General features: G+C 58.4%; 15 protein-coding genes and 3 long non-coding RNA genes across 49 annotated transcripts; 8 read left to right on the forward strand and 10 right to left on the reverse strand.

The window, feature by feature from the left end:
• Window positions 1–10,472: 10,472 nt before the first annotated feature.
• LOC115500984 (SLP adaptor and CSK interacting membrane protein) lies at window positions 10,473–31,104 on the forward strand. Its single transcript, XM_030295783.1, has 5 exons — window positions 10,473–10,575; window positions 21,808–21,931; window positions 23,736–23,799; window positions 26,511–26,584; window positions 28,381–31,104. The coding sequence occupies exons 1-5, from the start codon at window positions 10,555–10,557 to the stop codon at window positions 28,530–28,532; spliced, it is 435 nt and encodes a 144-aa protein (XP_030151643.1). The 5' UTR covers window positions 10,473–10,554; the 3' UTR covers window positions 28,533–31,104.
• On the reverse strand, window positions 15,928–28,178 carry LOC115500985. The gene is made up of 4 exons (XR_003964696.1): window positions 27,184–28,178; window positions 22,705–22,799; window positions 22,259–22,399; window positions 15,928–16,213 (listed from the first exon to the last, which is right to left on the reverse strand). It is a non-coding gene; the product is annotated as an uncharacterized LOC115500985 (long non-coding RNA).
• A 26,287-nt stretch (window positions 31,105–57,391) lies between the features above and the next one.
• On the reverse strand, window positions 57,392–66,193 carry ZFP3 (ZFP3 zinc finger protein). Its single transcript, XM_030296273.1, has 3 exons — window positions 65,715–66,193; window positions 65,478–65,620; window positions 57,392–58,982 (listed from the first exon to the last, which is right to left on the reverse strand). The coding sequence occupies exons 1-3, from the start codon at window positions 66,191–66,193 to the stop codon at window positions 57,556–57,558; spliced, it is 2,049 nt and encodes a 682-aa protein (XP_030152133.1). The 3' UTR covers window positions 57,392–57,555.
• A 12,218-nt stretch (window positions 66,194–78,411) lies between these two features.
• On the reverse strand, window positions 78,412–99,115 carry KIF1C (kinesin family member 1C). 3 transcript variants are annotated; one of them, XM_030294816.1, is made up of 23 exons: window positions 99,058–99,115; window positions 97,389–97,509; window positions 97,007–97,139; window positions 96,577–96,653; window positions 96,013–96,192; window positions 95,260–95,325; window positions 94,699–94,877; window positions 94,500–94,611; window positions 94,296–94,373; window positions 94,094–94,159; window positions 93,935–94,007; window positions 93,397–93,475; window positions 93,101–93,246; window positions 92,008–92,177; window positions 91,756–91,835; window positions 91,568–91,643; window positions 87,245–87,324; window positions 86,279–86,373; window positions 83,029–83,112; window positions 82,488–82,674; window positions 82,310–82,382; window positions 81,007–81,615; window positions 78,412–79,652 (listed from the first exon to the last, which is right to left on the reverse strand). In XM_030294816.1, exons 3-23 carry the CDS (start codon window positions 97,110–97,112, stop codon window positions 78,975–78,977), a joined length of 3,294 nt encoding a protein of 1,097 aa, XP_030150676.1. In that variant the 5' UTR covers window positions 97,113–97,139; window positions 97,389–97,509; window positions 99,058–99,115; the 3' UTR covers window positions 78,412–78,974. The 3 variants fall into 3 exon arrangements, with proteins under 3 accessions (XP_030150676.1, XP_030150675.1, XP_030150677.1); XM_030294815.1 differs by having other exon boundaries at window positions 93,935–94,010; XM_030294817.1 differs by lacking the exon at window positions 78,412–79,652 and adding an exon at window positions 79,699–80,539 and having other exon boundaries at window positions 93,935–94,010.
• A 1,486-nt stretch (window positions 99,116–100,601) lies between these two features.
• INCA1 (inhibitor of CDK, cyclin A1 interacting protein 1) lies at window positions 100,602–107,474 on the forward strand. The gene is given in 7 exon segments (XM_032591225.1): window positions 100,602–100,859; window positions 105,156–105,269; window positions 105,489–105,528; window positions 105,811–106,004; window positions 106,457–106,622; window positions 106,814–106,858; window positions 106,860–107,474. Coding segments are annotated over 7 exon segments (747 nt in total). The 5' UTR covers window positions 100,602–100,776; the 3' UTR covers window positions 106,965–107,474.
• A 143-nt stretch (window positions 107,475–107,617) lies between these two features.
• CAMTA2 (calmodulin binding transcription activator 2) lies at window positions 107,618–122,379 on the forward strand. Of its 13 annotated transcripts, XM_030294813.1 has the most exons (23): window positions 107,618–107,693; window positions 108,972–109,066; window positions 109,229–109,332; window positions 110,465–110,532; window positions 110,612–110,747; window positions 111,218–111,304; window positions 111,481–111,634; window positions 111,948–112,082; window positions 112,577–113,520; window positions 114,072–114,198; window positions 115,425–115,559; window positions 117,252–117,367; window positions 117,859–118,043; window positions 118,309–118,387; window positions 118,536–118,758; window positions 118,898–119,202; window positions 120,221–120,417; window positions 120,632–120,815; window positions 120,914–120,985; window positions 121,072–121,092; window positions 121,256–121,425; window positions 121,537–121,614; window positions 121,712–122,379. In XM_030294813.1, exons 2-23 carry the CDS (start codon window positions 109,036–109,038, stop codon window positions 121,773–121,775), a joined length of 3,615 nt encoding a protein of 1,204 aa, XP_030150673.1. In that variant the 5' UTR covers window positions 107,618–107,693; window positions 108,972–109,035; the 3' UTR covers window positions 121,776–122,379. The 13 variants fall into 13 exon arrangements, with proteins under 13 accessions (XP_030150673.1, XP_030150671.1, XP_030150672.1 ...); XM_030294811.1 differs by lacking the exon at window positions 108,972–109,066 and having other exon boundaries at window positions 107,627–107,693; XM_030294814.1 differs by lacking the exon at window positions 107,618–107,693 and having other exon boundaries at window positions 108,321–109,066; window positions 111,233–111,304; window positions 121,256–121,474.
• Window positions 122,380–122,471: 92 nt separating this feature from the next.
• SPAG7 (sperm associated antigen 7) lies at window positions 122,472–126,491 on the forward strand. Of its 2 annotated transcripts, XM_030294828.2 has the most exons (7): window positions 122,529–122,635; window positions 124,957–125,024; window positions 125,253–125,341; window positions 125,439–125,523; window positions 125,643–125,732; window positions 125,820–125,976; window positions 126,083–126,491. In XM_030294828.2, exons 1-7 carry the CDS (start codon window positions 122,551–122,553, stop codon window positions 126,190–126,192), a joined length of 684 nt encoding a protein of 227 aa, XP_030150688.1. In that variant the 5' UTR covers window positions 122,529–122,550; the 3' UTR covers window positions 126,193–126,491. The 2 variants fall into 2 exon arrangements, with proteins under 2 accessions (XP_030150689.1, XP_030150688.1); XM_030294829.1 differs by lacking the exons at window positions 125,253–125,341; window positions 125,439–125,523; window positions 125,643–125,732; window positions 125,820–125,976; window positions 126,083–126,491 and adding exons at window positions 123,974–124,107; window positions 124,180–124,310 and having other exon boundaries at window positions 122,472–122,635; window positions 124,601–124,998.
• A 453-nt stretch (window positions 126,492–126,944) lies between these two features.
• ENO3 (enolase 3) lies at window positions 126,945–133,895 on the reverse strand. 3 transcript variants are annotated; one of them, XM_030294821.1, is made up of 12 exons: window positions 133,669–133,895; window positions 130,939–131,025; window positions 130,610–130,705; window positions 130,384–130,442; window positions 130,126–130,195; window positions 129,629–129,762; window positions 128,516–128,738; window positions 128,214–128,411; window positions 127,893–128,094; window positions 127,415–127,523; window positions 127,200–127,258; window positions 126,945–127,106 (listed from the first exon to the last, which is right to left on the reverse strand). In XM_030294821.1, exons 2-12 carry the CDS (start codon window positions 131,021–131,023, stop codon window positions 127,037–127,039), a joined length of 1,305 nt encoding a protein of 434 aa, XP_030150681.1. In that variant the 5' UTR covers window positions 131,024–131,025; window positions 133,669–133,895; the 3' UTR covers window positions 126,945–127,036. The 3 variants fall into 3 exon arrangements, with proteins under 3 accessions (XP_030150681.1, XP_030150680.1, XP_030150679.1); XM_030294820.1 differs by lacking the exon at window positions 133,669–133,895 and adding an exon at window positions 132,923–133,453; XM_030294819.1 differs by lacking the exon at window positions 133,669–133,895 and adding an exon at window positions 131,686–131,792.
• Window positions 133,896–134,007: 112 nt separating this feature from the next.
• On the forward strand, window positions 134,008–136,921 carry PFN1 (profilin 1). Its single transcript, XM_030294830.1, has 3 exons — window positions 134,008–134,306; window positions 135,767–135,959; window positions 136,567–136,921. The coding sequence occupies exons 1-3, from the start codon at window positions 134,175–134,177 to the stop codon at window positions 136,662–136,664; spliced, it is 423 nt and encodes a 140-aa protein (XP_030150690.1). The 5' UTR covers window positions 134,008–134,174; the 3' UTR covers window positions 136,665–136,921.
• A 498-nt stretch (window positions 136,922–137,419) lies between these two features.
• RNF167 (ring finger protein 167) lies at window positions 137,420–141,866 on the reverse strand. 5 transcript variants are annotated; one of them, XM_030294824.1, is made up of 10 exons: window positions 141,756–141,866; window positions 141,124–141,623; window positions 140,961–141,041; window positions 139,617–139,742; window positions 139,412–139,499; window positions 139,143–139,233; window positions 138,848–138,953; window positions 138,618–138,711; window positions 138,022–138,102; window positions 137,420–137,923 (listed from the first exon to the last, which is right to left on the reverse strand). In XM_030294824.1, exons 2-10 carry the CDS (start codon window positions 141,205–141,207, stop codon window positions 137,622–137,624), a joined length of 1,053 nt encoding a protein of 350 aa, XP_030150684.1. In that variant the 5' UTR covers window positions 141,208–141,623; window positions 141,756–141,866; the 3' UTR covers window positions 137,420–137,621. The 5 variants fall into 5 exon arrangements, with proteins under 5 accessions (XP_030150684.1, XP_030150683.1, XP_032447115.1 ...); XM_030294823.1 differs by having other exon boundaries at window positions 138,504–138,711; XM_032591224.1 differs by having other exon boundaries at window positions 139,617–140,103.
• A 365-nt stretch (window positions 141,867–142,231) lies between these two features.
• SLC25A11 (solute carrier family 25 member 11) lies at window positions 142,232–144,817 on the forward strand. The gene is made up of 8 exons (XM_030294826.1): window positions 142,232–142,326; window positions 142,890–143,042; window positions 143,128–143,334; window positions 143,512–143,602; window positions 143,691–143,781; window positions 143,866–143,965; window positions 144,046–144,097; window positions 144,203–144,817. The coding sequence occupies exons 1-8, from the start codon at window positions 142,232–142,234 to the stop codon at window positions 144,356–144,358; spliced, it is 945 nt and encodes a 314-aa protein (XP_030150686.1). The 3' UTR covers window positions 144,359–144,817.
• A 2,024-nt stretch (window positions 144,818–146,841) lies between these two features.
• LOC115500431 lies at window positions 146,842–149,960 on the reverse strand. The gene is made up of 3 exons (XR_003964532.1): window positions 149,950–149,960; window positions 149,522–149,526; window positions 146,842–147,041 (listed from the first exon to the last, which is right to left on the reverse strand). It is a non-coding gene; the product is annotated as an uncharacterized LOC115500431 (long non-coding RNA).
• On the reverse strand, window positions 147,120–149,550 carry GP1BA (glycoprotein Ib platelet subunit alpha). The gene is given in 3 exon segments (XM_030294818.1): window positions 147,120–147,927; window positions 147,929–149,022; window positions 149,274–149,550. Coding segments are annotated over 2 exon segments (1,869 nt in total). The 5' UTR covers window positions 149,017–149,022; window positions 149,274–149,550; the 3' UTR covers window positions 147,120–147,146.
• Window positions 149,961–167,941: 17,981 nt separating the features above from the next.
• Window positions 167,942–172,595, forward strand: CHRNE (cholinergic receptor nicotinic epsilon subunit). Its single transcript, XM_030297073.1, has 12 exons — window positions 167,942–168,002; window positions 168,218–168,360; window positions 168,443–168,487; window positions 168,590–168,699; window positions 168,785–168,940; window positions 169,065–169,165; window positions 169,527–169,724; window positions 169,801–169,915; window positions 171,102–171,216; window positions 171,316–171,502; window positions 171,603–171,709; window positions 171,795–172,595. Exons 1-12 carry the CDS (start codon window positions 167,957–167,959, stop codon window positions 171,942–171,944), a joined length of 1,473 nt encoding a protein of 490 aa, XP_030152933.1. The 5' UTR covers window positions 167,942–167,956; the 3' UTR covers window positions 171,945–172,595.
• CE1H17orf107 (chromosome E1 C17orf107 homolog) lies at window positions 170,016–171,202 on the reverse strand. The gene is made up of 4 exons (XM_030297072.1): window positions 170,908–171,202; window positions 170,617–170,808; window positions 170,235–170,513; window positions 170,016–170,140 (listed from the first exon to the last, which is right to left on the reverse strand). The coding sequence occupies exons 1-4, from the start codon at window positions 170,971–170,973 to the stop codon at window positions 170,039–170,041; spliced, it is 639 nt and encodes a 212-aa protein (XP_030152932.1). The 5' UTR covers window positions 170,974–171,202; the 3' UTR covers window positions 170,016–170,038.
• Window positions 172,596–172,598: 3 nt separating the features above from the next.
• Window positions 172,599–215,817, reverse strand: MINK1 (misshapen like kinase 1). 11 transcript variants are annotated; one of them, XM_030297063.1, is made up of 34 exons: window positions 215,565–215,817; window positions 188,328–188,393; window positions 186,809–186,865; window positions 186,602–186,727; window positions 184,842–184,952; window positions 184,382–184,472; window positions 183,847–183,977; window positions 183,566–183,620; window positions 183,383–183,461; window positions 182,742–182,917; window positions 182,344–182,413; window positions 181,813–182,029; window positions 180,255–180,368; window positions 179,711–179,797; window positions 179,280–179,498; window positions 178,966–179,139; window positions 178,416–178,616; window positions 177,902–177,987; window positions 177,636–177,788; window positions 177,378–177,487; window positions 177,089–177,177; window positions 176,865–176,888; window positions 176,617–176,777; window positions 176,288–176,390; window positions 176,068–176,205; window positions 175,800–175,908; window positions 175,274–175,441; window positions 175,026–175,169; window positions 174,707–174,841; window positions 174,450–174,550; window positions 174,228–174,377; window positions 173,986–174,145; window positions 173,760–173,899; window positions 172,599–173,443 (listed from the first exon to the last, which is right to left on the reverse strand). In XM_030297063.1, the coding sequence occupies exons 1-34, from the start codon at window positions 215,619–215,621 to the stop codon at window positions 173,360–173,362; spliced, it is 4,086 nt and encodes a 1,361-aa protein (XP_030152923.1). In that variant the 5' UTR covers window positions 215,622–215,817; the 3' UTR covers window positions 172,599–173,359. The 11 variants fall into 11 exon arrangements, with proteins under 11 accessions (XP_030152923.1, XP_030152921.1, XP_030152927.1 ...); XM_030297061.1 differs by having other exon boundaries at window positions 178,416–178,676; XM_030297067.1 differs by lacking the exon at window positions 177,636–177,788 and having other exon boundaries at window positions 178,416–178,676.
• Window positions 215,818–220,350: 4,533 nt separating this feature from the next.
• Window positions 220,351–221,308, forward strand: LOC115500989. The gene is made up of 3 exons (XR_003964697.1): window positions 220,351–220,386; window positions 220,489–220,643; window positions 220,742–221,308. It is a non-coding gene; the product is annotated as an uncharacterized LOC115500989 (long non-coding RNA).
• Window positions 221,309–221,389: 81 nt separating this feature from the next.
• Window positions 221,390–233,637, reverse strand: PLD2 (phospholipase D2). The gene is made up of 25 exons (XM_030295795.1): window positions 233,566–233,637; window positions 232,981–233,090; window positions 232,759–232,889; window positions 232,502–232,644; window positions 231,993–232,098; window positions 231,837–231,902; window positions 231,648–231,706; window positions 231,384–231,476; window positions 231,140–231,292; window positions 230,496–230,645; window positions 227,517–227,600; window positions 227,305–227,383; window positions 226,550–226,660; window positions 225,952–226,122; window positions 225,474–225,600; window positions 225,186–225,304; window positions 224,987–225,100; window positions 224,747–224,851; window positions 224,451–224,539; window positions 224,199–224,312; window positions 223,974–224,023; window positions 223,648–223,782; window positions 223,275–223,428; window positions 222,406–222,520; window positions 221,390–222,165 (listed from the first exon to the last, which is right to left on the reverse strand). Exons 2-25 carry the CDS (start codon window positions 233,087–233,089, stop codon window positions 221,941–221,943), a joined length of 2,802 nt encoding a protein of 933 aa, XP_030151655.1. The 5' UTR covers window position 233,090; window positions 233,566–233,637; the 3' UTR covers window positions 221,390–221,940.
• Between the last annotated feature and the right edge of the window lie 7,370 nt (window positions 233,638–241,007).

Here is a 241,007-nt window from a genome sequence, read left to right on the forward strand (position 1 = left end):
CTCTGCACTCGGCAATCCCACTTTTGCTTCTTAGACCCCCTATGTTAGTTTTATGGTCTCTCTTCATTTTGCAGATGAGGAACACGAGCCTCCAAAAATTTGAATTTTGAGGCTGAAATCACAGTTAATCAGCGAGTGCCAAGTCTGCCCTGGGTTTTTGTGGCAGCTAGTCCAAACTCTTTCTAGAGTATTCCGTAGCTACTGGATTCTGTGAGTTTGGTTTTTGTAGTCATTTACGTTCTTTTTTTTTTAAATTTTTTTAATGTTTATTTCTTTTTGAGACAGAGAGAGACAGAGCATGAACGGGGGAGGGTCAGAGAGAGGGAGACACAGAATCCGAAGCAGGTTCCAGGCTCCGAGCTGTCAGCACAGAGCCCAGCACAGACCCTGATGTGGGGCTCGAACTCACAAACTGCCAGATCGTGACCTGAGCTGAAGTCGGACGCTCAACCGACTGAGCCACCCAGGCTCCCCTAAGTTCTTAGAGGGTGGTAACGTATTTTTCTATGTTTATGTGGTGTCGATCACTTGGTCAAAGAGGACAGACCTTAGAATAGATTCAACAATAAATTTAGTTAAGAAAAAGTTTTTAACTGAGTTTTTAAAAACACTGGAGCCTTGTAAAATAATTTTTCTCACTTAGACAAAAATGTTTATTTTGGTAAAACATTAAAATACCAGGGATGCCTGGGTGGCTCAGTAGGTTGAGCATCCGACTCTTGATTTCAGCTCAGGTCAAGATCCCAGATCGAGCCCTGCTTGGGATTCTCTCTCTGTCTCCCTCTGCCCCTACCCCTCACCCCACCCTCGCTTGCATGAGCACACACTCTCTGTCGTCGCACAGAGCCCGATGTGGGGCTTGATCTCACGAACTGTGAGATCGTGACCTGAGTGGAAATCAAGAGTGGGATGCTTAACTGACTGACCACACACACACACAAATCGCTTTTTAATTTAACATGGTTTTCATCTTAGTACTTAATTCGTGGACCTAATTCATTGTTGTAGTATTTTATCTTATTTTAGTGTATAAATGTACTATAGTTATTGTCCATTATCCTACTAATACCTGACTTCTTTTTCATTTCAACCAATGCTGCAGTGATGAATAGTAGATTCAGAAATACAGCTTGGCCAGTGAATGTCAACAAGCTGCATCCCTGTAAGTAAGGTTACTTACAAAGTGGTGGCACACTTAAAAGTATTTTTGCCAAGGGGCGCCCGGGTGGCTCAGTCAGTTAAACGTCCAACTTCGGCTCAGATCATGATCACGTGGTTGGTAGGTTCGAGCCCCACGTCGGGCTCTGTGCTGACGGCTCAGAGCCTGGAGCTGCTTCAGATTCTGTGTCTCCCTCTCTCTCTGCCCCTCCCCCGCTCACACTCTGTATCTCTCTCAAAAATAAACATTAAAAAAAATTTTTTAGTCTTTTTGCTAAAAAAGAAAACATTTTTGCCAAAATTTTCTCCAAAACAATTTTGCCAGTTTACATTCCCACCAGCGGGTACCCATTTCCCTACATGCTCACTGACACTGTATTCTATCAGTCCTTTCCAATTTTTGGCAATCTAAGAGGTGAACAATGGCATTCAGTTTTACTTCGCATTTCTCTTACTACTGGCTTCTTCGTAAGTTAATCGTCTGTTTTTATTATTTCTAGTCTTGAATTGCCTGTTGGTTTCTTTTTACCTGTCTGGATCGCTGAATAATATTCCATTGAGTGGACGTGCCCCAGCTTCTTCATCTATTTGCCCTGAGTTTCTTTAATGGGTGTATTGGTCTTTTTATTCATTTATAGGAGCCCTTTACATGTCATAGATAGTAATCCTTTGTCTGCTATATGTGTTACAGATATCTTCTCACAGACTCTTATCTCTCACTTTTTTTTAAAAGTAGGCTACATGTCCAGCATAGGGCCCCACACAGGACTTGAACTCATGACCCTGAGATCAGGACCTGAGCTGAGATCAAGAGTCAGACACTTAACCGACTGAGCCATCCAGGCACCCCTACTCACCTTTTAGTATCTATCCCAGTATGGAAGATTCTGGTTTGTAATATATATAAAGTCAGGCTGGTAAATATTTTCTGTATGGCTTCTTATCTTTATAAATGTGTGTTGTATCTTGCCATTTAACTAAATTGAGCTCAGTCTTCAATGACGAGTATAGTCAGCAGGGTGAGGACAGAGAACAGTATGCCAAATGGAGAGACCAGAGAGGCAAGTCCACAGACAGGAGCGAGTGCCAGGTTTCTTCCCTGGGCTGGCTTCCTCCCAAAGTGCATTTCCGCCCCAGGGCAATGTGACTGTTCTTGCTGGGCTCCAAGTAACCTGCTGTTTAGCTACAGGGTGGGGAACCGGAAGGAAACCGTGAGTCTTAGACCTGCCCTCATTTGGCAGGTTACCTTGGCTAAGTCACCAAGCCCCAGGAATGTTTCATGTCATGTATCCATCCATCCATCCATCCACCCATCAACCATCCATCCACTCATCATCCAACCACCCATCCATCCAACTACCATCCATCCATCCATCATCCATCTGTCTGTCCATCCATCCATCCATCCATCCACCATCCATCCACCATCCATCCATCATCCATCCGTCTATCCATCCAACTACCATCCATCCATCCATCATCCATCCGTCTGCCCATCTGTCCATCCGTCTGTCCATCCATCCATCCATCATCCATCCGTCTGCCCATCTGTCCATCCATCCATCCATCCATCCATCTATCCATCATCCATCCGTCTGCCCATCTGTCCATCCATCCATCCATCCATCCATCATCCATCCATTATCCGCCCATCAACCATCCATCCAACTACCATCCATCCCTCCCTCCCATACTTAAAGAGTAATAACTACCTACCTATACTATTTTAGGTACTGGGGATAACTGGATAAAAGAGAAAATGTTCCTGCTCTCGCAATACTTACTATCCGGTGGAGAAGATGTAATATATAAGCAAATAAATACATAAATAAATAGGCAATTTCACACAGTGATAAGTGCTATTTCTATAAACACCATGAGGTCATGTATGCAGCCAGTATGTGCAGCATGTTGGGGGCATAGAGGAGAGTGAGGATGTACCTCGTTAGGGTGGTGGGAGAAACCTTCTCTGAGGAGGTAGTATTTGAACTAGGAAGGGAATAATGAGAAGGAAACAGCCATGTGAAAAGCTGCAGAACGTGTGACTCTTGATCTCAGGGTTGTGAGTTCGAGCCCCATGTTGAGTGTGGAGATTACTTAAATAATAAAGTACAATAATCAATAAAATACGTCCTGCCTCTTTCATCTGCAACCGTGTTTGGGTTCAGACATCACTTGGGGGCCACAGTAAGGGGCTTGACTATTTTCCCAACGCGACGAGAAGCCACCAGAGGGTTTTAGAGAATCGAGGATCCCATCTTGGAAGCTTCCGGCAGAGATGGCTGCTGCCGTGGGCCTGGCCTCTGTCTCCAGGGGTCTACAAGACCATCCAGCTGGGTATGATTTTATATTAAATCTAAAATGGTTGACATATGTCCCACGTGGCTCACCTATGCTATGTGGATTGGCACCTGCATACTGGTAATCTGGCACGTAAGCGAGAGGCCGAGGGAAGTTATCAGAATACATATTTATATCTACCGCCATTAACAATGCCTCTCACCCTTAGACGGTATGTTGTCTGTTTTAAGAAAATAATAATGGTACAGGGGGGGCCTGGGTGGCTCAGCTGGTCAAGCATCAGACTCTTTTTTTTTTTTTTTTTTTAATTTTTTTTTTTCAACGTTTATTTATTTTTGGGACAGGGAGAGAGACAGAGCATGAACGGGGGAGGGCCAGAGAGAGAGGGAGACACAGAATCGGAAACAGGCTCCAGGCTCTGAGCCATCAGCCCAGAGCCTGATGCGGGGCTCAAACTCACGGACCGCGAGATCGTGACCTGGCTGAAGTCGGACGCTTAACCGACTGCGCCACCCAGGCGCGCCAGCATCAGACTCTTGACTTAGGCTAAGGTCATGATCTCACAGTTCATGGGTTCAAGTCCTGCGTCGGGCTCTGCGCTGACAGCTCGGAGCCTGGAGCTGCTTCAGATTCTGTGTCTCCTTCTCCCTCTGCCCCTCCCCCGCTTGTGCTCGCGCTCTCTCTCTCTCTCTCTCTCAAAAATAAATAAACATAATTTTAAAAAATTTCTTTGTTATTGAATACACCAAGCCAGAGCAGAGCGCAGGAAGCAAAGAGAGACTGTCTGCCCCAAGGCAGTGGTGAGGGAGTCTGGGAACTGACTGAATTTTCTTTTTGGGTAACTGCCCGGTGGTGAGTAGCCATTGGTTAGTTAGGGCCTGGGGCTCTTCCGAGGTGGGTCGGCGGGTCACTTAACAAGCCCGTCTGCCTCATCTCCACGGTCCCTGTGGCGCTTTAACCTTGATCAAGTCTCCTCGCTCAAGCCCGCTGCCTGCCTGTGGCCTCTCCACCCGCCTCCCCTCCGGCAACCACCAGCTTGTCCTCTGGTTCTGCCCGGCCGCCTCCGTTTTGTTTAGTCTGTTCATAGGGCCGCACTTCTTAGCCAGGCACACGAGGCGGGCAAGGGTAGGGTCCTGCCACCTCGCAGATCCTTGCCTCACCTTGTCCCAGCCCCCTGTGCTCCCCTCACTCTAAGGGCCTAATAACCAAACTCCTTTCAGTCCCTGAAGCCCGTCCTTCCCACCCAGCAACCCTCTCTGGCTGTATCCCTCCTGCCCTTTGAGGCTTGAGTCTGGATGGGACTGTCTTCCAGGAAACCTTCCCCACCCCTCCCCTCCCCTCCCCTCCCCTCCCCTCCCCTCCCAGCCCAGGGCCGGTCATCCCCCAGGGACCTTATCGGAGCGCTTTATACTTTGGGATGCAGTGTTTTGGTCTCGTCCTTGGAAGCAGGATGTGGGTCAAGGTTGCAGTAAATATCTGCTGCCCGAATGAACACATAGGAGAAAGAATGGAGCGCTTGTTTGGGGCCGGTCCTGGGCTAGTCGTCGGATGTCAGCGGAAGGTTCCCTGCAGATCCCCCAGGGGGAGAGCACACCCGACGGGATGCATCCCTTGGAGACGTCGTCCCCCTGCTCGGCTCTCAGCCTTGCCCCCCGCTTGGGGCTTGGCCCCCTGCTTTCCCTGGGCCATATGCTGCCTCCCGCCGCCGCACCCCCTTTCTCTGCGTCACCAGGCTGCGGCTGAGCGCTGAGGGCCATCCCGCATAGGAAGCCAGCCAGCCGGGCAGCCGCGGTTATATTTAGATTTCTGTCACCTGAATCGGGGCAGCGGTGGCATCTCGGGAGGGAGCTGAGGCAGGAGACCAGGGCCGTGAGGACACGGGCAGGAAAGTGGGGCACGGACGCCAGGCTCCCTGAAGCGAGTCGCGGGGCAAAGCTGGAGAGGCGAGGTCAGAGGTGACTTTAGAGAACGATCAGTGCCAGCTGGGTGGAGGACGGTGGCCCCGGGGAGGTGAACTCAGAGCCGCTCGCCGGCCCTGGAGGCAGGGCTGGGGCAGGATCCGGAACCCCCACCCCCGCCAGCCAGGGGAGGCCGCGGAGTGAGGGGTCTGGGGTGGGCAGCAGGGACATGGCCACGAGACCCCAGACACTGGGAGAAACCAGGAGGAAGCAGACTAGCAGGGTACTTTTTTTTTGAGCCCCAAGGCCTTCCCTGCCCCAGGTCTGATTGATCAAGTTACAGCCCCGGGGGCAGGGACTGAGGCCCCCGTTATCACCGATGCAGTTTTTCCTCCCTCTGACCTCTGGAATCCACGGCCGCCTCCCGAAGGGGCTGCTTCCAGACAACGCTGCCCCCACCCCTGCTCGTCGCTGCCGCTCAGGCCGACCCCCAGTCTCCGAGTGCCCAGTGCAGACACCCAGCCTCCCCGCCAGACTCACCTTGAAAACCAGCTCTACTGTGGTCTCACTGACATAAAACGAGCTGCGCGTCTTTAAAGGGTACAACTTGAGGGGCGCCTGGCTGGCTCAGTCGGTGGAGCACGGACCCTTGATCTCCGGGTTGTGAGTTCGAGCCCCACATGGGGTGTAGAGATTACCTAAAACTAAAATCTTAAAAAAAAATAAATAGGGGCGCCTGGGTGGCTCAGTCGGTTAAACGTCCAACTTAGGCTCAGGTGGTGATCTCACGGTCCGTGAGTTCGAGCCCCGCGTCGGGCTCTGTCCAGCTCGGAGCCTGGAGCCTGTTTCAGATTCTGTGTCTCCCTCTCTCTGACCCTCCTCCATTCATGCTCTGTCTCTCTCTGTCTCAAAAATAAATAAACGTTAAAAAAAAATTAAAAATTGGGGCACCTGGGTGGCTCAGTCAGTTAAGCGTCCGACTTCGGCTCAGGTCGTGATCTCGCGGTCCGTGAGTTCGAGCCCCGCGTCGGGCTCTGTGCTGACAGCTCGGAGCCCGGAGCCTGTTTCAGATTCTGTGTCTCCCTCTCTCTGACCCTCCTCCATTCATGCTCTGTCTCCCTCTGTCTCAAAAATAAATAAACGTTAAAAAAATTAAAAATAAATAAATAAATAAAATAAATAAATGAAGCGTACGAGTTGATAAATTCTGACACATAGCCATTCTGACAGGTGTCAGGATCCCTGAGGATTCTGTTTGCACCCCCTGGTCACTGAGGATGATGAGGGGGGTTTTGTGGGCGCGCTGGCCAGTTGATGAGATGTCTGTTCCAATATTTCCCCCGTTTGTTAAATTTAAAAAATTTTTAAACATTTACTTATCTTTATTTTTATTTTTTTAATGTTTTTATTTATTTTTGACAGAGAGAGAGAGAGAGAGAGAGAGAGACAGAGCATGAGTGGGGGAGGGGCAGAGAGAGAGGGAGACGCAGAATCCGAAGAGGCTCCAGGCTCCGAGCTGTCAGCACAGAGCCCAACGCGGGGCTCGAACTCACAGACCGTGAGATCATGACCTGAGTCGAGATCAAGAGTCGGACGCTCAACCGACTGAGCCACCCAGGCGCCCCTATTTATTTATCTTTCAAGAGAGAGCACATGAGCAGGGGAGACAGAGAGAGACTCTTAAGCAGGCTCTATGGTCAGCACAGAGCCCAACACAGGGCTAGACCCCTCGACCCTGAGATCATAAGCTGAGTCGAGATCAAGAGTCGGACGCTCAACCCACTGAGCCACCCAGGCGTCCCAGTCCATTTTTTCATTGAATTGTTTGTTTTCTTACCGTGACGTCTTATATGCTTGAATACTCCATACACAAGACTCTCTCGAATATATGACTTTCAGATATTGTCTTCCAGTCTGTGGCTCGTCTTTGCATGCTCTCGAGTGTCCCCGAAGTGAAGCTTCTAACTGTGATGAAGTCCTCTTTATTTTTTTTTTCCTATTACGGACAGTGCTTTTGATGTAGTGCCTAAGAAATCTTTGCTGAGCCAAAGGTCACGAAGATTTTGTGCTATGTTTTCTTCGACAAGTGTCATAGTTCTACGTTTTACATTTTATGTTATTTATTTATTTAGCGAGCTGGGAACGGGGTGCCCTCTCCTCCACGTCAGGCTGCCCGCTGCTCCCCGCGTTACCAGCATCAAGCTCCGAGCCTCCACGGTTCCGGGGTTGCAGGCTTCCACCGACGTTCCCAGCTCTGTGTTTGGGAACCACACTCCCCCCGTTGGCAGTTTCCAGATTAGAAGGTGTGGACCACCGCGCCCCCAGCCCAAAGCATTGTTTCTGCCCTGATGGCCCCATCCAGCCCTTTCTTCAACTGCTGTCATGACAACGGTCACCAGGCACTCGAGATGTAGCACTAGGGGGTGACCCTCATTCTACGTGTGATGTGGCTGCCGTGGGTGCCGACGCGGACGTGGGGTCACGGGGTGAAGAGTGGACTGCGCCCCCCTCCCAGCTCCCTCCAGTCTGACCGTCTCAGGTTCTGTGGCTTCCAGAGGTGAGGGTCTCTGGGGCCAGCCCCCTTTGGAGGACAGACAGGGCGGGAGGACGCTGACGGGGGGACAGAGGCACCGCGGACGGCCACCAGGGGGCGTCTCCCGTTCTCCCGGAGCCCTGGGGCCTCTTCACCCGCCTGGACCCGCAGAGGGACCCCTGCCCGGGGCAGAAGGAAAGCCAAACAGACCGCCCAGCCTCCTGCCCCATCTCGTGGTGGCAAGACAGCGGCGGGGCCAGGGGACCCACAAGCCCTGGTGAGGGCCCCGAGCTTTGCTCTCCAAACACTAGGCCTTGGTCTGTCCGCATTCTCTCTACTGGGCGAACTCCTACGCATTCTTCAAGGCCCACTTCAAATGCCCCCACTGGACCGCCCAGCCCTGCCGCTGCTGTGCTCCCACAGGGTCAGCACCCATTGCTCCCAACAGTCGCTACGCGTGCGCCCTTCTGTCCTGGAGAAGGTGGGCTCCACGAGGGACCCTGACCCGCCGGGCTCCGAGTACAGACCCGTGAGCTTGGGGCCCGCGTTCTGTCCCGCCCTCACCTTCCTCCTGCACTTTGAGAGACTTCCCTGGGGGCAGGAGCTGGCTCTGACCCCCTCCCCGCCCAGCACCGGGCCCGGGTCGCCTCCTTCCATGTGTGTGACTCACTTGTCTGGGTGGACGGCGTGGGTTCTTGTCTCAGGCAACACACCCCTACCGGGTGTTCTCTGTCGCGCCCAGGGCTGTGTGGGCGCCGCGGTCCGGGAGGGGAGCTGCGAAGGCACCCCGTCCCCACTGGGGACAGCGGACGATCACAGCAGAGGCTCCACGGTTCCGTTCCCGGGGCACCTCGCGTCACCAGTCAGCTCTCTTATTTCGCCGGCGAGGAAACTGAGGCTCAGCCCCGTACAAGGGGCTGTTGTCGAACCACGCCTGGGATTCTGACCCGCCGACCCCGGGTCTGGGCCTGGCGTGCCGGATGCACGTGGGGGTCAGCAGGTGCGTCGAATCCGCTGTGTCATTGGCACAGGGCCAGCCCCGAACGCAACTGAAACCACTTACTGGTGAGTCAGCGGGACGCAAACCGAGGAGTCAGAGGATGAGCTCGGCCCACAGAAGCACGTGTTCACTTCCCAAAAGATCAATTTTTTAGTGTTCATCTATTTATTTTGGGGGCGGGGAAGGGCAGAGAGAGAGGGAGGGAGAGAATCCCAAGCAGGCTCTGCACCAACGCGGGGCTCGAACTCGCGAACCGTGAGATCATGACCCGAGGCGAAGTCAAGAGTTGGACGCTGAACTGACTGAGCCCCCAGGCGCCCCCAAAAATCATTTTATTTATTTATTTTTATTTTTTTAAATTTGTTTTTAACCTTTATTTATTTTTGAGACAGAGAGAGACAGAGCATGAACGGGGGAGGGTCAGAGGGAGACACAGAATCGGAAACGGGCTCCAGGCTCTGAGCTGTCAGCACAGAGCCCGACGCGGGGCTCGAACTCACGGACCGCGAGATCGTGACCTGGCTGAAGTCGGACGCTTCACCGACTGAGCCACCCAGGCGCCCCCCAAAAGATCATTTTAAATGTGCCTTTAGGGGGGGTTCTGAGCAGCCCCACTTTGGCTCGACCCTCCTAAGAAAGAGCACAGACTTTGCGCTCGGACAGCCGCGGCGCTCCAAGTCCTGCCACGGCCCCGGAGCTGACTCAGGCTGTAACCTCCCAGAGCTGAAAGGCGCGGGTGACGGCCGCCAGGCCAGTGGAGATGCGGAACAGTCCCCACCCAGGCCGAGCCGGGGACCGTCCTGGGGGTGGCTGGAAAGCGGCCAGGGCGGCAACTGTCCAAATCCTGGAAACTCGCAAACCGTGCAGATCAGGAATCTTGTTTCCTGAAAGCCGGCGGGTAAGCGTTTGCCAGAAAGCCCAGGGTACCGTCACGGTCACGGGCAGCCGGGCAGACGCAGCGCACCGGGGTGGCTATTTTTACCGCCAGGCTGTTTGTTTCAGCGAGAAGGGTCAGGTCAACAAAATGGTTGGTCGGCTGCCCGCCCCGGCCCCCCGTCGTGAGCGGTCGTGGGCGCCCCTGGCGACTGTCCCCGTGCTGACGGGGACCCGGCCCTGCCGGGACGGCCAGCGGGGCCCGGGGCCCAGAGCAGCAGACTCCTGGCCTCCCCACAGAAGCTGGCCGGCAGCCCCAGGCTTGGCCACAGTGTCCTCCAGCGTCCGTCCCACGGGAAGCTCTCCAGGGGTGTCTCGGGGTGGGAACCAGCGTCCTCGCTTTTCTGGGGCCCCTGGCCAGGCTGCCGCAGCCGGGAATGCTCGCTCGGACGGGCTGGTGTGCGGGGACCCCGCGGCCGCCCCAGCCACACTGCCCAGCCTGCCCCCGGGCTTGACCCCCCACGACCAGGTCGGTCCTCGGCGGGGCCTCGCAGGAAGCGATCGCGGCCCCTGGAAGCGTCGGGACCAGCTTCCCTGGAAGGGGGTGGGCTGCCTGCCGTGCGGGCGCCGGGGCCTCCCCCACCCGAGGGCTGAGCAGGAAGGGGAAGTGTGGTCTGGCTGGGGCTCACTGCTCCGGGGTGGGCGGGAAGCCTGTGGGCGAGGAAGGCCTCTCCCCAGCTGTGCCTGAGCCACCACACTCGGGCCCCTGCTGTCCCCTCAGCCGCTCACAGATGGACACGCTCGCCACCCAGGTAAGCATCTGGGCTTGGGGCCCCTGAGCGGCCGCCTGGCGAGGGCTGGGGTTGCAGCTCAGTCTGCGGCCGGGCTCGGAGGGTCCCCTCTGCCCCTCACGGGCTGGGGGACCTCAGATCCCTGCGCCCGTCTGCGCCTCCCTTTCCCGGGGGTATGCTGGGGCGGGGGAACCTGCCTATCGGGTTGAAATGACACCCGGCGGACGGGGACAGAGGCGCCTAAACGGTACACAGGTGGTTCCCCCTCTCTGGATTCTGACGGCGACTTTCGGTGCCTGATAAGCGACAAGACCCGAAGGGGTCTGCGTCGGGGACGGGGTGGGCGAGGGGTGACAAGGCGGATCTCGAGCTGCATCTTGGGACTCTGGCAGGAAAAACCTAGAACTCCAGCAGCCTTGGCATCTCTGTGCCCGTGTCTCTCGTGTCCAGCGATCTGTAAGGCATCCTGTGTGTTCCCGTGGCGGTCGCGGGTCGAGCTCAGCTGCGCCCCGGGGTCAGATCCCCATCTGGCGAACGGCCGCTGCCCGCTGGGAAATGGCCTCCGAGGCCTCCCCGTGGTATTTCCAGTTCTATCTTGTCTCGCATCGCTCGTCCTGAGAACCACTCCCGCGCCCTGAGCGTGGTAAGGACAAGGCCTGGGGCTTCCTGTTTTGTTTTTAATTGTTTTTTGTTTTATCTTTACTTATTTTTGAGAGAGAGAGAGAGAGAGCAGGGGAAGAACAGAGAGAGAGGGAGACACAGAATCCGAAGCAGGCTCCGGGCTCTGAGCCGTCAGCACGGAGCCCGACGTGGGGCCCGAACTCACAGACCGTGAGATCGTGACCTGAGCCGAAGTCGGACGCTTCACCGACTGAGCCCCCCAGGCGCCCCACTTCTTGTTACACTTTAGGACCCTTCCCTCCACCCCTCCTGCCCTCGAAAAACTGGAAAACTCCAGAGAAAGAGGGGAACAATGGCCCCACATTCCGCCACTTGGGAAAAGCCGTGGCGGAGCCTCGCGTCTGGCCTTCTAGTTTCTTTCCCAGGCGTAGACACTGTGAAACATTACTGTTGTCTCGTTTTGACGTGAACACAAGGTAGAGAGGAAATTCGGGCCTCGCTGCCGTCACCCCCACCCACTGACCACACCAGTGCCGTTGCCAGACAGCCACCAGGTGGCAGGGCTCCGGGGGCCCCCCACACTCTCAGAACCAAACAAGCAAGAAAGCCAGCAAGGGCGCGAGACAATTTGGTTGGACCCGAGGAAGGACTTCTGGGTTGCAGACGTCCGGGGATAACTCAGGAAGCCTGAGTACTCCGCAATCCCGGAAGGTTCTGCGGAAGTCAGACTCAACACATAGAACGCCGCGGAGACGCCCGAAAAGCCACCTGTTCAGGAAGGGGAGCAGAGCTCTTGAAAGACGTGATGCGTGAGGTCTGGAAAACGTGTTCCGTTCACGCTTCACAGGGAGGCTGGGTGGCAGAGGTGAAAAGGAGTCTTTCCCTCGGTACAGAACCGAGATGGGGTCTCTGTGCTTTGTCCCGGCAGACTCCGGCCACACGCGCGGGCGACCTGCGCACGGGTGGCTGGCTGGGGTGTCCGCACGGGCTGCGTGTGGCTTTTCTGGCGAAGGGGGGCGCCCCGAAGCTCCCCCCGGGCTGCTTTTCACGGGGTTTTCTCCCCACTGCTTGACTGCTTCATCCGAGCCCATCGAGGGGCCCTTGTGCAATTTTCTCCCAGTCCCACGCTGCCTGTTCCCTGCTTATTTGCGCCAAAGCCAACATAGTTCTGCATTTAAATTTTACTTCCTTTGGATTACTGGTGAGGCTGGATTCCTAGAAATGATATTACGGAATCAGAGGAGATGTCTGTGTGTTGTCACGGTTTGCTCCCCCGCACAAACCTTTTTTTTTTTTTTTTTTTTTTTGGTAAGTTCATTCATTTGTTTATTGAAGCGGACTCGACACCCAACGTGGGGCTCGAACTCACAACCCCGAGATCAAGAGTCACACGCTCCACCGACTGAGCCAGCCAGGCGCCCCTTAAAACCTTGTAACAAAATCTATATATACCGTCAGCGGTCACATGGAAGGATCTGTTTCACCACAGCTGCGCCAGAACAAGGTTTATGATTTTTTTTTTTTTTTTTTGAGAGAGAGAGACTGAGAGTGGGAGCCAGGGAGGGGCAGAGAGAGAGAAGGGGACAGAGAATCCCAAGCAGGCTTCATGCTCCGCGCAGAGCCCAACGTGGGGCTCGATCCCACGACCATGAGACCATGACCTGAGCTGAAATCAAGAGTCGGATGCTTCACCGACTGAGCCACCCGGTGCCCCTTCACCATTTTTAATTTTTGCTTGCATATAGACGTAGTTTCTTTTTTTTTTTTAATTTTTTTTAACGTTTGTTTTTGAGAGAGACAGAACGTGCGTGGGGGAGGAGCAGAGAGAGGGGGAGACACAGAACCTAAAGCTGTCAGCACAGAGCCCAATGCGGGGCTCGGACCCACAAACCTGAGATCATGACCTGAGCCGAAGTCGGAGGCTTAAGGGACTGAGCCACCCAGGCGCCCCAGGTGTAGTTTCTAAGTCCGGGCAGAAAGATATGTCAGTGGAGCGACCCACTATGATGGGTGAGAACGAATGAACAGGGTCGAGTCCTGTTATGAAACCCGCGGGACACGAGCCCGGCCCAAGGGCTGCACGGCTCATTCTTTCTTGAAATTGTTTAATGAGGTATAATTAACACCAGGGAAACGTGTCTGTCTTAGATGCACAGTCAACACGTTGGGCAACAGTCTACACCTTGCCTCTTTCATTTCCTGCGTCCAGGACTCATCATCTGTGCTGTCCTGGGCATTGGGAATCCGCGTTTTACATTTCTGGATGGGGTCTCACTACGCAAACATCCCAGCCTGTTTTCCCATTCCTCTGTCGAATTCCGTTCTGTCGGTACACGGTTTTACTTGTCTTGGGCTGGGGTCAGTGCGTATGACACGACACCCCCAGGTGCTAAGAATCCGAGCGTGAGCGGGGCAGAAGGGAGAAGAATTAAAAGAAAGGGGGAAGAAGGCTGAAATTAATTTTAATAACACATTGCACTGAACCCAACACATCAAAAATATCCTTCCCGCACGTAATCCATATAAACGTTTATTAATGAGATTTTTTATGTTCTTCCTTCTACACTAAGCATTTTCCTTTTTATGTTTATTTATTTATTTTGGAAGAGAGAGAGCAGGGGAGGGGCAGAGAGGGGGGAGGGATGGGGAATCCCAAGCAGCCTCCACGTTGTCAGCACAGAGCCCGACGTGGGGCTTGATCTCATGCTCTATGAGATCATGACCTGGGCCATATCAAGAGTCGAACGTCCAACCCACTGAGCCACCCAGGCGCCCCCACACTGAGTCTTTGAGACCCAGCAGGTGCCCCACAGCCTCGTGGTCTCGGGCAGGGCTGGCCTCGGCCAAGGGGATTAGCCTGGAAGGCCTAACTCCAGGCAGCGAGCAAGGGGCGGGGCCCCATCCTCCCTCAGAGCTGCGTGCGACCTGCCTCGCCCCACGGAAACTTCCCCGAAGCCTCTCCGGCCTCCTAGAACCCCATCCCTCCGCCCCCCCCACACACACACGTTCTCCCCACCTTTTGGGACTCATGACTACTTCAGATCATTCCTTTCTCTTGAGAAAAAGTCGAGTTTTTCAATCACGCAGGACTTGAGCAGTAGCGTGGGTCTTGAAAGAAACACAGGGGCCTCACACCAATACATTTTTCACGAGCGAGGCTGGATTAGGGGCGAAAATGCTGGAGCTCCTCAGGGGTCAGAGAGACGTTTCGGGAGACGTGTCCTGCGTGTGGACGTATGCATGGCTGTCATGTCGTAAGCTATTTCTTACGCTACAGAATTTGGTTAAAAAAAAAAAAAAACACGGAAAAAAAAAAACCCCAGGAAGAAGCGAGTGTGGAATCAAGCCAGTCTCCGGAATTCCCAGCGGGGGTTGGACTGGGACTTCTGTCGCCGACTCCCTGGAAATGCCTTTTGGGGAAGTGAGAGCCGGGGCCGGGTGGGTGCCTGGGCTCGGTGCCTCCCCCGCGGCGAGGGCGAGGATGTGCGTCATGGGAGGAAGGCAGAGACACCCGCGCGCAGGCGGGCAGGGTCTCGGCTTCCCGGGCCAGCGCCCGATGCCCGCGGCCGGTGGCGGGTGCCCGAGGCCAGGCCAGGCCAGGCGGCTGGACGGTTAGGAGGCAGACCCCAAACCGCCCTCCCGAGAGCCTGCATCATCGGAGGCGGAGCGCACCTGTAGGGCCGGGAGAGAGGCGCCAGCCACGTTCCTCCGCTCGCAGACCCGCCCGGAGCGCCTACTGTGTTCCAGGTGACGAGACAGTGGCAGGGAGATGGGCCCCGCTCTGGGTGGCGGAGCTGACTCGCCAGTGTGGACCGCCGGGAACAAACGTCCGGTAACCCGCCGGAGTCACGGGACGTGGGCTCACGCACGGGTCTGCCTCCCCCGCCCCCCCCCCCCGCCCCTGCCCAGCACCCAGCCGCAGTCGAGGCAACCTTTCCTCGGCCTCAGTGTCCCAGCTTCTCTTGCCTTCTGGGTTTTCATCATTCTGACGGTGGAGCACCTCCCCCCACCCCACACACTTAAGCTGTTATCAGTTACGGAGGTCGCAGTGTGAATGAGATTCAGAGTCTGTCCTGAGGGCAGGATGACTAAGGAGAAAGGGGAAGAGGGAGCAAAGGGCACTGAGATGGGTGGGGGGGGGGGTGACTAGCAGGAGGAGGAAGCCTGGATAAGACGGTCTTTGTTCCTAAATCGCATTCGGTTATATCCTCTGAGGACTCTGGACAAGAGCCTAGGATGCCCCTGCTCTGGTCAATGCCTGAGGGAATTCAAGAAAGGAACCCAGTGCCCTGAGGACCCAAGGAAGTCATTCACACTCTAGTAAAAATCAGTTTCTCTTCCTCAGAGCCTGGCACACCCAGGCAAATGAGTTTGAATGGAGAGGAAGTGGGGAGAGCGGGGAACTTGGCAGAGAAGTGACTTGTCGGTGATGGAATTTGGGGCATTACGAGAAGCATCTCGGGCATTTGGTTCGGGGGCTTTTTTGGTGCCTTTCCCTCTCCCACCACTGCTGCTACCGCCTCTGACTGTGGGGCTTCCTCACCTGCCCCGGCTGGGGGGGCTCTGCCAACTGGCCCGACGGACGTCCCACCCGGAGGCTGAGCCCCCCCGCCCCCCACCACGGGAGCGCTTGTTACAAATGCTGATCCCGAGTCCGACACCGGGCCTGCAGATCGGAACTGGGGGCAGAGAAGGGGCCTGGGACTGGCATCCGTGCTTTCACACATTTCCCAGAGCCCCCGTTTGGGGGTCGCGAGTTGGGGTCCTGGAGTCCCAAAGACCTGGGTTTGGTTTCTGGTTTTCCCGCTCACCGGCTTAGTTGCGATCTCTGAGCTCCCACGGTCTTATCTGTAAAATGGGGTGGTAACCACAAGCCGCCGCGCAGGGGATTAAATGAGAGGGGCGCGTAGGGCACCGGGTAGCACACGGTGAGGGTGACTTTTCTGAGACGCACTTTCCTACCGCGGCTGTAATTGCGCCCAACAGGCTGAGGTCTTGCCGGTGCTGGAAGCTCTTGAACGGGGTTCCGCTTTCAGTTCTGTTATGAAAAGAAACGTTTACCAGCTTGGCGGCAGCCTCATGGGGTAAAATGACCACCCGACCTGGCGTCAGACTGCCCTGAGCTGAAAGCCCACGTTAGTCCCTTGCTGGCTGTGTTACCTTGAGCAAACCGCTTAACCTCTCTGACTTCTAGTTGTTCACCTGCAAACGAAGCGTGATAACTACCACCGCCCACTCGGGGAAGGTCATCATCAGGATTAAGAGATAACGTGTAGATCACCGGCTCTCAACCTCGGCCCGCCTTGTATTAGACTCATCTGGAAATTTTTATTACAACAAAGAAACCAACCCCCCAAGGGCCAGGCCCCACAGGCCCCGCAGGCCAGTTACATCGGAGTCCCTGACACGGGGCAGACAGACAGCTGGGGTCGTCCGGGTCGTCCTCGTCTGCGTGCAGGAGGAGGCGGGGGAGGAGCTCAGAGGGAGACGTGGCTACGGAGGAACCACCCCGCGGGGTTCGGAGACGGAGGAAGGGGCCACGAGCCCGGAGCACGAGTGGCCGTTCGGAGACGGAGGAAGGGGCCACGAGCCCGGAGCACGAGTGGCCTCTAGAAGCCCACAGAACCAGGAAGCAGCACATCCTGGGGGTGGACACAGCCCTGCCCACGCTTGGATTTCTAGCTCCGTGACGGTGGCGTCGGGGACGGACTCGTGACAGGCCCCGCACTCCTGCTGTTGTATGCCCCTGTGCTCCTGCCCCTGCCCGGGGGGCTCCCCTCTTGCCCCAGTGGGGGGGGGGCGGCCACCCCAAAGACGCTTTAGTCCAATTCCAAAACTTTTAAGTTACTTTCGATTGCTGAGCACAGTTCGTAAAACGTGGCTCATTGCAAAGCTTCGGTTTCTGACTCAAAGCCGCTCACTTTGCCCCAGTGGGAGTGAGTGGAGGAAGGGGTGGGGGCCGCCTCCACACCCCCGCACCCCACCCTGCGCCGAGGACAGCCAGACAGACGTTTCTCCACAGGGAGTCTCCCACCAGTGGCCTTTCCTGCTGAGGTACTTTGCGGTTTGGGGTGGAGACTCCACGCCCGGCCCGAGAGGTCCCTTGAGAGGCCCCGCAGCGTCTGCGGGCTGATGGCCGACGCCCTGGGCCCCGCGCTTCAGCTCCGGGGAGGCCTGCACCCCCACGGTCCCCTCCGGGCGGCCGACACAGGTGGCCTTCAGCTCCCACACTTTGCGGGGTGTCCCTCCGGCCACCTGCACCCGCTCCCCGCGGGCTGGATCCCCGCCGTCGCTGCCCAGAGCCCGTCCGTGTCCCCTCTCGGGCAGCGCCACGGCCACTGAGCCGGCCTGGGGCCCAGAGAACACCCAGCGGGGACAGGACGGGGTTCTCTCGGGATCCTTCTCACTCAGCCGCCCTGTCCCAGAAAGACAAGCTCGTCTGGGTTCTGCGGAGAAGGGGTCTCAGAGCAGTGCTGTTTGTCTGGCCCTGGGCTGTGGGGGAACTTGGGACTCTTATTCCCACTTGTGGGCCCCGGTCCTTCATCCTGGGGAGTCCCGTGGCCCCCACCGTCTCACCACCATGGCTGTGCTCCTTAAAGGAAGGCGTCCCGAACCCCACTGGGCCTGTCCCCGATGACTCAGGGCATCGTACGGACACCAGCAAGGAAGGACTGGCACCTAGAGGGAGAGCATTCAGCCTCCTTCCTGCCGGGTGACCTTGGGCAGGCCGCTCAAGGACGCAGTTAGCGGACAGATGAAAGCGGAAAACATTCCAAACATCTGCTGGCAAGGCGCCTGGGGGGCTCAGTCGGTTGAGCATCCGACTTCGGCTCAGGCATAATCTTCTGGTTCGTGGGTTCGAGCCCCACGTCGGGCTCTGTGCTGACGGCTCGGAGCCTGGAGCTGCTTCGGATTCTGGGTCTCCCTCTCTCTCTGCCCCTCCCCTGCTGGCACTCTGTCTCTCTCTCCTTCAAAAATAAATAAACATTAAAACAAAAAAAAAAGGAAGAAACATCAGCTAGCAAAGCAAAGCCATGCCACACGTTTGTAAGAACAGAACTGCAAGATATGCGTGGTTCTCAAAAGTGACCCAGGCTTCACTTTTCTGACATCATCCTTCTTCCCTGCTTCTCCAGGGAACTGAGGAGAAGGAAACTTCTTTGAACTTGAAATCGGAGGAGTAGCTTTTCATGGGAGCTACACTAGACAGTTAATTGACTGGGTTGTGTTTTTTTTTTCATTTTTATTAAAGTAAATACACAGATTTTTTTTTTAATATTTAGTTTCTGGGGAGAGGGCAAGCAGGGGAGGGGCAGAGAGAGGGGGACAGAGGATCTGAAGTGGGCTCTGTGCTGACAGGCTGACGGCAGAGAACCCGATGTGCGGCTCGAACTCCTGAACCGAGAGCCAAAGTCGGACACTCAACCAACTGAGCCACCCAGGCGTCCCCGTAAATACACATAGTTTTAAAAATCAAAAAAAATAATAATAATAAAATAAAAAAATAAAAATCAAGTGATTCGGAGGATTCATGGCAGAAAATTGCAGCCCCCGGTCTCCCCACGTCCATCCTCCCACCCCGTTGTGCTCTCGGATGCAACAGCTTTGAACTCTTGTGCCCTGGTGTTTACTTTTATAGCCCTAAAGAGTATGTTTAGTTGCTTTTTGGAGAAATCCTTCAAGATTAAGAAAAAAGAAAAGGTAGAAAATATGGAGGACAAACTAGACAAAAGAACAAGGAGATGCACATTTGAGTATGAGAAGAGAGAATGAGAAAATGGGGGGGAGAATATTCTATCTGTTCCTCCATCTGTCTGTCCATCCTTCCTTCCTTCCTCCCTTCTTACTCCCTGCATCCTTGCTTCCTCCTTCTTTCCTCCTTCCTCCTTCCTTCCTCCTTCCTTCCTCCTTCCTTCCTTCCTTCCTCCTTCCTTCCTCCCTTCTTACTCCCTGAATCCTTCCTTCCTTCCTTCCATCCTTCCTTCCTTCCTCCTTCGTCCCTTCTTACTCCCTTCATCCATCCTTCCTTCCTTCCTTCCTTCCTTCCTTCCTTCCTTCCATCCTTTCTTCCTTCCTCCTTCCTCCTTCCTCCCTTCTTACTCCCTTCATCCTTCCTTCCTTCCTTCCTTCCTTCCACCCCCAGAGCTAAAGAAGGTCAGGTTCCAATTACGTGTATTAAACAAAGAGTCCACCCTCAGATATGTGGCATTCTCTTAAGTCCAGTGCCCTATGACCTCACCGGGCCCTGCAAAGCCACATTTCACAGGGTCCTCCTGAGAGCCAAGCCTCCGGTCTCCACGCTTTCCCTTTTCCCCCTTCTTCGTGTGCCTCTGTTGCTCTCTTCTGTGCATCCTGAAAAGGTGATCTACAGCACAGCCTCTGCTGAGTGCACACCTGGGGTGGGCTACCTGGCCGGCCGACACTTGTGTCTTTTAAGAGAGAATCCCCAGCACATCTATCACCGTGGATAAATGACGCTGAGCGGAAAGTTGAGCCAAAAAGCTGCAGAATGACGCGTGTACAAGTTACACACGCTTGGTTTTGCTCCATGTAACCTGATTAATAGCCAAAAACATGTCTGATCAAGCCAACCTTCACCAAAGAAACGAAGCTTGGAACTGAAAATCCAAATTATAATAGAACAATGTAATAAATGAGGACACTCTGCCAGTAATACAAACACGTGTTTAAATAGTAAGCCAACGGGCACCTGGGTGGCTCAGTCGGTTCAACATATGACTTCGGCTCAGGTCATGATCTCACGGTTCGTGGGTTCGGGCCCCACGTCGGGCTCTGTGCTGACAGCTCGGAGCCTGGCGCCTGCTTCGGATTCTGTGTCTCCTGCTCTCGTCTCTGTCTCTCAAAAATGAATAAACAATAAAAATTGTTTTAATTATAAATAAATAACTAATAAATAGTAAGCCAAGTCCGATGGTTTTGTAGGAACAATGGCCTTAGCAGCCCTAACCTTGTCCCTGTTCCTCTGCCTGGGTCCCTGTTTATATCGTTAATACTAAAGTCACTCAAAAGCACGAATTGGAAAGGGCTGTACATGAAAATACATGCGTGAGTTTCCACTGGCTAAGTGATGACACAGGAAGTTGATTCTCACACACCCAGAATATGCCAGGTCTCAAGGATCACGTTGTACTTTAGGAGCCAAACGAACAGGCAAAGCGCCCACGCTCTGGACGAGGGGAGCCCCGCTCCTCCTGCAAAGCCCCTGCATTCCTGGAGGCTCCTCCGACGAGTCCATCCCACAATCGCCTGGGGCCTGGCACCTGCTGTCTGTCCTACTTGTCTGTACGTCATCCCTGGTTGGGAAACCACAGCGCACATGTCATTAGTCCCCAGGCTCTGCTCTTACAAGCTTTTATTGTGCAATTGAGTTCCAACACGGTATAGGCAACAGCTTCAGACTGAACGTTAGTCACAACTGTCCCACGGAACTATTAGACATCCTCCCACGGGGACTTTCTAACAAGCCTCACACTTTCTGCACCCTTACCGTTGGCTTTTTTTCCCTCTTTCTTCCCCAGCTTCACTGAGGTATAACTGACTTAATAACACCGTGGAAGTTTAAAATGCACAACGTGTTGACTGGATACACTCATATATGGTAAAACTTTGGTTTGAGAGCATAATTCGTTCTGGAAACACGCTTGTAATCCGTAGGAATTGTGTATCAAAGCAAATTTCCCCATGAGAAATAACGGAGGGGCACCTGAGGGGCTCAGTCGGTTGAGCGTCCGACTTCGGCTCAGGTCATGATCTCACAGTCTGTGAGTTCGAGCCCCGCATCGGGCTCTGTGCTGACAGCTCGGAGCCTGGAGCCTGCTTCGGATTCTGGGTCTCCCTCTCCCTCTACCCCTCCCCCGCTCGCAGTCTCTCTCTCAAAAATAAATAAACATTAAAAAAATTTTTTAAAGCGTATTAGAAACGTTAGCTCATCTTGAGGAATGCTCGCAGAACAAGGTACTCGCAATCCAAGGTTTCACTGTATCGCGAAATGCCCGCCACCACAGCTAACGTCACTCTTTCTTTTCTGTCTTGAGAACACTTAAGATCTGCTCCTGCCAGACTTCCCTGCTTGCTTCCCGAGCTGGCCAGCTTCCAGCCCCCAAATTCCTGTTACTTTTCCCCATGGACTAACTTTGCATTCACCTTCCCCCTTCTGACCCACGCCTCCCTCGGAGAAACCCATCAAGGTATATTTCTAACCCCGCGCCCCCCCCCCCCCCGCCAGAAACAGCAGGGGTTTAAGTCTGTGCTGCCCCCTGGATATAAAAGTGATGCAATTAGTTATTGCTTTCAATGGCGTTACTCCCCTGCCCGTTTGACGACCGAAGACAGAGCGATGTGTCGGCCTCCTCTGTACATCTCTGATCTCCGTGCTCGTGGCTCCCCTGGGGAGTGGCAGACGGGTCACTCCCGTGCCACACATGAGGACGCACGGAGTTCGGAGGAGATTAAGGGCCTCGCCTGAGGGCTCCCAGTTGCTGATGGGCAGGGTTCATCTAAGCCATCACCTGCCTGACCCCTAAGCAGAGGTATCCCCAAAATGTGGTAGACAACGCCCCCCCCCCGACGCCCCGTTCACGTCTCATATTCCTCTGTCTCCGTTCTTCTCAGGGTCCCATCACGATGGATTGGTTGAGGGACAATTTCTGGGCCATCCTAGCTGTGGCCATCTTCATTGTGTCTGTGAGCCTGGCCCTCATCCTGTACTGTGCCTGTAGACAGCTGTTTAGACAAGGTAATGGCGGTCTCACCTGGGCAGGTGGAGGGCGGAGAGGGCTGGGGTGGTCATCCGGGCATTAGGGCTTCTTCAGGGCAGAAAGCGTAGTTCTGGGCCTGAATAGGCTGAGTTTTGGATTAAGAATCGTGTATTCTGGGTCTGAGCCTAGCCCTGCCACTAACTTGCATGTCTAGGCCTCGGTTTCCCCATCTGCATGGCGAAGGGAGGGAGGCTAACTAATCTTCAGGAACTCTTGGGGCCCCCAGGGTGTGGGTGAGGGCAGAACCTGTGAGAAGCCACACACTGCTCCACGGCTTTCTCTCTCCATCGTGGCCCTGCTCTCACCTTTGGGACTCAGAAGACAGCACGAGTCCAGAGGATGTCAGAGGCTGTCTCAGCTCCAAGCACACCGAGTGGTACGCGTGTTGTATACACCGGATACGCACAGCCTTTTCTGGGTCAATCATTCCCCAACGAAGCAGTTTTCTAAAAAAACAAAAAAAGACTGTCTTGAGGCATGAAATATGGGCTCAGTCCACGATGGACCCGCTGGCCACCACCATTGCCTTCTCTAAGGTCAGACTCTGAATCTCCCAGAACAACAGCTGCCTTGGCCCCAGGTTCTTGGCACCCTCCACCTTCGTGGAGGCTTTCCACTAACTTAACATCATCTCCAAGGGGGTTTCCACTTTGCCGTCCATCTCCCATCGTCCCTGTGACCCAGGGATGGTGAATGCACCAATCCCCCAGGGCAGTGTGGGCAGGCCACCCTCAGCCACCAAGGCACTGACCTGCCACGGCGTCTGGGACAGCCTCAGAACCCTGCTCGCCGGTCGCCGAAAGGTCCGGGCTCCACAAGGAGTGAGACCTTGTCATCCTCATCCATCTGTTTGAGAGATAAGAAAGTTAAGGTTCAGAGAGAGGAAGAGGCTTGACTGAGGCCTCACAGGACTTGGTGCCCGAGTTGGGACCAGAACTTGGGTCCACTGGGCTTCCTGTCCAATGTTCTCTGCCCTCAACCCCTTGATGGTAAGCAGTTGTTTTTGTGTTGTTTTATAGATTAAAAAAAAATTTCTTTAATGTTTATTTTGGAGAGAGAGAGAGAGAATGAACAAGTGGGGTAGGGCAGAGAGAGAAGGAGACATAGAATCCGAAGCAGGCTCCAGGCTCTGAGCTGTCAGCACAGAGCCCGACCCAGGGCTTGAACTCCTGAACCCTGAGATCACGACCTGAGCCAAAGTCGAATGTTTACTTGATTGACCCACCCAGGCGCCCCTTTTTGTGGTGGTGGGTTTTTTGTTTTGTTTTTTTAACACAAAGAGTATATTCTGCCTCCTATAGTCCTCTGTCCATCTGCCTTCTTGAAATGTTGGACACAGACGAAGTAGGACCCTGAACAAAACCTGGCCCGTTCTCTTGGACCTTAAGCCACCACTATCACCACGCAGGTTAAAAAATGAACAATGACGTGTTCGTCTAGCACGGCCCGGTTGCAAACTGCTTCCCCCGTCTTCCTCTCGCTTCCTCCCAAGCACACAGTTGGTTACCCGTCCCAGGGATGTTTCTGAAAGCCAGGGGTGCACAAGGTGACGAGGAGACAAGCGGGGCCCCGCGCCGGGCGGCCTGGGCAAGGGCTTGTGGTCAGAAGGCCCGCGTCCAAGCCAGTCTCCACCGCCCGCCAGCCCTGTGCCCCCAAGTCTGTTTCTCCCCGGTGGTTCCTCCCCCACCTGCCCTGCACACGCCCGATGTCTCCGGACTTCTAACAGTCACACCTTCTGCTGATTCTTCCCAGATGATCATTAATGCCTATTTGGTCCCTTAGGCAAGAGGTGGGACGTTGCCAAGCCCTTGGGAAGAGGGCAAAGTGAGGAAGAGAAAACGTATGAGTAAGTACAGCCCCCGCCCCACGCAAGATGCAGCTTTGAGAGCCGCCTGGTCACGTGCGCCGTGCACCTGCGCGTCTCTTTGGGGGAGGAGCCCACTGCACCTGCGCAGCCCGGGAGCCGGCTCGTCTGCCAATGCCCCGCCCTCCGGGGAGGGGTCTGGAGCTTTGGGGCTGCAGGGCACGTTCCGGGGCTCTGCTCTCCCGGTTGTCTTTGTCTGGTCTAGTTTGGTAGAGGTCACAGGTCAGGCTGTGTGTGCTGGGCCCACCCCTCGCGGTTAGGTCTACCTTTTCTTTTTCTTTCCTTCCTTCCTTTTCTTTGTCTTTCTTCCTCTTTCTTTCTCTCCCTCTCTCTCCCCCTTCCCTCCTTCCATTTCTTTCTCTTTCCTTCTTCTTTCTCTCCCTCTCTCTCCTCTCTCTCTCTCTCTCCCCCCTTCCCTCCTTCCTTCCTTTTCTTTCTCTCAAGATTTTAAGTAATCTCTGCACCCGGGGTGGGACTCCAACTCACAACCCTGAGATCAAGAGTTGTAGGCTCCACCAACTGAGCCAGCCAGGCACCCCTACCCTCCTTTCCTTTAGAAGACCCACCAGTGTAGTCCTCTCGAGGCTGTGTGCCTAACGAAACTATGCCATTGGCCTTACTTTTGCATTTTGTGATCTGTTTGGAGCTTCTATGATTGCTGTGTCGGGAGTCCCCAAGATCACCTTTAGGCTTGACGATTCACGAGAAGCGCTCACAGGACCCGGGAAAGCTACAACGGTCATGGTTACGGGTTATTACCGTAGAAGGGTACAGAGTCAACTCTGCAAAGGGAAAGCACATACAGGGTGGAGCCCCAGGGGCAACCAAGCGGAAGCTTCCAGGAGTCTTCTGCTGGTGCACCATGCTTCATTCTCCCAGCATGGATGTGCGGCACCACATGCAAAGCATCGCCAGAGAGAGTCACCGAGGGTTTTTACTGGGGGGTCAGTCACACAGGCAACAGAGCGCCCACACGACCTGCTTTAGCTACTCAATCCCCAGGCCCTGCAGCCCCAAACTGACCGAGCCACCCAGGCGCCCCCAAATTTGTACTTTCCTAGAGTGACTTTTGTTGTGGATCCAGCAAACAATAGACCTCTTCCCCACCGATTCTGACCCCCTTGAGAAGTAAGACAAATGTGTCACGCAGGTAAGTAACAAAATATTGCCTTTAATGAGAATAAACCCAGCGTGGCACAATGGGGCTCTTATCCACCGGCAAGGGCATTTGCTAGTTCAAAACCAGGCAAACTTTCCGATGCAGGGCGCAGCCTGGAGAACCTCAGGTCACCCGTGTGGGGCAGCCCCTTTCTCTGGACAGCAGACTCGAGCACAATGTGTGTTTTCTGCAGTCAGGCTGGCTCTGGAGGAGACAGTCGGAGAAGAAGGTTCTTCCCAAAGGCAGATCAACTTCCCTCCTCTCCTGGGAGCAGCCACGAGGGGTGGACAGAAGCCACTAACGGAGCTCTTGCCACACAGACCCTTGTCCACGTATCCCAACAGGCTTGTGCACCCCCAGGGGCGCTCAACCACATACAGGGGGCCAAAACTTGGCTGAGAACAATGTTTTCCAGTTTGGAGGTCAGAGCACATGGAGGGGATCGTGGGTCTAGGCCAAGAGGCTCCCCCGTGGTCTCTCTTTGTTGGACCTTCTTACCAAAGTATGATACAAATGCAGAAAGGTGTACAAAGTCAAGCAGGGCTCAGTGAATTTCCACAAACTGGACAGACCCAGGTGGCCAGTGCCCAGATCAAGAAACAGAATCACCAGTTCCTCAGTGACTTATATCCCCTTCCAGCCACCATACCCCAAAGACAGCCACTCTCAGAAATAGGAAAGGCTAGTTTTTTCTTGTTTTTATGCTTTCTAGAAATGGAATCAGCCAGGGGCGCCTGGCTGGCTCAGTTGGTTAAGCATCTGACTCTCGGTTTGGGCTCAGGTCACGATCTCGTGGTTGGTGAGTTCAGGTCCCGCATCGGGCTCTGCACTGACAGTGAGGAATCTGCTTGGGATTCTCTCTCTCTCCCTCTCTCTCTCTCTCTGCCCCTCCCCTGCTCATGCTGACTCTGTCTCTCTCAAAATAAATAAATAAACTTAAAAAAAATTTAAGCAGTAGAATCAGCCAGCACACGTTATCTAGGGTTTGGCTCCTGTTGGTCAACGTTTCTGTGCACGTCATTGTGCGTGGTTGCAGACGGTTTGTCCTCATGAGTTTATCCGCTCCGCAGCTGATGCACATTTGGTAGGGTCCAGCTTGGGGTTCACGCTGCCACGAACGTTCTTGTGTGTGTCATCTGGCGGCCACATGCAGGCATCTCAGCAGAATGCACCGAACACGCAGTCACGCGCTGTGTGTGTCCCGTGTGTGCCGTTAGTGTTAGGAACACGCGTGTCTTGCAAATGCAAACACACCTGCTACTTACCTCCCCCCACCCCCGCCCACTCCAGCTCCGGGGATTCCAGGAGGACGCGCTCCAAGCGAAGTCCCTTCCTTCCCTCAAATCCAGCTGTTCCCGGGGCTGGAGGAAACAGTTTCTTTACAAACGGGCACGACACCTAGGGAAGGACGGAGTGTCTCCAGCTTTTAGGAATGAAGGTTTCAATGTTCATCCGTTTTCTGATGTTTTCCTTTCGTAGGCTGACGGACACGCTCAAAACCACACCCTGACTCCTCCTCTTTGTGTCTTACCAGGAATGTTCTTAATGAATCACCAGTTCAGTTACCCCCTCTGCCGCCCAGGGGTTTGCTCTTCCCAGAACACACCCGTAAGTATCTGCTGCTGGTGACATTCAGGGCAGGGTAACAAATTCATCTAAATGTCTTAGCTCAGGGGCGCCTGGGTGGCTCAGTCGGTTAAGGGCCCGACTTCGGCTCAGATCACGATCTCGTGGTTCGTGGGTTCGAGCCCCGCGTCGGGCTCTGTGCTGACAGCTCGGAGCCTGGAGCCTGCTTCCGATTCTGTGTCTCCCTCTCTCTCTACCTCTCCCCTGCTCATGCTCTGTCTCTGTCTCTCAAAAATAAATAAGAAATGTTTAAAAAAAATTGAAAGAGACAAATCAATTAAAAAGGGGGCAGAGCAAATAGCAAAGCTCCTGATGGTCAAGGTGTACTTTCACATTCAAATCCCAGCTCGGAGCACGAGTAAGAAGGAACTTGGGGGGTGTCACCGGGACTCCCCCACTTTGCATCAGAAAATCCCTGCCTGGTTCCCTTGACCGGAATGTTCTTCCTCGAGCTGCCCATGTGGTGGTGTCCTTTATCCTCCCCGCTGCCACGCGGCCACTGCCGTCCGCCCTCCCTAAAGTGAGCCCGCTAACTTTCCTTTCGAAACGTGAAGGCAGTTACCCGACCTCGTCTTACTTACCTGCTGCTCGTGTGTTTAAGATCTCTCTCCTGCCCCGGAACAGAAACTCCGGGAAACAGGAGCCTCTCGTCTTCCTCACCACGGTTTACCGGCCACTAAGAACGGTGCCTGGAGGTTAGGAGACAATTCAGGTCTTGACCGAATGGACACATAATAGTTTACATGTATGGGGCAGCCCCCGTGTGTCCGGGCCCGTGTGATGCACTTCACAGGCACGATCTCCTGTCGGCCTCTCAACAGCACTACGAGGCAGGCGCATTTATTATTCCCCTTTGACAGATGGGGACACTGAGACACACAGAAGTTCAGCGTCTCACCCAAGGCGACACAGCGAGTGACTGCTGGAGCCTGGATGTGAACTTGGGTCTCGCTGCAGGGCTGTGCAGGGAATGACGGCGGTCTTCTTCTCAGGCCCTCTTGGGAAAGACAGAGTCGCGGCAGAGGCCGCGGCGACCCCATCTGAGGGTCTGAGGTCTAGCTGCCGTTTCGTCTTCCTTCCCGCGGCCACCTTGGGGCTTTTGCTACGTGTTCCCTCTTCACTCATTCTACCTTTTGCAAACCCTGCTGTCCCCTTCCTTCTGAGCAGAGATTCGTGCCTGAGCAATCATGGAATGTTCTGGAAAACACTAAGTCACTGTGAGGGATGTGCCAAAAAGGAAATAAGCTTCGTATCACTTCCTCGTGAGAATGAGGGTCTCCCATGACCGTGCTCATTCGGGGACTGGCTCGGGTCAGCGTGCTGTCTGCACTTCTGCTTTGCGTTTTCTGTGTCGTGCGGGCTCAGGCAGGGGGACGTGGGAGCCAGGGCGTCTGACTGCCGTCTGCCATTCACCCACTCGGCTGATCCTGAGACGGTGTCCTGTCTGTACAACAGTGTCCCCCATCAAATGGGGAGCTGGTCCACCAGGAAGTAGCCAGACCACCCAAGCCCATGAAAATCATGCTGAGTCACTGAGTCAAAAATACATATGGGGGCGCCTGCGTGGTTCAGCCTGTTGAGCGTCCGACTCCTGGTTTCGGCTCAGGTCATGATCTCACGGTTTCGGGAGTTCAAGCCCCGCGTACGGCTTTGCGCTGGCAGCACGGAGCCTGCTTGGGATTCTCTGTCCCTCCCCCACTTGCACTGTCTCCGTCTTTTTATATATATATGAAAACACACAGCAGCTTGGCCTGCAAGGACCTTTTCGTGTGCTCTAGTCCCACAGGACACCCCGAGCCAGCCGCCGGCCACATACTCGCTGGTCAATAAGGTCAGAAACAAGACCCTCTCCATCCCGAGCTACATCGAGCCTCTAGATGATTATGATGATGTCGAAATCCCCGCAAATATGGAGAAGCGTCACTTCTGAAACACCCGTTTCTCCTTTCCGGCGAGCTGAGGAGGGTTCACGCGGAGGATTGTACGCCAGTCGAGAACGGAAGCCCCTCGGTAACGGGATCCTCAGAGCCAGCGGTAATGTGGCGCAGCTGTGTAAAATAAACATTTCCTGAGGCTTCGACGGAGAGGCATCAGCGGCCACATGACCTCCCAGAGGAAAGGGGCCGCAGCTCTGCCCTGGAGACCCGGAGCGGTCAGGCCTCCAGCTACTGTTGAGGGGTGCCCCTGGGGTTCCGTGGCTCCCACTCGTGACAAAGCACCCCGTTCTTGACCCCCCCCACCCGCCTCCCCTTCTCTTGCTCGGTTCTAAGCGATTCCAGCTCTTGGTGTTGGACTCTGCAGAACACCCAGGCTCTCATCCCTGGCTGGGCCCCACGGGCCCACCCAGCTGCCACACCCAGGGCCGTGGGTGGGAGATCCGACCGAGTGCTCCGGCTGAGTGCTCCCGTGTGCAGGTTACTACATCACACCCGGCAGGCTCTTCAAGGGTGAGTGGTGCTTTCTGTTCTTGAGAACTGTCCCCACCTACACACACCCCACACCCCAGCACCCCCCTCCCCCCCCCCCCGTGATGTGGGCCGGGCGGACCGCGGAGGTTCAGATGCTCACCCAGATTTGTGCTTCCCGGTAACGTGTCACGGTCCACAAAGTCACATGCGGCCTTCTGGACCCAAGTGCGTAAGTTACACGTAGTGGTATCGTTTTGCAGTATGTGTGAATGCGGAGCGGGGGCGGGGGGAATCACAGGGAACGGGAAACAGAGGGACAATTAAATGGCAGATTCAAGATGATGGTTGGAGGGCTTCATGCCCCCCCATTTTACGCTCATGACTGCTTCCTCCCCTGTGTACATTCCCTGCATATGGCCCCGAGATCACCGTCCCCAGAACCCCTCAGTGTTGCGGCGCTGCTGACGAGAGGCAGGGTAGAGGACCACGGTCCTGTTCAACAAGTGCCCTGGTCCCCAGGGCCCAAGTCAGCTTGGAGGCTCCGGAAACTGGCGCTGATCTGCCGGAGCCCCAGGACTGGAAGCTTCCTAAGCAGACTGGAGATGCTGGTTTCCCAGCAACCCCTGGGAAACCCGGCAACGAGCAGACTCGCAGGGAGAGCGCCGTGAACCACAGAAAGGCCCGGAGTGACCCTGGGACCGAGCTCCTTTGCAAGAGATGGACGGCGGGCACCTGGTGCGCTCAAGCTTACCGCCTCAACCGCTGCTGGACCAGCGGGGACATGTGCTTCCTCCGGGCTCCGTCTTTCTGGATTCCACGGGGACGTCCAGCTTCCTGTGTTACCACCACCTTATAGTAGGCCGGGGGTTCCCTAACTGCGGCCGTGTGGAACTCTGGGACTCCGTGAGCCAGAGAGGACTCTTTCCTCCAAGTTCTAGGGGGGAAAAAAAAGCCCACGCACAGAAGTGTTTCACTTGTGTGGCTTCCTCTTCCAAATTTTCTGAAAACCACCCACATCTATGACGAGAGTTAAAAGCAGATACTAGACATGTCTTCCTCAGGCCCTTCCCGTCCCGGGATGCCTGAGGCTCAGCGTCCCTCTATTCTGACAGCTTCCAGATGCCAGGCTCCAGCTGAGCCTTCTCCTCAGTCCCAGGCTGGCTGCCCCCAGGACACCCCCGCATGACCTCCCGACAGGCCCTCAAGGTCAACACACCCCAGAAGGAACTGATGGCCCACCTCCCCCCACCACACACCCACCGCTGGCGTCTCACTCTCCGGTCCCCTTTCTGCACAGCTTTCTAAAGGGAACATCTAACCACTCATTCTCTTGTTTAAATCTCTTCTTCACCCATTGCCCTCAGAAAAACACCAAACTCCTTAACTTGGGTTACGAGATGTGTCAACTTCCCCTTACAACTTCCACTCCATCCAAACTTTTGCTCCTCGGGCCATCTGAAATGACCTGGTCTGTGGTAACCTTCCCTCTGCCTAGAACATCTCTCCCCACCTTTTCCCCCTTCCCGTCTCTGCTCAGAGTCTTTCCTCAGCACCCAAAACTTGAGTGTGGTGCCCTCTTTGAGGCTCTCTTCTCACAGCAGGAGCGCCCCGGGATAACCTGTTTACCTATCCTTCTCCCCCACCTCAGACGGAGAGCAGCATGGGGACAGGGACTGGGTCTCTCTTTCCCCCAGGGTTTTCTCTGTTCCTAGCACAGCACCCAGGTGCTTTGTGGATGCTCGACCTGAGCCAAAGTCAGCTGCTCAACTGAGCCCCCCAGGCGCCCCTTTTCCATCCTTCTTTCTAATTTGGGGCTCCTCTGGGGTGGAACTTGCCTGGCTCACGGCTATACTCCCAATACCCAGCACAAGCTCTGGCACATAGTGGGCCCTTACTAAATGTGTACTGGGCATCGCACATTACTAGAAAGCCCACCAGTCGGTTTGACAAAAGCAAGCAGTTTTTCTCTGAGCACGTAGGATTAGGTTGAGAGTTTATCCTAGGCATGGGTAATAAAGCCATATTTTTGCCAGTCTGGTTAAAAAAGATGTTAGCATTTTGGATGATAGCATTAAATACAGTAAGATTCGACAAGGCCTTTTTGTGTATTCTAGTCCCACAGGAAACCCCAGGTCAGCCATCAGCTATATATGGACAGATAAATAAAGGAAGAAATCAGAAGACAGTGTCCATCCTGAGCATATGGAGTCTGAAGATCATCATTCTGAAACTCCTGTGCTCTGCCCTCTTAACTTCTCTGAGAGCTGATGGTGTGTTCCTATCAGAAATGGGTAGATTATAGTTCTCTTTGAAACAGTCAAGCTGATCTTTATGATACAAATAGGATTGTTTGCAGGAAATGCTCTGGTGTTACAGTAACACATTTTACAAATCATTTGTATCAGTTAGGATGGTTAGATGGCAAAACACAGACTGTACAATAATGAGGAATGTGTCACCACACACAAGAAGTCTAGAGGTAAGCACTCCAGGATTCAGCAGGTCTAAGACTCAGGAGCACCGGGTGACTCTTCTTTGATTCTCTTAGTGTTACTACTCATGCTGACAAGGTAGCTGCCATAGCTCCGAGCATCACATCCTCACATGATAACATTTGAAGTTAGGAGAGAAAGGGACATTTCCTCCCAGGTAGCTCTTTTTTACTGGAGAGAGAATCTTTCCTAGAAGCCCCAGAGGACTTTCCCTAACGTCTTACTGGCCTGGATTGGTGCACGTGCCCAGCTAGGGGAACGGCCGGGGAGTGAACATTGGGCATTTTCAGCCTCCCAAGCTGGAAGTGGGCTTGGCCATCCAAAAAAAAGGAGGCAAGAGCCGCTGGATAGGCAATCTCCCCGGGGCCAGCTCACTTTCACAAATAACGCTGTTGAGCATTTGCCCTTGTTTCCGTTACAACTTCAGAGGTGTTAGGGGATTCAGGCTAAAGGCTGGTGTCCAGATTCCACCACTCACCTTTCTTCTCTTATGGGGTTTTGACAAAAAATGGACAGAGGACTGGCGGTCAGATGGGGATCATAACAGTAAAGGCAACAGAAGGAGTGCTAGTCTGGTCCGAGTTCTGAGGGTTTCACTCCGATGGGCCAGTTCTCACCTGCCCCCTCTGGCAAAATCCCAGGCGGGTCCCATTGGCTGTTCTGGTCACCCTCAGGTAATAAAAGGCCTCCAGGTGTGGATTACACAAGCATATGCATTTGTCAAAACTCCAGGGATGCACGCTTAAGGTTTCCGCATTTCGGGGCACCTGTGGAGGGGGGTGGGGATGCTCAGTTGGTTGAGCAGCAGGCTCTTGATTTCCATTTCGGGTCATGATCCCAGGGTTGTGGGATCCAGCCCCGTATTGGGATCTGTGCTGGGCATGAAGACGGCTTGGGATTCTCTAAAATGAAAAGGAAAATAAAAATATACTTAAAAGAAGAGATTTCTGCATTTCAATCTAAGTAAATTTTACCTCAAAAGAAAAAGTGTAAACAGACGCTCCTCTAGGCTTAAGGACCCGTACGCTGCAGTGCTTCGGGGAAGGTGGAATGCTGTTTGTAATTACCTTGAAATGCACCCAAAGCCAAGGCCGCTGTAGAGCCGGCACTTCAGCCCAGAGAGTAACGTGGAGCTCCACGCCACCACCCCAAGCGCAGGCAGGTCGGGGTCTGCAGCGCCGGCTGCCTCCCCTCTGCCCGCGCACTTCCAGGCGAGAGGGAACCGGGGAGCATCTTTCGGCACAGGGCTCAGGGAGGGAGGCTGGAGCCGGCCTCCCTTTCGAGGCAAAGCAACTCCGTCCATATTCTCAGCAAATGTCTCAGGCTCTCGGCGGCACAAGACCCCCTCCCGACCCAGGAGGACGCTCCCTGACCTCGCCCTGCGGCCCTCTCCAGAGCGGTGGCGACCGCGCAGCCGGGCCGCCGGCCTGGAAGCCTCTTCCACCGCCCTCCGTGGGCGCCACGTGTGCGGGGCCTCACCACGCCCCCTCCCGCCTCGGGGCCCGAGCATGTGATCCAGCGCGGCCAATCAGAGGTTCTCACTCCCTCGGGCGCAGAGACTGATTGGTTGATGCTGTTGGGAGCGGAGCAGGTGCTCTCCGCCAGAGGGGGTGCGAGTGCGCAGGGTGGACCCCGCCGCGGAGGCCCCGCCCCAGCTGAGAGAAGGTGAGGGTCCACACCCGAACGGCTCGCTTCCAGCGCCTGTACGCAGCCCTGCTTGGATGTAGGCGCGACCTCCGGGTTTTTTAGTAACAGGACCCCATCTTCACATGCTTTCAGCTCTGCCGCGCAAGGCCCGTCCCCGCCCTCGCTGCCTACCCTTGGCCTTACTTTCCTCTGGCTGTTGCAAAAGCCGCCTGACTCCTCTTCTCTCCCAGTGCAGCCACCACCTGCTGTCACAGCGAGCTTTCTAGAACACAAAGTTGATTAGATCAAGGCCCTGCTTTAAATCCTTCAGTGGCTCCCTTGTGCTCAGCAAGATAACCCACACACACCTTCGCACACCATGCAAGGCCCGGATAACCTGCTCCCCACAGGCTTCGTTTCAGTGCCCGCTGTCGCCCCGGTCCCACAGTCTGACCCTGGGAAACCATTTGCAGCTCTCGCACCTCCAATGCCCTCCCCCCAAAGCATCAAAATGGCGCCAAGGCTTTGTTCTGCTGGGAACACCCTTTTTCCTCCTTCCCCACCTGATGCACTGTGACTCCCCTAAACTTAGCACCCAAGGGGAGCCTGGCTTTCTCTCGGAGGTCTCTCCTCCCTGGGCTGGGGGACCCTTCCTCAGCATTTCCCTCGCACTTTTCACAGTGCATGACTCCCCTCGCCTTCCGGTTATACATCTTTCCTTCCCATTGGGTACTGCGCCCCTCAAGGGCGAGGGTTATGTCTTAGGGCGAGTCTAGATTCAGGTATGCCCAGGACGGTTTTGGCTTTCGTTCGATGTCTCCTTGTAATGACTAGCACCCCCCTCTCCACTCTCAAAAGTGTCCCGGTTTGGACGATACATTATATGTTCACCCTAATTATCCAGCGTCTGCACAGAGTGGGGGTCACCGTTATTTTCCAAATGAATGCATGAATAAGTGATCCTTCCTAGGGCTCATTTTCTTCTATCAAATAAATAGCTGAAGTAGACAATCGCCAAGTTCTGTACCGCTTACCGTGAGTCAAATAAAGTCAGTAATCCAAAAGGCTAAGACCAGAAGTTCTGATTTAGTTTCGCTTTGAAAAGGACCCTCCCTACAGAATTCCAGGTTGGAACCTATTCACGCCTGGCTCAACCACCTTAGAACCCATTACCTGCCGGGAGTCTGACTGTTGACACATTAAATACCGCAGGTTCCACCGAAGACACAGTTCCCTCGGTTAGCTCCACTGGAGGCTGGAAAATCTCCAGACAGCAGATAAAAACCCGTTTACGTGTGTTCGTGACATGCGTGTTGCCTCAGGAGTATCCTTACAGCTCACACGCGTGTCCCGAGTTGTGATGGGCTTGCGTCCCTCGCTGTTTCTTCCGCCCTCCCTGAGTGCGCGTGCAAATGCTCTGCCGAGCTGCGGAATAAAACCTCACCTCCGTTCATCCCGGGCTTGCAGAAGCCCTCCACTATAAACCTGCAGGTAACCCGCGACTGTGGCCACATTTTGTTTGAGTAGAGCTGCGTGTGCCAGTCACTGCGTGCAAAACCACTGTAAGAAGCAGCCAGTTCCTATGGCTACGTCTTGATCCTTCGATTGTAAAACTCAGTTTTTATGTTTACCCACATCTCGCTGCCAAAATTTAGCACAGTTAAAGTTTTAGATCAGCTACAGTTGAACAGTTTAAATATGCCGCAATGAGGAAACGACACTAAATTGCTTAAAATGACCTTGGTCACTTACGAAGTGACCCATAAACTAAGACCATGTGCATTTTTTTTTAACAGTAGATGACTCTACATTTAAAAACCATTTTTTAATGATTTTTTTCTTATTTTTGAAAGAGAGAGAGACAGCATGTGAGCGGGGGAGGGGCAGAGAGAGAGGGAGACGCAGAATCTGAAGCAGGTCCCAGGCTCTGAGCTGTCAGTACAGAGCCCGACACGGGGCTCGAACTCACAAAAGGTGAGATCATGCCCCCCCCCCTTTTTTTTCCCCCACAATTCATTATCAGTGGAACATAGCTTTGGTCTTTTGTTTTTGTTTGTTTGTTTAAGGTTTTATTTTTTAGTAATCTCTATACCCAACATGGGGCTCAAACTCAGGGCCCTGGGATCAAGAGTTGCACGCTCCACTGACTGAACCAACCAGGCACCGATGGCTTTGGTTTTAATAAAAATTGCAGAAGGTGGTATTTACGAAAAATGACATTTTCCTGATGGTAAAAAAAAAAAAAAAAAAAACTTATTTGCATAGCTGGTACATTTCTGCCTCCCATGAGGTACCAAACAAAAATAAATCTCCCAACACATTTAATGTCCTCTCCACAATGCTATTCTCAGTGACCAAGATAAACTTCCTCTGAGAACATTAAAAAGAAATACTACCCTGCCTTTCCCACTATTGTTTAGAAAAGATATTCAACCAATATTTCATAGATCAAAAATCTCTGTTGTATCACTGTCCTAGTTTATTTTTATTTTATTTTTTAAAAATTTTTTTTTCAACGTTTTTATTTATTTTTGGGACAGAGAGAGACAGAGCATGAACGGGGGAGGGGCAGAGAGAGAGGGAGACACAGAATCGGAAACAGGCTCCAGGCTCCGAGCTATCAGCCCAGAGCCCGACGCGGGGTTCGAACTCACGGACCGCGGGATCGTGACCTGGCTGAAGTCGGACACTTAACCGACTGCGCCACCCAGGCTCCCCTTATTTTATTTTTTTAATGTTTATTTATTTTTGAGACAGAGGGAGACAGAGCATGAGTGGGGGAGGGGCAGAGAGAGAGGGAGACCCAGAATCCGAAGCAGGCCCCAGGCTCTGAGCTGTCAGCACAGACCCCAATGCGGGGCTCGAACCCACAAACCGTGAGATCGTGACCTGAGCTGAAGTCAGATGCTCAACCGAATGAGCCATCCAGGTGCCCCTCACTGTCCTAGTTTAAAGTAATTCCACAATTCTTCACAATTTGAGATTTGCCAGAAAAAAAAGAAAACCTATATACAGATTTCTTTTTAACTTTTTTTTTTTAACATTTATTCATGTTTGAGAAAGAGAAAGAGACAGAGAGCAAGCAGGGGAAGGAGGGGCAGAAAGAGAGGGAATCCGAATCCCAAACAGGCTCCAGGCCCTGAGCTGTCAGCACAGAGCCCGACGCGGGACTCGAACCCACAGACCGTGAGATCATGATCTGAGCCGAAGTCGGACACTTGACCGACCGAGCCACCCAGGCACCCCAAGATTTTTTTTTAAAGTTCAGCTTTAGGGGCGCCTGAGTGGCTTAGCAGGTTAAGTGTCTGACTTCAGCTCAGGTCATGATCTCATGGTCCGTGAGTTTGAGCCCTGCATCGGGCTCTTGCTGACAGCTCAGAGCCTGGAGCCTGCTTCAGATTCTGTGTCTCCTCTCTCTGCCCCTCCCCTGCTTGCACTCTCTCTCACTCTCTCTAAAATAAAACAAAACGTTAAAAAATGAGTCAGTTTTATCCACTTTGGAGAATTGGGCAGCCAACTGGCAAAATTGAAAATGTGGACACCCACGTGACTCGGCAACCCCAATTCAGCAAACAGACCCAGGAACAGTGGTTTTTGCACCTTTTGGTACCATGTCTCTGTTACACTCTTAAAAATGAGGACACCAAAGAGGTTTTGCTCATGCAGAAACTATTGGTATTTACCTTATTGGAAATTAAAACGGAGAAAGATTCAAAATATTTATTAGTGCGTTAAAAATAACAATAAATCCAGCCATGTTAATATAAGTAACATTTTTATTAAAATAGTTACGTGTCCTCAAACAAAAGCAGTTAGTGAGAAGAGTCTCCTTGTGTCACAGTTTTGTAAGTCTCTTTAATGTCTGGCTTAATAGAAAACATTCTCATATCTGCTTCCGCAGTCAATCCACTGCAATATTAATACCATGTAGCCTCGGGAAATCTCCACTGTCCATTTATGAGACAGTAAGCACAAGTAAGGGCAAAAACATGTTAGTATTATGATGAAAATAGTTTTGATTTCAGGGTCCAGGCCACGCTTTGAGAACCACTGCGCTAACGAAACTCAAGCACGTATCTAAAGATGTTCTTTCCAGTATTGTTTACTATAACGAGAAAGTGCGATCAGTCTAGTCTATGCATCTGTCCAAATGTAGAAGCCACAAGATCCGTGGGGGCCCCGCTGCTGCCTTGCTCGCCCCGGTATTTCCAGTGACTTAGCAAGTGTTGGCGTGTGGTGGGTGGAAGGAGGGAAGGAAGTGAGAGAGGCAGTGAGGGAGAAAGGGACGAAGTATAACTATTGTTCTGCAACTTGCTTTAAAATTTAACTTGAGGGACGCCTGGGTGGCTCAGTCGGTTGAGCGTCCGACTTTGGCTCAGGTCATGATCTCACGGTTTGTGAGTTCGAGTCCCGTGTCGGGCTCTGTGCTGACAGCTCAGGGCCTGAAGTCTGCTTCGGATTCTGTGTCTCCCTCTCTGCTCCTCCCCTGCTCACGCTCTCTCTCTCTCAAAACTAAATAAAGATTAAAAATAAAAAATTTTAAAAATTTAACTTGAGGGGCGCCTGGTGGTTCAGTGGGTTAAGCATCCGGCTTCACCTCAGGTCATGATCCCACAGTTTGTGAGTTCGAGCCCCGTGTCAGTCTCTCTGCTGTCAGCACAGAGCCCGCTTCAGATTCTCTGCCCACCTCTCTCTGTCCTCCCCCACTGTTCTCTCTCTCTCTCTGAAAATAAATAAAATAATAATGAAATAAAATTTAACTTGATTTTACGGACTTTTATTTCACAAGGTAGACTTTTAGTCCACAAGGTAGGAATGGCGTAAAGCCATGTGGTTCTCTTGGAACTAGTAAGTTTATTTTCTATTGTCTAAAAATAAAGATGTATTTAAGATGTTTTGATCTGTTAAATCACCACCGGCAAGAAACCACTGCCACCTCGTGGTCCACACAACATGGGCAAAATGGCCTTTGCTGTTAAGGAAAAATAACTGAATATTTTGCCCATATTTTATTTGGGGGTTATTCTGTAATTCAGACAGAAAATTGAGCGATTTACTTAAAGGGCTTTTTGGAAACGACATAACCATTATCACCCCTGTAATCTGCATGGACACTGGAGGATTTTCTTAAGACGGTTTAGGTAAATTTGTTAACATTTCTCAGACCAAACGGCAAAACAATGTTGAAAGCAACTTAATAGGTTATCTTCTGTATTTAATGATCTTTTTCTTTCTCTCCCCTTTCATGATTTTGCCTTGTCTCTCACATACAAGGCGAGAGATTTTTTTTTTTTTTAAGGCGAGAGATTTTTAAGACAGCGTGCAGAAAAAATGGCAGTGCATAGTAACTGCTCAATAAATGTTTGCTGCTGATTCTAGAACATTAGGAGCCACAGTGAATTATGAAGGTTTTGAAGGCAACTTACAATCATTGCATTGACAATGAAAAGATTCAAAAGATTACATCGGGTGATGTAAACATAGTATGGTCAAACAGAAATACTGCACAATGACAATTTATCACAAAGTAAAACGCCAACTCTTCCAACAAAAGAAGGATTTCACAAAGTACATGAAAGTGATGGGGGAAACTGCTTGAATCACAAGCGAAGCCATTGACAGATGAGAATAGGACAGAGAAAACTGACACGAAGCCGAAAATGTGATAGCGATAATGATTCATGTTCCGCATTACACGTGACCCCCAAATTTACTGGCTGAAAACAACAATCGTTTCATTATCTGCTTCTACAGGGAAGAATTCGCAGGAGGATGGGCTGGCTCTCAGGAGGTCGCAGTGGGTTGGGGCTCCCAACCCTCACAGGTTACCCCGCCCAGGTTAACCCCCAGCAGGTGTCTGTTGCCCTTGGGATAAAGCCAAAGAGAGCGCGTGTGGCTGTGCAGCCTCCGGGCGCACCCGGCCGTCCGCCCACGCTGGCCCAGGCTGGACACCTGCTACTTTCCCCGCCCCAGGAACGGTCTCCTTTCTCTAAACCTGACACCTGTCTTCTCTAGCCATCAACCTGAGAGGTCTCCTAGCAACGCGGCTCCCTGCTGCATCCCCGCGGGAATCCAAGCTGGCCAATCAGAGTGCCTCATCCGCTAGATACAGTGATTGGCCCGGGACTGGGCATGTGACCCACGCAGAGCCAATCAGAGTCCTCTCCCTGTGAATTGCGGCCCATGAGGTCCTGAGCACTGAACCTTCTCTCCACGGGGAACCAACTGTATGAGGTCAACACAGAGAAAAGCAAAATTAAGAGATGGCGTCCTTATGACAGAGTTTAAATCCCTGAATCCTGGCCTTTCCCGAAGTCAGTCTACCCCTGTTCCTGCTCCAGGAGCCGAGTTGTGTTGTTAGCGATGGGTTTTTATTACTTCCTAGTCCTTCGTGAGCCCGGCCCTTCCAGAAAGCCCGATTTCAGAAAGCCTTCGCAGACTGTCCTTTTATAAGCTCTTAGGGGCAGTATGCACTCTCCACAGCACCCATGGCAGTTCTCGTTTTATATACATTTGTGGAATTGCTTAAATAGCTCCTCCACGTGATTTCAAGTTCCATGAAAGGGCCTTGGGTTTGGCTCAACGTTCATCACATCACCAGTGCCTGGCAGGGAGTGGGCACTCCATAGATATTTGTGGGACAAATGCATTCCATGATGAATCCGCGCTGCTGACAGGGGAACCATGTTAAGCCCAGAAGGCATCAGAAAGAAGAGTTCTTGGGGTGCTTAGGTGGCTTAGCTAAGCGTCAGACTTCAGCTCAGGTCATGATCTCACGGTTCATGAGTTGGAGCCCCACATGGGGCTCTCTGCTGTCAGCACAGAGGCCGCTTCAGATCCTCTGCCCCCCTCCCCGCCCCTCCCCTACTTGTGCGCTCCCTCTCTCTCAAAAATAAATAAAAACAAACAAACAAAAAAAGACACAGGATACTGTAGGCCTAGTTATTGTCAAACTAAGGTTATTTTTCCCTCAGCAAAACATTAAGACAGTAAGGAGTTTCTGGGGCGCCTGGGTAGCTCCGTCAGTTAAGCATCCGGATTTCAACTCAGGTCATGATCTCAAGGTTTGTGCGTTCGAGCCCCCTGTAGGGATCTGTGCTGACAGCTCAGAGCCTGGAGCCTGCTTCAGATTCTGTGTCTCCCTGTCTCTCTGCCCCTACCGGGCGCACACACTCTCTCTCTCTCTCAAAATTAAACATTAATAAATAAATAAGTGGGAGTAGGGAGTTCCTGGAGAAATGTCCTACTCTGCCTATCGCAAGTATTTGTCAATGGACTGCAGGTTATAAGGAAATTTAATTTTATCTGTCATTTCCTTATCACGATTTTGAGTGTCTGGCCTCACTTCAGAACCTGCCCTTTAAAACATCACCCTATCATTGTGTATCCAAGTCGCCAAACCTTTGACAGGGCATTGCAGATAGGATGCATCAGCAAATGAGGCCACAAAGGCTTGCGGGGCGGGGACTAAAAATTCGGAACAAATATGTACACCTGTTCGCTGGGGTCGCCCACTCGGACCCACGGGCCACAGCCTGGGCGCCAACGGGTCTAGGACCCGGGAGGATCAGCAGGTGCACGACTCTGCGTAGCGCACGTCCCTCCCTGCGTCTCGACCCGCACGAGACCCAGCGGGCGCAGCGGGGCTCACTGAGTCTGCGCAGAGGCTCTCCCAGGGCGGGCGAGACGCGAGCGCGGAGGGGCTCACCGAGTCTGCGCGGAGGCTACCCCCCCCCCCCCCGCCCCGCCCCACCCCACCCCACCCCGCCCCACCCCACCCCACCCCACCCCACCCCACCCCACCGCGAGCATCCGGGAGGTGGGGCGCGGCGGGGCCGGCCGAGTCTGCGCAGAGACGACCACCGGTAGGGTGCGATGCCGGCGCGCGAAGAGCTGGGGGTGTGCCCTGGCAGCCGAGGAGGGGGCCGCGGTGGAGCGGGAAGCGGGGTGGCCTGGAGGTGAGGCCCGCTACGTGCGTAGGGCCGGGGCCTGGCGCCTGGGCCCCTCCGGGAAGCGGGGCGGGGAGCGGACCCTCGGAGGTGCGGCCTGGGGCCGGCGGGGCTGAGCCCCGCCCCGGCCCCCGGCGAGCGCCGCCCGAGACCCGCCCCCGCCGCGTGTCCCCGTCGGGTCGGGTCCAGTTCCCTCCGGGGGCTGTGAACTGCCGGTCCTCCGGGCCCGCGATGACCCCGATGGCACAGGCCGCCCCTGCTCCGTGTCCTGCGCGGGGCCGGGAGCTTTCGTACGAGACCCGGTTCCTCCTGGAGTCACCGAAGCCCCAATGGGGGACCAGACTGGGCCCCGGGAGTGACCTGTGTGGGCCACACATGTTGTACTCGATCTAAAATATTCCTCCCGGGGCGGGGGTTGATTTCAGAGGAGCGGGGTGAGGCCACCCTCTTCCTTGGACAGGTCTGCATATCCTTTTATGAGTGAGTAGCTTCGAAAGTCCTCTCCTCTGGGAAGCCCTCCAGAATTGCCACCAGCATCTTTAAGTTTGTCGTCTTGTTTAGCTTGTGGAGCTAGTGCTTACTCATAAGCACGTACCAGCTTGTTTCACGTGTGTGAGTGAGTGTGTAAGTCTCCCGGGTCCCTCTCCAGGCAGGGGCTCGGTCTTTGTGGAGCATCACCTAGCGCACGCCCACACGAATATGAGTTTAAAAGGACTGACGTGGTGGTAAGTCACTCACTGAGTGGGCCTGCGACCTTGGGAAGTATTTGTGTAAGTAATAGGCTGGAAAAGGATGGCCCCTGGGCCAGGTAGGACTGTAGACACCCCACCCCCACCCCCCACCGCCCCCGCTCCTGCCATTTGTTTCTTATTTGAATCAATGGCCAGCATTTTCAAATGAGGAAATGTCTTTCACATCTCAGACAAGATCTAGATTTTAGCATCTCTTGAAAACTCAGATGTGGCCACGTGGGACCCACATGCCTTCGCGGGGCACTTAGCAGGAATAGAGTAGCGTCTGGGTCCTTTAGGTTCGGCATGAAATTTCCAGATTCCCCTGTCCCCACTCATCTCCGCTGGGTCCCTGACGGTAGAGCAAAGTGTCACGTCGTCATTTACCACCTAGCTTGCGTCACTCATTCGGATGAACTGCCTGCCTGGCCTCTTGCAACTAGTTGCATTCTTGACTCCAGGTGGAGAGGAAGGAGGAAAGACGTGCCCCCCGGGCACAGAGACAGCATGGGGGAAGCACGGTGTATGGGAACACCGGAAGATACCAGAGCTCAGGTTTGCTCTTAGGTGAGGGGTATTAGGCATTAATTGTGTCCCCCACCCCACCCCCCAAAAAGAGATATACTGAAGTCCTCATTCCAGTAGCTCGGAATGTGACCTTATTGGAAATAGGATCGTTGCAGGTGTAATTAGTTAAGATGGTGACATACTGGAGTAGAATAGGCCCCAGATTCAGTAGGACCGGTGGCCTTTTAAGAAGAGGGCCATGTGCAGAGACACAAGCAGGGAGAAGCCATGTGGAGGGGTCACAAGGACTGCCAGAGGTGTGAACGTTACCGTCGGAGCCCACGGAAGGAAGCCACCCAGCCAGCGCCTTCCTTTCGACTTCTGGCCTCCAGAACTGAGAATAGTTTCTGTTTGAAGCCGCCTAATTTGTGGCACTCTGTTACTGCAGCCCTAGGGTATAATGCAGCTCTGTGAGCCAAAAGAAGCTATTACTTCCTTTAATAGATGATTCAGGGGCGCCTGGATGGCGCAGTCGGTTAAGCGTCCGACTTCAGCCAGGTCACGATCTCGCGGTCCGTGAGTTCGAGCCCCGCGTCGGGCTCTGGGCTGATGGCTCGGAGCCTGGAGCCTGTTTCCGACTCTGTGTCTCCCTCTCTCTCTGCCCCTCCCCCGTTCATGCTCTGTCTCTCTCTGTCCCAAAAATAAATAAACGTTGAAGGAAAAAAAAAAATTTAAAACCACGATGCTAGATTGCCTCTTAAAAATTGCATCCTTTAGGGGCACCTGGGTGGCTTGGTTGGTTAAGCGTCCGACTTCAGCCAGGTCACGATCTCACGGTCCATGAGTTCGAGCCTCGCGTCAGGCTCTGGGCTGATGGCTCGGAGCCTGGAGCCTGTTTCCGATTCTGTGTCTCTCTATCTCTCTCTGCCCCTGCCCCTGCCCTGCTTGCATTCCCTCTCTCTCTCTCTCAATAAGCATTAAAAAAACAGGGGCACCTGGGTGGCGCAGTCGGTTAAGCGTCCGACTTCAGCCAGGTCACGATCTCGCGGTCCGTGAGTTCGAGCCCCGCGTCGGGCTCTGGGCTGATGGCTCGGAGCCTGGAGCCTGCTTCCGATTCTGTGTCTCTCTATCTCTCTCTGCCCCTGCCCCTGCCCTGCTTGCATTCCCTCTCTCTCTCTCTCAATAAGCATTAAAAAAACAGGGGCGCCTGGGTGGCACAGTCGGTTAAGCGTCCGACTTCAGCCAGGTCACGATCTCACGGTCCGGGGGTTCGAGCCCCGCGTCGGGCTCTGGGCTGATGGCTCGGAGCCTGGAGCCTGTTTCCGACTCTGTGACTCCCTCTCTCTCTGCCCCTCCCCCGTTCATGCTCTGTCTCTCTCTGTCCCAAAAATAAATAAACGTTGAAGAAAAAAAAAATTTAAAACCACGATGCTAGATTGCCTCTTAAAAATTGCATCCTTTAGGGGCGCCTGGGTGGCGCAGTCGGTTAAGCGTCCGACTTCAGCCAGGTCACGATCTCGCAGTCCGTGAGTTCGAGCCCCGCGTCGGGCTCTGGGCTGATGGCTCAGAGCCTGGAGCCTGTTTCCGATTCTGGGTCTCCCTCTCTCTCTGCCCCTCCCCCGTTCATGCTCTGTCTCTCTCTGTCCCAAAAATAAATAAAAAACGTTGAAAAAAAAATTTAAAAATAAAATAAAAATAAAAAATAAAAATAAAGAATAGATGATTCAGGAATTCACGGTAGGTTTGGGATCGTCTCGAAAGCATGATTTGAGAAAAACGTGTCATCTAACAGCACTCCCTTCATCCGCTGGAGCCAGAAAACATGCAGAGGTTTTCCAGTGACCCAAACCTGAGAAGGTTCTGGACTAAGCCGGGGTTGGAGAGGGCCAAAAGAGCAGTTTTCAGAGTCAGGTGGGAAAGAGGGGAGGGAGTCCAAGATGATTAGGACACGGCTGCTCACAGCATAGCCTACCTGAGTGACCTAGAGGGCTGGGTAAGCACAGGTGGCCCGACCAGTCCTCCACGGTCTCTGACTCAGTAGGTCTGGGATGGTGCTTGAGAATTTGCATCTTTACCAAGCTCCTGGGTGAGGCTGATGTTGCTGGGCCTAGAAACCCCTAGAATACAAACCCCCACGAGGGCAGGGACTTAGTCTTGTTCACCAGCGTGTCCCAGGGTCTAGAACAGTGCCCTGACGCTGGAGGATCACGACAGACACTTATTCGATGAAAACTGTTGGGGCAGAAATGGGGAGTAAGAAAGGGGAATAAACATAAAATGATGAGTTCATTTTTACCCGCTGGACTCATCATCCAGTGAGACACTGCACTAGAGCTGCGTCGTGAGTCTAGACTAAAGCGTGGGTGAGGAACAGGAGTTTCAGATTCATGCTTCATCCCACATAAAGGTGATAACCGAAGCCAGAGGTGATAAGGTCACAGATGTGTCCAATACAGACAGAGAGGACTTGGGGCTCAGCCTCGTGACACAGGTGATATAAGGAGAAATGGGGAAAGGTAGTAAAAAAGTAGAGTGGTTGGAATATCACACATTATGGAAGCCAAGGGAGAAAAGAATTTCCAGGATTAGTCAAGGGAAAGAGGGTCTGGTCTAATCACTGTCCCTAGGCAGCAACTGTGTGGTGCTGACTCCTTTAAGGGCCAGGTCACTATCTCAGGCCGTTCTGACCCCCTCTAGCATTCAGAGTCCCCAACACTGAAACTGCTGCTTCTTTAAATGCAGGTAATGGGTCTGACAGGTTCTGCCAGGCACTTAGCTCTTCAAAGGGAAACGCTTTGGCATTTTCTTTTACATCGGGGTTCATCATAAAAATTCAAACGCTCAAGCATGACTTGTTTGAACCAACATACCCAGGTCCTTTGTTTCTCCAACCCCACAGCTCAGAGGAAGCCAGTATTACGCTGCAAACCTTCTATGTATATTCTCTTATTTTCTTCATACCCTCAACTACACAGCTTTCTAGCGTCTTGAAAGCTGGGAACTATGTGTTTGTGTCTCCTCACCTTCAACCCAGCCCCAGATTCAGGTATATCTTTTGGCTCAAGATACGCTTGAATGAGTATCCAAGTTTATAATTGTCCAGTTTTATTACTGAAAACTCTATTCACCACAAGAACATAGTTTTCTTGCTTTTCTTTCCCCTCTAGATACAACTATAAACTATACATTGCAGGGGAAAAAAAAAACTCACCTTAAATTATATTCAGCTTGGGTGAGGTATCCATTTATTTCAAATTAAACTTGGTGGCTGGTTTCTAGTTAAACATTTTAATGGTTCCCATTTTAAAAGGTCATTTTCCTCTGAAAAGTAGTGCTTCATGTTACATCTGAATGTACTTCTTCTGTAGCACTTTCCTGGGATATCACCCCCCACCCCCGAATCACAGTTGTCTTACAACCACTTAGCTGGTACACACAAGTTTTGATAATTTGTATTTTGCTTGAAGATCATCCAGTTCATATAGATTTTCAAATAGGATACCCTAAAGCTGAATGTCATGGTCCCTAATTCTTTTCTTCTCTTCCAATTCTGTAGTTATGCTTTATTTCTCATCATCTATCCTTTTTTTTTAATGATTTTTTAATGTGTATTTATTTTTGAGAGACAGAGACAGAGACAGAGTGCGAACGAGGGAGGGGCAGAGAGAGAGGGAGACACAGAATCCAAAGCAGGCTCCAGGCTCTGAGCTGTCAGCACAGAGCCCAAGGTCAGGCTCCAACCCATGAACTGCGAGATCATGACCTGAGCTGAGGTTGGTGGCTTAACCCACTGAGCCACCCAGGTGCCCCTCATCATGTATCCTTTTTATTTCTTAATCAGGTTCTAAATAAGCTTATATATTACTATTTTCAAGGGAATCAGCATATGAATTTATGCCTTCTATTTTTAAAAAATGTTTATTTTTGAGAGAGAGAGAGAGAGAGAGAGAGAGAGAGAGAGAGAGAGTGTGTGTGTGAGTAGAGGAAGAAGGTCAGAGAGAGGGAGTCACAGAACAGGAAGCAGGCTCCAGGCTCTTAGCACAGAGACTGACCGGGGGCTCAAACTCACCAGCCAAGAGATCATGACCTGAGCTGAAGTTGCGCGTAGCCTGAGCCACCCAGGCGCCCCTGCCTTCTACTATTTTTGAATTTTCCATATCCTTAATTGAAGTTTTTAACCTTCATTAATTCACTCAGGCATATTTTGGGGGGCCTGATTTCACTGTGCTCTTAAAGTTGCTTTAGCTGAATTTTAAATTGTTTTATATCTGCATTTGATAACAGGGGAGGTGATTAAGGCTCTCCAGCGCGGCTGGGTCCCACAGATCTTACCCGGGAAGTGTTCCTTACAGTGCCTTCAAGACAGTTTGTAATTTTGCTTTTGATTTCGTCTTTCGACCCAGTGGAGTTCTTCTTCCTGCCGGTGTGCTCCAGTCCTCGTGCATTCTATGTGGACGCTCTGTGCGCCTGCACCTGCACAACGGGTGCTGGGGTGCAGGTTCCAGTCCCGGATTTCCAATCCTCCCCCACTCCCGCAGGCTGGCCCCGCAGATTTCACCTGCACAGGGGCTACTATATTGATCCGCGGGTTCAGGTGGGCCATCGAGAAGTTTCCGGCTGGGGCGCTGCCGCCTGTACCCTGAGCGCGGAGGAGCCCAGGAGGCGGGGCGCCGCGGGGCACGCCGGGCGGCGCCTCCCCGCTGGGCGGCTCCCTCCTGCTGCCCGCGCCTGGGGGCTTCTGGGAGGGGCGGCTGCGCAGGCGCACTGGGCCCCGGCTGGACTGAAGCGTCCGCGGGGGGCCGGGGAAGGGGTGACTGGCCAGGACGCCTGGCCACGGGACCTCCACGTGGCTGCTGTCTTCAGCCGAGGCGCCCCGCACCCCCCCACCTCAGGCGGTGGCCCTGGTGGGAGGGAGTCTGTGTGGCCTCCGGCGGCACCCTGGCTCTTACCTGCTGGATTTTCCACGCTGGACGCCTTTCTTGAGACCGCGACTTGCTGCGAGCAGCGCTGTAAACCGGGCCCTGTTGCAGATGCGGGGCGTTTGGACCATTCCGTAGATGGGATTATGATTTTACTTTTGCTGCGGCCACTGTGGAAGTTTGAGTGAAGATGGCGAAGTCATCTGGTCGTTGGCGGCCTCTCCACTACCTCCGAGAGAATCAACCCTTGAAAGCAGGCAAGTTACTTTGCACTGAAAGCCGTTCACCTCTGGGCTCCGATTCTGGAAACTTGGGCTTTGCAGCAAAGGTGATTCTTCGTTTGGGCTCCCGGAACACCTTTGCTTCTGCTGCTGTTTCCTTCTACAGCCTATGTCTGGTATTGTAGAAAACACTCTACATATCCATCTACCAGATTTCGAGTCTCTCCAAGCCAGGGACTCTTCGTGGAATAGGATCTTGGGGAGGGATGGGGAAGAAAGCATTGCAGGGTTTGCCGCTTTTTAGAAGCTGAGTGTGTGTTTAAGGAATGGAAGGGGGGGGGGGGAATAAGAACCAGAATGATTTCTTCTTCTGTCCCAGGGCGCCCCAGGAAGTCTCCAGCTGGTGTGGGCCTTCTCCAGAGCTAGAATGGCCGTGTCACTAACAGCCCCTAAGACTCTGGTCCATTGGGGTCAAGAGGAGATTACGAGGAGGAGCCGAAGCAAGAGGAAGAGACCTGAGAGTTGGAGACTAGGCTGCAAGGGAACTACTCTCCAGGTCCTCAGATCCTCCGCCAGTGCCTCCGGCGACTCTCCCACCAGGAGACTCCTGGTCCTGGGGAGGCCCTGAGCCCACGGTGGGTGCTGTGCTGTGAGTGGCTGAGGCCCGAGAGGCCCACCAAGGAGCAGATCCTGGAGTTACTGGAGCTCCGGTCCTGCGTGCGGAGACACCACCCCAGGGTGGAGAGGGGGCTGTGAAGTGTGCTGGAGCACTGAAAGGACTTGATGAAGCAGGACGGCGGTGGGAAGCGGACGTGTGGTCTGTCGTGGGAGCCAGGTGAGTGGCCTTCAGGCCGAACGGAGGGGCAGCAGCAAGGAAGCTGCCAAGCTCCACTCTCTCGGACCAGGCGGAGCGGTTCGTGTGTGTGCCTCTCTCTCTTCTGCCCTCAAGGCTTGAATGAGACTTTTTTTTTCCTATAAATACTTCTTAATTTATTTTTAAAAAATTGTGCTGTTAACCCTTTTGCGGGGCGACAAGCTATGTGAAGTCAAAAGTACAAAACTTTTTGTCCAACGTGATATTGAGAGTGCTTTTGACGTAGTTCACCGGTTTATCATCTGGATCAGTATCTACTGCGCAACGGGCAAAGGCTAGAATCCTTGAACCAAGCTGCGAAGATCTCAAGCTAAATAAGGCGGAAGAATCTGGAGAAACAGAAGAAGGGAATTCTTTCCCATCCAATGTGTACTCTTCAGACTGACGCATTCCTTCTATCAAGCCTTCTAAATTGTTAAATACGGTTTTCCAAACAAGCATTTAAACTTCGTTACACAGAAGAGTAACAAGAATGGTGTCCCACCAGACAAAAGGGAAAACAATATAAATATATGCGGAGCTCGGTGGGTAAGCCTGAATGTAGCACAGTCCTTCACATCCGATGGGGGCGATTCAACACGCAGCCAACAACATTCTAACCCCGTGCTTCGTCTCAGCTGGTTACTATGAAGCAAGGTGTAAATGTTTGGCCCCAGTTGGGCTTCAGAAATGGTTCTTTTTTTCACGACAAGCATGTCTGTCCCACTATCAATCTTTTTTTATTTTTTTCCTCCTTTTTTGCTTCCCCTTGCGCTGACTCTGACAAGGGTCTCCAGGTCTCCTTGGAAATTTCAGCCCTGGGCTTCAAGGCTGCTCTGTGCCACCTAACAAAGCATAACATCAAGTCTCAAGAAAAACTGTTTCCAAGTAAGTTCCCTGCATCCCAGTGCAAAGCTCAAAAATATTTAAAGGAATTTAGGGGCATCTGGGTGCCTGAAAGCCTCCGATTTCAGCTCAGGTCATGATCTTGAAGTTCGTGAGTTCGAGCTCCATGTCAGGCTCTTGTGCTGACAGCTCAGAGCCTGGAGCCTGCTTCAGATTCTTTGTCTCCCTCTCCCTCTGACCCTCCCCTACTCACACTCTGTCTCTCTCTCTCTCTCTCTCTCTCTCAAAAATAAATAAACGTTAAAATAAATAAAGGAATTAAAAAAAAAAACAACACCCAACAACATAAAATTTACAATGTGTGGGGCACGATACAAAATTAAAGGCATACAAAGAAACAGGAAAGTATGACCCATAATGATGGAAAAATCATCAATAGAAACATCCAGAAATGGTGCAGATGATACTATTAAACAGGACACTAAAAACAGTGTGCTCCATATGCCCCAAAAGGGAAAGGAAAACATGAGCCTGTACAGAGAGACACAGAAGACATTAGAAAGATGTAAACTGGGGGCGCCCGGCTGGCTCGGTGGAGCGTGCAACTCTTGATCTCAGGGTCATGAGTTCAAATCTCACGTGTGGTGTAGAGCTTACTGAAAAAAAAAAAAAAGATGTAAACTGAATTATAGAATTTAAAATATAATGTCTGAGATTAAAATATGCTGGATAGAAACTACCAAAATGAAACAGAATAAAAACACTTAAAAAAAAAAAAAAAAGATGAGCACATCTGTGAGCTGTGGGACTTCAGTCAACCAAACCTGTGTGCTGTTAGAGCCCTGGGGAAAAAGAGGAAAGCAGAAGACTACTTGAAGCAGTTGGGGCTGAGAGTTTTCTAGAACTGATGGCAACTCTACATCCACGGATGCACGAAGCATAGACCAACATCAAGCAAAAGACACGCAAAGAAAACTACACCAAGGCACAATCAAAATCAGATTGTTTGAAACCAGAAATAAATACGCAGACGGCATAATTGGCCAAGACATGGAATTTCATTTTAGACACAACGACTAAAGTTTTTAAGTAGAAAAAAGTATGGACTCTTTGGGGAAAATAACTATTCAGCACTTGGGGCACCTGGGTGGCTCAGTCGGTTAAGCATCTGACTTCGGCTGAGGTCATGATCTCACGCGTGGTTTGTGAATTCAAGCCCCACGGTTGAGTCCCGTGTTGGGCTCTGTGCTGACAGCTCTGAGCCTGGAGCCTGCTTGAGATTCTGTGTGTATCTCTCTCTGCCCCTCCCCAACTCGCGCTCTCTCCCAAAAATGAATAAACATTAAAAAAAATAAAGACTTAGCACTTGACAATGGATCCCAATTTGTAAGGGAAGAAGCCTTCCATGATAGACCTTCAAACACATTACATTCCACAACTTCAGTGTAAATCCACTGGTTAGACTTGACAAGGAAATGGTGTGCTAACAGCAGTTAGACCCCACGTCGACTCACAAGGGCTACTTAGCAGCTTCAAGGTGGATGGAATAATGTACATTTAAGATAAAACACAGCAAATAAAAATTAGTAGAGTGCAGAGGTTAAGGTGTAATTTGTATTCTCTTTAACTCCAATGCCTGTGACAAAGCATCCTGGAGGGGGGGGGGTATCCAAAGACAAGGAAAATGGGTAAAGGAGAAGAAGAAACTGCATTTATTTGGCTCCTACAAGATACCATGCAATGGGTTTCCAGACATACGGTTATATATTCTCCTCCCACAACCTTACGAAGCAGATACTTTTCCCACTTTATGGATGAGGACACTGAAAATCAAGGGATAACAAGACAACCCAGCCCATGGGGAATTCTGAAGAGGCTGCCACACGTGGTCAGGGTCTTCACAGACTGGCGGCATCGGCCATGGTGGCACTGAGGACAGATGGCTACTTTCTCGCCGACTCATTTGCACATCCTGTGGTGCTACACCCTGTCTTTGCCTGACTGGAGTTTATTTCTAGCTCACAAATGGGTCCATGTGACAGAGAAAAAAGGACGAAAGACCTCCTGAGGAGCCTGAGCTAACATTGTAGGAAAAAGAGGGACAGAGAGCGGGAGCTGGAGCAAATGCCTGTATTCAAAGGACGGACGGATACCACTCTTGTCAGCGAGGCTCCCGGCACACGGTTTGTCTTCCGGTAGATTCTAGTCCTTTGAAGAACAAGCCATTTTGGAGCTCCTTTTCAGAACCGTCCTGAGCATGTGAATACATCTGAGGACAGCACAGGCCTGTGATGAGGATGGGTCCTGAGTCACAGCAGATACACGTGAGAGAGCTCACAGGAAGGAATGATGGGTCCAAGGAGGTGGAAATGATGCGTAAGAAAACAAGAATGAGATAAACACGGGCCATGATTAAAGACGCTGAGGATCGCACAGTGGGATATCTGATTTGCTCTTTTTCCCCCAGTGTGAAAGGGCAGGGAAGAGGGGCATTTCAGGCAACCAATGACTGCCTTGCACTTGAGTAAACCGTAGAGTGGGTCAGTTCCGTCAGCCAAGGAGAGCTTTTGCTTCACGTGCTTGACCTTTTACCTGTCCCCCTGTCACATAAAGAGACATGATGGGTGGGGCACCTGGGTGGCTCAGTTGGTTAAGCGTCCGACTTCAGCTCTTGTCGTGATCTCACAGTCTGTGAGTTCCAGCCCTGCGTCAGGCTCTGTGCTGACGGCTCAGAGCCTGGAGCCTGCTTCGGATTCTGCGTCTCCCTCTCTCTCTGCCCCTCCCCTGCTCATGCTCTGTCTCTCTCTGTCTCAAAAATAAGTAAAAATATTAAAAAAAAAAAAAAAGACATGATGGGTGACATGGACCTTTAACGCCATCATCATCATTTGCGGGGGGTTTGGGGGAAAGGGTTTGCACAGAAAAATGAAGGGCAGCAAAGGCATCGTGATGCTGCCATCAGTTAACTGAAGTTGAGTGTTGAATTCATCTTCGTGGCCTCCTGTTTGTGGAAACCATTCATTTATTAACTTCTGGGTGGAAGCCCTGGACTGAATGCCATACACTCTTCTACAAGCGTCAGCCCTGTCCTCAGGGAGCAAGACACAAGTAGCTGGCACAAAGGCTGTTTCGGTCTGCTGGCCCTGGCGAGGAAGAGCAAAGAGGCCCAGATGGCCGCCTACTGTGGCTGCTGCGATGTGGCGGGCAGTGGGGGCTCCAAGTGGAGGTTTCTCCATGCTCATATTCAAAGGGCCTCCCCAGGGTGCAGCTTCTGATGAGCTACGACGGGGGAGTCCCATGATAAGGTGAGATCCGTCCCATTAGTAGGGCTGTGGCCCACTGTGGACGTCTCTGATTGCACAGAATCTTCGAGTGGAGACCTCCCAGCTCTCTCTCATCCACTGTACCCCTGGGGCTCCCCGACTCGGGGGTGGGGGGAACTTGGATTACAGTCCCACTGCCTAAAGCCCCTTCCTGTGCCGCCCACAGTCCAGTTTAAAGAATGCCCAACACGGGACACCTGGGTGGCTCAGTCGGTTATGCATCTGACTCTTGGTTTCGGCGCAGGTCATGATCTCGTGGTTGTGAGATCGAGCCCCAAGTAGGGCTCTGCACTGAGCATGGAGCCTGCTTAAGATTCTCTCTCTGCCCCTCCCACATGCGTGCGTGCACATGTGTGCACTTTCTCCCTCTCAAAATAAATAAACATTAAAAAAAAAGAGAATGCCCAACGAAACCAGATCAGGGGCATAGAAGCACTTTGCTCCCTTCTTGGTGATTTTTGGGGCCATCTGCCAGGAGCTGTCCCAGCCCCTACCCACCCGGATGCATAGCCAACCTCCTTCTTAGCATAAGGCCTCACCTGGTCAGCTCCCCAGGCTTGGCCTCCACACCTCCACACTGGTCTTCCCACCCCGGCGGCAGCCTCAGAGGAGTGTCCTCTCTCTAAAGCCCACCCTGCCTTCCTGACCTGGGTCTATCCATTCCCACTGCAACTAAATTAAAATTTAATAATTATTAAACAATTATGTCAATGAGCCTGAATGTTGGTGGGAAAGAACTCGGGCCACGGCACGGCCTCCATAAATACCTGGGATGCGACAGAGACCCGAGTCTCTGGACAGGAGCTGACCAGTTTGCCTGGCACCCGACCCCACCGCTCCCCGGCAACAGGGCTCTCCCAGGGGTCCGGGGCCTTGCTCGGTGGGGCTCCTACCTCGTGGGCCTGGAGTCGAGGTGGCAGCTGAGCAAAGAAGGTGGCTTTCTGGAGACGTGGGGGTGCCGGCAAGTTGGGTCCACCCAGTTAAAACACTGCCTGCAAGGCGTGTTACAAACAAGGAAACATGTTCCCTTCCTCGGTGGCACAGGGGAGGCTGGAGTTGTGGCCAGGTCCTTGTGCTAAGCCCCAGGCTGGGGACGGGGACGCAGCTGGGGCAGCCAGGGCAGGAAGGGGGAGAGCCCACTCCGGGGTTCAAGGAGGGCTTCGCCTGCCCGTCAGCCACCGCCCTCAGCCCCTCGGAGCTGTGGTGCCAGCGCGCTGACCGCCCCCGGATTGCTCCAGTCCCCACCAGTCGCTTAGCCCTTAACCCCTGCCCGGGATCCCCCCTCTCTGGGGCAGTGCACGAGTCGCGGGCACTCAGCAAGAGGTGGGTGACTGTGCGACCACCAGCTTTGCCGCGGCTCCTTCCTGGGTTCCAGCTCCCTCTGCACTCGGCTGCCCTCAGGCTGCTCATTTAGACAACTTCACCCCAAAAGCGGAGGCCTGTGATGAGGGAGAGGTTACTGTGGGTCGCTGGGTTCACTTTTCCCAAAGGGGAGTCTGCTTTCAGGGGGGAGGTGAAGTGCTACCGGGGTCCAAGGACGGGTTTCGGTGGGCCACGAACTCCCCGATGTCGCACGCACGTTTTCCGGAGTCTCAAAGTTCCCTGGCCTAACAACCGTAGGGCCCTGCCTTCGCTCTGGGGTCGCTCAGGAGAACACGCACAACATGAGGCTTGGACGACAGTAACAATCACAAACGCTAGCCTTGAAATCTCAGCAACAAGGTGATTTAAAAGAAAAAAAAAAGACCATCTAGATGATCCAGAGTCTTACATTAAGCTGTCGACCATGAAACACACACACACACACTTCATAAAGGAATACGAACAAAACAGGTACCGCCTGCCTGGTTATGAAAGTATAAAGGATCTCACTGAGCAAAGCAGAAGGTCAAGGACAGAGTGAAGTTTACACGAAACCACAAGCTAACGGAGCAGGGCGCCTGTGGCACTGGGGTAAAGACTGCCAGTTACAGGACGGGCTTGAAACAGGCACACCGAATCCTATGAGGACACAATGAGACCACGTACTTCGGGACCATAAACACTAGAAAGGTAGGGAGTAGAGTTATAAAGAAACTGTTTACTTCCGCACCGTGCGAGCACGCCAGTGCGGCTGTTTAACTAGGGAAGGACGAAAGTCCACGGCCAGAACGGCAAACCTTCTGGAGGGTATTTCTGGGTATTCAGGTAGGTCTTCCAGACCGTGAGGCCTGGTTTTAATTAGGTCTAGAAGGAAGAAAACCCGTGCCCTTTCTTCTCCTCGGTGGAGATCTGCTGGCACAGAAGTAGGAGTACCACTCACAGTTACGGTCAGACTGTGGCTCCCACATACGGAGAGGGAGGGAGGCAGGCAAACAGAAGGAAAAGGCCCGAATGTCCCTGAGACGCCTGGGTGAGAGGTGGCCGAGGGCAGGCGATGACATCACGGGAGGCGTGGGGCGTGTGCATCAAGGTGGAGAAAACTTCATTCCCCAGAATTCTTGGGAAAGGTGGGCTCCTCTTGGAATGAGGGGTCTCCCCGATTCAGGACAACACTTGAGTACGACGCCGGTCACCGCGCTACCTTCTCATGTTCCGGGCGCTGGGCTCCCAACGGAAGGGCCTTTTTTTCTGAGCAGTGGGTTTCAGAAACTACTGAGCTGGGGCCACAGCTCGGGTGGGGCTGGCAGGCAGGGACCGGTCGTCTGGCAAGGACAATGTTGTCAAGGTGGCCGAGCCCAGGGAGGGCAGGGGGAGTAGGCAGAGAGAAGGAGAAAGCAGCGGTGGTTGGCCAACAAGGGCCTTCTGAGAACAAAAGGTCTAAGGATGTACAATATGAAGCCCCTTCTCCACTTGACACAGCTTTCAGCACAACCCGTCGCTCGTGGACGTGTCTGGGGGGAGTGGACTCCTGGGGGGGGGGGCGGTTGACCAGGTGCAGAGTTCATCGGCACCGGCAAGGGGTGGATGTGGAAATCACATACTCGAACACACAAATCAGAGTTAAAGGAGTGGGTGTGGGTGGCACCCAGGTTTCCTGTGAGAAAGGTGGAGTGTGGGTAGAGTTCACTTTGAACTTGAACAACAAATAAAGGAGAGCACACCGTGCTCGTGACCTCCGTAAGGAAAGGGGAAGAGTCCCTCCTGTGAAGGGGCAGATTGCCAGACAGAGGAGGGATGGGAGGATGTGGGAACCCGTCTTCAAGTGAAGGGGCTGACCCTGGGGGGCACGCCGGGGTACAGAACAGACCCAGTCATGGGTTCTGGGTGGGCGCAGTTGTATTTCCAAGGACAGGATTTAAATCTATTATGTCCAAATTCATGTAGTAATAATAAAAAACGGGCCAAGGGTTTCGCATGGGGCAGGCAGGGCGGTCAGGAGCCCACGCCAGCACTTACTGGCTGTGATCACAGGCAAGTCATTCGACGTCCCCCTGCCCCTACTCACCTTTTTTATTTTTATTTTTTTTTAAGTTTATTTATTTTGAGAGAGAGGGAGAAAGCGCACACAAGCAGAGTGGGGGGGGTGGTGAACGGCAGAGGGAGGGAGAGAGAGAATCCCAAGCAGGCTCCGCACCGTCAGCGCAGAGTCTGACTCAGGCCTTGAACCCACGAACCATGAGATCTTGACCTAAGGCAAAATCAAGAGCTGGACACTCAACCAACTGAGCCACCCAGGCGTCCCTTTCCTCAAGATGTTTTCAAGTGCGGCAGGAGTACCCACGCCGACCTCGCCAGCCGAGGGAGGGGCAACTCTGTAAACCAGAGATCATCGCACCAGACACTGAAACAGGTGGACTTTACGGGGTGTAAATGGTGCTCCACTCAAGCAGCCCTGGAAATCAGCACGCCAGCCGTCTGGCACTGTGCCCGCACGCAGTAAACACTCGGTAAACACTAGTGATTAGTAATCGTGTAATAAAGGGATTAAAGAACAGAACACTGCAGACGTGTAAAGTCAAATTTTTAAACCAGTCAAGAATTAAGGGGCTGGGTGAACCCCCTCCTGTCACAGATAAGGCAAGTTAGGGGCCGGCGGGCCGAGTGGCTCATTCAAGGTCTGCCTCTCGAGACCAGCCCTGGGGCCTGCTGGACGCCCACGGGCGGGCTTCCCATCGCCACCCGGCCAGCGCCTGGCACACTGGGACGTGCGGAAAATGGACGGCGTGCATCTCTCAGGGAAGAAACGATAGGCAGGAGAGCACAGAAAAGTCACGGGGAGACTACCAGGGAGCTCCCGGGATGGGGGCAAACTGTGGGGAGCCTCCCCCCCCCTCACCAGCGAGGCCCCCCGCACAGGGATCCAGGCCGTGAGGGCCTAGGCGCCGGCCAGTCAGGCCCGGCGGCACATCACCGAGGCCGGGGCCCAAGTGCACAGTCCTGTCTGCTGCCGCCTGATCTGGGACGGCCCGGTGGCGGGAGCTGGGCCCACAGGGAACACGGCAGGGCTCCCGGGAGCAGTCTGTCCGAGGAGCCCCTGGGGCGGGGGGGTGGGGGTACAGCTGCGGAGCAGCCTGGCCTCTGCGGTTCGGCTGGCCCCTGGCCTGCCACGCAGCTCCTCCGGACGCCGAGGGCCTATCCCTCACAGTCCCGGAAACGGCTGGGCCGGGCCGACTCCCCCGCAGACCAACGACGGGCTCCCGCTCTCCAGCAACGCTGCCATCTTCCCGGGAAACTTCATGGCACACGCGGAAGGGTCTGAAGCTAAGAGACGAGGGCTGGATTACGGCAGCGCGAAGCAGTGGGTGCCAGGACGGGTGCCCGCGGCGTCTTTCTGACGCCGCCGGGGGAACCTTCCGCACGTCCGCTGGGCCGCGTGGGGGCGGTGGCGGCACGGCGGGCCTCCGTCTTCCCCGGAAGGTAACAATCTGGACTCGATGGCCAGTCCGCACCCGAACGTCGTGGGATCCGCGGGGGGGGGGGGGGGGGGGGGGGGGGGGGGGGGGGAGGGCCGGAGGACCACGAAGGGCCGAAACGGCCCTGGCGGTCCAGGCCGGCGCCCCGCAGCTCCCCCGCGGACAGCCCGCAGAAGCGCGCCCTCCTCTCCAGCCGGCTCCGCAGCAGGGGCCGCGGGGGCGCGCCGGCCGGCCGGCGCGGGCTCACTGCGCGCAGTGCACGCTCTGGTGCCGCAGCAGGTGCGAGCTCCTGCTGAAGGTCCGGGAGCACTGCTGGCACTCGAACGGCCTCTCGCCCGTGTGCGTCCGCTGGTGGAGCGCCAGCTGCGACAGCTGGCCGAACGGCCTCCCGCAGCGGTCGCACTCGTACGGCTTCTCGCCGGTGTGCACCTTCCGGTGCAGCAGCAGCTCCGAGCCGTCCCAGAAGGTGCGCGCGCACTCGGCGCACTGGTGCGGCTTGTGGCCGCGGTGGATGCGCCGGTGCACCGTGAGGTGCGAGGTCCGCCGGAAGGCCTTCCCGCACTCGGGGCACTCGAACGGCTTCTCGCCCGTGTGGATGCGCTCGTGGCGCAGCAGCTCCGAGTTGCCGCGGAAGGCCTTCCCGCACTCGCCGCACACGTACGGCTTCTCGCCCGTGTGGATCCTCACGTGCCGGATGATCTCCGAGTTCTGGCCGAAGGTCTTCCCGCACTCGCTGCACTCGTACGGCTTGTCGCCCGTGTGGATGCGCTGGTGGCGGATGAGCTCGGAGCTCTGGCCGAAGCCCTTGCCGCACTCGCCGCACAGGTAGGGCTTCTCGCCGGTGTGGATCTTCTGGTGGCGGATGAGGCCCGAGCTGTGCTTGAAGGCCTTGCCGCACTCGCCGCACTCGTGGTAGCGCTCCTCCGTGTGGATGCGCTGGTGCTGGATGAGCTGCGAGCTCACGCGGAACGCCTTGCCGCACTCGTTGCACGCGTACGGCTTCTCGCCGGTGTGGATGCGCTGGTGCAGCAGCAGGGCCGAGTTCTGGCTGAACGCCTTGCCGCACTCGCCGCAGCGGTAGGGCCGCTCCCCGGTGTGGATGCGGTGGTGGTGCACCAGGTGCGAGCTCTGGATGAACGCCTTGCCGCACTCGGTGCACGCGAACGGCTTCTCGCCCGCGTGGATGCGCAGGTGCCGCCGGAGGCTGGAGTTGGTCCCGAACGGCTTCCCGCACTCGCCGCACAGGAAGGGCTTCTCGCCGCTGTGCACGCGCAGGTGCTGCGTCAGGTGCGAGTTCTGGTTGAAGGCCTTCCCGCACTCCCTGCACGTGTGGGGCTTCTCCCGCACGGGGCTCCTCTGCGGCGCGGGGGCCCCCGGTGACGGAGGCGGGGCCGCCGGGCCGGGGCCGCGGCCGCGGCCGCCCTCGCTCGCCGGGTCCTCCTGCAGCCTCTCGCTGGACGGGGACCTCTTGACGGCCATCAGCCCCGACGCGACGCCACCGCCCCGAGAAGACCCGGGCGCCACGCTCGCGTCCACGGACTCTCCCGGGGGCCGCGCCCGCGCGTCCGCTCCGAACTGCCGGCCCTCGTCGGCCGCCCCGGGGGGCTCGGGCTCTTCGCAAACTTCCTCCTTGGGAATGATCTCCGTGTGCTCAGTCCCCATGTCACGATCTGAAATGACAGAGGGCAGGCACGTGAAGTGGCCGAAGCTGGTGCGGCCGGGAGCTCCAGCCCGAGGGTCTGGTGAGAGGACAGGGCGCCCCGACCCCGAAGACAGGGACTCGGGAGGCGGGTGGCCGCACTAAACCCACGGCAGACACTGGCCCAACCGTCAGAGGAAGAGAGGGGAGGGCAGAGATCGGGTGTGGCCGGTAAAGGGATGCTTCAGGACAGCCGCCTGCAGAGGCTGCGGAGGTTGGGAAGGAAGGTACACAGGGAAGGCGGCCGCGTTTCTAGATGGGTCTACGGAAAAGGCTGGGGCAAGGGGCGGAAAGGACCAAGTGACGCAAGTTAAGTGTGGGGTTGAGAGAGGAACCCTTCTTAGCGCAGCACGGCGGCGCTCACCAGGTCTATGCTACGGGGCACTGGAAACCGGGGCTGACCATCCAAAAGGGGACAGTGGCCGGGCCAGCCCCAGAACCAAAGGAAGTCCTCCTGGCTCCCTTACATCGGGTGGAGTCGTGTCCAGCTTAATCCTCTCCAGACGGTCAGCGCGTTGCGTCCAGGCCTACCGTTCTCTTCCCTACTGATGCGAGATGCTGCCATGCCACAGCCCAGAGGTCGATGTTGGGGTCAACGTCTGGATGCCATATAGTTCCAGGACCTGTCTACTCCTTCCCTGGTACCACAGCCTCAACCTACTGTAGCTTTACTGGACTCTTCACTATGTTGGACAAAGTTCTGCCTCAGTCTTCTTTTCCAGATGCTTCCAGATGCTCCTACTTCTCCAGATCAATTTTAGTACAATTCTGTAAAATTCCCAAACGTATCCTGATGTTTTTGTTTTTATATCCATCACATCTCTGTTGTACGTCTTCCCTCTTCGTGAGTTTTCTTACATTTCCTAACTGGTTGTTGTCTTTATATATAGCAATGTTCTTTGTTTTTACAGATTGGTTTATAAATGGCCTCTTTATAGGAGTTTCCTAATGCTTTTTTTAGATCTCAAGGCCTATACTTTTTAAATTTTTTTTTTCAACGTTTTTATTTATTTTTGGGACAGAGAGAGACAGAGCATGAACGGGGGAGGGGCAGAGAGAGAGGGAGACACAGAATCGGAAACAGGCTCCAGGCTCTGAGCCGTCAGCCCAGAGCCTGACGCGGGGCTCGAACTCACGGACCGCGAGATCGTGACCTGAGCTGAAGTCGGACGTTTAACCGACTGCGCCACCCAGGCGCCCCAAGGCCTATACTTTTTAAACTGCTAAAAGCCTGTGGCAAAAGTTTTAGTTATTACCCGATATCTATTCTTGCCCACCTCATCAGCAACATTTAGCATAGCACGGAATCTAACTAAAGAAATACATTCTTCAGCTTTCTTTGCGGCTGGGTGTGGGCACGTGACCAAATCCTGGCAGGTGTGACAGTAAAATGCAGACAAAAGTACACGGGGCTCTGGGAAGTCTCCTTAGGGGTGAGGGATGCATTTCTTCGCGTTTCCACGCTGTGCGTGGGGCAGAGCGCCCTCTGGGACGCGAGCACACCAGCTTACCCTACGGCCAGCCCAGAGCCAGAAGGATCTGGGTCCCTGACGACTCTTCGGAGCTGACATGCCAGCCGTGGAAGGCCTGCCTCTGGACTTATTTATCTGAGAGGGAAACGAGCGTTCCCCTCCCTTAAGCCATTAGGGCTTTTTGTTTTGGTTTTATGAAGCCAAACCTATCTCTGCCTAGTACAAAGGCCCTGGGGATTTAGCTGTCCCTGTCACAGGACTGAGCTCCAAACGCTAGGAGAACGGGCTAGCCTCCTTCCAGGTGTTCACCAGAGCTGATGCTGCACTGGTCCTTGGTCCAGGGCACCGAGCTATGCCCCACAGCCAACCTGAGGAGCGCAGGCCTCCGTCAGTAAACGTGTTCTCTGCGGAGGGTGATTCTCCAGGGGGAACGCGCAGCTATGGGACTGTCGCCTAAAGACAAGGCAGGGTCGTGGAACGGTTTCTAAGCCGAGCAGTGACACGGCCCGTGGTCAGATGAGCATCTCAGGCAGAGGCACGCCAACGGCCAATGAGTGGACCGACTAGAAGGCAGCGGGCCTGGGCACGGGGAGAGCAGGGAGAAGGTGGAGGCCATCACCAAGGCGAGGGGCACGCGACCTCACCAGGGCAGCAACAGTAGAGGCAGTGAAGCGGAGGTCCGATCCCGTAAGAGGTGACTGGAGTGGATACAGGTGGAGGGAAGAGGGAGGAGTCCAAGGTGACGCCCGGGTCTCCCTTTATGTCAGAAACGGTGCCCCCGAGGCTGGGGAGACTGGAGGAGCAGCTCGTTTAGGAGGGAGGGGGACGGAGGAGCTCTGTTTTGCACAAGAGAAGCTTCAAGACTCCCATTCAGAGTATCATCCAAGAATCCATTAAGAGGTCCTGGTCTAAAGCCTGGTCAGCCCAGAGCCCCGGAGCTGACGGTGCCGGCGCAGGGGGCGTGAGGAGGGTGCGAGCAGCCGCAGACACGCAGAAACCTGGCGAGCCCGGGCTGACTCTGAAGACCACCCCGGTCATCTCGTCTTTCCCTCCAGAGCTTCCCCCCCTTCTCCGCCCTACAAGGCTAAGCTGTGCGGCAAACGTCAGGGGGCCCCCCGCTTCCAGCTGTGCTCCGCCGATGGGGAGCCCCCACGGGAGACCAGAGCGGGGAGGAGTAAGGTCAGGGTGTCCGTTCCCTTGGTCCCTCCCCACGAGGCCACCTGGGGCCGGCGTCCCTCAACCAGACGGCAGCGCTTCTCGGCCACCCAGTCGTCTCACGGCCCAGGTTCAATGCCCTCTCCCGCCTCCGGTCTCCTGAGGCCTGGGCAGCGACCCCTCCGGGGCTGCCATCGCCAGGCTCCTCGATACCCTGCCCACACCTCCACCGTGTCATTAACCTCTTTGCAAGTAACCTTCCTCACTTATCCCAATCTGAGTGAGTGGCTTCCTGCTGGACCCTAACGATAAAGGGGTGAGTAGAGGAAAGAGGGGCCCACCGACAAGAGAAAGAACGGTTAGTGAAGGAGGAAAGAACTGGAACCATGTTCTAGAAGTCAGCAGAGCATTGGCAGAGAGAATTAGAAAGGGCCACCTGGAAAGCGTCTCCTGGGACAATTAGGTGGTCGCAGGTGACCTGTGACAACAGACTGTGGCAGGAGAAGCCGCCAGGTGGTGAGCTGATCAATGAATCTGCTGCTTCTTTCAAAAAAAAAAAAAAAAAGTCTTAGGGCCGCCTGGGTGGCTCAGTCAGTTAAGCACCCGACCTCGCTCAGGTCATGATCTCATGGTTCGTGGGTTCGAGCCCCACGCCGAGATCTGCGCTGACAGCTCAGAGCCTGGAGTCTGCTTCGGATTCTGTCTCCCTCTCTCCCCACCCCTTCCCAGCTCATACTCTGTCTCTCTCTCAAAAATAAACAAACGTTGGGGCACCTGGGTGGCGCAGTCGGTTAAGCGTCCGACTTCAGCCAGGTCACGATCTCGCGGTCCGTGAGTTCGAGCCCCGCGTCAGGCTCTGGGCTGATGGCTCAGAGCCTGGAGCCTGTTTCCGAGTCTGTGTCTCCCTCTCTCTCTGCCCCTCCCCCGTTCATGCTCTGTCTCTCTCTGTCCCAAAAATAAATAAAAAAACGCTGAAAAAAAAAATTAAAAAAAAATAAACAAACGTTAAAGGAAAAAAAAAAAAAAAGTCCGGATGAAAGGAGAGGAACACGATGGGCACTAGTGTGAAAAGGCAAGGGTGTTCGCCGACGGGAGAGCCCTGAACGTGTTTACGTTAGAAGGGACGGTGCCAGTGGAGTCAGGTTAAGAAGGCGGCGAGACGACGTCACAGAAGAAATGAAGACGCCGACAAGGAGGAGAGACCAGGGACGTGTGGTGAGGGAAGGGGACCCGGTGACTTGGGCCAACCCACAGGCACGCACAGGATGGTGGCCGCCAGCCCCGCCCCGCCTGGGCCTCTCCCCTCCCCTCCCCTCCCCCTCTCCGCCAACATCTCCCTACACCCTACACCCGGAAGGAAGCTGATCTCCTATAGGAAGCCCCGAGTCTGGGAAGCGCTTGGTGTTGCCCCTCGAAATGACCTGCCATCTTCCCCCCTCACCCACTGCCAGCACCTCCTCCGGCTTTCCCATGGGGAAGAACAGCCACCCAAAAGCTGGATTTCTCCTTTCTGTTGAACTCTTTGGGAATTACAGCCAAGTATGTATCTATACAACTGTAAGGATCCACTGAGAGAATTCAGCTACTTCTTCATCCACGGCACCATGTGAACTGGCAGGACGGTCTTAAAAAACTCTCTCTCCAGGGGCGCCTGGGTGGCTCAGTCGGTTAAGCGTCCGACTTCAGCTCGGATCACGATCTCGCGGTCCGTGAGTTCGAGCCCCGCATCGGTCTCTGGGCTGACGGCTCGGAGCCTGGAGCCTGCTTCTGATTCTGTGTCTCCCTCTCTCTCTGCCCCTCCCCCGTTCATGCTCTGTCTCTCTGTCTCAAAAATAAATAAACGTTAAAAAAAAACACAAACAAAAAAAAACAACTCTGTCTCCAATACTTGGCCGAGAGCAAGTGCCACAAGCAGGTACTTGAGTCCCTGTCTACCCGCAGCCCCTCTCCGGTCTCCCCTTGTCACCCTCCTCTGTCCTACAGCCACCATCGCCCAGCTCCTCGCAGTGTCAGAATCCACAGAACCCGCACCTGTACCACCCCACGTGGACAATCACTTGTTCAACTGTTCAAATGTACGATGAAATATTTTGGAAGCCGACTTACAAATAGTATGGGGAACGCAAAGCTTTTCAAGTTATTTAAAGGAGCATTTGAGCAAAGAGGTTGACATTGCCCCCCCCCCACACACACACACTCTGCAGGTCTGACCTCAGCGAGGGGCTCCAGGACTGAGCCCCCACTGAGTTAACCCAGTCAAAGCAATAGCATCTCCCCTGCCAGTGACTGCTCACAACGGCAGGGACTGGTTCAGGAACGTCCATATGCCTTCATCTGGGTCAACCATATGCGGAGGAAGTTTGCTGGGGGCTCCTGGGAACAGTTCCGACCGTCGCGACACAGCCACAGCGAGACTTCTATACGTGGCCGCCTGGAGCTGCTGCTGTCACTTCCCTACCAGCTCCTGGATGAAGGCAGGGAGAGCTAAGGAAACTGAGGGCCAGTGGAGCGAGGGCCACTAGACTACCTCAATCCTGCAAGCGTCTTACTTCTCGACTTCCGATTATGAGAATTTGTGCACCCGCGTATGTTTAAGCCACTGTGGGTCGTTACTACAGACAAAAACATCTTAACGGACACACCTTTCCCCTAGAACTTCTGAAAGGCCAGGTCCTCGAAAGCTTTCGTTATCTATCAACTGACTGCAAGGACCAACTCCTCTCCCCAGTCTTCACTAACACTTTCTGGAAGGAAGGTTCTCCCTTGGACCTCTGAATTGCATTTCACTCACCTCTTTCTCCGCACTCTAATTACCATGTGGCTTCCTGCTCACTGTTCCCCCATGACCTATATAATAAAAACTTCCCAACGTGGCCCCCAGGCCCGGCCCCTTCCCATTTCCTGGCCCACGCTCTCCAGTGACCCCTGGAAGCTGTAGTCCTGCCCAGGGCCCTGCAGCTCAAACACTTCCCATTCTTTAAGGCTTCTCTGCACTTGGAAAGTTATTCCCACTTCCTGGAATGCTACTGCCCACCTCGGGCACTTCACAAACATCCACGAGACTCCGCTCCAGCACAGAGAGCCCATTTCCTTCCCTGCCCCTAAGCCTCCTTCATCTTGGAGCAGTGACCTCAGATCATTGTTTCTTTCGCCCCTGAGCAAGGCCGCTGTTCTATGCATCCTGGGACTCCCAGCGCCCAGCACGTTTCGGGGAGCTGGGAAACACCTCTGTTACATGAATTTGTACAGACGTTTCATCTACACAACGAACCTGTGACACCCTTGAGGGCTAACCGGAGACTTCATTCATTTTTGTATCCCAAGAGCCTAGAACGGTGCCGACACACAGCCGACGCCCATCACTATTTGTAAATCCACGCCCCTTCTCCCGGTCCGGAGGATTTGGGATTTAAAGCACGGTCTCCCTACTCTCCCCGGTCCCCACCAACCCCCGGACGCCAGGGCCCGGTGAGCCGAGCCGGGGCGCAGGCGGCCGCGGGGCCCTTCGGGGTGACCTGACGGCCCTCGCGTCCCCGCCGCTCACTCGGGGGGGGGGAGGGGGGAAGAGGGAGGGGGTGGGGGCGGCGGCCCCACCCGCGCCCGACTGGAACGCGACCCGCACGGGGACGGTCCTCCCTGAACAGGCGGGGAAATTCGTAGGGGGGGGGGGGGACGGGGGAAGCAGAGAGCCCAAGGTCACGCGTCCAGCTGGGGTCGGGACCGGGCCTCGGTGTGGCGCGTCCGCTCGGTCCGCGGGCCGCAGTCCAGGGACCGGCCCCCCGCCCCGCCCCACCCCGCGCCGCCCCGCGCCGCCGTGGGGGAGGGGGTAGGTGTCTCACCGCGGCCGCTCCCGCCCCGCCGCGCTCCGCTCGCCCCGCTCTCGCCAGGCCCCGAGCTCCCCGCCGCCGCGATCTCGGTCTCACGGGCGACCGCGGCGGCCGCCTCCACTTCCGGCGTGCTCGGCCAATCGGCGCGCGTCTCCCTCGGCGGAGGAACGGGTGGTCGGCCCGCCCGCCCCCCTCCCCGCCCCGGCTGCGCCGGCCCTGCCCTCCACCCGCGCGCGCGCCCCGCCCCGCCTCCCCGCCGCCGCCGGCGCGGCTGCCCGCAGACGCCCGGCGCGCGACGGCGCTCCCGTCTGGCGCGGGGTCACTGACGAGCCGGGTCCTCCGGCCGTCCTAGAGCGGCCCCCGGGACGCACTTCCGCCGCGGGGCCGGCCGCTCTGCGCGCCGCCGTCGTTCCCCCCGCGTGCACCTGCGCCCCGAGCGGGCGGCTGCGCCTCCCGCGTCCCTCGGCCCTCGGCCCGCCGCCCTCTTCCCTGAGCGCCGGGGGCCCGGGAGCGGGCAGGCCGTCCGCCCGGAGGTCCGGGGGGCTTGCTCGCGGGAGGGACCCCGGGTGAGAGTGCGGGGCGAGCGGCTCGGGCCGCGGCTCCGCATCCGCCGCCGGCCTTCTCCCGTCCCGATCGAGGGTGCCCGGCTCACCCCAGCCCTTGTGCTCACTGCCGGTTACTTCCCGTGCCCGCCCTTTGGGTTTCAGGTCTCGGTTCACAGCTGACATCGCCGAGGGGCTCCGTCCTACCCAGGGTAGCCTCACACTGCCGCTCTCCTCCCGAACACCAGTTCGCAGGGCAGGGCTGTGATTGGGTCTGGCGCTCACATCGTGGAGTGGTAGGAGCAGCCGAGTCAGGGTCCCCGGTCCGCCCCAGCCGTGGGGGCCCCGCTTCTTTGTCCGCCCCACACCCAGAGTGTCACCTGGGTGGCTTAGTCGCTTGAGTGACTGACCAAAAAAAAGAGTCGCACACTCTACCAAATACAGCAGCCAGCCCCCCCCCCCCCCGGCCACCATCTCTCCAACACAAAGTCCGTATTGCTGTGATCTCAACAGCACCCCTCATGGGGACCCCTATTAAACATGTGGTCCCCGAGAACCCCGCATGTCTTAGTCAGCCCAGGCTGCTCTCACAAAACTCCACACGCTGACTGGCTTCACAATTTGTGTTTGCTGCTCACAGTCTGGAGGCTGGGAAGTCCAAGAACAAGGTGCCGGCAGATTCGTTCCTGGTGAGGGTCTCTCCCATCACCTTCCCCAGAGCAGCTCTTTCTGCCCACACGTCCTGTCCCCGTGCTTTAGTAAAATCACCTTCTTTCGCCAGTCACCTTCTCTCTGTGTCCCCATGGGGCAGGGACAGAGCTCTGGTCCCCCTTTGTCTCCTCACAGGGGCACTAACCCCATCGTGAGGACTCCAGTCTCACGACTTCATCTAAACCGAATTCCCTCCCAAAGGCCCCACCTCCAAATGCCATCCCCTTGAGGGTTAGGGCTTTAACACGGGAACTGGGGGAGGCACGGGGGTGCGGGGGATAATTCAGTCCATGGTACCAGGGGAGCCAACAGGGAAGACAGCCTGTGCCCTCGACAAGCTCAGAAACTCGTGTCGGGGGAAAGGCACCAGGTTTACGAGAGCAAGGCCGAGGGAGGACGGGAGGACTGGACAAAGGACCAAGCGTGGACTGTCATCATGGACAGAGAGGCCGGTGCAGGCAACACTGGGTGCTTCTGAGGGCCGCTGCTCTCCAGGTCACACACACTTGCCGTTCCCCTTCGGCCATTTCTTCTCCCCTTGAGTCTCTTGTCGTCCCTCCACTCATCCCTCTTTCCCTTCCAACCTTTCCTCCTTCCCACAGCTCTTGGGGTTCCCTAAAAAACAAAGGGATTACTGGCCTCCACTAGACAAGTTGTAACCTTTAAGTCAAATCCACCTAGAAGAGCCTAATAAAATCCATCAAACATAGTTTAGAATCTCCGTTCTTTTTTTTTGTTTGTTTATTTTTGATAGAGAGACAGAGTGTGAGCAGGGGAGGGGCAGAGAGAGAGGGAGACACAGAATCCGAAGCAGGTTCCAGGCTCCGAGCCATCAGCACAGAGCCTGATGCAGGGCTCGAACCCATGAACCGTGAGATCATGACCTGAGCTGAAGTCGGCTACCCAACCGACTGAGCCACCCAGGTGCCCCTATTTTGTTTATTTTTTAGAGAGAGAGAGAGAGAGAGAGAGAGAGACAGAGTGTGAGCAGGGGAGGGGCAGAGAGAGAGGGAGACACAGAATCCGAAGCAGGTTCCAGGCTCCGAGCCATCAGCACAGAGCCTGATGCAGGGCTCGAACCCATGAACCGTGAGATCATGACCTGAGCTGAAGTCGGCTACCCAACCGACTGAGCCACCCAGGTGCCCCTATTTTGTTTATTTTTTAGAGAGAGAGAGAGAGAGAGAGAGAGAGAGAGAGACAGAGTGTGAGCAGGGGAGGGGCAGAGAGAGAGGGAGACACACAATCCGAAGCAGGCTCCAGGCTCTGAGCTGTCAGCACACAGCCCGACACGGGGCTCGAACTCATGAGCCGTGAGATCATGACCTGAGCCAAAGTGGGGCGCTGAACCAACTGAGCCACCCAGGCGCCCCAGATCTCTGTTTGTTTATTGAGCACACTGGAGTCACAAAGACTGACAGTGATGGGGAGGCAGATGGTGAAAACCAAACTTATCCCCAGTAAAGGATCTCACACAGGGCTTGCAAGCCCGGTCAATGTTAGCTATTGATACAATTTCACATGCCCACCTACGAAAGATAATTCTTGAGTATCTCGTGAGTGCTTTTTTTGTTGCTATTATGAATGGAAGTGCTTTTCCTATTTATTATCTGGTTCTGGTTTGTCATTGGAAAATATTCATTATTATGTCCACCTTTTTTGGTTGTTGTTGTTCATTTTATTTCCATGCAGTTTTGAGGTAAAACTTAGCGCATATACAAAGGATAATTTTGTCTCCCTGTCGACAGTTATGACATTTTTTTAAGGTAGGTGTAATTAGGGTTTAATTTTTTTTTTAATGTTTATTTATTTTGAGAGAGCATGCATGAGCAGGGGAGGGGCAGAGAGAGGGAGAGAGAGAGAGAATCCCAAGCAGGCTTCTTGCTGTCAGTGCCGAGCCAGACACGGGGCTCGATCCCACAAACCACGAGATCGTGACCTGAGCCGAAATCAAGAGTCGGACGCTTCACCGAGCCACCCGGGCGCCCCAACAGCTATGCAGGTTTTTGTTTCCAATATTTTTTGTTGTTCCCCACCCCCCCCCCCGCTTTATTGAGATAGAGTTGAAATATGACACTTAAGGTGTACCACGTGTTAATTCACACACTTGTATATTATAACATGATCACCACATACCTCCAGCACGTCACGCAATTACCATTTCCTTTTTGTGGTGAGAATATTCAAGATTTACCGCTTGGCCGTTTTCAAGTACCTAACACACCATTATTAGCTATTATCACTATGCTGTACGTTAGCTCCCAGTAACTTAACCTCATGACTGGAAGTTTATACCCTGTAACCCCATTCCCCGCCCCCCCTCCCAGCCCTGGTAACCACCACTCTGTTTCTATATACGTCTTTTTTGTTTTATTTATTTATTTTGAGAGAGACAAAAACAGTGCAAGTGGGGGAGAGCGAGGAAGACAGAGAATCCCAAGCAACCTCCACACTGTCCGGAGCCTGACTCGGGGCTCGAACCCATGAAATCGTGAGATCACAACCTGAGCCGAAACCAAGAGTCAGATGCTTCATTGACTGAGCCAGTCAGGTGCCCCTCTACTCTCTGTTTCTATGAGTTCAGCATGTTCGTTTCCGTTTTTTTTTTATTCAATTTTTTTTTTTAAGTAGTCTCCATGCCCCACATCAGGCTTGAACTCATGACCCCGAGATCAAGAGTCATGTGCCCTACTGACTGAGCCAGCCAGGCGCCCTGTGAGTTCAACATTTTTAGATTTCACATATAAATGAGAGCACACAGCCTTTGTCATTCTCCGTGTGACCCACTTCACTCAGCAGTGTCTTCCAGGTGCATCCGCGTGGTCACAAAGGGCAGGATTTCTTTCCTTCTCACGGCTGGATAAGATTGTACGGGGGCGCCTGGGTGGCTCAGTGGGTTGCGCATCCGACTTTCGGCTCAGGTCATGATCTCGCGGTTTGTGAGTTCAAGCCCCGCGTCGGGCTCTGCGCTGACCGCTCGGAGCCTGGAGCCTGCTTTGGAGTCTGCGTCTCCCTCTCTCTCTCTGCCCCCTTGCCCCGCTCGTGCTCTGTCTCTCTCTCTCTCAAAAATAAATAAACATTAAAAATTTAAAAAAAAATTCTGCTGTATGTATAACACATGTCTTCATCCGTTCGTCCACTGATGGACCCTTGGGTTGTTTCCATATCTTGGCTATTGCGAATCACGCCGCAGTGACCACGGGTGTGCAGGTATCTCTTCAAGATGCTGTGACTCTGGAGTCACAAAGACTTACAGTGATGGGGAGGCAGATGGTGAAAACTCTGGATCTCTGTTTCCAGTCTTAATGCATTGGCCGGAACTTCAGAAAATTGGATTAAACGGCGATAGGACAGTGAGCCTATAGAGAGGCCAAGAGAAAGCCTAAACAAATACAAACCACCACGGGAATAACAGCGTCAAGTCAAGTGGTGCCTTTCAAAGTGGGGGGTGGGGAGAAAATCGCCGAGGAGGAGCTACAAGGCATCGCTGCCCCACAGAGCCTCACGCCGTGGGACGGGAGCTCTGTCCCCCCTGCCCCCGGTGCACGGAGAGGCTCCCCCTCTTCAGTCGCCCCTTGGAGGCAGGGTGCAGGCACGCTGGGACACCCAGGACAGAGATGGGTCCCTTGTAGGTTTCTGCCTGGAAGGGGAGCTGGAAGAGCCTTGCGAGGCCTCTTAACCCCCAGAGGAGAGAGTCAGGCTGCGCGGGGTGGGATAACGGCCGCCCAGTGTAAGCCCATCCCGCGGGGTGGTGTTCTGGAGGCCTTAACCTCACTCATTCATTCTTTCACATGCAGCGAAGTTTCAGCCCCGTGGTCTCCTTGGGGCTCCCGGATGGTGCCAGACACACGCCCGGCTCAGGACATTTGCACATCCTCCGGCCTCTTCCTGGCGTGCTCCCCCTCCAGGGGTGTGATGACTAACTCTCTCACCCCCTTGTGTTTCACTCAAAGGTCTGGACGCCTCATCTAAGACTTGCCCATCGCGCCTCCCTCCGCTTACACACGTTATGCCCCCCTCTCCTGCTCTTTTTCTCAACAGGTGTAATTATTCCACACGCGGTGTATCCTGTTTACTGGTCCTAATTATCGTTTTGTCCCTCCGCTGGGATATAAGAGCTTCATAAAGGTAGGAATTATCACCTGCTTTTCTCACTGCTGTGTCCCCAGAAGCGTCCCATCTAGGCACAGACAGACGTGGCCACAGGGCTGCAAGGTGGGCGGCGGGGAAGACACCACACAGGTGTGAGTGACGAGCCGGAGGTACGGGCGCGGCCAAGGCGACCACACTCGGAGGCACACCCTTCAAGCAAAGGGCGCAGCCAAGGGCCGAGCTGGGTGCATCAAAGACCAGTGTGGGCTGAGTACATGGCAACCTAGTTTCTGCTGGATAAACAGCTCTCCCGCTTGCTGGCTGCAGCCAGGACCAGAGAAAAGCAGCCCGGTGTGAAAAAGGCCACTCAATGGGGCGCCTGGGTGGCGCAGTCGGTTGAGCGTCCGACTTCAGCCAGGTCACAATCTCACGGTCCGTGAGTTCGAGCCCCGCGTCAGGCTCTGGGCTGATGGCTCGGAGCCTGGAGCCTGTTTCCGATTCTGTGTCTCCCTCTCTCTCTGCCCCTCCCCCGTTCATGCTCTGTCTCTCTCTGTCCCAAAAATAAATAAAAAACGTTGAAAAAAAATTAAAAAAAAAAAAAAAAAAAAGGCCACTCAAGTGGGGCGCCCGGGTGGCTCAGCGGGTTAAGCATCCGGACTTCGGCTGAGGTCATGATCTCACGGTCCGCGGGTTCAAGCCCTGTATCGAGCTCTGTGCTGACAGCTCGGAGCCTGGAGCCCGCTTCGGATTCTGTGTCTCCCCCTCTCTCTGCCCCTTGCCAGCTCACACTCTGTCTCTCTCTCTAACATAAATAAACATTAAAAAAGGGACCTGCTACAGCCAGTCCAGACTGCTCTATGGCAGTGACTCCTCCTCGAGCTCCCCTGACACAGGACATAACCCTTCTCCAGGGGTGTCTGTGAGTTTCAAGTTCCTCCATCACCTGTTTCCTGTGCTTTCATGTCTCACATTTTTAGGTGGTCTGGGTGTGTTTTCGCTTTTAAAAATTCATTCAACTTGTTATTATGGAAATTTTCCAACACACACCGAGGTGGACACAATAACACCAGGAACCACCAAGTACTCACGACCTCCATCCAAAGACCATCCCATCGACCGGCAGCTAATCTTGCTTCACTGATGCCCCAACCGCAGGGGGGGGACGGCTTCCTCCACCCCAATGGCTTCTCTCGGGGGATGGGAGGAGAGTTTAAAACCACTTCACTGAGATGTAATTCACATATCATAAATTTCACCAAGGGGGGCCTGGCTGACTCAGCTGGAAGAGCCTATGACTCTTAATCTCAAGGTCGTGAGTTTGAGCCCCATGTTGGGGGTGGATATTACTAAACATAAATAAATAAAAATGTAAATAAATAAAAACTTTATTTACTTACTTATGGGATTTTCTAAATGAAATCCCCAGGTTGTTTTTTTTTTAATTTTTTTTTAACGTTTATTTATTTTTGAGACAGAGACAGAGCATGAAGGGGGGAGGGGCAGAGAGAGAGGGAGACACAGAATCGGAAACAGGCTCCAGGCTCTGAGCCATCAGCCCAGAGCCTGACGCGGGGCTCGAACTCACGGACCGCGAGATCGTGACCTGAGCTGAAGTCGGACGCTTAACCGACTGTGCCACCCAGGCGCCCCTGTTTTTTTTTTTTTTTTTTAATGTTTATTTAGTTTTTGAGTCGGGGGGGTGGGGTGCGGACAGAGGATCCAAAGTGGGCTCTGTGCAGACAGCAGGGAGCCCAATGTGAGGCTTGAACTCAGGAACCAGGAGATCATGACCTGAGCCGAAGTTGGGACGCCCAGCCAACTGAGCCACCCAGGCGCCCCAATAAAAACTTTAAAAAATATATACACTGAGGGGCGCCTGGGCGTCTCAGTCGGTTGAGCCTCCCGCTCCTCCTTTCGGCTCACGTTGGGTTCCCAGGATCGTGGGATCGAGCCCTGAGTCCGGCTCTGTGCTGAGCACAGAGCCTGCTTGGGAGCCTCTCTCTCTTCCACCCCTCCCCACAGCTCCCGGACCGCATGCACTTTCTCTAAAACACACACACACAAGGTACAATTCAGTGGCTTTACCACCATCCAAGTTTAGAACATTTTCCTCATTCCCAGAAACATTGTAGCCATGCGCCAAGAGAAGTCACCCCCCCCAGGCGCTGCAGCCCCAGGCAAGACACTCAACCACCTCCTGTCCTGCTCTGAACATTTCCTACAACCGTACCATATGTTGCCTTTGCTTCCTGAAGTCTTTCAAAAGCTCAGTGACGCCAGGATTTACTCCAAGGTCAAAAGCTCCAGCACAGTCTAACCTCGGCACCTCCTCCCGCTGGCCGTGTTCACACCCGGACTGAGCATCCCAAGAGTGGTCCCTGCTGGCTCCTCCGCTGCGGGTGTCCCCTGCCTCCCGGTTCCCCCTGCCTCCCAGTTCCTCCGACTGTCCAGGCCTCCGAGGAAAACCTTATTATTTGTCAAAACAGAAACAAAAGCAATGCCCTTAAAAGGAGACAAGCCGCGGCAGGGGGAGGCCCAGGAGGACGAGGCGTCCCAGGCAGCCTCCTCCTCCCCGGTCTGCACAGAACCCAGCACAAACTGGGAAGACTCCCAAGCCGGGGTGTCTGTGGTCTGTCCCCTCCTCCAAAGAAAGCAGGGCTGGGGAGACCGCGTTCCCTGCACGCCGCCCTCCGGCCCCGCGTGTAGCTCCTGTGTTGACTACACCTCGCAGCTGGGGCCTCGCATTAGGAAAGCTTCGAAAAGAGAAATCATCTGCAGAGCGAGGCCAGTGGCATTCTGCTCCCCCAGGGTTAACCGCAGGAACCCGCATCAGGGGAGCCGCACCCCCATCCTCCACCGCTGACCTTCTGGTCCCCTTTCATGGGAATCCTTCTCAGCCAGAGGAAGGAAACACGTCTGACGCAGGTGGAGGTGCCTGGGAAGTGCGAAGCCGCGGGCTCCCCATGAGCCTGTGCTTTTCGGAGGGATGAGAAATGAGGCGAAGAAACTTACATACTGGAGGCAATAGGATAAAACTGAAATCTCTACTTACTCTGTATCTTGCGCTGTGAAAACTGGGTTTCTGTTGGTTTCTGTTTTCTGAAAGTGTCCGGGACCTTTTCATTAACATTGGAAGAGTTGTTTTCATAATTCTAAGACTTTTTTTTGTTTTTTAAGTCACCTCTACCAAGGGCGCCTGGGTGGCTCAGTCGTTGAGCGTCCGACTTCGGCTCAGGTCATGATCTCAAAGTTGTGCAGTTCCTGAGTTCGAGCCCCACGTGGGGCTCTGTGCTGACCCCTCAGAGCCTGGAGCCTGCTTCGGATTCTGCGTCTCCCTCTCTCTCTCAAACATTAAAAGAAAAAAAACTTTTTTTTTAATTTTTTTTAACGTTTATTTATTTTTGAGACAGAGAGAGACAGAGCATGAACGGGGGAGGGTCAGAGAGAGGAAGACACAGAATCTGAAACAGGCTCCAGGCTCTGAGCTGTCAGCACAGAGCCCGACGCGGGGCTCGAACTCACGGACCGCGAGATCGTGACCTGAGCCGAAGTCGGCCGCTTAACCGACTGAGCCACCCAGGCGCCCCGAAAAAAAAAACTCTTAAAAAAATTTTATTACGTTCCCTTCCTTCCCCTAACACATAGGGTAACTTCGCCCATAAGTTGTCGCAGCCGATTCACAGGTGGCAGCAAGGGCAGCTGCCCCTGGCCTGGGGGCGAAGGGGGACCCTAATCCAGCGCACAGACCATCACCACGGCCCCAGCGTCCTGGTCCCTCCACTGAGGAGCGCGGGCCACTCACTGGAGCTCGAGGCGCCTCCCTTCCTTCCGCTGCACGTCTCCGTGGGGATGTTAGGATTAAATTTCTGTACTTGCTCAGCTTCACACAAAGCAATCCCTAGTGTGGGGGCACCGGTCCCCCTGAGGTCCGTCCGCTCCCCTTGCACAGACCCCTGTAGCTGAAGATGCCCCAGCAAAGTCCCTTCCGTCCCCTTTGGGACTCAAGAGCGTCCTTGATGGGGAAGAAATGCCAGCTCCGAAGGGGGTCAGGTCGTCCCTTCTGCAAATCGAGGAGGCAAACGGGTCTGGCAGGAAGAAGAGGTCCCGCGGCCTCTCGCATCCGACCTGCGGAGCCCGAGCCTCAAACCACCAGCCCAGTCCACGCGAAAAGCGCCGCCTTCTGCGCCTGCGCGCCCAGCCCCTGGGGACCTCGTGGGCGCGCACGACCGCGGGGCCGCGCACGACCGCGCTCCCGAGGCTCTGTGAACGCGCAAGCGAGCGCGGCCCCAAAGGGAACCTGCGCCTTATCTCCTCCCCCTGGCGGGAGGCAGCGGAACAACAAGGCTGGAGGGAGACGTTTTGAGGGGCGGGGGTGCCCGCCCTGCGGAGGGCTGAGCTGGAGAAGAGCTTTGACCTCACGCCAGACCTGACCTCGCTGTGCTTCCCAAGGCTTCATTTCCAGTTCAGAACAAGGGAAAAGGGAAGGCACCAACCTTGGGCTCCTCATAGGTGCCAGGCCGTTTGCATGCATGCAGTATCTCATTAAATGTTCCCAACAGCGCCATTGGGTTGTTAGTCCCGGGTCCAGAGAAGAAACTGAGGCCCCATGCAGCTAATTAGTGAGGTGGCCGTAATGCAGGTCTGGGCGCTCCCCGGGCGGAGGGCAGCCCCCCCCCCCCCCCCCCCCCCCCCCCGTGGGGATCCAGACCTGCACTTGCAGAAGGCAGAGCTTCTTTTCCAGCTGAGAAAGCTCTGCAAACATGAGAACACTTTCCACGGTCATTTCTAAAGAAGCTTCGCTTGCTAAGCAGGAGAGCTCTCCAGGTTAGTCCATGTGCCTGGGGCATCGACTTGGAGCTATCGGAGCTCAGGGCCACACCTTCCCAGGTATCTGGAAACATGTTCCTTCTCCAGGGATTGGGGGGGGGGGGGGGGGGGCGGGGTAGCCGAGGTGGAAACGCTCACGGATAAAGCTGTCAGGGATACCGTAGGTTAATGGGCCGCTCCCACCACTGCGCAATTGTTTAAAGCTGAGAGGAGCAGTTTCTACAGCACCCATCTGGTGGCCAGACCTTTAGAGGAGACATTGTCTCCACACGATGCCACAGTCTGCTGGCCTTTGACCTCGGCGGGGGGCGGGGGGGGGGGGCAGGCACTAAAGCCAACCTTAGCAGGCAGCTGGATGTGTTAAGGAAGCAGCACAGAGCGGTGGGGCTATGGGGAGAGACCGAGACCTGGGTGAGGTTAGGGGGGATACTGAAAGCCAGCCTGCCTTGGGTAGGCAGCGTCCCCCAAAATTCTACTGGTACAGGACGCAGGAGCCCAGTGGCACCCAGGGTTTCAGAGAGTTCACATGAAGGGATACATTGGCGGTGTGGGCAGAGTCGGTGATCGGGCAGGAAAGGAGGGTCTCTCGGGATGGCGAGTGGAAGGTCCCCAAGGTCTACCTGCACCGAAATGTCATCAAGTCCCCGCTGACCTTACATCTTCGAGCCAAATTAGAAGCTGGGAATATATAGAAAGGTATGAAGAAGGCTATTTTTTCAAGAAAGTTTTGGGATCTCCAAATGTATTTATTCAAGATCCCGAAACTCCAGGTGAAAAAGCAAAAAGTCCAAATGAGTACCTAACAAAAGGAAAAAGCCTCCCCCCCAGAAAGAAATGAAAAAAAGCGAATGAAATTTCCAAGGAAACCAAGGGTGAAATTGAAGAAATGTCCAAGCTGAGCAGACAAGAAAACTGGCAGATTCTGCCCATGATTCCTAGGGGGGGGAGGGGGGTGGGGAATAGTGGCTCTCAGGTCTTCAGGGGCCAGAAACTGGAGGCAGACACAGGAAATACTCGAGAATACCTAAGGCGAGAAGGGATGCTGGCTTCTAGAAGGAAGGCTGGGGGTGTGAGACACAGTATGGGGTCTGGGCTTCAGTCAAATCGCCTGGGTGGGAATCCTAACGTTTTCTCTTAGGAAGTGTATGACCTTGGGCAGCTCACTAATCGTATTCAAGCCTGTCTTCCCGTCTGAAAAATGGAGACAAATCAGATCGACGTTACAGGGCCGTCTGGCATGGTTATGGAATGTTAGCACGTGTAGCAAATAAGATTGGTGGGCACTTCTCGAAGTAAAATATAAAGTTCATTTTAAAAGACTGATTTGGAAGGACGAGGTGGATACAGACAGTAGATAATACACATTTATATAAGGCAGCTTTAGGGAAAAATAACCCAACTGCATTTTATTATTATTTTTTTTAATTGATGTCTATTTACTTTGAGAAAGAGAAAGCGAGAATATGGGTGGGGTAGGGGCAGCGAGACAGAGAGAGAGAGAGAGAGAGAGAGAGAGAGAGGGAGAGAGGGAGGGAGAGAGAGAGAATCCCAAGCAGGCTCTGGCCATCAGCACAGAGCCTGATGTTGGGGCTCGATCTCAGGAGCTGTGGGATCATGACCTGAGCCGAAATCAAGAGTTGGACGCTTACCCGACTGAGCCACCCAGGCAAACCGACCCAACTGCGTGTTCGAACGGTGAGCTGTCTCTCCCATCTCAGCCCCCACGTGACTTGTCCCAACTGCTCAGCTTGCTCTGACCTGCGGGGAACTTTGTATTCTATCATTTTCTTGCTCACATTTAATCTCCTCGCCCAGATTATAAACTGCTCAAGTAAACACTGCCGCCAAGCTATCCATTACGTTCTGGATCTTGGGTCACCGTCAACAGGTCCCTGAAGACCCGGCAGTCAGAGCTGCCAAAATGAAGGTAGCCAGCACCAGGGCGTGGAAACCCAGAGTAAACACAATCGTACCCTTGCCCAGGGCCGTGGTTTTGGCTGCGGTTGGGGATCGTGTCTATGGTTTTGGCCGCTAGTGCCTGGAGACTCACATCAGGAAGCTGAGGGCAAACGGCTCACAGTTTGAAACGGGGGAGGTGTTTTCCTGAGAACAGAAGATTCCGGCGTTTGGCAAGGTGCAGGCAGGGCGGGGATACGATTCAACCTCGTTCCTCCAGGCCAGGACACGAAAGCGAGCAAGCAGCATCCTCCTGCTACAGTCTCAACACACAAGGCTTCTCGGGATGCGGGACGCGCCCTGCCCCAAGGCAGGGATCACAGATGGGAAGAAAATAATCAGGTGGGTGCAGCGGGCTTGATCAACATTCCAAAGTCCAAGAGAACAGAACCCGGGGGGAATTCTCCCTCTGCGGAAGACCTTTCAAACGGCGAGGGGCTGGGTGCAGCTGAACCCCGCCTTGCCCCCAAATCCTGCAAGTCCTGTTAGGAACGGACAGGTGGGTCTCCCTCTCCCTGCCCTCACCCCTCCCGCTCTCCTCTGTCGGTGACCACGCGCCCCGTGGGGGGCAGAAAGGGAGGCGCCAGGTGAACCAAAACGGAGGGAGGGAAATCAGGACTGGGTTCGGCACCCTGAAGGGAGAGTCATGGGGCGGAACGTTCAAGAAACCAAGACGACCGCTCCTGTATCTTGATCTGGGTGACGATTCCCAGGGTGCGCACCTAGGTAAAACTCCGCCGAGCCGCACGCTTAGGATCTGTGCATTTTCCCTGGATCATCTACCCCTCTGTTTAAAGCCAGACCAAACCAGCACCGGCTCTGTTTGCTATCCTTTATTGAAGGGTCCCACATCCTCGTGGGACCCCAGCCAAACCAGAATCCAGACAGGGCCCCCAAATATAGCAGGAGGCCCGGAAGGGGAGGGGAATGACTTCCGGCCGGCCACACCTCACCTCCCTGGAAACAGAAGCCCACCACAGACAGACAGACAGACAGACAGACAGTCGGGGCAGGGAAGAGAACTCGCCTCACCCTGGGTCCTCCCCTCCCCTCCCCCCCCCCCCGTGTCCCCACTTGAAAAGAAAGTCAAACACTGGCTACGCGGCACCCCTACCCCCCACCCCACCCCTAGCAGCATTTGTGGGACCCCCCCCCCCTGCAAGGGGCGCCCCGAGGCAGCCCCCACCCTCTCTTCCTTCACTTTGGTTTGCTCCTGGCAACTCCGTGCGCGCTTCCTTCCTGCGGCCTCCGGCCCAGCCTCTGCCACGCCGTCCATCACCTACTCGGACCTTCTCGCCCACCTGTCGCCTCCCTGCCCAGGGCTCCCGGGAAAGCGGCGGCTCCGGCATCTGCTCTGCTCCGGCCCCGGCCTTCGGGGCGCTCACACGGCCGCCCCGCTCTCCTTGAGGTCGGGGGCCGAGCGCTGCCGCCTCATCCGCGGGGGAGTGGTGTACGGGGGGTAGCGGGGCCCCGGGGGCCGCTGCGCGGGGTACGGCTGGGGCTGCTGGGGGTAATAGTTGTGCTTCTTAGGCTGGAAGTGCTGGGGTTCGGGCTGCGCGGAGCCCCCTCCCCGGGAGCGGCCGCCTCCGTCCAGGGAGTTCCTGCGGGGCCGGTGGGACCTCCGGGGACTGGGGGGCCGGCGCGCGGGGGCGGCCGGAGGGGGCGCCACCTCCTCGGGAGCTTGGGGTGCGGGGGGGGCCTCCCCGGCCCCCGGCCAGGACTCCCGGTGCTGCGGGTTGCTCTTGAAAGGGAAGCGCAGCTTGCAGTCGTGAGGGGGCACGAAGCGGGCGGGGGGCCTGCGCAGCCCCCCGCCCCGGCCGCCCGCGCCCTGCAGTCCCTGCAGCCGCAACTGCTCCTGCTTGAGCCAGCGAAGGCGGCCGCGGCGGAAGGCGGGGTCCTCCTCCATGAGCCGCGACACCCGCTCCCAGCTGGACAGGGGCGGCGAGGGGGGCCGCGCTGGGGCCGCGCGCTCGCTGGGGGCCTCCTCCTCCACCGCCTCTGACCCCGGCGGCGCGGCCCAGGCGGCCTCCCCGGCCTCTTCGTTCTCATCCTCGTGGTCCTGGGAGGAAGAGAGGGGCAGAGGGTAGAAGGGCGGTGAGCACAGACTTCAGGAGGGCCCCAGAGGAGCGTGGAGACAAGGGGGCTGGGACAGTGGTTTAAGGGCACAGGCCTGTGTGGGGGTGGGGGACGAGCGACCTAAGACCCTTCCTGGCCTGCCACTTCCGTCCCTGCCTCCGCGCCCAGGCCCCTCCTGTGCAAGAGCCCTTCGGTAAGGGCACCCACCGCGGGGTGAACGGAGCCATGCCCCGCACCCGGTGGGCACGCGGAAAGTCCTGCCGATACCTTCTCTGCCCGGGGAATACAAGGTCAGTGATACCTGCCATCATCTAAGGGAGAGAGACAGCTGATCCATCCACGAGAAAAACCGTGGAATGGTACACAGGCTATGCTTCAGTAAGAGGTCAAATACAAGAGCATGTTTAGGGGCGCCTGGATGGCTCAGCCGAACATCTGACTCTCGATTTCCACTCAGGTCATGATCCCAGGGTCGTGGGCTCGAGCCCAGGTTCTGCCGCTGAGCACGGAACCTGCTGAGGCTTCTCTCTTCTCGCCCCACGCCCCTCCCCCGCTTGCTCGTGCTCTCTTCCTCAAGTTAACTTTTTGAAAGTAGAGTATTTATGTTGATATACGTCGGGGACGTTACATAAAAGCATATGTGACGTATTCAACGATGTGCTTTATCAAAACACGTATACCGGGATAAAGAGCAGAGCCGGGCAGGGGATGGGGCCAGGGTGAAGGTGGCCACGGCAGGGACCCATCCACCGGGAGGCTATCGCCGAAGTAAACGCCTGAAGGAGGTGAGCGGAAGGCGCTCCAGGCGCTCCAGGCGCAACGGCCTCCAGGCGGTAGGTGCACAGCAAGGTCAAGGAGCAGCTGCTGGGGCTGGAAGTGCAGGGCGGGTGGGGGCGGTAAGCCGCCAATAACCCCCGGCGGGCTGAGGGCTGCCTGCCCATCCTGTGCCCCCAGAGGGCAAGCAGGAAGAGCACAGCGTGTCTGCGGCCACTAACCCGGGTGCCCAGCGCGCAGGCTGGCCCACGTAACGCACAGATTAACTCGTTGGGCAAAAGCCAGCAGAAACGGGCTCGGTGATCCCACCGCCACTGGCGGGGCTGCGGTCAGGACCGAATGGGGGAGGGGGGCGCGGGGCGCTGCTGAAACATCCGGGGACTCATTACAAATGCGGAGTCACCCGCAAAGACAGGCTCTGGGGGGGGGGGGGGGGCAGCAATCTGCATTTTCCGTTAGCCTGGAATGCGCCAGGAGGGGCAGGAAGGGGGGCCCTCTAGTGGGGGGCTGGGGCTGCTGGGGGGAGGGGTGTTGGGAGGACCCGAGCGGCCTCCCCTCCGCACCTGCGCCAGGGGAATGACCCTCTCCATGCGCAGCATGCGGTCCCTCAGGGCCTGCAGCTCCCGGTCTTTGCTGCTGTTCTGCAATTTCACCTCCTGCAGGATCCCCGTCAGCTTGTCGATGTGCGCGCGGAGGTCCTCCACCTCCGCCCCGCGGGCCCCCTCCTCGCCGCCGCCACCGCCGCCGCCTTCCTCCTCGCCCACCGTGTCCCAGACGTCGCGGGCCACGGCCCTCCAGGCGTCCCCGGGGCCCTCGGGCTTGCCGTACGTGCGGCACAGCTCCCGCATCTTCAGGGCGGCCAGGGCCTCGATCTCGGCGCGGCCGTGGCGGAAGTCGGCCAGGGCCACCTCGTAGCAGATCTCCTTCACCGCCTGCATCTTCAGATCGGCCATGGTGGCCCAGCGCGGGTCCTTGCCCTGCAGCCGCCGCCGCTGGGGGATCTGGTACACCCTCCGCGGGGCCCGGCGCTTGCCGCTGCTGGGCAGGCCGCAGCGCCTCACGATGGTCTGCACGGTGGTCGGGGGCAGCTGCTCTCGCAGGGACGAGATGAGCCGCCAGCTCTCCTCGCACGAGCGCTTGTCCGAGTCGTCCCCGCTGTCCGAGTCCGCGTACTGGGGCCACACACACAGAACGGGGAGGGGGCTCAGGACACCCCAGGGCCCGCCGGTCCCCACGACCCCAGAGACGCCCCGTCTGGACCGCCGGCCCTAGCGTCTCCCCGCAAATCCGCGCGCCCGTGGAACACTGACTGGCAGAGAGCCCCGCGAGCGGAGCTGCGGCGGTGCCGAGTGCGGGTGGTCCGCACACGGGGCCGCGCTAAGGGCAGGCCCGCTTAAAGAACAGTCTCAGAGCACAAACAGTACTTGGATGCGTGAAAATCACAAAGGTCGAGTCCAGGAAGCCCTGCTCACGTGGGAGGGACGCTAATTCCCTGCACCCAGCTTGCTCCCCGAGTCACATTTCGGTCCCATCTCCTCCTAAATGCCACGGCCACGCGCCGACCCCATGCCCACTCCCCACTCTGGCTCACACAGCATGAACCAAAGGCAGAGTTGGGTTGTTGCATCGCCAGTCCGTCTCCTGCCTCTGCACCCCAATGCACCCCACTGGCCCCCGTTGCACACTCCATACGCACACATGCTCCCTCCCCCCACCCCCGCGTGCCCCTCTGCATGCACCCTGCATGCCCCTCCACACACCTCACCACCTCCCTGCCCCCCTCCCGTGCCCCTCTGTGCGTGCGCCCCCCCGTGCCTGGCCGGCCCTCACCACCTCTCTGCCCCCCATGCCCTGGCCGGCCCTCACCAGTCGCTGCTGCTCGAGCAGAAGGTCAGCCTCCTCCTTCTCTTTCCGGTACTGATTCTCCAGGTCCTGCAGCCTGGGGTTGGGGGGCAGGGGGGGAAGAGCATGAGGCTCTGAAGCCACCGCAGTGGGGTCCCCGACAACGGGAGGGGGGCGGTCCAGAGAGCACTCCTCCCCGCACCTCTTCTCCATCTCCAGCTTGATGTCGATGCCCTGCTGCTCCAACAGCTCCTTCTGGGCGAAGTTCCAGTCGACGGGCTCGGAGGGCGGCCCGGGGGGCGGGGGCACCCCTCGCTCCCGCTCCAGCCGCGCCTGCTCCGGGTGATTGAAGCGGAACACGTGGTTCTTGCCCATCACAATCCTATTCCCTGGAGACGGGAGCAGAGAAGGGTGGGCTCGCTCCCCACGGCGGCAAACCCATCCCCGCGCCCACGGGGAGCCGGGCCTTGCCCACAAGCCCAGGAGCCCTGCCACCAGGTCTCCGGCCACCCAAGCCCGAGGGCAGTCTGAGCCCCTGCCGACTGGTCCCTGCCAGCCAGAGGGAGCCCAGCAGCATGCGCACTCTTCCCGTTTCCCCAGGGCCATGGGAGAAACCAAGGGCAGGGTCCCTTTTCTTCACTTCCCAGTCCCTTCCTCTTTCCGGGTGCTGCCCCGGCAACCTCTGCCCAGGACCCTCTTGGCCCAGCCTGCCCGGAGCGCTCGCAGCACACGGTCTCCTCTACCTGACTTCAGCACCAGGGGCTCGGTCACCAGCCTCCCGTTGACGTAGGTCTCGGCTCCTTCGCAAGGCTCCAGGGTGACCACCACTGAGCAGAGGGAGAGAGGGAGGGGGGGCATTAGGCCCTTGGGGGAGGGGGTGATGCTCACAGACTCCCATCTTGCAGTCCCCCCAAAAGACATGCACGCGCCCCCAGGCCCGCCCTCCAGTACCTGTCAGGGGTGCCACGGCCCCTCTGGTGGCAGGCAGCACAGGAAAGGAAGAGCAGAAGGAGGGTTAGAGCCCCAGCTACAATTCCAGAAGCCTCTGTAGAAGCTCCCTAGTGCCCCCCCTCCAACCTCCCCAGCAGCGGCTCAGCAAGACGGTAATCCTCAGAGTGCTTTGTCCCTCGCGTCCAGGCAGGCTGTCACTTCTGCCTTCCCGATGCCCACTCCTTCCTTTCCAACGAACGCTATCCCGCGCCAAGCCTGGACCCCTCCCGCAGGCGCCCAGCCCGCTGCTGTCTGACGCGCTTCGCAAACTGCCGCCTGACTACTCTTCTCTGGCCACAGCCCGCAGAGCATGGTGTCCACGTGACAAGACAGAGCCGACTGGACTCCAACATGTGCCAGGGTGCTCCTCGGTCCTCCGTACAAGCCACGGAGCCCGCTGCTCGCCGGGACACCGAGCACGAGGCAGCTTCCCGCCCTCGAGGACTGGCGCCTTGCTGGCACCGAGGGACCCTGGTGTCCCAAAGGCTCTGCAACGCCTTCTCTGAGGGATACTGAGCAGATCGCCTGACTTCTGCGGCTTCTATAAACTGGGATGATCAAGTCCTCCCTTACGGAATGGTTGAGGGACAGAAAAACAAAGTGCTACATGGAGCTGAGTGTAGCACACTCAGTGTTAGCACAGTGACAAGGAAAGCAGAGCGAACAGTGACGTAAGGCAGAGGGGGCTCCCGACGCCGCGGGAGAAGAAAGCTGGCAGGGAACTCAGCTCCGGGGCAGCGGAGGTAGTGACAGCGGGAAAGAGAAGGATGTGGCAGAGAGGGTGGGGTGGCTGTAATGGGGACCAGTCTCTCCCTACCCTTTCCCACCATGCCCCAAATTCATTCGTTCGATCGTTTGTTCATTCTATGAGTGCTTTGCACCCCCACTATATGCCCGGCGCTATTTTAGGTCTTAGAAATACACTGGAGATAAAAACCCAAATCCCTAGGCGCCTGGTGGTTCAATCAGCTGAGCGTCCAACCGCTGATCTCGGCACAGGTCATGATCTGCGGTCTGTGAGACCGAACTCCGCTCAGCCTGCTTGGGATTATTTTCTCTCTCCCTCTCTCTGACCCTCATGAGCACGCGCGGTCTCTCTCAAAATAAGTAAATGAACGTTAGAAAAAACCACCACGTCCCCGCTCTCCCAGAGCTCACTTCCAGCTGGTAAGTCAGACAAGTCAATGAGCGGATAATCTAAAGTCGGAGAGACGAGCATTGTGGAGGGAAGTGGGGCCCGGCGAGCAGACGACTTTGCTCCAGCCTTCTCTCGGACCCACGGCCACCCGTACCCAGGCGGAGCTCAGAGCACAGCCCTGGAGCCCGCCAAGCAGTGTTCCAATCCAGCTCCGCCAGCTTCTAGCTGCGTGGTCTCGGGCAAGTCCCCTGACCCCCGAGAGCCTCAGGTCCCTCACTTGTGAGCTGCGTGAGACAACGCAACAGCACAAGCTGGATGGTCGGTAATAAACGCTCTCCCACGTCCACGGCTCTGGCCGGGCTGCCCACCGCCCCTCCGCCTTGTCTGCTCAAGTCTCAAATCCGCCATAAGAACAGAGACCGGATGGGACTGAACCTTCACAGACCCCACCCTTTGGGGCACAGGATCATCGGGGGCTTTCACTGCTATGTAACCAACCGTCCCCTGCCTGCCCGTCACCTTCCCAAACGTGCTCTGAGCTCCCAAGGCTGGGCTCGCTCCGCGGGCCTTGTACGGTTTGGTCGTGACCTAGCACGTGGCTTGAGGCGACCACAGAACAGGAACTCGGCCGCAAGTCACCGGGCTGAACCGATTCGACAGCCTGCGGCCCGCCAATGCCGGAAGCACCTGCTGCCACTGAGGACTTGAATGAGACCAGAACCGCTGCATTAACCTGCAGACCCTGAACCAGAGTGCAGCCCGCCAGGCAGGTGTCCAACCTGAGCTGTAAGCCACAGGCAGCGTCTTTTCTTATTTAAAAAGCGTGCGCGCCCCAACTCCCTGCCCCTCCTTCAGAGCCCTGAGGCACAGCGCACCGCTCCAGGCTCCAGGCTCCGCGAGTGCTTGGGTGGACGGCACCCTGCCTCCTACCCTACCCGAGTCCCAGGGCTCGACTTCACTCGGGCCCACATACACCCAAACTATTCCTTTTAAAAAAAATGACTGGACCAGAGACGGGGTGGTCCTGCCTAGGTGGCTCAGTCGGTTGAGCGTCCGACTTCAGCTCAGGTCAGGATTTTGCGGTTCGTGGGTTCGAGCCCCGCGTCGGGGTCTGTGCTGACAGCTCAGAGCCTGGAGCCTGCTTCGGATTCTGTCTGTCTGTCTCTCTCTCTCTCTCTCTCTCTCTCTCTCTCTCTCTGCCCCTCCCCTGCTCGTGCCCTGTCTCTCTCAAAAAATAATATAAAACATTAAAAAAAAATAAAGACTGGACCAGAACAAAACGGCGACCTCAAAACACGCCCGGAAACGCACAAGTACCGTTCTGTTGCAATATCAGACGGACTGCTACCTTCACCCTCAGCTTTTGTGAGTCCTCAAAGCTTTTACTGCTACGGCCGAATTAGGGCTAAAAGTCTGGAAGTTTTGGAACCAGAGGGGCACGTGGGCCAGTGAACTCCCAGAAACCTCTACCGTCACAGCTGGACAGAAGCAGGACATAAACTCAGAGACCCCACCGAGACGGACACGGCTTTCCGTAAGAAACAACCAGAGTGCTCTCTGAGGCGAGAAGACCAAGGACAAGGGCAAGATGTCATCTTCGGCAGAACCTCACTGCCCCCACCCCCGGCACGCTTCAGTGTCGTGTGTCTGCCGTGGGGACGCCGTCGCTCCCGCCCGCTGCGGCAGACCTCGCTCCCGGGGCGGGTGCACACGGCCGGGCCCCGGACACTCTCCCAGTGCTTAACCTGAGCTTGAAGCCGCTCTGAGGACGGACACGTCCCCTCTTACACGGCCACAGTCCCAGCGTGGGGACCCGACTCAGGCCTCTGGGCTCGGCCGCTGAGCTCTCGCCCCTCAGCCGTTACCTTCTCCGTCTGGCTGCGGGATGCTCCGGAACACACAGTGCTGCTCCCGGATGAACTGCCCGGTCAGCTTGATGTCCACGTCCACCTGGCCCACCCTGGGGAGGCAACGGCCAACGTCTTGTGAGCGCGTGCCAGACGTCCGCCACATCCCCTCTGAACACAAGCTCGCCCATCTCGGTGAGCCGAGCGGTCATTCCCGGTTCACGAAGGAGGAGGCCGAGGCTCAGAAAGATAAAGCCACCTGCCCAAGGTCACACAGCCTGCCCGGGGGGGGGGGGGGGGGGGGGCGCAGGGATCGAGACGGGACCTGCCTGATTCCAAAGCCTGGGTCCTACCCACGGGTCACGTGGCAAGGGGGAAGGGAGCCGGAAGTGTGGCGGGCACCCTCAGCACGGGCCTCCCACCCGTCCCCGGGGCTGGTCGCCCGAGGGCTCACTTCTTACCCACGATCATCAGCCATAATGCTTATGTTGGGGGAGGGGACATCCTCACCCCTCTGACTGACTGCAGGAGGTGACCTCCGAGGCCCCGAGCCCCAGGGGTTGGTCAGAGCCACCCGCGAACCCACTGCCGCGTGGGCACTCTCGTCAACATGAAGCCATGCTTCCTGTCTCCCCTTGCGAGGCAGGGTGCACCAGGGGAGGCCAAGGCAACACCACCAGGGGCTGAGAAGGCGGCAATTGGAGCTTTCCGCCCCACCTTGTGTCCCACTAAATTGGGATCTATCCCCACAAACGAGGCCCGTCCCCGTCCCGAAGTGGTGGGTACAGGGCACGGCCGCTGAGCAACCAGGCTCACACCTTCTCGGGAAGCCTGGAGGGCGACCTGGGCCGTGCAGGTAGCTGTCCTGAGACCTGGGGTGTCTCCAGGAAGGTCACCAGGGAAGGGAGTCATCAGCGTGGCCATCTGTCTGCAGCCACACCCCAAGAAGAGAGGCGGCCCCGGAGACTGCGGGGCGAACGCTACCTGGTGATGCCATCCTTGATGTGGTACAGCAGACATTCGGACATTAGAGGGTCTTCGTTCAGGTTCACCAGGTGGGGGGTCTGAGGGAGAAGGGGAGCGGTCAGGGGAGCGGGAGGGAGCTTCGGCAACGTCCCCCCAGGTTCCAGCACCGCAGGCCGCTCCCCTACTCGGGGAGCTCCCCCAGCCGCCCGACCCCCAGGTACAGGTCACCGCAGGACACCGCGAGCCACCTCTCCACACACACAAGGGGCCCAGGTGCCCACCCGTGTACCCCTCCCACCTCCCACGGCCCACCCAACCATCCCCCCCCCCCCCGCCCTCCGACAGAAACCTGGGGAATCACCTGCCCCGCCTCTGCCTTCCCTGCACGCCCCGTCCCCGCCTCATTTCTTCCTTCAAAACGTATCCTGCCCCTTCTGGAGAGCACAAGTGGGCACGGGGTGAGGGGTCGGGCTCCCCATGTGCCTTCCAGCTCGCGTGTCTTAGGAACACGGGCGACTCTTACAACCAAAGAACGGAAAGCGTCAGCTCGATTCAAAAGCGTGTGAGACACAGCCGGTTCTCAGACAGACACCCGCTTCGCTGGGGACGGGGTCCCCGCGGCAGGTGCCAGCTGGGGCCTCCCTCCCCGAAGTCCATCCCTCCGACCCAGCTGGCTACTTCTTATGCTGCTCTACACGGAAAACCCAGCCCGGTCCCTTCCCCAGAAACACTTTTTCTGGGTGGCGTTTCTTTGCCGACACCCCCACCCTCCCCAGGCTGTAACTGGGCAGCCAGGAGAGCCGGCCTGGGTCCCCCCAAACCCCCTCACGGCCCTGTCCACCAGGCCTGGGTCCCCCCACACCCCCTCATGGCCCTGTCCACCAGGCCTGGGTCCCCCCACACCCCCTCACGGCCCTGCCCCACACCCCCAGGGACGGCTCTCATCTGCTGCCCTCCTTTGGCCCTCCCTGCCCCAGGCCTGCCTTCTGCACAGGTCTCCAGCTTCCTGTCTTCACCACACAACTCAGGCCACTCTGGTGGGCAGCCCACGGCCACCTGACTTTATGCTGGTCCCCTGGCTCTCCTCATCAGTGCCCCAGCCTATTTATCCAAACACCCTTCCAGAAGCAGGTCCCCTGCACCTCTGGCCACCCTCCTGGGCCACTCCCAGGTCTCCTTGCCTGGAACAGCCTTGCTCCGGACCCCACCCCTACCTGTCAAAGTCATTCACTTCCTGCCCCTCCAGATCGGTCTCAAATGCCACTTCCTCCACGAAGCTTCCTTAAGCCTTCTGCCCCAACACAAGATGCTCTGCCCGAGTTCTACAAGGATCTACTGCGAGCTTTCTATGTGCAAGACCCTGGCAGAGTGCTGGGGACTCAGGGACAAGTCCCCACCAGCCGCTGCTATCATTAGTAGGGCCATCAGAGTCACCGGCAAGAAAACACCACAAGTGGGAAACACATGTCCTACAGTGGTCTCTGACCTTTCCACGCCCTCCCTCAGCTCACTCATTCATTGGCCCCTCTGTCCCCAGGGAGCTGAGTGCCACCACCTCAGGGAGGGGCTCGCAAGAAGGACCAAGGAAGAACTACAAAGATAGCATGGCAGCTCGTCCCTGAGCACGAGGAGGACGTGGACAGCGGAAGGAAGAGAGTTCCAGGTGAAAGGAGGGGTCAGGACAAAAGCCCTGAGTCAAGAAAGGGCAGGGTGGGGGTAACCGGCCATGGTTCTCCGGGAGCCCCCTGAACGGAGCGCCCCTGCGATATCCACGGTGGGTACGTGTGTCCACGTGTGTGCCCCAACCTGGGCACCCAACCATCACAGCTGCAACCCTCCTCTGGTCCCCAGGGACGCTCTCGCCCTCCCTCGATGCAGCCTCAGCCCTGCTCCAAGAATGGCAAACGCCAATGGGCTCTGGAAGCAGAAAGCGATCCATCCCTCGGGAGAGCGGACACGATTTAGGGCAGTGCTTTTCAATCTTTGTTCAGCCCTGGAACCCTTTGTTCAAACGAAACCGTACCTGAAAGCCTAACACGTCCAGCAGATAAGCAGGGAGACGCTGGGGCCGAGGCTGGGGCGGAGGGCCCAGAGTCTGGTCCTGCCCGCCCCCTCGGCCCCCGTGATGGAAGCTCCCAGCCAGGTTTGAAAAATCACTGATGGCAGAGGTCCCCGGGCCTGACGATGGGAGCCCAGAAAAAGGGGGCCTTCCCTCAGGCTCTAAGCCCTCTCGGAGACAAACCAGCTTCTCCCGCAGGACCCGATCCGCACGGGGGCACTCCCAGGTTGGAGCCGCCCCCACCAAAACCGTTTTCCCCAGATCCAGCCACCCTTCCTTCTGAAATACGCACGCCCGTTCACGTGAGGACTCTCCACGCAAAGCAAGTGCAACAGAAATGTACCCTAAGACACCTTTGTCTCCAGTGAGACCAGCAAAGACCAAAAGCTGAAAAGGGTGAGGGGACTCGGCTCTCTTGCACTGCCCTGGGGAGTACAAAGTGACCCGGCTATAATCTTCGGAAGGCACTCCAGAGAAATACGTGGAAATCCTACACAGCTACCGTCTGACTCCAAATCTGCACTCCAAGAACTTGTTCTGGAAATGATAAACCTTTCCCGTAAGGCCACACACCGAAACACCGCTTGTGGTGTCAAAGAACAGGAAACAGCTTCAACGCCCATCAGCAGGAAGCTGGTTAAATAAATGACTCTGCGTCCACGCGAACATTTTGGCACCACGAGACAGAACAGACAGAGCGCGCACACGCTATAACACGAAAAGCATCAGGCGTGGAACCACGGCTGTTCCAGAGACAGGCTGTGTGTGTGCACAGCGCAAAACTGTGCCACACGCCTGTACGTGCACGGACCACCTCTGGATGACACGGGAGGAAGGGAGGACGGGGCGGGCCTTGCGTGCGTGGTCCCCTTACGAGAACTGAAAACAAGACCCCGTCCGCTGGTCCCCGGACCTTAGTAGAAGGCATCTCCACGCAGCCGGAAGCCCTCTAAGAAAGAAACGTGCACCCCTCTATCTTTCTAACGCCGCACCTGCAGTGGAAGCGTCCCAGGCCCCCAGCACCTCCGTGTGGCTGTAGACCACACAGAGAGCCACCTGTGGTCCTGTGTCCCAGAGACAGGCTACAGAGGGGCCCCTGAGTGCCCAGCCCCGGACACGCCCCAGCACCCCCGCCAAGGCTCTCTCGCTCCCCGGCTGTGCCCCAGGCCGGGCAAACCCCTCCCCTCTTGTTGCACCTCTGCCTCCTTCCAGACTCCGTCTCCCGGACGGCCGTGACCTCATCGATCGGGAGGAGCCTCCTTCCAATAACCCAGAACCGCTTCCAGGCAGCTCTGAGCACGGCACACCTGACCGGGGCCTGAGCCTCCAAACTTCAGACCGCGGCCAAGACAGACGAGGCTGACTCCCCGGAAGGACCGAAGTTCCCGTTCGCTCCAACGGGCCTCCACGACGCCCTTCACCGTGCACTCCCGCACAGGCGTCCTGGCGGCCTCCAGCCTGCACCCGCCCTGACTGGCAGGCCCTGGGCCGTGCTGGCCGGAGACGACTGAAGGCCTCTCCTCCCTCCCTCCTCTCGAGCACCCGCCACACGGCAGGCGTGCAACAGACACCAGCTGTGCCGCTCGGCCTGATGTCAGCCTGGCCCCCCCCCCCGGCCACCCCCAACCTGCGCGTCCGCCTGCCAGACTGCCTTCCCCGGGACACCGCCTCGACGCGTCTCCCGCTGCACCGATGCGTCCTTAAGCCTCCTGCCGCGTTCGCAACCCCAGTCCTACGGTTCGCTGCCTGTTCCTGGCTCTTCCCCGCAGGCTCGTCTTCCAGCGACCCTCTCGCGGTGTGTCTCTCAGTGCTTCTCTAAGCAGTAACACACGCACGGGGCACAAAATTCGGCCGTGCAGAAGAATACGTAGCGAGTACATCGCAAGCCCAACCAGCCTCCGACCTCCCACCTCCTCCCCCGTTCCCGGGTAACTACTGAGACCAATTTGCGAATCCAGAAACAAGCTCTGCGTGAACTCACGTACCAGTGCGGGTTTACGTTTGTTAACACGCAGGTTCCAAACAGCCCTTGAAAACTCCCCGGAGGGGCAGGGACCCTAGTATCCTCTAGGGACCCTGGAGCCCCGGCCACAGGCACCTAACAAGGCACCTTACCCCAGGCTGTCACAGGGAGACCTGACAACACACAGGAGGTGGCAGGCGTGGGGACAGAGACAACGCAGGGACACGCTCAGGGATCCGAGTTGGGGCTCGCCTTGTACCCCCCAAACCCCAAGAGCTTCCACGACCAGCAGAGCCTCCTCCGCAGACCCCTCGCTCACCTTCTTGGGAGAGAAGACGCCCACAGTTCCGCCGTCCTCCCGGACGGCCACCCCCATCTCGGCCAGCAATGCTTCTCTGGAGGCAAAGAGACACGTGACCGTGACCGTGCACCCCTTCCCTGCAGGGCCTGACCTTCCCTCCCACCCCCAGCCCCCCGGGGCCCCGGCTGCCAGCCCGCCACTCGCACCTCTCCATCCTCAGAGCTTCTGTCTTACGTAGCTTCTCCTCCCAAGTCTCGTTCAGCTCAGCTATGATCTTCTCTGTCTCCTGGGGGCACGGGACAGGCACGGGTTGGGGAGGTCTGGGACGAGGACCCATCATGGGACTCCCTCTTCCTCAACTCCGGCTTTGGAGAACTAGACCCCCAGCAGCTGCTGCCCCTACCCCCCACCCCCCCGCCCCCCCACCCCCGCCAACCTGGCCAGCTCCAGTTTCCCACCTGCAGCCTCTCCATGGCCTCCTCGGGCCCAATCTGGGGCTCAGCACTGGGGGAGAATGACGGTTCCAGTTCCCCGTTGTGTGCCGGGGGGTGTGAGGCTGACACTGGGGCAGGGGGGGACGATACAGCCGGCAGAGCACCCCCGGAACTCCCCTCGTCCACCTTTAGACCTGGGAAGGAGACAGAGATCAAAGGAGGCTAAGAAAAGACAGATCAGAGACTCAGAGAAGGCCTCACAGAGGACCAGCCCATAAGGATCGCAAAGGTCATCTGGTCAACCTTTGCCAAGCAGGGAGCTCTCCTACAGCAGCCGTGACAAATGGGTACTCAGTCCCTACTTGTGGCCCTCCAGGGGCACTACTGAACAAGGCAGCCAATTCCTCCCACCGCTGGGTGAGTTGCACCATCAGAAGGTCAGCCGTGGCTGCGACCCGCCTCACGTCACGTGCACCCTCGTGTCTAGGTCTGCCTTCCGGAAGAAGAGAGCCTGTGTAGCTCTCGCTTCTGCAACGTGACCATTCAGATGTGGGAAAGAAACACGATGTCTACCAGACTCTTGTCTTCCCAAGAACGGACACCCCGCTCTCCTCACTGTGCCCCCAGCCCCCGGCCGTCTGCAGCAGGAGAGCCCCCGGGACTGGACGCGGAGCACAGATCACACAGCCTCCAACAAGGACACGTCACGTACTAGTATGGCTGAGCGTTACACCGTAGAACCTGGGCCGCGGCTCACGGCCAGCCGAACCCCACGTTCTGTAAGGTTGATCAGGGCCGGTGCCCCCACGGCCCATCCTAACCGCTTTACCGCTTGAACCACAGACGCAGGCCCGGCCCTTTGCTCCTGCTCCCTCGCTTTAGCGGTCCCAGTGGCCTCTCCAGGCCCCTGCACATCCTGACGCCCCTGGGGAATCAGTCCCTCCCTGAAACGCCTGAAGGCACGCGACGTCCCCCTTCACATCTATATCCGTGCCACTGTGCGCGCAGAGAGCTTCGTGGCCAGTGGCCCCTCTCTGGCCTCGGGCCTGGGCGAAGGCCACCAAGAGGTGTAGCGGGCCAAGGGGCGACCGTGAGCCGCCCTCCTCTGGAGCCCTACCTCCCAGGGCGGAGGCGGACAGCCCCTGAGCCAGGAGCAGCTCCCGCAGCCGGGCCACCTCCTCCTGCAGCTCACGGATCAGCCGGGCGTTGGGGTCCTCGTTGATGACGGCGTTGCAGCGGATCTGCTTGGTGCGGTCAGCGTACCTGCGGGGAGGGGAGCGGGGAGGGCTGGGTGCAGCCCAGACGGGGGCGCCCCCAGCCTGCTTCCCTCCCTCTCCCTGACCGTTAAATCCTGGCCAGCCCGTCTGGCGGGTAGGGTCCTAACCACCGGCCTGAGCTCCCTCAGAGCCCCACCTGAGGGTGCTGAGGGTCTCCTCGTAATTGATGTCTGCAGGGCTCAGGGCTGCGATCATGGCCGTGCGGGAGTTCCCACCTGCAAAAGGAAAGGGCAGAGCTGTCGTTGGCCTAGGCCCTAAGAGAAGTCAGACCGGGTCTCGGGGTCAGGGAGGCCTCAGTGCCCTCAGGGGTCTGGCGGGGTCACTGTCCCAGGCAAGGTGAAGCTACAAGTTGTAGACTAGCTGTGGTGGCAGTCAGAGGCGGAGAGACACCAGACATCTCAGCGACGGTCAGAGATGGGTGGCAGGAGGATCGAGCCAGCAGCCAGCACGCAGTCAGGGAGGGGTCTCGGGGAGCCCCACGGTGAGGCCCCCCCGGCTTGTGGGTCCTCAGCATCAGGAAACCTACTGAGGATGTTCCCCGGGCGGGGGGGACGGTCAGGGGACAACGGGGTGGGGGCGGATGTGAGATTCTAGGGGAGGCAAGGGGACTCGTCAGATGTGTCAAGGGGTTGGTGGGCGGGGCAGAGTCAGTGGGGAGAGAGAGACGGCCTCACCCAAGTTCTCCTTGAGCAGCCAGGTGAGCACAGAGTCCCTGTAAGGGATAAAATCCGACTTCCGCTTCTTGGACTGCTGGAGGACGGAGGGGGAGGGGTCAGGATGGGCACCCCTGTCCCGCATCCCAGACCCGCTTCTCTCCCAGCCCCAGCTCTTACCAGATCCGCCAGGGCCGAGATCACCTTCCCCAGCGTGGTCAGGGACTTATTGATGTTGGCCCCTTCCTGGAAAGGGACGAGGAGCGTGGCAATGAGGCCCTCGTCCCTGACACCATCCACATGCCCCCGCCCCTCCCCTGCCAGAGACCACCACCCGCAGCCCCCAGCACTGACCCCAACCTTCCCTCCTAAGCCCTCTCACCTTCAGGCGCATGCCCCGGGCCCCTGAGGAGTCGGCCCGCTCACTGCCGGCAAGGTCCACCAAACTGATCTTACTGACCTGGGGTCAGAGGAAAGGGCCGGAGGTAAGGGGGTCAGGGGGCCGAGGGGGCTAGGGGTGGGCAGATCTGGGTGCCGCCCGGCGAGGGAACGGGGCGGGGGGGAGCGAGGGAGGCAGGAAGCCCACCTTCTCGGAGTCTAGCCCGGTGAGCTGGTCGTGGCAGCGCTGCGTGAAGACGATGGTGAAGACGGCGTGCGAGCGGCTGCTGGTCTCATTCATGTTGGTGGCGGCCACGGTCCTGGGTGGGGAAGGGAGCGGTCACTGCATGCGGCCTCTCGCCTGCCTGACGCTGGCTCCCCTCCCCGCGCTCGTCAGCCTGCCTCACCGAGCCTTATTTCCACAGTCCATGAGGTCAGCGATGTCCGCGTAGGAGGTCACGGCCAACTTAGACAGGTCCTGCACGTAGGGGCCCAGGATGGGGTGCTCCCGGACCCGCAGAGAGCCCCGACTCTTGGGGTTCAGGAGGTCTCGTACCCGCTCACAGTAGATCTCCATGTAGCTCACCTGAGTGACAGAAACACACAGGAGGTGAGGAAGGTAGCGAAAATACCGATAACAAGACTCACCCTTCGCTCCCCTGGACGTGACGCGGGCGACTGCAGCTGGAGGACCCTGAGGGTTCGTGATGCCCAGACTCGGCGCTAAGCGCTCCGCACACGCGGGCTCACCGATCCAGCAGCCCTCGGAGGGGCCGGCCGGTCTTTGTCACCGCAGGAGCGAACACACTCAGGGGCCGGGACACGAAATCACTTGCCCGAAGCCACTGCTAACGGCAGGGAGAGCCCAGAGTCGACCCTAGGCGGCCTGACTCCGGAGACGGCCCTTGATCTTATCCCAGCCCAGGGCCGCCGTGCCCTCCCCGTGCCCCGCCGAGACCCAGGCTTACCTCCACAGAATAGGACAGCTGAGCACTCTGGTTCTTATTAACACGAGAGAAGAGGTCCTCGCAGAGCTGGAAGCGGACACAGAGAAGCTGCTGTTCACGGCGCGCCCCCCAGGCCCTGTCCCAAGCAGCTCTAACCCTCACCATAGCCCTGAGGGAGGGGGTGTTCCCATTTCACAGACAGGAAAACCACCTCAGAGAGGTTCATGCTTGCCCGGGGTCACAAAGTAGTATTCAGGGAGCCAGGAAGCCAACTCAGGTGTCCTAACACCACACCCCCGAACAAGGCCCCCGTGCTGCACAGTCAGGAAGGATTACGGTCCGTTTCCAGTTACCCACAACCGGCTGTCTCTACGGTCAACCCTTTGCCTACAGTCCACACGTCTGCAGGGCAACTATGCTTGTAAATGACGGCGAGACAAGATGAATTTGCAGCACGTGGTGGAACCGGGGTTCAAACCCAGGCTTCTCTGACACCAAAGCTCGGCTCTTGTCACTAAGCTTTCTTGCTTCTGGTGGGGGCAAAGACCCCTCCCCAAAGGGCCCCAAAGTCCATGTAGCAGCCAACCGCTATCCCCGTCACGTTCCCTAAAAGCCTCAGAGAGCCAGGTCTCTGCTCCCTAATCCTCAGGCCCCTGTCCTTCCTCCCCGCCTGGGGCAGCTGGAGACGCTCCCGGCCTGGCTGCCCTCCCGCCCCGTGCGCACCTGGGGCACGATGCCCTACGTCCCCTCTGCCCCGCCGGGTCCCGTGCACACCTGGGGCACGATGCCCTGCTGGCCCGGCTCCTGCCGCCCCATCATGGTGTAGGACTTGCCGGCCCCGGTCTGCCCATAGGCAAAGATGCACACGTTGTAGCCCTCGAAGGCGTGAAGCAGCATCTCCTCGCCGATGTCCCGATACACCTGTTGCTGAGACGCAAACTGGGGGTCCTCAGCCTAGGTGGAGCGGGGGCGGGAAAGACAGCAGGAGCTCTAAATGATTTTGTCTGTAGTGTCTGGGTCCCAAGAGTCTTGCTCCTATCTGATGACGGCCCACAGGCCCTATGTGCCCCCGGCAAACCCCATCCGTGGGCCTAATCACCTCTGACAGGATCCCATGCAGGCTCCTACCTGACCCAGTTATCCCGAGAGACTCTCCCTCCCCCATCCGGGTCCCGGTCACAGCCTACGGGTCCTACCCGTCCCCACCCGGGATCCTGGTTCTCCCAACCCAGTCCCGACCCACGTCATGGAGGCCCTATTTCCCAGCAGCGCCCCCTCCCCAGGACCTAAATCCCCTTCCCTCTTTGCTTAGCTCTTCCCCCACCCTGATAGCCTCACCGAAGTGTGTGACCAGTAGGAGTAGTCAAAAGTGAAGCTTTTGGGGGCATCCTTGCCCTGTTTGGGATTGATGATGGCTGAGGCGGCAGAAGGAAAGAGCGGAAGGCCAAGGTCAGGGACTCCCAACTTCTGCCCACTCCCCACCTCTGTCCTGCTTCATCTCTCCCCTTTAATACTCCCCACCCCCTCCAGCCACCAAGGCTAATTTTGGCTTCCCAGGACCCGCCCCCCACCGGCAGGCTCCCGATTGGGCAATGGAGGGCTCCAGGCCAACATTCCCCCTCCCAGGGACTGGGAGCGTGGAAAGGCCAGCCTGCCCCCGCCCTTTCGCCTAGCACCTGCTCCCCTGGTTCGGCCCAGCAGGACAGGCCAGCGTGGTGGGCCCGCCTGCCCTGCCTGTGCCCAGCCAGGCCCCGGGGGACACACTCACAGGTGGTGTTGCCCTGCATGCTGACCACACACTTGGCATCCTGGCTGGTCTCACGGGCGTTGAAGGGCCGAACCCTCACTGCCACTTTCACCGAGGCGCCAGCCATGGCTCCAGATACTCTCACCCTCCTCAGCTGGAGGACAGAGAAGGAAAAGGTGGTCAGAGCCGCTGGGGGGGACCCAGACATCTGTGACCCGTCTTCTCCTAGGAACCAGTCTCTCCACCCACTTCCCCAGCTCCCCAGCACCCCCGAGGACCTAGTTCCTAGTCTCTGGCCCTCCTCCCCAATGTCACTCTCCTCAGGGACTCCCGAAGGTGTTCCTGCCTCTCTCCCCTGCCATATCCCAGCTCGCAGGGACCTGGGCCATCATCCAAGAGTTACCTGCTGTCCCGGCCCCAGACCAGGGGGGCTGTATCAGCTCTGGCTCCCACCGGCCCTCGTAGGGGAAGCCCCATCCTATACTTGGGGCCTGGCCACACCAGCTGGGGCTGTGGGGGAAACCCTGGTTGTGGGGGAAGAGTGGTTAGGAGCTATGTCTGTGGCTCCAGAGGTGTGTCAGGGGCTCCACGGCCGGAGGTCAGGGGCAGGGGGTCACGTTAGGAAAGGTAAGGACGATGTCCCGCCGCAGTGGCTGAATGCAATGTGAATCCAAGGGCAGGGACCGTGATATTTTTATTCCTCGTCAGTCACAAGTGTACTGAACGTCCAGACAGAGGAGAGAGAGAGAGAGAGGGGCTGGACAGAGGGTGGTTCAGAGAGAGAGACACATAGGCAGAGACACCGAAGGCGGCAGGAAGAGGGGCAGAGAAATGGCACAAAGTCACAGACACCAAGAAAAGGAGAGATAGGAGAGAGGAAACCAGATCCAGGTCATGCTACGAAAGAAATAATGGAAGGGGCCACAGAAGAAACACAGAAATGTGAGACAGGGAGGGGAGGTCTGGGGCAAAAGCACAAAGTGGGAGCCCAGAAGAGACAAGAAGGAAAACCCCAAATATAAAAGCTGCCCTAAAATTCCCCCACAGGGTCAGCCAAGAAGTAGAAACCAGCTCCCACCTAGAGCCCACAAGCTCCACATAGGCAGGAATTGCCACTGGGCAAAGTCCAAGGGCTGGAGGTAGAGCCCAGGACTGGGAGCCACAAGACCAGCCAGGGGGCCCCAAACCCCTCGCCCAGCCCCCCAGCACTTCCTCCTCAGGATCCAGGACAATGGGCAGGGGAGGGTGGGGTCATCCTGTATCCACCACACCAACCCCCCGGGGCTCTTCTGTTGGGGGACCCCGGTGAAATACCTGCGTGTTTACTGGGGGAGGAAGAAGGGCTGGGGTCTCCCCCAAGAGGAAACAGGTATGTCCGGGCCCCAGCCTGGGGCTAACGCTATGGCGTCCACCGCCCTGGGGAAGGTGCCAGGCTGGAGCCCAGGAATGTGGGTGACCTAGTGCTCACACCCTGGGAGGAGAGGCTGAGCAGCCCACGCCCACGGACAGGAGGGTGGAGGGTTGTGAAGCAGGGCCGGGATGCTGGGGCCCCGAACCCAAGTCCTGCTGGGCCTCACCTCCCGCAGCCCTTCCTGGGCAGGGCATGGGAAAGGGGGAGAGGGCCGGTCTGCCCCAGGACAGGAAGGGAGTAGCTCGAATCACAGAGGCTGTCTCAGGAAGCGCAACCCTGACCCCCTAGACCCTGAGCCGGGCAGGGAAGGGGCGACGACAGGGAACGGCCACGGCCGCGCCGTCGCGGCGGATGGGGCAAGGCTGCGGGTGGGCGCGGGCTCGGGGCCCCGCCGGGGCACCTGCGCCTCGCCCCGCCCGGCCATCCCCTCGCAGGGCCCCGTCCCGGCCTGTCGGCGCGGCCACGCGGACCCGGCGCTCCCGGCCCGCCGCCCGACGGCCGCCCCGGGCCTGGCACCTCTCTGCGCCTCCGCGGGACAAACAGCACATGACCGCGGCTCTCGCGGCCGGCCGGGGACCCCGGCTCCCCGCCCCCAGGCCGGCACATTCCACGGCGGGCGTCCCCTCCCTCCCTGCCCGCCCCTCCTCCCCCCGGCTCTCACCTCGTCGCCGCGGGGCTCCCGGAGCGGCTCGGCGGGGAGCACGGGGGCGACCTTCCCGGGACGCGGGAGGCGGCGGCGGGCAGGTCCGGAGCGGGCTCCGGGCGGCCCCCGCCCCTCGCCGGGGGCCCGGGCGGCGGGCGACGGACTCGCGCCCCGGGGGCGGCGGCAGCAGGAGCGGCAGCGGCGGCGCCAGCGGCCGGCGCCCGCCCGGGTAGCGCGAGCTGGGGCGGGAGCGAGGGGCGGGGGACCGGCGGGCGCGCGCACGCGAGCGGGCGCGCGCGCCGTCCCGACACCGGCCCGGGAGCGCCCTGGACTGCGGTTAAAGGGGCGATGCCCTCCGGACTGTGGGGCCCACCGGGCGCGGACAGGGAACCGAGCTGCGGACGCGGAGAGGCACGCAGGACACCGGCCCTCGGGAGGGTTACGGCGCCGGAGGAGCCGGGCCGGGGACAGGAGGGGGGGTGGGGGCGGGTCCTGGAGGGGACCCAGGCCCCGGACCCGCGCACGTCGCCGCCGTCGGAGGCGCGCCCAGGGGCGGGGCCGTCCGTCGCGCCCCGCCCAGGGGTGGTCCCCGCCCAGGCTCCGCCCCCGGCCGCGCGCGGCGCGCAGGCTCCGCCCCTGACTCCAGTCAGCGACACCCTCTCTCTCCTCTTCCCCTCTCCCTCCCCTTCTTTCTCTCAATCCTCCGTCTCCTCCTCCACCTCTTTTTCCTTCCCGTCTCTCTTTTTCGTCTCTTGTCCTTTCTCCTCCCTTCCTTTCGTCCTCCTCCTCCTTGTTCCTTCTCTTTCCTTTCCCCCCTCCCCTCATTCCTCTCCTTCCCCCCCCTTTCTCCGCCTCACGCGGTGATGCCCTCAGGCCGGCGGCGCCTCCCCCGCTCCCCGAGCCCGGCGCTACCCCTCGGCCCAGCTGCCAGGGTCCCCCCCACCCCCCAACGAGCCCGCCCCCTTCCGCCCTCTGAGGCCTGGTGGCCCCCTGCGACCCGGCCCACCTGCCAGGGGACCCCCCGCCCCGGGGCCAGACCCGCCCCCCCTTACCCCCACCCCCCCACCCCCGGGCTCCCCCCGGTCCGCTGTTGAGTACCGTGTGGCTTCCTTGAGCTGCACCCCGCCCGGGAGAGCGACGGCCCCGCTTAGACCCCCCCCTGAGCGCGCCCCTCCCCGCGTTGGCCCCGGACGCCCCGTTCGGACCCCTGCCGGCTCTCCTGCCTCATCACGCAGCCTTGCTCGCTCTGTCTGCGCGGCCCGAGCGGCCGGCAGGTCATCGGCGGCTGCCTCTGATCCTCGGCTCGCCCTCCTTCCCCGTGGACACCCCCAGCTGCGCCAAGCGACCGCTCCGTCCCCACGTGGCGTCCATGAACCCCTTCGTACCCGATTTCCCTGCCTGCCCCCGCCCAGACCCCCAGACGCCTGTGCCCCATCCGTGGTCTCCCCCTGCCCGCCCTCGTTCCATGTTGCCGTGTGTCCGTCCCACTTAGTCTGCACAGAAGGAATCTCCCCGGTCTTCGGCCGCGCCCGCCTTCCCCGCGCTCACCGCCTTTAGCCCGTACGCGCGTGCGTTCAGCTCCTAGAAACGTCCGGCTCTTAGGAAAAACCCCCGAAGCGCGCTCTCTCTTTCCTTTTCCCGGACCCACGCGGCCCCTTTGCGATCTCTGCATCTTCGGCTGGTCTCGTCCCTGTTGCATGAGTGAGTGATTCATCCTCCTTTTTCCTCCCAGCGCCAATGAGGAGACTCGGTCCAGCCGCCCAGCCCAGGCCAGTGGTGCAGGGAGAGGACCGTGCAGACGACCTCATCCCCTTCGCCAAGTGAGTCCTCCCCACCCGGCGGGGACGGGGTGGAGACGCCTGGCTTCTTCCCGGAGAGTCGATCGCAAAGGAGGAATGGGAGGCTCAATGGCCGGTCTCGGGGGATCAAGGATTTGTGAACTTGTTCGACAAACGGTTTTTTATTTTTGTTTTTTGATTTTTAAATGTTTATTTTTCAGAGCAAGGGAGAGAGAGACAGACAGACATCGTGAGTGGGGGAGGGGCAGAGAGAGGGAGACCCAGAATCCGAAGCAGGCTCCAGGCTCTGAGCTGTCAGCACAGAGCCCGACGCGGGGCTTGAACTCAGGAACCCTTGAGATCATGACCTGGGCCGAAGTCGGACACTTAACCGACTGAGCCACCCAGGCGCACCCCCCCTTTTTTTTTTTTTAAGCTTTCTTTTTTTTTTTTTTTTTCTCTTTAAACTCAGCATTGTATTAAGCACCAGGGATTCAGCAACTAGAGAGATCAGGGGTTTTGATCTGAGGTTCCCGAGCAAGGAGACAGAACGTCTGAACATGAACATAATTTCAATTAGCGATAAGTATCATAAAAAAAATAAATAAAATAGGAAGAGGACATAACAGGAAATAGAGTGTCTTGGAGACACGAGTTTAGATAGCGTGATTGTGGGAAGGTGAGTTTGAATTGAAATCTGAAAAATGAGAAGCAACCAGTCTGATAATAGCCCCGGGGTTGGGGGGGGGGAGAAGAAGGAATAGTAGGGGTGAGGGGTTGGGGGGGAAGCCACAAGAAAGAAAGAAGTTTGGTATCATCTGCAACCAGGAAGCAGGCCAGTGTCACTGAAACTTAGTGATCAAGGGAAGAGTAGACAGCCAAGTCAGACGGTCAGGCAGAGGCCAGCTCATATAGGACCTCATAGGCCATTGAAAAAGAGGCCTGATTGGGGCGCCTGGGTGGCGCAGTCGGTTAAGCGTCCGACTTCAGCCAGGTCACGATCTCGCGGTCCGTGAGTTCGAGCCCCACGTCAGGCTCTGGGCTGATGGCTCAGAGCCTGGAGCCTGTTTCCGATTCTGTGTCTCCCTCTCTCTCTGCCCCTCCCCCGTTCATGCTCTGTCTCTCTCTGTCCCAAAAATAAATAAACGTTGAAAAAAAAAATTTAAAAAAAAAAGAAAAGAAAAAGAGGCCTGAGGACAGCAGAGATCACTGGAAGGTTTTAAGCAGGGAAATGACAAGTAGACTTTTTTCTAAGTTTATTTTTTATTTAAAATGTTTAATGTTTATTTTTGAGACAGAGTGTGAGCAGGGGAGGGGCAGAGAGAGAGGGAGACGCAGAATCCCACGCAGGCTCCAGGCTCTGAGCTGTCAGCACGGAGCCCGATGCGGGGCTTGAACCTACAAACCATGAAATCATGACCTGAGCTGAAGTCGGACGCCCAAATGACTGAGCCACCCAGGCGCCCCTACTTATTTATTTCTGAGAGAGAAGAGAATGTGGGGAAGGGGTAGAGAGAGAGAGAGGGAGAGAGAGCATCCCAAGCAGGCACCAGCTGTCAGCACAGAGCCCAATGCGGGACTCGATCGCATGACCATGAGATCATGACCTCAGCGGAGATCAAGACTTGGATGCTTAACCAACTGAGCCACCCAGGCACCCCGTCCAACTTTTTAAAAATCCATTTACGTAAGCTCTACACCTAACATGGGGCTTGAACTCATGGCCCTGAGATCAAGAATCGCACGCTCCCCCACCTGAGCCAGCCAGGTGCCCCTCTTCGACTTTTTTTATCATGGAAATTTTCAAATAAATACAGAGGTTAGAAAAAAACAATCATCATGAGGCCAGTGTACCCTTTTCAGTCTGGTCAGTAATTATAATTACATTGAATATAATTTTATCTATATAACCATCCAGCCTCCTCCTCCTCAGATTATTTTGAAGTAGATCTCAAAGTGTATATTATTTCAGAGGACCACTTTTAAAAGATTACTCACACTGCTCTGGGCAGAATAGATTACTAGGGGATTAGAATGGGGAAGCAGGGAGAGGAGGAGGAGTCCATCGAATAGGCCAGGCGGGGAAAGACGTGCTGGAATATGGTGGTGGAGGTGGAAATGGTGAGGAGTGGTCAAATAGGGTATATTAGATTTTTTATTTTTTCTAATTTAAGTGAAACTTTAAAAATTAAAAAGCAATTTTAATGTTATATCATTCATTTTTTGCAAGAGAGAGAGGGAGACACAGAATCTGAAGCAGGCTCCAGGCTCCGAGCTGTCAGCACACAGCCCGACTCAGGGGCTCGAACTCACAGATCGTGAGATCATGACCTGAGCCGAAGCCGGGCACCCAATCCACTGAGCCACCCTGGCGCCCCTAAATTTTTTTTAATATTTATTTTGAGAGAGAGAGAGAGAGAGCTTATGAGCGGGGTAAGGGCGGAGAGAGAGAAAGAGAGAGAATCCCAAGCAGGCTCCATGCTGTCAGCACAGAACCTGACATGGGGCTTGAACTCACAAACTGCAAGATGGTGAGCTGAGCTGAAATCAGGAGTCGACGCTTAACCAACTGAAGCACCCAGGCACCCTTTAAATTGTTTAGTTTTAAGTAAGTTCCACTACCAACATGGGACTTGAACTCAAGACCCTGAGATCAAGAGCTCTACTGACTGAGACAGTTTTTATTTATTTGTTTATTTACTTATTTATTTATTTACTTATTTATTTTGAGAGAGAGAGAGTGAGTGAGCACAGTGGAGGAGCAGAGAGAAAGAATCCCAAGCAGGGCTCGAACTCACAAACCATGAGATCATGATCTGAGCTGAAATTGAGTCAGATGCTTAACCGATTGAGCCATTCAGATGCCCCAAATTTAAGTGAAATCTTTTTTCAAAGTAAACAACTATATATATATATGTATGTATACATATATGTATATATATATATATATATATACATACATATATATACATATATATATATACACACACATGCGCATACATGAGGCCTGGACAGCCATGTGGTCTCAGGCATATGTATACATAGGAAGGGTATATACATGTATATATATACACATATTTTTTAAAATTACTTTTTATTGTTTCTTTTAATTACAAATTTGTTATATACACTGTGGTCTTGGCTTCAGGAGTAGAGCCCAGGGATTATCTCTCACATAGGACACCCAGTGCTCATCCCAACAAGTGCCCTCCTCAATGCCCATCATTCATTTTCCCCACACCCATCAACCGTCGGTTTGTTCTCTGTATTTAAGAGTCTCTTATGGTTTGCCTCCCTCTCTGTTTTTATTTTATTTTTCCTTCCCTTCCCCTATGTTCACCTGTTGTGTTTCTTAAATTCCACACAAGGGAAATCATGATATCTGTCTTTCTCTGATGGACTTATTTCACGTAGGGTAATACACTCCAGTTCCATCCATGTTGATGCATTAAGATTTTATTTTTAAGTGACGCTGCACCCAACGTGGGGCTCAAACTCACAACCCCAAGATCAAGAGTCACATGCTCTTCCGACTGAGCCTGCCGGGCGCCCCAAATCTGGGTGTATTTGTGATGTAGAACTGACACGAATTCCCGATGGATGGACATGAAAACTGAGGGAAACGGAGGCATACCAGGTTTTGGGCCTTAGCAACTGGGCATTGGGGGTGCCTTTCCGTGAGGTGGGGGGGGCTCTGGAGGAGAGATTGAGGGGGTGGTTGAACTTGCAAGTCTGGAGTCCAGGGGAAAAGCCGGGGCTGCAGATACGGATTTGGGAGTCGTTAGCACATTGGTGGTATTTACAGGCATGGGCTGGGCTGAGGTCAGGTAAGGAGGCATGGAGATGAGGAGATAAGGGCCCAGGCCAAGCCCCAGGACACTGAGAGGAGTCAGCATCCAGTCTGGGGACTCTGGAAGTGCTGAGCACTGGTCACCACCAGCTCTGCACACCCCTGCTTCCTAGAAGATTAGTCTCTCTGAGATACAGGGACACAAAGCAGGAATGAACGGAGGTTCAGCTCTGCTGGGTCCTTGTGGTGACCAAAGGGAACCTGGCTGTCACATCCCCTGAGTAGCTGGGGCCCTCCTCTTTAACAGCCCAGTGATGGGTTCTCTGGTCGTTTGAGATCTGGGGCTCAAGCAATTGGCAGTCTCTACCCTCGCCCCAGCTCCAGTCTCAAAGCCCTCACCATCTCTGCAGCTAAAATGGGTAAGAGAGCACATGGCCCGAGGGGGGCCGGACAGCCGTGTGGTCTCATGGAAAGACGGGACCACTGAGTCCCAGGAGTGAGCAGGTGCTGTGAGGGATGAGCCAGACCTGAGCCTACCTTGTCCTCAGGTGCTCCAGGGTGGTCAGCCGACCTGCACCACCCCGCCTGCCTTCCCAGAGCCTCACGCTGATGCCCCAGCGGTATGGAGACCTCTTCTGGGAGAGCCTTAGCCAAAGGCCCAGGTGGGTAGAAACAGAGCAAAGGAGCAGGGAAGGGAAGGCCGGACAATTTTAAACTAAGCCCTGTGGCAGTGAGCCCTAGTCTGGGGACAGCTGGCCCACTGGCTGACGGACGCTGGGGCAACTACTGCCAGATAGACAGGTGGTTGGGACGGGCCGTCAGAGAAGCAATACGGATGGGGGTGTCCTCTCTGCACGTAGCTCCCCGTTTGTGCTTTACAGCCCCACCTGGACGGAAGAATGGCACATCCCTCCCTCGCCGGTAGGACAAACTCTGCCCTTTTAAGGCACTTTTGGGTTAAAACCGCACCCACCACCGTCTTATCCTCAGCCCTCCTTGTCACCTCTTCCCTGCTGCCCCCCAACCAGTGCACTGAGCACGCACCCTCCTTTCTATGCATCTGTCACCGTGTTTTCCAGATCACACCTGTGTTGTCACGATCTGGGCTCCCCAAGACCTCTGACTCCCTACTTCAGTCCAAGTTCTCCTGAGAGACCCAGTTCTGCCCTCTAGCCCCTGCCCCCACCCCATTCTCTGGCACAGAGAGCCACTGGTTGCTCCCAGCCTGGCCTGTACCCCCTTGAGAGGCTCCCACCCCCTGAGGTGCTTTGCAGAAGAAAGAGAAGGAGGCCACATTTGGCGGGAATGCAGCAGGGACCTGCGGGCATCCCAGCCCAGGTGAGGGCTGTCACTTATCACCTGGAGGATCTAAGGAGGCGACAGAGAATCATCAATGAGTAAGGAGGGACATCTGGGCAGAGTCTGGGGACAGGAGGCTCTGAACTAAGGAAGGGGGTGGGGGCTTTGAAGGAAGTGGCGGCTGTATGGGAAGAAGGCCCGGACTTGGTGCAGAACGTCCCCCGTGTGGAGGGGAGGAGGGAGCTGAGCACGCAGGCTGAGCCTCAGGAGCTGGACAAGGTGGAAACTGGGTCACCGAGGCAGGAAAGCAGTCCACAGAGCCGGAGGGCAGTGGGCAGCCAGAGGCCACCTCTGAGTCCCTGGACTGAGGGTGCTTCCGCCCAGGGCAGCAGGGACTGGGGGCGGGGGGGGGGGCGTGCAGAGGGTTGGGAGCGAAGCCGTAACACCACTGGGTCCCAGCAGGAAGTATTTCGGGGCAGAAGGGTGAAGCCTGGAGGGGCCGAAAGCTTGGCCTTCAGGCGCCGCGTTCCTAAGCCTCCGGTCCCCACAGACTGAAGAAGGCTCAGTGGGACGTCTCGGGGGCCGCACCTGAGCCCCTGGCACCTGCCACTGCCGGCTGCGGAGTCCCCAGCGCCACCGAGTACCCGGGTCTGGAAGAGGCGAGGGCTACCTATCCACAGGAGGAAGGCCACCCTGTCACCACTGGCAGGACCCAGGTCTGGCCGGAGGAGCTAGGCGGAGTGCTGGAGGGTGACGGGGATGGACGCCCAGGGCCCGTTTGGGTGGCTGGACTGGAGACGCACAAACGCGGGCAGGGAGAGGCGAAGGGGGCGGGGGCGCTAGGACACCTGGAGAGACCTCCTTTCCCGTTCTTCCGTTCCTTTCCTAACTTCTCTCATCCTTACAGCTGCTCTGGTCCCCCTGGAGCCCCCTGGGCCTGGGGGGGGGGGTCTGGTGTCCCCAGACGACTGGGCTCTCTGGCCTCCTACAGCGCTGTCCCAGCGGGCGGGAACCGCCTCCGCTCCCCCTGGGGCATGGAGGTGCAGTCTGCGGAGTAAGGAGGAACCCCCAGGCCCTAGGTGTCCGCGCGCTGCCTGGCGGGGGGAGGGGGCGGGCAGGCTCGCCGGCAGACCTGGAGCCTCCCCCTTGTGACGCCGAGGCCTTTCCCTTCCGCAGCCTCTCCCAGCGACCTCCCCGCGCTCGGCACTGGGCGCTAACAGCCCCCTTGGCCGCCCGTGTCAAGCCATCCCCCAGGGCTCCGCACGGCCTATCGCCCCCACCGCCCCCCCCCAACCGCCCGCCCGCGCTGGCTGGCACTGTGTTCTCTGCTCTGCTCGGGTATTAAAAAGCAAGCGCGTTGAGCCCGAAGTGTCTTTCTGCTCGTGGAGCAGTGATGGCGAGGCTGGCGCGCACGGAGGGCTGCGTCACCTCGAGGACCCGGCTAAGATGAAGTCGGGCTGGACCCCCCGAGCTCGAAGAGTCCCGCCGAGCCCCGCTCTTCCAGCCCCGGGGCGGCCCGCGCCCCGCTCTCTCGGCCCGGGCTCGGACCGCACTTCCGCCCCCCCCGGGACCCCCGAAGTCTGCCCCCCAAGTCCCGCCGCCGGACCCCCGCCCCGCTCCCCGCGCCGCCAGGGCTTCCCCCCCCCCCCCCCCCCCCCACGTCCCCTTAACTGCGAGGCCCCGCCCCGTGCGCAGTGACGTCGGACGCCGCTGTCAGCGGGCGCCGGGGGGGGGGTCGGTGTGGGGGAGAATGGCCGCTGCCGCCGTCACCCGCGGGACCCCGGGAGGTAAGAGCCGGGGCCTCGCGCCCGCCTCTCCGCCCCCGCGCCAGGGGGCGCCGCTCCCGGGCCCGCACGCCGCTCCGCCCGGCTCGCCCCCGCGCCGGCCCCCGTCCTCCTCCCCGCGCCAGGGGGCGCCGCTCCGCGCAGGGCCCCGCGGCGGACCCCGCGCCCCGGCCCCCGCCCCGGCCCCCGCCGCCCCGCGCCCGCCGGGCTCTGTCCCGCGGCGTCCCCGGGGCACCCCTGCGTGAGGGCGGGAGGCGGACCCTCCCACGTCGGGGCTTCTCCGGGGACCCCCGCCCGGGGCCGCTCCGCACCCTGGCAGGCTGCCTGGCCCGGACTGCGCACCTGCGCCCTGGGGCGGAGTCCTTACCCAGACCCGGCTGCCCGGAGCTCTGCCGGCGCGGACCGACCTCCTCCCCTCTCCGCCCCGGACACCTGGCGGAGCCCGCAGCCCCGAGCCCGCGCTGAGAGCATCCTCCCGCTTCCATCTGTGCCCTCGGGAGGGTGGGGGCTCAGGCTGGAGCCCGAGTGGTAGATGGGGTACGGTGGGCCTGGAGGCCGGGGGCAGGCAGAGGCGTTTGGGGAGAGAGCTGGTGGGGGAGGGGTGGGGAGGGCCGTCGGCCTCAGAGTGGAGGATGGGTCGTCCGGAGGGAGGGAAGCTGGGGTCTGGGTACCTGGCCCGGATGGATCCTCCCAGGCCCTGACCAACCTGGAGGAGAGGGCGTAGGTTAGGATCAGTCGTCAGATATGCCCTTCCCCTTGCAAATATCAAATCGAGAAGGAACTCAGGGTGTGTCTTGTAAGGCCTAGCTCTCCAGCGGACTTAGATCTCCCGCCCTGCCCCCAGCGTCCAGGCTGTCGTCTGCCAAACCATCCTCCAAGGACCAGGTGCCCGGAGTCCCACCCCCAGGCCCTGACCCCACTGTAGCCCCAGCCTCCACAAGACCCCCCCCCCCCCCCACACACACACACACATACACTCACTCTGGGGCCTCTGAAGCGCCACCCCTCCAGCCTTCTCCCCTCCCCCACCCCATTTGTCTCTTCCTGATGATTCTGTCGGAGAGGGGGTGTCTCCCCACTCCTGCTGGTTCCTCTCACGAGGTCTGGAGTCTCCCTCTGCTCGGTTCTGCTCTACTCTCCCATCTCAGTCTAGCCCTTTCCCCTCACCTCTTCATCTTTCCCGGGTACCGCAACCCAGCTCCGCAGCCCTCTCCCGCCTTATTCTCCTCATCCTGGGTCAATGTGGGCCTTCTGCCGTGACCTTGTTCTCTGCCTTCCCAGCACAGACTCCCCCTCCCCCCGGCCTCTCAGGCCGGGGGTGACCTTGCCCCCTGGAGCCCTCAACATGAATACCAAGGACACCACCGAGGTTGCTGGTGAGTACACAGTCTGTGGTGACCCTTGGTTCTTGGATCCCTGCTCTCCTTGTCCTGGTTCCAGATGCTCCCAGGGCTTTGGATCCGGCCCTTTTGCCCTGGGCCGTCACAGAGGTGTCAGAAGCCGCCCTGACAGAAGCCCTTTCTTCTGCTTCCCCCTAGAGAACAGCCACCACCTGAAGATCTTTCTCCCCAAGAAGCTGCTGGAGTGTCTTCCTCGCTGTCCACTGCTGCCTCCAGAGCGGCTTCGCTGGAATACAAATGAGGTTCTCCAGGGAGCTTGGGGGGAGGAGGACCTCGCAAGGCCTGGTGGGTTGGAGGAAGGCCAGTGGGGGTCTTCCTGTGTCCATGCTCCTCATTGCACAGTATTGCTCTAAGCTCTTTGCGGGTCACGGAGGAGGTGTAAAGACCTGTATCTCGTAGGAGCTTGCTTCTGGGCACGTCCACCTGGGTAAAAATAACAGTTACCACCTACAAAATCTTCCTTACAAACCTAGTACCGTGCTGACCTGTGTTATCTCATCCAGTCCTTGAATGACCCTGTGGGGCAGACACTGTCACCCCTGTGCTGTGGACGAGGCAACCGGTCTACCTTGTGGGGTCTATTTGACCATAGAGCCTCTGCTGTTAATAAAACCGCCACCGGTGTTGGCTCTTTCCGGAGGCACGGCCCTCGTGTTACACCCCTTCTGTACTCCGCACACATGATACGTTGTGCTGTTTGATCATCACTGACTTAATTCATTAAACGAGGATCATCGGCAAAAACGTACGTGGGTGGTGATGTTAAAAGTGTGGGGAAGCTAAGGGCAGCGAGCAGGGCTTTTCGGAGAGGTGGGAAGGGATTTGGCCTATGGGGTGGCTAGGAGATCTAGGCACGTCCGGCCTATAGGATACTGACACGCGGGAGCTGACCGCTCAGGGCACGTTCAGAGGAGAGTCGATGGACCGGCCTGGTAGGAGTGGTAGATGGGATATAGGTAAACAGGGAGAGCAGTGACTTGATTCCTGGTCCGAGAGAACCTTGGAGCCGGGCTGAGGAATCCAGAATTCCTGGCCGTGTCGAGCCATTTAGGTTTCTTGAGTCAGAAGAAGACACGAAGATAGGTTTTAGAAAGAGCGAAGTAACAGGGCAGCATGAAGAGTTGATGATGAAGAGATCAGACTTGACCCCAAGGTCAAGGCCCGCATCGAGAGGAGGGAAGGAGAGGTTAGACTCTCGTCTGAGATGAAGCCCGGGGTTCTCGGGAGGTGGTGGTCCCTGTTGGGAGCAGACGTGGGCGCCAGCCCGCCCTGGCCGCCGGAACTCAGGAGAGAGTGGGGCCGAGGGCCAGGAGTGGGAGGCCAGGCTGAGACTCTGCGAAGGGGACACCCACCTGAGCGCCCCCTGTCCTACAGGAAATTGCGTCCTATTTGATCACCTTTGAGAAGCATGACGAGTGGCTGTCCTGTGCCCCAAAGACAAGGTGAGGTTCGTGAGGTGGGGAGTGGCAGGGGGTCCCAGATCCTGTTTCCAGAACGCAGGGCCAACCCTTCCCTTCCCAGGCCTCAGAACGGCTCCATTATCCTCTACAACCGCAAGAAGGTGAAGTACCGGAAGGATGGTTACCTCTGGAAGAAGCGCAAGGACGGGAAGACCACCCGCGAGGACCACATGAAGCTGAAAGTCCAGGGCATGGAGGTGAGCCGGGTGCCAGCCGTCCGTCCTCGGCCCGGTCCCAGCCATGCTGGGGCCCGGTGACCTGTGTCCCCCTCCCCCCTGCCACCCTTCCCTTCTCACTCACGTGCCACGGCCCCCTCCCCGGCCAGCTCTCTGGGATCAGGCTCCTGGGAGGGCATCAGCGCCCACGCCCCTCGCTTCTCCTGGATTCCCTCGGGGGCCTGTGTCCGGAAGCCCTGAGCACAAGTCGCGGCGGCTCCTCTGCTGGGCTGTGCTCTCGCCCTGCCTCCCCATCTCCAGACAGCCCCTCCCCCGCCTCCAGTCTGGGCCTTGTCTGGGTGCTAGGACTGGGAAGGCGCATGGGGAGCCCCCCCGGGGCAGGGGGCGGGGGTGGGCTGGGGAAAGAGGAGCTGCTGGAAAGGTTGGGATTCCTGCAAAGGGACCGAACAGAGGAAGAGTCGGGGAGCAGACTAGCCCTCCCCCCACCCCAGCCTGTCTCCTGGCAGTGTCTCTATGGCTGCTACGTTCACTCTTCCATCGTCCCCACATTCCATCGGCGCTGTTACTGGCTGCTCCAGGTGAGGCCACGGGGCTCAGGGAGCTGGGGGCTGGGAAGAAGGGGGGTAGGGGTGGAGAAAGTCACACGTCGGGGGGGGGGGCGGTGAGGCCGGGGGCACGCGGGAAGGAGGCCAGGACGAGGAAGCCGAGCCCCCCATGGACCCCATGGCGCTGTGTGTCTGCCTTGGGCTCCCAGAACCCTGACATCGTGCTTGTGCACTACCTGAACGTCCCAGCCCTGGAGGACTGCGGAAAGGGCTGCAGCCCCATGTTTTGCTCCATCAGCGGCGACCGTCGCGAGTGGCTGAAGTGGCCCCGGGAGGAGCTGCTGGGGCAGCTGAAGCCCATGTGTAAGGCCCGCGGGGGGCTAGGGCGGCACTGCTGGGGGCTGCTGGGGGCGTGCGGACGAGGGCCTCTGCACCCGGGAGCCCGGGAGGGTGCTTTTCCGAGGGGCCGCCCGGACTCCCGCCGTGTCCTGAGGTCCGGGAACGCGGAGAGGGGGGGCTGAGGGACATTTGGGAGCTGCGTGTCCGAGCTGCTTTGAGGCAGCTGGCCAGAAGCCTCGGAGCGTGTCAGGTGCTTGGAGAAGCCGGCGGGGCGCTGTGGGGACGGTGTGCGAGCCCCATGGCACCCCCTCCCCGCACCCCACCCCCACCCCCACAGTTCACGGCATCAAGTGGAGCTGTGGGAACGGCACAGAGGAGTTCTCCGTAGAGCAGCTGGTGCAGCAGATCCTGGACAGCCACCCGACCAAGCCCGCACCCCGAACCCACGCCTGCCTCTGCAGTGGAGGCCTCGGTTAGTGACCCCTGGCCACGCCGCGCCTCCTCTGGCCGAGGGCTCCCCCGGCCTGCCAGGATTTGCATGAGGATTTGCATGTCTTTTGCACGTCCCAGAAAGCTGGGCCAGAGGAGCAGAGGCCTTCCCGGCTGGCTGCACACGGGCTCCTTTCCCCGGAGTTCCAGCAGCCCTGGCTCCTTCCCTGTCTCCTACTCTTAGCATCTCTGGGCCACCCCAGCCCGGCGGTTGACACCTAGACGGTACCGCCTCGGCTCTGTTCTCTTGTCCTGTTTCTGTGCCTTTACGAGTCTCTCTCAGCTACTCTTCTGCGGGCTCCTGCAGTCCTGTTAATTTGGGGAGAAGGGGCACCGCTTCTGCCTCCCAGTGGCCACAGTCGGTATTACATCTCGTACACCCGCAAAGGGCCAGGAAACGCCTGGAGGCTGCCGGTAAGGGAAGGTGGAGAATGAAGTGTCCTTTCCCTTTTCTCCTCCCACCCTTTTCCGCTGCAGGTTCCGGGAGCCTCACCCACAAATGCAGCAGCACGAAACACCGCATCATCTCTCCCAAAGTGGAGCCCCGAGCTTTAACCCTGACCTCTGTCTCCCACCCCCACCCCCCTGAGCCTCCTCCGCTGATCGCCCCTCTTCCCCCAGAGCTCCCCAAGGCACATACTTCCCCTTCTTCTTCCTCCTCCTCTTCCTCCTCTTCCTCAGGCTTTGCGGAACCCCTAGAGATCAGACCTAGCCCACCCACCTCTCGAGGGGCGTCATCCAGAGGAGGCACCGCAATCCTCCTCCTGACGGGACTGGAGCAGCGCACTGGGGGCTTGACGCCCACCAGGCACTTGGCCCCCCAGGCTGACCCCAGGCCTTCCGTGAGCTTGGCTGTGGTTGTAGGATCCGAGCCCCCTGCCCCACCAGCTCCTCCCAGCCCTGCTTTCGACCCCGATCGTTTTCTCAACAGCCCCCAGAGGGGCCAGACATACGGAGGGGGCCAGGGGGTGAGCCCGGACTTCCCCGAGGCAGAGGCCGCCCACACCCCCTGCCCTGCCCTAGAACCCGCTGCTGCCCTGGAGCCCCAGGCGGCTGCTCGGGGTCCCCCTCCACCGCCAGGGGCAGGTGGGAGAAGAGGAAACCGTTTCTTTATTCAAGATGACGGTAGCGGGGAGGAGCTCAAGGCCCAGGGGGCTGCCCCCCCCGCACCTTCACCCCCTCCCTCGCCCCCACCTTCACCTGCCCCCTTGGAGCCAGCAGGCAGGGGAGGCAGAGGGGAGGCCTTGTTTGGAGGAGCTGCTGGGGCCAGCGAACTGGAGCCCTTCGGTCTCTCGTCATTCCCTGACCTCATGGGAGAGCTCATCAGCGACGAGGCTCCAGGCGCCCCTGCCCCGGCTGCCCCGCTCTCTCCTGCTCTTAGCAGCATCACGGACTTCTCCCCAGAGTGGTCCTACCCGGAGGTGAGCCTCAGGCCTCGCTCCCCTATTATTCCTACCCACGCCGCCACTTGGTTTCCCTTGGTTTGTGTGACCGCTCGCTTGTCCCACCCTATTTTCGCTGTCTCTCTAGTTAGCCCTCCCTCCTGCCTTCCCCCCTCTGCGGGCCAGGTGGCGTGGTGTGGGTCCCCCGGGTGCCTGGGGAACTTTGTCCTCTCGGTGACTGTGTCACAGGCAGGGCACTAGGGCGGCCCGGCCTGGAGAGAACATGACGGGGTGTGATGGCAGAGTCTGCCTTCAGCAGTGGAGAAGTCCCGCTCGCTCTCAGCTGCCCCACAGAGGGGAAGGACCGTGGGAGCCTCAGGCAAGGGAAGCAGTGGGTTCCCCGATCTGGGCAGGAGCGTCGGGAGGAGGGACAGGCTAGCTGACCTCGCCCCGCTGCAGCCCGCCCAGTCCGTGTACCCGGAATCTAGCACAGGGCCCCGCCCTGCAGCACTAGTGCCCTCGATGAATGGGTGCACGAGTGAGCACCCCACAGGGTTCCGGTCACACGGCGCCCGGCCTTCTCTCTGCAGGGTGGGGTCAAGGTGCTCATCACAGGTCCCTGGACTGAGGCCGCCGAGCATTACTCCTGTGTCTTTGATCACATCGCGGTGCCAGGCTCACTCGTCCAGCCTGGCGTCTTGCGCTGCTACTGTCCTGGTATGGGGACCAGGGATGGCACGGGGACTGGGGACGGCAGGATAGCACCTGGGCGGTTAGCTTCCAGGAAGTGCTGGGAACGACCCTGTCGGATCTTGAGCCTGAGTCCTGTGTCCCCGCAATGGGCAGATGTTCCCCAGGCTTAGGTGTCAGAAGGTCTAGGCTCTGGTCCGAGGAATCTAGTCCTCGGCTCACTGGTGGCCTCGGAGAGGTCCGCTCCTTTCTTGGGTCCGTGGCCGCCCCTCCTTTGGGGGCGGGCATTTGCCCTGACGGGTCTCCAGTGTCCATCCAGGCCCTCTGGCTTGGTGAGAGTCAGTCTCTGGTTCCAATCCAGGGAGCATGAGAAGGGAGACGCGTTGGTCTCCTCCAACCTGTCCTGGACCGAAGGACATTGCCTTCTAGATCTGGGCTGTCCGGTATGGTAGCCATCAGCCACATGTGCCTGAGATTAATTAAAATGAAATAAAATATAAAATTCGGCTCCTGCCTCTCGCGAACCACATTTTGAGTGTTCAGTAGCCACACGTGGCTTAGCGCTCCCCCACTGGGCGGTGCAGACACAGAACCTCTCCACCGAGGTGGTCCATCTGCCACCACCTTGCCTCCTTACCGTGCACCCAACAGTCAGCGTTACTGGGACCTCAAGGGCCACCAGAGTGACAGGATGACAGGTTTGCCGTCTGTGAGTGTGTTCCCCCACCCCCACCCCGCAACAGCCTGGTTCAGCGTTGCATGGAAGGAAAAGAGAGATCAGAGAAGCTGGGATCGGGGGTGGTTTTGGCCTCTAGTCTTGGGACCCCGGCCTGGTGGTGTCGTTCTCGAGGCCACAGATGCGGAGAGCCTGGGACACAGCTCTCACTAGACACTGCTGGTGAGCAGTTACATCTTTTCCGCCAGCCTCATCATGGGCTCACGAGCTCTGGACTCTGACCTTGGGGGATCAAACTTCTTTGTAAGCGTAGGTGTCTCCTGACCCTCAGCTTCCAGGCCTTGGTGCTGAATAAGAAGCATCTTCCCTGCAGAGTCTGCAGTCCCAGGTGTCTCTGGCTCATAGGAGGTTTTAAGTTCCTGAATGAACGGAGTGGAGTCCCTTCCCCATCAGGACCAAGGCCACTTAAGCAAGGGTGGAGGGGAGCCGGCTATGAAATGATCATGTGTGGCCTTCACGTGGGGGCCAGAGAAGGAACCAGGGAGAGAGCCCATCTTGCTGACCCTGCCCTCCCCAGCCCATGAGGTGGGGCTGGTGTCTTTGCAGGTGGCGGGGCGGGAGGGGCCCCTTTCCGCCTCTGTGCTCTTTGAGTATCGAGCCCGCCGATTCCTGTCACTGCCTAGTACTCAGCTTGACTGGTTGTCTCTGGACGGTGAGTACTTAGACCTCCGACCCCTTGGCAGGCCCCACAGCCTTTGAGGACATGCTCCAAACCCCTCAGGACTCCGGTAGCCACCGCCCAGCCCCCAGTTTACCCCCCTTTTCCCAACCCCTGCTTCATTGGTCATCTCTAAATGCAGCAGCCATTGCCCCCCCCCCCCCAATCTCCTCTTCTCCGGAAACCTTGGAGCCGTCTCTGTCCCAGCTCTTGGCCTGTCCTCTGTCCCAAAGATGGGCTCTAGGCAGGCGAGGCCAAGAGGCGGGAGCAGGGACAGGGTGTGGGGCAGTGCATGTGGGGTGTCCACAAGCGTATGTATACCTATATGTGTATTTAATTTCCTTCCTTAATTTTCTCTCTAGTTGTGAAGATAGGTGGTTGCTGTAAGAAAGTTAGGAATAACAGAAAAGCATGCGGTAGAAAATGAAAATTGCTTGTAACGTTACCACTTGGTGACATTCGCCTTTAATGTACTTTCTTGCACGGACAGAGGCACACATGCTCACGCATATGTGTATCAAGTCTAGACCCACGTGTGTTCCTTATGGGTTATCCCTCCCGTGGCTTCCAGCTGTTTCCCTGTGGCACCTGCTTCTCCTGGTCCTGCAGGTGCCCCTCTCCCCCCACCCGGACTTCCTTCCCTCAGCGCCCTTGCCCCCTAGCCCCCATCTGCCTCACTCTTGGGGGCGGCCCCCCCACAGCCTGGCCTGCTCATGAGTTCCGCCGTGGCTGTTCCTGGCTCTCCTGTGGGGCTCCACCCTCCCCCTGCTCCTTGGACTAGTGTCCCGACTTGCCCCTCTTCTTCCCTTCCTCTTGCTTGTCCGGTGCACCCCTCCGCTCTCCTGCCCTTCCTCTCCTCTCCTTCACCCGGTTTACCCTCCTGCCCCCTCCCTTGTCTTTCTGTTCATTCTCCACTCCCCACCCCCATCACCTCTTCCTTAGCCCCCCTTCCGTCCTGGCATCTCAAGTGGGACCTCCTCAACCTCCACCGTGTCTCTGCGCATGTTTTCCCACGGCCCCGATCCCCTCCCGCCTCCCCTCCTTGTCCTTGTGTGATCTCAGGAGGGGACAGATATAGCTTGGGGTGTGTGCGCGCGCGTGTGTGTGCTTTGTGCACAGGGTGGGGGAGGAAGAGGAGGAATGGACGTGGCCGTCCGTCTCTGTCACCTTCCAGCCCTGCCACCCTCTTTGTGGACAGCTGCCGGGGGACTGGGAGGAGGGGGTGGTGCTTTTTAAATCACAGCCCTTGAGCTCTCTGGGCAGTGGATAAGAGAGAAGAGGGGCCCGGTGTCCTTCAGCCCCAGCATGGGGGACAGAGGTAGCATCTGGGGCAAGGAGAGCTGACGGAATAGTGCGTCTAGAAGGCTGGGGGTGTGTGTGAGTGAGATCTGGGCCGGCTTGGGGCCGCAGGCTGTTTGGGAGTTCCCACCATGTCTGTGTCTCAAAGGACACAGTTCTGGTCCCCGGTCAGTGGGTAGCGTTAAAAGCCCCAGTTTAAGGCCTGCGTCCTGATGGACCGTATTTGGGGCGGGGAGGGTGGGGCAGAGGGGCCGTCGTTCTGGGGGAGAGGAAAGAACGTGAGTCTGCCTCTTCACCCCCAGAGCCTGGGACAGGCCCAGTTGTGTTCGGGGCATCACCCGGACCCTACCCACCGCTCAGCCTCCTCCCGTACCTCTTGCCCCTCAGACAACCAGTTCCGGATGTCCATCCTGGAGCGGCTGGAGCAGATGGAGAAACGGATGGCCGACCTGGCAGCAGCCGGGCAGGCTCCCTGCCGCAGTCCTGCCGTGCCTCCGATTCAGGTACCTGTGTGAGGAGGGAGCTCGGGAGGGTCTTCCCGGAGGAGATGGCGCTCGTGTGTGGCTCTCCCGTCCCCGGCTTCCTCCTCCCTGACGTCACCCCACTCCGGCTCCACCGCGGGGCGGGAGTGGCTATTCTGGGCACCCTCTTGGCACGACGGGCTTCAGACTATTTCTGATCTGAAGAGGGTGGGGGGAGGGGGCCAGGAGAGCAGGGGCCCAAGTCTCCGAGGAAGCAGACGGGGAGAGGACTCCGGGCTCCGAGAGGGAGAAGCCGTCTGCGGGGGAGGAAGCTAACTGGGGGTGGGGGACACCCAGGACCCTAAACCAGGGACACGGATGGCCCAGAGAGCTCTAGGTGGCAGGAAAGCTGGTGCGGGAGGTGTGGGGAGGGCAGGACAGGAAGCGGAGAGGACAGGGGTGGGGCGGCCAGGGCCATCCTGAGCCAGGGGACCAGACGCTCGGGTCCCTGCACAAGGGTATCTGTACTGCAGGACGAAGGCCAGGGACCCGGGTTCGAGGCCCGTGTGGTGGTGTTGGTAGAGAGCATGATCCCTCGCTCCACCTGGAGGGGTCCTGAACGTCTGGCCCACGGAAGCCCCTTCCGGGGCATGAGCCTCCTGCACCTGGCTGCCGCCCAGGGCTACGCCCGTCTCATCGAGACCCTGAGCCAGTGGCGGTGAGCAGGGCGGCGGGCAGGGGGACTGGGGCAGAAGTACCAGGGGACGGAGGAGGGACCAGAGGACCCGGAGCCCCACCAAGAGGGAAGGATCTGCACTCGTGACAGACTCTCAGCCCCTCACATTATGCGTCTCTGACCGTCTTGCTGCACTGACCTCGGTGCTCCTGGACAGCCTGCCCTCCTCCCCCGTTCCTTTGATCGTGATGCGCCTGCTTTGCCGCTTTTACCGACTGGGCTCGTGTCCCTGTCCCAAACCCTCTAGGAGCGTGGGGACAGGGAGCCTGGACTTAGAGCAAGAGGCTGACCCGCTCAACGTGGACCACTTCTCTTGCACCCCGCTGGTGAGCGTGCGTGGGGCAGCGCGGGCCAGGCGCGTGGCCGTGGGAAAGTGTCGAGGGACACAGGGAAGGAGCCGGTGGAGCTGGGAACTGAAGACCCGGCCTGGGGAGGAAGGGCCCCGGGCCTCACGTCCACGCTCTCCACCCTCAGATGTGGGCCTGTGCCCTGGGACACCTGGAAGCCGCCGTGCTCCTCTTCCGCTGGAACAGACAGGCGCTGAGCATTCCCGACTCACTGGGCCGGCTGCCTCTGTCCGTGGCACAGTCCCGGGGCCACGTGCGCCTCGCCCGCTGCCTGGAAGAGCTGCAGAGACAGGAAGCTTCGCTGGAGCCCCCACTTGCCCTGTCGCCCCCCTCCTCCAGCCCAGACACTGGTGAGGGTCGCCCCCGATCTAAGAGGCTGTGGGTGGGAGAGCGAGAGGAGGAGCAGGGAAGAGGAGAGGGGGGTGGGAAGAACAATCTGGGAGGGGTCATGGAGCTCCCGCTACCCTTGCCTCTCCCCCGTCCTTGCAGGGCTGAGCGGGGTCTCGTCGCCCTCAGAGCTGTCGGATGGCACATTCTCTGTCACATCAGCTTATTCGAGCGCCCCGGACGGTAGTCCTCCCCCCGCTCCTCTGCCGGCCTCAGAGATTCCGATGGAAGAGACTGTTCCAGGCCAACTCTCCACTGGGGCCCCTGAGGCCCCCCTATTCCTCATGGACTGTGAAACCACCAACTCCCAAAGGCCAGCACCCTCACCGCCTCCTCTCCCACCAACCACCGAAGGGGGGACTGCTCCTGAGGAAGCAGACGGCCCACTGGCCGTGGACGTGATCCCGGTATACTGCTCGTGCTCGTGCTCACGGACGGTAAAGGCTAGAAATGGCGGGGGGGCGGGGGGGGGCGGCAAGACTGAGCAGACGCTGATCATCCCACGAAGCAGAACCTGAGTCTGGCTTCAGTTTGGGAGGAAAGGGCCGTTTACCTTTACTTTGGGACGGGCAAGGCAACCCTTTGCTTAACTCCCGTCAGACCTTGTGACTCAGAAGTCATGAGGTGTCAGAGATCAAAAACTCCAGAGAACAGCCTCAGCTGGAGCTGGGCTGAGAGGTTACCCGCTGGTCCGTGCTGAGATGAGGTTTTGGGGGAAGCAGCCTGACGGAGGGAAGCGGGTGCTGTGTGGAGCAGAGGCTGACAAGCTGGCGGGTCTGGCAGAGATCCGGGGTGGGGACGAGGCTTGCACAGGACAAAAGCGAAGCAAGTCTTGAGACGGGAGTGAACAGAGGAATGACTCTTCGAACCTAGCAGCGCACTTCTCTGCTAAGACCTGGGGAGGTACCCATCTTGGAGAGGCCAACGGACTAACTGGGTACCTAGTACTAGAAGCACAAAATGCTTAAAGTCGGCAGTGCGCCGGCTTCACAGCTAGAGCCATCTGGCAGGGTGTCCGGTAGGTGGCAGGCACCGAGCTCGGGGGGCTGGGGGCTGCAGGCACGGCCGAGCCTGTGGGGAGCACACGTTGGTCAGCTGGCATGAGGCAGGGGGGCCAGCGGGCAGTTGGCCTGAAGGGCAGGTCCTTCATTTGTTCCACTCCTGCAACCCTGTTCGGAGGAGGTCCATCCCGTCCCGTTTTCCACGCCGTCTCAACACAGGGCCATAAACTCAAGTGGGAGCCTGGCAGGCATATGTAAATAGTGGCCGAGAAGGACTGGGGAGCAGGGACAGCCATCCCCGAGGCCTATCTGGTGGTGAGGGGAATGGTAAGACAGCAAGTGGACGATGGTGACGGCCTTGGCGGGGCAGGAATGTCTGGCGGCTGGGACTGCTCCCGACTCACCGAGCCTCTCCTCTGTGCAGGTGGACATGATCTCACTGGCCAAGCAGATCATTGAAGCCACACCAGAGCGGATTAAACGAGAGGACTTCGCGGGGCTGCCCGAGGCTGGAGCACCAATGAGGGAGCGGACAGGGGCTCTGGGGCTCAGCGAGACCATGTCCTGGCTGGCCAGCTACCTGGAGAACGTGGACCATTTCCCCAGCTCAGCCCCGCCCAGGTGACCAGCTCAGGACAGCATGTCCAGATTCGTCAGGGCAAGCAGGGAGCGGGGAGGTCCTTCCCTGGAGCCAGTGCTCCGTTCTGGCGCGGGGTCCCAGCCCCCGAGGAAGAGACTGGTACCGGCTGAGGGGCGTTCAGGTCCCCCTCCGGGCTCTGTGGCTGGACACACTTCACGGTGGGCCCCAGGACACCCCCTCTCCCTGTCCCTGCAGCGAACTGCCCTTCGAGCGTGGTCGCCTGGCCGTCCCTCCCGCCCCTTCCTGGGCAGAGTTTCTGTCCGCTTCTGCCAGCGGCAAGATGGAGAGCGACTTCGCCCTGCTAACGCTGTCGGATCACGAGCAGCGGGAGCTGTACGAGGCGGCTCGAGTCATCCAGACGGCCTTCCGGAAGTACAAGGTCAGAGGCCCCGGGGTCCCGCGAGATGAATCACAGCAGCCCGAGGTCAGGGGCCGCGGTGGGCTCCAGGCTGGAAGTCTGAGGCTTGGTTCTCGCAGGGCCGGAGGCTGAAGGAGCAGCAGGAGGTGGCGGCTGCAGTGATCCAGCGCTGCTACCGGAAGTACAAGCAGGTGAGCCCTTTCTCCCCTGAAAGCACGCCCCACCCCTGAGCGCCCAGAGCGCTGCGGGAGCCCTAACCCCCTTCTCTCTCCACAAGCTGACCTGGATCGCGCTCAAGGTATTAGGCATGAGGTCTGGGTGTGCGCTTGTCCCTGACGAGCCGGCCTCCCCACCAGCGTGTGGATTAGAGACCGGCACCCGCCGAACTTGGGGGCGAACCTCAGGGTGCTGGGGCTCTGTCCCTCCATCTCACCCCCTGTCCCCGCTCCCCGTCCCTGCAGTTTGCGCTGTACAAGAAGATGACCCAGGCGGCCATCCTGATCCAGAGCAAGTTCCGGAGCTACTATGAGCAGAAGCGGTTTCAGCAGAGCCGCCGGGCGGCCGTGCTCATCCAGCAGCACTACCGCTCCTACCGCCGCCGGCCCGCAGGCAGCCTGCCCGCCCGCACCAGGTACGGCCCGCGGACCCCCTCCCCGCCTTCCCCTGCCTCCCCTGCCAGGGTCCAGGGGCTGGGGGCGGGGGCGCCGGCGGGCCACGTCTGCTCATCGCTCCTTTCTTCCAGCAGGGGCTCCTTTCTCACCAAGAAGCAGGACCAGGCAGCCAGGAAGATCATGAGATTCCTGCGGCGCTGCCGGCACAGGTACCCGCGTCCCGGGCCGCTCCCCGCGGCCACCTCCACCGCCCCCCGCCCCGTTCCCAGCGGCCGGCGTCCTGACCCACTCCCCATCTCCCCGCAGGATGAGGGAACTGAAGCAGAACCAGGAGCTGGAAGGGCTCCCCCAGCCCGGACTGGCCACCTGACCGCCGCGCCGCCTTCCTCACCGCCCCGGGGGCCGCTCCTGGCAGTCTTAACCGAGGCCGGGCCCTCGGCGGGAGGGGAGCCCCCGTCGGCCGCCGTCCCGCTAAGCGGCGGCCGGAACCCTCCCGGGGCCCCCCCGCCCCGCCCCGCCCCGCCCCGCTCCGCTGGGGCGCGCCCCGTCTCTCGGCATCCCCACCCCACCCCCCCGGGCCCGCGCCCCACCTCCCCGCATCTTCAGCCGCGACCTCCGGAGCCCCGCCTGCCCCTGCTCCACGTTTCCCCGCTGCCTGCACCCGCCCCGGCCCCCTCCCGACTTGCCTTATTTATTTGTTGGACGCGTCTCTGAATGTATCCGCCTCGGTCCCGCCCCCGCCGCGCGCCCCCGCCCGACTCCGCATGCCGGCGCGCGTCCCCGTCCCGGGCCGCCCCGCCCCCGAGGGGAGGGGCCTGTACATACTGTAACATACAGAGCAGAGTGAAGAGTCTATTTACGGCGCCGCGGGGAGGGCGGCGCGGCGGGGGCCCCCGGCCGGCTCCACGAGCACTTTCTACTTGTGCATGGGCTTGGTTTCTACGAGTTACCATTAAACATCGCTGCACCAGCCAGCCTCCCGCCTCTGTCTGCGCCGCGCGGGCGGGCGGGCGGAGCCTCGGCGGCGGGGGACAGCGGGCGGGGCGCGGCCGGCGCGGGGCTCTCCGCCTCCGACGTGTTTCCGGCCTTAAAGGCATTTCGCCCTTCCCTTTAAGACGCGCCGCCCCTTCTCAGTCACTCCCAAGATGGCGGACCTACTGGGCTCCATCCTGAGCTCCATGGAGAAGCCACCCAGCCTCGGGGACCAGGAGTCTCGGCGCAAGGCCCGAGGTGAGGACCCCAAATCCGCAACCGCCTTTCTTCGCCCGGTTTTCAGGACCACACTCTCCCCCCTTCGGACGCTGCCGCCGCCTCAACCTTGAAAGACCCCCTCACAGGCCCCTACGGAGACCCCCAGAGTCCCTAAAAGGGCTGCCGGCCCGCCCGCTCTTGTTAGCGGGCGGTGATTGGCTACCTCAAGCCCAGCGCCGCCTCCCGCCTCTTCCCTACTGGCCTTCCGCAGTCCTTGTTTCCAATTCGCCGGCGAGCCCGCCCGTCCGCCGCTGTCGTGCTCTGATTGGCTGGCTGCCTCCAGCCCCTGGGCGTTCCTCGCCCGCCCGCCCGCCCCGCCCCGCCCGCGGTTCGGGGCGGGGGGGGGGTGGGGTGGGGGGCGTGTCCTGCCCGCGAGTCCTGGCAACACCCAGCCGCATTCCGATTGGGTCCAGGGCACGCCCGTCCGTCACCCCTTCGCCTCTATTGGCCAGCTCCACTTAGAGCTCTGCCCACGAAGTCTTGTCCCACCTTCCTCGGGCCCACCCCGCCCCCAGCGCCTCCTATTGGCGGCCGGGTCCTTCGGGTGCCCTGCGCCCCCTCCCCGAGCACCTGCCCTGCCGCGTCCCCGCCGCCCCTCCCTCGAGGTCAGCCTCCCAGCCCCCGGCTGCCGGCGGATCGCGCTAGTGACTGGAGGGACAGGGACGCTCCTGCCCCCGAGCGGCTCCCTGCGGGCGGGCTCCTCCGCGCGGGGGCCGGGATCCTGGGGTACCGTCGCGGATCCCGCAGCCCCGAGCGCGCAGGAAATGATCACCCCGCAGTTTGGTAGCCACCTTGCAAAATAATTGTCACGAGGGCAATGACCCAGGGGCCCTGACCCGGTGAGCGGACAGAGCTCGGAGGAGATCGGGGACGTGCGCGAACTGGACACTGGAATTCGTGCTCTCCCTGACTGCCTAGGCGAGGCTCACCAGCGGCAGTTGGTGGACCAGGAAGCTGAAGTGCATAGTGTTAGGTACTCGCTTGAGGTCACAGGGTTACTAAGTGGTAGGGCTTTAAACCTGGCTTTAAACTGGAGTTAAACCTACTCGATTTTTTTTTTTTTTTGCCAACATTTTTTTGTTTTTTAACGTTTATTTTTGAGAGAGAGAGAGCATGAGCGGCAGAGGGGCAGAGAGAGAGGGAGACAGAATCTGAAGTGGGCTCCAGGCTCTGAGCTGTCAGCACAGAACCCAACTCAAGGCTCAACCCACGAACCTCGAGATCATGAGCTGAGCCGAAGTCGGGCACCTAACCGACTGACCCCTCAGGCGCCCCTGGGCCAACATTCTTCACCTTAATCTTACGCCACTTCCTCAGATGCAGAGGGACCCGTTAGAGAGCTGTCAGTGGTCAAGATAAGATGCACTGATGGCAAAGCCCCTGGGATGAGAGAAAGACCGCCTAGCCTGAGCTATCAGGCCCTGGGGCCACGGAGACAAAGGGGATGGGAGGTGAGCAGGGCGCCTGCCCTCCAGCAGCCCAGAGTCTGGCCCGAGAGACAAACACAGAGTTACGTTACGTGGGTTCTCAGCACCTGCTCTAGTGGCTGTCTGAACCAAATGTGCTTTGGGCCCAGAGGAAGCGGCAACTGTGACTCATGGTGGGTCTCGGTGTGCAAGAGGAGGAGAAGCACTCGAAGCAGAAGGAGCCACAGGTGCAAAGGCCTGGGGTGGCCAGGCAAGCGGGAGGCGGCTCGGGACAGCTGCCGGGATTTGGTCCAAGGAAGTGGAATCAAGGGTGTGAGGGATTTGAGGTGGCCAGAAAGGGGCGGGGGCGCTGAGACCTGAGCTGGGGGAGCTCCTTCGCAGCTCACCTTGGACTTGGATGCCTGCGCTCCCGGAGGAGGAGGGGGCCTGTCCCTCCAGCGTCATCCTGTCCGTAGAAGTGAGAAGTGGGGGTGTCACAAAATATAGGAAGTTAAATAATTTCCCCTTTCTTGCGTAGACGCTGTGACAGGAAGCTCTTGAAGGCCAGGCCCGAATCCGCTCTCCTGACCTCCCCAGCTGTCTCCCGGTTCCTCGCGTGTCGTGGGCACAAAATAAATGTTAATCGGATTCCCCAGCGGGGTTGGGAGACGGGACCTTGCTGTTCCCGCTGCACGGCGGGCTCTTGCAGGGCAAAGCTCGGTCCGTGTCTGTGCCACGGGACCTAGCACAGCGCCACGTACGGAGAACGTACGAACTGACGCTTGGCAGCAGTCCTCCCGCTCTCCCAGCGGGCCCGGGTCCCCTTGGCAGCCTGACGGACTCTCCCCGCCCGTGCCTCCGCCCCTGGCCTCACGCTGCCCTTTCTGCCCCCAGAGCAGGCTGCCCGCCTGAAGAAGCTACAGGAACAAGAAAAACAACAGAAGGTGGAGTTTCGTAAAAGGGTGAGGACAGCTGGGGGTGTCACGGGCAGCTTCGGGGAGGACCTCGGATAAGTTAGACTCGGAAGGTGGAGGACTCAGGTTTCCCCAGATGTCTCCGGGGAGGGGCCTGGGAGCCAGTGGCGTGGAAGCTGGGAAAGGCGTGGGGAGGCGATGGCCCGATGGCCCGGCCAGGGCGAGGGATGCTGGGGCGGAGCGGCCCTCCCATGCCGTCCTTGTCCTTCTCCCAAGATGGAGAGAGAGGTGTCCGATTTCATCCAAGACAGCCGGCAGATAAAGAAAAAGTTCCAGCCGATGAACAAGATCGAGCGGAGCATTCTGTGAGTGTCCCCGGCCCGGGCGGCTGGGCGGGGAAGGGCCAGCGGGCCCCCCCCCCCCACGGTGCCGCACGCTCTCCCCTCCGCCCTCCCTTCCCAGACACGACGTGGTGGAGGTGGCCGGCCTGACGTCCTTCTCCTTCGGGGAAGACGATGAGTGTCGCTACGTCATGATCTTCAAGAAGGTGAAAGGCCCGAGCTCCGCGCTCCCCTGTCTCGCCTTCGGCCCGTGTCCGTCCCCCGCTCCGGGGGAGAGGCCTGGGGTGCCCGTGGACCCTTGACCCCGGCATTCCCCTGTCCCCAGGAGTTCGCGCCCTCGGATGAAGAGCTGGAGTCCTACCGTCGCGGCGAGGAGTGGGACCCCCAGAAAGCCGAGGAGAAGCGCAAGCTGAAGGTGAGCCGCGAGGGGCAGGCCCCGGAGCCTGCGGCCCAGCACCCCGAGTCAGGCCGCCTGAGCGCGGGCCTCCCTCTGCTCCCCCAGGAGCTGGCCCAGCGGCAGGAGGAGGAGGCAGCCCAGCAGGGCCCCGTGGTGGTGAGCCCCGCCAGCGACTACAAAGACAAGTACAGCCACCTCATCGGCAAGGGGGCGGCCAAGGACGCGGCCCACATGCTACAGGCCAACAAGACCTATGGCTGTGGTGAGGCCCGGCGGGGCCGGGGCGGGCAGAAGGGAGGGGGGGAGCGCCGGACGGCAGGCAGGGGAGAGGCTGTGATAACGGGGCTCCCACCCTCCTCGCCCCCCAGTGCCCGTGGCCAACAAGAGGGACACGCGCTCCATCGAAGAGGCCATGAACGAGATCCGGGCCAAGAAGCGGCTGCGGCAGAGCGGGGAAGAGCTGCCACCGACGTCCTAGGCGCCCCAGCAACCGGGGCGGGCCGGGGACAGGGGGACAGGCTGCTGCTATTAGGACCCATCCTGGAGCCCCACCTCCGCACCGCCTCCCGTCCGCGGGCACCGGGCCGGGGAGGCGGGTATGTGACCTGTCACTGTCCGAGCTCGGACCCTCGAGTGGTGTGTGTGCGCTTGCGCGTGAGTGTGCGAGTGTGAATGCACAGGTGGGTATTTAACGTGTATTATTCTCCTTTCTCCTCGGAATTTTCTTCCCCACGGGGCTGGGATTACTTTACACTCAGTAAACACTGTTTGACCCAATGTCTTGGTTTGTCTGAACAGGGAAAGGGGGGGGTCCTGGGGAGGAAGGGAATTTTAGGTTGATTAGTGTGACTGCTGTTTGTGTAGACCAAGGATGGCCAGATACTGGCCCTCTCAGGGCAGGGGCAGGGGGGGGGATGGGGGAGGGGGTCCCGAAGAGGTACGATCTGTGGGGCACGCTCCCTGGAGAGTTTTCACACTCTTACTCCCACGCAGCTGCCCCGCGGGTGGGTCACACCCTCGGCCCCGCCCCCCTCCCTTCCCGGAGCTGGTTCCAGTGCCTTCAGTGCCCCTCTGGCTGCCTACGCGCGCCCCCTTCCCCAGCCTCCTTCCAAAGTGTGACCCCACCCCCCTCTCCTGCCCTCTGGTCCCTGCGGGTGATGCGTCTTCCCTTCCCGCCTGTCCGCTCAGAGACCCGCACCTGCTCACTCGCCACAAGGACCACACCGTGTCTATGTTGGCACCAGCGTTTATTTCCCAGGGAGGGGCTTGTGGGCCTAGGTCTGTCCCATGGTGTCTTGTGGGGTCTCAGAGCCTCCAGCTTCTCACTTGGCCTTCGGGTTACGGAACTTGCGTCCGGCAAAGACGGCCTTGTTCCCAAGGGCCTCCTCGATCCTAGAAGGCAGGTGAAGTCAGGGCTGTGCCTTCCTACCCAACAGCCCTCGGCTCCCCTCGTCCAGGCCCCCTGCGCCCACTGCACCCCCATACCTCATGAGCTGGTTGTACTTGGCCAGGCGCTCTGAGCGGCAGGGGGCACCAGTCTTGATCTGAGGAAGAAAAGGGAATTTGGAGGACTGTGTGAGGCTAGAGAAGCCAGATCCGGCCTGGCCCGGAGGGAGCTTCCCGTGGTGGCGGTCCAACCCAGGGATGGGAACCCAGGGCCCCCAGGAAACTTGGGTCAGACGTTTGGGAGTCGTGAGTACCTGTCCCGTGCAGAGCCCCACCACGAGGTCAGCGATGAACGTGTCCTCGGTCTCCCCGGAGCGGTGGCTCACCATCACCCCCCAGCCGTTGGACTGGGCCAGTTTGCAGCTGGGCAGAGAGCATGCTCGATAAGGCCAACTGACCGGGGCCCCAGAGGGAAAACCAAGGGCCGGTGGGGCTTCTCCCTTCCATTTGGGGGAGGAGGCCCTTCGCAGGGAGGGGAATGACTAAGTTCTTGGGGAAGGAGCAGAGAAGGGGCGACTCTAGACTCTGAGTCTGGGCCCTGGACGTGCTGGTGGGAAGGAAGGCAGGATCTAGGAGGGAGGAGTGGGGGCAGGACACGGCGGGGTCACCTGGGCAACGCTCCGGGGTCAGGAGGGTGGGGACGGGGCGGGAACCAGGGAAGGCGGACGTGGCTGGCCAAGCAGAGCTGGGGCGGAGGAAGGCCGCGGCCCCCCGGGGCCGGGAGGCACTCACGCCTGGATGGACTCGGTCACGGAGCCAATCTGGTTGACCTTCAGCAGCAGGCAGTTGCAGGCCTTCTTCTCAACAGCCTGGGCGATCCTCTTGGGGTTGGTGACCGTGAGGTCATCCCCCACGATCTGGATGTTAACCCCCGAGAGGAATGAGGTCCAGGTGGCCCAGTCATCCTGGTCAAAGGGGTCCTCAATGGAGACCACTGGACGGGGATGGGAGAAGAACCGGGGTGAAGGTCAGAAGAGCTGGGATGGGGATTTCGACGGGGCTCAGGACAGCCAGGGGCTTGGGCAGGAGCCACAGGACGCGTGGGGGTCTCACCAGGATAGTTCTTGATGAAATTCTTGTACAGCTCCCCCAGCTTCTCCCCAGTGATGTGCCGCGCGGGGTCATCGGGAGACTTGAAGTCGAGATCGTACTTCCCGTTGCGGTAGAACTCCGACGCCGCCACGTCCATGCCTATCACCACCTTGTCTGGGTAGCCAGCCGCCTGGATGGCCGTCTTCAGCAGCTCCAGGGCTGGGGGAGGGGCAAGAGGGCGCCTGAGGCTCCAGGGCGCCCCGTCTCTGCGGCCCCCTCCGCTGTGGGGACGCAGGGTCCTGCCCCTCAGAGCTCACACTGACCTTCGTTATTCTCCAGGATGTTGGGTGCGAAGCCGCCCTCGTCGCCCACGTTGGTGGCATCCTTCCCGTACTTGGCCTTGATGACCCCCTTGAGGTGGTGGTAGACCTCGGCGCCAATGCGCATGGCCTCCTTGAAGGAGCTGGCTCCCACGGGCAGGATCATGAACTCCTGCATGGCCAGCTTGTTCCCGGCGTGGGAGCCCCCGTTGATCACATTGAAGGCCTGTGAGGGGGAGGGGGAGCTCAGCCCCGGGCCAGGGGCTGGGAGGGATCTAGAAGGAATGGGGAGGGTCCAGGTGGAATCCTGGCTCTCCTGATCACCCGCTGAGTGCTCTAGGGGGGAGTACTTTCGCTCCTCAAGGTCTCTTTCCTTGTTGCGGTAAGACAGGGATAACACCTGCTTACCTGCAGGACCTCGCACTGAAAATTACAGAAGCGGAACGCAGCGTTCTCAGCGTGCGGCCGCTTCGGGCCAGGTAGTGACACTGACGTGGTGGTTACCACAGCCGGTGCTCCCCGTGTTCTGTGAGCTCAGTTCATGCTCACAGCGGCCCTATCAACTAGGCACTGTGATCATCCCCATTTCACAGATGGGGAGACCGAGGCAGAGAGCGGTGACACACTCTTGCCTGAGACCACACAGCTGGTGAACAGGCAGGAACCTAGAGGCTCGTCTCCAGAGCTGCCCCGTTAATTAACGATAAGTGGCAACGTCATTAGCGAGATAAAATTCAAAGGGTTTCCAGCAACAGGAAATTGGGTTTAATAAGGATCAGGGGAGACAGAAAGAAATGCCGAGATCCTCGCCACGAAGAAGCACTTGATCTGCTCCGGGGGCCTGGGCTGGGACTAGACGCTGGAGCTCTCACTGAGTCTGGCACTGGAATGCGAAGGCACAGGGTTGTGCCAAGGGAAGGCAGCGGAGGCTTAAGGGAAGGCTTGGATTGTGGGAAAGAGGGAGGGGCTGGGCCGCGGCTGGAGACGGTCCACCGCAGGAAACCGTTTCTTTGGCGCTGGGTCTGGAAGGTAGCCTTTCCAGGGGCAGCTGGTGCCCCCCTCCCTGGGCGGGGCGGCTCAGCCACTGTGGCATCCGGCGAGGGCAGCTGCACTCACAGGCACGGGGAGGACCAAGTCCGGGTTCCCGGCGAGGTCTGCGATGTGCCGGTAGAGCGGGACCCCCTTCTCGGCCGCGCCGGCCTTGCACACAGCCAGCGATATGCCCAGGATGGCATTGGCCCCAAACTTGGCTAGAGGAGGCACGCACAAAGAGACAGTGAGAGCTTCTCCCCCAGCGTCTGGCATCACCCCAGGAAGAATCTGGAACCCCACACCACTGGGCATCAAGAGCTCCTTAACAGATCTCTCCCCAGCCGCCCAAGGTGCTCTGGGAGCCCCCACCCCAGGGCAACGTGTCAGCCTCACAGCCGTGTCCCCGGCCCGCCAGGCCCGGCAGAGGGCAGGCGTCAGGAAATGCCTGTGCGGTGAATAAAGATCCATCCAGCCACGATGTGCCCCGAAATGTGGGACACAGAGATCACCTAACCGGACCTCAGTTCTGGGGTCTCTCCCATCCCCCCACATCCCTTCCCTCCCCCTGGAGCTTGACTCACACTTATTTTCAGTCCCATCCAGCTCGATCATAAATTTGTCAACTTTTTCTTGATCCACAACGCTTAGTTTCTGGAAGGAGAGGTCAGAGAGGGGAGAACACAGGTCACAAGCGGGAGGCAGTGCAGTGCGGGCATTTAGGGTGGACAGGACAGGACGGCTGGCCAAGCAGGGCCCCTCACACCTCCCAAGCAGGGGGGGGGGGGCTTAGGGAGAGGCAGCTGGGGGTGGGGCGCGGTGGGAAGCAGGCGCCCTCTTGCCTTTTCCAGCAGAGCGGGGCCTAGGGTCTTGTTGATGTGTTCCACGGCCTTCAGGACCCCTAGACAGGCCGGAGGAGGGGGTTCAGATCTCTGATGCCAGCAGGCCTCTTCCTGAGGGTTCCAGTGCCCTAGCCCCCTCACCCCCACCCCCACCCCAAGGGCGTTGCGGGCCCAGTCCTGAAACCACCGCCCACAACAGGCGCCTCCAGCGATGGGCCGCCCTCACCTTTCCCCAGGTAGCGGGATTTGTCTCCGTCTCTCAGTTCCAGGGCTTCATAGATGCCCGTAGAAGCTCCGCTGGGCACAGCTGCTCGGAATCGACCTGGGCGGGTTGAATGGGAAGGTCACTTGGGGTCCCAGCCGCACCCAAGGGGCTGAGGCGTCCTCTCTGAGCCCAGGGGCAGGGGGCAGTGCAGGGGGTGGTTCCCGCTTCTCTGGGAGACAAGGCCTGGGAAGAAGTCCTGGGGGAGGGGATCCCACAGAAAGGAGAGGATGTGGAGCGGGATGGGGGAGGGGTGGGGTGGGGTGGGCAGAGCCCGTTGGGGCCTGTGTTACCCTTGGCTGTGTGCAGGTCCACCTCTACGGTGGGGTTGCCCCTGGAGTCCAGGATTTCCCGGGCAAAGATTTTCTGCATGGCCATGGCTGCAGGACAGGAGGTGTAACTTAGTGTGGACAGTTGATCTCCCTTAAGGAGCCCGAAATCCCTTGCCCTTTAAGAGTCTTCCCCACCCCAAGAAGGCAGGTGCTGGAGCTAAAAATACCCCACAAAAAGGTCACAGAGGAAGAGGCTGGCGCAGCCCCCTCCCCCACTCAGGGCAGCTCCTATTCCACCCCCAACCTGGGAACCCAGGGGCCCCTCCTAGAACTGCTTGGATTGTGGGCAGCCTGGACCCCCGTCCCCGCAAAGCTGCACTGAGGCCTGCTCCCTCAGCCTTCCGCTCGAGCACTGCGCTCTCCCTGGCCCCGCTGGCCCTCAGACCCTCTTCTGCTGTTCTGGTTCGCATCTTCCCGCACCTCCAAAATCCGCGGGAACCCCAAATTCCCCACCTGGCCCCAACTCCCCTCCCCTTTGCAATCCACCTCCACCTGCCTCTCTTCACAGCCTTCAGGGTGTCGTCAGTCCCTGGTCCTGGGCACCCCCAACCTGCGTGCTCCAACCCTTCCAATCAAAGCTTTCTCCGGGGGGGGGGGGGGGGGGTCCCAGGAGGAAGACACGCCTGACACAGCCCCCCCTTTCTCAAACCAGCACCCCCCTCCCCCTTCACTACCCCCCATCGTCTGGGACTGCAAGATTCGCCAGACCTGAGATGTCTCCGCTGGGGGTCTGGGGTGAGCTCCGAGTCTGGATGGCAGCTGGGACAGTGTCAGCTCACCCCCTCTCAGGCCGGGCATTTATCCCCGAGCCACCCTGTGCCCCGGCCAGCCCCGCCCCTCTCTCCCTCTTCGTGTCCTCCCCCCCCCGCACTGGGCTGCCAGCCAAGTGCCCACTACAGCCTAAATCAGAAGCCTTTGGCCCTGGGCACCTGCCCCTTCCCAAAGGTCAATGACGACCCCTCCTTCCTCTGTATCCCTCAACACAAACCCCTACTTTTAATTCCAGCCCCGGGGAGGGGCTTGGGAGGGCCTTCAGATCGGGGGTCTCCCCCTCCCCGGGATTACCGTACCATTTTGCAAAGGTTAAAGAGGAACCAGTGCCCTTTAGCAAAGGCCAAGGGTAACCTGAGCCCTGCAGGGCTGGGGAGGGGGCCTGGAAGAGGGGCTGCAGGATTGACATCCACACATGCTCAGCTCACTTGGCAGGCGCCTGGTCGCCTCTGCCGTCGGTCGGAGAAGGGGCCGGGGGCGTGGGCAAGCTTTGAGGTGTAACCCCCCCCCACTCGGAAGGCGAGAGAGTCTCACCTCTCAGGGTCCTCATTGCGGCCTCTCTCGGCCGCACCCCACCCTCCCCGCTCCGGGCGGGCGAGGGGGGTGGGGGAGGGGACGGGGAGACGAATTTAGACGGGCCCCCAAGAGTTGGCGCGGCTCCCTACTGATAGCGCTGGGACAGCACTTGTCGCCCAGCGTGGCGACCGGCAGACGGGGAGCCTCTCTCCCGGCCGACCTCGGGCGCTTCGGGGCGCGGCCCCCGCCCGCCAGTGAATGATGTTAACCGGGAGTGCACAAAATGAATGGCGGGAGGACGGGTGGCCCCTGCGGGGAGGTGGGTGTCCGCCGGGGCGCGCACCCGCCCCTCCCCCCACCCCCGGCCGCGCCCTCCCGGGATTTTTCCGGCCCGGGGTCTGGGGTGCGGCGGGGCAGAGGTCGGGAGCCGGCGGGCGGGGAGCGCCGCCACGTGCCCGAGCGCCGGCCCCGCCCGAGCTCCCGGTGACTCAGCCGCGCGGCTGTCGAGGAACGGGCTCGGGGGGCGTCGGTGCCGGGAGCTCGGGGCGGCCGCGCGGGGTCGCGCGCCCCAGGCCTGGGAGGACCGGTGGGACGCCCCTCCCCCAGCACCGGAAGCGGCCCAGCCCCTCGGCGCCCGGCGCGCGCGGGGCTGCCCCACCTGAGCCGCCGCGGGGCCCTGCCCACCGCTCCGCGCCGGGCGCCGGGTGCGCTCGCCGCGCTCAAGTTCTCAGCCGAAGTTTCACCGAAAAGAAGGAAAAAACCCAAGGGGCCCAAACGGGAAGGGACTTTCCCCTGACTGAAAAAGTTGCAAAGCGTGAGGCCTCTTGGTATTCTTCCGCTCTGAAAAGTAGTCCCGCCCCTCCGTCCCGCGCGCGATGACCTCGGCGGCGCCGGGTCGAGGGGCGCGGCCGGGGGCGCGAAGTGCTCGGCCGGGGAGGGAGGGGGGGTGGGGAGCCCGGGGAGTGCGGGTGAGGCCTGGGACCGGAGCTGACCCTGCGGAGGGTCATTCCCGGGAGCTCGGCTTGTGCCACTCGGGCTGATGCTAGAGACACGGGTGTCCCCGCGGGGATGCCTTGAGCTCCGAAGACGGCCTGGGTATTTGTCACATCCCTCTAGGCTCCCGCGCGCCTTAGCTGCCTATAGCCGAGCGGAGCAGCGGCGCCGCCGCCCCCTCCGGTCGGCGGGAGGCACGTCCCCGGCCCGCCCGCCTCCGCGGGGGGTCCCGCCGCCCGCTTCCCCGCGCGCCCGCGCAGCCGGCCGCTGGCTCCAACCGCCCCGCGCCCTCCCGCCCGGCCCGGCCCGGCCCGCGCAGGCGCGGGCGCACGCGCCGCCGCCGCCGCTCCTGCCCTCCGGCGGAGGTGGGGGAAGGGGGAGCCGTTCCGTTTAACCCTGAGCACCCCGCACCCTCTTCGTTGCGCCCAATTCGCAGCTCGCCAATTCCTCCTTTCACTTTCCTTCCTCCCTCGGGCTCACTCCCTTCCCCGACACCAAAGTCCGATTTATATTCCAGGCGAAGTGGAGCGAGCCCGGACCCTAACCTTCCCCTGCCACCGCCCACCCCCCCCCATCCTTTTACATAGCTTTCCACCCAACTCTGCAAATTTTGCAATAGGGGGAGGGATTTTTAAAATTGCATTTGCAAAGTTCGGTCTCTGGGCAGGCGAGGGGGGGAGGGAGGGAACGGGGAGCAGGCCCCGCCCCTGCCGCCCTTTGCAAATAAAAATCTGGGGGGGGGGGGGGGAGGAGCAGGAAGTGGCGGTGCGAGGGCTGCTGCACAGCTAGCAGAGCCGCGGTCCGGACGGCAGCGCGTGCCCCGAGCTCTCCACCTCCCCCCGCCCGCCAGCCCGAGGCCCCCGAGCCCAGCCCGCGGCCCCAGCAGCAGCGCCCAGAGCAGCCCCAGCAGCAGCGCCATGGCCGGGTGGAACGCCTACATCGACAACCTCATGGCGGACGGGACCTGTCAGGACGCGGCCATCGTGGGCTACAAGGACTCGCCCTCCGTCTGGGCCGCCGTCCCCGGGAAAACCTTCGTCAACATCACGGTAGTGCGACGCCCGCGCGCCCCGGGGCACCGGCCGGCCCGGACCCGGAGGGAGGGACTGGGGTGGGGGCGGGCGCGGTCCGGGGAGGACGGCGCAGGGCCGCCACCGGGTCCTGGCCCCGGACACGGCGCGGATGGCGGTTGCACGTGAGCGGGCCCTCCGCTGCCCCCCGAGCCCTACGCCCCGGGGCGGCGGCGCCCGTGCCTCCCGCCGCCCCGCTCCCCGCGACGGGGCGTTACATCCGGGGCACAGGGCGGGGAGGGGCGCGCCGCCCGGTGCCGAGGCCCACTTCCGCCTCGTCTAGGGCGGGGCGGGCTCCGCCGGGGCCGGGGACCGGCCAGGCGCCTGGGGACCCCCGGCCCCGCTTCCGGCGGCCGGCTCTCGCCCCGCCACCTTTGTTCCTCCCGCCGCGGGAGGGAGCCCCGGGCGCGTGGCCTGGGTCGCACGCCGGTCCCCGGGGCTCCCCGCCCTCCCGGCTCCGTTAGAGAGGGCGAGGCCGCCACACGCCCCCCCCCCCCCCCCCACGGGTCGGCACGCCGTGCCCCGCATTCCTGGGAGGCCCGTCCCGGAAGTCCCCTCGCCCTCCCTTCCCGCCATCCGGCGGGGCCCGGAGCGGGGGAACTTTGTGGGAAGTTGTAGGGCAGCGTGAGCTGAGGAATGAGGGATGACTCCTGCTGTCCCCATCACCACCTCCCCTGTCCACACTGCCCGGAAGTGGGGAGGGGGAGCGGAAGTTCGGGAGGGGGGGAAGGGGATTTCCGGGCGGGAGGGGACCGGATGTGGGGGTTTGGGGGGTTAGGGGGAGGGGGGAGAAAGGTTCCCTGGGGTAGTGGACCCGAGGGCTGGGTTTGCGGGTGTAGCCCTGGGCCCCCTTCAGAAGTTTTCCAACTTTCCCGGAAGGCCCCCAGGGCTCTGCTTCCTCATCTTGGGGCACAGATACCTGGACCTACCCTAAGTCACTTGGAGACCCAGGCGTCCGGGCCCCTAACAACTCCTGCAGAACCTTTGACCAAATAAGGGCAAAGTTGCTTCTCCTGCTTCGCCCGCCCCCTCCCTTCCCCTCTGAGCTTCTGCTTTTCCTGAAGGAGAGTTCTGTGCATCCAAAGGCTCCCCATTCCATTCCACTCCACTCCTTTCCCTGGATTTTGGCCCCCTTTATTTCCTGGATTTGCTTTCCCTATTAAATGAGATCGAAATTTCCAGAGGAATATGTAGTCCCTTCCTAGGACCATTTTCTGGGTTTGAGGACCATGATCTTTTTGTGCACGAACTTTCAACAGCCCTTTTAAGGGTTTTTCAAATTTCTTAGATGTGCACAAAGCAGGTAACCTGTGCTCCTCGCTCGGGGGCGGGGGAGGGGTTCTAGCTTCCCCCTAGAAGTCGGGGGCAGGTGGGTCCTTGGAGAAGAGGGTGGGAACCTCCGTGTACTAACTTTGATGGGCGCTTCGTTCCCCTTCCAGCCAGCTGAGGTTGGTGTCCTGGTTGGCAAAGACCGGTCAAGTTTTTTCGTGAACGGGCTGACACTTGGGGGCCAGAAATGCTCTGTTATCCGGGACTCGCTGCTGCAGGACGGGGAATTTACCATGGATCTCCGTACCAAGAGCACCGGCGGAGCTCCCACCTTCAACATCACTGTCACCATGACTGCCAAGAGTGAGTTTCTCTTAATCTCTCCTGCTCCAAGATCCCCAGTGTACCTCCTGGTAGTCTTTCGGGTTCTTTTTCTGTGTGGTTCCCCCCAGTACAAAGGGATCCTAACAGCCTGCTGGATGCTGGGACGCCGGATAGTTCCTCCGGTTGTGTCTCAGTTCCTCATCTTGTAATATAAAGAGTTGAACTGTGTTACCTCTTCAGCTCCTTCCTGCCCTGAGACTTTCAGAGGAAAAACTCCGTTTTCTTGGAAGAGGTAGACTGGTGGTCAGAAGTTGGCACTTAAACTGGGTCTTTTGAATTCTTTTGTTAAAACCTGGAGGTGGCAGGCCCAACCCTGGTTATTTGTAGCCTGAACCAGAGTCCGGGGTATGCAGGCTTTTGGCCCCTAAATTTTAGCTTGTTCCTCTCCAGCTTTAAGCTTGATTTCCCCCTCCTGAAAAGCCCTATTGTTTCAGGGTGACTGACAGCCTGCCTGTGTGTGGGGGGGGGGGCGGGGTGGGAAAGAGGAGGTTGGGTTACAGCCCCCAGGGCTGGACAGCTGCTGAACAGCTGGCCGGGGGGTGGAATCGGGACACCTGGGTCCTAGCCTCCTTTCTCTTTCCTCCAGCGCTAGTCCTGCTGATGGGCAAAGAAGGTGTCCACGGCGGGATGATCAACAAGAAATGTTATGAAATGGCCTCCCACCTGCGGCGTTCCCAGTACTGACCTCGTCCACCCCTCCCCCCCACCACCCCCACTGCTTTTGCACCCCTCTCCTTCCCATACACACACGTACACCATTTTTATTTTTTGGGCCATTACCCCACACCCCTTGTTGCTGCCAAAACCACACGGGCTGGGGGCTGGGGCTGGATGGACAGACACCTCCCCCTCCCTGTACCCCTCCTGTGTGTGGTTGGAAAACTTTTTTGTTTTTTGGGTTTTTTTTTTTTTTTTCTGAATAAAAAAGATTCTACTAACAAGGTGCTGTGTGGTTTGGCCTGGGTGTCAGGACGGACTGTCCCCATGACCTGCCTCCTTTATTTTGGCTTTGGGTTAGAAGGGGGTTGAGGGCATTACAACCCCCTTTATCTTGGCTTTGGGTTAGAAGGGGGTTGAGTCTAGAAATTTGAGCTTCCTTGCGCCTGGGCCAGGCCTAAGCACCTGCCTCTAGCCTACCTGGTCAGGTGGCCCAGCCCTTCCACAGTGGCACTTCTAGCTGAATTGGGAGATAATGGAAAAGAGCCAGTCCGTCCCAGAGAATGGGTCCAGGCCTGCGGGCAAGGCAGGGCCAGTTGAGTCATCCTAGTGTGGGTGGGGCTCCCCCTCTCTGAGTCACAGTAAATGCCTGCTGGGGCTGTCCCCATGGCTACAGGTTATTCTCCAGGCACTCCCCTGCCCCTTTATGGCAAAAAAAAGGAGGGGGGCAATTACCCCCAAGGATAAGGAGTTCACCTATGTGAGAATGAGCTCACTCTTCCTCAGTTCACAAAAACTGTTTTATTAACCCCGAAAATGAAGACCCAGTCCCTCTACACCCTCAACCCCTTCAAAAGGATGGGGTTGGGCAAGGGAGAAACCTGGGGTGGACATGTCCCCTGTCCCTCAATCCAGGAAACCGGAGGGAGGAAAAGGGGGCTGTGCAAATAGGTCTGGGGGGGGGCGGGGTGGGCAAGGGGATTATTAGACCAGCACGGCAGCTGAAGAGGAGGGGGCGGGCGGGGGATCTGCTGGAGATCCAGGGAAGGCCAGAGGGGTGGGAGCCAGGGAGCCGAAGGAGGTGGGAGGTGTGGGGCTGGAGCCCAGAAGCGGGGTCCGTTCTGAGACAGGTTGGTCCCCTGGCTCCCCTTCTTCGTCACCCTCTGGCCCCTGAGTTTCGTCCTCCTGTTCCTCGTCCCCAGGACCCCGATGGACAGGCTGCTTGCAGATGGGGCAGGTCTTCCGGGTCTGGGTGAGCCAGGGGTCCACACAGCGGCTGTGGTAGGCTGCAAGAGGCACGGGGTGGGGTGGTGGGGGGAAGGGGTGAGGCACTGGCGCCTGTGGGGAGGCCTGGGGGCCCGGGCACAGGGAGTGGAGGCCTCACCATGAGCACAGGGGAGCACCCTCAGCCTGTCCCCGTCCTCATACTCGTCCAGGCAGATGGCACAGACGTCATACTGGTCTCCTGCGGGGAGGAAGGGAGTCCTCCCGCTGAGCCACCCTGAGCCAGAAGAAGAGCTGAGAAAGGGCAGGGTGAGGCCACAGGAGGGCACGAGGAACCGGGTTCGAAGGGAGGAGCAAAGAGAAGCAGAGGTAAGAAGGGAAGTGGGTTTCTTAGGGGGAGGAGCGGAGGGGGGGGGGGCAGGGCTCTGACTCCAACCTTATATGGGCACTGGCGGCTCCAGGACCCAGAGACCCAGCCCCCCTCACCTGTGTCTTCCTCGGCCCAGTTCCTCCCCACTCCTGCCACGTCTCTGCTCTCTCCACCTCCCCTACAGGCAAGGTCAGTCCTCCATTCGTCCCCCGACTCTTCCATTTGATCACCCGTGCTTTCCACCGCCTGCCCTATTCCCGTCCTGTCCTCACCGGCCGTGTGGATAGAGCGAAGGAAGGGTGGCATCTCTGCCCCTGGTCTCTCGAGCTCAAACTCCTTTGGAACCATCTGGGAGAAAGGCCCCGTCTCCCCCTTGTGCCCCTCACCCTTCTGATAGTCATGCGTGGGAATCTGTTTCAGCTGCTCTTTGGTCAGTCGATTCCGCTGGAGCCGTTTCCGGTGCTGGACACAACGGACTATCTGGGGAGGGGGGGAGCGGACGGATCCACTTTAGGGAGCAAGACTGGGCCAACCCAGCACAAACCACCGCCACCTCCCGACCTGGATCCCGTCTGGCTTCAGAGGCCTCCAGCCCTCCCACCGCACTGCTACTCACCATCACTGCTCCCATGGCCAAAACCAGCAGCCCCACGATCCCTGTAAAAGGGATGAGGTAGTAGCCCAAAGGGAAGCTGTTGTCTGGGACCAGCAGCACCCGAGCCCTGAGAAAGGAAGACCGGTATCAGAGGAGCGGGAAAGACAAGGAGGAGGCACGGGGTGGTGCTGGGTGAGGCCCGCAGACGGGGAAGGCGTGAGAGGAAAGTCCAGAGGCAGCGTGTGAAGGGCCCCGGGGCCTGGCCTCCAGGGTGGCGTGGAAAGACGGGGGCAGCGGGAAGGAGGGCACGTCCTACCCCTTCTCGTAGACGAAGAGGGTGCGCAGGTACTTGGAGCTCCTCTCCCCGATAAACACAGACGGGATCCAGATCTGCTGCTGGATTTCCTCTGCAGGGATCAGTGCGTCACCCCGGGGACCCGGTCCTCCCCTCGCGTCCCCTGCTAACACTGCTAACGCGGCGGCTCTTCCGCTCCATCCCGCCCAAAGGACTGACTCGTTTTCTCCAAGCTCTCAGCGCCCCCGCCATCTCAGCCTCAGCCCGGCCGTCCACACCCCCGACCTCACCGCTGTTCCACACCATGTTCAGAAGCTCGTTGGAGTTCACGTTGTGCACCACAGCTGCACCGTACCCCGCCTTCTGAGCATTGAGGACCTAGGGAGACAAGGCACGGGATGGGGTGTAAGGGACCGTCGCGGCCCTCGCCTCCCTCCACTCCCGGCGCCTTTTGTCACCCTCCGCTTCCCAGCCCCCCACTCCACATTCAGCAACCTTGAGGTCAAAGTTGCAGTCGAATCTTCGAAGCAGTGCAATAAAGACTGACCCGTTGACCGGGGCTGGGGGCGGTGGGGCAATGGGGCTGCAGGCATTGGCCGGGTGAGCCTCCACAAGGAAGCCCTGGGGAAGGGAAGCAAACAGCAGTTGGATTTCACCCGCTTGGGGTCCGCTCCCCACAAGGGCCCACCAAGCACACTGGCTCCCTCGTGCTGCACATACCCTGCCCCTCACTTTTCGTTTGTGGGGTGGGGGCGCCCCGCCCGAGTCGGGTACATCAAACAGCATCTCGTGACCAGACCTCCCACCACCTCTCTCCCTGCACCGGATGGGCTTACGCCCCACACTCTGTGCCGATTCAAACCCTGCCACCTTCCAGGCTCCCACGTTATAAACCAATTCTCCACTCATCCACGTCCCTTTCTCTCAAGCTCCACTTCACATCTCCTTCTGCAGCACAAACTCCTACAGAACATACTCCCCTCTGTTAGAAAAAAAAAAAAAAAAATCCCCAAATCGAATCACTTGTGCTAGGCCCCACATCGCCAAACTTGACACCTGACTGAATTACAATTTCAAGCCTCCCCGAGAGAATGGAATCTTAACCGGTCGATCTGGAAATCACTTGGTCAGAACGACTGAGGTCCTCTGTGGGATGGACCCCTGCCCTCCCTTTAAGAAAAGTATCCTCCCACAATCACCTTTACTGCTAGCCTAACTTACTTGTTCTGCCTTTTCTTGCCTATAAAAAAGCCTTTTTGTTTTTGTACACCTCTTCTAAGTCCCGTCTGCTAGGTAGGATGCCGTCCAATTTAGCCAAACTGTTATCTAAAGCAGTCAGACCCTTTAAAAGTCCCACACTTAGACTTTTTCTGCCTTCAATTATTCAACTACCCATCTTACAAACGACTGGCCCAAAGAAATTCTTGCCGAACGGCAGCCTTCGTGAAATACCCCAAGACTCCTTATCTAACTTCATTCTCACAATAACCCTGGGAAAACATCTGTTACCCCATTTTACAGCGAAACAAACCAAAGGTGCAGAGACGTACAACGGTTTTGCCCAACCTCATAAAACCTACGAGTGGCTCCGAAGACGCTACTGATAAGCACCACTTCGCCCCGCCTCTTCTCTATCTCCGTGTCCATCACAGGGCTCAGAGTTCCAGGAGCCGACTTGGTCTTCTCCCTCCAGATTCTGAATTCCACGCTAGATGTGCTCCTGCACTGAGCTCCTAACCTGCCTCCTCTCCCACCTCCAGCTTCACGCAAGGGCAAGGCTCCTCCACCCCCACCCGGAAGAGAGGATGCAGGGAAACAGACAAAAGGGAAGGAAGTCACCTGAAGTCCCTCTTGGCTCAGGGCAGCCCCAAAGAGCGCTGGCAGGTCTGCAAAGTCCATGCTGGCATTGTGGTCCGAGGTCTGCGCACGAGAGAGTCCATGTTGCCCCTGGGCCTGCAGCCCCGCCCCCCCGTACCCTTCCCCCGCCAGCCCCCGGACTCACCGCTCGAATGAGCCCGCGGGTGGGGGTCGCTCCCCAGAGCACGGCAGCCACAACCACAGGAAGCGGGAAGGCCGCGGGGTGCATGGCAGCGGGAGGGGAGCGGCAGGAGAGGCCGCGTCCCGGTAGCAGGAGCAGCAGCGGAGGTGCGCGCCCTCTCCGCCTCTCCTTCAGGATCCCAGGGGTCCAACCGCCCCCAGGCCCCGCTTCCCAGCTACATGGGGGCGCGGGGAAGGAACCCCGGGTCCGGGAGTGGGGCAGCCAACCCGTTCGGTGAGGGCGGGGAAGGAGGCACTAAACGTATCCTACTCGGGTACAGGGACAAGCTCGGGAAGGGAGACCAAGGCAAACATAGGTGACAGAAAAACTTCTGGGTGGGGGCGCTCGAGGAGGCGGGACTTCCGGACAGGTGGGCTGTCTTCCCAGCTGCCGGAGCAGGGCTTCCGGGAAAGAAAGTCAGGCCGCCTCCAGCACTGGGTGCTCGGGAGGAAGGACTTCCGGTCCTAAAAGGCCGTCGAAAGAAAGGTTAGAGGTAGAGGGAGTGCCTCTGCAGATGCAGGGAGCGTCGAAACCCCAGAAAACCTAATCGCTTCCCCTTCAATGCCCGGGATTTGGGAGCTACCCGCTTTACAAACCTCTCCACTCCGGCCGCCGCGGCGGCTGCGGTGCCTTCAGGTCTCGCGAGAGTCCTCACCACACCTTCCCTTCCACGAGCTGTGTGCTTGCCGTGTCTATCGCGAGAGACACTTCCTCCCTCCCCCCTCCCCCAAATCTGGCTTCCCGAGGTCACTTTGTCTCGCGAGATCTCCTGACTATTTTCCCGCGAGTCCAATTCGGTGAAAACTGCGTCTAAGCGATGGCTTCCTAAACCAGCCACACCCCTTCCCGCACCCAGCCTCGAAGCCCCGCCTTCGGCCCCGCCCTCCTCCCGGTCTCCTTTGCGCCGCGCGCCTGCGCCTGCGCCTGCGCCGGCTTCCAGCTGGAGCTGGACCCGAGAGCCGGAGGGGCGTGCGCGCGCGCCCTCGGCCCTGTTGCGCGCGCGGTGTCACCTTGGGCGCGAGTGGGGCCGCGCGCGCGCGCAGGACCTGGAGCTGGGGGCCATTGAGTGGCGATGGCGGCGACGGCGAGTCCCGGGGCCGGCGGGATGGACGGAAAGCCCCGCACCTCCCCCAAGTCCGTCAAGTTCCTGTTTGGGGGCCTGGCCGGGTAAGCTCTGGCCCCAGGGATGGGACGGGAGGAGGAAGGGACGGGTGCAAGGAACCGGGCCCGGTTCATCTTTGGGTCTTTTGCGGCGAACGGAGCCGGCTCGGGGTCAGCGCGGCCCCCGGCGTATTGTGAGGTCCTTGATGGGCCGTCAGGACTTCTTCACCCACTGCAGGACCCCTGCTGGTCTGCGTACTGGGTCATTGCTCGGCTTACCCGGGTTGTGTGGGGTTCCAGGTCATTGCATGGCTCCTGTCGCGCTACGTGAAGTCCCAGGTCATGAATGCCCACCTCCTTTCCCCCGGGGTCGGACTGCTTCCAGTTCCAGGTCACCGCTTGACCCCCTTGACCGGAGCACTTTCATTGCACGGTCCTCGTTGGATCACTGGACTTTTCAGATCTATTGTTCTTGGTCCGAGTAGAAGCTTATGCGCACACCCACTAGTCTCCTGAACGCTTAATCATGTGAAAGGCTTCGCACTTTGTGATCCCTTGTTGCCAGGTTCCAGTGGGCATTGGTAGGTCCGAGACACGTGGCCCTTGACTCTGCTTCTGCCTTCCTCCAGGATGGGAGCCACAGTTTTTGTGCAACCACTGGATCTGGTGAAGAACCGGATGCAGCTGAGCGGGGAAGGAGCCAAGACACGAGAGTACAAAACCAGCTTCCACGCCCTCACCAGCATCCTGAGGGCAGAAGGGCTGCGGGGCATTTACACTGGGTACTGAGGCCACAGGAGAGGGGGCAGGGCATGGGCTGGCAGCTCCTGGACCTTGGCCTGATGCACTGACTCCTTCGCTCCCCAGGCTGTCAGCTGGCCTGCTGCGCCAGGCCACCTACACCACCACCCGCCTTGGCATCTACACGGTGCTGTTTGAGCGCCTCACTGGGGCTGACGGTACGCCCCCTGGCTTTCTGCTGAAGGCCCTGATTGGCATGACGGCCGGTGCAACTGGTGCCTTTGTGGGAACACCAGCTGAAGTGGCTCTCATCCGCATGACCGCCGACGGCCGGTGAGTTCCAGGTCAGGTGGCACCCTAGCTCCATTCCCTGGGATCTAAAGTCAGAGGACTGGTTTCTTATCGTTGGTCTGGAGCTGAGCATTGATGTATCCTGGCCTCCCTTTCTTTGCTCCTGTGGGGGGGGGGGGGGTCTATCCTGAGCTCGACCCCTTCCTGTCTTCCCACCAGGCTTCCGCCTGACCAGCGCCGGGGCTACAAAAACGTGTTTAATGCCCTGATTCGAATCGCCCGGGAGGAGGGCGTGCCCACACTGTGGAGGGTGAGTGAAGGGGCCGGAGGCTGGGGCGGGGGGGGGGGGGGTCACGTTCCCACCGTTTCTGACACACACCGCCCCCTCCTCTCCACAGGGCTGCATCCCTACCATGGCTCGTGCTGTCGTGGTCAACGCGGCCCAGCTCGCCTCCTACTCCCAGTCCAAGCAGTTCTTACTGGACTCAGGTGAGACCCAGAGCTGGGCTCTTGGCCCCTGGCCTGGCCTGGGCCAGCTCTGAGCTGACCGTCACCCCACTCTGCCTCCCCCAGGCTACTTCTCCGACAACATCCTGTGCCATTTCTGCGCCAGCATGATCAGTGGCTTGGTCACCACTGCCGCCTCCATGCCCGTGGACATCGCCAAGACCCGGTGAGCGTGCAGGCCCGGTCCCGGAGGGGGATAGGAGGGCCCGCTTTATGTCTCTCAAGCCCCTGCTTCCTCCTCTCCAGGATCCAGAACATGAGAATGATTGACGGGAAGCCGGAATACAAGAACGGGCTGGTGAGGAAGCTGGGCTGGGCTCAGGCTGGAGGGTGGTGACGGTGGTGGGGAAGGGGGACGCAGCCCTAGAAGCCAGGCCTTAACCCTGCCTGCCTGCCCGCTTAGGACGTGCTGGTGAAGGTTGTCCGCTACGAGGGCTTCTTCAGCCTGTGGAAGGGTTTCACGCCCTACTACGCCCGCCTGGGCCCCCACACCGTCCTCACCTTCATCTTCTTGGAGCAGATGAACAAGGCCTACAAGCGTCTCTTTCTCAGTGGCTGAGGCAGGCAAGGGGCCCAGAGCCGGTGTGCCAGGGCTCCCCTCACCCGCTGCGCCCACAGTCAATGTGCCCCCGGGGGCCTGGACTCCGCTGCCCTGGGCCCCTGTATTTATTTTTCCTCCGCGGTCTGGTTCTCTCCTTTGCGGTAAAGGACTTTGGTCTGTCCAACCCCTGCGTCACCTCGCCCTCCCTGTCCCGATCCTCGTGACATCTCTGCCCCTGGCTGTGCCTCAGAGGGAGCTGGGAAACTCCCTGAGGATTTCCGGTCTCCTCTTGGGTGTGAGTTTCAGGGCATGTAGGACAGCAGAGGACCCGCCTTCTCAGTGGGTAAACCAAGGCAGAGCTGAGGGGACAGGAGACGGCAGAAGCCGTTGGGACGGTCACAAGGTCTGCAGTGGGAGGACGTGACCCTTCCTCCACCTCACTGAGGACATGATCAATAAATCGGATTGATGACACCACCCCCAGATCTGGATAGTTGCGAGGGGGGTGGAGGGGAGGAAGCCGGACGGACGAGGGGAGGTCCCTGGGAAACAAAAACCGGAGTTTCTAAGCAAAGTTGTTAAAAGAAGAGGCGAACGCCGCCGTGTAAAACAGCGTTGTCGTCACAGCAGGTAAGGAAAACGAAAGCGCGGGTCCTGCCAGCCACTAGAGTCAGTCCGAGGATGTCAGAATCACCTCACGTGATTCCTAGGAAAAGCCTCCGGGCTCCCGTGGCTCTTACTGCAGCCCAAAGAGGAGGGAACGAGGAGTCAGTGGGGAAGGCTGACCTGTGGGAAGAGGGTGATTGAAAGAAATCAGCGTGGAGCTGGGGCCCCCAAAGCCTGGAGGCCTGAGGAGATGGGGTGTGTTGGCTAGAATCCTGATCTGAGCCCTTCCCTGCGGAGAGTGACTACGTTCCCCGTTTTCTTGAGAAGAAAGATTCCCAGGCGGTGCCTCAAGGAGCCTAAAAACATCCTGGGGCATAAAAGGGCACTGGAAGGTCAACTGGAAGGAAGGCTGGGCAGCCCGAGGCCCCGAAGGCTCCTGAGCCAGGCCGGGGGACAGGCAGGCAGCAGGTGGGAACCGTCTCCTTGGCAGAGCCTTGTCCGGAGAAGAGGTGGGGCTCGGCGGTCTGGCGCCCCCGCCGGGCCCTCCCGGTTCTGCCTCTCGCCTTACCCTCTCCGGGCACCTGCTGGCCTGGCCGTGGCGGCCACTCTGAGACACTGGGAGCCTAGAGCTTGTCCTTAGGAGGTTCCGAGTCCAGCGGGGAGGATGGCCCGCGAGCAGGCGGTAAAGGGAGGAGAGCAGCAGACCGTCGCAGGGTAACGCAGGTAGAGCTGGTGAACGGCGGGGCATCTGGCCCAGCCTGGGAGAGAGGCCTGTGCTAGCGGTACTCGGGCTGGATGGGGCAGCGCTCCTGGCCGGCAGGAGAGCAGAGGCTCAGAGGGAGAATGCCGCAGAGCCGGTGATCTGGAAGTCTGCAACAGCTGGAACACAGGTGGTGAGGCGCCTGTTGTAAGAGGTTCGCTGGGTCAGCGCATAGAAGCCCTTGGCGGCCAAGCTCAAGATTGATGTATCCAGGGAAGCATTCCAGGCAGGAGAGGAGCGCGGTCAGGTTTTCAAGCTGGCGCCACCTGGAGAAGGGGGTCTGGAGCCAGAAGGGCTCAGCTTGCACTCCCGTTGTCCGGGCTGCAAGCCCTGGCTTGGGCTGGCGACCCCAGAGGAGAGAAAGCCCGGCTCGGTGCGCTGGGGAAAGGGCAGAGTCGAGAGAAGCAGGGGGGAAGTGGGTTCCGTTTGCCTGTGTTCTAGCTTAGGAGTGGGAGGCTTCACTGAGACCACTCGGTACAACCCGCTAAGGTGGGCACATCACCAGCCCCACTCCCATCCGTGCCTCGGACCTGAGCAGAGCAGGAGGCCCCGCCTTGGCTCCTCGGAGGCCCCAGGCACGGGGGCAGCTCCAGGGAAACTTAGGTTTTGAGCTGACACCAGTGCTCGCGGTGGTGAGGGGCTGCCCCCCGGAGGAGGCAGGGGGCGTGGGTTGCCAGGCTGTTGGGTGAGGAGTGATCCAACTAGGGTGGGGGCAGTGGGGCCTCAGATGGGCCACCGTTTTCCTCTTCAAAGGAAAGGAACTTTTCTTCGTGAAGCTTTTTTTTTTTTTTTTTTTTTTTAAAAACACAAATACCTTACAGTGGTAGAAAACTTAGGAAATGCTAAGCAGAGGAAAAGAAAATAAAACCACCGTGTTTATGCTACCCAAGGGTCATCAGGGCTCACGTTTGTTTTTTTTAATGTTTATATTTTGACAGACAGAGACAGAGCGTGAACAGGGGAGGGGCAGAGAGAGAGGGAGACACAGAACCCGAGGCAGGCTCCAGGCTCCGAGCTGTCAGCACAGAGCCCGACGCGGGGCTCAAACTCACGAACTGCGATATCGTGAGCTGAGTGTTAACTAATTGAGCCACCCAGGCGCCCCAGGCTCCCATCTCGATATGTCTCTTTCCAGGTCTTTTCAGTACACACGTGAGAGTGCTGATTGGTGCATCTCCTTTTTCCTGAAGCGTCCCCAAGGTGATGGCAATAGCCTAGCGGTCTGGGACCCTCCCCCGCCGCAGCGTGGGAAGCCTTGTTCTATGAGCTCCTGGCTCCCACATCTCACCACCCCCGCGGCTTTGCCGAGGTTGTGCCCGTGCTATGGAGAAGAGGCTTCAGATAAAGGAAAAGTAATTACCCCCCCCCCACCCCCCAAGCTAGATCCCGACGGGAAAGCCGTCACATCACAGCCTCTCAAGGTCCCCACACCCTCCAGCCTCAGAGGCTGTGGCCAGAGTACCTAATGCCCACCATGCCCAGCAGGTCCTGACCACGACCCAGACTCAGGGCTGAGGGCCGCCGTCCTGCCACCAGAGGCCCCACGCGGCCGTTAGCCCGCACCCACAGGAAGAGGCTGGAGCGGAAAGTGGGCAGCGAGCCTGCAAGGAAAAGGAACCAGGCGCGGGGCACGGGCACTTGCTTCCCCCTCTGCAGCTCCAGATGCGTGGTGTGTGTGGCTGTGGCCGGGGCCTGTGGCGTCACACGGCGGTCCCGGGCCAGTAGCAGGATAAGGACCGCGGAAGCAAACAGAAGCCAGAGGAGACCCAAAACGTAGAAGCCCAGAGGAAGGAGGCAGCACGCGTCCCGGCCGAGGGAAGGGTCGTTTCTGGGGCTGCGTGCATTCTCTCCAGCCACCCCCTGAGCCTCTGGGAGGGTAGTTGTGGCATGTGGCCAGGTCGTAAGGAATGAGGTGGCTTTGGGGGTGGTTAAGAATGTGGTTATTTCAGAGGTGGTTGGGGTGGTGGGGGGTATGGTGGGCTCCGGGGTGGGGGAGGTCGTGGTGGTGGGGGTCATGGGGGGCTCCGGGGTGGGGGAGGTCGTGGTTGTGGGGATCGTGGGGGGCTCCGGGGTGGGGGAAGTCGTGGGGGAGGTCGTGGTTGTGGGGGTCGTGGGGGGCTCCGGGGTGGGGGGGGTCGTGGGGGGCATCGTGGTGGGGGTTGTGGGTGGGGTGGTGGTGGGGGGGGTCGTGGGGGGCTCCGTGGTGGGGGGGGTGGGGGGGGGGCTCCGTGGTGGGGGGGGTCGCGGTGGGTTCCGGGGTGGTCACGGATATATTCTGACTCTCAGTGGACTCTTGGGTAGAAGACAGATAGGGCATCTGGCTGTGTGGATAATCAGCAGACGTTGGGTAGAGTGGGGGCCAGTGGGTTGTGCGGGCTTTGGCGTTGGTGGAGAGCGTGACCCCAGCCGTGGTGAAGGGGTCCTCGTCCTCGTACTCGTCATAGCCTATGTCCGCATCCCCGAGGGTAGGGCAGCCCTTCCCCGGGTAGGTGTAGACGGGTGTGTTGGCCAAGTTGATGCATCGCACGCTTTCCACGTTGGGGGTCATGGCCTTGACGTCTACTCCCTCCTTCCACAAGTAGACGTTATTGGAGTTGTCTTGCAGCCAGCGAGTGAAGTAGAGGATCTCGCAGTCGCAGGACCAGGGGTTGCTGTGCAGGAAAGCGAAGGGCAGGAGGAGGTCCCCAAAGAAGTTCTTCGGGACGGTCCGCAGCCAGTTCCCCTGGAGGTACAGGGTGTCGAGCTCCTCCAGTCCTTCCAGGAGCCCGGGGGGCAGCTCGTTCAACTTGTTGTCGGCCAGGCTGAGCTTCCTCAGCCAGGGGGTGGGCGCCAGGAGCCCGGGCGGCAGCGTCTTCAGCTTGTTGCCGCGCAGGTAGAGCTCGTGGAGTTGGCTCAGGCCGTCCAGGGCACTATGGGACAGCGAGGTCAGCTCGTTGAAGGACGCGTCGAGGGTGTTGAGCGCCGGCAGGGCCCGTCCCAGCGGGGGCAGGCTTCGCAGCTTGTTGTGGGAGACGTCCAGGGTCTCCAGCGCGGGCAGCGTCCCGTCCATCTGCAGGTGGGTCAGCTGGCTTTGGCTCAGGTGCAGCTGGGCGAGCCGGGTCAGAGGCAGCAGGGAGGCGGTGGAGAAGGTGCCCAGGGGGTTCTCGCCCAGGCGGAGGATGGCCGTGTCGGCCGGCAGGTCGGGAGGCGGCGCCTTGAGCCCCCGGTTGTCACAGTTCACTTCCACCTGGCTGGTCACCTGGGAGACCTCGCAGACGGACTGGGGGCGGGAAGGGCTGGGCAGCAACAGCAGCAACAGGAGGAGAGGCATGGGGGCCTGGCCGGGAAGGGGGGGGGGCTTAAGTGGGCACCTCTGGGCCTGGGGCGCTAGGCCCCGCCCAGACTCTAGCCCCCCACCCCCACCCCCAGCCTCTGGGACCCCTGCCGACCGAGCTCCCACACGTCCTGTCCCCGCCCCCCCGCCGCTGCCCTCTCCCACCCTCGCCCCCCAAAGCCTGGACAGCACCACGTCCTCGTCCTCACCCCTCCCTCGGGGCCCCCGTCCCCCAGCCCCCAAGTCCCGCTTACGGGCCAGCGCAAAGACCTCCGAAGGCACAGAGCTGCTGCCACGGTGACTCCGTCCTTCGCTCTTCCAGCTCCAGGGAGGGCCTGCTCGGGCCGGTGGCAGGAAGGGCTCGGGGAGGGGGAGGAAACGCCAGCCCGATAGGGACTCCTGTGACCCGGGAGCTGTCTCCCTCCCGGACACAGGCCCTTATCATCTCCTTCCACGACTGTCCCCCGCGCTCCTTGTGGCTCCGTTCTCCCACCGGGCGGACTGGGACTGGACTCCAACCACCACCTTCGCCCGGCTTTTAAGCCTCCGGCCGCCGCTCACTGCCCCTCACTGTTGTCTTCTTACGGTCGCCAATGTTGACCCTCACCTCCCTCTGCCTTTTCCCCCTGTCTCTAGCATGGTCCCCCCCACCCCACCCCCAACCCACTGGCTCAGTTCTGGCCGAGGTCGCCAGTGCCAGTGCTCTACGCCCACTGGGCGCTTCTCCGTTATGATCTTAACGTGTTTTCTGCGACCCACATCACCACCGTCTCTTCCGCTCGGGACTCATGATGCACACTCCTCTTCTCTGGCTGGACTTTCTTTGTAGATTCCTCTTTGGCCCTTCGTGAGAAGTTCACCCCCGGAGTTTGGCCTTTGGCCCTCTTTCTTTCTTTCTTTCTTTCTTTGACATTTATTTTTGAGAGGGACAGAGCACAAGTGGGGAGGGGCAGAGAGAGAGAGAGAGGGGGAGACAGAATCCGAAGCAGGCTCCAGGCTCCGAGCTGTCAGCACAGAGCCCGATGCGGGGCTCGAACCCACTAACTGTGAGATCATGATCTGAGCTGAAGTCAGACACTCAACCGACTGAGCCACCCAGGCGCACGCCCCTCCTCTTGTGCTACACAAACACCTGGGATCACCCTCGTTCTTTTCCTTGCTTTTCAACCACACCTACACCCCAGTGACTCAAACCTATGTCTAGCCCAGACCCCTCTCCTGAGACCCAAACCCCTAGGTCCCCCTGCCCTTTGGAATCCTTGGATGTCCCACAGGCATTGAAGCTGCGTGTTCAAAACTGAGATACTCCCCCTGTTGTCCAACCCGGCAAATGGTACCACCGTCCACGCATTTGGCCGCTCAGTACCAACAGATCCCTGATGGCCACCCTGAACCCTTCCCCTCTCATTCCCTGTCCAACCTGTCACCTGGTCACGCTCATTTCAGCTCCTAATCTCTCTGAAATCCACTTTTCCTGTTCCCACCGCCACCATCGCCAGTCCGAGGTACCATTTTCTTTCTACACCCCACTGCAACAGCCTCCCAGCTGGTCTCCTGACTCTGGCCTCCCTTCTGCCCGACCCTCACTTATCTGGGAAGTTCCAGCCCAGAATTTCTTCCTTTGGAAAGCCTTTTAAGACCTCCAAGACGGGGTACCCGGCTGGCTCAGTTGGTGGAGCATGTGACTCTCGGTCTCAGGGTCATGAGTTCGAGGCCCACGTTGGGTGTAGAAATTACTTCAAACAAACAAAACAACAACAACAAAAGCTTCCCAAGACCAAGTTAGGTGCCTGTAAGAAAGTCAGCTGCCGTGTCTGTTGGTTCTCTTCCCGATGATTAACATGTCCCACCTACTGTCCCCACAAGGGACATCACGGGCCTGCTCCTGTCTGCTCAGCACCGGTGACACTTGAGCCGGATGCAGTGAATGTCCAGATCTGCCATTTATCTCATTAGCCGGCTGCAAAGAGTACCTGAAACCATGGAGAAAGCAAGGAGTCCGGCAGCAGGAAGTGAGGTGGCAAGTTGCAGAGAGAGAGTGACCACGTGTGGAGTAGGGCCCCTGGGGCTGCTGAGCTTGGCTACATTTGTATGGGTCAGGGGTTTCGTGTAAGCCTCAGAGAACATTCAGGCTGACTTAGAATGAAAGGGAATTTGTTGCAAATACATCGGCTCCTCCCCGGGCTGTACCCGGTAAGGGGCTAGAGAACCAGACTTGGAACAGGGCCAGGCTGCGGCGAGCAGACCAGGTCACTGGAGCCCGCGCTCCTCCAGCTGCTGATGCGGAAACTGAGCGCAGCCTCCCTGCCCTGACGTGGTACCTACCGCCTTGGGAAGCCAGGGCTGGGTGTGAGGGGGACGGGTCGTAAGCCGGTGACCCAGCTGCCAGGGAGCCCAGGAAAGCCAACGGCGTTTTCCCAGCTTCTGTAAGACCCGCGTCGGCTTCCTCGAAGATGCCTACGTTGAAGGTTTTTGCAGACGTAGAAGCGAGGGATTCATACACTTTGGCACCTGCTGAAATGATCCAGTGTTTTAGTTTCTTCACATGTTAATGTTCTGATTTTTTTTTCCTTCTAATCTTGCATCTTTGAATGCCTGGGAGTAACACTAGTTGGCCATTATGAATTATTCTTTTTTTTTTTTACGTGTATTTATTATTGAGAGACAGAGTGTGAGCTGGCAAGGGGCAGAGAGAGAGGGAGACACAGAATCCGAAGCAGGCTCCAGGCTCTGAGTTGTCAGCACAGAGCCCGACGCTGGACTCGAACCCACGAGCCGTGAGATCATCACCTGAGTCGAAGTTGGAAGCTTGACGGACTGAGCCACACAGGCGCCCCTCTTTTAATATAATTCTAGGTTGGCTTGCTCACATTTTATTTAGAATTTTACATCCAGGGATGCCTGGGTAGGGCTGAGTGGGTCAAGCGTCTGTCTCTCGATAGCAGCTCAGGTCTTTTTTTTTTTTTTCCATTTTTGAAAATTGTATTTATATTTTTTTATTAAAAATAATATGTCGTCAAATTGGTTTCCATACAACACAGTGCTCATCCCAACAGGTGCCCTCCTCAATGCCCATCACCCACTTTCCCCTCTCCCCCACCCCCCCATCAACCCTCAGTTTGTTCTCTGTATTTAAGAGTCTCTTATGTTTGCCTCCCTCCCTCTCTGTCTGAAACTATTTTCCCCCTTCCCTTCCCCCATGGTCTTCTGTTCAGTTTCTCAGGACCCACATACAAATGAAAACATATGGTGTCTGTTCTTCTTTGCCTGACTTATTTCACTTAGCATAACACTCTCCAGTTCTATCCATGTTGTTGGAAATGGCATGATTTCATTCTTTCTCATTGCCAAGTAGTATTCCATTGTGTATATAAACCACATCTTTATCCATTCATCGGTTGATGGACACTTGGGCTCTTTCCATAATTTGGCTATTGTTGAAAGTGCTGGTATAAACATTGGGGTACAAGTGCCCCTATGCATCAGTACTCCTGTATCCCTTGGGTAAATTCCTAGCAGTGCTATTGCTGGGTCGTAGGGTAGGTATATTTTTAATTTTTTGAGGAACTCCACACTGCTTTCCAGAGCGGATGCACCAGTTTGCATTCCCACCAACAGTGCAAGAGGGTTCCCGTTTCTCCACATCCTCTCCAGCATCTATAGTCTCCTGATTTGTTCATTTTAGCCTTTCTGACTGGCATAAGGTGATATCTCACTGTGGCTTTGATTTGTATTTCCCTGATGAGTGACGTTGAGCATCTTTTCATGTGTCGGTTGGCCATCTGGATGTCTTCTTTGGAGAATTGTCTATTCATGTCTTCTGCCCATTTCTTCACTGGATTATTTGTTTTTCAGTGTGGAGTTTGCTGAGTTCTTTATAGATGATAGCAGCTCAGGTCTTGAGCTCAGGTTTGTGGGTTCAAGCCCTGCATTGGGCATGGAGCCTACTTATACAAACTTTTACATCTAAGTTAGAAAATAAAAGTGGCCCATAGATTTCTTTTTTTTTTTTTTAATTTGGTTTAACATTTATTCATTTTTGAGAGAGAGAGAGAGAGAGCATGAACTGGGGAGGGTAGAGAGAGAGGGAGACATAGAATCCAAAGCAGGCTCCAGGCTCCAAGCTGACAGCACAGAGCCGGACGCGGGGCTCAAACTCACAAACCGTGAGATCGTGACCTGAGCTGAAGTTGGACGCTTAATCGACTGAGCCACCTTGAGTTCTGTTTGTTTTGTTTTGTTATCAGAGTTATGCTGCCCTTATAAGTTAAGTTAGAAAATGTTATATTCTCTGGATAAGTTAGAGATTATAGGAATTTTCTGTTCAATGCAGGTTAGGTGGACCCATAAAACCATCTGGACCTGATGCCATTTGGGAGATAGCTTCCTGAATACCTTTCCAATTCCTACTATCATTTTTGGTCTGTTGAGGTTTCTTGAGTCAAATTTTTTGGTCCTCCCCCCTTAAGTCAGTTCTGATGTTGAGTCAGTTTTGGTAACTGATATTTTCTTTCTTAATATATTTTTTTAAAGATTTTATCTTTAATGTCTGCATCCAGTGTGGGGCTCAAACACACAACCCCAAGACCAAGAGTCACATACTCCACTGACTGAGTCGGCCAGGTGTCCCAATTAATTGATATTTTCTAATTAAAATATCTACTTCATGTAGCTGTTCAAATGTAGTATCGCAAGTTTGAACGCTTATGCGTTTACCGTTTGTTAAAATCTCCATATCTGTAGTCGTGACCCCTAATGTTTTTTGTATTTTCTTTCTTTCTCTTTTCTCTCTCTTTCTTCCCACCCCCCATTTTTTTTTTCTTCATCGGACTTGCCAAAGATTAGTCTATTTTATTGGACTAGCCAAAGAACCAGATTTATTAGTTTTACTAGTCGATTTCTTTTTTTTCCCCTCTCTCTTTGACGATGAATGTCTACTCCCACCTTTAATAATTCCTCAGGCCTTGAGCTTACTTTCATGTTCCCTTTCTACCTTCTTGAGTTCTTGAAATCTTAGTTCACTTACTTTCAATCTTCCCTGCTTTTTAGGTAAATCCACTTAATTCATACCTTTCATCTGAGTATGGCATCGTGCCATCTAATATATTTTTTTTAATTTTTAAAAATGTTTGTTTATTTTTGAGATAGGGAGAGACAGAGCGTGAGCAGGGGAGGGGCAGAGAGAGAGGGAGACACGGAATCGGAATCAGGCTCCAGGCTCTGAGCAGTCAGCACAGAGCCTGACGTGGGGCTGGAACCCACGAACTGCGAGATCGTGACCTGAGCCGAAGTCAGATGCTCAATCAGCTGAGCTGCCCAGGCGCCCCTGAGGTGCATTTTTAAAGAGCTCTGTGCAGGAAACATTAGTTGGAGGTCTGCTCAAGATCCACTCAACTTTCCTTTTTTTCTTTTGAAAAATCACTTCTACTGCACCCTTAGGATTCTTGGTGGGAATGATTCTATTCGAGCTACGTGAGTGGGCCTCAGCCAGTCACAAGGACCCACACAAGTACCCTAATAGAAGCTGGTCAGAGTCTCCCACCGTGAGAGCGAGACTGGTTCAGGGTCAGAAAGAAAAGGTAAGTGGGTCCCTTCGTAATGAAGCCCAAGGCTTCTGTGGGGTGACTGAAGTAGGCATGCTTTCTCTGGATGTGGGCAGGAAATATGTGACCCTGGAGGAGCGATTGAATCGTTTTATGATCATGGGGGATAAGGCCCTAGGATGACGCTAATGTCAGGAAAGCTACAACTAAAAAAGAAAGAAAGGAAGGAAAGGAAAGGAAAGGAAAGGAAAGGAAAGGAAAGGAAAGGAAAGGAAAGGAAAGGAAAGGAAAGAAGAAAGAAAGAAAGAAAGAAAGAAAGAAAGAAAGAAAGAAAGAAAAGAGGAAGGGAGGGAGGGAGGGAGGAAGAGAGGAAGAAAGAAAAGGAAGGAAGGAAGGAAGGAAGGAAGGAAGGAAGGAAGGAAGGAAGGAAGGAAGAAAGAAAGAAAAAATGGCAGGACGCCGGGGGTGGGGCTCAGTCCGTTGAGCATCTAGCTTCAGTTCAGATCATGATCTCGTGGTCTGTGATTTCGAGCCCCGCGTCGGGCTCTGTGCTGACAGCTCAGAGCCTGGAGCCTGCTTCGGATTCTGTGTCTCCCTCTCTCTCTGCCCCTTCCCTGCTCGCACTCTGTCTTTCAAAAACAAATAAATACTGAAATAATTTTTTTTTTAAATGGAAAGAAACCATTGACATCACTGAGCAGGAAACCTAATTTTTTTTTTTAAATTGGTGTTGGAATTGTTACTTGCAACATAATAAGCTTTAGGAGGTAAAGATTGCATTTTCCATTTTTCCTTTTTTTAAGTGTTTTTTTGTTTGTTGAGAGACAGAGCGCAAAAATGCTAGCAGGAGAGGGACCGAGAGAGAAGAAAAGAGGATCCCAAGTGCAGGGATCCTATGCGGGGCTTGAACTCACAAACTGTGAGATCATGGTCTGCGCTGAAATCGAGGGTTGGATGCTTAACCGACTGAGCCACACAGGCACCCCATTTTTTTAAGTGGTATTGTTTAGAAAGGTATTTAAAATTTTTTTTTTCCTTTTTAAAAATATTTTTTATTATTTATTTATTTATGTGTGTATTTATTTATTTATTTATTTATTTTGAGAGAGAGAGAGAGAGGGAGAGCAAGCAGGGGAGGGACAGAGAGAGGGAAACAGAGGATCCCAAGCAGGCTCTGAGCTGACAGCAGAGAGCCCGACTCAGGGCTCGAACTCACAAGCCATGAGATCATAACTGGAGCTGAAGTCAGACATTTAACCGACTGAGCCACCCAGGCACCCCCACAAAGGTATTTTTTAAATTTCAGGTCGATTTTTAAAAATGAAACTTTTTTTGAGATCATTATAGGTTCCCAGACAGTCGTAAGAAATAAGAGATCCCGCGTGCCCTTTCCCCAGTTCCAGTATCACAACCCAGATACTGACATTGTCCTCACCATAAGGATCCCTCACGATGCCCCTGTATACCCACACACGCTTCCTTCCTACCCCCTGACTCCCACCGCTCTGCTATTCATTTCTGCCCTCTTGTCACATTAAGAATGTTGGGGCGCCTGGGGGGCTCAGTCGGTTGAGCATCCGACTGTTTCTCAGGTCATGATCTCGCGGTCCGTGAGTTCGAGCCCCGCGTCAGGCTCTGTGCTGACAGCTCAGAGCCTGGAACCTGCTTCGGGTTCTGGGTCTCCCTCTCTCTCTGTGCTCCCCTCTCCCCCTGCTTGAGCTCTGTCTCTCTGTGTCTCAAAAATAATAAATGTTAAAACAATTTTTTTTAAAAAGAACATTATATAAATGGGATCGTACAGTATATGCCCTCTGGGAGTCGACTCTGTCCGCTCGGCACGCTCCCCTGGAGGTTCGCGGTTTGTAGCGTGCACTCGTATTTATTGCCAGGTAGTATTCCGTTGCAGGGACGTACCACAGTGTAACCACTGCCCAACTGAAAGCCGACTGGGCCGATCCCAGTTGTTGGCTGTTACAAATAAATCTGCCATGAATATTCACATACAGATTTTTGTGGGAACATAAAGACTTCGTCTTCCTGGGAAAATGCCCCCGGAGTGCGGTTTCTGGGTCGGAGGGGAGTTTATCCTTGGGTGTGTCTGGTTGGGGGTTTGCTTGCTTTCTTGCAACGTGTGAGTGTCTGTTTCTCGCCAGATTTGGGTGGTCTTCAGCCATCATTTGAGAACTTTTTTCAGCCTCGTCCTCTTCCTCCTGTTTCTGGGTCTCTGATGACACAACGTCAGATCTTTTGTTACAGCCCCAGAGGTCCCCGAGACGTTTGTGCTTTTAAGTCTGTTTTCCCTCTGTCGTGCGGAATGGGTGGTTTCTATTGTCGTATCTTCCGGGTCACGGGTTCTTTTCTCTGTTCCCGCGTTGTGTTGTGGGGCCCACTCCCTGAGCTGTAATCTCAGCTGTTATGTCTTTCAGCTCTGCGGTCTCCATTTAGTTCCTTAGACCCTCTGTGCCTTTGCTGAAGTTCTGTTTGATCTGTTTCAAGTGCATCCATAATTTCTCGTTAAAGCCTTTTTATCGTGGCTGCTTTAAAATATTTTCCAGGGGCGCCCGGGTGTCTCAGTCGGTTAGGCGTCTGACTTTGGCTCAGGTCATGATCTCACGGGTTGTGGGTTCAGGCCTCACGTCAGGCTCTGTGCTGACAGCTCGGAGCCTGGAGCCTGCTTCGGATTCTGGGTCTCCCTCTCTCTCTGCCCCTCCCCTGCTCTCTCTCTCTCTCTCTCTCTCTCTCTCTCTCTCAAAAACAAATAAACATCAAAAAAATAAAATATTCCCCAGAGAACCCTAACACCTCTGTCCTTTGGGAGCCACCTGGGTGAGGATGACCTCCTGGCTGCAGAAATGAGTGACGGTCCTGACCCTCCTGGGGCCCCCAGTGGGGATGGGAAGGGTGCCCCATGGTGGCCAATCTGGGATGGACATCCAGGCTCCCCTGCGGTTGCCAGCTGGCTGGGGTGAAAATCCCTGCTCCCCTACTTGGCCTTCCCAGAGAGTCTGCCAGCCCGGCGGGGATGTTGGGGCACCTGGTGACAAGCCCGGGGAGGGTGCAAATCTAGGCTCAACCTTTGGCTGCTGGTGTGGGGGTGGCCACAGTTTGTCCGTGGCAGAATGTCTGGAATAGAGTGGCCATTTCCCAAGTTCTGCCTTGTTAGGCTACCCCTTCCCTGGTCCTCTGGCTGGAGAGAGCAGGCTTATTATTATTATTACTACTATTAGGGCACCTGGGTGGCTCAGTCAGTGAAGCATCTGACTCTGGTCTCGGCTCAGGTCGTGATCTCACCGTTCATGAGTTTGATCCCTGCATCAGGCTCTGCACTAGGGGTACAGCTAGGGATTCTCTCTCTCTCCCCCTCTATCTGCCCCTCCCCTGCTAGCTCTCTCTCCCTCTGTCTCTCTCTCTCTCTCGGAATAAGTAAATAAACTTTTAAAAAAATTATACACAAAACCGAAAAAACACAAAGGGCTCATCCCACCGGCAATAATCGTTTTTGTTTCTAGGTTGCGAATTCCTTCACTTCTTGGGTGTATATAGAATGTCCCGGATTTGGTTGGATTTAATGGGCGGAACAGCGAAGGACACACCCATCTTGCCGGAAGCGGAGATCTCCCTGGTGGGTATTGCCACCTTCTGCAGGCCTCTCAATTTCTCACACTTGGCATTAAACACACCGGGTGAGGGTTAATCTTACAGATCCGCTTGGCCCGGATTCCCCACTTGTTAACATTTGGTCTCGTTGGCTTTATTCCTGTGTCTCCTGTGTCTCCGAGGGTTTTCCCTGAACTAACTTGGAGACATCGCCACTAAATTTCAACGTGTGTTGCCTAAAAACAAAGACGTTTTCTTACAGAACTGCAGTATGGTTATTAATGTGGAAATTCAGTACCGATGGGATAGTATGATCCAATCTGTAGTTCATATTCCCATTTTGTCAATTGTCCAAAAAATGTCCTTCGTAGCTCCGCCCGCCACCCTCCCGCCCACGTCTAGGAACCCATCCGGGACCATAGCTCTTTTGTCTCCTGTAGTTCCCCAAACTGTCTTGATTCTTTGTGTCCTTGACATTTTTGAAAACTGCAGTCCAGTAATTACATAGAATGTCCCTCGATTGTGTAGAATTTCCCTCAACTCGTCTGATGCTTCTCACAGTTGGATTTGCCGTAAGTTTCTCTGGCGTGACTGTTACATAAGGGATGTGGCTTTCTCAGGGCATCATATCAGGAAATACTTCATATCAATTTGACCTATTGCAGGGGTGCTGTTAACTTTGATACTTGGTCAAGGTGGAATCCACCGTGCTTTTCCACCGTCGAGATACTGTTTCCTCTTTTCTCACTAAGAAGCACTTTTGTGGGGAGATGTTCTGACACTATGTAAATATCCTGTTCCTAATTCAACTCTGGCCTGCAAAGTACAGCACCCGTTGGTGACTCTCGTCTGGGCCGATTATTGTAAAACCGTATTTTTAGGTGATTTCAGTTCATTCCGTTTCCTTGTAACCAAAAGAACCCAGTGAAAACAGAACATTAGACTCAGAAGCAGGGTTTCGTGGAACTGATCCTGAGTGCTATCGGCTGGAAGGGAATGTTTCTACCCAGTGTTTTCACGGCAAAGCCACTAACTGAGCCTTCTCCTGAGGTCTCTCGGACTCTAAGCATGGGCCTCGGTCGGTGGGGCGGAATGTGGACTTTGAACTGTCTAGACTGGATTAGTTACCGTATTGTAAATCCCTATAGGCCTGACAAAACCGTTGTGACACTTTGTTTTAACATCTGTCCACCCCTCTAGCTGGCAAACTTTGGGACAGCAGGCCCTCAGAAACACCGCCCGTGCTCTAAAGGGGTAGACCCTGTTCCATGGGCTGAAGGAGGTGTGGCCACATAAATGAGACACCTCTAGGGGCGCCCGGGTGGCTCAGTCGGTTGAGCATCCGACTCTGGGTTTCAGTTCAGGTCATGATCTCGCAGCTTCGTGGGTTTTAGCCCCGCATCAGGCTCCACACTGGCAGCGTGGAGCCTGCTTGAGATCCTCCCCCCTCCGCTCTCTCTGCCCCTCCCCTGCTTGCACCCTCTCTGTCGCTCTCATAATAAATAAACTTAAAAAAAGAAAGTCCCACCCCAAAGGTCACAAAAATACTCTCCCACATTTTCATCTGTTAACTTTCTAGTTTTTCACCTTTCGTTTTAGAGTCTTTAATCCACCCGGAGTTTACTTTCGCGTATGGTATGAGATAGGGATACGGCTTTATTTCTTTTTCTCTCTATAGAAGGAGGCAGCCACCTGTGTCTTCTAATCTTTTTTTTTTTTTTTTAACATTTATTCATTTTTGAGAGACAGAGACAGAGTGTGAGTGGGGGAGGGGCAGAGAGAGAGGGAGACACAGAATCCGAAACAGGCTCCGGGCTCCGAGCTGTCGGCACAGAGCTGACGGGGGGCTCGAACCCACAAACTCTGGGATCGTGACCTGAGCTGAAGTCAGATGCTTAACCGACTGAGCCACCCAGCGGCCCCCCGTGTCTGCTAATCTAACCGGTCCTCCCTGAGGTCACCCAGCCCATATCACACTTCTGTGTGCACACGGGTGGCTCCATGGCTCCTACCCGGTTCCTTTCTTTAGTTTTTAGCAACTAAGCAGAACCAGTTGGGTTTTTGTGTAATTGTTGTTGCTGTAACTTCTGTTGGATGTTTTAATATCTGCCGGGGTGACTCCCTCCTCTTTTTCAAAACCGATGCGGCTATTCGCGGACCTTTGCACCGTCATAAACATTTTCTCTCTTTTTTTTTTTTAACATTTATTTATTGAAGTAATCTCTACACCCAACGTGGGGCTCGAACTCCCAACTCCGAGCCCAGGAGTCGCTTGATCTACTGACTGAGCCCTCCAGGCGTCTCTAGATCGTCATAAACAGTTTAGAAGAAGTTCCTCAAGTTTGTAAAAATTTAACATATAGGTTATTTGGGGGAGGACTGACATCTTTATAATCGGGAATCAGCTCATCCAAACAAAAAGTGTATCTCTCCATTTACACTCAACTTTCATGCCCGTTAACAGTTTCACATTTTTATGGGGCGTCTGGGGGGCTCAGTTGGTTGAGCGTCCGACTCTCGATCCCAGCTCAGGTCTTGATCTCAGGGTCGTGGTGGCCGTGAAGACAACTTAAAGACACACACCCACACACACAGCAGTTTCGCATTTTTGCCGTAAAGATTTTACATACATTTAAAGAACATCCTTAATTACTTTGAGTTCTGAATACTTGAGAGACTTTGTTACTGTTGTGAGCGACCTTTTGTTGTCTGTGACTTCTTACCGCGGGGGTGAGGAGAGCTGTTGGTGTTGATGTTTCTTACATCCAGGGAAGTCCCTGACTCTCCTGTTGGTGGCTTATTGTTGCTCTGCAAGGCTTTCCACGTTGGTAATTATACCCTCACATAGTTAATCTTTTCCTTTCCTCTGCTTCTTTTATTTTCTTCTCTTAGCGCGTTGGCCAGGACCCCCAGTGTTGCCATGAAGACAGTCCTGCCTTATTCCTGTTTTTACAGTGAGGGTGTCATGACCCATGTGAACTGGAGGTTTTTAAAAGTCCTTTTCAAATTAAGGAAGTTGTTTCCCCCAAAAATTTTTTTTAAGTTTATGTATTTATTTGGGGAGAGAGAGCGTGCGTGGGGGAGAGGCAGAGAGAGAGGAAGACAGAGAGTCCCAAGAAGGCTCCACACTGTCAGCGCAGAGCCCGACGCGGGGCTCGAACTCACGAACCGTGAGATCGTGACCTGAGCCAAAGTCAGATGCTCAGCTGACTGAGCCACCCGGGCGCCCCTGAGGGTGTTAACTTCTTAACCAGCGGTCTGGAGACGGGCCCTCTCAGGTGGGTCTAGCAGCAGGATGTCATCATCCAGTAGACCTGTCCTTCCGTTTTCCATCCTTAGCACCCTGGCTTTCATGTCCCTGTCCTTGTCACCTCATGCTTGCAACATGGCGGGCACCCTTAAAGGCGTACATCTCCTGGTGACAGGGAAGGAGCAGGGGCACAGCAGTGCCTCACCGTAAGTGACTGTCCTCGTACCGGCAGAGGACAGACTTTCCCGGCAGCCCCGTCCCCTGGTCGACTTCTGGCGACATTGGTCAGAAATGGATCGCGGCGTGCTTCTGGCCGTAAGACAGGGCTGCATTCTGAGCGTCTGGCAGACGAGACCGGGGACACTGTGCGTCATCGTGACTCATACCCGGGGCCGGGCACGCGCTCCGCGTCTCAACAAGACGGGGCTCTGTTGGGAAGAGAGAAATGCCTTTCGCCCTCGCACGTGTGGGACACACTTGACTTAAGTCACTTGACTTAATTGGCAGTTTCTAGTTCGGTCAACTTTTGGGTTTGGTTGGCCCATATTTTATGGAGGATTTTTCACATTTATGTTCAGAAGTGAATGAGGCCTGTGTTTTTATTTTCTCGTGTTCACCTTAGCTGAAGCGAGAACTTCGTAAAACGAGTTGGCTTGCCGCCTTCTTCTATTTTCGGGAGAACTTGTGTGAAATCAGATGATCGTGCCTTGAAAGTTTGGGAGAACTAGGGGCTCCTGGGTGGCTCAGTCGGTGAAGCGTCGGACTTCGGTTCAGGTCATGGTCTCGCGGTCCGTGAGTTCGGGCCCCGCGTCGGGCTCTGTGCTGACAGCTCGGAGCCTGGAGCCTGCTTCGGATTCCGTGTCTCCCTCTCTCTCTGCCCCTCCCCCGCTCATGCTCCGTCTCTGTCTCCAGAAAGAAAGAAAGAAAAGAAAAGAAAGAAAGAAAGAAAGAAAGTTAGTTTGACAGAACTCACCTATAAAGCTACCGGGGCGTTGGGCCGCTGTGGGGGCCAGGCTTTTGCTGCCTTCTCACTGCTGCCCTCTACCTCAGGGTACTGACATCCCTACGTTTACACACAAAGTGGCACTTACCTTTGATAATGAATGAGTAAGAATGAATAAAAACAAAACCCAGGTTTGGGATAAAGCGAAGACAATTTCCTGTTTCAGATTCTTGCCCAACAGAGCCTCTCCCCATGTATAGGTGATGTGGTTAAAGAAATCACAATCAGATACAGGAATCTGTTTTCTCTACGTTTAGACCGCAGGGAGAAAATTAATTTCACTTTGATCATATGTGAATCAGTTTTACATATTATTAAATAGACAGGATCAAACGAGGGACATCCGTCTGGCTCAGTCTTATTTAAAAAGAAAATTTTTTTTTTTTTATTGTTTATTTTTGAGACAGGGAGACAGAGCGTGACCGGGGGAAGGTCAGAGAGAGGGAGACACAGAATCCGAAGCAGGCTCCAGGCTCTGAGCTGTCAGCACAGAGCCCGACACGGGACTCGAACTCACAGACTGTGACCTGAGCTGAAGTCGGACGCCTAACCGACTGAGCCCCCCAGGTGCCCCTCCGGTGGACTTTTTAAAAAAAAAAACCCTTGAGCTCCACTTACTTTCAATATGACTCGTATAGATACTATGTGTTAATACCAGAAGAATCAAAAGTCAGTAAGAGCCTCGGAGTATGAATCCTTGGACCTAACTCGCAACATTTTATAACTGTTTGTTGCAGCCTTTTTGTTTGAAGAGTGTGGCTTCAGCCGGCTGCTGAGGAGCCTGGAGTTCTTGGCCGTGGTTTTTTCCTCTGAGTCGGAATCATTTTCTCCCCGGGCTTCCAGAATCACCAGAGGAATCTTCATGGCAGAATCTACAAGCCGCGCCACCTTCTCTCTCTGAAGCCAAGCCCACGACGCCCTACAAACTTCCCTGGAACGTGCTGTCTGTGCCTGGCTGATGCGGAGACTTGCCGTCCCGGTTCACCTTCTTGTCGCCTCTGTTCTGAGAGGAGAAGGCGATTTGAGCTCTCCTAGGACGAGGCGCCCAGAAACCACCACGGACTTCCTTCTTTCCTGCGCCGGTAAGTCCCAAGGACTTTTGTTTTCTTCTGTAGCCAAGTGAGTAAAGAGGTCGCCTCCAGGGGAGGGGGCGCGGCACGCAGCCTCCTGGGCCTGGGGCAGCCACCCCCCACTTTCTTGCTCCTGCCCCCACCCCTGCCGTCTCTCTCATTTCATTTTTTTTTCTTTTTTTTTTAATCTTTACCACCTACGTCTTTTTCTGCTCTGGTCCGCTCATGGCCTTGTCTCCCCGCCAGGAGTCCCTCCCCTGCCACCTGTCGGTGTTTTTACACCTGGGGAGGGACCCAGCAGCCCCGGGGGTTCAGCACCTCGCCAGCCTCTTAGGGCTTTCGGCCAGCTCTGTAGGGACAGAGATGAGCCGCTCTTGGGCTGCGGGCATCTGCTCCCGGTTTGTCTTCGCTGGCCTGTGGTTTTCTATTTTTGACCCTACGGAAATTTTTCTTTTTCTTTATGGTCTCCGATTTGGGGCTCCAGGGAAGGGGAGAAAGGCCTCCCTCGCTCCAAGATGACAAATGCTGGCTTTACCGTAGGCCTTTCTTGGTGTCGTTTTACATGCAGGTGTCCGACCTCCCCCCGCCCCCAGCAGTCGACAGCTGAGGGTCTGCTGGCATTTTGATGATTGTTTCCAGTTGTCCCAACGGGGCTTATTTGATTAAGCCTCGTTTTCTACATCAAATGTACCACTTTCCCTTCATCGTATGGCAGATTCTCGTACACTGGAACAAAAAATCGACCTTCTTGATCAGCACACGTAAATCAAAATAATGAATAGCAGTTTTCACCTATTGGTTTGGCAAACAAATTTTTTTTTTTTTTTTTAGTTTGAGGCTATGCTGTCCTGGGGAAGGAGTAAGACAGCGTTCTTGTGCTCTGTCGGCCTGAGGGGTGTCAGTGGGCACGTGCTTTTGTGAACAATTTGGCAAAAGTCACCAACAGTTTTTTGTTTTTTAAATGCACGAACTTTATTTGTTTAACCTTTATTTTTGAGAGAGACAGAGACAGAGACAGAGTGTGAGCAGGGAAAGAGCAGGGAGAGAGGGAGACACAGAATCCGAAGCAGGCTCTGGGCTCCGTGCTGTCAGCACAGAGCCCGATGCGGGGCTCTAGCCCGCGAACTGTGACATCATGACCTGGACCCGAGTCAAAAGCCAGACGCTTAGTTAGCCCCCGGAGCCAGCAGGAGCCCTACTTTTTTTGTAAACACACAGTACTCTTCTAGGTTCCCTGTTCCCTTCCATCCTTCCCTGTTCCAACACAGGGACACGTAGGTTGTGGCGACTGGAAGAAAACAGAATAATTCCAACTGCAGGACAGTGGTTACCGCTGAGGGGGGGGGGGTTCAATCGGGGAGGGCACAGAGTGGCTTCCGAGGACGGTCACGTTCTATCTCTTGGCCTGGGTGGTGGGCACACGAGTGCTTATTATTGCTTTCTTACCTGTACACGTTTTCTATCCACACGTGTAGGGAAGATATACTTTGTGATCTGAACAAAAGGTGCTTATTACGGGGCGGGGTGGGGGGCAGTACCTACCCTCAGAGTTTAGGTTGACTTGACTTGACCTCGATGCCGTTAGTTTGCTCCTGTGCTTCAGACCTTCCGTTCCCACTCTGCAGGTTCCTGCTTTATGCTTTTCCAGTTCTCTGTATTCCATCATCTCCTGGACTCCTTACTACTTGGCTCTCAACACCACCGACCCGTGAACCTACCCCAATAATGTCCCCCCGGGACCCGGAGAGCAGGAAAATGCCTTCTTCTATGAGCAAAGAAATGGTTCGGACCTAGGCGAGAACGGAATCAGAATCACCGAAGCTCGTTTTTACGAAGGACGCGCTGTGTGCCAAGCTGCCCACGAGGTCTGGGGACAGCGGGGACCCTGCGTCTCTACGGTCCGGCCGGGGGCTTCCCTTCTTGTCGATGCTGGTCAGTGGATGGCGGGTGCTGCCGCCGGGCTATTTGGGGACAGGTTTCCGTGTCTGCGGTGGGGAAGACGTAGGATCGGTGTAATAGATTTGAAAAGCACGGATTGCGGTCTTGCTGTCAGAAGGGTTTTCTGGGTCTTGTGTTAGGGGGCATTTCTGTTTTCTTTCTACTAGTTGATTCCTTTTTTCAATGCCATTTTTAAGTCAAGAAAGGGGGGGAATCTCGTCTCTGCTTGACTCTTTATCCGAGGCGCAGTCTCTCTCTCCACGTGGAGACCACGCTGCCCCCCTCCCCACCCCGCACCGAAGCGTCCTCTCCTGCGGCCCCCACGGCAGAGGGCGCCGGCTTCCCAACGTTCTCCGGGAAGGGCTTCCTTTGGCCCGGCTCGGGCTGGGTGTCCTCCCCCGGAACCCATCAACCCTGGCCGGAGGGCGGGCGTCTCTAAGCACCTGGCAGACCCTCTGGGGACACCGGGCCGCTCCCTCGGCCTCACGGCGCTAGGCAGACGGTGGCGGGAACGAGGACTGAACGGGCTGCATCCGCAGAGTGCGGCCGAGAGGCGGGCCTGGGGCCAAGACCTGGTGGAAGGACCCGCGAGACAGCCACGACCGCAGCACCGAGGGGCTCACGGGGAGGACCGGAGGCGGCCCAGGAGCCAGAGGAGCACAGAGCAGAGCAGCAGCAGCAGCAGCCTTGGGTCATCCGAGCTGCAGGTGGGGCCGATGCTCGGAGTGGCCCACAGCGCCCGTGACTCTTGGCCTTTACCCTTGGGCCCGTTCGGGGTCACCAGCTGCGGCTCTCCCGCCTTGAGGCCACGGTTTATTCACGCCTAGAATCGGGGCGGCCGGCCCAGAGCAGGGGACCTCGTGGTGCCCGTTAATGCCCGAAGACGTCTCTGCTTTATCAGAACCCTCGGCCCGGGCCCGAGCGGCAGCGCAGATCCGAGCCCCCACGCCGCTCGGCCACCTGCAGGGGGGCGAGCGGGGGGCCGCACACGCCGGACGGCCAGGAACGCGTCAGCGGCGGAAGCAGGCGGCTTGCAGGGTGCGTGGGAAACGGCCCAGCTGCGCGGACCCTCACAGGTGGAGGGAGGGGACCCCAAACGACTGCGAACGCAGGTGCTCGTGGTCAGGAAAGCCGATCGGCGGGTCCCGTGTGTTACTGCCATTACACCCGTGTGACCGCGGACCCGACGGAGTCCTGTTTCGCACCTATGGGGACCGCTTTCCCGCACCGCTGTGAGGAAGCAGTAGGTAAGACACGGCACCCCCACTCCCTGAGGAAACACCAAGAGCTCCTCAAAAAGGTCTCTGGCACCCTCCTGAAGCAGGGTTCTTTGGGGGTGGGATCCGGGAACGCGAATTGTGAGCGAGCACCTCAGGTGACAGGCCGGTCCAAGGAGACTTTAGGACAAACACTCTAAGAATCCATAAAGTGTCCGGGGGGCGGGGCGGGGGGGGGGCACCTGGGTGGCTCAGTGGGTTAAGTATCCGACTTCGGCCCAGGCTCAGGTCATGATCTCCCCGTTCGTCAGTTCCGGCCCCGCGTCGGGCTGTGTTGACAGCTCGGAGCCCGGAGCCCGCATCGGATTCTGTGTCTCCTTCTCCTCCGTCCCTCCCCTGTCTGTGCTGTCTCTCAAAAACTAAACATTAGAGGGGCGCCTGGATGGCGCAGTCGGTTAAGCGTCCGACTTCAGCCAGGTCACGATCTCACGGTCCACGAGTTCGAGCCCCGCGTCGGGCTCTGGGCTGACGGCTCAGAGCCTGGAGGCTGTTTCCGATTCTGTGTCTCCCTCTCTCTCTGCCCCTCCCCCGTTCATGCTCTGTCTCTCTCTGTCCCAAAAATAAATAAACGTTGGAAAAAAAAAAAAAATTAAAAAAAAAAAACAAAAACTAAACATTAGAAAAAAGTCTGCCCCTCCCCCGCCCCAAGACCACGTGTATCACCACCTGCGGCCACGAGGTGGCAGCAGGGAGAACCAGCGCCCAGAGAGGAGCTGCGGGTGGGGCCGGCCCACCTGGGACGAGGTTTACTGCTGAGTAATCCCCCGTGGCCGCCTGCCTCGTTACCCTATCTTTGTGCAGACTCTGCCAAACCGCAGGCAGAAACTGCATTGGCGTGACCCTCGCTGGGCCGTGTAGGTGGTGGCAAGGTGTGTGTTCCACGCTAGTGACAGGCGGCCACGGATGTCACCTGCACAGGCAACTTACTCCAGGGACACGTGCGGGGTATTACCCCACCCCCACCGCCGGGCTTGTGGTCCCAGGTGCTTCGAAAGGACCCCCACCTGCACCGGGCTTCTTGAGTCACGAGGATCGGGTCCGCGGCCCTCGAGCTGGACGCTCACCAGGCAGAGGATGCTGGGATGGGGCAGCTGCCTCTGGAAACGGCCAAGTCCTCTCTGGCTGCAGGAGCGGCAGCGGCAGCGGGGGGGGTGGGGAGGATTAGGTGACAGTCCCCTACCCAGCCCGGAACTAACACCTCCCCTTACTCCCTCTCCCAACCTCAACGCTCAGAATAACCCCGAGGACCGGACGGCGGGATGGCGGGGGCTCTGCTGGGTGCCCTGCTCTTCCTGGAGCTCCTCGGTAAGGACAGGGGTGGGACACACGCACGGGACAATGACACAGGGCACAGGACAAAGACAAGGGGCCGAGAACGAGGCTGAGGCCCGAAACTTGGTCCCCAGGCTCAGTATGTGGTTCGGGAGGCGGGGAGATCACAGAGCCTCAGAGACAGACGCAGAGGCAAAGGAGGCCCCCAGCCCCGGCCCCGCGGTGAGCCCAGGTGACCCCATCCCCAGGTGGAGGTGACGGCAAGAACGAAGAGCTACGTCTCTACCACCATCTTTTCGACAACTATGACCCAGAACGCCGGCCGGTGAAGGAGCCTGAAGACACTGTCACCGTCACCCTCAAGGTCACCCTGACCAACCTGATCTCACTAGTAAGATACTTCCGCCTGAACCCCCAAATTCTGTGTGTGACCCTGGGGCCCCGCCCCGACCACCCCGATCCCCCACCTGCAGAACGAGAAAGAGGAGACCCTCACCACCAGCGTCTGGATTGGAATCGTGAGTCCGACGTGGGGAGCAGGGTGAGGTCTGGTGCGGGGACCCCTCTCCCCCAAGCCCCCGTGGGGTCCCCGGCACACGTGTTTCCATCCCACCCCTCAGGACTGGCAGGATTACAGACTCAACTTCAGTAAGGACGACTTCGGGGGCATAGAAACCTTGCGGGTCCCTTCGGAGCTCGTGTGGCTGCCTGAGATCGTGCTGGAAAACAAGTGAGCGCTGGGCCAGGGCAGCGGAGGCCGGGAGGGTGAGGGGGTCGCGGCCGCGCGCAAACGCCGCGTTTCCCGGAGTCCACAGCATCGACGGCCAGTTCGGCGTGGCCTACGACGCCAACGTGCTGGTCTACGAGGGCGGCTACCTGAGCTGGCTGCCCCCGGCCATCTACCGCAGCAGCTGCGCCGTGGAGGTCACCTACTTCCCCTTCGACTGGCAGAACTGCTCGCTCGTCTTCCGGTGGGGCCACACGCTGAGAGGCGGGGGCGGTCGCGGGGCGGCGAGGCGGGGGTGGGGGTGGGCGTGGGGCTGGGGGCAGCCCGGGTCCCAGCAGCCCGGGTCTGTGCCGGCCCTGGCCCCGCAGCTCGCAGACGTACAACGCCCGAGAGGTGGAGTTCGTCTTCGCCGTGGATGAGGAGGGCGAGACCATCAGCAACATCGACATCGACACCGAGGCCTACACTGGTGAGGCCCCCTTCTGCTCCGAAAACGCGCCTCTAGACGGGGCCCAGACAGGGGACACTCACCGAGGGGGGCTGCCCCGGGCCACCGACACTGGGCCTTGGCTTTGGCAGCCGGGCTCGACCTTGACCCCCCTCCCGAAACCACCCTCGACAGTGAGCCCAGCAGGACTTCCTTGGCCTGCGTCTGTTGTGCACCTGCACCGGGCGGGCCCGTCTAGCCCGAACCGCCTTCGCCTGTCGCCCGCCGCGCCACCCAGACCGCTAGGGGCGGGCTGGCCGCAACGGCTCCCTCTGCCCAGAAACCGGGGGCCCGCGGCCAGGCGTGGGGCCCACGAGGGCTGACCGCGCCTCCCACCCCGCAGAGAACGGCGAATGGGCCATCGATTTCTGCCCCGGACTGATCCATCACCACGGGGGCTCCGCGGACGACCCGGGGGGCATTGACGTCATCTACACGCTCATCATCCGCCGGAAGCCACTCTTCTACACAATCAACATCATCGTGCCCTGCGTGCTCATCTCGGGCCTGGTGCTGCTCGCCTACTTCCTGCCGGCGCAGGGTAAGTGGCCGCCGGGACCCCAACCCCGGCCTCGCCGCTGGGAGCGGGACCCGCTCTCACCGGCCGCTCCCTCCAGCCGGCGGCCAGAAGTGCACCGTGTCCATCAACGTCCTGCTGGCGCAGACCGTCTTCTTGTTCCTGATCGCCCAGAAAACCCCCGAGACGTCGCTGAGCGTGCCGATGCTGGGCAGGTGAAGGCGGAGGGCCGCGGAGGAGCCCACGCGTGCGCGGGCCCAGCGTGTGGGGGCGGGGCCGGGGGCGCGGCCAAGGGCACGCGAAACCGGGGGCTGCTCTGGGTCGGTCCCGTCTGGGCTTTATTGGAACGCGGGGCGGGGCTGCGGCGGCGGCGGCGGGTTCTCCGGTCCCCCGTTCTCCGCGCTGCCACTGGATGCCACCTGGAGGTCTCCCGAGTATCTCTGTTGGGGGCGGGTCGGCTCAGTGCCTCCCACCCCCCCCCCGCCCCACCGCCTCCAGCCCCCAACTCCTCCCCCCCCCCCATCCAGAACTCACCTGTTCCCCGGGGGTCCCCAGGCCCAGCTGACGTCGCCACTGCTGCAGGAGGGAGGCGGACCCCTGCAGGCCCCGCCCGCACAGGCACAGCCACGCCCCCTGCAGCGCGAGCCGGGCGCTAGTGCCCGCCGCTGCCCCCGCGTGCCGCGCCCCCCGGACCGCGGCGCGGGCCATCCGGGCCAGCGCTCCGCCCGGATCCCCGGCGCCCCGGGCTGGGCCCGAGCTGCCGGCGCCGCCGTCCAGCCGCCGCACCTCCTGCTGCAGCCGCAGGGCGGAGATCTGCCGTTGAGGGGGTGGGGGGGAAGGAGGGTGTAGGAGTTGGTGGGGACGCAGGGGTCCCTGTCCCCCTTTCCCGCCCTTCCGCAGCCCCCCCGCGCCCCACCTCGAACAAGGTGGCGCCGAAGCTCACGACGCTGGCCGCGGCTTCTCTCAGCACCAGCCCCAGGGTGGGCTTCGGGGCATGCGGCCGCTGCGACTCCAGGGACTCGAGCTCCCTGAACCTCTGCTCCAGAAATTCATGGGCCGCGGCCACAGCGAGTTCCAGGGAGGACGGGAGCGGGGGCTGCAGGGCCACCTGGAGGAGGAGCAGGGGCAGCGGGGCCGTCGGGTCACGGGGTGGGGGCACCGGAGACCTCCCAAGGCCTCGGGCTGCCAGCCTTGGGCGCAGTCTCACCTCCGTGGAGCTGTGGAAGTGGTAGACCCACAGCAGGGTCTCCAGGGAGCTGGGGGTCCCCTGCATGGCCGGCGGCGGCGGCGGAAGGAGGGCCACCGGGGCACGCGTCCGGTCCCGCCGCCGGAGAGGGTCGTTTGTGAGGTCACGGGCCGGGCCGCGGGCCGCAGTGGGGTCACGCGCGGCGGGCTCCGCAGGTACCTCATCTTCGTCATGGTGGTCGCCACGATCATCGTCATGAATTGCGTCGTGGTGCTCAACTTGTCACTGCGGACGCCCACCACGCACGCCGCGTCTCCGCGGCTGCGCCACGTAAGCGCGGGGCGGGGTGGGCGGCCCGGGGGGGGCGGGGCGCGTGGCTCCGGCGGGCGGGGGCGGGGCCTCGAGCTCGCCCCGCCCCCCCGCCGCCAGGTCCTGCTGGAGCTGCTGCCTCGCCTCCTGGGCTCCGGCGCGCCGCCCGAGCCCCCCCGGGCCGCCTCGCCGCCCCGGCGCGCGTCGTCGGTGGGCCTGCTGCTCCGCGCCGAGGAGCTGATACTGAAAAAGCCGCGGAGCGAGCTCGTGTTTGAGGGGCAGAGGCACCGGCATGGGCCCTGGACCGGTGAGCGGGGAGGACTCCGGGCGGGTCGGCGCGGGCGCCCGCGGCGGGGCGGGCTTCCCAGTGACCACCAACCCCCTCCCCGCCCGGGCGTCCCCACCAGCCGCCCTCTGCCAGAGCCTGGGCGCCGCCGCCCCGGAGGTCCGCTGCTGCGTGGACGCCGTGAACTTCGTGGCCGAGAGCACGCGAGACCAGGAGGCCTCCGGCGAGGTGCGGCAGGCACGGGAGGGCGGGGCGGGTGCTGGCTCGGGGGAGGCCCCTTCCCGGCCCCAGCCGGTGCCTGCTCCCTCCCCAGGAGGTGTCCGACTGGGTGCGCATGGGGAAGGCCCTCGACAACATCTGCTTCTGGGCCGCCCTGGTGCTCTTCGGCGTGGGGTCCAGCCTCATCTTTCTGGGGGGCTACTTCAATCAAGTGCCCGAGCTGCCCTACCCGCCGTGTATGTAGACGGCTCTTCCACCGCCTCCGGGAGGAAACCGGGCGTGAAAAAACCAAGTTGCGGTCGCTGCCGTAGTGGGATTCTTTCCCAGTGCCGATAATAAACCCGCGCCTTTCCGTCTCAAGAAGAGTCGTGTGCGCACACGCGTGGGTCTGGCCACCGGGCAGGGGGCAGAAGCAGAGGGCAGACGGTTCAGGCAGGCTCTTGGGTGCCAGTCTGGAAACGGCTGCCCGCCCCTCCGCTCAGCCTTGCTGACCTCCCAGCTCTTCTGAGGCCCTCGTCCCGCGTTACCCTCCAGCCCTGTGAGCTTCTGAGCGCTCTTTATCCCTTGATTAACCAAAGCGAAGACGCCCCTTGGCAGGACTTGACGGAAGCAGCCCGGCCCTTCCCTGTTGGAGGGGGCAGAGGCCACAGGCTCTCAGCAAAGGTTTCCACCCCCCCCCCCCCAGCCACAGGGTAAGGCCGAGAGGGTGCCCTGGGGCACCCTCAGTCACTTCTGATTTACCCAGCATGGCCCCCCTGACCGCTTCCACCAAAACCCACTCATGCAGCTTCTGCCCCGCCCCGTCTGCCCCCTCTCTCCCACCTCTGCTGGTTTATCCTGGCTGGTGTCCAGGACCGGGAGAGAAAACGGAAATAAAAGGGGGCCCGAGATGGTGGGAGCTGGTTGAATTGTCTTTATTAACAAACGGAATATCCAAGGCCACTACATTGAGGGGGGGCGGGGCTACTTGCTGCTCACACTATATACAGAGGCAAGCAAGGGGGTGCAGAGGGGGTGAGAGCTCCCTGCTCCCTCCCGCCACCAGGGAAGGACAGAGGCTAGAAAGAAATGGGGTCGGGAAGGGGGAAATGTTTTGGCTGGCGGGGTCCCCCCTCCATTCCCTGGGGTTTGGGGGGAGGGGAATCATTAAAGTGCTTTCAGAAAATGAGGAAATGGTCCCTGCCCCTGGAGTGGCTGGTGACCCCCCCCCCAAAACCTAGGGCCCAGCGACCCCCCCCAGGGTCTGGTACATTCAAGGGGGGAGCCGGCTCCCCTGACGTGCAAATGAAGGGGCCCAGGGCCCTGCCCAGTCAGCAGCAGTGGGGGACCGGGCCTGAGCTCCCCCCCCACCCCAGCACTCTCCTCTGAAATGGAGAAAAGGGGGGTGGGGCTAGGCCCACTCAATTCCTGGTGAGGGGAAGCTGTGCCTCTCCCCAGAAGCTGGGACAGGCACAGGTTTTGGGGGAGAACCTATCGGGGAAAGAGGATGGTCACGTGATCACAAAAGCATCAGGGGTCAGAGGTCACGTTCCCAGCAGGCTCCAGTGAATCAAACCAGTAAAAAGCAAAAGCCCAGGGAGGGGAAAGAAGGGAGGCCTGGGGAGTCTGGCTGTAGTGGGGAGAGCTGGGTCCACTGGGGCAGCCCCAGCCCGGGCCCCGTCACCAGTTCATGATGCAGTTCCGATTCAGGGTCATGAAGTAAACCTGGCTGCTGCCCCCGGAGCGGACAGAGGCAAAGAACACCTGGGTGGGGTAGGAAGGGGAGGGGGGGTGTGTCTCAGCCAGGAGACAGAGCCAGAGAGAAGCTGCTGCGAGTAGCCTCTCAGAGAGCCCCGCGCCCTCCCCTCGAAAGGCAGAGGTGCTTGGTGATGGGGGTGGGGAGGGGGGGGCAGCCGCGGGCCTCCTGGGTGTCCAGGGCGCTCTCAGGGACAGAGGGCGAGGAAAGGCGGGCTGTGACGCAGGCTATGCCCCCTGGACCCTGTCTCACGAAGATCCCCCAGCCCCCACCCCCGGCACCCCCGCCTCCGGCTCCGGGGCCGGAGGGCAAAGGGCCTCCCACCTTGTCGTTCCGCTCACACAGGAACTTAAGCCTCTGGGCTCGTTTGTGCATGAAGACGCCGTCCAGGTGGCCCGTCTCCACGGAGCGGATCTCAATGGCTTTCTCGCCCCAGCCCATGATCTGGTTGGAGCAGATGTAGGCTGGGGGAGAAGGGGGTTCGGGCGGCAGTGAGTGGGCCACGGCCCGCCGCCCACCCCGGGGCAGCCTGGGGGCGGGGCCCACTCACCCACAGAGGTGGGCATCTCTCCCCACTGCAGCACCACGTCCTTGATGATGCGCCCGTACGTGTTCACGTACACGCCCTCGTCCTCGTAGCACAGGAGCATCTCCATGCCGTCCGTGTTGGGGAGGAAGATGATGGCGTGGGGCGTGATCTGGCTCTGGATCTGGGGACGAGAGCATGCGTCGCACGCGTGTCCAGAGCCCGGGGTGGCGGTCGCGCTCCTCCCGAAGCCCCGCCAAACTTACATGCACGGGGATGTAGATGTCGTAGCTGTTCCCCGAGTCGACATCCACAGCGTGGAAACCGGCACTGGAGCCGTAGATGACCTTGAGCCGCTGACCCTCCTCCACGGTCAGGTCGACCAGCAGAGGGCGGTGAGGGAGGTCGGCGAAGGACTGCGGAGGAGAGAAGGGCTCAGGGATGCGGCCAGGGTGCTGGGCCGGCGGAGGGGCTGCGGCGGGGACTACCTTGAAGGCCATGAACTTGTGGTAGGGCTTGGGGGCCCAGGCATACACCTCCACGGAGCTCTTCAGGGCGATGACCAGGAACTTAATGCGCTCGTACTTCACTGGGGGCAGGGAAGAGGAGTCCCACGGGTCGGTCACCAGACCCCGAACCCAGTCGCCCAGCCTCTGGCTTCGAGGCTCAGCCACTAAGCTCAGGGCCCCCTTTCCGTCTTCTCGTAAAGCAACGCGCCCTGGCCACCGCGTTGAGCCCTCCTCACCCACGCGGTAGTGCCCGCAGCCCTCCATGTCGCCCACAGTGGTCCAGCCCTGCTTCTTCTCCACTTCCGGATCGTTGTGCAGGATCTTGTTCCGGAGCCAGGACAGGTAATACACCCGCAGTTTGTTCCTTTTCCCTGAAGGGAGGACACACACCCCGTCACCCGAGGTCCAGCGTCCACCTCTGCGCCGTCCTTCCCCTGCCCACCCCCTCCCCCCCAGGGGCTGAGCAACCGCGGCCCCGCCTCCGGGCCCTCCTCCCAGGCTGCAGGTCGCGGGCAGCCCAGAGCGGAGCCCTCCCCCCCGCCCCCCTCCCCACACCTGAGATGGTGATGAGCAGGTTGAGCCCCTCTAGCACGTCCATTTGCTGGAAGCGCCGCCGCCCGATGAGCCCGTACACCTTGCCCTGCCCGCTTCGGTCCAGCAGCATCAGACCGTTCTCGGTGCCCACCAGCAGGTTGACGCCTGCAACGGGAGCCCTTGGGCAGATGAGAGGCAGCCAGGCCCTCACCCGACCGGGAGCCCCGGGGTGCGCCGGACCCCTCTTTTCCTTCCCGGCCCTGGCTTACCCCAAAGGGCCGCACAGAGGATCTCGGAATTGAATCGCTTCTTGTATTTCCGGATCTCGGGGGTCTCGCTGTGGGCCCGGGTGTTGGTGGGGTTCACGTTGACCACGGAGCCTTTCCGCACGTCGTACTGGAGCTGATCAAGCCGACCGCCCTCTCCCCCGACCAGGGCTGCCGGGAAGAGGAGAAGGGGGAAGGGAGGAGGGCTGTAGCCCCCTCCCCTGTCCCTCCTGAACCCAGCCCTGCATCTGGTGGAGGCCCCTGCGAACGAACGAACGCTCAGCAGGAAAGGGGAGGGAGGAGAAGGAGCAAATGGCCTCAAACAATCCGTATCCAGTCAGGTGCCGGGGCCACTCTGAGCATTTTTCCTCGCGGCTCTAAGGGGCCTTAGGCGCCCTTGCTGCCTCTGTGCCAGGGTAGGGGCGTCGGGCCAAAGCGGAGGCCACCACTGCCTCCTAAAGCTGCGCCATCAGAGGCCCACCTGTGCCCTTCACCAGGCCTCATGGCAAGTCTGTCCTCCTGTCCTCACCTGTGATGGGGATGGTATCCCCGCTGCCTCCGGGCTGGTAGATCCCTAGGTCCACAAACATCGTGAACGAGCTCTTGCCAGGGGCCTTTACCAGCCCACGAGACTGGTACTGCGGGGGTGGGGCAGCAGTCAGGCAAACACCGGACACCCGGCCCCTGGGCCCCCCAGCCCCGCCCCCACCCCCAGGTGGCCGAGCTCCGCCCCGCCCCCTGCAGTGGCCGCCAGCGCCCCTACCCACTGCCCCGTGGGTCCGCATCCGCCCACTTACGTCGCTGCCTCCCTCCTTGGATGGGGGGCTTTGACCTTTGCCGCTCTCGGTGGGCGAGTGGCTGGGCTGGACCACATCGGGCAGGTTTGTGTAGCCGTTGCTGTCCGCGTGCAGCAGGCTGTGCTCCTCCTCAGGAGTCTGCAGGGACAGAGGGAAGGGAGCCAGTGCCCGGCTGAGGACGGGGGAGAGCAGGTGCCGGGAAGAAGGGGGGCCCACTCACGCGCTGGACCACCATGGTGCCGCCCCCATAGGGGGTCTGGGTCCCCGCGATCTCCTCCACGTCATGGACCACCATGGTGCTGACGCTGTCCGTGTCTCCGTCGCTGCCGCAGGAGAGAGAACGGCCATCAGCCATCGGTCCCCGGGTCCTGCCTGCCACGGGGTGGAGACAGGGGGGGACCGGCGGGTGCTTCGCACTGGCTCCCGGTGGACATGGCAGTGGGAGGCCGATGGGGACCCCGGAGCCGACCCCGTTGTCTAGGTCAGTGGTGGCGGCCAGGGTCCCCTAGGAAAAGGAGAACCCCGCCCTCCCCCAGAGCGCCCCCATACCGGGCCCCAGGGGTATCTCTGCTCCCCTCTGATGGCTCGCCATTGCTCTCTTCCTCGTCCTCGCTGCTTTCCACCTCCTCGCTGGAAGACGAGTAGTCCATGGCCTTCTTGGGAGGCCGCGGGGCCTCGTCCAGGGCCCGCTCCTTCAGGAGCACGAAGTCCTGCAGAGGGTGCCGCGTGAGGAGGGGAGGGGGGGGGGTACAGGGGTGCCAGAGGGGAGGGGCTCCCGAGCAGGCCTTCTCACTAACCTCGCCGATGGCACGCTTATAGCTCTGGGAGGGGCGGCGGGGGGAGAAGGACAGCCGGGAGGAAGCAGGAGAGAGGTGAAGAAAGGTCAGTCGCCGAGAAGCGCAGCCCGCAGCCCCTTGGCACGAGGGTTAAGGCAGGCCCCACCCCAGCACCTGGCTCCTGAGGGCTCCCGAGGCTCCCAGCCCCCACCCAGGAGACGTCAGGGCCGCAGCTGCGGACTTACTGCGGGCCGGCCCGGCCGGGAGCGGTGGTCATCAGGCTTGGCTTTGTTCCCAGGGGAGAGCACTGGGGAGCTATCTAGCTTGGAGGAGGCTGCGTGGGGCAGAGCGGGAGAAGGAAGGTCACGGACGCCTGGTCATCCGGGGCGGACCCCAGAGCTCAGCCAGGCTCCACGTCCAGCCGGGCCCAGCCTGGCGCCCAAGGGTGTCCTGCCTAGAGCTGCCAAAGGCAGGATCCCTACGACAGAGACTGGGTCCCGGCCCCGGAGGAGGCTGCCCAGGCTGGCGCCATACCTCCCACGCGGTTCCGCTCCAGCGAGCCAGCCTGGGGCAGGCGCCCGTGCGAGGGGAGGGCACCTTCCGGGCGTTCCCAGCCAGGGTCGCTCCTCCTGAGGTCGGGGTTACTGTGGGGAAGGCAGAGACAGGTCAGGAAGACAGGTGTCCCCCTGAGCGCTGAGCTGCACAGCAGAGGGAGCCACCACCAGGGGGGGGAAGCAGGTGGCAGGAGCGAGGGCAGGAGTGAGTTGGGGAGGGGACAGACAACTCCATTACCTACAGGCGTTGGGCGGACCAGGGGGCTGAGCGGGGGGCCCCGGAGGCTTGGGGGAGCCCCGCTCGGCCCGCCTTTGCAGATAGATTTGCCAGGCGGAGTTGCTGCGAGGTCTGTGGAGGGAGCACAGGGGTGCCGGGGGCGGGGCGGGGGCGCTGAGGTGACGGGGTGGGGGCCTGCCCGCCCCGAGGCAGGTAACCTGGTAGACTCCCCTCTGCACAGCCCGCCCCACGCCCCGGGCCACCACGCGACTGCCCCCGGGTGCTACCTGGCACGGACGGCCTGAGCCGGCCGGGCCCCTCCGGCCCCACTGGTGTTAAGGGCAGTGGCGATGGACGAGGTCCTCTGAGGCACCTGAGGAGGGCGGGGCGGGGAGGGGGTCAGTGTGCTCGGTGCCAGCGCCGGGCCAGAAGCTCCTCAAGCGTGCGGCCTCATCTAGGCCCCCGACGGGTACACTCCCCGCTTCGCACGGACAGGCAAACTGAGGCTAGGGGAGCTGAGGACTTTGTCCACAGTCACGGAGCGGGGACTCCGCCCCAGGAAACCAGCCCCTAGAGCTCCCCTGGCACCCTGGGCATTCTCCCCTCCTCTCAATCATCTCTGGGGGCAGGGACACAGCCCCGGGCGGGCCTCCCGCCCTCCCACCAGCAGTGGCAGCCGGCCCTCCTCCTCCCTTCCAGCCCTGAGTGCCTCTCCATCTCGCCCGCTCCCCACCACTCGCCACCCTTTCCCTCCCAGGCTGTCTGTCTCCCGTTTCCCCGGCCCCGCGGCCCCACCCGTACCTTGGGTGGGGTCTCAGTGTCCGGCCGGACCCAGGATGGGGGGTTCGGGCTGGGGCCAGGCCCTTCCGAGGTGGGATCTGAATTCTGGCGGATGACCGCTCCTCGGGTGCCGGGCGCGGCAGTGGGTGTGGGGACGGCAGGGTCGGGCTCGTGGGAGGCCGGGAAGGCAGCCAGGTTTCGGGTGGGCTGGTCCTGCAGGGACTGGGATCGGGGTACGGGCGCTGCATATGGCTTCAGTGGGACCCGGTGTGCCACCAGGCTCTGCAGGGAAAGACCAGGGAGGGTGGGCTGCCCGCTCTGAGGCACGTCCCCACCTGGGAGGGGGGGGGTGCCTGGGCCGGGAGGAAGGAGCAAGGAAAGCCTCGGGCTTCCGAGTGTCCGCTGAAGGAGACGTGCTCCTGAAGGCCAAGAACAGCCAGGACGGGGCCCGCAGCGCCCCCATGGTCCCTGGCTAAGGGTGCGCGCGCTCGCGTGCAGACACATACACGTGACACAGCTGTGCGGAGCGAGGCTCCTGCGTGTGTCATCGCGGGAACGGGGACAGACTCACCTTGTGCGGTCCCTCCTGGGGCTCCACCGGCCTCTGCATAGGAGGAGTTTGGGAAAGGGGGCCCGCGGGCCCGGGGGAGGCCTGGGGGACGGGGGTCTCAGGCCCTGCGCCGCCGGGCTTGGTTTTGGCCAGGGGAGAGTTCTGCTGCTTATTCATCCTCGTTCTCTCTTCCACCTGCGGTGGGAAAGGGCTTGCGTCCCCCCCCTTCTCAAACCACAGGTCCCCCCCCCCCCCCCGCGCCAGGCGCCCCGTTCCCCTTTCCGGTGCCCGCCGCGTGCAAGGTCTCGGTGTCGGCGGTCGGGGGCCGCGGGTACCTCGCGCGCCCAGGCGGGCTTGTCCGCGGGACCGACGCCCCGGCCGTAGTGATACAGCGGCTTCCGGTCTGTGGGCGGGGCCTGCTGCTGCTGCTGCTTCTGCAGCTGCTGCTGCTGCTGCTGCTGCTGCAGGGACTTGAGGTAGGCGTGCTCCTGCTGCAGCTGCCTCTGCAGGCGCTCGGACTGCCGCTGCTCCTCCAGCTGCTTCCGCTTGTACTCCTGGGCCCAAGGGTAGGGACGGCGGCTCAGCGCGGGGCGGCCCCACGAGGGCGCGGGCGAGCCCTTGCCCTCCTCCGGCCGCTCCGGGGGGGGAACGGGCGTCTTCCCCCCGGCGCCTGGCGGGGTCCCCTCCCCGGAAGCGCCGCCGCCCCCGCTCCGGCTCGGGAGCTCTGAGTCCGCATCTTCCCCGAGGAAGCCGGGGACCCCGTTACCAGCAGCAGGGCCTGTTCCTGGAGCAGCTGTTGCTGGAGGATCTCGAGCTGTCGCTGCTCCTCCTCTAGCCTGTGACGAATATATTCCTGGGGGGGACGGGGTGGGAGGGCAAAGGGCAGGGGGAGAGGAGGAAAAGGCGAGGGGGTGGGGGGCGGCGGCGGCGGCGGCGGCGGCGTGGGAAGGCGGGATCGGTGGGGTGAGGATGAAGAGGAAAGCGGGGAGAATCAGAGAGAGGACAGACGGGGTTGGGGGGAGGCAACGAGGAGGCGGCGGGCGTGCAGGGCCCCGCGAGCGGCGGTGCAGGGGTGAGGCGGCGAGGATGGGGCGAAGAGATGGGGAATGAAGGCACAGAGACAGGAAGAGGGCAGGGAGCCGGGGTGCGGGTCGAAGGGTGGGAGAAAACAGAGAGAGAGAGTGAAGCTGGAAAAGATAGGGGGAATCTGGGGGGCCGGGAAAGAAGGGAGAGGTGTCGGGTGCAGGGAGGCAGGCGGCGGGCGCAGGGGGAGGCGAGGGAGGGCCGGGTGTTTGCGGCGGGCGCTGTACCTGCTCGCGCTCCGCCTGCCGCCGCTCCTCCTCCCGCCGCAGCGCCTGCATGTCCTCCAGCCGCCGCTCCTCCTTCTCCTGCAGCTTCCGCTGCTCCCGCTCCCGCCGCTGTTGCTGTGAGGGGGGAAGGGGTGGTCTGCGGGTCTGCCCCCGAACTCGGCAGGGCCCGAAGGGGGATCGGGTCCCCTGCCGGAGCGGAGACGCCCACCGGACGGCGCGGGCAGAACCTGCCCCTCGGGACACTGGTGGTGAAAGGCGGCGGCCCCCACCTGCTTCCGCAAGCCCGCCGGCCCCAGAGCCCCCGGGGGGAGGGGGGTTCGGCTCAGGAAAAACCGCTGGGCGAGGCGGCCGCGCCTGGGACGTGCAGGCTGTGCGTGCCTGCTGCCCACGGTGGGCCACCTAGGAGGACACCTGTCAGCTCCTCCCGCAAGCAAGCGGGCGACGGCGCAGTGACGGCCGCTGGCCACAAGGGGGCGGCAGGCGCGCACAGGCGCGGCGGCGTCCAGGCCCGGCCGCCCCAACCCGAGCGGAGCGCGCGCGGCCCCGAAGAGCGGCTTCGGGGACCCTCTGGCCCTCCGCTGCCGCCAGCAGCCTTTACCACTCCGGGAATCTGTGCGCGGCGCCAGGCTTTCCCACAGGGTGTCCTTGGTTCGGGGGAAGCAGGGGCCGCTTCGGGAAGTCGGACCCGGAGCATGGGGATGCTTCTGTCTATACCATCACTTTTAGATGATTTTTGTGTGAAGTCTGGCTCTCCGTACACTTTAACACCATGGAACGTTTCAGCCCAAATCCCATCATTTAGGCAATTTTTAAACCAACCTAGACCTCCTTCCTCACCATGACCCTCCTGCAGAGGAAATACATTTGAGCACAGGTGTATACAAATACACGCTTTTTAAATTGGTGAGAAGAAAACCCTGCATCTACCTAAAAGGAAGCTTATCGGGGCGCGTGGGTGGCTCAGTCGGTTAAGAGTCTGACTCTTGGTTTCAGCTCCGGTCATGATCTCACAGTGTGTGAGTTCGAGCCCTGCATCGGGGCTCCGTGCTGACAGCTCAGAGCCTGCTTGGGATTCTCTCTCTCCCTCCCCTCCCCCACTCTCTGTCTCTAAAATAAATAAATAAAACTTAAAAAAAACTAAAAGGAAGATTATTGATGAAAAGGTATCCCCCCTCCCCCCCCATCCACCTCCAATGAGTGGATGGGCTATTTTCCAGCAAATCTCAGCCCCAAAACCAAAAGTAAAAGGAGGGTCTCTACAAGGAGCTTCCTGCTCAGGGTGCACAGCTGCTTGTGGGCCAGAAGCCCGGGGCGCTGCAGTGCGCGGACACTGGGGGGGACTTCGGGGCGGGGGGCGGGGGGGAACGGGCGGCAGCACCAGGACAGACGTCCTGAGAGGCTGGCTCCTGGGGGCCGCTGACGCCACCCACACAGGGCCGGCCGGGCCTCTGACCCCGCACAGCGCCTTCCCGCAGGGACCTGCAGGCCAGGGGCTGGGCCGCGAGGGGAAGCAGTTCCGGGGCGGGGGTAGAAGGGCGAGCCCGGCGCGCAGCCCCACCTCCTCCACGCGCCGCCGCTCCTCCTTCTGCTCCTCGATGCGCCGCTGGCGCTGGTGCAGGAGATGCTTGATGTGCGCCTCGGGGTCCCGCTGCTGCTGCTGCTGCTGCTGCTGCTGCTGCTGCTGCTTCAGAGCCTCCGAGTTGCTCTTATTCTCCTGCTGGAGCCGGAGAAACTCCCGGCGCAGGGTGGACTCCCCGGGCACGTTCATGATGGAGCTGGGGGGCAGGGCAGCCCGGCCGGCACTGGGGTCAGAGCCCGGCCACCGCTCTTGTCCCCGTGGGAGTCTCCGGCCACGGCCAGGGGTTGGGACGCGTGCCCACCTGCCTGCCCACGGGGGCCCTGCCGCCCGGATCCCCAGCCTGCGGCCCCCAGTTGACCCCCCGCCCCAACCTCCCGCTCACTCCCTCCGCCCCTTCCACACTCAGGGCTGTCCCACGGCCTCTGCCTCTCTGGCCCACCACCCCACACCAAGGGTCCCCACGCCGGGGGCACTGCTGCCCTCCGACGGGGGTGGGGGGTGGTGGCCCACCTCGGCTCCCCCTCCTCTCCATGGCTGTCGTCTTCCTCCTCGCTGCCACTGTACTCATACTCCGTCTCCTCTGCAGGGGGAGGTCACCGCTGTTTCTTTAGCCAGCGTCCCAGATCCCACCCAGGTCTAGGGAAACCTTCGATGGGGATGACCAACACCTGCCGTGTGGAGCTTGGGCCCAGACCCCGCCGGGGGCGGGACGCGGCAGACCGCACGCGCGCACTTACGCGCGCGCTTCTGCAAGGATGTAAAAGGGTGGCCCTAGCAGTCGAAGAAGAAAAACCCCACCGGCACTGGAAGTTTGGGAAGGCGGTCTCTGCGGGAAGGAGGAGCCAGGTGGGGGTGCGTCCTGAGACCCGAGACCCAACACTCGGTGCCTCTCTCGCTCGCCCACTGACCCTTCTCGCCTCGCTTCTTGCGGGAGCGGTCGATGTGGTCCTTGAGCTGGATGCGGACCTGGCGCTCTGTGGGCTGGTCACGGATGAAGGGGAACTTGAGCAGCTGTTCCGTGGGTGGGCGGCTCAGGTAGGTTTTGATGAGACACGTGTCGATGAAGTCGATGAACTTCTTAGACCTGGAAATGAAGGGTGCTCACACTGGGAGGGCCCTCTTGGCAGGGGGAGATCACAAGCAGAAGAGGGAAATCCCTCATCCAAAAGCCCCCTCGATTTCTCCTGTCTTATCCACGTCCCGACCCTGGGCCCTGGCCCTGCCCCTCTGTGGTGCAGACCCACACCTGGACACAGGGGATAAGGTGGCAGGGGACACAGCAGGGGACACGGTGGGTAAGGCTAAGTGAGGGATGCAGGGAGTAAAAGTAGTGGAGGACACAGGGGATAAGGTGGTGGGGGCGCAGGGGGGTAAGGCGAGTGGAGGATGCAGGGGGCAAGGCTAGCAGAGGACACAGGATAAGGCAGCAGGGGACGCAGGGGTAAGGCTAGTTGGGGATGCTGAGGGTAAGGAGGTGCTGGGTGGAGGTGGTGGTGGGGCTTTGTCCAGAGGCCCTCCTTCCCTGACACGCAAACCCCCAGAGACCTACCATTTCTTGGACTTGAGTCTGGGGGGTGGGTTCCGTGGGATGAGGAAGAGGGCTCGCATGGGGTGCATGTCACACAGAGCTGGCACACGGGAGGAACACCATCAGTCCCTCACGCAGCCATGCCAAGAGCTGGAAGGAGCCCTTCCTACCACCCCTCCCTGCGCTCCCAGACGCCACACTTACGGGGGGCTCCCTCTGCCATCTCGATGGCTGTGATTCCTAGAGACCAGATGTCACTCTACAGAGGGACAGAAGAAGGGACAGGAGCATGTTCCAGACAAGCCTCTTCAGGGCCACGTCTGGGTCCCCACCCCTTCCCCAGGCCAGTCTCCAGCCTGCCCACCCCTCACCACCCACATACCATTACAGCTCGTGTTGTCACCCTGACCGACTTTTGGTCTCCCTACCACCCCCTCTCGCTTCCTGCCCTTGGCAGTCTCCGTGCACCCCACTCTGCTCTGTACCCTGTAATCGTAGGTGGCATCAGGGTTCTCGTCACAGGCGATGACCTCCGGGGCCATCCAGTAGGGGGTTCCGATGAAAGTGTTCCGCCTGCCCACAGTTCGGTCCAGCTGGGCACTCACCCCAAAATCCACTGGGAAGACATGGAGGGCGGGGTCACGAAGGAAGGCCATGCCTGCTCCCCTTGCCCTGGGCCGTGTGCGCCCCAGGGCACCCAGACGTTCTCTGGCCCTTCCGCCCCATCAACGTCTCGTCTCGAAGAGCCTGACCTAATCTCCGTGTTGTGGCAAGACACCCACGTGAAAAGGCCAAGGGACAGGCAGGAGGGGCTGGGATCCCCCGTCTCCCCAGGGGACCTACACAGCACCTGTGACATATGGGTGGCGGGGCCTCTCGGGGGAGATGAGGAAGGGCAGGAGAGAGACTCCCAGCCTGCAGGTGGTTAGACCTGAGCCATCGGAGGAAACAGAGGGGCCTCCCCTTCTGTCCTGGAGGTCTGTCCCGGGGCCCCATTCGCCTCAGGAGGGAGCGACCTACCCAGCTTGACCTCGGCGTTCTCCGTCAGCAGCACATTCTGCCCCTTGATGTCTCGATGGATCACCTTGTGAGCGTGGAGATGGGCTAGGCCCTGGGGCGGGACAGTGGGGAGGTGAGCCTCGGTGCCGGAGGACGTGTACGGAGAGCCAAGGAGCGGGGCAGGCACCAGCATGCACAGGGCCGGGTGGAAGGCGCAGCCCCCGCCACCCTGGAGCCCAAGCGCAGGCTGGGTTTTCACGGGGAGCGTCCTCAGGGTGGCGGCCCCCGAGGGTCCCTGGCAGCCGCAGGGCCACTGGCAAAGGGGCAGGCTTGTCCCCCCGGCCGCCTGAGATCACGCCAAAGCTGGGGCCCTGTCCATCCCTGCCCCCCTCGGCCACCGCTGCTTGGAAAGGATGCCACTGCGGGGCCTCCCGTGCAGGGAAGGCCCGGGTGTGGGCAGAAGTGCCAGCTGGGGCCTCACCCGGAGGATCTCCCTGCAGATGTAGGCGATACAGTCCTCCTTCAGGGCGTTCCCTTTTGTGTTCTTCACCAGGTCTGTCACGGAGCCAGCGCCGCAGAACTCCATCACCAGCTACGGCCCAGGAGTGCCGGAGGGAAAAGCATCGGTCAGGCAAGGCGTCCCCCTGCCGGCCTCCCGGGGGGAGGACCCCAGGGCCCCAGCCGATGTGAGCCGCAGAGCAGGGGTATGAGACTGCTCACAGAGGCCACAGGCTCCCCGAGGTTAGGAGAGGAAAAGGCAACACCGGGGGAAAGACAGGCCGGGCAGGGTGGAGGGAGACAGGCTGGGTCCCAAGTAGGAGCCCAAGGAACCGGGGACGCGTCACACAAAATGACGCGCACGTGCATGTTTTCCTTGAGGAGCGCCCAATGTTTGCACCAGGCCCCCGCCGGGACCCATAAGCCCCAAACTAGAACTCCCTGGCGCAGAGGTTGGCAACCTTGGCCACGGAGCTGATAATTTACATTTTTAAATGGTTAAAAAAAAAATCGAAAAAGGAAGCATACAAAATTCAAAGTTTAGCATCCTAAATAAAGGCTTCTGGGAATACAGCGACATTCCTGTTCCCATTCGTTTATGCACTGCCTGTGGCTGCTTTCCCGGTTCAGCGGCCAGGCTGAGTGGCTGGGACAGAGACTGTATGATGCGCAGAGCCCCAAACATCTACTCTCCGGCCCTTCACAGAAAGTCGGCCACAGCCTGACCCGGAGACAAGCAAGGGGCTAAGGACCAGCGATTCTCCAGGTCCGCCAGAGACGAAGCAGTGCGGGGGGTCCGCCAGAGAGCTGCAGGGGGAAACCTGGTGAGACTCCAGCACAGAGGCAGGGGCCAAATCGGTCCCCTGGGGACTCGGACGCCTGTTCAAGTGCTTCCCTGCACGTTTTCCAAAAGCCACGTGCAGCGCAGGAGGAGGCTGGTCGGACATATACACGTGCAAGTGCGAGAAAGGTCACTCGCGTGCCTAGCGCCCGGGCCTGGACCTCGCCCTCTACCAAGCTCAGGGGAGCGGGCTGGGAGGGGGAAGGACAGCGTCCATCGCGCCCGGAAGGGAGCGCCCAGCCCAGCGCCCCCAGTCCTCCGTGACGTCACAGGAAGTGTTGCTCACCTCGCTCTGTGTGCACAGTCTGTGTGAGTGTCTCTAAAAAGACTAAGTGCCTTGGAAGCAGGGACCGTGACTCGCGTCTCTCCGTGCAGGGTACACAGAAGGTGCTCAATAAGTACTTGTCTGGCAACTGGTGGGAGGGGGGACCTAGCACCAGCTTTAAGCTCCCCACGGCCGCCACCAGGCTCCCTGGCGCTCTCCCCTAGGGGCCGGGCTGGGCAGCAGAAAGGGTGAGGCCGGGAAGAGGCCCGGGCTGGGGAGGGCAACGACTCTCAGGGATGTTCTGGGCCAGGAGGGAACACGGGGGAGGCCCGAAGGGGCCACAGCAAGCTCCGGGTGGATTAATCACCCAGGAGGGCCTGTGCACCGCCAGGAGGGCCTGAACTGCTGGAAGCACAGGCGTCTGGGGCTGCTGCTCTCGCGGGGGGCGGGGTACCAGGGCAGGGCGGACGGGCGCACCTGCTCTCCCAGCCCCTGCTTGTTGCCACCCAGTAAGCACGTGCTGCACACAGGGCGCGGTGCCGGTCTGGACAGAAGTGTGGGCAAACCCCAGGACGCTGCCCCCCAGACACGCAGTGGACGAGAGGCGGCAACAGGCGAGGCACCACGCGCATCTCACCCAGAGCTGGTCGTCGTTTCCGGGGGGGCTCTTCTTTATGAAGGCCCCGTAGTAGGTGGCGATGTTGCGGTGGTGAGAGTACTTCTTTAGCATGTTGATCTCCTGCTTGATCTCCTCCTCCTCATCCTGTAAGTGGGAGGGGGTCAGCCCGCGAGCCCCCAGCCCTTCCCTGCGCCCCCACTCTCCCTGGGCCCCCACCGCCCCTACCTCCGTGACGTCCATGACCTTGATGGCAGCCAGCTGCCCAGTCTTGACGTGCCGACCCTGCGGGACAGAGAGCCAGGAGTGGAGGGTGTGGGTCTACGTCCAGGGAGGGCTGGATTCTGGGAGAGGCCACACCTTTTGGCTGTTTTCTGTCTTAGGCAGTGTCCCTGTGGTACCGGACCCCTTCACTTACGGGTCGGCCCCAGGGGCAGACAGGGCTCCGAGGACAAAAAGCGCTACGCTGGGTAGAGATCCAGGGTCTCCCGCCTACAACAGCTGAGGGAGGAGAGTGGGATTCACCTACGCTTTGCTGTGGCCTCCCCGGCGTGGATTTGCCACAGTCTGAAGGATAGAGCAGTGAGTCAGAGATCCTCTCCTCCCTGGGAGGGGGCTGGAGGGGGCTGGAGGGGGCTGAACGAGGGCTCTGCCTCTCTGGCAACTTCTATGCAGGACAAAAGCACCTGGTTTCCCACCCCGCCCCCTCTGCCTAGGAAGCCTTCCCCAGAATCTCCCCTACTCTGTTTTTAGTAGTACTGACAGGGAAGAATAAAGACAGAGCTGAGATTGGAGGGAATCTCGGGGAAACAGAGAAGACTGGCTGACGTGCGTCGATGCCCCATCACCAGCGCGAGTGGGAAAGTAACTTCTAGAGCGCGTCCCTGCCATTCCCCCTTCCCCCAGCCTTCTGACGTTCCTAGCAGAAGCCCTGGACGGGAAGGTCCAAGCCCTCCCAGGGAAGGGCAGGGTCGGGGGAGGCAGCCCCTTGTGGGGACGGACATGGGTATGGCCAGCCCGTGGATTATCTTTATCCTCAGCAGTCATTTGAGACCCCAAGCCCAGAGAGGCAGTAGAGAACAGAGCTACTCTTGCCATGGCAACGACCAGGCAAGAGATGGGTGACCCGGGGATGCCTTTTCCCCAAAGCTTACAGGGTGGTCCCCGTGACCCCTGCGACACGGGGACGTGTGAACGGGCTCAGCTCCGTGGCGGGGCCTGTGCCCTCGGGGCCTCCAGCTCTGGGGCAGCACCCTCCCTGGACTCATCTGCCGGGTGGGCAGTCCCCCCCTCCAAGGGTGCCGCCAGGCTAACGCTACAAGCAGCCGGTGGGGAGATGCTACTTTGTGTGGGGGAGAGGGGTGGCGGCTTCGGGAGCTCAGGCACACCACTTCTGCCCAGGAGGCCCCGGAGCTCCACCAACTGCAAGGCCGGGGGTCTCCCTGCGGCCTTGGGAGCAGCCAACCTACAGCCTCGCTCTCCGAGTCCCCAGGGGAGCGCCCCGGCCCGCGTCCCTGCCCACACCCACCCGGTACCAGGCCTGCTCCCGCAGCACCCAGCACGTCTGCGCTCGCCACACAGGCCAGCGAAAACAGCCCCCCTCCTGGGCTTCCCTCCCCCATCATTGTTGCCCTCTCTCCCCGCGCCCCCTCCCCCCCACCCAGATCCCCAGACCTACGGTCCACTTCTGTCACCCTCCCAGAAGGGCCCCGCGGACGATGGGCACCCTCCCACACGTGAGTCTCACCTTGTACACCTGCCCGTAAGTTCCATTGCCCACAACCTCCACCAGTTCAAAGATTCCAGCGGGGTCCTGCAGGGAGGGGGACGAGAGGGGGGGAGGAGGAAGCGTCAGGGCCTCAGGACAGGACTACGGCCAGGGCGGGGAAGAGGGATCCAGTGGGGAGAGGGCACCCCGGTGTCCTACGAAGGGCCTCAGGGGAACCCCGAAGGCCAGCTGCGCTTTTCCTGGGCTGGTTCAGAGTTCACGTTCTGGAGGAAAAGTCAGAAGAAGGCGAGGGAAAATGGACGCTGGGGACCAGGTGGCTTTCCAGACGTGCTCCTGACTTCACGCTCAGTGACGTGCTGAGTCTGTGGCCTCACGTGCGAAGCGGGGGCGCCCGAGGACGCGGCCCTGGAGCTGGGGTCAATCTGAAGTGAGGCGACGCCCATAAAGAGCCTGAGCCCCTGCCTGGCACGGAGCACGTGTGCAATGGGAGTTAATCGGCACTGTTATTTCATTTTGTAGAGGCAGGGACGGGGAAAGCCAGCGGGGGGCCGGATTCGAGAGCCTCCCTCCTGGGTCCCTGTCCCTCTTCTTCCCGGTCCTGAGACCCAGGGCTTCTGGGCCGGGGCTGGGGGCACTCTCGGGGAGAGCAGGGGACAGCGAGAGGGCCTCCGGGAGGGGCGGTGGGGACGCGGCACTCTCAGTCCCCGCTTTCCGGAGCCAGCGGTGCCAGGAGAGGCACGGGGCTCAGACAAAGCCTCCACAGAGGCTCACGGCCCGCGGGACCGCAGCTGCTGGGCGGCCACCCGCACCCCCGCCGGCGGGACTCGATTCGGAGCGGGAGGCTGGGCGCGCCAGCCCGAGGGGCCCCACACGCGGGGAGGACGTCACGAGAAGAGCCGGGCCGGGGCCTCTGTGCCGACAACCTGAAAAGGATACGACCCGAAACTCCTTTCGCCCCGACTCTGAAAACCAAGCTAGGATTTCTGGAAAACCAAACGCAAGAGCCCCTCACCCTGGGTCCACTGCCATCAGCAGGGAGACACCAGCCCGAGGCCTCCGCAGAGCATCCACACCGACCTCCCTGGTCACAGCGTGCGCCACCGTGTCCCGGAGCCGGAAGAAAGGGAAGCAGCGAGCCCAGCCCGGGGCCGACGGCACATCCCGACCGCTCGGGTCGTCCGCGGGGCAGGGCTGCCCCTCCTCTCGGGGCCGCGCTGACCGGCCCGGGATGTCGTGGCTCTGTGTGGCCGAAACCAAAACCACACCAACAAGGCAACCTTGACCGGGTCTCAGACAAACAGCGGGCCCACAGGAGAGGGACAAGCTGTCACCGTGGGGGGACCAGCGCCAGGTCTGTCTGAACCGAGACGTGCGAGGAGACCGGGCCCTGTTCTCTCGAGCGCCCGCAGCTCCACGCTCGGGGAGGGGGCCCCGCAGCCCCCAGGACGGGCTCACCCGCGCTGGCACCTCCGACCTCTGCCTGTGGGCAGGTCCCCGCTTCCGACACGGACGGAGACAGCAAGAGGGGTGCTCCTCAGCCAATGGGAAGCACGATGCCCCCACGAGTCCGACCACTGCACCGCGAGCACCTCAAACCGGCACAGACAGATCTCATCTCGGACCCCGACCCGCCTCCTCCTCACGGGTGTGGGAGACACAGGAGTATGAAAGCCATCCTTGAGGTCAGACACAGTGTCCGGGTTTGCGGTTCCAAGCCCGTTTCCTGACCCACAAACCAGGACGGCCGCACCTGCTGGGAAGGGTCGTTCCGAGAATCAGGTCGAGACCAGGCATGTGACACGCAGTCACGGTGCCCGACAGCTTGCACGGAACATGCTCGGGAGGCTGTCCCTTCTCCGCCTGTCAACAGCGGCACCGTTTTCCACACCGGTCACCCTGTCCTTCCTCCCCTCCTCTCAGTCCCGCCCCGGCCCCGGGCTCCTGCCTCCCGGTCCCCTCCAGCTCCCGGAACAGAGTCCCGACACCTCCACGCCGGTTGCGTTGCCCCCATCGGTAGCCAGCCGGTGGATAATTTCCGAGGCTGGGTCTGTGCCCGCCCTGGGCCGGGCTGGGCCCTGAGCAGGGAGGTCTGTAAGGCAGCTGTCCCTTGCTTCTCCCACCTGTTAAACGTTTACCGAGCACAGATAATCCAGGGTGGCGACCCCCCAGCGGACACAACGGGAGCCCGACACACAAGAAGCACGCAGGGTCCCCGACGGACCCGCAGTCGACAAGCCGAGTGCCCCGAGGCAGCGGTGCGGATTTTATGCCAGAAGAACGCTGTGGGCTGTCCAGGCTTCGAGAAGCTTCCGGAGGAGAGGAGGCTCCCGCAGAGCAACCTTCCAGGAGGACGCGGGCACTGACCGGTTCGGGGCGTCGGACTGGGAAAAGGTCCCTCTCACAGCCTCAGGGACAGCCATCAGTCAGGCCTGGCACGTCCCACAGGCTCCTGGAGGAGAGCACACTGGGTGGAGTGGACAGGAAGGAGGAACAGAGGAGCTGAGGCTGGCCTCTGAGGAACAGTTGTGCATCCCCATGGGGATAGCAGGACAGCCTGGGGGAAGCACGCCTGGGGGGAGCACCGGCAACATCTGTGTGGCCAGAGGGGCTGCGGGTGAGGGACAGCGGAGCCCAGGGGCACAGCAGCCCCTGGGGAAGCCCGACCAAGAGGAAGGGATCAGGTGACAGGCAGCAGGGCAGACAAATGGTTGTGGAAACAGGAAGGCGTCTCATGACCGCGGAGGAAGAAGACAGAGAGACAGGGGACCGATGAGGCGCGCTGGATGGGTCTCCTGGGGCCCGTGAGGGCGTGTGTGTCCGTCTACGTCCCACCCTGTGTAGACGGCACGCCCCACGGGCTTACAGCGGTAACGCGGCACAAGTCTGGCTTCTCCCCGACGCGCACACACCCGAGGATTCAGAAGGCCCAGTTCAAATGGGATTCCTGCACTGACCTGGCCTCACACGCGGGCCCTTGGAACCTGCCTTGTCCGTGTGCTCAGTCACTCTCTTCGCTGGGGATCCGGAGGACCCTCCGGGGGAGGTGCTCTGCTCCTGGGGAGCACCAGCCAGTCCCGGCCCCCACACGCAGGCCCAGCCCCGTGACGACACTGCTGGAGGCCTCCTCCAGCTCTTCCTCTCGGTGCTCACACTCAGGGTGGGGGCCCGGATAGGGAGGAGAAGCTGGGGAAGAGAGGCCTACACAGGATGTCCGCGGTGCGGGCTCTCAAACCTCACGGTCAGGAGAATCACTCGGGAACGGACTCCTAGCATCTGGCTCCAGGGGCTCTGGTTTAGCGCACAGGCCCGGGGGGAGGAGCAGAATCTATACATTTAATAGATGCCTGCCCCCCCCCGCCCCTCCCGGCGGTTCTAACACACTCCGAGAAGCTGCACCTCAGGGAGGTACTGGCAGGGGATGGGGTGTGGGGTCCCCGGTAGCAGTAGGTCTGCGTGACCTCGGGCGGCAGTGCGGGCAGCATCTCTGTGCCACGAACTGATGAACGACTGCCCTCCCGTGATGGCCCCTCAGCCCCTCCGTCCTCACACCAGCCCTGCCTACAAATGACCTTTTCCTGTCAGCCAAGCCAAATCCCGCTGTTTTCAGGAAGTCCTCCCTGAAAGTCTTCCCAAGCTATCCCACCCATGAATTCCGACTTCGATGTCACGGCGGAGACGGTGAGATTTAAGTTTCTCAAGAACAGGACTAAGCGGACGTGCATTTTTAAAAAATAATCTGAGAGTAAGACGAGGTTGTCAACTCTTGCCATTTCTATTCAATGTTACACTGGTGGTTCTAGCCAGGGTGATTAGGAAAGAAGAAATAAAAGGCATCCAGGTTGGAAAAGAAGAAGGGAAACTGTCTCTCTGTGCAGATGACATAATCAAGGGTGCAGAAAATTCTAAGGAATCTACTAAAAATCTATTAGAACTAATCAATGAACTCAGCTGTATCCAATGAATACAGCAGGATGTAAGACTAATAAACAAAAACCAACTGTATTTCTATGTACTACAACGAATAACCCAAAAATGAAATTAAGAAATCAACTCCAGGGGCGCCTGGGTGGCGCAGTCGGTTAAGCGTCCGACTTCAGCCAGGTCACGATCTCGCGGTCCGTGAGTTCGAGCCCCGCGTCGGGCTCTGGGCTGATGGCTCAGAGCCTGGAGCCTGTTTCCGATTCTGTGTCTCCCTCTCTCTCTCTGCCTCTCCCCCGTTCATGCTCTGTCTCTCTCTGTCCCAAAAATAAAATAAACGTTGAAAAAAAAATTAAAAAAAAAAAAAAAAGAAGTCAACTCCATTCATACTAGCATCCAGAAGGATACATTTAGCCAAAGTGTCAGACACATGCACTGAAAACTATAAACATTGTTGCAATAAGTTAAAGGCTTATGTAAACAGAAAGATGTCCCATGTTCACGGATCAGGATGCTTAATATTGTTAGTATCTATAATTTTTTTTTTTTCAACGTTTATTTATTTTTGGGACAGAGAGAGACAGAGCATGAACGGGGGAGGGGCAGAGAGAGAGGGAGACACAGAATCGGAAACAGGCTCCAGGCTCCGAGCCATCAGCCCAGAGCCCGATGCGGGGCTCGAACTCACGGACCGCGAGATCGTGACCTGGCTGAAGTCGGACGCTTAACCGACTGCGCCACCCAGGCGCCCCTGTTAGTATCTATAGATTCGATGCACTTCTATCAAAATTCCAGCGGGCATTTTTGCAGAAACTGACCAGCTTATCCTAAAAATCCTATGGAAATGCAAGGGATCCAGAAGACACAAACAATCTTGAAAAAGAACAAAGTTGGAAGACTCACACTTTCCAATTTCAAAACTGACTACATACATAGGCACAGTGATAAAGACAGTGTGGTACTGGCATAACGAGGGACATATAGATCAATGGACTGGAACTAAAGAATCCAAAAATTAACTCTTGAGTTTGTGGTCAATTGATTTTCAACAAGAGTACCAAGTCACTCCACAGTCTTTTCAACAAATGATGCTGGGGCAACTGAGTGTCCACATGCAAAAGAATGACACTGGATCCCTACCTCATACCATAGACAAATGTTAACGTGAAATGAATCACAGACCTAAAAATATAAGAGCTAAAACCATAGAAATCTTTTTTTTCCCCTGCCCTCTAACACCACAGAAACCTTAAAAGAGAACGCAGGAGTAAATTTTTATGACCTTGGATCAGGCAATGGTTTCTTACAAATGACACCAAAAGCATAAACAACAACAAAGACCATAAATTGGATTTCCTCAAAATTTAAAACTTTTGAGCTTCAAAGGACACCAACAAGAAAGTGAAAAGACAACCCACATAATGAGACAAAACATTGTAAATTATGTATCAGATGGCCACCTAGGTGGCTCAGTTGGCTAAGCATCTGACTTCGGCTCAGGTCATGATCTCATGGTTCATGAGTTTGAGCCCCAGCTCAGAGCCTGGAGCCTCCTTCGGATTCTGTCTCCCCCGCTGTGCCCCTCCCCGACTTGTGCACGCACACACGCGCCCACTCTCTCTCCCTCTCTCAGAAATAATACATGAATCAGCTTCAAATAAATGAATGAATAAATGAAAAAATAAATATCGGATAAGGGACTTGTATCCAGAATACAAAAAGGACTCCTTAAGAATAAAATAATAAGGGGGCGCCTGGGTGGCGCAGTCGGTTAAGCGTCCGACTTCAGCCAGGTCACGATCTCGCGGTCCGTGAGTTCGAGCCCCGCGTCAGGCTCTGGGCTGATGGCTCGGAGCCTGGAGCCTGTTTCCGATTCTGTGTCTCCCTCTCTCTCTGCCCCTCCCCCGTTCATGCTCTGTCTCTCTCTGTCCCAAAAATAAATAAGCGTTGAAAAAAAAATTTTTTTTTAAAAGAATAAAATAATAAAAAGACAACCCAATTAAAAAGTAGGCAAAGGAGGGCACCTGGGTGGCTCAAACGTCCGACTCTGGCTCAGGTCACGATCTCACGGTTCGTGGGTTCGAGCCCCGTGTCGGGCTCTGTGCTGACAGCTCGGAGCCTGGAGCCTGCTTCAGATTCTCACTCTCTGTCCCTCCCCTGCTCACACACACACACGCGCGCACACACACTCTCTCTCTGTCAAAAATAAATAAAAGATTAAAAGTTAAAAAAAAAAAAAAGCGGGCAAAGGATCTGAATAGACATTTCTCCAAGGATCTACAGTGTGGCCAATAAGCACCTCAACAGATGTTCAGCATCATTAGCCACACACGGCCACTGACGGGCTAACTCAAAAGGACGGACAACGACACGCACTGGCGAGGATGTGGAGAACTTGGAGCCCTGGTGGGAAAGTAAAATGGTGCAGCTACTTTGGGAAACAGTTTGGCAGTTCCGCAAAATGTAAGACAGAAAGTTCCCACATGACTCAGCAAGAGACGTCCCAGAGAACGGAAAACATACGTACACACAGGAATCTGTACACGTAGCGTTCACACGAGCGTTATTCTCAGCAGCCGAGAAGCGGCAATAACCCAATGTCCATCAGCTGGTGAACGGATAAATACCCGTGCAACAGAATATTATTTGGCAACGGAAAGGTACGAAACGACCCACACCACAATGTGGACGACCCCTGAAAACACGCTAAGTGGAAGAAGCCGGTCGCAAGGCCCCGTGTTGAATGGCTCCATTTCTGTGCAATGTCAATGGCAGGCAAATCCGTAGGGGCAGAAAGTAGTGGCGGCTTCCGGGAGCAGGGGAATGGCGGCGACTCCCAGCGGGCACGGGATCTTACTTGGGGCTGATGACAACGCTCTGACATTGGACTGTGGCGACAGCAAGTCTGTGAAGCCACCGTCGTCTACTTTACAGAACCCTGTGCTATGTGAGCTCTAGTATCGACAAAGCCGGGGTGCCCGGCTGGCTCAGGCAGAAGAACGTGGGGCTCTAGGTCTCAGGGTCGTGAGTCTGAGCCCCACGTTGGGCACAGAGATTACTTCATAAAAACAAAACACAATTTAAAAAAAAATCTGATGAGCATGTCCCACGGCACTCAATAGACTGTTTTGATCGGGGACGGTTTCCACACGAAGAAAGCAACCCTACAAACGTGGGAGGGGGCCCTCAAAGTGCTCTTGGTCTGGTAACACATACGAAGTCCTGAGCCAAGCACAGAAAATGATAAAATCTACGTGATTCAGAGTTAGGGAACTCGGTTCCCGTTTTTGGCTCTGCTGCTAAGAGGCTGTGTGTCTGGGGGTAAGTCACTTAAGCTCTCTGAGGTCACGGTCAACAAGAGAACATTCCGGCTCACTCTCTACGGTTCTAAATGCTCAAGTCCACTCCCCACAAAGCTGTCAACCTAATGGCTATGTCATCACTTCCTCCCCGTGCGCCAGGGTCCATGCTGGGCTCAGGAATGCAGCGGTGAATGAAATGAGGTGGTCTTTGCCACAAGGTTGCTGACAGTCTGAGGGGGGAGGCAAACACTTTAATTATAAGCGAGGGGCTTATCTGTGCCACAGACACATCAGGGCACTAGGACAACACCCTTCCCAAGTCCAGGAATTCAGGGAGGGGATCTAGTGAGGACGGCAGGGTCTAAGAGCCCTCCGGTGCTCTCCTACGGGCAGGGGACGCTATCACCTGTCCCCTCCGTGTGGCCCTTACCCGTCCCGCCTACATGTCTGTCTCAGACACCTGTCTTGCGGCCCACTCTTCCCACAGCCCTTTAACAATTAAGTAGCTGGCAACCTGGCATCTTCGTTCTTCCTGGCGCTGCTGAGGGCTCCAGAAGTACAGGGTCACGACAGACGTGGAGGAAGGTGCTGGTGGCTCGCTCGAGTCACAGGTGAAGGGGGTTTGGAACAAGTGCGTTTCCTGCCCGGAGTCGAGTACAGCCAGAAAGTGGCAGAGCCAAGCTCTGCCCTAAAAACTTTGGACTCCGAGGCCTGCGTTGCCCTGCTCAAAGCTCCTTTGCCTAAGGGACCATGTTTCCAACCATTTGGTCTCATTTCTTTGCTCTTTAAAGCTTTAAGTAATACCTACACCCAACATGGGGTTCCAACTGACGACCCTGAGATCAAGAGTCACACGTTCCCCACCAGCTGGGCCGGCCAGGTACCCCCCGATTTGGTTCCTTCCTTCCCCGAGTCACAGCTCCTGGCCCTCAGCTGGGTTCCCGACCCAAGGTAGGCAGTCCAAAGCCACAGAGAAAAGACACGCTGGGGCGGACCTCCCACACCAGCCGTTCCCCGACTAGGACCCAGAGGGAAGACGCCAGACGGCACACGGAGTCAGGGCTGGAGAAGCCGTGAGCAGGTCAGACGCAGGAACGCGGAGGCTGTTAGTGGGAGGAGGGCCCCCGAGAACAGGGCAGGGTGGAGGGGGTGGAAGTGAGGACAGGACGCCCGACGGATTCCAGCTGTCCCCTGGTGTCACCAGGAACCCGGAACCGCCCCCGGAGCCAAAACAGCGGCTGTGCCGCATCGGACCGCAGTGAGATTCTGGGCTGAAAGTCAGTGAAAATTACTCCTGGTGGCCAGCCCTGCTCCACGAGCTTTACACGTTCCGAGTAACTGAACCCCACAGGCCTGCAGGACACGGAAGCCGCTGTCGTTTCCGGCCGACAGATGAGGAAACGGAGGCTCGGGGAAGGGAAGTGACTTGTCCAAAGGCAAGCAGCTGACGGGCTCCGGAGCCGGTGACGCAGCCTTCCCTCGATCTGACCTGGCCCCGAGCCAGCGGGACCCCATCGCTACTCATCACATGGTTACGCGTCTCACCTCCCGCCCGGGACAGAAGCTCTTTACGGGTGGAACACCACTCGGGGGGTACGCGGGCGCCACGCCAGACGGGCCTGAGTGAAAAGGCATCACACGCGGGACCACAGCGGACTCCGAACACGCGCGTATTTCTTCCGTGAACACAGGCCAGCACTGGAGACGCGTTTTCTCTCCCGTATGCTTTCTTTCTCGCAGCGCACAGTCCCCTGACCGTGGGTCGCTAAGACTTGCAGTGGAAGCAGGCCATCGGTAGTTGAGTTTGCGGGGAGGCCGAGACCACACAGATCTGGGGCTGCGGGCGTCCGTGCCCCGGGCACCCCGGCGGGCCAGGGTCGGCCGCACGTTGCTGCACGGAGAGGGCGCAGACTTACCGTCTGCGCTCTTTCCCTCGCAAGAGCTTCTGTACTGAAGCCTTTCTCACCTTCCATGTTTTACAAACGTTACAACTTTGTAACGTGCGGCGCCTGGGGTCTAGGCCAGTTAAGCCTCCGACTTCAGCTCAGGTCACCATCTGGCAGTTCGTGGGTTTGAGCCCCGCGTCGGGCTCTGCACCGACAGCCCGGAGCCTGCTTCGGATTCTGTGGTCTCCCTCTCTGCCCCTCCCCTGCTCACGCTCTGTCTCTATTCTGTCCCTCAAAAATAAACAAACATTAAAAAATTTAAAAAAACAACTTTGTAAGGCCTACAGGCCACGGAGGAGACACAGAGGGCGTCATAACAATGCCGGAAGCAACGACTGCCAGGCGGGGCTTGGGCACAAGTAGCAGGGCAGAGTGGCAGGGCCAGGTTAGGGGCGCTGGCTTTCCTGCGTGACGCCACTCACCATGTCTGATGACGCACGTTCAGATGCAAAGAGGCGGCCGCAGTGGTGGCCACACGTGCGCTGCAAGGGTGGTGTCCCCCCAGCTGGGTGGTGTGGTCCGTGCACAGGACCGCCCGCTCCCCAGGCCGGGCTCCTCCGGTTCCAGATGCTCCTCCCATGCTGGGCGACTTGGCGCTTGTGGGCGCCACGAAGCAAGGGCAGCTGAGGGGAGTCGGCTGGGTGCACAGACACCGCGTGCGAGGACACACCAAGGGCAGGAGGAAGGGACTGTCCCTCTGGACCCTCCTCCTCAGTCCTAAATGGTGACCCCCAGGGCCAGCGCCTGGCTCTCTCTCTCGCCTGCTTCCCCCCCTAAGACTCCCATCTGGAGGAAGAAAAGGGGAAACAGCGCTCACAACTCACAACTCTGACAAGCAGCAGGGCTGGGGCCCCAGCTGACACCTCCTTCCCCTTCCCGAAGCGGGGAGCCCTTGGGACTGAGGTCAGGGTGCAGAGGAAGGCCGCGTCCTCCTCCCAAGAGCAGTCGGGTTCGGGGGTCTGCGATGTGGAGGCAGCGGGGCTACTAACTGAAGTTCAGGGCTGAGGTCAAGGCCGTCAGGCAAGGGAAGGAGAGACCCCAGCTCCTCCCTCACAACTGGGGGGAATTCCCAGACAGGGACAGGAGGGCCTGGGCCCTGCGGGGTCCAGGAGGAAAGGGGCAGGTGACAGATGGGCCAAAGGAGGCAAGCACCTTAGGGCTGGGGGCACATTTCTCACAAGTGGCCCAGACCTGGCAGGGCTGAGCCCGGGTCTCCAGCCCGGTTGCACTAAGGTGGGCCTCCCCCCACACCTCCTGCACTGTCTGCTCGGGTCCACGAAACCCCCTGAGGGGTGAAGGTTTTGTGAAGTACTTTAGCAAATGCAAATTGTTATCACCACATCTTTTTTAAGAGCCTGTCAAACAGTGCCTCCTTAAATACCCTGGCTGTGCCTTCTAGGAGCTTCTAAGTCAGACACCAACACAGAGGGAAGGAACACGCCGACAGGAGTCACATATGCCACCACGTGAGAGGTCAGCCGACCGCAGGGCAAGGAGGCAGGATGCGGAAACCAACCCCCTACTTTTCTGCTGACCTGGGGGCCTACACCCCACATGGGGCTCCGAACTCACAACCCTGAGATTAAGAGTCACGTGCTCTACCGACTGAGCCAGCCAGGCCCTCCCCTCCCCCCACCAGGGTCTTATAAATACAGAATTTCAGAGCTGGAAGGGTCTATCCACTCAGAACTCCCAGAAGATTCTAGGAGGCTCTGGAGTGGTAGAAAGAACTAGAACCACAAGGCCTGGGGAAGGGCCGGTCTGCCCTGTGCTGCAGGCCCAGCAGTGTCACTCACTGGGATGTGCCCTGGCAGGTCCTGCCACTGTAACCGGGGCCCAGAGGTGCCATGCTGCCCTGGACAGGAGGGCCAGGGCTGGGGGAGGGGCCGCAGGCGGCCCCCCCACCCCCCGTCCCCCCAGTGGAGGCAGGCTCACTCCTACCAGGCGGACGGGGAAGGGGCTCCAGGGAAGAGAGTGGGGAGCCGTGTCCACGGCAGGACCCGAGGGCGCTGCAGCGGAATCCTGCGCCAGATGCGTCTCCCGCGTGGAAGAGCCCGGATCGGCGGCTGCCGGGGCCCCGGAGCCTCCACTTATCTGGTGCGGAGACCGGGCTGCACACGGCAGCCCCACACAATAGGCCTGTTTTCCTGAGCTCTTCCTGTGACCGAGGAGGCCCCCACAAAGGGGACGAGGGGCAGGGGCGACGTGGTACCAAGGCCCGGCCTGGGGGAAGGGCCCCAGCCTGCCCTGCAGAGCAGCTTCAAACCCCACCCCCGGGGCCAGAGGACCACGGCCAGCCCGGAGCACCGCAGCCAAGCCGGGCGGGGCAGGGGGCCGAGGGGCAGGGTAGACAGGTGCCCTAGCAGGCCGGTCCCCGGGACGCGTGGAGGGGACAGCACTCCGCACAGGGACGTACACACTGACCCCCTAGCAGCCAGAGGACGCGTGTGCGTGGACGCCCACAGCGCCACAGGTGGGGGCGTGTCTCTGAGGAAGGGTGTGTGGCCGGGGCACCGGAGGGGCCGGGGTCTCATCAGAACACCTCCCCGCCTCCCCCAGCCCTGCGGGAGACGGCCCTCCTGGGGGAGCCAGCGTCGTGCCCGGGACCCCCGTGCCTGCGACACGCGTGGGGGGCAGGGTGCCATCAGCCCGTTTCTACCCCGAGGGCTTGCAGGGAAAGCAGGCTCGAAGCCAAGCCTGGCCCTCTGGCGAACCCCGTGCCCCAGGGACGAGGAAGGAAGCCCACCCACTGCCCAGGGCCAGGAGGGCGCGAGCACCAGGAGGGCTAAGCCTCCACCGGCTCCCCGGAGGCCAGCACGTCCAGTAGTAAAGAAAACCTGCAAAGACGCCTTTCCCCACGACCCCTGCTCCCAAACCCGACCGTCCACCCCTCTCTGGCCAACCTGCCCCTCACGCTGGGGCCGAATCGGACCCTCGGGTTCTGGCTCCACGCGGGGAAGTACGGCCCTCGGGTCGGTGACCACCACACGTGTCCTCACGCGCTCAGTGGGGGTGCCGCGCGGGACGGAGGGAGCAGAGGGGAAGGACAGAAACCAGGAGACGTTTATGTGCTGGGGGAGGGACAGCTCGAGTCTCTCCTCCCGGTCCCTGTGGCAGAAGGACACACACACGCGCAGAGGCAGGAACAGGTTCAGACACGACGCACGCACAAGCACAAAGACTGCTCTAATGGGAAACCAGTCAGAGCAGAGGGCCCTGCCCACGCGAGGAGGGGGGGAGCGGTCCCCCGCGTGCCTCGATGCCCGGGCTGCCCCCAGACCCGGCTGCGCAGACCGGGACCCCCCTGGCGAGCTGGAGGGTGCCTGGGGAGCGGCGTGGGGAAAGGGGCAGGGGAGCCAGCAGTGGGGAGGGAGGGAAGGAGAAGGGGGGCCGGCAGCCCCGGTGCTGGTTCTAAAATGGCCACAGGCAAGGCAGGGGACAGATGGTCTCTTTCTGAGGCTGAGCCGGAGAAAGTGGGGAAAGGGAAAGGAAAAAATAAATACCACCACAGTCAGAAATTTAAAAATAAACCCCAACACCTAAAAGATAAACAGCTTGCTTCTGAGGCTCGGCCTGCCCACAGGGTGTTCTGGGGGAAAGAGAGAAGGGGGGCACCCTCTGGCCTCGGAGCGAAGGCCGCACCCCGCATCGGCCTTTCCTCCACCTCCCCGGCGACTAAGGGACTTGGCTGTCAACGTGTCACGCGGAGTCACGGCAGTGTGATCATGGCTCTGCCACGGAACCCGCTTCTGGTCAGTTCTGTCACCTTGCGGCTGGGGGCCACCGCGGCCAACAGCCAAACGCTGCACGTCGCAGCCGGATGGCTCACGGCCACCATCTCGTTTGCACCTCATACCTGCAAGGGAAGTGAGCCAAGCAGGAGTTATCGCCCATTTCACAAATGAGAAAACCAAGGCTCCAAGGAGTGACACGTTTGCCAAGGTGCAGCTGGAACCTGGGGCTCTGTGCCTGCCGTTCACTCCTCCAATCGCACCGATCCCGGCCGGCCCGTCGCTCCAGAGCTCAGTGCAGACACGGCCTCCTCCGGGAGGCTTCCCGGACTGCCTACCTGCTCCCACGGGACCCTCTACTGCCCCTTTCGTGGCACCAGTTACATTCGCGTGAAAAATTTTGTAGCCGTCTGTCTCCTCTGCCAGGCTAAGTTCTTGGGGGTCAGGGCCACGTTCAAAATCTGTCTGCTGAACGATCAATACAAAAATAAAAGAAAGTTGGGGCACCTGGCTAGCTCAGGTGGAAGAGCATCTGACTCAATCTTAGCGTCATGAGTTTGAGTCACGTGATGGGTGTAGAAACTACTTAATAAAACTTAAAAAAAAAAAAAGAAAGAAAAGAGAAAAGAAAGTTGGTGCTCTCTAGAAAAACCTTCCTTCCTCCCTGATGCAATCAATGGTTTCTAACGCTAGTTTTGGGTTTCTCTCCACTCTTCTAATCATCCACGAGTATTCACTTAAAAGCAACGCACCGGGCAGCCGGTAAAAGTGAGTCCCTTTTTGTCACGTGAACCGGCGCTCCGTGATTCATACGCTTCGTAAATACTACGTATCAACGGAAAGGGCACTTTTTTTAAAGCAGTGAACTCGTACATAGTTGGCAAAACGCAAACAAGAACGTTAATAAAGATCCAAAGACTGGGACGCAACCGGGCAAGAAGAGATCAAGGGAAGGCGTCCCGGAGGAGCCAGGAGCGCACTCTGGGAACGAAACGGAAGTGGGCAGAGGCTGGGAGGGAGGGAGGGAAGGGCAGAGGTCCCACCTCAGAAGACCGAGCCCAGGAAGGTTCGGAGGTGCGGGATGGTAAGTGCGCTGCGGCAGGGAACAGCCACTGAGAACCAAAGGCCTGGGCACCATGTGATGGAGGCAAACCAGCACGTCCGAGAACGTCCGAGAGCCTCCTTCCCGTCTCCCCAGTCCCGGCACACAAGAATTCCTGGATGTCAGAACACTCTGAAATCCACGAAGTGCTGCACATTTGCAGAATCATTACGAACAGACTACCTCCCGGAGAGGAAGGGAAAATGCTGTCAAGAGGTCACTTATTAAGACCATTGGGGTCACGGGGACGTAGGGTGAAGAGTGGTGGCGCATGAACACAGAAAGCAGACAGAAAGTAGAACCGAGTGGAGGACGGGTGAGGGCCGGAGGGGGTGGGGGGGGCACAGATCCGAGGCCCCGGAGACTGGGCTGGGGAGGGCTGTCTCTGGGAGGCGACACTGGTGAGAACAAGTAAGGGCAGAGTATGGGAAGAGGAAGAAAAAGGGAGGAGGAGGAGGAGGAGGAGGAGGAGGAGGAGGAGGGGGGAGAGGGTGGAGGGAGGAGATGAGGAGGAAGGAGGGGGAGGAGAAGGGAAGAGGTGGAAAAGGAGGAGGGGGAGGAGGGTGGGAGAAGGGGAGGAGGGTGGGAGAAGGGGAGGAGGAAGAGGGAGGAGGCAGTGGCAGGGGATGGGCTGAGCCCGTGCAGAATGGCACACACTGAGCCCGAGCTCACGGAGGACAACAGTAATCAGGGGCCGGATAATAATAAGCCTTCTCACTGCTGGTTTTCTGCTGCAGCACAAACAGATCATTACACCTCATTGCCAACCTCCTCCTGTGGGAGTCAGGTGTCCACAGATCCAAGGGAAGGGACCAGGGAAGCCTCATGACCAAGGAAGCCTGTGAACGGTCTCTTCCCTCATTCCTTCTAAATTGGGGTGGGGGGGCAACTGGCTGGCTCAAACGGAAGAGCTTGCGCCTCTTAAATCTTGGGGTTGTGAGTTCAAGCCCCACGTTGGGTGTAGAGATTACTTTAAAAAAATATAAAAGTAATTCTAGATGGGAGGCCAACCAGGTGTCGTGGGGTGGCAGGGGGAGCCACAGGAAAGACAAGGGACGAGCAGGCGTGGAAAGAGCCAGCAGGAAGGGCAGGAGGGCAGAGGGCGCAGAGCTGAGTCAGGCAGCACAGCAGGTGGAGGGTGAGGCCGGCAGGGAGGGGAAGGACGCGTGTCTGAATCACAGACTGAGAAAGGAAGAGCAGGGCTATTCTCCAAAGGGTGGAGACCAGATACTCCTTGGCCCCACCAAAGGCCAGCTCAGAATAAATGACAGCCCCAGGGATGGTGGGGGGGCAGGATGAAGCCAACAGGCTCCCCCAACTTCTCAGCAGGCCCACCTCTCCCGTTTGTCCTCAGAAACCGGCGCTGCGCCTGGGGGGCCAGTTCACACATTCATTCAACAAACACGGAGCGCTTGCCGCTTGCCGGAGACCAAACCACGGCCATGAATGCCGCCTCCCTCAAGGGGCCCACAGGAAGCAGCGCTTCTGGAAGGACTAAGGTGAGGTCACAGCAGGCCAGGGGGCCAAGGGCCTGCTGGGGAAGTGACATGTAAGCTGACACCAGAGGGCACGGAAGAATCACCCAGCAAGCAGAAGTCTGAGGCAGGAAAGGCTAAATCCCTGGGCCAGGGGCCCGGCAGCCCCCGCCCCAGGCCGGAGTCAGTGAAGCACTTTGCACACTTCTGTGTCCAGGTCCCGGGTCTCATGTCCCAACAAAGGCACGCGTCCCCATCAGTGCGTCCCAGGTGAGGCCCTGCTCCCCCCACCCCCCCCCCCACGGGTGCTTCCGCTGGGTGGGCCCAGAGCGCCTGCACCCAGGCAGCAGGACAAACAGGACTCTCAAGTTGAGACGCTGGATTCTGAACTTGGTCTCTGTCCCGGCCCTGGCGAGGCTAGAGGACTTTCTGGGGATTATAGGGGCTCTAGGGCAGGGAGAGGGGACGCCGAGGGCTCACACCTGGGGCCTCAGTGACTCACCCACCCACGGCCCAGACGGTCTTCTCTTTCCCAAACAAAACACTAGGGAGAACATGAATGTCCAGACCCCAGGAGATGCCCTTTCTGGGACTTTCTTTCATGAGAAATCAGGCAGCCCCCACCTATCCAACCAGACACCTTACCTACGCTCGTGTCCCATCCCCACAATGGCTCTGGGAGGCAAGCCTTGGCCTTGCCACCCTCATGTGACAGATGACAAAAATGGGCCCTCGCCAAAGGTCACCCAGGAAGTGACAGAACTGGGGCGTCAGTTGAACTCTGTCTCCAGGGCCTGTGCCCTTAGGGATGAGTGGTGATGGGAAGGCCCCACTACTCCAGGCCCCTCCCTGTCTTCAAAAGCCCAGTAAAAGGCCCGATCTCCCCAGGTCAGCCCTCCCCCGGTTTGGCCGCTCCCCTCCGCGGCACCGGTGGGCTCAGGGCTCAGTCCCCGCTGCGCTCGGACGGTGATGTCCCTGCTTCACAGGCCCGGAGGCCTTCTGAACCTTCCCCTATCCTGCGTCCTTCCCAGATGCCCAGCCCCCCACCCACACCCCGACTTGGCCCCCTGAGGTCACTACCGTAGGGGCCGGTGTTCCCAGACGAGCTCAGACCTCATCCCTGGCCGTCTGGCCCTGGCCTGTTTCTCTCAACTCCGTCACGCCCAGCTTCACACACAGTCACCGCCCCCGAAGCGCGCGGGACGTCGCAGATCGCACCCCTTCCCTGCTCGCACGTTTAAGGCAGCACTGAGAACAAACAGCACCCCACACAGTAGGTACTCGCGGTTTTCCAGGAAGGGAGGGAGGGAGGGAGAGAAGAAGGGAGCAGGGGACTCCTGGATCTGGAGGGACCCTAGGGGTCATCCGGTCCCGTAGTTCTGGGGGCCGATCTGCATCAGATCACCTGGGGAATAACGTGTCACCGTTCCACCCCGGACCCATAGGATCGCCTCCGGGAGCAGCGCTCGGCACCTGAAGGCTGGAGAAGTGACCCAGGTGACTCTGACTGCGAGCCACTGGTCCCACCCCTTCATTCTGCAAGCGAGGAAACCAAGTCCCAGCCACACGACACGCATCCTGGAAACGAGAGACGGAACTGAAACTGGAACCGGGTCTCCGGGCGCTGAACGCCACGCTCACCGCCCCGTGCATCGTGTTGCTGGAGCTCCACCGGCCCCCCGGGGTCAGCACCCAGGGAGACGTCAAGTCTACCCAACGTGAGGAGGCTGCGACCCTGGGCCCGCCAAGCGCGCGCGAGCCCCCGACTTAGACGGGGCCGGGCAACGCAGCGCCGTGGTCAGCGAGCAGCGCCGGAGGTCCGAGCTAGCGAGCTCTGAGCCCCTGGCCTCCCACGGGCACCTGGAACGAGGTGAGACGACCCGCGGGGGCTCTGCTTTACACGCGAGCACTTAGGTGACTTCTCACTCTCATCAGCGAACGGTGCGGACGAGCACATCCAGGGAGAGCGCCATGCCGGACAGCAGGGTAAGACCCAAGGCGAGCGGTGTCCCCAGGAGTGAGCGACGGGAGCATTCCTTCCCTCAAACTCTGAGCACCAGGGCTGGGCACGACAGGCTGGGTTCAAGGAGGAGCACCAACCCCCACTCACATCCGGCTCGACGTAAGGAAAGAGGGGGCTTTGGACGGGAGCGCGAGGGCACTCTGGGCAGACCCTGAAAGGGGACGGAGCACGTGTGGCCTCGTCTAGGTCGTGCACAGAAGACAGAGGAAACGTCCGTCTGTCTTTGGGATCCGGCACAAAGACTGGTGATCTGGGGACAAAGCCCTGAGAGGTGGACCTAAGTCACCATGCCCACCGGCCGCCAGAGGCCTCTGCGACCTGGACGCTGACCCACGAGGCAGGCCTCCGTGTGCCGAGGGGCTCTCCGCCCTCCCGTCCTCCCGGGTGACCTGACTGCCAAGCCCACCTCCGTCTCCCCTTGAAGGCCGATGACGCGGCCGCACGTGGCGTGGAAAAGGGAAGGCCAGGGAGCGGGGCAGCCCTCCGTGCCGGCCACCTCCACTCTGAGAAACCCAACTCGACTCTGCGTCACGCTCCGAGTCTGGTGTGTGGACACCACACCGGGGACACGGCCTGCCCGGGCTCCAGGAGGCCCAGGAGGCTGTCATCAAAGGGGCCTCAAGGGCCGCTCAGGGTTTCCTACGGCCCATGCCCCCTCCGAAGAGACCTCGGAATACACCACCCGACACTCGAATCGTCCCTCCGTCTATGTCCGAGCCTTGGGCACCCAGAAAGGTTGCTGGCGCCGTGCGAACACAGGTGTGTGGAACCGAGCCCCCGGGCAGAGAGGCACCCCCCGCCGGGCCAGCCCTGCGAACGGCGAGGTGCAGGGCCCACGGGACCATCACAGGGCGGGTCTCTTCCTCCCCCTTTAACACGCGCAGAGATGCTGCCGCGTTTTGTTACCGTCGTCCCCCGAACGGCCTTCCCACCTTCCTCCAGCCCCTGCCCTGGGCCCCCAGGATGAGGAGTCGGAGCCGGTACGGGTGCCACGGTGGGTCCAGGCCGAGCCGGAAAGCGGGAGGCGGCCAGAAGCACTGACGACGGGAGAGAGACCCTTGGCTTCTCTTCCCGCTGCCTCGTCCGCCCCTGATTCCTGCACCACTTGGCGCGTATCCGTGTCAGGCCTGGCGCCTCCTGGGAGGCGGGCGGGCGAGGGGTCAGCTCTCCCGACTCAACCGGTGAGGCACCTGCTGCGTCAGGCCAGCTCCACTCCGCACACGCACAAAGGGTGGAGGCGGGCACGGTGGGTCCCGGGCCGGGGTTCACGTTTCATGGGGACAGACGGGTGTGGACATGGGCACCGGGGACGGCTGCACGGCGCGCTTAACACGGCTAAAATGCTCCATTTTGTGCCTGTTTGGCTGTGATAAAAAACATTTTTAAGGCAGGAGTGAGAGTCCTCCTCTCTTCCTGCTGAAGGACAGGCCTCTCTGAGTCCGTCTACTCTCCTCCGAACCCAATCTCCTGGATTCCCGGGAGTGTCCTTCCCTCCTGTCGTCACTGCTCCGCCCGGCAGCCCGGCACCCACGAATCTCCGCCAGTTCCGGGCACGGGCCCCGGGAAGCCAGCACTGCTGGCACGTGCCCGCCAACGCCAGCCCCCCACAGCCCCCAGAGACTCGGGCTGGCGCCCCACTCCCGCTTCTCGAAACACGCCCCACGTCTAGGAGCAGAGCCTGTCCTCTGTCGAGACACAGATCCGGACCGCGTGCCCCTCAACGGCTGCAGGCAGTCCTCGCGCAGGCTGCCTCCGTCCACGACGCGGGCCACACTCCCCGAGCCTCCGAACTGCGTGAGCACAGACACAGGGACAGCGGTGTGTTCCCACGAGAGGTCGCGAGGCCTGCTCGCTGCACCCACGCGTTCACGATCAAAGTCAGGAGGAAACACCACCCTCGAAGCACACGGCCTAGGACGTGGGCCACACAGGGCCCTCTCTCCCCCACGCACCGCCAGGCCCTGCCTCCCGGAGCAGGCAGCCAACGGCACAGGAGCCAACACGCTCGGGCTCCGCAGTGAGTCAGACCCGAGTCCCACCCCGGGATCCGCCGTTTACTGGCCGTCCAGCCCCAGAGAGGTCCGCGGACTCCCTTCCATGAGCCCTGGCGTGTTCCCCCGGGGCGGGCGACGAGGGGAGAGTCGCCCACTCCCAAGGGTTCTGGGAGGGACGGCGAGATTACACGAGGAGAGAACCGACTGCGCCGCGAGGACTGCTTACCGGTCTCACCCACACCCCTTCTGCGGCGACCCCACGCCCAGGTATAAAGGACTCGTACTGGAACAGACTGAGCTCCGAACCGAAGTAAGAGAAAGGAGCGTGTGGGGGTCTAGGGACAAGGGAACCGACAAGCCTCGGAGCCACATGCTGTCCCTTCCCCCAACCCAGTGCTGTGGGACACGTGGGCCCAGGGGGGTTCCGGTGTGAAGAACCCGTCGAGGCCAGAGGGTCTCCAAGCCGTGGTGAGACCAGCCCAGCCCATCAAGCTGTGCTGTCCTAAGGTCCAGCGGGAAGCGGACGGCAGCCCTGTCCCTTGGCTTCCCCCACCTGTCCCCGTCACTGCTCTGTCCCCCGTCACCCACCCACCCCCAGGGGGTCGTTCTCCCCCACAGCACACCCTAGGAAGGCTGCCTTCCTCCCTCTGCAATCTGAGAGGACATTCGCACGCACCTCTGTCTTCGAGGCAACAACCGGAGAACAGAAAGACCAGAGAGGAGGGCGCCTGGGTGTCCCGGTCGGTTGAGGGACCGACTCTCGATTTTGGCTCCGGTCGTGATCTCAGAGTGTGGGATCGAGCCCCGTGTGGGGCTCCACGCTGAGCACGGAGCCTGCTTGAGATTCTCTCTCTCTCCCTCTGCCCCTCCCGTGCTCTGACACACACACATGCCCTCTGTAAGTAAAACAATTTAAAACACTGGGAAAGAGAAAGACGGGAGAGGAAAGAGAAGTGCGCTAGCCTCCTCTCCCAGACACCATGGGCACCCGCTCCTGCCGCTGACGCCTGGGCTCTGGAGCGCCCCTGCCTCTTTTCTCGAAGACTCTTTCCTGAGCCGCTCAGAATTAAGGACCGAGTACGACACACGCTTCAGCCACCTTCTCACAAATGCGCCTTGAGAGAAAGAGCGGGTGGGTGGTAAAGAGAGAACATGAGAATCTTCTTCCTCCCGGTCTGGCTTGGAGCCTGCCCATTTTACCTTCGGAGGTGTGCTGGCAGACAAATAAAAGCTGTCAGGGGAGGCGTGTGCCATGCAGAAGTCATTTACTGCCTACGTCCCTCTCTCCACCCAGAAGGCAGCGAAGGAGGGACTTCACGGCAGAAAGCTGTGCCTTCCTGAGCCCACGCCAGGTTCACAAGAGGCACTACGGGGAACCGGGGCGGAGGGACCAGTGTCCCCCGTGCTGCAGACACTGGCCCCACACGCTGATGCCGTTAGAGGTTCCCGGATACAGTGACAGTGACGCCCAAACACCCCTGGAAGGCAGGTCCTCCTGACGTGGGGACGCTTCCCGGGGAGTCCGAGGCCTTCCGGCCCCCTCCCCTGCCCACCATCTCCATCTTTCCTGGGCACGGTCTCCTCGGTTCCGTCCTCACCATCTCTCTCCGGAGGCCGCAGCCCCTTCCGCAGCCCGGCCCGCCGCCCTCCCCGCACTGTGGCTGCCCCAGCCCTTTCCGTTGGCGACACGCAGAGTCGGGAACACTCCCCCTGCGCACCCCACTCACCCTTCACTGGCACACAGTGTCAGCTGAGAACCTCGTCTCTTTATACACAGGGTCTACTAACGGGGAGAACCCCACTTCCCACGGCCGGCCGGAGCGAGGCCCGGGGCTGGGCCTGTCCCTGCCCATTTCTGGGGGACGCCCCCACCTTCCAGCCCCAGACACCGCTCAGCTCACTGCAACTGGGGACACCCTCCCCTCCCCTACAGATGACTGCGCGAGAAGACGGAAACGCTAATTACCGGACGGTGGCGATCATTTCACCGAGAGTGCATACGTCGCGACATCACGTTGTTCGCCTCGAGTCTGTACCACTGTCACCAACCTAAAATCACACATCTAGGGACAACCCTCACACGCCTGCTGTAGACAACAGGCACGCTCACTCGTAGTTCATGCACACACACACACACACACAAACACACACACAGCACACAGAGATCCTCCCTCAATAAACAAACACGAGGGTCCTAGGAGTCACGGGCCATCCCATATACATGCCCTAACCCTTCAGAACAAACTTCTTTCTCCCCCCCTCCCCCCCCACGGGAAGGCTCAGAAGAAATCCTTGTGGAAACGAAGCCTGGAGGCCCCGGGCCCTCAGCTGTCAACCAAACGCTCCGCCCAAAGAACTGCCCCGTTCCAGGGTCTCCCAACTCCGGCCATCGCCAAACTCCTCCCGCTGGTGCCCCCCTATTCCTTCTCGGTGCTGCCAGCTTGCTTTTCTGACATGGGACCTGTCGGTCCCTCAATCAACCACCAAACACTTTCGTCTTACGAAAAGTAAGAAAGATTCTTGTCATATGCTCTCGCGGCCCACTAAAGTTCTCTGCCACGGCCTTTATCGTGGTTTGTGATGACGCACGTGCATAACTACGTACGTGGCCATTTCATTAATGCCTCTCCCCACTCCTAGACTGTAGCAAAGCCACGTCTACCTTGTGCCTCAATGTGACCTCTGTGCCTAGTTCTAGATCTTTCCTCAAACAAAACAAGAAACCTCCCCCACAGTTAGCAAGTACATCCTCAGGCTGCCTGGCCACCAGACTAAATCTCCAGGGGCTCCCAGGGCCAGTATAATTCCAGACCTTCCTTTTCTCCTCCCTCACATTCCCTACCCTTCTAAAGAACAAAAACCCTCAAGAACCCCCTCAATTAGCCTCTGGAGGTGCTTCCTGTAGATGGCAGAACCCCAGACTCAAGTCAAGGACCGGCCGGTGAGGAGACCAGCAGGAAGGACAGGACGGAAGAGAAGGGAACGTGGGTGTGGCCAGGGCTCACTGCTTTCACCGAGTAAAGTTTCTAATGTTCCCACATTCCGTGCGCATTCAGGAAACGGTCTGAAAGTCGACTTATTAACCTGATTACTTTTCATTCTATTCCTTAAACGTAGGAAGAGACTGAGGGAGTCGGGGATGTAAAGGGGATGCTTGGGGAAGAGAAAGGACTTGAGATTCAAGATGACCGAACACGGGACAAGAGAAAATGAGTAGAATCCCCGGGAATCAGAATTGACAAAAACTTTCAGACCTTGAGGATTCCAAGATACTGAGGAAAGCAGTAACGGTTAAGAAAGGGGGAGCTTTGGGGCGCCTGGGTGGCTCAGTGGGTTGCACGTCCGACTTCGACTCTGGTAACGATCTCACGGCTCGTGGGCTCACGCCCCGCGTCAGGCTCTCTGCTGCCAGTGTGGAATCTGCTTGGGATCCTCAGCCTCCCTCTCTCTCAAAATAAATAAACACACCTTAAAGGAAACAAAAAGAAAGGGGGAGCCTGAGCCTGTGGAAACATGTCTAGGCTGAATGCCCCCAGAGCTCTGAGTCAACAGCTGAGTGCAGCCCCGAGGCCGATGTCACACCCTTCCCGGAGCACCTGGAACCTGATGCCCGCCAACGCTCGGTGACTGCGGCAGGAAGGTCCTGTACAACTTTGGAGACGGCACCGTTAGTCGGGCCGACTCTTGGACGGCTTCTGGAGATGCTCTCTGGCCCCAGAGCTGTTTGAGGTTTCTGGGTTGAGAGATTACCACATTCCTCATTCATAGACCGATGCCCGGGGACAAGCCTATAAAGGGCGTCCCACATACTTCCTGCCGTCTCGTCCCCCAAATGACGGGAGGACACTGTACGTATCAAGCTGTCCAAAGGTGAAAGGAACGGAGGCCGGGTGCGAAATCCGGATTCTGCACGGCACAGCGTTGACTGAGCTCCTGGGGCGAGTGTGAGGGGGGTGCTGCCGCCCCTCCCGCTGCCCACAACCTGTCCCGTCCTGTCCACGGCAGGAAGGGGGCAGTGGCCGAACACCTGGCTCCAGCCGAGCTCTCTGTGGCCTCCCCTGCGTGGGCTCAAGCGGCACCGTGGGCTCCCCAACGGCCCCGCCTCCCCCTGCAGTTTTCCAGGGAAAGAGTCACTACTTAAGTTACTTGGGGCTGCAGGGGGTCGGTGTGCCTGGGGCACCCACCGCCAGCGTCTGGGCAGCTAGCACATCGGAACACGGGTGGGTCCCCCCGGGAACACGTGCCCGGAGCCGCCACTCTCCCAGGGCGCCGGCCCCACAGCCTCGCGCGGAGAGAAGGAAGGGGAAGGAGAGACACAACGACACAAAATCATCCGAGAAAGAACACCTCTGGCAGCATTACTACCCATCAACCAGTCCCTCTTCACTGGGCTCCGTGACGTTGTTTCAACCCAGCGACACGGGGGGCGGCTCCAGAGTTCCAAGGACCCTGCCGCCTGAAACTTCCAGCTGGCCGCACGGGAAAGAGAAGCTGTTTGATTTGGGAGGTGGGTCACCCACAAGGAGAGAGGCAGAAAGGAAAGAGGTCAGCCTGGGGGCTGCTCCCCCCTCATCCCGTCCACTTTACTGATTTCTACCCTTTGCGAGAAGCCAAGAGCCACAAGTCAGAAGATTCTCCTGGAACATAACCAAGCTTGGACACGGAGAGGGTCTGAGGCAAGAGGCCCATATTTTCTCTTGGCAGATCCTAATTTTACTCCAAGGGCATCGCTCGGATGGAAGCTTCCAGAACTCTGTGCACCACCAGACAAAGCCTGATTCCAAAAACAACTCAGCAAAGATGTTCTTAATTGTGTGTCTCCAAGAGAGGGGCAAGAGGAACCCTAACAAGCGTGACATTTATTGAATGCTTTCTCTGAGCGAGCATTGTGCTAGGGGACCGTCACTTGTTGGAATACGCGTTTATTCAACAAACACTGAACCCCCCTTATGTGCAAAACAGGCCCCGGAAAGGCAAAGATGAGCAAAACAGTCAAAAATCCTAGCTCTCGCTGAACCTGTCGATAAAAACAAGTGTGCATGTCAGCTGATGACGATGAACATGATGAAGGACGTAAAAGCCGACTAAGGGAACGCTATATAAAACCTGCGTAAAAATAAAGCAGGCCAAGGAGCGTTAGTCCGGATACAGCTGTGCTGGGAGGCTGCTGTGACTGCCGTCTGATGACAGCAACGACGGTAAGGGCCGCCACACGGGCCCCCTGTGCCGGGAGCTGGACCCGGGACTTAACGGGCAGAACTCCGGCAGCAACTCTCGACTTTGGCACCATTACTGTCCCCACGTAGAGCTGGGAGGAAAGGCTCTTTGCTGCCAGTCGGGGGCCAAGGTGACTCAGTGAGTGAGGAAGCCCCTAGGCTGGTAGGGAAACGGGGTGTCAGAGAGGTCCAGCGAGCCCGTGGAGCCCGAGGTCACCCCGGAGCGGGTCCACTGGCCTCTCCCCGCGGTGCTGGGAGTGCGGGCATGCCCACCTTCCCCGACGCCAGACTGTTACTCTCAGCACCAGCTGCGAACCACGCCTTAGCTTGAAACCAGAGAGAGACAACCCGGGCCCTCCAGGCCCGCTCAAAAGGGGTGGACGTGGTCCTCTCCCAGCCCCTCCCCGGGCCCCCAACACAAGATGGTGCAGGCCAGGGAGACCAGGTGTCGCCGCTAATTCTCCGGGTCGCCGTTTGTCACTGGAAAACAGGGACAAAACAAGAGATGAGCCACCCACAGCCGCTCGCTCTCCAGGAGGTGGGGTGGAGGGGGCAGGCACTGAGAAAAGGTCAGCAGCGAGGAGAAGGCAGGCCCTCTCTAGCTCCATTTCAAAGAAAGCCCCCTCCCCCTCCTGCCCTGGAGTAGTGGGGTGGGAGGGGGAGGGGAGCACTTCCTTAAGCAGGAGGCAAGAAAGCACCTCGAGCAGGTGTGAGGCCTCTCCTGAGAGGAAGGAGAGGAGAATCAGGCAAGAGGCTACCGTGGCTTCTAGCAGAGAAATCCAGAAGGGAAATGCCACGTCCAAGGTCAGATTTGCAGAGTGGCTGGAAATCCCAGGCTAGGGGTCCAGGCCAAACTACCAAGAGGCCAAAGGAAAAGAGGAGCCCAAGCAGAGTCCCACAGGGAAGAAACCAAAGGTCACGGTTTGGACCCTCCCGGTGTTTCTTGCATGTCAGTCCCCGCAGCCACGAGAGCCTGTGGCCAGAGTTAATCAACAACCAAGGTGGGGAGGGAAGATGGGGGTTCATCCTAGGGCACAGCCCGTTACGGGGGGCTTGCAACTGCACCTTGTCCTACTCCACCTGGGTATCAGCTGAGTATCCCAGTTCAAACTGACCCTCAGAAGTTCCCTCCTAAAGCCTTCAGACCCTCTGCGGGCCAACACACACACACACACACACACACACACACACACACACAAAGAATGAAATCCAATGCTTAGTCTCCCTCCTGAGCAACTGTTCATCACCTTCTCTCCAGCAAGGCAGGAGAGAACACTGAACTGGCCCAACATTGCACCAAACAAATTATGACCTGAATGTCGAGAGAAACTGTGTCACCTAGAGAGACCCAATTAACGACATGACTCTGCTCTCCTCAATTCCCCTCTCCCCTCCGGGCGTATCCGGGGCACCCGTGTGGTTGACCGCCTTTTCCCACTACTGGCCACGTTCCCCGGCGAACTCCAAAGCCAGACACCAAACCCGGGCCTCCTGAGAAGCCCAACCCCGAGAGGGGAAATCCTGCGCTCCGCACACCTGGGCCTGTTGAGGGAGCCGGAAGGACACCGGACAGAAAGCGCACCTGGGTGGCGGTCTGGAGTGTTCACCTTGAGATCACTAAGTTGCTCCTTAAGCCAGCGCTGCGAGCAGAACAAACGCGGCCGACGAGCTCCCAAATGAGGGCGTGCACGTGCCCTTTTCTGGTTAGCCCCTCCCTGGAGACCCCATCACCTCCCCCTTCCCTCCAGCACACGCAGACATGCCAGCTGCCACCCCGACCTCCCCACCGACCACACGCATGTGTGTGTACATGCACAGAAACATCCTCTCCCCAGCCCGAGCCTGGGTTTCTTTAGGGAACCAGCGCGTCCCCCCTCCCCCCTGCACTTGTCTCGGCTCCAGCCCCACACCGCTGCAGAGTTGGTAATGTAATATGCGGGGACCCTGAGGCCGGAAATGCCTGGTTCTGGGCTGCTGCACTCGAAACGCGAGACCAGGCGTAGGGAGAGCCGCGCACGGGGACCACGGCGGCCGCGGGGGGCGCGGGGTGCAGACGGAAAGGCTGAAATTCCGGCCAGGGAGGACGTGCCATTCAGGGGCGGGCGAGGAGGAGGAAGGGCGAGGAGGGGGAGGCTGTCGAGGCAGTTGCAAAGTCAAAATCCGAGGCGCAGAGAAAGGGGGAGGAGGAGGAAGGAGACGCGAGCAGGGGCAAGGCTGGAAAGAGGCCGAGAGCGGGGACGGGGCCAGGGAGGGGCACCGCCGGCACGACCGTGCAGGTGGCGGGGCGAGGTCTGGGGGAAGTGGGGTGGGGGAAGGGGTCCGGGACCCGAGTGCGGGCCGAGGCGGCGGGGGAACGTGGGGGCGGGGCAGCACAGGGCGGGGACCGACCTGGCTCCCGGAATCCGCAGCGCGTGCACGGACAGGGGGGAAGCCAAGGGCGGGGGCCCCGCGGCGGGGGGCGCCCCGGGGGGCACGTGAGGCGCGCGGCCGCGCCGCTCCCCAGCGGCGGGGGCAGGAACCGGGGCGAGACTGGGGGCGGCGCGCTCACCCGCAGGGCGGACAGGTCGATGTCGTCCAGGCTGCGGGCGGGGGCTGGGTCGCCCATGGCCTCCGCGGGCAGCCGGGCCCCGGGGCCGCTCACGCGCCGGCTCGGTTATTCCGCTGCCGCCGTCGCCGCTTCTCCCCCATCGGGGGGGATCCCGGGGGCGGACTCCGCCGCGCCTCCCCCGGAGGACGCGGAGGGGGAGGGCCGGCGGGAGGACCGACCCACCGACTGACAGGAGCTGGCGCCCGGTCCGCAACCCGAGCCTCCCGACTCTCCTGCGCAGGCGCGGAGCGGCCGCGCTCCGGGAGGGTGGACGAGGGAACGTGACGCGAGCGCGCCGGGTTCCCCTCCCCCTAGGCGCCGACACCTGCGCGCAGGCGCAGCAGAGAGAGGGAGCGCAAGGCGCGCGCGAGGACCGACCGACCGCGCGAGCCGGGCGAGAAGAAGTGGGCGGTGGCCGGGCGGCCGCGGAGCGCGCCCACCGGCCGGTGCGCGTGCGCACACGCGTTTCCTTCCCTTCCCCTGTGTTTTGCCCTCTCTCTCCCGCATTTCCTCCTTCGCTCTCCTTTGACGCTCTTCCTTCCCTTTTCCTCCTCTTTCGCGTGCCAGCTGCCAATCAAGCCACCCACCTCAATTTGCGGGGGAAGGGGGGCGGGACCTAGCCCCCCTATTACTAGGGGGGTTGTTATGGTAACTCCCCACGCGAGGGCTGGATGGCCTCTAGATAGGATGGGCTGTCCACCCACCTGATTGCCATGGCAACAGTGGAGCCGCCGAGGGAGGGGCCTCAGGGTGGGAATCTGGCTGGAGAAACCACGTGGGAGTTGGGCGGGGGTGCCGGCTGCCTCCGGAGTGCCCTTTACCCCCTTCCCCGGCTGGGGGACCTCAGAGGGGACGGGGAATCCTACCGCACCCCTTTGTCTCTGCACCCCTCGTTCTGCGCAAAGGAGCTGTTTCAACAATTATTCATTGATCGCTGGAGCCGCGGGTGGGGGAAGGGGTAGTAGGGAGAGGAGGAGGAACCCACGTCCAACCTCTTCAAATCGTGCGCGGGTCACCTTGGGTCTGGTGTTGGCACAGCACCCCCAGCCATTAGCCTCACGGGAGGCGGGGTGATGCTGTGAAAAGAAGGAGGAGTCGTGTTCCGCCACTGTCGTGCTGTGTGACCTTGAGTAAGTTGCTTTGCTTCTCTGGGCTTTTCTTGAACTGTGAAGTTGAGGAGGAAGGCAGTTTGATCCCCGAGATCACTTCCAGCAACAGTATTGTGTCTGAAAGACTCCGCCAGCGCCAGCGGTCTTCATGCAAACATCATTTAGGAGAGTTAGCATGAAAAGTCCTTGGATAGGGGTTAACATCCTCCTTTCCGGACACTTCTCTTTGGCCCATTCGTATGCACATCCAGTTTTGCTCCCCTCCCCTCCTATTTACCTTGTCGTTGTCCTTGTCCAAGCCACAATCCCCACTTACCCCCATTACTCTTTAAGCCACCTGCTTGGTCTCCCTGCCTGGACCCTCTTAAGTCAATTTTCCATACCCACAGTGATTTTTCTGAAACTCACATCTGATGTCACTCATGTTTGAGACCCTTCGCTGCACCCCTCCCCTCTGTCTTTTGAATACGGTACGGCACCAAAGAACTTCAAGATTCTGCCTGCTTCTCCTGCCTTGTTTTTCACCACTCCACCATTCAGTCTCATATATTCTAGCCATGTTGAAATCTACTCACAGTGGCCAGAACGCAACAGACCCTCCTGCAGCTTGTGCACCCGCTGTTTCTTCTCTCTGGAATATTCGGGCCATGCCCACTCTCACTGCGTTTTGCTTTGTCCTACGTGTGTCTAAGTCACCTCCTCCAGGAAGCCTTCCCTGACCCACTAGGGCTGAGTTTAGCTCTTCTGTTTTAGCTGCCTGGCTTCAATGCATGCTCACGTTTGACACTTTTAAGTGTCTGTTGAATCTCCTTAAAGGCAGCAGTCATGTCAGCCTTGTTCAGTACAGGTCTTGGCACCCATTAGAGGTTCCGTATCATGTAAGTGAATGAAGCCCTCTGTTATCTGGGCAGGTGCTCATGCAAGATCAAAACCATGGGAGAGGAGGGAAAAAACGATTCGAAGTTAGTGCTTTGGACAGGTCATTAATCTCTCAGAGACTTAGAGATAATAGGGAGATTAATAAAGTAAAATTAGATATGTAAAGCACTTGGCATATACTAGGTCTTTGATAAGTTTACTTATGCCCGACTCATAGGCAGTGTTTAATAAGGGATACTGAATTCGGGCACCTGGGTGGCTCAGTCGGTTAAGCGGCTGACTCTTGATTCCGGCTCAGGTCATGTTCTCACAGTTCATGAGTTGGAACCCCTCATCGGAGTGCGGAGGCTGCTTGGGATTCTCTCTCACTCTGTCTCCCTCTGGCCCTACCCAGGTTGTGTGCTCTCTCTCTCTCTCTCTGTCTCTCTCTGTCTCTCTCTTTCAATAAATATTTTTAAAAAAGGGGGGGGAGCTACTGAATCAATGAATGAGCAAATGAAGACCACAAGGATAGGATAGCCCTCAAACCTCAAAAGGCAGTGCAATCTGGAAGGTGAAAAGTGCAGAGAAACAGGACTGACCCCCTGTGCTCATAATTACTGAAGCTGGAGAAATTCAATGTACAGTGACCCTAATCTCCGCCTCCACAGAATAGTAATAGTGACCCCTAGCCCCATACACACACACACACACGAATTATAAAGGATCCCCAGGTTGGTTTATTCCGGTTGTGAATCAGACACATTCTGTGCAGATCTTCACATCTGATGGCTTCCAGAGAGGCTGACCTGCTGAACTTGTTTTCCTCGGGTTCCTTTAACAGTAACTGCTAGAACCTGAATACACTGCAGAATTGTCCTGGTCCTCAGAGTCATGCTCACTGTTTGCATGGCTCCTATGGAAGCATTCTGTCAATTAACCTAGAGTTTAGTGGTTTCTTGAGATATTAAAAAAAAGACACCTCCTCCTCCAAGGACAAACGAAATCAATAAAGAACTGCTTGGCCCCAAACATTAAAAAAAAAAAAAAAGGGGGGGGGGACATATGGATACATGAGGGTTCATATTGTCTTTTGTATAAGAGACTGTCCGTAATAAAAACTTAGAGATGATGTGGTAGAGAAAGCCCTGGATCGGGCTTCAAGGAAAGTTAAAATATTAAAAATAAAACAACTTATAGGACCCCTCGGAGATGGATGAACATCTCATACGGGCCCAGGGGCCATCAGAACCTCCTGCCCACCTTGGGAGGCTGGATTCCTTCTCTTGCCGGGTCTAGGGCCACCTCTTCTGGTTCCAAGCCCGCTGCTTGACCCCCGCACTATGGTGGCCTCCATTCGAGAAACTCCAGGACTAATGTGGGGTTCGGGGGTGGTGCTGAGGGACCAGCAGTGTGGTGCAGAAACCCACCAGCCCCAGCCCACCTCGGGACAGCTGCCGCCCCCACCGCCCTCCTCCACAGTTAATGAGGTAAAAGTCCCCCAGGGAAGGAGGCACTTAGGCTGACAATGAGGCTAATTAGCAGAATGCCAATTAGTACCAGGGGACCTTTGGATGTGGGAGGGGGGGATTTCTCTGTGGCGGGGGCTTCTTCAGGGGAAAGGAGGGCTGGATTCAAAGGCCGGGAGCCAGGCGGCGAGCCTCCCCTCCCTCCAGGCTGTCATCCACCAGCATGCCCCCTCTTCCAGAAAGCCTTCCTAAACTGCTTGCCCTGCCCCACCCCCAGCTCGTTTCTCCCCGCTCCTGTGGTCAGTTCCAAGACCGAGGCTGAGGGACATCAAGGGCGAAAGCCAGGATCTGTGCTCAACTTTTTCTCTAATTGCAAAGTAGTTCGGATACAGAAAGAGATAGGAATGTGTATATTACAACTTCATCGACCGACCACTCAGCTTAAGAGAGAAATTACACGGGGGGCCTGAGTGGTTCAGTCGGTTAAGCGTCAGACTCTCCATTTCAGCTCAGGTCACCATCTCCCGAGTCGAGCTCCGCACTGGCAGCACGGGGCCTGCTTGGGATTCTCTCTCCCTCTCTCTCAAAATAAACATTAAAAAAAGAGAGAGAGAGAAATGCTACCAATTCACGTGGAGAACTCTCTCTGTATACCCATTATCGCCTCCTCCCCACCTGCCCTGGGACGTGACCTTCTTCAACCCAATGTGTGCCACACTCATAGCATTTACAGGCAGGCCTAGTTTTAGCATATATTTTTTAAATTTTTTTAACATTTATTCATTTTTTGGTAGAGACAGAGCGTGGGTGGGGGAGGGGCAGAGAGAGAGGGAGACCCAGAATCCGAAGCAGGCTCCAGGCTCCGAAGCGGTCAGCACAGAGCCCGACGTGGGGCTTGAACTCACGAACCGCGAGATCATGACCTGAGCCGAAGTCGGACGCCCAACCGACTGAGCCACCCAGGCGCCCCAAGCATATTTTTTTTTAAAAAATGGGAGGTTTGCGGCAACCCTGTGTCAAGCAAGTCTGTTGGTGCCATTTTCCCAACAACATTTGTTGTTCACTTTGGGTCACGTTTTGGTAATTCTTGCGATATTTCAAATTCTTCATCCTTATATTTGCAGTGGTGATCAGTGATCGATTCTGACTCACCAAAGGCTCGAATAACGTGTAGCAATTTTTAGCAATATTTTTTATTTAAAAAAAATTAAAAAACCAATTTTTTTAAGTTCATTTAAGTAATCTCTATACCCAGCGTGGGGCTCGAACTCACAACTCTGAGATCAAGAGTCACATGTTTCTCTGACTGAGCCAGCCAAACGCCCTGGCAATATTTTTTCAATTAAGGTATGTACATTGATTTTTTTTTTTTGTCGGTAGACACAATACTATTGCACACTGAATAGATTACAGTGTAGTGTAAACATAACCTTTTTTTTATGCTGTTAGGATTTAATGGCACGTATGCCTGTGTTAACACAGAGCAATGAAACCCAGCGGCCACAACAATGTTTAACCGGAAACAGCTTCTTGGTGCGTCAAAGTAAAAGAGACCAAGAATGTGGACCTAACTGCTACATGCCCCGGGAAGCCCAAACATTCATGTGAGTCACTTTACTGCAATGTTGGCTTTATGGCCACGGTCTGGAACGGGACCTTTCTACCGCTGAGTATGCCTGTGTTGTCTCTCTTCCCTCTGCAGTGGCGCTGGCCTGTGGAACTTTGTGCGGTGATACAAACGGCCCGTAACTGCTTGATGTGCTGACCCCTGGCACGAGTGGCCACCGAGCACTTGCTAGGGCGGCGTGTGGCAAACGGCGGACGCGCCCCAAATCTATAAATCACCGACTACATCTCTGCAGCCGGCCATTTATGGAAGAATCATTCCCATTTCCCAGCTGGGGCCACTGAGGCCCGGAGAAGTGATAAGACTTGAGAAGGTCGCCTAGGTGGTGACAAGCCCAGGATGCGGGCCCAGTTCTTCCTGCCCTGAAGCCTGTACACTTAACCGTTCCCACAGGGGCTCCCCTACGCCTCTTCCTGTGCTGTCACCCGCGGAACGAGTGACGGCCCCTCTGAGCCCAGCCCTTCTCTCCTGTGCAGCTGAAGCAGCGGCTCCCAGGCCCTCCAGGCGTCCTGGTGTGGCCCTGCCCTTCCATCTCCAACACCTCCCCTTCCCAGCAGCTGGGGGACGGAGCTCCGGAACCTACAGGCAGGTGCAGTGGGGATGAGGCCGCAGGAAGGAGCCGGGAGGCGGGTGGGGCGAAGGCACGGGGCCCCAGTGCCACATGCGGGCGGGAAGGGGGAGGCGTGCGCTCGGGCCGCGGTTCGGCCCAGGAAGAGCCGGGGACCTTGTCTAGACTAGGCGTTTATTTATGAAATGCTCACTGAACGGATACAAAGCTAGTGTCTGTCCACGGGCAGGGGAGGGGTAAGTGTGCACCCCAGCCCCCGCCCTGCCCACCGCGGGGGTGAAGCCGGGGGCGGGGGGGGGGTTCACTCTTCCCTCCACCTTGTCAGTAATGGCAGAGAGGGGGTTCGGGGGCAGGAGGAGGAAGGCCCAGGACAGGGCCTCCCCCAGGGAGGCATCCCGGGCGTGGGGGCAAGGGTTTGCCTCTGCCCTGGAACAGTGGTTTGAACCGGGCGGCAGGGGGGATGAACTCGGAATGCCCTCCTGCCCCCCCCAACCCCCGTCCCGCCAGCCCAGAGGCGGAGTGACCTCTTCAGCTGCTTCTCAAGAAGGGTCCCCGTGGCTTCTCTTCTCTAGTCCTCTTCCGGCATGGCATGCCTGCCCTCCCCCTGGTCTCAGAGGGCACTGCCCTCCAGCGTGAGGGTTGGGGGCGGGGAGCCAGCCTCGGTGGAGCCCCGCGGCAGGTAAGCTGTCCCGGGCTGAAGCCGTAGCTATGTCCACACTTCGAGGGGCATCACGCCTTCCTTGCTCCCCAGGGGGGGCAGCAAAGACTCATCCTCCAGGAACTTGAGGGGAAAGTGGACCAGGTGGCCCTGGACCTGGGTGAGCTCAGACCGGGCCAAAGGTGGGCTGACTGTGGCCAGGGGCTCCACGGCCACGTACTCCCGGAGCGCCCTGAGAGACCGTGTGGCATTGGATGGCAGGCAGCGGAAGATCTGTGGGTGGGGGGGCACAGAAGCCAGTGGGGCTTGGAGACCCTCGGCCAAGAGTCCAAGATGCCCCCGCTCCCCACACCATATCCCCCCACGCTGACCCTGAGCCACTGAATCCCACGATGTGCCTGCCCCCCACACCCTCATCCCCCTTTTGGGAACGGCTTGGCAGTGGGGCCTCTAGCCTACCCCGGACGGGATAACCCGTGGATCCCCACACAGTCAGCCCCGCTCGGTGCCCACCTGCTCATAGATGTTGGCATTGCTCTTGGCTGTGTCCTGCCACAGCCAAAAGAAGTCATCACAGACAGGGTCTCGGAGATCCAGGTCTGGCCGGGCATGTGCCCCGAGAATCACACTACGGGACAAAAGGGTCTCCCCAAGGTCAGATTAAGATCCTTGCAGGGGCGCCTGGGTGGCTCAGTCAGTTGGGTGTCCAGCTTTGGCTCAGGTCACGATCTCCTGGTTCGTGGGTTCAAGCCCTGCGTTGGGCTCTGTGCTGATGGCTCATAGTCTGGAGCCTGCTTCGGATTCTACGTCTCCCTCTCCGTCTGCCCCTCCCCTGCTCACTCTCTGTCTCTGTCTCTCAATAATAAATAAACATTAAAAAAAATGAAAAATAAAAAAAAGATCCTTGGAGAAGGTGAATATCAGAAAAGTCAGATTATTCCTATGCAGGTAATTCAAAATAAACCCGATGTTAAACAGTACAATAAGCACAAATGAATCCAACAGAATTTACTTTGTATCTTCTTTGGCCACTATTTTGATGCTTTAAAAAAAAAAAAAAAAAAAACAACTACCAAGTTATTTTTAAAGTATTTGTTTCTCAGGGCGCCTGGGTGGCTCAGTCTGCTAAGCGTCTGACCTGGGCTCAGGTCATGATCTCACGGTTCGTGAGTCGGAGCCCCGCGTCAGGCTCCGTGCTGACAGCTCAGAGCCTGGAACCTGCTTCGGATTTTTTTAATATCTGTTTCTCATGGTCTTGATATCCCTACTTTCCCGGTACCCTATGCTAGATTGGGAAACCCTCGCACCCGCTCCAGAGGCAGAGTAACCCCCTCCCAACTTGTGCCTCCCCGCCACGCCGGTAGCTCCCCACCCGGCCTTACCTGAAGCAGTGCTTCCGCAGACTCAAAGCAAACCGGCCCGCCTGATACTCCCCACCGTCCATGAGGGATGGTTCCATCTCTGTGTCCTCGATCAGCACGGCCAGCTCACTGTCTCGCTTCCCCAGCAAGCTCCGGTCGTTGATGTTGGCGGAGCCTGGGATGGGCGCAGGACGCAACGTGTCTGCCTGAGCCCGGGGGGCAGGGGATGGGGAGAGGGTGGGGGAGTGGGGGGTGGGGGGTGGCAGGGGGTGGGGGGGCCCTGCCCCATCAACTCTGCCCGAGGACCAGCCAGCCTCCGTCACCTCCCGCTGGGCCCTGCTCCACCTCCCCCCCCCCCCCCCGCACTGCCGGGGACCCAGCATCCAGGACTGACCGATGATGACCGTCCGGTCATCTGCGATGAGCATCTTGCTGTGGATGTAGATGAGTTCGGAGACCGGGTGCCCGCCCAGCTCTCCGTGTGTGCGAAGCCCGCAGATGGATATGTAGTCCCGCCACGCTGTCCCCACTGTGAGAAAGGGGGTGGGGGTGTAGGGAGGGGTGCCCTCATGTGCAGATGGAGCCCTGTCCCAGCTGCCTCCCCACTTCAAGGTCTATACGCGTCTCCCTGCAGTAAAAACTGCCTGCCGTCTCAGAGCAGTAGCCCCAGAGACACGCAAGAAGGACCCGGGCTGCAACCCCCCAGCCCCCAGCACTCACTGGCTGCTTTGAGGCGATGTAGGATCGAATATTCCCCACGGCACAGGGTCCTGAGGGAAAAGAGCCGGTGAGGCAGGTGGAGGCTGGGGGAGCTGCTGGGGGATGTCAGGAGAGAGGCGGACCTCAGAAGTCCAGCAGGAAGGGATGGGGACAGAGTCAGGGCAGGGGCACGGGTGGATGGCAACGGAGAGGCAGAGTCTGGCTGGGGGTGGGGGGTGGGGTCACCTGTAAGTGAAGTGCAGAATGGCCTGGATGGAGTTACCACCACCTGTCGTGATGTCCCCTTCAAACCCCGGCAGCAGGGGCAGAAGCACGTAGACTCGGAAACGCTGGCCCTGTCTGGGAAGGGGGCGGAGTCAGAGGTCCCACCTGTTCCCCCCAAGCCCCGCCCCTCCGCAGGGGCTAAGCCCCGCCCCTCCGCAGGGGCTAAACCACGCCCACAACCCCATCCCGCGGCCAGTCCCCCCCCCCCCTTACTTGTGGGCCTTCAGGATTCTGTCCACAATCTCATCGCCCACCTTGTTCAGAACGGTCCGCCCGTCCGAGCAGCTAATAAAGAACTGATTCTGAGGCAGGGACCAAAGAGACACATCAGCAGCCAGGCCCCTGCCCCCTGCCAACCCCGGGCCTAGGCTCCAGGCCCCGGCCCCCGGGCTGCGCATTTCTCCAGGCCTGGCTACGCTGGCCCTCAAGGACCGATCCCGCTGAGGTCAGGTCCCTCTCGTCCCCCGGGGGCCGCTCCATTCTCTGCCCCGCCCTCACCCCCGTCACACCTCGATGTACAGGAAGTGCTGGCTCTCCCTGATGGTGTGCAGGTAGGCATTGAGGATGGAGTTTTCCATCGTCCCTGCTGACCAACGGTCCACCGACCGCAAGACCTGGCGGAACAGCGAATGTGCCGTGGTTCCCGACCCCAGGAGAGGAGGGGTCGGGGGGGGGGGGCTCTCGGGCCGGGGGCCCTGGGCTGGAGGGAGGGAGGGAGGCGTGAGGACGGGCTGAGGAGGGGGCCTCACCTGCACAGTGGCGCACTGCCCCCCCGGGATCGTGAAGGAGAGCTGGTCCGCGGTGCTGGTGGATTTGGGCAGCAGGTAGGGGTACACGGGGGTCTTGTACTTGGCCTTGGTCGTCTGAGGTGGAGTGATGGCAGTCAGCGGGAGGCGGCCCCTTCCCGACCCCCCCACCCCCGCGGCCCCCGCAGGAGGGAGTGGGCACCTTGGTGAAATTCCAGCGCTGGATGAAGTGGCGGGCCAGGTCCCGGGCGGGCAGACCGTGGACGGCCACCCCTACGTCCCGCCATGGCATCCGGGGCGTGGTCTCCCTGTCGATGAAATCTGGGGGGCCCCCGGGAGGATCAGGGGCAGGGAGGAGGACGAGGGGGCCAGAGGGACTGGTCAATGGGTACTACATTACCCTTGACCCAGCTCATCCTGTTCTCGGTTCCCGCCTCGATGTCTGCCCCTACTCTCAGCTTTTGGGGGCTTGGGAGGAGGGGACCCTCACCCTCAAAAGGCCGGTCCAGCTGCACCCAGTCCTTAGTGATAAGATTGCTGTAGTCCTTGCCCAGCCAGAAGAGTTGGTTTTGGGACAGGTCTGGGGTGGCCGGAGCATCTGAGCCGGGGGTGGGAGGCTGTAGGGAACACACCCAAGCCAGGGGCAAGGAGAGGTCATGGAGGCCGCACAGAGCCAGGGCCACAGAGAAGAGAGGAGCACTGAAAGTGTGAGACACAGAGACACAGAGAGTAAGAATGAGACAGAGAGAGTCCCACCCTGGCCCTCCCCTTCGGCCGCACTCGCTACCCCAGGGGAGTGGGACGGGGCCGTGGGGGTGGGGACAGGACTGGGCCTCCTTCAAGGCACCTTCCTGGGGTCCCAGGAAGAGGAATCCCCGGGGCGGGTAGCACGCGAGTGACCAGCGGGGGCGGGCTGGCGCTGGGGAGGGGTGCGCCTAGGGACGCTCAGGGAGGCCTGGGGGGACCACCTGTGGGGCGGCTGGTTCAGAGGGGTCCCCGAGGTCAGTCAGCCGGTACTGCAGGTCGTCCCAGCGGCCGTAGGCGAGGTCCAGCCCCCCCAAGAAGGCCACTACTTGGTCCACGACCAGGAGCTTCTCATGATGGGCCCACAGCGTCACCTGGTCCGGGTGACGCATCACCTGCAGCAGGTGTGGGGGGAGGTCATGCGGGCGGGCTTAGGGGAGAGAAGATGGAGACATTGGGAGGGAGGATGGGGGGGGACAGGAAGATGGGGGGATGAGATGTCCAAGGAGAGGGAGGGTCGCGGGGCGCCTAGGTGGCTCAGTCGGTTGGGCGTCCGACTTCGGCTCAGGTCATGATCTCACAGTCCGTGAGTTCGAGCCCCGCATCGGGCTCTGTGCTGATGGCTCAGAGCCTGGAGCCTGCTTCGGCTTCTGTGTCTCCCTCTCTCTCTCTGCCCTTCCCCTGCTCACCCTCTGTCTCTCTCCGTCTCTCAAGAATAAATAAGCGTTTGAAAAAAAATTAGAAAGGGAGGGTCGAGGGGGTGGGGAAGTGTGGCGAGGAGGGTCGTGGTTTTTGGGGGCGTCTCTGACGCCTGACAGTCACCTTTATGTTGGGGTGCAGCAGCATCAGAGCCCTCTTGCTGTAGCCGCTGTTAATGCCCAAGGCCAGCTCCACCTCCTTAAACAGCAGTACAGACACACGGACACCCTCCTCCTGGTGGTGAGCGGGGGAGGGGGGGTCAGAACGGCCCCCCCTCCAACCTCCCGAATCCTTCCCCATTCTTGGGGTTCTGTACGTCCGTGCACTCAGCCTGGGGATCCTCAGTGCTCACACCCTGCTCTGATGCTCTCAGCAAACTTAGCAGTGGGTGAGCACACTGTTCACCTGCCCATCCATCCATCCATCCATGCATCCATCCATGCATCTTCCCAGCCATTTACTCACCCCCATATGTGCCACCTGTCATCCATCCATCCCCCCCTTTCCATCATCCATCCACCCACCGGCCCCTCCTCTCGATCATCTGTCTGTCCATTAACGTCTACGGATGTCCCCAACATGGCGGACACCGGGCCTTACACTGAGGCTAGCGATGTCATTCCCGTGAGAAAGGCAGACACGTACACCCCCAGGTAACGCCACAAGGCGTGATGGGTACTTGGAGAGAAGTTTGCTCCAGGTAGAGGAGGAGCGTGAAGGGGGAGGTGTAAGTTCCTCTTGAGGAAGAAAAGGAGGTGATGCTTGCCAGATAGCAGCCCACGAGAGACGTGTTTCCTCCCCTGAAGCCTCGGCTTCCTTTCCTTCTCCCTTCTGACCCACCTCCACGCACCTCCCCTCCCGCCTGCCACTCTCCTCACCGCCTTCTTCTTGAGCACAATGTCCAGTCTCCAGTCATCTGAATGGGCCGGACGCTTCAGGTAAATCTCAGGACTCAACCTGGGATTCAGGGCAGGGGGGTGAAGGGCGAGCAGCCAGCCCCTTCTTCCCTGCCCCTCCCTCCTCTGGCCTGTAAGCTGATCGGGGCAGGCCCTATCCTGCCCCTTCCTGCCTGAGCTTTTCCCCTACTCACCACCAGTCTGTGATGAAAATCTCCTCTTGAGCTCCTCCGATGGCGTCTGCCACAGCGGCAAAGTAACCCGCCCCGTTCACAAACCTGGAGGGAGGGGAAGGTCAAGCCAAGGAGGTCAGAACCAGAAGCCAGAAAGCTCTGGAGAGTGAAGACCGGAGGACAGTCATGGATCAGAGGTGACGGCAGGGTCAAAGATCAGGAGTGATCAGAGAAATCAGACGGTGTCAGACGTATGAAAGGGGGACAAATTTGCCAGTTTAAGCTAAGTAAAATTCAAAATTACAGGGGCGCCTGGGTGGCGCCGTCGGTTAAGCATCCGACTTCAGCCAGGTCACGATCTCGCGGTCCGGGAGTTCGAGCCCCGCGTCGGGCTCTGGGCTGATGGCTCGGAGCCTGGAGCCTGTTTCCGATTCTGTGTCTCCCTCTCTCTCTGCCCCTCCCCCGCTCATGCTCTGTCTCTCTCTGTCCCAAAAATAAATAAACGTTGGAAAAAAAAAAAAAAAAGAACTGACAGTTCAGAGGAGATTAAAATGGTCAACCATAGGAAAAGATGTTTAATCTCAGTAGTAAAGAAGGAAATTGATATCAAAATGGAATAACATGTCTTTAATCCACTAAATTGGCAAAAATAAAGATCACTGGCAATGTTCAATATTAGCGTGCAGGAGAATGAGAATCCTCATAGACTATGGGAATATACTTCGGTTATAGCCTTTTTATTTTTATTTTTTTAACATTCATTTACGTTTAAGAGACAGAGTGTGAGTGGGGGAGGGGCAGAGAGAGAGGGAGACACAGAATTCGAAGCAGGCTCCAGGCTCTAGCTGTCAGCACAGAGCCCGACGCGGGGCTCGAACCCACGGACCGTGAGATCATGACCTGAGCCGAAGTCGGACGCCTAACTGACTAAGCCACCCAGGCGCCCTGGTTATAGCTTATTTAGAAGACAGTTTGGCAGTATCCGAATATCAGACACACATACTGTTTAATACCATTAAATGCACATAGTAATTCTATTTCTAGGGATGCATCCTATTAAATGCTTTGCTTAGGCAAAGACTGTGTTCAGTGCAACATCGCTTGAAATGAGAATTTGGCTCCCCTGCTGATGTCCTCTCTCCCTCTCTCAAAATAAATAAACCTAAAAAAAAAAAAAAAAAAGATTTGTAAAATGAGAATTTGGGGCACCTGGGTGGCTCAGTCGGTTCAGCGTCCAACTCCTAATCTCAGCTCAGGTCTTGATTTCAGGGTTGTGAGTTCAAGCCCCATGTTGCACTCTGCGTTGGGTGAGAAGCCTACTGAAGGAAAGGAAAGGAAAGGGAAGGAAAGGGAAGGGAAAGGGAAGGGAAAGGGAAGGGAAGGGAAGAAAAGAAAAAGAGAAAAGAAGAGAAAAGAAAAGAAAAAAAGAAAGGAAGAAAGAAAGAAAAAGGAAGAAAGAAAGAAAAAGGAAGAAAAGAAAGAACCTGAATGCCTAATCTCTAACACAAACATGACGTGAAAAAGAAAAAAATAAGTCACAAAAGCAAGTTCGTGATCTCAGGGTTGTGAGTTCAAGTCCCATGTTGTGCTCTGCACTGGGTGTGAAACCTACTTAAATAAAATAAAATAAAATAAAATAAAATAAAATAAAATAAAATAAGAATCTGAATGCCTAATCTCTAACACACGCATTAAGTGGGAAAAAAAAATAAGCCACAAAAGTAAGTTCATGATCTCATTTACATTAAACCAAAAAGTAATGTATGCGCATAAGCCTATGAAAGTGTACAGGCCGAGAAAGGAGAAGATACACAGGACTCTGTTGTGAGGGTTATTTCTGGGGAGAGGGCTGGGCTGTTGGGTCTAGGGCAGACGTGAGGCCAGGGAGTAAAGGGCTGGGCAACGAAGGGGAACTTAAGTTTTTCACTTATTGTGCCTCTGCGTCGTATCGTTTTGGCTTTTGAATAACAAATAGTATGATGGTGAAGAGTGGGGTCTTGACCCAGACTGCCTGGGTTTGAATCCTGCTTCCACTGTCTACAAGGTGTCGGACCTTGGGCAAGTTCCTCAGCTTCTCCTTGCCTCAACATTCTCATCTGTAAAACGGACACAGCACCCGTGCCTGCCTCGTCGGGTTCGCGAGAGGGTTTAGTCATACTTAGCGCAGCTCCCAGCACGCAGTGAGAACTACGTAAGTATCAGCAATTAGTTCTTATGAAACAAATGAATGTCAACACCGCCTCCAAGAAAAAAATCCTTCCACTACTCCCTCCTGCCTATGATGAAGTCCAACCGCTTCAGCTTAGCACGCGGGGCACACCCAGGCGCTGTCAACCCCCAGACTGTTCTCTGGCCACTCCTCCCCCCCCCCCCCCCCGCCAGGGTCACCAAACATGCCAGCCTGCTTCTTCTAGCCTCGGTGCACAGGCTAGTCTCCGCTTTCTTCCTAAGGCCAACCTCAGGGTCACTGCCTTCTGCAAGGCAGTCCTGACATCCCCACTGGGGGGGGGGCAGATGTCCCCCCGCTGTGCCCGGTACCCTGTATCTACCACCGGAACGGCCGGAAGTTACCATTGTTCCGTGACTGAATCACCTACTGGGTTGTCTTATTCCTGCCACTGGGCCTGGCACGTAGTAGGTGCTTAGTAAAACGTGTATTGGACGAACGAGTGAATCACAGAGATTTTAAGAGCTCATAAGGCACAGAGAGAGCCAGTGTGATAAAAGGCAGTTAAAAAGGTCACAGGAGGTCAGAGAGGCCAGGGTCGGAGGAGATGACTGGAGATGACTGGGTATGGGGGTCAGAGAGATCAGAGGGAAGGCAGATAATCAGTGTGGTTAGAGGTCAGATGGTCAGGAAGACTGGAGAAGTCAAAGGGGGAGGGTGTCGAAGCCAGAACGGGTCAGAGGAGATCAAAGAGGACCAAGGAAAGGACTCAGAAAACACGGAGAGGGTCACGAGGCCCACAGACAAGCTCCGAAGGGACGGCAGTGTCTCACCACCGGGCCAAGGTCCTGGGCCGGGGCGGGGCATAGCTGTCGTGACGGTGCAGCTGTATGAAGTCTCTTCCCGGGCCCCGGGCCAGCTCCGTGATCTCCTGGCCCCACCACCGTGCCTGCCGGTAGCTGCTACACTTGAGGATCAGGGACCTGAGCAGGAACGAGATGGACCACAGGCTTCACCCTTCGTGCCCCGGCCTCGCCTGATACCTCCCTCTTTGGCTGTCCCTTCTTTCCCGCTTCCTCCCTTAGTCCCTAATTCACCACCCCACCCGGACAAGGCAGGCGTGTGCCTCGCACACAGTTAGGTCACCGGCACGGCACGGAGTTTCGCACCTGGCACTCAGGTTTGCTCCCAGGAACGAACGAATGAACGAATGAATGGACGGAGCGCCCTTTCTTTTATATTGGGAGTCCCTCCCCCAAGCTTGTACTTGACCCCCTCTCTCTGGGCCTAGGTTCTAAGAGCAGTCCCAGGCATGTGGCCAGACCAGTTCTCTGGTTCCAAACCAAGGCCGGCTCCAGGGGGGGTTGGATGGGGGTGGGGTATGGGCTGGAAATGCTTCCTTTCCTTCCACTCACTGCCCCCCCCCCCAGCGCTCTCGGCTCACCAGGTGTCCGTCTACACCGGCTGGAGGCCTTACCTGTGGGAGGTGTCGATCCTGACCCCGTACCGCGTCTCAGTGCTCCGTTTCCCCACCTGCACCTCGAAGCCAGGGTCAAAGAGCTGAACAAAGGAGATGGCGCCCGTCTCGAGGCACAGGTACAGCAGGAAAGAGTCCTTCACCACCAGCCACCTGGAGCGGGAGGGCTCCGTCCGTTCCTCCCTGCCCACGGCGTCTCCTTCCTCGCCCCCACCGCTGCCCCGCTGACCGCTCCGGGGCTCACCTCTTGGACCAGCGGTAACACACTTGGTCCCGGCCACAGCAGGTGAGGCCAGGAACTCGGTGGCCGCCCGAACGCTTCCGGATCACTCCTTCCCTGTGGGCAGAGTCGGGGAGCGGGCGTGGGGTGGGGAGATGCCCGAAGAGGAATCCGGATGCCCGCCGCGCCCCCGCCCCTGCCCGCGCACCGGGCACTGCTTTCCCCATCCTCAGGCAGGGAGGGATCCGCGGGTTTGCCCGTGGCCCGCGCGGGACGTCGCACACTCACAGTCCTTTGGAGCCAAGGTCTGGGATGAAGGAGAGCTGGCTGACTTCCAGGAACTCCGTCTGCCGAGGAAGACGAAGGCTCAGGGGAGAGACTCTGGCTTCCAGCCCCTCAGACCCCACGGGCCGGGGTCCTCTGCCCCCCGGGGGTCTGATGAAACTGCCCCCCCTAAAACCAGCCCCTGGGCCTTACCATGGCGTGGTAGTTGCGGTAGAAAGACATGGTCAGGAGGCGGTTGAGGTAATTCTCCAGGTACTTCTGAAGCAGGGACAAGAGACAGACACAGATGGGACCGGAGCCGTGGGCGCACGAAATGCCTTCCCCGGGCGGTCCGGCGTCGGGTCGCACCTGTTTGCTGGACGCGTGTCTGGAGGAGCCCTCGGGTCCTGCGCGAGGCAGAGAGGGCATCTCGCGGTTGGCGGCTTCTCCGGCGGGGGGATGGGTGGTGGCAAAGCTGCGGAGGCGGGGCGGGAAGAGGGTCAAGTGGGAGCCAGGAAGCTGAGCGCCTGGATCCCTGAAGCACGAGACCGGGAGGCTTGGGGGAGGCCCGGAGGCTGGCAAAGGCCCCCTATCCTGAGAACGGAGACGAGGGAAGCTGCCAAGGGCATTTTGGGCGCCCCGCCCGGCTGAGATATTGGCACAGGACCACAGACAGGGAGAGCCGAGCTGGGAAGGTTTCCTGGTAACCGGGGTCAGGGAAAGGGGGGCCCCCCCCACCACCACCAGGGGCCAGAGCTGGGGCAGGAAAGGAGCTGGGGCAGGGAAAGGGTGCCACAGGCAGAAAGCAGTGGTGGCGGCTGGGGCAGGGACAGGATGGGGCACCGCCTTCCCGACAGGAAGCAGACCGGTCCCCTTACCGGGCCAGAGGGAGCAGACTCATCAAGACTTTGTGCCTCAGGAGGTCCCGGTGCAGCTCCTGGAAATGACGGAATTTCTTCTTGGTTGTCCAGGTAAAGGCGCCGTGAGTCAAGCGGACGGAATACAGAGTGCAGGTTCCCACCTGGGGGCGGGAGGCACTCAGCGGTTGTCCCCTGGCGGGGTCGCAGCGCCCCCTCCTCCCCGACCTCCGGGCCGGCCCTGCCTTGCCCCACCTCCCCAGTGCCCGGCCAGCCACCTTGGATCCGCTGGTGTATCTTTCGGTTCCCACCACCTGGGCTGTGACGGGCACCCCAGGGGCGAACACCAAGGGGTGCGTTTTCAGAGGCTGCAGGTCGTAGATGGCCAGGAAAGGGTGCATCCGGTCAGCTGGGAGGAGAGAAGGTGCAAGAATGTGAACCCCAGGAGGTCTCGGCCGCCCCCCACCCCGTCCTCCCCCGGGGCCGTCCCCCCTGCCTACCTGGGTCCTCCCCCTCCCTCAGAGTGTCCAGCTCGTCGGGCTCCATCTGCAACTGGCTGGAGTCCAGCTCGCCCCCCGCGGGGAAGAGGCTCTGGGGGGTCGCCGCCATCCTGGGCGCAGGGGGAGGCCTCAGGGAGGTGCCGTGCCCTGCAGAACCCGGGCCCCCCACCCTCCCCACCTCCCCACCTCCCACGCGCGCCCTCCTTCCCCTTCGGTCTGCAGCGCCCCGCCGACCCGCCTTGACCTCCACCCGGTCCCCGGGTCCCGCATCCAGGATCCCTCAGCCCCGCCTCCCGTCCCGTCCCCGGCGCGCCCTGGAGCTCCCGCCGGGCCCGCGGGGCCCCGAGCCGGGGCGGAGCGGAAGCCGGGGCGGGGCGGGGGGGGGTCGCCGGGGACCCCGGGGCTCCGGCCAGGCCAGGCCGGGAGCGGGGGGGCGTCCAGCGGGAATGAGGAAGTCCCGCGCGCCCCGCCCAGGAGGGACACCCTGAAATCTCGGCGCGCGGCTGAGCCCGCGCCCCTTCCCGCCCCCCGCCCCCCTCCCCCGGGGCCCGGGCCCCGCCGCCCCGCGCCCCCCGGGCCCCTCACCCCGCAGCCCCAGGCGGCGCCCGCGCCGGTCCGCCAGCCGAGGGAGCGGCACAGGGAGCCGGGCCCACACCCGGGCGGCGGGGCGGGAAGGGGCGGGAAGGGCGGGAAAGGCCGGCCCCCGGGGGCGGGTCTCCCGGCCTCACCTCCGCGCCCGCCCCGCCACAAGGCCGTCGAGCGAGCGCTGGTCCCGGGGGCTGTGGCGGGCGGCGGTAGAGGCAGGGCCGGTGCAAGGGCCCGGGGGCCGGCGGGGGGAGGCGGCGGTAGAGGCAGGGCCGGTGCAAGGGCCCGGGGGCCGGCGGCCGGGGGCTGGGGAACGTGCGCTCCTACACCGCTCCTGCACCACGTCTCGCCACTTGCCCCGGGCCGGGCTCCGGGCGCACAACAGTGAGCGAGCCGGCCGCCGCCGCCGAGCCCGCTCTCCGGGGACCCACAGTCCGGGAGCAGGCGGGAAACTCTCAGGTTCTAAAAGACAAAATATGCCCCCTTTATTTATTTTATTTTTTTTTTAATTTTTTTTTCAACGTTTATTTATTTATTTTTTTTTGGGACAGAGAGAGACAGAGCATGAACGGGGGAGGGGCAGAGAGAGAGGGAGACACAGAATCGGAAACAGGCTCCAGGCTCTGAGCCGTCAGCACAGAGCCCGACGCGGGGCTCGAACTCACGGACCGCAAGATCGTGACCTGAGCCGAAGCCGCAGACTCAACCGACTGAGCCACTGGGGCGCCCCTATGCCCTCTTTTTTTTCAAATGCGGATTTCCTTATCTCTCCCGATGGACATCTGGGTTGTTTCTAATCTATTGCGATAAAGCTCCTATAAACATTCCTGTAGGAGTCTTTGTGTGGATAAGCGTTTTCCTTTCTCTTGGGTAAATAGCTCGCAGAGGCGTTGCCAGGGCCTGTAAAAAGTGCATTTTACCTTTATGAGAAACTGCAAGACTGGCTCCCAAAGTGGTCGCTCCGTTTTGCATTTCCCAAACCAGTCTGTGTTACTTCTGGGGGTTCCACGGCGTGGCCAGCATCTGACGTGGTCCAACTTTTTAGCATTAGCTGTTCTGAGGGTAAAGGAAGTAAATCGTCGTAGCTTTATTTGCCTTTCTCTGAGGAGTAATGATGCTGATCGAGTTTCACGTGCTTACTGGCCATTTGCATAGTCTTCTTTTGCAGAGTGTCTCTTCTAGCTTTTGGTAATTTTTTTAAAAACAATGTCATATCACTGAATTCGTTCTTTGTATATTTTGAATACAAATCCACTGGCCGATACATGTATCACAAACACTTTGTCACAGAATGTGGCTTCTGTGTTTAAAATCCTAGTGCTCTTGGGGAGCCTGGGCGGCTCAGCCCATGGAGTGTCCGACTTTGGCTCAGGTCATGATCTTGTGGTCCGTGGGTTCGAGCCCCGCGTCGGGCTCTGGGCTGACAGCTCCGAGCCTGGAGCCTGCTTTGGATTCTGTGTCTCCCCCTCTCTCTGCCCCTTCCCCACTCATGCTCTCTGTCTCTCAAAAATGAATAAATGTAGGGGCGCCTGGGTGGCGCAGTCGGTTAAGCGTCCGACTTCAGCCAGGTCACGATCTCGCGGTCCGTGAGTTCGAGCCCCGCGTCGGGCTCTGGGCTGATGGCTCAGAGCCTGGAGCCTGTTTCCGATTCTGTGTCTCCCTCTCTCTCTGCCCCTCCCCCGTTCGTGCTCTGTCTCTCTCTGTCCCAAAAATAAATAAACGTTGAAAAAAAAAATTAAAAAAAAATGAATAAATGTAAAAAAAAATTAAAAAAAAAGAAAATCAAAGCACTGATTCAAAAAGATATATGCATCACCATGTTTATAGCAGCATAATTTACAATAGCCAAGATATAGAAACAACCTAAATGTCCACTGATTGATTGAACGGAGAAAGAAGAGTGGTACACACACACACGCACACACACACGCACACACACACACACACAGAAATATTGCTCAACCGTAAAAAAAGAATGCTATCTTGCCATTTGCAACAACATCAATGGATTTAGAGAGTATGATGCTAAGTGAGATAAGTTCGCAAAAGACAAATATCATATGATCTCATTACATGTGAAATGTAAAAAAATGACCAAACAAAGCACAAACAGATCCAGAAATACAGAGAACAAACCGGTGGTTACCAGAGGGGAGGGGGAGGGGAGAGGGCGGTCCAGGCTTCCAGTTAGGGAACGAATGAGTCGTGGGGATGAAAGGTTCAGCACAGGGATTATAGTCAGTGATACTGTAACAGCGCCGCGTGTGGTGACGGGTTGGAGCTACGCTTGCAGAGCATGTAGCATAATGTATAGAGTTATCCAATCGCTATGTTGTGTCGTACTCGCACAACACTGAGGTCACATTGTGTGTCAAACGCCCTTTAACTGAAAGACAAAAAGTCAGTGGTAGAGCTACCCTATGGCAACCCCACAATTCCGCTCCTAGGTGAAGACCCAAAAGAATTGAAAGCACGTGGGCGCACAGAGACCTGCACGCAGTAGTACTCAACTAGCCAAATCGTGGGAACAACCCAACGTCCCTCAGCTGCTGAATGGGCAGACAAAACATGGTGGTTCCTCCAAGGTACACCACTCGGCCACAAAAAGGAGTGGAGCTTTAGCACGCGTTACCACAGGGGCGAGTCTTGAAAATATTATGCGAAGGAAGGAGCACCTGGGTGGCTCAGTCGGTTAAGCATCCAACCCTTTTGTTATTATTTTTTTAATATTTGTTTATTTAAAACTTTTTTTACATTTATTTATTTTTGAGAGACAGAGACAGAGCACGAGTGGCAGAGGGAACGGAGAGAGGGGGAGACACGGAATCAGAAGCAGGCTCCAGGCTCGGAGCTGTCAGCAAAGAGCCCGACGCGGGGCTCGAACCCACGGACCACGAGATCATGACCCGAGCCGAAGTCGGCCGCTTAACTGACTGAGCCACCCAGGTGCCCCACTCTCTCTAAAAAGAAGAAGGAGGAGGAGGAGGAGGAGGAGAAAAAAAGAATATGCTAAATGAAAAAAAGTCAGACACAAAGGACCACATATTATGTGAGTCCATTTAGACGAAATGTCCAAAACCTGTAGAGACTGAAGGTAGGTTAGCCACTAGCTGGGGAGAAGAAGGACAGGGGAGTGACTGACAGGGGGTACAGGCTCCCTTTCAAGGGTGATGAAAATGTTATAAAATTAGTTGAGTTTCTCAACTGATGAATATAGTAAAAGCCACTGAATTGGATCCTATAAAAGGGTGAATTTTAGGGGCGCCTGGGTGGCTCAGCTGGTTGAGCGTCCGACTTCGGTTCTGGTCATGATCTCCCGGTTTGTGAGTTCAAGTCCTGCGTCGGGCTCTGTGCTGACAGCTCAGAGCCTGGAACCTGCTTCCGATTCTGTGTCTCACTCTCTCTGTCCCTCCCCTGCTTGTGCTCTCTCTCAAAAATAAATATTTAGGGGCGCCTGGGTGGCTCAGTCGGTTGGGCGTCCAACTTCGGCTCAGGTCATGATCTCGTGGTCCGTGAGTTCGAGCCCTGCATCGGGCTCTGGGCTGACAGCTCAGAGCCTGGAGCCTGTTTCGGATTCTGTGTCTCCCTCTCTCTCTGACCCTCACCTGCTCATGCTCTGTCTCTATCTGTCTCAAAAATAAATAAATGTTAAAAAAATTTTTTTTAAAAATACATTTAAAAATATATATAAAAATAAAAGGATGAATTTTATGGTATGTCCATTCTATCTCAATAAAACTATTGTTACCAAAAAAAAAAAAAAAACCAAAACCCTCAAGTAAGCTGCAAACACATACAACTTGGGCGAAGTTAAAAACCATTATGCTGAAAGAAGTCAGACAGACGGAAGTAATACTCTAGGACTCCACTTAAATAAAGCCCGGAAACAGGCAAATCCAATCTGTTTGGACAGGAATGAGATCAGTAGCTGCCTGGGGTGGGAGGCGTAGAGAAGGAAGGGAAGTTGGTGATGGGAACGTCTTGTATCTCGACTGGGGTGATTATTTCACGAGTGTGTACCCTTGTTAATATTTACAGACCTGGACACAGATGTGTGTATTCAATTGCATGTAAATTTTCACTTCAATAAAGGTGACTTATTTATGTTTACTTATTTGTTTACTTTTGGGAGAGAGAGAGAGAGAGAGAGAGACAGACAGAGCACAAGCAGGGGAGGAGCAGAGAGAAAGGGAGACACAGAATCGGAAGCAGGCTCCAGACTCCCAGATGTTGGCACAGAGCCCAACTCGGGGCTGGATCACGACTTGAGCCAAAGTCGGACGCTTCACCGACGGAGCCGCCCAGGTGCCCCTTGAGACTGGTAATTTAGAAGTGCGAAACAGGGGCGCCTGGGCGGCTCCGTCGGTGAAGCGTCCGACTTCGGCTCAAGTCACGATCTCACAGTTTGTGAGTTCGAGCCCCACATTGGGCTCTCTGCTGTCAGCGCAGGGTCTGCTTCAGATCCCCTGTCCCCCTCTCTCTGCCCCTACCCTGCTGTTCTGTCTCTCAAAATCAAAACAAATAAACTTTAAATGTAAAAAAAAAAAAGAAAGAAAGAAACAAGAAACAGGTTTCTGAGTCTGCTAGTCTGATAGAGCCGGCAACTTCCCAAGTTAAGAGCACATTTGCACGGCTGTGCTGGGGGGCGTTTAGAGTCCTTGACGAGGGTGCTCTGCTCCCCCCACCCCTGTCTCCTGCCCGGCTGAGGGCATCAGCACCTGATGCGGGGAAGCTCACTGCGGAGCACAGAGTGGGCTGGGATCAGGGGGTGGGGGTGGAGGGAGTCCCCGCTCCAGCTGCCTCCGTGACCTTGCTTGTAAAATCAGGACAGTGATAACATGTACCTCCAGGCATCACTGACATGATTAAGCAAGATAACAAGTAAAAGGTCCCTTGAATCTACCGGGCACAGCATAACTAATCCACTGTCAGTGTCCTATTAAAGGCGACAAGAGCTCCCGGACCGTTTAGTGAGAACCTAACGTTTCCTCGTTTCCTCGGCTAGCACAATTTCACCTTCCGTGAGAACAGACTATTTTTTTTTTCTTTATGATTTTACGTCGTGGGCATTCTGAATTCTCATTCCAGAATACCAGTGAGTCCCCAGCAGCATCCAGGCTGGAAGCAAGCGGTCAGCGGATTTTCACGGCTCCTGTCGGTGGTCCCAGCCCCTCTGTGTCTGTCTCTGCCACCTGCCCCCTCCCAGTGGCCTCCTGCTTCTCCCTGGAGATCAGAAAGGGCTCCCAAATTAAGGGGGCGCGACAGGATAGGTGTCTGAATGGGGTATCCGTCCACCTCTTCCCTCCTCCCTCTCCTCCTCCTTCCATCCCCTGGCGCCTATAATCACCAGGCGGTCTGAGGCTAAGTGGTAGTTTGGCCCACAGTGGGGGGGCTTGCCAGCCACACCCCTCCTCCTGGGGCCCTCCTGACCAGTCCCAGCACCCTGGTCTCCTCCACTGGTGAGATGGGTCTCAAGGGGGCATGGTGTTTCCCATGGTGTGGGTGCCGGAGGCAGCGGAGGACTGGAAGAGGAGCAGGTATGGGGAGGGGGTGGCTGAGGAAAAAGGGGGGCTGGCAGGGAGGCAGAGAGACCGCACCAGGGACAAAGGTACACGGTCAAGCCAGTGGAGGGAAAAGAATGGTCTGTTTCGCGGGTGGGAGGTGGGCTTCCCCACAGGGCCGCTGCCGAATGAGCAAGTGAAGCCCCCGGAAAAAAAAAAAAAAAAAAAATAGCACCTTCGTGACGGTGACAGCAGCATCACAGCAAGCAGGGGCCCTCCTGCGTGGCAGGTCCCGAGTGACCGCCCAGGTCGCAGGCCGGTGAAAGCAGCCCTGCTCCCTCCACACCCCCTCTCCGGGCCCCAGGACCCCAGGTGGCCTCCCCGGCCTCTTGGGTCCTCGCCGTGGGGAGGGAAGGAAGAACACGGGCCGCAACACCCCTCTCCCTCCTCCCATCTCCCTTCCAGGCCTGGATCCGGCTGCCCCCCCAGACCCAAACCCCGGCCCGGCTGAAGCCCCCACCGTGGCTGAGGGAGGGATACCCTCCCTAGGGTCTGGCGCCTACTTCAGCAGGAAGGCCCGACTCTCCTTCCGCCACCAGCTGCACGACCCGGCGTCGGCCAATGACTCCACCATTTGATGGGGACGACCGGGGGCTGAACTTTGCAACCTTCCCTCCCCAGACTTCTGGGTGATCCCTGTTTGGCCCCACAGCCCCCACGACCTTGTCATTAAATATACTCAGAGCTGCCAGGTGCTGTGTGCGCGCGTGTCTGTTGGGGGGGCGGGGTGGGGAGCGGTTGAGGGCCGAGGCACCCCCCCCCCCGGCCCCCGGGGCTGGGGTGCGGCGCTCAGCGGGGGAAGCATAGCACCTATGGTAGGGGACGCGGGAGTGGTGAGTGACACAGCTGATCTAACTCGGGGCCCAGGTGGGGGTGGCAGAAGGGAGGGTGCCCCGAAATCTAGCTTCAGAGTTGAGGGTGAGGAGAGGCTGGAGGCGAGGAAGCGTGTGCGTCCCCTCCCTTCCAGGCACTGAGGATGCATCAGTGAACCAAGCAGAGACCCGTCTCTTCTTCCCCATCCTCCACCCCACCCCCACCCCCGCCCCGGGGCTCAACTCCTCCTAGGGCACGTAGACACAGGAGCTAAGAGAGAGGGCGGTGAACGCTGTGGAGGGAGTCACGCGGTACCTTGAACGTTGGGCAGGAGGAGGGGGGGGCTTGGAAATTCCAGGCAGGCAGTTAGGGGCTCTCTGATAAGGTGGCATCTGAGACCTGAATGTAAGTAGCCAAGTGGAAACCGGGAAACCGCGGTCAGTGTAGAGTCACTGTAACAAATGTTTCTGACGCAGGATGTTGGTAGTGAGGGATGCTGTGCACCTGTGAGGGCAGGCAAGGGCAGACGGGAAATCTCCGCTCAGTTTTGTCATGAACCTACAACTGCTCTACGAAAAGCGTATTTTAGGGGGCACCTCGGTAGCTCAGTGCGTGAAGCCTCTGACTCTTGATTTCGGCTCGGATCATGATCTCACAGTTCATGAGATGGAGCCCCGCGTCAGGCTCTGGGCTGACAGTGCAGAGCCTGCTTGGGATTCTTTCTTTCTCTCTCCCTGCCCCTCCCCTGCTCACTCACTCTCAAAAATCAATTTAAAAAAATTAATAATTAGAAAGTTTGTTTTTAGGGGGCGCCTGACTGGCTCATTTGGAGGGGCACACAACTCTTGATCTCAGTGTCATGAATTTGAGCCCCACGTTGGGCATAGATTACTTAAACAAAAAAAAAGAATTTCTTTTTTTTAAATCAAGGAAGAGGAGATCTGTGGCAGATAAACAGCCAGTATAAGTGCAAATGCCCTGAGGTCCAAGGGAAGAGAAAAAAACAAGTGACTAGAGCGTCAACATTGGGGGAACTGGTGGGTCATCGAGACCATGGTAAGGAGGTAA

The sequence above is a fragment of the Lynx canadensis genome, chromosome E1 (assembly GCF_007474595.2).
Source record: "Lynx canadensis isolate LIC74 chromosome E1, mLynCan4.pri.v2, whole genome shotgun sequence".
NCBI classification, from domain to species: domain Eukaryota; kingdom Metazoa; phylum Chordata; class Mammalia; order Carnivora; family Felidae; genus Lynx; species Lynx canadensis.

What these genes read in the sequence shown, in the direction of transcription:
- CAMTA2 (XM_030294814.1), top strand. Translation starts at nt 108,931, where the DNA reads ATGTGGGCCTTCTGCCGTGACCTTGTTCTCTGCCTTCCCAGCACAGAC. An exon ending in CTTGCGCTGCTACTGTCCTG is followed by an intron (nt 114,199 to 115,424) that starts GTATGGGGACCA and finishes TGCCCTCCCCAG; the next exon opens with CCCATGAGGTGGGGCTGGTG. An exon ending in CGGCCTTCCGGAAGTACAAG is followed by an intron (nt 120,816 to 120,913) that starts GTCAGAGGCCCC and finishes TGGTTCTCGCAG; the next exon opens with GGCCGGAGGCTGAAGGAGCA.
- ZFP3 (XM_030296273.1), bottom strand. Translation starts at nt 66,193, where the DNA reads ATGTCAGCTGTGAACCGAGACCTGAAACCCAAAGGGCGGGCACGGGAA. An exon ending in GCGCCGGCGGCGGCGGGGAG is followed by an intron (nt 65,621 to 65,714) that starts GCGGGGCGGGGC and finishes TCCTCCGCCGAG; the next exon opens with GGAGACGCGCGCCGATTGGC. An exon ending in GCGGGGCGGGAGCGGCCGCG is followed by an intron (nt 58,983 to 65,477) that starts GTGAGACACCTA and finishes CTGTCATTTCAG; the next exon opens with ATCGTGACATGGGGACTGAG.
- SPAG7 (XM_030294828.2), top strand. Translation starts at nt 122,551, where the DNA reads ATGGCGGACCTACTGGGCTCCATCCTGAGCTCCATGGAGAAGCCACCC. An exon ending in AGGTGGAGTTTCGTAAAAGG is followed by an intron (nt 125,025 to 125,252) that starts GTGAGGACAGCT and finishes CCTTCTCCCAAG; the next exon opens with ATGGAGAGAGAGGTGTCCGA. An exon ending in AAGATCGAGCGGAGCATTCT is followed by an intron (nt 125,342 to 125,438) that starts GTGAGTGTCCCC and finishes CTCCCTTCCCAG; the next exon opens with ACACGACGTGGTGGAGGTGG.
- RNF167 (XM_030294822.1), bottom strand. Translation starts at nt 141,207, where the DNA reads ATGCACCCCGCGGCCTTCCCGCTTCCTGTGGTTGTGGCTGCCGTGCTC. An exon ending in CCCGCGGGCTCATTCGAGCG is followed by an intron (nt 141,042 to 141,123) that starts GTGAGTCCGGGG and finishes TCTCGTGCGCAG; the next exon opens with ACCTCGGACCACAATGCCAG. An exon ending in TGAGCCAAGAGGGACTTCAG is followed by an intron (nt 139,743 to 140,960) that starts GTGACTTCCTTC and finishes TCCCTTCCCCAG; the next exon opens with GGCTTCCTTGTGGAGGCTCA.
- ENO3 (XM_030294821.1), bottom strand. Translation starts at nt 131,023, where the DNA reads ATGGCCATGCAGAAAATCTTTGCCCGGGAAATCCTGGACTCCAGGGGC. An exon ending in GGACCTGCACACAGCCAAGG is followed by an intron (nt 130,706 to 130,938) that starts GTAACACAGGCC and finishes CAACCCGCCCAG; the next exon opens with GTCGATTCCGAGCAGCTGTG. An exon ending in ATCCCGCTACCTGGGGAAAG is followed by an intron (nt 130,443 to 130,609) that starts GTGAGGGCGGCC and finishes CGGCCTGTCTAG; the next exon opens with GGGTCCTGAAGGCCGTGGAA.
- CE1H17orf107 (XM_030297072.1), bottom strand. Translation starts at nt 170,973, where the DNA reads ATGCAGGGGACCCCCAGCTCCCTGGAGACCCTGCTGTGGGTCTACCAC. An exon ending in ACTTCCACAGCTCCACGGAG is followed by an intron (nt 170,809 to 170,907) that starts GTGAGACTGCGC and finishes CTCCTCCTCCAG; the next exon opens with GTGGCCCTGCAGCCCCCGCT. An exon ending in TGGGGACCCCCGGGGAACAG is followed by an intron (nt 170,141 to 170,234) that starts GTGAGTTCTGGA and finishes CGCCCCCAACAG; the next exon opens with AGATACTCGGGAGACCTCCA.
- MINK1 (XM_030297061.1), bottom strand. Translation starts at nt 215,621, where the DNA reads ATGGGCGACCCAGCCCCCGCCCGCAGCCTGGACGACATCGACCTGTCC. An exon ending in AGACTCAAGTCCAAGAAATG is followed by an intron (nt 182,918 to 183,382) that starts GTAGGTCTCTGG and finishes CTTCATTTCCAG; the next exon opens with GTCTAAGAAGTTCATCGACT. An exon ending in CCTCTGTGCGGCCCTTTGGG is followed by an intron (nt 175,170 to 175,273) that starts GTAAGCCAGGGC and finishes CTCCCGTTGCAG; the next exon opens with GCGTCAACCTGCTGGTGGGC.
- LOC115500984 (XM_030295783.1), top strand. Translation starts at nt 10,555, where the DNA reads ATGGACACGCTCGCCACCCAG. An exon ending in TAGACAGCTGTTTAGACAAG is followed by an intron (nt 21,932 to 23,735) that starts GTAATGGCGGTC and finishes TTGGTCCCTTAG; the next exon opens with GCAAGAGGTGGGACGTTGCC. An exon ending in GAGGAAGAGAAAACGTATGA is followed by an intron (nt 23,800 to 26,510) that starts GTAAGTACAGCC and finishes GTGTCTTACCAG; the next exon opens with GAATGTTCTTAATGAATCAC.
- PLD2 (XM_030295795.1), bottom strand. Translation starts at nt 233,089, where the DNA reads ATGGCGGCGACCCCCCAGAGCCTCTTCCCCGCGGGGGGCGAGCTGGAC. An exon ending in CCCAGGACCTTGGCCCGGTG is followed by an intron (nt 227,601 to 230,495) that starts GTGAGACACTGC and finishes CCCTCCCTCCAG; the next exon opens with GTTTGTGAACGGGGCGGGTT. An exon ending in ATTTTCATCACAGACTGGTG is followed by an intron (nt 227,384 to 227,516) that starts GTGAGTAGGGGA and finishes CCTGAATCCCAG; the next exon opens with GTTGAGTCCTGAGATTTACC.
- PFN1 (XM_030294830.1), top strand. Translation starts at nt 134,175, where the DNA reads ATGGCCGGGTGGAACGCCTACATCGACAACCTCATGGCGGACGGGACC. An exon ending in AAACCTTCGTCAACATCACG is followed by an intron (nt 134,307 to 135,766) that starts GTAGTGCGACGC and finishes TTCCCCTTCCAG; the next exon opens with CCAGCTGAGGTTGGTGTCCT. An exon ending in TGTCACCATGACTGCCAAGA is followed by an intron (nt 135,960 to 136,566) that starts GTGAGTTTCTCT and finishes TCTTTCCTCCAG; the next exon opens with CGCTAGTCCTGCTGATGGGC.
- CHRNE (XM_030297073.1), top strand. Translation starts at nt 167,957, where the DNA reads ATGGCGGGGGCTCTGCTGGGTGCCCTGCTCTTCCTGGAGCTCCTCG. An exon ending in GCTCTTCCTGGAGCTCCTCG is followed by an intron (nt 168,003 to 168,217) that starts GTAAGGACAGGG and finishes CCCCATCCCCAG; the next exon opens with GTGGAGGTGACGGCAAGAAC. An exon ending in GAGATCGTGCTGGAAAACAA is followed by an intron (nt 168,700 to 168,784) that starts GTGAGCGCTGGG and finishes CGGAGTCCACAG; the next exon opens with CATCGACGGCCAGTTCGGCG.
- KIF1C (XM_030294815.1), bottom strand. Translation starts at nt 97,112, where the DNA reads ATGGCTGGCGCCTCGGTGAAAGTGGCAGTGAGGGTTCGGCCCTTCAAC. An exon ending in AGCAGGGCATCGTGCCCCAG is followed by an intron (nt 95,326 to 96,012) that starts GTGTGCACGGGA and finishes GTCCGCTTCCAG; the next exon opens with CTCTGCGAGGACCTCTTCTC. An exon ending in ATCAAGGATGGCATCACCAG is followed by an intron (nt 86,374 to 87,244) that starts GTAGCGTTCGCC and finishes TTGCCTCCCCAG; the next exon opens with GGTGGGCCAGGTGGACGTGG.
- SLC25A11 (XM_030294826.1), top strand. Translation starts at nt 142,232, where the DNA reads ATGGCGGCGACGGCGAGTCCCGGGGCCGGCGGGATGGACGGAAAGCCC. An exon ending in CTGCGGGGCATTTACACTGG is followed by an intron (nt 143,043 to 143,127) that starts GTACTGAGGCCA and finishes TTCGCTCCCCAG; the next exon opens with GCTGTCAGCTGGCCTGCTGC. An exon ending in CGGAATACAAGAACGGGCTG is followed by an intron (nt 144,098 to 144,202) that starts GTGAGGAAGCTG and finishes CTGCCCGCTTAG; the next exon opens with GACGTGCTGGTGAAGGTTGT.